Source organism: Homo sapiens, chromosome 12 (genome assembly GCF_000001405.40).
Source record: "Homo sapiens chromosome 12, GRCh38.p14 Primary Assembly".
NCBI classification, from domain to species: Eukaryota; Metazoa; Chordata; class Mammalia; order Primates; family Hominidae; genus Homo; species Homo sapiens.
Window position 1 is genome coordinate 121,374,133 of NC_000012.12, and position 229,476 is coordinate 121,603,608.

A 229,476-nucleotide genomic window follows, 5' to 3' on the forward strand; every position below is an offset into this window, starting at 1 on the left:
TTCTCCTGCCTCAGCCTCCCTCGTAGCTGGGACTACAGGCGCCCACCACCACGCCTGGCTAATTTTTAATAGAGATGGGGTTTCACCGTGTTAGCCAGGATGATCTCGATCTCCTGACCTCATGATTCGCCCGCCTCGGCCTCCGAAAGCGAGAGGTGACAGCGTGCTGGCAGCCCTCACAGCCCTCACTCGCTCTCGGCGCCTCCTCAGCCTTGGCACCCACTCTGGCCGCACTTGAGGAGCCCTTCAGCCTGCCGCTGCACTGTGGGAGCCCCTTTCTGGGCTAGCCAAGGCCGGAGCCGGCTCCCTCAGCTTGCGGGGAGGTGTGGAGGGAGAGGCGAGGGCGGGAAACGGAGCTGTGCGCCACGCTTGCGGGCCAGTGCGAGTTCCAGGTGGGCATGGGCTCGGTGCGCCCTGCACTCGGAGCGGCCAGCCGGCCCCGCCGGCCTTGGGCAGTGAGGGGCTTAGCACCTGGGCCAGCAGCTGCTGTGCTCGACTTCTCGATGGGCCTTAGCTGCCTCCCTGCAGGGCAGGGCTCGGGACCTGCAGCCTGCCATGCCTGAGCCTCCCCCCACCCCCTGCCCCCCGCCCTGAGCTCCTTGGCAGCCGGAACCTCCCGGACGAGCCGAGCTAGTCCCTCCTGCTCCACGGCACCCGGTCCCATCAACCACCCAAGGGCTGAGGAGTACGGGCACATGGCACAGGACTGGCAGGCAGGTCCACCTGCAGCTCCTGTGCGGGATCCACTGGGTGAAGCCAGCTGGGCTCCTGAGTCTGGTGGGGACTTGGAGAATCTTTATGTCTAGCTAAGGGATTGTAAACACACCAATCTGCACTCTGTATCTAGTTATTCTGGTGGCGACTTGGAGAACCTTTATGTCTAGCTAAGGGATTGAAAATACACCAGTCAGCACTCTGTATCTAGCTCAAGGTTTGTAAACACACCAATCAGCACCCTGTGTTTGCTCAGGGTTTGTGACTGCACCAATCGGCACTCTGTATCTAGCTCAAGGTTTGTAAATGCACCAATCAGCACTCTGTGTCTAGCTCAGGGTTTGTAAATACACCAATGGACACTCTGTGTCTAGCTAATCTAGCGGGGAAGTGGAGAACTGGAGAACTTTTGTGTCTAGCTCAGGGATTGTTAAATGCACCAATCAGCACCCTGTCAAAATGGACCAATCAGCTCTCTGTAAAGCAGACCAATCAGCTCTCTGTAAAATGGACCAATCAGCAGGATGTGTGTGGGGCCAGATAAGAGAATAAAAGCAGGCTGCGGAGCCAGCAGCGACAATCGGTTGGGGTGTTTTTCAGGTGTGTGGGTGGTTTAGTTTTTTCGCTGTTTGGGGCCATATTGCTTTTATGAGCTGTGACACTCACCGCGAAAGTCTGCGAAGCTTCATTCATGTAAGCCCCCGAGACCACGAACCTGCCGAGAGGAACGAACAATTGTAGACGCGCCGCCTTAAGAGCTCTAACACTCACCGCGAAGGTCCGCAACTTCACTCCTGAGCCAGCGAGACCAGGAACCCACCAGAAGGAAAAAACTCTGGAACACATCGGAATATCAGAAAGAACAAACTCCAGACACGCCGCCTTTAACAACTGTAACACTCACAGCGAGTGTCTGCACTTCATTCTTGAAGTTAGTAAGATCAAGAACCCACCACTTCCGGACACAAAAGTAAGGGGATTACAGGTGGGAGCCCCCGCGCCTAGCCCAAACTGGCGCTGATTCTTCATTTGTATATCGCAGTTAGTAAAAGGGCTCCCTGACCCCTAGCCTTGAATTTGGGGAGTAATTTGATATTCTTGATCATCACTACCTCCTTTGTAATATATTCTTTCAAAGTATGTCTGTTTCCCTTTCCCCCAGTACTTGTCAGTATTTTGTTTGTGGGGCGCGGGGGGGGTCTCATTCTATTGCCCAGGCTGGAGTGCAGTGGCGTGATCTTGGCTCACTGCAACCTCTGCTTCCTGGGTTCAAGCGATTCTTCTGTCTTCTGAGTAGCTGGGATTATAGGTGAGCGACACCACGCCTGGCTAATTTTTGTATTTTTAGTGGCGATGAGGTTTCATCATGTTGGCTAGGCTGGTTTTGAACTCCTCACCTGAAGTAATCTGTTCACCTCGGCCTCCCAAAGTGCTGGGATTAAGAGGTGTCAACCACCGTGCCTAGCTAAATGTTTGCATTTTTTATGGAGACGGGGTTTCACCATGTTGCCCAGGCTGGTCTCAAACTCCTAGGCTCAAGCAATCTGCTTGCCTTGGCCTCCTAAAGTGCTGGGACTGCAGGTACGAGCCACTGCACTCAGCCTAAGGCATTTTCTTTTCTTTAAATTTATTTTTATATCTTACTTTATTCATTTATTTTTCGAGATGGAGTCCTGCTCTGTCACCCAGGGTGGAGTGCAGTGGCGTGCTCTTGGCTCACTGCGTCCTCCGCCTCCTGGGTTCAAGCAATTCTCCTGTCTCAGCCTCCCGAGTAGCTGGGATTGCAGGCATGTACCACCACATCTGACTATTTTTTCTATTTTTAGTAGGGACAGGGTTTCACCATGTTGGCCAGGCGGGTCTCGAACTCCTGACCTCAAGTAATCCACACGCCTTGGCCTCCTAAAGTGCTGGCATTACAGGCGTGAGCCACCATGCCCAGCTGTATTTTATTTTATAGAGACAGGGTTTCACTGTGTTACCCAGGTTAGTCTTGAACTCCTGGACTCAAGTGATCCTCTTGCCTTGACCTCCCAATGTGCTGGGGTTGCAGGCGTGAGCCCGTTCCCAGATATTTTCTGAACCTTTGTTCAGAAATACCAATGGTGAATAGGCAGTGGACAACATTTGGGGAATAGGCAGGAAGTGGGGAAGGTGCGGAGGGGGTGGAGATGAACACCCAAACTCTGGGGCCTTGCCTCTCAAATTTTAGACACCTTGAAAATATACCTGATTCCAATCTCTTACACAAATGGTAAACATAAATAGGAAGATAGCGCATTTGGCAAACAGGTGCCAAGCAACAGTCTTGAACAGATGATTGAACATTTCATTTGTTTCTCTGTTAATAATTAATCCATTTGGAATGTAAATTTCCAGCTAATCTTTTAACTCTTCTTTAGCCACTCTAGAGTAATAGGAAAAGGGTAGTAAGCTTCTGGATTTGATTTTTCCTAAGTACAAATTATCCTGAGAACTCAAATTACATGATTTTTCTTTTTCTTTCAGGAAAAGCATTCAGGTATAATTAAGTCGAACAACATCGTGCCCATAATTTTCCACTTTTAAGAGATGGGGTTTCACTCTGTCACCCAGGCTAAAGTGCAGTGGTAGGATTATAGCTCATTGCAGCCTTGATCTCCTGGCCTCAAGCCATCCTCCCACCTCAGCCTCCGAAAGTGTTGGGATAATAAGTGTAAACCACTGTGCCTGGTTTACTTTCTACATGTTAACACTAGTGATTAAATGAAGATTGAAAATAGAAACATGCTAGGGGAAAAATACTTTGAATGTTATCTATGGCTCCACTATATTGGAGAAGTTGTCAAACTTTTTACAAAATCAAAATGAAAAAAAAGACCAAAAAAAATTTTTTTGAGTGTCTCACTCTGTTACCCAGGCTGGAGTGCAATGGTGCAATCACCATGGTAGCCTTCACTGTGCAGGCTCAAGCCACCCTACCACGTCAGCCTCATGAGTAGCTGGGACCACAGGCACGCACCACCTTGCGTGGCTAGTTTTTTAATTTTTTTGTAGAGGCAGGGTCTTGCTATGTTGCCCAAGCTGGTCTCAAATTCCTGGGCTCAAGAGATCCTCCTGCCTTGGCCTCTGAAAGTGCTGGGATTACAGGTATGAGCCACTGTGCCCAGTGGAAAAGCAAATTCTTTTATTTTGTTTAGCTTGTTAAAAATTGAGATGAAATTCATATGACATCAAGTTAACCATTTTAAAGTAAATAATTTGGCCAGGCATGGTGGCTCACATCTGTAATCCCAGTACTTTGGGAGGCCAAGGTGGGCAGATCACCTGAGATCAGGAGTTCAAGACCAGCCTGGCCAACATGGTGAAACCCCATCTCTACTAAAAATAAAAAAAAATTAGCCAGGTGTGGTGGTGGCCACCTGTAATCCCAGCTACTCGGGAAGCTGAGGCAGGAGAATCATTTGAACCTGGGAGGTGGAGGTTGCAGTGAGCCAAGATTGCACCACTGCACTCCACCCTGGGCAACAGAGCAAGACTACATTTCAAAAATAAATAAAGTGAATAATTCAGCCTGGGCGTGGTGCTCATATCTGTAATCCCAGCACTTTGGGAAGCCGAGGCAGGCGGGTCACCTGAGGTCAGGAGTTATAACAGACCAGCCTGGCCAACATGGCAAAAGCCTGCCTACTAAAAATAAAAAAAAAAAAAAAAACTAGCTGGGCGTGGTAGTGAGCACCTGTAATCCCAGCTACTCGGGAGGCTGAGGCAGGAGAATCACTTGAACCCAGGAGGTGGAGGTTGCAGTGAGGAGAGATTGCACCACTGCAATCCAGCCTGGGCAACAGAGTGAGACTCCATCAGAATAAATAAAAATTTTAAAAATAAAGTGAATAATTCAGTAATATTAGTACATTCACCATGATGTACAACCACCACCTCTACCTTGTTTCAAAACTTCTTCATCACCGTAAAAGGAAACCCCGTGTCCACTAAGCAATTACTCCCTATTCCTCCACTCTCCTCAGCCCCTGGAAACCACCAGTGTGCTTTGTGTCTCTATGGATTCATTTATACCGGGCGTTTCATACAAATAGACTCAGCCAGGCATGGTGAATCCTGCCTGTAAGCCTAGCACTTTGGGAAGCAGAGGCTGGAGGATCATTTGAGGGCAGAAGTTTGAGACTAGACTGGGCAACAGAGCAAGACCCTGTCCCTGCAAAAACAAGGGGGGGATGTGATACAGTATGTGACCTTTCGTTTCTGGCTTATTTGACTTAGTAAAATGTTACCCAGATTCATTCATGTTGTAACATGTATCAGTACTTCATTTCTTATGGTTGAATAATATTCTGTTGTGTATATATACCACAATGTTTTAATCCATTCATCAGTTGATGGAAATTTGGGATATATCTGTCTTTTGACTCTTGTTTATAGCACTGCTATGAACATTCATGTACAAGTATTTGTTCTAGTATATGTTTTCAGTTCTTTTGAGTATATACTTAGGAGTAGAATGCTAATTCCTTTTTTTTCTTTTTTTTTTTTTTTTTTGGGAAACAGAGTCTCGGCCGGGCATTGTGGCTCACACCTGTAATCCCAGCACTTTGGGAGGCCAAGGTGGGTGAATCATGTGAGGTCAGGAGTTCGAGACCAGCCTGGCCAACATGGTGAAACCTCGCCTCTACTAAAAATACAAAAATTAGCCAGGCGTGGTTGTGCGTGCCTATAATCTCAGCTACTGGGGAGGCTGAGGCAGGAGAATTGCTTAAAACCCGGAAGCAGAGGCTGCAGTGAACCAAGATTGTGCCACTGCATTCCAGCCTGGATGACAGAACAAGATTCCATCTCAAAAAAAAAAAAAAAAAAAAAAGAAACAGAATCTTGCTCTGTTGCCCAGGCTGGAGCACAGTGGAGTAATCTCAGCTCACTGCAACCTCTGCCTCCCAGGTTCAAGTGATTCTCCTGCCTCAGCCTCCCAAGTAGCTGGGAATACAGGCATGTGCCACTGTGCCTGGCTAATTTTTATATTTTTAGTAGAGATGGTGTTTCACCATGGTGGCCAGGCTGGTCTTGAACCCCTGACCTCAAGTGATCCATCTGCCTCAGCCTCCCAAGTTCTGGGATTACAGGCGTGAGCCACTGTGCGCGGCCAGGAACTACCTTTTTGTATTCTAAGAGTTAGCTCCAAACTAGTCAATGCTGAAGGCCTTGACATTACAATTCTCATTTGTTTCTAAAATACATAAAGACGCTAAAACAATTGGCTTGATGGAAAAAAAAAGTTCAACTCAAGATAAACACTGCATGATCTCATTATGTGTGGTATCCAAAGAAGTCTAACTCATAGAAACGAGAGTAGGTTGGTTGACAAGAGCCATAGGGAGGGAGAAACAGGAGAATTTTGGTCAAAGGAAAGTTTCAATTATAAGATAAATAAATTCTGGAGATCAAAAATATAGCATATGGTAACCGTAACTAATAATAATGTAGGCCGGGCGCGGTGGCTCACGTCTGTAATCCCAGCACTTTGGATGGCCAAGGCGGGTGGATCACGAGGTCAGGAGATCAAGACCATCCTGGCTAACATGGTGAAACCCCATTTCTACTAAAAATACAAAAAATTAACCAGGCATGGTGGCGGGCGCCTGTAGTCCCATCTACTCGGGAGGCTGAGGCGGGAGAATGGCGTGAACCAGGGAGGTGGAGCTTGCAGTGAGCCAAGATTGTGCCACTGCACTCCAGCCTGGGCGACAAAGCAAGACTCCGTCTCAAAAAAATAATAATAAATAATAATAACAATGTATTGTATACTTGACATTTTCTAACACAGTAGAACTTAGTGTTCTTGCCACCAAAAAACGGTAATTACATGAGGTGGTGGATATGTTAATTAGCCTTTCGGTGGTGATCTTTTTTTGACAACGAGTTTCGCTCTTGTTCTTGTTGCCCAGGCTGGAGTGCAGTGGTGCCATCTGGGCTCACTGCAACCTCCACCTCCCGGGTTCAAGCGATTCTCCTGCTTCAGCCTCCCAAGTAGCTGGGATTACAGGCATGGGCCACCACGCCTGGCTGAATTTGTATTTTCAGTAGAGACGGGGTTTCTCCATGTTGGTCAGGCTGGTCTCGAATTCCCAACCTCAGGTGATCCGCCCGCATCGGCCTCCCAAAGTGCTGGGATTACAGGCATAAGCCACCACGCCTGGCTGTGGTGATCATTTTACAGTGTATAAATATATCAAAACATATTGTACACCGTGAATATATACAGTTTTTATTTGTCAATTACACCTCAATAAAGATGGGAGGGAAAGAAAAAGAAAAATGTTTAACTCTACCAAAAATAAAAGAAATGCAAATCAAAATAAGAAAAATGCCATTATTTAGACTCAGAAAGCCAGGCATGGTGGTTCATACCTGTAATCCCAACACTTTGGGAGGCTGAGGCAGGAGGGTTGCTTGAGGTCAGGAGTTCAAGACCAGCCTGGGAAACATAGCAAAACTCTACCTCTACAAAAAAAAATTTTTGGCCGGGCGTGGTGGCTCATGCCTGTAATCCCAACATGCTGTGAGGCTGAGGCAGGTGGGTCACTTGACGTCAGGAGTTAGAGACCAGCCTGGCCAACATGGTGAAACCCCATTTCTACTAAAATACAAAAATTAGCCGGGCATGGTGGCAGGCACCTGTAATCTCAGCTACTGGGGAGGCTGAGGCGTGAGAATCACTTGAACCGAGGAGGTGGAGGTTGCAGTGAGCAGAGATCGCACCACTGCACTCAAGCCTGGGTGAAAGAGTGATACTCTGTCTCAAAAAAAATTTTTTTTTTTTAATTAGCCAGATGTGGTGGCACGTACCTATAGTCCCAGCTACTCAGGAGGCTGAGGTGGGAGGATTGCTTGAAACCAGGAGTTTGAGGCTGCAGTGAGCTGTAATTGTGCCACTGCACTGCAGCCTGGGTGACAGAGTAAGATTCTATTTCTTTTTTTTTGGGGGGGTGGGGACGGAGTCTCGCTTTGTCTCCCAGGCTGGAGTGCAGTGGCACTGTCTCTGCTCATTGCAACCTCCACCTCCTGGGTTCAAGCAATTCTTTTGCCTCAGCCTCCAGAATATTAGAGGGATTAGGGTTGGGATTACAGTTGCCTGCCACCATGCCCGGCTAATTTTTGTATTTTTAGTAGAGATGGGGTTTCACCATGTTGGCTATATGCTGGTCTTGAATTCCTGACCTCAGGTGATCTGCCTACCTCGGCCTTTCAAAGTGCTGGGATTATAGACATGAGCCACCATGCCCAGCTTGATCCTATTTCAAATAAATAAATAAAATAGACACAGTATTGGCCAAGATTTGAGTAAATTAATAAGCGCTGATCAGAGTGCAGAGAATTGGGCTGTTTCTATACAAAACCAATAGAAATGCAAATTGATACACCCATTCTCTGGAAAAATTTGAATGTAGCCTGGACAACATAGCAAGACCCCCATGTCTTTAAAATAATGAGAACATCTGTGTTCTAACGCATAGTGCTTAGCTTTTTTTTTTTTCTTTTTTTTGAGAAGGAGTCGAGCTCTGTTGCCCAGGCTGGAGTGCAGTGGCACAATCTCGGCTCACTGCAACCTCTGCCTCCTAGGCTCAAACAATCCTCCTGCCTCAGCCTCCCGAGTAGCTGGGACTACAGCTGTGTGCCATGCCCGGCCTCTGGCCAGCATACTTTTTAAAAATTGGAAGACTCGGATGGGCACGGTGGCTCACGCCTGTAATCCCAGCACTTTGGGAGGCCAAGGTGGGCGGATCACGAGGTCAGAAGATGGAGACCATCCTGGCTAACACGGTGAAACCCCGTCTCTACTGAAAATACAAAAAATTAGCTGGGCATGGAGGCGTGCGCCTGTAGTCCCAGCTGCTGGGGAGACTGAGGCAGGAGAATGGCGTGAACCGGGGAGGTGGAGCTTGCAGTGAACTGAGATGCCGCCACTGCACTCCAGCCTGGGCGACAGAGCAAGACTCTTTCTCAAAAAAAAAAAAAATTAGAAGACTCAGTAAATGTTAAGTCTGGCTGTTGTAATTGTCAGATGTACATCAAAATGCTGGTACTGCTTATCTTTAAGTAGTGGAATCGTAATTTTAATATTCTTTTGTACACTTTTCTATATTTCTACAATAATGCATTTTCCTTTTGTAATCAGAAAAAAAAAAGAAAATTAAGATTTCGGTCCTCATAGCCGTCTTTATAGTCAACTTTCTAAGCAAGATAACTTTGCTTAAGGTAATTCTCACTGCTGTGGGACAGTGATTCCATATTGGATAAAGGCTTCGATATTTTTGGAAAGGCATCCCAATCTTTGCTACCCTCTCTTCTAATAAGAGTCGAGGTGAACACTATCAAACAACTGAAAAATACTTCTATCAGGTCAGCGCTCCAGGATATTTCTATTCTTAGACATAATAAGATTTGGAGAGCAGTGCTTTAGAGGCTGGGCAAGAATTTTAGAAAGCTAAGGATTACAACAGATCTGGACATTTCTCCCCCATCCCCATTAACAGTCATGAACTGAAAATTTCTATTAGGGGTCATTCATTTACAGGAAAAACAACGAAAACCAAGAAACTTGGATTATGTCATTCATCTACTAACATTTTTTATGGCACCCCTGTGCCTATTCTAGTACCTACACATTACTCAGCCAGGCATCTGAGGTCATTTTAAAGATAATTTTCAGGCAGGTGTGGTAGCTTAGGCCTGTAATCTCAGCATTTTGGGAGGCTGAGGTGGGAGAATTGCTTCAGCCCAGGAGTTCCAGACCATTTTGGGCAAGAGGGCAAAACTCCATCTCGACAAAAATTACAAAAATTAGCCAGGTGTGGTGGCGCCCACTGGTGGTTCCAGCTAATCAGGAGGCTGAGGCAGGAGGATCGCTTGAGCCCAGGGGTGGAGGCTGTAGTGAGCCGTGACTGTGCCACTGCACTCCAGCCTAGGCAACAGAGCAAGACCCTGTCTCAAACAAAAAAAAAAGTGATATTCAGAGCGACTTGAAACATGGATCTGAATCTAGGTACTGGAGTTTCCACTTTCAGCTTCGGGACTATCAGTTCACACCCAGCTATAAACATATCGAGCAAATTCCTAGAACTCTTCTATGAGTGTCATATCAATATACACACCTGCATATGTGTACTGCTGAGCCACCGCGCCTGGCCAAAAGTATTTTTTTCAAGCGTCTAATGGTGTAATAATTAGCCATTCAAATTAAAGGGGCCATTCTAAAGAATTAGCTTCAGCAGGTGGTGTGGCTCAGGCCTGTAATCCCAGCACTTCGGGAGGCCAAGGCAGGTGGATCACCTGAGGTCAAGAGTTCGAGACCAGCCAGGCCAACATGGAGAAACCCCGTCTCTACTAAAAAAACCATGAAAATTAGCCGAGTGTGGTGGTGTGCACCTGTAGTCCCAGCTACTCAGGAGGCTGAGGCAGGAGAATTGCTTGAACCTGGGAGGTGGAGGTTGCAGTGAGCTGAGATCTTGTCATTGCACTCCAGCCTGGACAACAAGAGCGAAACTCTGTCTCAAAAAAAAAAAAAAAAAAAAGTTGAAGTAGGGGAGATAAGAATTAAATAGAATTGAATCAGTTGAAACAAAAAAAAATTCAATACAAGATGAAAAGAGCTGTTTTGGAAATCTTGGCAGCAGTGCTGAAAAGAAAAGGCTATTTTATTAACCTTTTAGCAAAGACATAGTCAGATGTGTGTTCAAGAATACCATTTGAAATTATAGTCTTACAAAATTACTACAGGCAGCCAGGAATGGTGGGTCATGCTTGTAATCCCACCACTTTGGGAGGGCGAGGCAGGAGGATTGCTTGAGGCCAGGAGTCTGAGACCAGTCTGGGTAACATAGTGAGATCTTGTCTCTACAAAAAAAAAAAAAAAAAAAACGGGCCAGGCATGGTGTCTGTAGTCCCAGCTATTCAGGAGGCTGAGGGGGGAAGATCACTTGAGCCAGGAAGGTCAATGCTGCAGTAAGCCATGATCTTGCCACTGCACTCTAGCTTGGGCAATGGAGCAAGAGCCTGTCTCAAAAAGAAAAAAAAAAAGTACTGCTACAAGTATTGTGACTCTAGAAGGTGTAAGGGTTTCAGAATGAGGATGGACAAAGGTTGACATTTTTGGGAACAATTATTAGGCACATGTATCTCTTTTTTTTTTTTTTTTTTGAGATGGGGTCTCACTCTGTTGCCCAGGCTGCAGTGCAAATGGTGCAATCTCGGCTCTTCGCAACCTCTGTCTCCCGGGTTCAAGCAATTCTCTTGCCTCAGCCTCCTGAGTAGCTGGGATTACAGGCGCACGCCACCATGCCTGGCTAATTTTTGTATTTTTACTAGAAATGGGGTTTCACCATGTTGGTCAGGCTGGTCTCTAACTCCTGACCTTGTGATCCACCCACCTCGGCCTCCCAAAGTGCTGGGATAACAGGCATGAGCCCCCCGTGCCCAGCCTAGGCACATGTATATTCTTACATGATTGTAAATGAAGGTGGTGATGGATAAGAGTACTAATCTTTTTATCCTGCATAGTCTGAAATTGGAATTTTCAAGGCAACTCTTCTTATCACAACCATCTGAATGTCTCCTTCCCTGAATGTCTACTTTATTCATTTATCAGTTGATAATGTTCGTATTTCATTGCGTCTGTCTAATTTGGCTATAAATGTGCAAGAGCGTCAGCCTGTCTGCCTTGGATTGTAAACTGTTAGAGGAGAGAGGCAAGGTTTAGCTAATTCTCTGTGTGAATCATTTAGCATGGCATAGCACTACACACAATCAAGGTTTTAATAAATGTGTTGATTATGATCTTTGAAAAAAGGCTTAGTCCCATTTATCGTCTTCTCGACCTTGTCAGCACTTCTCAAGAGGGTGGGGAGAGTTGACTTAATCTACATTTTTTTTTTTTTGAGACAGAATCCCACTCTGTCATCCAGGCTGGAGTGCAGTGGTGTGATCTCGGCTCACTGCAACCTCTGCCTCCCCAGGTTCAAGCAATTCTTGTGCCTCAGCCTCCCAAGTAGTTGGGATTACAGGTATGCGCCACCATGCCCGGCTAATTTTTGTATTTTTAGTAGAGACAGGGTTTCACCATGTTGAACAGGCTGGTCTCAAACTCCACACCTGAAGTGATCTGCCCGCCTTGGCCTCCCAAAATGCTGGGATTACAGGCGTGAACCACCGCACCTGGCCTACTTTTAATACCTGAAGCTTATGCTAAATACGATAACTGCAACGTATCAGTGACGTCTGTTGGTGAATGTCTGAAATGTATTTTCACATTTCTGTAGCTGTTTGAGATGATATTACTTATATGGTACTTGGACACTTGACTTGAAGTAAATATGTTTTAAAATTGAATCACTTCAGTGTGAAATTCAAATTTTGTGGAATCCAAAAATATTTATTTTGACTTTTGCCAACTGTTATTGGGGATGGAATGCCTAATCCTTGAATTGTAACTTCAACAGAAAGGTCTCATTACCAGCACAGGGGTGAACAAAGGCTCAAGGAGACAGGAGACTTCTATATTTTGCCTCTTAACTATTTTTATTACAGTCAGTGATGTTAATCTCTAAAATATCCCAATAAATTAATGTAATCACTGCAGTTTTCTTTTTTTTTTTTTCTTTTTTTGAGACAGAGTTTCACTCTTGTTGCCCAGGCTGAAGTGCAATGGCACGATCTTGGCTCATTGCAACCTCCATCACCCGGGCTCAAGCGATTCTCCTGCCTCAGCCTCCTGAGTAGCTGGGATTACAGGCATCTGCCACCACGCCCGGCTGATTTTGTATTTATAGTAGAGACGGGGTTTCTCCATGTTGGTCAGGCTGGTCTCGAACTCCCAACCTCAGGTGATCTGCCCACCTCGGCCTCCCAAAGTGCTGGGATTACAGGCGTGAGCCACCATACCCAGCAGTTTTCTATCCATTCTATCAATATTCTATGCATTCATTCATATTTATTAAGTTGTCTATTATGTGCTAGGTTTTGAAATGTATAAAGAAGATGAAGGCCAGGTGTGGTGGCTCACACCTGTAATCCCAGCACTTTGGGAGGCTGAGGTGGGAGGAACACTTGAGCCCAGGGGTTTGAGATCAACTTAGGCACCATAGGGAGACCCTGTCTCACAAAACTTTTTTCAATAATTGTCTGGGTATGGTGGCATGTGCCTATGGTCCCCGCTACTCAGGAGGCTAAGGCAGGAGGATTGCTTGAGCCTAGGAGGTTAAGGCTGTGGTGAGCCATGTTTGTGCCACTGAACTCCAGCTTGGGCAACAAAAAGAAGGTAGACATGGTAACTGCCCTCATGGAGTGTAAAGTCTATCCAGACAAGTAACCAGTTACACAGTGGGCTGCATTTGTGGATGGGAGGAGATGTTGACTAGAGAGGAACAGACACAGACACACACAAACACACACATTTCTGGGATGACAGAAATGTTCTTATTTTGTTCTGGGTGAGTACATGAATGTATTCAGTCATCAAAACTCACCAAAGTGGCCAGGTGCGGTGGCTCACGCCTGTAATCCCAACACAGGCAGGAAGATCACATGAGGTCAGGAGTTCGAAACCAGCCTGGCCAAGATGGTGAAACCCCATCTCTATTAAAAATACAAAAATTAGCCAGGCATGGTGGCACACGCTTGTAATCCCGGCTACTTGGGAGGCTGAGGCAGGAGAATCACTTGAACTTGGGAGGCGGAGGTTGCAGTGAGTCGAGATTGCGCCACTGAACTCCAGCCTGGGTGACAGAGGGAGACTCTGTCTCAAAACAAAAGCAAAACTCACTGAACTGAACACTTAAGTTTCGTGCATTTTATTATACCTTAATTGCACTTCAATTTAAAAAAAAAAGCAGAAAAGAAAAACCAAGGTAGCAAAATAGCGATTATAATACGGTATGACAGTGAGTATCGTGTATGATGTACATGTGTATCAGTGTGCCTGACAACTTTAGGAGTTAAGAGTACAGCTCCTTGAGAAAGTCTACAGAGCTGGTAGCTAAAGGTTGATTAAAGATAGCCAGTCCAGGAAGCCAATGAAGCGCTTCCTCTGAACTTGGAAGAGATGGGGAATTTACATCTCAAAAGAGCTTGCCTGTGCAAAGGCCCAGAGGTAGGAGAGTATGACCCACTGGGGCACTGCAAGCAGTTCAGTATGGTTACAGTGGAGGTTGTGAGGTGAGGGTGGTGGGAAGTAGGCCTGGAGGGGTGAGCAGGGAATGGACGATAAAGGACCCTGTAACACTATTTTAATAAATTTGGACTTTTTCATGAGGCCATTGGGAAACCCTAAAGGAATAAATGTGTGTGTGTGTGTATATATATACACACACACACACATTTATGAGTGAGATCTTGGCTCACTGCACCCTCTGCCTCCCGGGTTCAAGTGATTCTCCTGCCTCAGCCTCCCAAGTAGCTGGGATTACATGTGCGCGTCACCATGCCTGGCTAATTTTTGTATTTTAAGTAGAGACAGGGTTTCACCATGTTGGCCACGCTAGTCTTGAACTCCTGGCCTCAACTGATCTGCCCACCTCAGCCTCCCAAAGTACTGGGATTACAGGCATGAGCCGCCTTGCCCCACCATCCCAAAGGAATTTAAACAGGAAAAGACAAAGTCAGACTTTTCGTGTAAAGAGGCTTTTGTCCTCAGGATAGAGAGCAAACCAGAAGTGGGGATGACTAAGCAGGTGGTGGGGGTGGTGGGGTAGTGCAGATTGGAGCTCAAGCTCCTGCAGCTGCAATGAAGCAAGAGAAACAGTAAGAGCCATGGGCCAAGGGGATGAAGAAGTAGATGGATGTGAGTGGTGCACAGGGCTAGAGCTGCTCAAAGGCAAAGTCAAGGATGACTTGCAGTTCTCTAGCATGGTGCCATAGAGCATGGTAGGGAACCCAGGAAGAGGAGCATGGGTTGGAAGGAAGTGGGTACTGAGCTGACAAATCTGAAACGCAGGGAAGAGACGGATTGGCAGAGGCTCAGGAGACCCATATACAGACCTAGACAGGGAATTCCTGAGAATGGTTACCTATCTGGAGTACAGGGTGAGGTCATCCAGAAGAATCTGTCGAGTGAGAAGTGGAAAGGCCTGCAATACTTGTATCAACACCAAAACTTGAAGGGTGGGTAGAGGAGATGGAGAAGAAATTGCTCAGAGAGACAGAAGGAAAACCGAGAGAGTAGAGTAGGTGGCCCAGCACGGTGGCTCACGCCTGTAATCACAACACATTAGGAGGCTGAGACAGGAGGAGTGCTTGAGCCCAGAAGTTTAAGACCATCCTGGGAAACATAGGGAGACCCCGTCTCTACAAAAAATAATAATAAATTAGCTGGATGTGATGGTGCACATCTGTAATACCAGCTACTCAGGAGGCTTAGGCAGGAGGATTGCTTAAGCCCAGGAGGTCAAGGCTGCAGTGAGCCATCATGGTGCCACTGCACGCCAGCCTGGGTGACAGAGTAAGATCCTGACTCAAAAAATTTATTTATTTATTTATTTATTTATTTATTTATTGAGACGGAGTTTTGCTCTTGTTGCCCAGGCTGAAGTGCAGCGGTGTGATCACGGCTCACCACAATCTCTGCCTCCCAGGTTCAAGTGATTCTCCTGCCTCAGCCTCCTGAGTAGCTGGGATTACAGGCATGCACCACCACACCCGGCTAACTTTGTATTTTTAGTAGAGACGGGGTTTCTCCATGTTGGTCAGGCTGGTCTCGAACTCCCAACCTCAGGTGATCTGCCCACCTCAGCCTCCCGAAGTGTTGGGGTTATAGCATGAGCCGCTGAGCCTGGCCAAAAAATTTTTTAAGAAGAAAAGAAATCTGAAATCTATTTCATGTTATATCTGAAATAGACATGATATGCTTTCTCTTAGTTTTCTAAAAAATATGTTTAAACCCTTTTCTGGTTTAGAATTTACTGTAGTTTGGAGTATAAGATTTGTCCAGGTAAATTCCCAACATCCTTATCAAGGAGTCATCAGATAGTTTCCGTCTTTGAAGCCTGGGTTGTCTTTGAATTTAGAGCAAAGAATGGTTGGAGTTTTTCCAAAGTTGCCAGCAAAAAGCATGCGTTTAAGAGGTCAGACTTGGCTTCTGGTCCCATCTTTGCCTGTAGCTAGATGTGTGATCCTGAGCACACTTAACTCTTCTGGGAGGCACTTTGTCAATGTAAATTGAGAAAGTACATAAAGTGACCTTGAAGGGCCCTTCTAGCTCAAAAACTTTATAGCAAATGATGGACTCTTTTTTTTTTTTTTTTGAGACGAGGTGTCACTCTGTTGCCTAGGCTGAAGTGCAGTGGCAGGACCTCTGCTCACTGCAACCTCCACCTCCCAGGTTCAAGCAATTCTGCCTCAGCCTCCAGAGTTGCTGGTATTACAGGTGCCTGCCACCAAGCCTTGCTAATTTTTTGTATTTTTAGTAGAGACAGGGTTTCACCATGTTGGTCAGGCTGGTCTCAAACTCCTGACCTCAGGTGATCCGCCTGCCTGGGCCTCGCAAAGTGCAGGGATTACAGGCATGAGGTACTGTGCTCTGCCGGGACTCATTATTAAGTTCAGAATTTCTAGATCTTAGTGAGACTCCGTTCAAGCAAAACCATACTATGATACAACGGTTAACAAGATGAGAACCTGGCAAACTTTTAAATTTTTATTTATTTACTTATTATTTTTTAGAGCCGGTGTCTCTCTCTCTTGTCCAGGATGGCCTGCAGTTCCTGAGGTCAAGTGATCCTCTGGCCTCAGCCTCCCAAGTAGTGAGAACTATGGGTATGTGCCATCACGCTTGGCTAACCAACCCCCTGCTTAACCTGAGTTTGCAAATGTCAAAGTTGGAGATAGGTCATAAAATCGACTCACTGGTAGATTTTACAGACTGAATCTTGCTGTGTTGCCCAGGCTGGTCTATAAAACTTGGGCTCAAGTGATCCTCCCATTTGAGCCTCCCAAAGTGCTGGTATTACAGGTGTGAGCCATTTCCCCCAGCCCTGCAAATAAACCTATTTTCTTTTTAAATTACTCAGTCTCAAGTGTTCCTTTATAGCAACACCAATGGACTAAGACGTATATGAATGTAGATTTACTGTATAAGAATGAACTTGTTTTGGAAGGTCTGTCTTTTTATTGGAAGAATCGTAATTCTGGTGAGCATCATGCTGGACTGGGGATAGGAGAGTTGGCAGCTCTTCTTTCATCACTGCCTCACTGAGCCTCAGGCAAGACAGCTCACCTTCCCAAGCCATGAAAAGAAGAAAACCCTTTCTCCTTTCTGCCTGCTAAGGAGGGTTATTGGAGAAAAAGCCTGTAAAGTGCTCCAACTTCAGAGAAATATCAATTGGCCCTGTGTTATTTGTCTCACTCTCTGGAAACCACTTTATTTATTTATTTATTTATTTTATTTTGTTTTTCGAGACAGTCTTGCTCTGTGGCCCAGGCTGGAGTGCAGTGGTATGATCTCAGCTCACTACAACCTCTGCCTCCCGGGTTCAAGCAATTCTGCCTCAGCCTCCCGAGTAGCTGGGATTACATGTGCCCACCACCGCACCCAGCTAATTTTTGTATTTTTAGTAGAGATGGGGTTTCACCATCTTGGCCAGGCTGGTCTCGAACTCCTGACCTCGTGATCTGCCCGCCTTGGCCTCTCAAAGTGCTGGGATTACAGGCATGAGCCACCATGCCTGGCCTTTTTTTTTTTTAATTTATTTATTTGACACAGAGTCTCGTTCTGTCACCCAGGCTGGAGTGCAGTGGCATGATCTCGGCTCACTGCAACCTTCGCCTCCTGGATTCAAGTGATTGTCATGCCTCAACCTCCTGGGTAGCTGGGATTACAGGCACGCACCACCATGCCAGCCTAATTTTTGTATTTGTAGTAGAGACAGGGTTTCACCATGTTGGCCAGGCTGGTCTCAAACTCCTGAACTCAAGTGATCTGCCCGCCTCAGCCTCCAAAGTGTTGGGACATAGGCATGAGCTACCGTGCCTGGCCTGGGAACCACAGAAAGTTCTGTTTCTGTTTCACTTTCAGGATTCTTCAGCTATTTGGCAAAGTTGAAGACATAAGTTCCCGGTTCACAACCATTTTCTCCATTTTACAGAGGGAGAGACGTAAGGCAGAAGAAGATTACATGTACGAGTTGACAGCATAATTCACTGGCAGAATTCCAAAAAGATGCTATCAGTCCAAAAGAAAATGATTCTGGGGAGCCATCTGTTCTCCAGCTGCAGAGATGTTTCTCTAAAGTGCAATAAGTATTGTTGAAACCATCTTTACTGTAGCGGAAGTCAATCACAGTCTGGATTCAGATGGGAGCTGGTTTAAGCATTCAGATGAAGAGATACTTCGTCATTTCTACCAGTGAGTCAACTTTATGACCTATCTACAACTTTGGCATTTGCAAACTCAGGTTAAGCAGGGATGGTTAGAGAGTTTATTTGATCTTTTAAATTATAAAACTTATGCAATGAGTCCAAAAAAGATGGATTACCTTGAGTAGGTAAAATAGTTATATTTGTTAAATTGACCAAGGATAAATAAAAACATAGCAAACCAGATCCAATTCTCAAATATTTTGATCTGGCTCATATCTAGGCAACCAGAGTTGGGCACTCGTCTAATGATGATGCAGTTGAGCTTAGATGGGAGAGTGGTGGGGCATGGGTAGAGAGGTACACGTGCTGGAGATGAGACACGAATGGCAGAATGTAGAGAACTGTTAAAACTGGGTGATGGGTATGTGAGGGTTCATTGTATTATTCTATTTACTTTAAATATGTTTGACATTTTCCAGAATAAGAAATGGCTTAATACAGCAAGTTGCTAACCAACTTTTAAAAAGGCATATTATCTGCCTTCTATGACTTGTTATCATTGGGTGATTCCATTGTTAGGATAATAATAAAGCCTTCTACCCTATTGTCTTTTTTTTTTTTTTTTTTTTTTTTGAGACAGAGTCTTGCTCTGTCACCCAGGCTGGAGTGCAGTGGCACCATCTCGGCTCACTGCAAGCTCCGCCTCCCGGGTTCACGCCATTCTCCTGCCTCAGCCTCCCAAGTAGCTGGGACTACAGGCGCCCACCACCACACCCTGCTAATTTTTTTGTATTTTTAGTAGAGATGGGGTTTCACCATGTTAGCCAGGATGGTCTCGATCTCCTGACCTCATGATCCACCAGTCTCGGCCTCCCAAAGTGCTGGGATTACAGGCGTGAGCCACCGCACCCGGCCAAATACTCTTTTTTTTTTTTTTTTTTTGAGGAGTCTTGCTCTGTCGCCCAGGCTGGAGTGCAGTGGCGTGATCTCGGCTTACTGCAAGCTCCGCCTCCTGGGTTCACACCATTCTCCTGCCTCAGCCTCCTGGGTAGCTGGGACTACAGGTGCCTGCCACCACACCCAGCCAATTTCTTTTTCGATTTTTAGTGGAGACAGGGTTTCACCGTGTTAGCCAGGATGGTCTCGATCTGACCTCGTGATCCACTCGCCTTGGCCTCCCAAAGTGCTAGGATTACAGGCGTGAGCCACTGCGCCTGGCCTGTTGTCTTTTAAGTACACATCATGTTGAAAAAGATTATTCAGTAACTTACAAAAATTTAATTATTATTATTTTTTGAAACAGGGTCTCACTTTCTCACTCAAGTAGGAATGCAGTGGTGCAAACACGGTTAACTGCAGTCTCAACCTCCAGAGCTCAGGTGATCCTCCAACCTGAGTCTCTGGAGTAGCTGGGACTACAGGCTCCTGTCACCATGCCCAGTTAATTTTTTGTGTTTTTTGTAGAGCCCAGGCTGATCTCGAACTCCTCGGCTCAAGTTACCTGCCTGCCTTGGCCTCTCAAGTCATGAGTTACAGACATGAGCCACTGCACCTGGACTTATTAGTTTTTTTTGAGACAAGGTCTTGTTTTATCGTCCAGGTTGGAGTGCGGTGACACAATCACGGCTCACTGCAGTCTCACATTCCTGGGCTCAAGTAATCCTCCTGTCTCAGCCTCCTGAGTAGCTGGGACCACAGCCGTGCACCACCACACCTGGCTAATTTTTTATTTTTTGTAGAGACAGGGTTTCACTATGTTGCCCAGGCTGGTGTCCAACTCCTGGGCTCAAGCTGTTACCGAATGGAAAGTCTTGATTGTGAGTTGTCCAGGTTCTTGGCACGTTGAACAAAGAATTGAACAAAATGCACAAAGCAACAAAAGAATGAAGCAACAAAAGCACAGATTTATTGAAATGAAAGTACACTCCACAGAGTGGGAGCGGACTCAAGCAAGCAGCTCAAGAGCCCCAGCTGCAATGTTGTTTAGGGTTTTTATTAAACTAAAAGAATTTTGCAACATCCCTAGGTACCCTTTAGAGGCTTCCAATTGCTTACATCCTATGCCAATGAAGGATTTGCCCACAACCAATCAAAGGCTGAAGTGAAGGCTTGGCCCTCTACCAATTAGAGGCATTTACTGTTTGTGACCTAAGGGAGAGGGGATTTTGTAGAGGGAGGAGCCTCTGGCCCCTTATCACTTGGGCATGGAGAGGTGGGGTTTTCCTTCTGGTCCAGTTCCAAGAAGTCTGCTGCAGGTTGGCCTTAGGCTCCCTGTCTCCAGACCCTGTTCTCCTGCCTGAAAGTGGTGGTCCCACTTCGGCCTCCCAAAGTGCTGGGATTATAGGTGTGAGAGACCGTGCCCAACCTAATTGTGTATTTGAGATAGGGTCTTACTCTGTCACCTAGGCTGGAGTGCAGTGACACAATCATGGCTCACTATAGCCGTGACCTCCCAGGCCCACATGATCCTCCCACCTCAGCCTCCCAAGTAGCTGGGACCACAGGTGCGTGCCACCATACCCAGCTAATTTTTGTGTGTGTGTTTTGCAGAGATGGGGTCTCCCTATGTTGCCTAGGCTGGTCTCAGACTCCTGGGCTCGGCGAACCCCCTACTGGGCCTCTCAAGGTGCTGGGATTACAGGAGTGAGCTACCATGCCAGGCCTCAAAAATTTAGATAGTGGAACTTTTGCTTCTTCTTGACATTGAGAGAGGTTTGAAATTATTTGACTTTCAGCACATTGTGAATTCAATAAAATAATTTTTTGAGGTGCTAAAAAGAAACAACTCAGAAAATGGCCCCACTACATCCTAAGGATCCAATGCATCCTCAATTGCATTGAGTTGCAATAAATTATCCCATGTGTCTTGGCATTCCTACTTTTTGTCTCTGAAATACAAAGTATTAGGTTGTTATGATCATAACTTAACAGACAAAAATTTCCTGAACCACAATTGATACAATTAGTACACAATTGAAAGAGGAGGGTCATTGGCCGGGCATGCTGGCTCACGCCTGTAATCCCAGGACTCTGGGAGGCTGAGACTGGCGGATCACGAGGTCAGGAGATCGAGACCATCCTGGCTAACACAGTGAAACCCTGTCTCTACTAAAAATACAAAAAATTAGCCTGGCGTGGTGGTGGGCGCCTGTAGTCCCAGCTACCCAGGAGGCTGAGGCAGGAGAATGGCGTGAACCCCGGAGGTGGAGCTTGCAGTGAGCTGAGATTGCATCACTGCACTCCAGCCTGGGCGACAGAGCAAGACTCCATCTCAAAAAAAAAAAAAAAAAAAAAAAAAGAGGGTCATTATATAAAATTTGAAACAAAGAAAAAACTATGATCACAAAATGCATCTCTTTCATTGAAAAAAGAGTGATATTTAAGCACAAATCTCTCTCAACTTCAGAAGGTCCCAACTTCAGGTAGGTAGGCATTGTAAACTCATGTGTAACCTATTTACTCCCTTATGTTTTTTTTTTTTAAATCATTTTCCTTCTCCACCTTCCAGAAAAAAAAGTATTCACTCAAACTTTTATTGATGGGTGGGTGTGGTGGCTCATGCCTGTAATCCCAACACTTTGGGAGGCTGAGGCAGGGGGATCTCTTGAGGCTAGGACTTGGAGACCAGCCTGGGCAAAATGGTGAAACCCCTCTACTAAAAATACAAAAATTAGCTGGGCATGGTGGTGCACACCTGTAACCCCAGCTACTACTCGGGAGGCTGAGTCATGAGAATCACTTGAACCTGGGAGGTAGAGGTTGCAATGAGCCAAGATCGCGTCACTGCACTCTAGCCTAGGCGACAGAGCGAGACTCCGTCTCAAAAAAAAAAAAAAAAATACAATTCAGCTGGGCACGGTGGCTCACGCCTGTAATCCCAACACTTTGGGAGGCCAAAGTGGGCAGATCACTTGAGGTCAGGAGTTTGAGACCAGCCTGGCCAACATGGTGAAACCTCATCTCTCCTAAAAATAAAAAAGTTACCCGGATGTGTGGCATGCACCTGTCATCCCAGATACTCGGGAGGCTGAGGTAGAAGAATCACTTGAACCTGAGAGGCAGAGCTTGCAGTGAGCAGAGATTGTACCACCGCACTCCAGCCTGGGTGACAGAGGGAGACTCTCTCAAAAACAACAGCAACAACAAAAAACCAAACACAATTTACTGGGAGCTTGCTTATGCTAGGTACAGATCTGTGTGCTGGGGACAAAATAAGACAAGTCTTCCCAAGTATTGCACTGTTTTAAATTTTCCCCTGATACTTAAGTTTCTCCCTAGCCTTTGTTGTTTTCATTGTCCTTCTGTGGCCACTTTCCAGCTGCATTAACTCTTCTTTTTGTGTTCCTCAATATTAACAGCTTTATTGAGATATAATTCACATACCATATAATACACCCGTTTAAATTATACAATTTAGTAGTTTTTAGTATACTCACAGAGCTGTACAACCATTCACATAGCTAATTTTAGAACGTTTTCTTTTCCTTTTTTTTTTTTTTTTTTTGAGCAGGGTCTCGCTTTGTCACCCAGGCTGGAGTACAGTGGCTCACTGCAGCCTCGACCTCCTGGGCACAAGTGATCCTCCTACCTCAGCCTCCCGAGTAGCTGGGACTACAGGTGTGCACCACGATACCCAGTTAATTTTTGTTTTTATGTTTTGTAGAGATGGGATCTCCTTATGTTGCCCAGGCTGGTCTCGAACTCCCGGGTTCAGGTGATCCTCCCGTCTCAGCCTCCCAAAGTGCTCAGATTACAGCCATGAGCAATCACACCCGGCCTAGAATGTTTTGTTTTGTTTTGTTTTGTTTTTTGAGACAGAGTCTTGCTCTGTCACCCAGGCTGGAGTGCAGTGGCGTGATCTCGGCTCACTACAAACTCTGCCTCCCGGGTTCACGCCATTCTCCTGCCTCAGCCTCCCAAGTAGCTGGGACTACAGGCGCCCGCCACCGCGCCCGGCTAATTTTTTGTATTTTTTAGTAGAGATGGGGCTTCACCGTTGTCTGGATCTCCTGACCTCGTGATCCGCCCGCCTTGGCCTCCCAAAGTGCTGGGATTACAGGCGTGAGCCACCGCGCCCAGCCTCCTAGAATGTTTTCATTACCCCAAAAGAAACCTGTGTCTAGTAGCAGTCACTCCATTTCCCCCCTCCTCCTTCAGAGACCTTAATCACTACTCTACTTTCTATCTCTATGGATTGGCTTATTTTGGACATTTCCTGTAAATGGAATCATACAATATATAATCTTTTTGTATCTAGCTTTTTTCACTTAGCATTATTATTTTCTTTTTCTTTTCTTTTCTTTTCTTTTTTTTTTTTTTTTTGAGACAGGGCCTTGCTCTGTCGCTCAGGCTGGAGTGCAGTGGCGCAATTTTGGCTCACCGCAGCCTCAACCTCCTGGGTTCAAGAGATTCTCCCACCTCTGGCTCCCGAGTAGCTGGGATTACAGGCGTGCGTCGCCACATCCGGCTATTTTTTTTTTTTTTTTTTTTTGTATTTTTAGTAGAGATAGGGTTTCACCACGTTGGCCAGGCTGGTCTCGAACACCTGACCTCATGTGATCCGCCCGCCTCCGCCTCCTGAAGCCTTAGGACTACAGGAGTGAGTCACTGTACTCAGCCAGCCGCATGATGTTTTCAAGGTTCATCCATGTTGCAGTATGTATCAGTACTTCATTCCTTTTTTGGTCTAATAATATTCCACTGCATAGAGAGACCACATTTCCTTTAACCATTTCTCAGATAATGGACATTTGGGTTGTTTTTACTTTTTGACTATTATGAATAATGCTGCTAAGAACCATTAGCATGTACGTTTTTCTGTGGACCTAGGTTTTCATTTCTCTCGGGTATACACCTAGGAGTGGAATTTCTGGGTCTTATGGTAACTCTGTATGTTTTAACATTTTTGGGCCGGGCGCGGTGGCTCACGCCTGTAATCCCAGCACTTTGGGAGGCCGAGGTGGGCGGATCACGAGGTCAGGAGATCGAGACCATCCTGGCTAACACGGTGAAACCCGTCTCTACTAAAAATACAAAAAACTAGCCGGGCGCGGTGGCGGGCGCCTGTAGTCCCAGCTACTTGGGAGGCTGAGGCAGGAGAATGGCGTGAACCCAGGAGACGGAGCTTGCAGTGAGCAGAAATCGCGCCATTGCACTCCAGCCTGGGCGACAGAGCGAGACTCCGTCTCAAAAAAAAAAAAATTTTTTTTTTTAAGAATTGTCAGGCATTTTCATAGCAGCTGCATCATTTTACATTCCCACCATTCATGTATGAAGATTCCAAATTCTCCACATCCTCACCATCTATTTTCTTTCTTTTTAATGTTACCCATCCTTGCAGGCGCACAGCGGTATCCATGGATTTGATGTGCATTTCCTTGATAGTTAATGATGTTGAGCATCTTTCATGTGCTTATTAACTCTGGAGGTAGACCTGCCAGGCCTTTTCTAATGAGGGACAACCATGGCTTTGTACCCCAAGAACATTTTTATTGAGTTGCTTTGTGTCTAGATCATTAGGAGAATTAATTAATACTTTCTCTTCCAATGAAGCTCAGCTGCGTCCTACATCGTGAATGAAAGGCTTTCTGTACATTTTTCCAAAAAAAACCTAGGACTATTATGGATAAGAAGTGACATTATCTGAGCAGCACTTGAAGCAAGAGAAATACATACTCTGATGCATTATTTCAGTCTAAGGAAGTGGCCTGCCACGCACTCTCTCTCTCTCCGTGTGTTTTAATCTAATATAGCACAACTTGTCGAAGCAAATCTATAATGTATATAAATAACAGAACAGTCTTAGGTCCTCATGAAGAGCGAACTGACTTTTTTATGTTTAAAATCTTAAATACTGGTTAAGTTAGAGGTGAGATTAAAAAGTGTAGGAAAATCGGCTGGGCCCGGTGGCTAATCTCAGCACTTTGGAAGGCCGAGGTGGGCGGCTCACCTGAGGCCAGGAGTTCTAGACCAGCCTGGCCAACACAGTGAAAACCAGTCTCTACTAAAAATAGAAAAAATTAGCCGGGTGTGGGGCGGGCGCACGAAGTCCCAGCTACTAGGGAGGCTGAGGCAGGAGAATCCTTTGAACCCGGGAGACGGAGGTTGCAGTGAGCCGAGATCACACTATTGCACTCCAGCCTGGGCAAGAGCAAGACCTTGTCAAAAATAAAAAAAAGGTGTAGGAAAATAAACTGTCATCCAGTACAGCTGAAGAAATCGATACCTTAATTTACAACCTCAGTTTCTCTGTCCAAAGGCAATTCCAAGACTCGAGCAAATTCTTTTATTATGCTACGATTTTGGTTATTTTGAATACAGCTTTTCAAAGAGCCCTTGGGATTTGAGAGCCCTTGGTTTTCTAAGTGTTTTCAATAAGTCTTGTTTTTAAAGGCCGCGTCCTAGCGAGTGCAGCTGCCGCTCCTTACCGGACCCACGAGTGAGGAGCCCCGAGGTCATCACCGAGCATGAACGCGGGAACGTCTGGGAAGGAAATCTGAGGCCCTGCTCTGACGGTCATAACAAAGGCCTTCGAGCCAACCGGCGTGTTCAAATTCACCACGGCCCTTCCCGCGCTCCCCTCCCCGGAAACTTGACCACCTAGCCCAGAAAGCCGCAGCAGCTTCCTCAGGGACGCTATCTCCCATTTCAAACACCCAACCGAGAAAGCAGCGCCGCAGCGCGCCTTCCGCCACGCCCAGGTCCGCAGGTCTTCGCTCGGGGCGGAAAAGAATCCTCCCCGCGCACTCCCAGCCAGGAGGAACGCCAGAGGCCCCGCCCAATCCCTGTCGCTTCATTGGCTCTGGTGACCGGCCTCCCGAAAGTCGGCTTCCTATTGGTCGTCGTGGCCGCCGCTCTGCGCTTTTACCGGGGCACGCGGCGAGCGTGACCACGCCCCTTACGTCCGGACGCTCGGTCGCCTCCCGGGGCGCGGTAATCACCGCCCAGAGGGAAGGAGGTCGGCAGTGTGAGGAGCTGCTATGGTGCTGAGTTTCCTGGTAGAGCCGGCCGAGCTGAGGCGGTCGCGGCCATGAAGGTGAGGGGCCGGTGGAGCCGGACAGACCCTCCTCGCCAATCCTATCCTGCCAGGGCACCTGAAGCGCCTCCTTTCTTTCCGCCTTAGCGGTTACCTAGTCGTCATCTCGGAGAGCTGCGCTGAGGGGGGTCGCTTGCCCGGCTTCAGGTGCCCCAACCGAGCCAGGGCAGGCTGCCGGACCCTCTCGAGCTCCTCCAGTGCCACCCCCGTCAGCGACCCGAGCGGTGGGGAGAAGCCGGGCGTCCCTAGCGTTCGCGCCGGGTGGGCCCCTCTCTGCGCCGGGCCCTGTGCGCCTCCTCGGGGGCCTGAGGCAGAGCCGCCAGGGCTCGCCTGAGCCTCGGTCCCTTGGCGCGCGGCGTGCCCTTTCCCGCCCCGAGTCCTTGAACTAACCCAAGTGTTGGGGACATCGTGGGACCGAGGAGAACAGGAGGGGTGCAGGGGGTGGTGAGGCTAGGGCCAGGCTAACGGGTTAAAGAACTCTCAGGGTGGGGATGCCACCCGGAAGGGGTGCTTCGTAGGCTGCACGTCGGGGCCGCGAACTAGAGAAGGCTGGATGTGCCTCCATCGCCACTAGGTAAACGCAGCAAGGAATTTGGCAGCTTGAGTTCTCCAAGGTGGGAGTGAGAGCGTGGGAGCATTACTGATGAGAAGTTGAAGAAAAGGGGAAAGGGGAGCGGGGTTTCCGGCCTACTTCTGAGAGATGATTCTCAACCCGATCACTGAGAGTTCTGAAGAGCTTTGTGAACAGCAGTCAGTTCAGGGTATTGATTCATTTGCCGAACTCAAACCAAGTGGGATGAGTCATAAGGTGATGATAACTTTCAGACCTAGATGGTTTCGTTAATCTCAGTGCAGAGGTGTGCTGGGGGTGGGTAATCTAGCAGGTGAGCTGCTAGATTAACGCTGTCTCCATAAAGCGTCAAAGATTTACTATAGAAGATTGAAAAAGAGTGTCAGCTGGTCACAGAAATTCAGCACATGTTTTGTTGAACGTTTTCTGTGCGTTAGCCAAGAGGGAGACATGGTGAAGAGAAGTAATTCAAAATACAGTCTCATCCCTTAGGAAGGCAGTTTACCATTCAAAAGAAGAGTTATTTGTAAGTAACCATATTACAAGGCAGAAGGCTATAGGTATCAAAAAAAAAAAAAAAAAAAAGGCAGGGACAAAACACAGGAGCCAGAAAGGATACTTCTGGCTACAGAAAGCAAGGAATATTTTTGGAATAGGTAACTTTGGAACTGTGCCTTGAAGTATGAGGATATTGTAAAAGCTTATTTTTAACTTTCCAGTTTAGTTATAAAATATTATTACAGCTTGAAATATCTATTAAAGTATCTAGAAGTAGCTTTATTTCCTGAAAACCACCCTCTGCTGTGTTAAGATCCAAAAACAAAGCAGGGATCTTTATATATAATGCCTCGAAGAATCAGTATCTTTATTAATATTAAATTTGTGGCCCATTAAGGAACTAGCTATCGAAGGAAAGAATTAGAGACAGGTCCAGTGTTGAAATTTTTAAACAAGTTCTTTGAAAACAGACGTGTGTTTTGAATTGAAGTGGAAGGTACTACTTTCTAAGATGAAATTTTAGAAACAAAGTTTGGTGGCAATTGAAATTATAGAAAAGATACGTATTTTCAGAAGCAAAATATGGACCTGAATAGACATCAGCCTGTGCCAGATGACAGTTATAAATGATGCTTTTGTTTTTGTGAAACTGGATTTACACCATTGAGGATTTGGGCTGTTAAATGTTTATTATTTAACTTAATGTTGATTTATATTGAAATTGTTTAATTGTGGGTATGCTCATCTGTAGATTTCTGGGCAGAGACTGATTCCTGATGTCATGGAATGCTAACATGTGAATGTTCATGTAAGGAAATACTTCTTTCTGTGGAATTAAAATTACATTAAAAGCTAAGCAAGTATACCTGGCCGGGTGCAATAGCTCACGCCTATAATCCCAGCACTTTGGGAGGCCAAGGCAGATGGATCACTTGAGGTCAGGAGTTCGAGAACAGCTTGGCCAACATAGCAAAACCCTGTCTCGATTAAAAATTATTTTAAAAAGAAAAAAAGGAAAAAAAAAGTTAAGCAGTTAAAAATAAACAAGAAAAGCTAAGCAATTATATGGATAAGTACATGTTCACTCAAACCTGGAGCAGCTGGTTTTAGTATATGTACGGAATGGGTATTTACTTTCTCCCTTTGGCGTTTTGGTTTGGTTTGGTTTGGTTTGGTTTAGAAACTGATGTTTTGAAATAGGTCTTACCTCTCAGACTCAAGTAACTTTTTAACCTTGCAGTAACATCCAATCAACTTCCTATAAGGGATTAAAAAAAAAAATCCAAATTGGTGCCCTGTGTTAATTTGATTTAATCCTCTTTCCCATTTTTCCTTATTTATATTGATCTCACCATTAATTGTGCTAATCTGGGTTCTTCCAAGCTCAAAATGAGATATCAAGGAGAAAGTAATCTACTGAATGTAATTCCTTTTCCTTTTTTTTTCTCTGAAAGGTGGGGGAGTGGTACTAAGGATCAAGTATACTGTTAAAAGAAAACAAAAACCCAAGCATGAGGAAGGTAACATTTGTATCTATAGCACATGTTATTGTAATAATCGATCAGTTTGGCCAATGTCTTGTCTAAAAGTATTACATTTTAGAGTTCATCATCTGTTTTTGCAACCTGCTTAATGTCCAAATGGTATGAGAGAAATAATTTAGGATGTAGAATTCCTTCCTTTGTGGTATATGGTCGGATATTTGGTCACTAAGAAAGAGTTAGGTCCCTGCATATTGTATTTCAGTTGAAGCAGCAGTTTTGATAAGAAATCCTTTCACATTCTAAGGAGCATATGTTTCTCAAATGGCTCTAAATAGGATAAAGAGGCCGGGCGCGGTGGCTCACGCCTGTAGTCCCAGCACTTTGGGAGGCCGAGGCAGGCAGATCACAAGGTCAGGAGGTTGAGACCATCCTGGCTAACACAGTGAAACCCTGTCTCTACTAAAAATACAAAAAATTAGCTGGATGTGGTGGCGGGCGCCTGTAGTCCCAGCTACTCTGGAGGCTGAGGCAGGAGAATGGCGTGAACCCGGGAGGCAGAGTTTGCAGTGAGCCAAGATTGCGCCACTGCACTCCAGCCTGGGCAACAGAGCAAGACTCTGTCTCCAAAAAAAAAAACCAAAACAAAAAAAAAAAAGGATAAAGATTTTGCTTTTTTATCAACTGTTTTTTCTGCTTTGCTTTTAGTTATGTAGGAAAGTTTAACCTAACCAAGATTAAACTGTAAAACCGATTATTTTATATCACCGTTGCTAAGATTTAATACATCTTTTTCCTGTCGTTTAACACAGGACATTGAGTTTTAGCAAACTGAAGGTTGTCCAGAGTTTGAAACAAACCCTGGACATATAGTGGGTGAGTTCTCTGAGGAAGCTTTCATTGATGGAAGAACAGTATCGCTCCTTGGTCCTTGTAGATTCATGTAGCATCTGAGACAATTATTTTTGAATTTAAAACTTCTAGGTTCATCCTTAAAATAACTGTGTAAATAATATATTTAACTTAGAGTTATGGCAAGCAAGGTAGACGCTTATGAGAAGAGTCTATGGGTTTATTATTACATTGCTATTTACCTAGTTTAATAAAAAGTGAATGACTGTGTAGTAACATATTAGAGTTTTGGCAAGCAAGATAGACTCTTACGAGAAGAGTCTATGGCATTATTATTACCTTGCTATTTACCTAGTTTAATAAAAAGTGAATGACTTAGATCATTTAGTTTTCTGTTTCTTTTTTTTTTTTTTGAGATGGAATCTCACTCTGTCGCCAGGCTGGAGTGCAGTGGCACGATCTCAGCTCACTGCAACCTCTGCCTCTCGGGTTCAAACAGTTCTCCTGCCTCAGCTTCCCAAGTAGCTGCCATGCCCGGCTAATTTTTTTTTTTTTTCTTCGTATTTAGTAGAGACGGAGTTTCACAATGTTGCCCAGGCTGGTCCCAAACTCCTGAGCTCAGGCAGTCCACTTGCCTTGGCCTCCCAAACTGCTAGGATTACAGGCTTGAGCCATGGCACCTGGCCTAGTTGTCTGTTTTCATACTCATAAACTTTCTTTTCCCACTCTCCCCCTATACTTCTCTTGTGTCTGGCTGTCATTTAATCTTTTTTTTTTTTTTTTTTTTTTTTTGAGATGGAGTCTCTCTTTGTTGCCCAGGCTGGAGTGCGGTGGCACCATCTCAGCTTACTGCAGTCTCCGCCTCAAGTGATTCTCCTGCCTCAGCCTCCTGTGTAGCTGGGACTACAGTTGTGCACCACCACACCCAGCTAATTTTTTTTGGTATTTTTAGTAGAGACCGGGTTTCACCATCTTGGCTAGGCTGGTCTTGAACTCCTGACCTCAAGTGATTCTGGCCTCCTAAAGTGCTGGGATTAGAGGTGTGAGCTACTGCGCCCAGCCTGTCATTTAATCTTCATGGAAACTACCATAGCTTTTCTGATTCTTCGTTCTAGTCTGGCTGGTTGATAATATATTTAATGGAATCATTAAAAGTTTAGGGTTGAAAATTTGTGGTAAATTTGTGAATTCTTTAAATTGAGCATTTTGAAGTATTTTCTCCCCACAGGGATTCTGAAAACATATTAGATTATACACACACAGAAGCAAAGACAGCTGAACCTTGAGGCCATTTGAAAATCCTGGCACTGTGCCAGAAAGAGAGCTGGGCTGCTGCTCTTGCAAAGAAACAGAACACCTTTCCTCTTGCTTTTGTTGACTGTAATGATGTTTCATGGGCTTATATTGTTTGACTCTGACTGAGGAACCTGAGAGAGTCCTTATAACCTTATTGGCTGGAAACTGTCATTCCTACTCTTACGCAGATTATTTAGGTTTGTATTCTTTCCCCTCCCATTTGCTTCCTCTCCTTTGCTCCTACAGAGGGGAGGGGGCTTCTAATTCATTTTTGGGGAGGGAACAGTATGGGAGAAACACTGTCAGTCTCTGCTATGGGAGGAAAAAGAGGGACTTGAATATTGAGGAGTTTCAGTGAAGGAACTGACATGCTTGGCTCAGTACTTTCTGGGACCTTCTCACATTTGTCTTCCTGTAGTGAAGATGGAGTTCTGGTCTCCACTCAACTAGCTGGTAAGCTGCTCTTGGTCAGCTGTATATTATCCAGACTTGGCTACAGAGCTAAGGTTCTGTTCTCCAGTTGATGCTATCAGTAAAAACAAACATTTTAATTTCCATTTGTCTTCTTGCTTTTTTTTTCTTTTTGAGACAGGGTCTTGCTCTGTCACCTAGGCTGGAGTGCAGTGGTGCAATCTCTGCTTACCGCAACCTCCGTCTCCCAGGTTCAAGCAGTTCTCCTGCCTCACCCTTCTGAGTAGCTAGGATTACAGGCATCCACCACCATACCTGGCTAATTTTTGTATTTTTAGTAGAGACGGGGTTTCACCATGTTGACCAGGCTGGTCTGGAACTCCTGACCTCAGATGATCCTCCTGCCTCGGCCTCCCAAAGTGCTGGGATCACAGGCGTGAGCCACCGTGTCCGGCCTCTGTCTTATTTCTTTTTTTTTTTTCTTGAGACGGAGTCTTGCTCTGTTGCCCAGGCTGGAGTGCAGTGGTGCAATCTCGGCTCACTGCAAGCTCTGCCTCCCAGGTTCACGCCATTCTCCTGCCTCAGCCTCCTGAGTAGCTGGGACTACAAGTGCCTGCTACCACGTCCAGCTAATTTTTTGTATTTTTAGTAGAGACGGGGTTTCACCATGTTAGCCAGGATGGTCTCGATCTCCTGACCTTGTGATCTGCCTGCCTCGGCCTCCCAAAGTGCTGGGATTACATGAGCCACCGTGCCCGGCCTGTCTTATTTCTTAATTAGCTCCAAATTGGATGTGGAAAAAAGGTACTGTTACTGGCTCCCTAAAATCTTGGTGCACTGTCTTTGAAGAAAAGAGGAGAACTGGCATTGGATACCAGAATGACATGAGGATATCTAGGTGTCTGAGGCAGTCCAGGCAGGTTTTAGAATTTGATTTCTTATTATGGAATGTGTAAGTTGTTGTTGTTGTTGTTGTTTGAGACAGACTCTTGCTGTGTCGCCCAGGCTGGAGTGCAGTGGCGTGATCTCAGCTCACTGCAGCCTCCGCCTCCCATTTCAAGTGATTCTTGTGCCTCAACCTCCCCAGTGGCTGGGACTACAGGCACTTGCCACCACGCCTGACTAATTTTTTGTATTTCAGTAGAGATGGCGTTTCACCACGTTGCCCACGCTGGTCTCGAACTCCTGAGCTCAAGCAATCCGCCCACTTCAGCCTCCCAAAGTGCTAGGATTACAGGCGTGAGCCACCGCGCCGGGCTGGTGTTAAGTTTTTAAATACGATACCTGGTTTTTAACTGATATAAGCCAGGCAGACCATGGTCCTATGGTGGCTCTACTGAGAGCAGCTTTGGCTTAAGAGAGTGGGTAGGAAAGGGATTAGACTATCAAGAACAAGTCATTTATTTTTAGTAATCACTGATGACTAGAAAATAAACTCCAAACACAGGTGAATTCTCTGAGCTTGGAGTTTTGTGCTAGGCATAGGCAGACAGTTGCCTCATTCTCTTATTCTCTATGTTGTTTTAAACTACATTCATGGTCAAGAGAGGAAATTTAGCTATCTTCACGATTATCGTTCTTTTTTAAAAATATAATTTCAACTTTTAGATTTGGGGGTACACGTACAGACTTGTTACATGGGTATATTGAGTGACGCTAAAGTTTGGGGTACAGTTGGTCCCGCCAGCAGGTAGTGAACACAGTACCCAACAGTTAGTTTTTCACCCCTTGTTCCTTTCCTCCCTCCTTCCCCCTCCCCCCAGATTATTGTTCTTTCTAAACTGTTAGAAAAAGGGTTATACTTCTTACATACCACTTGGATGCATGTGGTATAACCCATGGAGTTTTGCTGCCAACTAAGGTCCCCAAGTAGGTCATGAAAGCCCAGATCATGGCTTGCATTTTGAAAGTTCCAGACTTTTCAGAGATCTGGCTTTGGGCTTTATTCACGGAGGAGTAACTGTAGGGTTTTTTTCCCCCAATGAACAAATAATGGATGGTGACCCTTCCATAAAGAAGGCACCACTTTGGAATTGAGGCCAGTGAATTGACTGCAAATTCAGAAGCCAAAAGGGTATGCCTAGTATACTGTCAGAAGCCAGAGGTGGGGGTATGCCTAGTATACAACAACTCAGTGAATTGACTGCAAATGCAGAAGCCAAAGGCATATGCCTAGTATACAACAACTCAGTGAACTGACTGCAAATTCGGAAGCCCAAGGGCTACGCCTAGTATGCTGTCTTTCCAGGAATTGAGTTTTCTCAAAATCTAGGAGGAAATGGAGTGGTTTGTAGAAGATGCTTCAATCTTACTATCAGTATGGAAGCAATGAATGAATAAAAGAAAAATAAAGGAATACAGGCTAATTTAACTGGAGGAAGATCTTAAAGTATAGGGAAGACAGAAATGGAACAGGAAAGAACATGAACTTAGGTCTCTAAAGCTTTTAAAAGGAGGGTGCAGAAGAGGGATCCTTGTTGGTTATGACCCTACCGGATATGGTAACTGGGTTCCAAGGAAATATAACAGAGGCAGAGTGTGAAGAGCTCAGAAAATAGATTGGCATATGTTCCCCCCATCCCTTGTCCCCCTCTCCACTGTAAGAGCTCAGATTCAATAAACCCTTGGGGAAATTGTCTTTTAAATAGTTCTCCAATTGCTTTTATAGGTTCTGTCAAGTCATAACAGAAAATGTGGGCCAAGCGTGGTAGCTCATGCCTGTAATCCCAGTGATTTGGGAGGCTGAAGCAGAAGGATCCCTTGAGCCCTGGAGTTTGAGATCAGCCTGGGCAGCATATCAAGACCCCGTCTCTAAAAAAATAAAAATAAATGGCCAGGTGTGGTGGCTCACGCCTGTAATCCCAACACTTTGGGAGGCTGAGGCAGGCAGATCACCTGAGGTCAGGAGTTCGAGACCAGCCTGGCCAACATGGTGAAACCCCGTCTCTACTAAAAATACAAAAAATTACCAGGGTGTGATGGCAGGCACTTGTAATCCCAGCTACTTGGGAGGCTGAGGCACAAGAATCACTTGAACTCAAGAGGCAGAGGTTGCAGTGAGCCAAGATCATACCACCGCACTCCAGCCTGGGTAACAAGAGTGAAACTCTGTCTAAAAAATAAAAATAAAAATAAAAATAAATAAAAACTAGAAAATGTGTACAGATTTAAGAGGGGAAAGATCAGTATAGGACACTTCAAGCACTGTTAGGTGAGTGTCAAGGTGACAGTTGTAGGTAGAGATGCCTTTGCCCTGAGGAGGCATGCAGAATAAATTTCTGAAATTTATGAGAAAGTACAGGAAGATGAAACATACTAAAGGAGAGCCAGGTAGATGGAGTCCAGGCTTGGAAGGATTTATCTTCTGGATGGATTCTTCATCCTGGAGGTGAAGAAGGACAAAAACACTTTGAACAATGGCTGCTTTTGATAGACCCAGAAATCACTGACTTTCTCCTCATATTGGGAGATTTCACACAAGAAAACGTGCAGAGGAGTTAAGGTGGGAAATAAAAGTTGGGGCCCAAAGGCAAAGAGCAAATAAAATCAAGGAGAGCACCAAAGTCCAGCAAAAGTTACAGGCCAATCTGTGGTAAAAAGGAAAGGGATTCATTGAAGAATCAGATTGTTAAAAACTCAGGTGACCCTTTCTTTTTTTTTTTGAGATGGAGTCTTGCTCGGTCACCCAGGCTGGAGTGCAGTGGTACAGTGGCGTGATATCTGCTCACTGCAACCTCCACCTCCCAGGTTCAAACGATTCTCCTGCCTCAGCCTCTCGAGTAGCTTGGACCACAGGCGTGCACCACCATGCCCGGCTAATTTTTGTATTTTTAGTAGAGACGGGGTTTTACCATGTTGGCCAGGCTGGTCTCAAACTCCTGTCCTCAGGTGACCTGCTGGCCTCGGCCTCCCAAACTGCTGGGATTATAGGCATGGACCACAACACTTGGCCAAAACTTAGCTGACCCTTTCTTAAAGGATTGGGTAAAACCAAAGTGGGATGCAAAATACTACATATCCCACAACAGAAAAACATGTAGACAGGTCTTGGGGAGTATGTTGCCGAGGCATTAGTTCCAGAACTCTAGGGCCACAGGCTTCCAAAGTAACCACAGCCCTTTCCACTCAGGAATTTGTGGAGGGTGATGTCCCAGCTGAAACAGTGTAGGCAGGAAGAAGACATCTTCCCTTTGACTGAGCAGGTCTTAAGCTTTTAACCTGGCCTGTATATCAGAATTACCCAGGGAGTTTTCAAAAAAATTCTGGTGCCCAGGCTGCACCACAGACCAGTGAAATCAGAACCTCTGGGCCTGGGACCCCAGGAATCAGTATTTTTAAAGACTTGCCTGGTGAGTCCAACATGCAGCCAAGGCTGAAAACCATTCTCTTAAGGGCAGTTTCACAACCCTAGGCAATTCCTTAGCAAGAAGTACTGACAGCAGCTACGAAGGTACAGGACTAAAACACCTGTTTCACTGAAGGGCAGCGGGGGTGGGTGTTACCTGGCACTTCAGTGCTAAAATGAATGTAAAGAAATTATGTTCATGGCCAGGCGTGGTGGCTCATACCTGTAATCCCAGCACTTTGGGAAGCCGAGGCGGGCGGATCATCTGAGGTCAGGAGTTCGAGACCAGCCTGACCAACATGGAGAAACCCTGCCTCTACTAAAAATACAAAATTAGCCGGGCATGGTGGCAGATGCCTGTAATCCCAGCTACTAGGAGGCTGAGGCAGCAGAATCGGTTGAACCTGGGAGGTAGAGGTTGCGGTGAGCCAAGATCGTGCCATCGCACTCCAACCTGGGCAACAAGAGCGAAACTCCGTCTCAAAAAAAAAGAAAAGGAATTATGTTCATTTCAGCACTGGGATGCCAGGAAATATGGGGCTTAAAGGGGAGATGGAAATTAAAATTTTCAAATATGCTGCATGGGGCTGGCGTGGTGGCTCATGCCTGTAATCCCAGCTCTTTGGGAGGCTGAGGCAGGCGGATTACGAGGTCAGGAGTTCGAGACCAGCCTGGACAACATGGTGAAACCCCGTCTCTACTAAAAATACAAAAATTAGCCGGGTGTGGTGGTGGGTGCCTGTAATCCCGGCTACTTGGGAGGCTGAAGCAGGAGAATTGCTTGAACCCGGGAGGCAGAGGTTGCAGTGAGCCGAGATTGCGCCACTGCATTCCATCCTGGGCAACAGAGCAAGATTCTGTCTCAAAACCACCAAAAAAAAAAAAATGCTGGATGGGAAAAAAAAAAATACTTCAAATATACTAGTGACAGGGGCTTCCCCTGCTTCAAATTTCTGAACTTTCCAGAAGGCTGGAGTGTTGCAAATGCTCCTCTCAGAGATGATAACTATAAGTGGATTTGCCCTTCAATATGATGCTAAGGTTATTCTCTCACTGGGAGATCATGTTCTCATTGGAAGATTTTGCCCAAATTTAAGTTCAGAGATTCTAATGAGGCTGCAACCTAAATTTTTCAGGATTGCTTCTTTACCTTCTATTCCTGTAGTATTTGGCTGACAGTAGTTAATATGTGTCTGAGTTGTACTGAATATTGGGTTATAGCAACATTTTTGCCTGGGACACTTTGGAGGTTGGCTTGGGCTTTTTTGTTGTTTGTTTTTGAGACAGGGTCTCACTCCGTCACCCAGGCTGGAGTGCGGTGGCGTAAGCATAGCTCACCATAGTCTCAACCTCCCAGGCTCAAGAGATCCTTTTGCCTCAGCCTCCGAGTAGCTGGGAGCACAGGCACATGCCACCACACCTGGCTAATTTTATTTTTTGTAGAGATAGAGTCTCCCTATGTTGCCCAGGCTGGTCTTGACCTGGCCTCAAACAATCCTCCCACCTTGGCCACCTAAAGTGCTGGGATTACAGGTGTGAGCCACCATTCCTGGCCTGTTTTTAATTTTTTATTTTATAATGAGGGCTAAATTAAGTGTTTTTCTTCATTTTCTTTCTGGGGAACAAAGAGGAAATTCCCTTCCTTGTATAGAAACGTGAGGAATGGGACAAAATTGTCCCCCTCCAAAATTGGTATCTACACAGAGAATCCATCTGTTTTCCCAAAATAAGTCCTTCTATTCCCTTTACCAGAGCTGTGTAGTTGAAAAAAAAATTTTCAGCCTAGAATTTTAATGCTCATACTCATTAACATGGTTTGAAAAATTGTATTCTTCCCTAATTCATTGTAAAACTATCCCTGATACAAAGGTCATAATCTCTGACAGTGCTGCTTTTAAAAAGGGGTGTCATTTGAGATTTTTGGTTTTCTTTACCAAGAAAACATATTTTGAACTTTCTAAATAGCATGTAAAATTTTATAATGTTACATTGTCTGTGAAGAGATAATAGGAATTTTTTACACAGTTACTTGTCAGTCATACCATGGTGGAAAGAGGAGCAGGAGAAAAAGAAGTTTTTGTCCATGAGGAACTTTCACTGTAGTCCAGGAGGCAACATCAGACATGAATTAGAAGGGGGATAAAAGCTAAGAGAGCTGTTGGTTTAGTAGCTACATTAGTAGGAAGCTAAACTTGTAAAACTGCACTTCTGTTAACCCTGGAATGAAGAGAAGTTTATCCTGGGAGTACTTTCTGCAGTTGAGGTATTTTTTTCCCCAAAAAATGTAACGTGCAAACTAAATTTTTTAGAACAAAGTTTTTCCAGTTTTAAGAGTGCATACTCTAAAGAACTGTGGATGAATCCTTTACTTAAAAGAACATTAACTTTATTATTATTAATTTTTTTTGAGATGGAGTCTCGCTCTGTCACCCAGGCTGGAGTGCAGTGGCGCAATCTTGGCTCACTGCAAACTCCGCCTCCTGGGTTCAAGCGATTCTCCTGCCTCAGCCTCCCGACTAGCTGGGACTACAGGCACGTGCCACCATGCCCAACTAATCTTTTTTTTTTTTTTTTTTTTTTTTTTTGAGATGGAGTCCCGCTCTGTTGCCCAGGCTGGAGTACAGTGGCGCAATCTCGGCTCACTGCAAGCTCTGCCTCCCGGGTTCACGCCATTCTCCCACCTTAGCCTCCCGAGTAGCTGGGACTACAGGTGCCCGCCACCACGCCAGGCTAATTTTGTTTTTGTTTTTTTAGTAGAGATGGGGTTTCACCGTGTCAGCCAGGATGGTCTTGATCTCCTGACCTCATGATCTGCCTGCCTTGTCCTCCCAAACTGCTAGGATTACAGGGGTGAGCCACCACGCCTGGCCTAATTTTTGTGTTTTTAGTAGAGATGGGGTTTTGCCATGTTGGTCAGTCCAGTCTCGAACTCCTGACTTCATGTGATCCACCCGCCTTGGCCTCCCAAAGTGATGAGATTACAGATGTGAGCCATTGTGCCTGGCTGAACACTAACTTTAAATTAACTCTTAGTGAATCTAGATGTTCATGCTTTTTTTTTTTTTTTTTTGAGATGGAGTCTCGCTGTGTCACCCAGGCTGGAGTGCAGTGGCGTGATCTCGGCTCACTGCAACCTCTGCCTCCTGGGTTCAAGTAATTCTCCTGCCTTAGCCTCCCAAGTAGCTGGGATTACAGGTGCCTGGGCCAGCTATTTTTGTATTTTTAGTAGAGACGGGGTTTCACCATGTTGGCCAGGCTGGTCTCGAACTCTTGACCTCATGATCTGCTCCCCCACCTCTGCCTCCCAAAGTGCTGGGATTACAGGCATGAGCCATTGTGCCCAGGCTATTTTTTTTTTCCTTCCTCTTTTCGAGGCAGAGTCTCACTCTGTCACCCAAGCTGGAGTGCAATGGTGCGATCTAGGCTCACTGCAACCTCCGCCTCCCCGGTTCAAGCGATTCTCCTGCCTCGGCCTTCCAAGTAGCTGGGATTACAGGCATCTGCCAATACGCCCAGCTAATTTTTTGTATTTTTAGTAGAGACGGCGTTTCGCCATGTTGTCCAGGCTGTTCTTGAACTCCTGACCTCAGGAGATCCACCTTCCTTGGCCTCCCAAAGTGCTGGGATTACAGGCATAAGCCACTGAGCCTGGCCAGATTTTCATGCTTTTAAGCACACCATGGCTGTAGAGTTTGAGGTATATAATCATTTAAAGGTATGGACTGTTATAATTTTACCTGTCCTTTTTTTTTTTTTTGAGACGGAGTTTTGCTCTTTTGCCCAAGCTGGAGTGCGGTGGCACAATCTTGGTTCACTGCACCCTCCGCCTCCTGGGTTCAAGCGATTCTCCTGCCTCAGCCTCCCGAGTAGCTGGGATTACAGAAGCCTGCCACCATGCCCAGCTTTTTTTTTTTTTTTTTTTTGAGATGGAGTCTCGCTTTGTTGCCCAGGCTGGAGTGCAGTGGTGCTATCTGGGCTCACTGCAAGCTCCGCCTCCCGGGTTCACGCCATTCTCCTGCCTCAGCCTCCCGAGTAGCTGGGACTACAGGCCCCACCAGCATGCCCAGCTAATTTTTTGTATTTTTAGTAGAGACAGGTTTCACCGTGTTGGCCAGGCTAGTCTTGAACTCCTGATCTCGTGATCCACCCGCCTCAGCCTCCCAAAGTGCTGGCATTACAGGTGTGAGCCACCGCGCCCGGCTTCACCTGACTTTTAAAGGCATCACTATTTCTTGAGAATTATAGGGTGTGAAGACTTATAATATTGAAATCCTTGGCTTTGATACTTCAGACTGTTTGAACCTTGTGTTGTGGTTTCTTCTTTACCTTCTCCTTTCTTTATAATACAACATTACTTCTGGGTAATAGCAGAAACAGCCATTATCCTTCTGTTGCATTCCAAAGTGCCTTTTGCATTTTAAGGTTGAGGGCTTTTTATTTGCTTTTTGTTTTAAGAGCTTGCTGGACAAACAGTCCAGCATTTTACATGCTATTATAAAATGTTTGACAGAATCAGATAATAAAATAAATGGAACTGTATTATTATATGCTGCCATTTTAACTAATACCTCAGCTATCTCGACTTCCATTACCTATCACATTATCTAGATTCTAGAATATGCTTAAGAATTAGGACAAAGGCAAAAGCCTATTCGTTCTAAACACTATAGCTTTTATTTTAAGCATGGGAAAATGCCTTTGGCCCTCGCTGAAAATTTATTCTTTTATGTATACTTGGGACAAGCATGGTTATCAGGTTTCTGAGACTGCAGTAAAAAGGAGACAGGTTACTCTGGGCAGGTATAGTGATAGCCCTGGTGGCTCAAAGAGAGGGAAGAGACAAGGAAAAAACCATAGAAAGCAATACATTAGTTCTGGGCCATTTAGTGGAGTAGCAAATAGCCCTTACGCCTTGGAAGGTCATGATGGTTATCAACTCATTAAAAATTATGTTTAGTATCTTCAGTTTGAAAAGGTAAAATAAAAAAATACTTTCCTGTTGTTGTTGTTGTTTTTTCGAGATGGACTCTCGCTCTGTCGCCCAGCCTGGAGTGCAGTGGCTTGATCTCGGATCACAACAATCTCCGCCTCCCGAATTCAAGCAATTCTCGTGCCTTTGGCCCTCGCTGAAAGCTGGGAGGCTGGGCACGGTGGCTCATGCCTGTAATCCCAGCACTTCGGGAGGCCGAGGTGGGTGGATCACCTGAGGTCAGGAGTTCGAGACCAGCCATGGTCAACATGGTGAAACCCTGTGTCTACCAAAACTACAAAAAATTAGCTGGGCATGGTGGCGGATGCCTGTAATCCCAGCTGCTGGGGAGGCTGAGGCAGGAGAATCGCTTGAGCCCGGGAGGCGGACGTTGCAGTGAGCCGAGATCACGCCATTACACTCCAGCCTGGGCAACAAGAGTGAAGTTCCATCTCAAGAAAAAAAAGAATTTGGAAAGTAGAGAAAATTTCAGAGAAAATAAATTACACATAATACATTAAAATCTATTCTGGTTTGTCTACAACTTCAGGTACAAAAAAATCTAGAGAGAGTTTCAGTTGGTGTTTTGATGTTTTCCAAGTCATTTAAAAAATTATTTACATATGCTATAGTATATTATACCCAATTACAAATGCGAAAACAGAGGTTTAAGGAAATGAAGTAATTTAAATTTATGGGCCTGGCATAGTGGCTCACACTTGTAATCTGAGCACTTCAGGAGGCCAAGGTAGGCAGATCACTTGAGGCCACGCATCTGAGACCAGCCTGGACAACATGGTGAAACCCAATCTCTACTAAAAATAAATTAGCCAAGTGTGTGGCGTGTGCCTGTAATCCTAGTTACTCGGGAGGCTGAGGCAGGAGAATCGCTTGAACCCAGGAGGTGGAGGTTGCAGTGAGCCGAGATTGCGCCACTGTACTCCAGCCTGGTTGACAATGAGACCCTGTTTTTAAATAAATAAATTTATTTTAAATAAATAAATAAATTGATGTTATTTCTGTTAAATAATAGCTGAGAAAATCTGCCTTAGACTGTAGAACTGTGGTGCAATGGCCACCAGCCTAATGTTGCCAGGTAAAATACAGGGTGCCTGAAAATTTGAATTTCAGATGAAAAACAAAGAATTTTTAGTATATGCATATCCCAAATATACCACAGGACAGACTTTTGTCCAGTCTTTTTTTTTTTTTTTTTTTTTACATGCCTGTGTACATGTATCTGTTTTGGGTGGGTAGGGAGGTTTTTTGTTCTGTAAAATTTGGATCATGTTCTCTTTTTGTTAAACAAGAGATCATGGGTATTGGCAATGCCAGATATTCTTTGGAAATAGCAGAAAATTCTTTCCAAATGGCTTGAAATTTCAGTGCCCAGAGGAATATAGTAATCTCAAAGTTATTGAGGGCAAACTTACCTCTCCAGAATAGCATTCCCTGAGGATCCCAGAGAGCCCAGATTCCACTTAGCTTTAAACTGTGGGATTTGTGTTCCTTTTTAGGCGGGTGCCACGTCTATGTGGGCTTCGTGCTGTGGGCTGCTGAATGAAGTCATGGGAACTGGAGCTGTCAGGGGCCAGCAGTCAGCATTTGCAGGAGCCACCGGTCCATTCAGATTTACACCAAACCCTGAGTTTTCCACCTACCCACCAGCAGCTACGGAAGGGCCCAACATAGTTTGTAAAGCCTGTGGGCTTTCATTTTCAGTCTTTAGAAAGAAGGTGAGTTGGATGAAATGTTACATAACAACACACATGGGTCAGCATTCTTGATTGTAGGTTATTTTGAATAGCTATTGAATTTTCATTTCTGTTTATAAAAATATCAAAAGCTTAGTTCCATTAGCCATTTTCCATCTAGAAAAATACTTAATTGGAGGGATTATATTACTGCTCAAGTTTTATAGACATTGTTTCTCATGTTCAGGCATCCTTTCTCCTGAACTTTGACCTGTTTGTATCATTTTATTTTCTATTATGTTTATTTCCAAAAGCAAGAAATTTGTTAGTCTGTAGTTTTGTTCACAAATGATTTACTGTAACTATGATTCAGATTCAAGTTTCAAAAAAGTATCCCGTACCTTAACTTTCAAATGAATAAATGAATGCAATAAATTAACTACTCTTTAGAGATTCAACATCAAATACTTAGCTAACAGTTATTTTCACTAAGATGGAAAGTCATTCAGAGACCCATCATATTGGTAGGCCTCCTTGCTCTCTTTGATCTTTAGTTTAGTCTTCTGAAATACTTAAGGAAAAAAAATGTTAGCTTGCAGGAACAATGCAGCGAGCAGAAACGACCACATCTTAGTGCCCTCTTTAAGCTTCTCTAGTGGCAAGGCTTTGATTGTGATTAGGCTGTGTAGTTTACAGATTACTGTATTAGTGGGTCCTGTATTTTCTTGGATTCACCTTGAGAGATCAGTTGCCTTTCTCTTTCCCTGTCAGTCTGTTATGCTTTTTGTCTCCTGCTCTTTAAATGGAGGAAATTGTTCATGTAGGAAAAGACCAGGAAGTGTGATTCTGCTTTCTGCTCTGTGTGGTTCAAGCTCTGTTTTGTTAATTACATGTTTATACCAAGGGGTGGAAAGGTTTTAATTCATTAACACAAGAGTGTGTTTTTCTTAAAGTCCTATATTAGAACTTCTGTGAATCCAGACTGCCTTGGCAATGAATATTTTGATTTTCATGGCTTTTGAAACATGAAAATACCTCTGGAAATAGTCTGGTGCCACTGGGGACTTCACTAAGAACTAAAATTAAATTTTAGTAGAAGGCAGAAAGAAAACTCATGCTTTCATAATGGTTTATATCTTGCTGTCATCAAATGCTTTTCTTTCTTCAGCATGTTTGCTGTGACTGCAAGAAGGATTTTTGCTCCGTTTGTTCAGTCTTACAAGAAAATCTCCGTAGATGTTCTACTTGTCACTTATTACAAGAGACAGCATTTCAGCGCCCTCAGTTAATGCGACTGAAGGTGAAGGACCTGCGGCAGTATCTCATTCTGAGAAATATACCCATAGATACTTGTCGTGAGAAAGAAGACTTGGTGGATCTAGTACTGTGCCATCATGGACTAGGCTCTGAGGACGACATGGACACAAGCAGTCTGAATTCTTCAAGGTCCCAGACTTCTAGCTTTTTTACACGTTCGTTTTTTTCAAACTATACAGCCCCCTCTGCTACTATGTCTTCGTTTCAGGGAGAGCTTATGGATGGAGACCAAACATCCAGATCTGGAGTGCCGGCACAGGTACGAGGGGGTAACTAATTACACCCAGGGCCCGGCACGCTTATTCTTGGCCGTATATGGTGGGGCCTTTAGTGCTTGATGACTTCTGATAAACTTCAAGTCATGTGCTGGAGTGAAGCTTCCACACCCAGCTGAACTCTGCACTTAAAGGCTGTCCTGATGTATAGTGTCTGCTGAGGTGCTAGGTGGCTCCAAAGTCTGCTGTCTGAAGGGTCCCAAAATAGCTCATCAGTCTCTTGGCCTTAGTTAATTTCTCTGTCTTACACAGTTAGACACTAACTGTTGAAGAAATGGCTGTGAAAAAGTAGCACATACACATTTGTAGTGTTATGTGTTAGTGCACGTGTTTCAGTGACCACAGAAAACAATCAGTAGTGTAAGTTAGCCTAATGCCCATTTGTCTTGCTACAGTGAAATTGTTCTAATTTAGTTAATGAAAGAGCCATCTGAATTAGTGAAAAAATGTAGTTATTTACTAATTGTAATTAATAATATTGTCCCAGTGAGGTCCTTGGACATCCTGATTGAATAACATGTAAAGGCTTGTAATTAATATTTACTTGTACGTGAGTGATTCTAAACTGCTGAAAGAAATGTTTTGAACAAATTTTTTCACGCTTAATTTTCTTCTCTGAAGAAGGGGGTTATTAAAAGTAGAGGAAAGCTGGATGCGGTGGTGTGAGCCTGCAGTCTGATACTTGGCAGGCTGAGGCAAGAGGATTGCTTTAGTTCAGGAGTACGAGGCTGCAGGTGTACCATGATTGCAACTGTGAATAGCCACTGTACCCCCAGCCTGGGCAACATAGCAAGACTTTTTTTTTTGTTTGGAGGCAGAGTCTCACTCTGTTGCCCAGGCTAGAGTGAAGTGGCGAGATCTTAGTTCACTGCAACCTCTGCCCCGCTGGGTTCAAGCAATTCTCCTGCCTCAGCCTTCCGAGTAGCTAGGATTACACCCCAGTTAATTTTTGTATTTTTAGTAAAGATGGGGTTTCACCATGTTGGTCAGGCTGGTCTCGAATACCTGACCTCAGGTTATCTACCTGCCTTGGCCTAAGTGCTAAGATTACAGGCATGAGCCAACCGCGCCTGGCCAAGAGTGTCTTTTAATTAGTAAATGAATAAATGCAGAGGGAAATTTGGTCTAATTGCCTTCTAGATATAGTCCTGTGTCCTCTAATAATGTTTTGGTCAGTGATAGACCACATACACGGCAGTGGTTCTGTAAGATTATAATACCATATTTTTATTGTACCTTTTTTGTGTTTAGATATGTTTAGATACACAAATACTTATTACTGTGTTATAGCTGCCTACAGTATTCAGTACACTAACGTGATGTACGGCTTCGTAGCCGGCCATGCCCTATAGCCTAGGTGTGTAGCAGGCTGTGCCATCTAGGTTTGTGGAAGTACACTGTGATGTTCGCACAATGACAAAATCGCCTAAGGACACATTACTCAGAACGTCTCCTAGTCGTCAAGCAACACATACTGTAGTCGTAAATTAGATAAGTCCAAGCCAGGAGTTTTATTATTCTCCCAAATGAGAATTGGCATATTTATGCTGCAAACATAAGGCACAGCTGACTTACATACCCCTTTTGGGTATACACCACCATTTGGGTGATGTGGATTGTTGGATGCTACAGTATGGTGCCTGGCAATCAGGGTGGAATATTTGAAATTGGGAACCGACCTAGCTTATTGGAGAGCTATTGTCAAATATAGTCAAAAGAAAATATGTGAAGGAAGGTACATAACCCAAACTGAAGAGATTTGTGTTTTCTAAAGTGTTCTGATTGAGAAATTTTAAAAACTAGAATTAGCCTCAGCCATCAGTGAAGTCTAGAAAGCCTTCGTTGGAATTAGATTGTCTAAGTACGCTGTGGTAGGACTGAGATCTTTCAAATCAGATGCCCCTGATGCTTGGGCTGACCCATCAGAGCTTTAGCTTTTTTCTGTCTGCATCTTACAGGCTCCAGTTAAACTAGCCATTTGCAGGTACTTTGATAATGACACAGTGCTGTCCCATATCCTTAATGGCTTTGGCATTCCATTATGGGACCTTCCTGAGAGAGTTAATACTCTGGTTAGATTTTATAACTTTACACACACACAGGAATTTGTGTTTTGAGCTAACTTTATGGAAGGTAGGTTCTTCATGCAATTTTGTAGGGCCCAACTTTTTGGAAGGGTCAGCAGCATTCTGAATCCAAAGATGTGCATTATGCTGGCTTTCTGGTCATCATGGGGAGCATCAATGACAAGGTTTTCTCTAGTGATAAATACAGATTGATTCCTGACCTAATCAGATACGTTGTATAAGTGTAGGTACAAAGTGAAATCACTTCAGCAAACACAGAAGATGATGATGACGACGATGATGAGGATGATGATGATGAAGAAGAAAACGCAGAGGATCGGGTGAGGCCACCTATAAAATTTGGTTTCCCTGACATGTCAGCCTGACAGGAAGGGACAGTGCCCTGTGGACATTCGCTAGATTAGTACAGGATGTTTCTTCTGGTTTGAATGTAGGACAGTATACTGAAACACTTCTAGGACTGCTGAGATGGCTGGGAGAATATTCAGGGCCAGTGATGAGTTTAGAGTGGGGAGGGTCTGGACTTATGGGACCAGGGCTAATGGATGCTCTGTGGTTTCAGAACCCCGGGCTCTCCAAGGAGAGAGTGAGAGCTTCACTGTCTGACTTGTCAAGCCTTGATGATGTGGAAGGAATGAGCGTGCGCCAGCTGAAGGAAATTCTGGCTCGGAATTTTGTCAACTATTCTGGCTGTTGTGAAAAATGGGAACTGGTAGAGAAAGTAAACCGGTTATACAAAGAGAATGAAGAAAACCAAAAGTCCTGTAGGTTTATCTTTTCATTTTTTCCCTGTAGTATTTTTCCTTAGGCTTTTAAAAACTGGGTTGTTTTTGTCACAATTAAGTCAAATTTATTTTTGAGAAAGCTGTGTACCATTTTACTGAGTATCAGTTAGTTACATGAGCCTGTTTATAGATCTGGAAAGGAGTAACTTCATTATGTGATGTTCATTATGGCTGCGAGACCACCACTGCCAAGTGAGTTAGAAAATTATTCAATTTGGTTTTTCTTACTATAATTAACTATTTGTTACAACCCTAATTAAATTCCTCGTCTCTGTAAAAATGCTTATTTTCTCACTAATGCCTTTGGCCGGCCAGTACCTTGGTTCTCTCAACTTTTAAATCTAACAGTAGGGGGAAAATTCCCTATAGCCCAGATGTTACATAGTTCTTAGCATCAACTATCTGTAGATTTCTGTGTAAGTCACAAAAAGCTGAGGTTAAGAACTTCTGAACTAGGCTGGGCTTGGTGGCTCACAACTGTAATTCTAGGACTTTGGGAGGCTGAGGCAGGAGGATCACTTGAGCCCAGGAGTTTGAGACCAGCCTGGGCAACATAGAGAGATCCCATCTCTAAAAAAAAAAAAAAAAAAAAAAAAAAACCAAAAAAACCTGGTGTGGTGGCACCAGCCTGTGGTCCCAGCTACTTGGGAGGCTGAGGGGGGAGGATTGCTTGAGCCTGCAGGGAGCCGTGGTCATGCCACTGCACTCCAGCCTAGGTGACAGAGCAAGACTGTCTCAAAACAAAACAAAACAGAACAAAAACTTCTCAACTATACATTGATGAAATTTGGCACAGAAATTCTTCCTCAGCTGGTAACACGATCAAGCCACGGAACATTTATGGACAAGAAAAAATAATTCAGTTGTATTTATTTTTTTCTTTTTAATTGTAAAAAAAATATATATGTACTTAATATTTTTAAATTGAGACAGGGTCTCACTATGTTGCCCAGACTAGTGCTGAATTAGGCGTGGGCCACCATGCCTGACCCTCAGTGGTGTTCAGACTAACAAATCTTATGTTCCTATCTAGCTTAAACAGCCCTCCCATCATTAACTTTTATCATCTTGAGTTTTGTCCTTTAAAAGCTGGTTATAATACAGCATTTGTTGATGAACAGGTTTATGCCCAGAATATGCACAAAATATTTTGGCAATCCTACTTCAAAGATGATGTCACAGTGGTAGATGCAGGAATCTTCATCCTCAGAGCTTTCAGAGGTCGTAGGCTGCTGGCTGGGAAATGGTTTTCTGGCAGTGAGGGGAGAAGTCAGTTGACTTCATAAATGTAAATAGCAACTATGTACAGTGCACAACGATAATGCCATTCCCACCCTTAAGTACTTTGCGGCGTAGGATATAACATGGTTGTTATTATGACAGCATGGTTTCCAGTGTCTTTCTCCATTAACTCACTGCATAATCTAACCCTAGTTCAATCTCTGGCTTGGGTGGAACACACATTTTGTTTTGAGCACAGCTGGCATCTTTCCTAGCTTGACTGGCTCCAAGTCACTACCAAGATTGTTCCCATATCCCTGACAAGATACTGGCTCCTCTGCTTTCCTAAGTTCTAAAGAGTGGGAAGGAACCCTCCACACAGAAGGAGAGACCAAGGCCCACTCTGATTTCATCTTGAGTTGCCTAGTGCCTTCTCCATTGGCATATCTGCCATCTCATCCCATAGATCCTTTCTCCCCAGGTCCACACCAGTAGTCGTGGGCCATGAACTAAGACCCCAGATCACAAGAATCTCTCCCCATGAATGGCAGTAAAACATTTCTCTTAAATCTAGAGACTACTGACCTTTCAAGCTTGAATTCCTGTTCTGTTCCAACTATTCATGATTCCCTTTGATCTCCTCTGACCTGTAGAAAGGGAAGCACCCAAATCCATAGCCCTATGGCCAAATCTCAGGCTGGGGTTAACTTTTTTTTAACTTATTCATCGTCTTTCTTATTCACAGACTGGATTTTCTCAGATGTAAAGGTGGGCCAAGAGCCAGGACGGCCCATCTCTTTCAAGTTAGACTTCAGCAGGGCCAGGAACACAGATGGCTTGAGATGATTCTAAGGCTAGGGAGGGAAGGATGCACAATTATTCCTAACTTTCCTAAGGGGGAACTAAGGCTCCTTTTCCTACTGAGATGAGGCTCCAGAGACTGTGGTGTTCCCAGGGCTACAAAGCTGGGGCAACTGAGTTAAATTCCAATAGCATCCTGACTCCAAAGCCCATCTACAGAAGACCAGCTGAGGGTTTCTTTTTCTAGTTACAGAAGTAATATATCCCTATCACAGATGTCTTGAATTAGACAAAGATATAAAATAGAAATACATAGCTAACATTTGTTGGGTACGTCAAGCATTTTATTCTTTACAAAACCCTGAGGTATAGCTTTTATCATTGCCATTTCTAGTGGAGAGAACCAAAGTGCAGAGAAGTTGGGATTATTTCTTGTACAACACTGGGGTGGCATTGGGCCTGCAGGGGTCATTCAGCAGGTGGCTGCTCAGCTTCGGACTGGGAGGGTGGCTGGCTGACTGGCCATGCCTGAAGCCGAGGCCTTAGCTCTCTGTTGCCTTTCAGATGGCGAGCGGCTGCAGCTGCAGGATGAGGAAGACGACAGCCTGTGTCGCATCTGCATGGATGCCGTCATCGACTGTGTCCTACTGGAGTGTGGGCACATGGTTACCTGCACCAAGTGCGGCAAGCGCATGAGTGAGTGTCCCATCTGCCGGCAGTATGTGGTGCGAGCCGTGCACGTGTTCAAGTCCTGAAACAGGCTCCCCTCACCAGGACAGTCACCCCCAAACTTGACCCCCAACATTTCAATGCACAGAAGGGACTGGAAAGTTATGTTCAAAGGCTGAAGCTATTTTAAAACATTATTTTGACTACTAAGTGGGGACAGAAAGATCCATCCTGAGTTGTGGAAACATTGGTCCATGCCGTGAGCCTGTCTGCCTGTGGACACGTGAGCTTCCCGGGCTCAGCTGGGCTTTATCACACATCCCGTGAACACTCATTGAAGTCAGCCTGTTTGCGCCATGTGGGCATCAGCCACTGCTGTCTTGGGAGGACACTTATCCTGTTCTCTTATTTCCCCTTCATCCTATTTTTAACTTAAACTGCTCAGATGTTTGAAACTTCTGTCCTCTTTGGATGAGATCAGTGTCCACAAGTGGCCGACATGGAACATGCTGAGCAGTGGCTCCTCTGAATGTTCACTTTATTAGTCATGTATATTTTAAATGCTAACATTTGATGAATGTAAGTTTCCACATTGTTGCTGTTTCTGCATTTAAACATAATTGGGAACAACTGACATTCTCTAGTCGACTGCCAGGGCCTTAGACTCCACATGTCCATTTTTGTTCAGGTATAGCTTTTTATAGCAAGGGCTGCATCTAGCTTCTTTTATTAGAAGTGTGTGTGCTAAATTCCTTATTAATGTGTAATCAGTTTACATTGTTTTGTATAGTGAAGGTGTATTTTCAGTGCTACCCGCTAGCTGATTTTAACTTTAGGAATAAAATTAGTTTTAAAAGCTTTTGTTTACATTGTCTTGGTCAGTTCCTAAATCAAGTGACCTGGCCTAGCACCCCTCTTCAGAAGAGATGGTGGGAGCACCTTCAAAGATGTCACATGGGGGCCGGGTGCGGTGGCTCACGCCTGTAATCCTAGGACCTTGTGAGGTTGAGGCTGGAGGAATGCTTGAGCTCACAAGTTCAAGACTAGCTTGGACAACATGGCGAAACCCTGTCTTTGGAAAAAATTAGCCAGGCGTGGTAGTCCCAGCTACTCAGGAGGCTGAGGTAGGAGGATGGCTTGAGCCTTGGGTGTGGAGGTTACAGTGAGCCAAGATCACACCACTGAAATCCAACTTGGGTAACAGAGCCAGACCTTGTCTCAAAAAAAAAAAAAAAGAAAAAAAAGAAAAAAACAATGCCACATGAGCAACAGTGCTTACATTTCCTGCTTGCTTATCAGTAAGGTTAACTGCTGATGTGCTGTTTCTTGTGTCCAGGTATTGCGCTAGGTGCTGTAGTTGCCTCTGCAGTCCTCAAAGCAACTTTCTGAAATAAACATTGCTTTGCTTCTCTAACCTCTGAGAAGTTAGACTTGTCTAAAACCTCATGGTTAAAAAGTGGCTATGCAGAATTTGAACCTAGCTCTGATGCCAGAGTTGCTCTTAACCCTTCCAGTACCACATAAGAAATGAGAAACTTGGGCCAGGTGTGGTGGCTCATGCCTGTAATCCTAGCACTTTGGGAGGCTGAGGCGGGTGGATCATGAGGTCAAGAGTTCGAGACCAGCCTGGTCAACATGGTGAAACTGTCTCAACTAAAAATACGAAAATTAGCTGGGCATGGTGGCGGGTCCCTGTAATCCCAACTACTCAGGAGGCTGAGGCAGGAGAATCGCCTGAAACTGGAAGGCGGAGGTTGCAGTGAGCCAAGATCGTGCCATTGCACTCCAGGCTGGGCGACGAGCGAAACTCCGTCTCAAAAAAAAAAAAAAAAAAAGAGGAACTTGAGCTATTATGCAAAAATGTTGTGAAATCTCTTTTAGGTCCAACTTGACTTGACTCAGGATGGTTGAGTTGAGACCAACTGTCATTTCAGTGCAGCTGGGAGTGGCCACTTCTCAGAGTCTGTTATCTCCTGACTGTGCAGTGAGTAACACATATGGCCTTGGGTGCTCAGAATTTATTAGTCCATCAACAGAGCTGAAAATACCTGTGAACACCAGGAGGCAGATGCCCCTGTGCTTTGGGCAGAAAGTTTGTGTGGCTAATAGTAAAGAAAAAAATTTTCTGCTTTTGAAGATCAAAGCATGTAAATCAAGGCCTCCCACTTGTTTGTCTGCAACCACAATTGGTAGTAACTGGCTTGAGCAGGTCATGGTTTCCCTTTAGAAGCAGCATAAGTTGCCAGAGTTTTGTGGGCACTTGTGCTTTTTGTCTAAACTTTTTTTTTTTTTTTGAGACAGAGTCTCGCTCTGTTGCCCAGGCCGGAGTGCAGTGGCGTGATCTCAGCTCACTGCAAATTCCACCTCCTGGGTTCATGCCATTCTCCTGCCTCAGCCTCCCAAGTAGCTGGGACTACAGGCACCCGCCACCACGCCCGGCTAATTTTTCTGTATATTTAGTAGAGACGGGGTTTCACTGTGTTAGCCAGGATAGTCTCAATCTCCTGACCTCATGATCCACCCGCCTCTTCCTCCCAAAGTAATCTTTTGATGAGACTCTGGAAATCTTAACATTTCCTCCAAATTGGTAACTTGGTGGTGGCAAGTCTTTAAATCCAGGCCATAGAAGCTAAGCAGTAGGTGCTGGTTTTGTCTAAACTTAAATTCAAAAATTCAGATTTATACAGTCTTAGTTTAAAGCAGTTTAATGTTTACTCTTAGATTTGTGTATTAAGTTTTAGTGGCTTCTTTATAGAAAGAGTACAAAATGCTTGGTGGATTTTTTAGATAGTAGTTTGAAGTAACCCTGGTTTATTAGCCAGATAATAGAAATGTCAGACAACAGAAATGTTTAGTGTAACAGGCTTGATACTTGGAAATTGGCTTGTTTGGCAGAGGGCAAGCATTTCCCCCTGGAATTTGAATTTTTAAACTGGCATGCCTTTCTACCCCCTCCCCCCCCTTTTTTTTTTAAAGACAGAGTCTTGCTGTTGCCCACCCAGGCAGAGTACAGTGGCATGATCATAGCTCACTACAGTCTTAACTTCTGGGCTCAAGCAGCCCTCCCGCCTCAGCCTCCCCAGGAGCTGGCATATAATGCATACCACCATGCCTGGATAATTTTAAACAATTTTTTTTTTTTTTTTTTTTTTTTAGACAGAGTCTTGCTCTGTTGCCCAGGCTGAAGTTCAATGGTGCAATCTTGGCTTATCGCAACCTCCGCTTCCCAGGTTCAAGTGATTCTTCTGCCTTTTCCTCCTGAGTAGCTGGGATCACAGGTGCATACTACACTCCCAGCTAATTTTGTATTTTTAATAGAGACAGGGTTTTACCATGTTGGCCAGGCTGGTCTCAAACTCCTGACCTCGGGTGATTCGCCCGCCTCGGCCTCTCAAAGTGCTGGGGTTACAGGTATGAGCCACTGCACCCAGCCCCATGCTGCTTTAAGTAAATTTTTTAAATAGGTCATGTCATATGGATAAGTCTGCAGTGGAATACAGTGAAGTCTCTTTATCCCATCTTCACAATATGAAAGGATGTCATTTGAGGTGCCATGGTGTCTTCCTTTGTAAACATCAGATTCCCTAGAGGAAGGGACAGAGCCTCTTTTCTAGGTTACTAAGCTGTGATTTGACACAGCAAACATTCCCTTGGGTTTATGGTCCTTTCATTACTTCATCAGACATGGCGTGTAGGCTCAGAGTAGTTGCTTGTAGCATTTAGCCTCGGCTGGCCTCATCTTTGGCTCATTTTAAAAATAAAAGAGGCTGGGGACGGTGGCTCATCCCTGTAATCCCAGCACTTTAGGAGGCTGAGACCAGCAGATCACCTGAGGTCAGGAGTTCGAGACCAGCCTGGCCAACATGGTGGGTGAAACCCTATCTCTACTAAAAATACAAAAGTTAACTGGGCATGGTGGCAGGCACCTGTAGTCCCAACTACTGGGGAGGCTGAGGCAGGAGAATTGCTTGAACCTGGGAGGCAGAGGTTGCAGTGAGCTGAGATCATACCACTGCACTCCAGCCTGGACAAGAGCGAGACTCTGTCTCAAAATAAATAAAATAAAATAGGTCTGTACAGAGACCATGGATTTGTACTGAAGTACAATCTTACTGGATTGTTCAGTACTCTTGGGAGAGTTTATGGCCACTGTGTTATACAATGGCCTGTCCTGAAACTACAGATCTGCTGTGTCTCTGCTGTATTGCACATCCATGTGGTGGCTTGGATCCCCAGCCCTGGCAGCCCCTCCCTAGCAGACCTGTGTGCTCCAGGAACCCTTAGAGGAGAAACACTGCCTTCTAACCCTGAGCCCTACTTCCCTTAACTAGTCCCAGTTGCAGCCACAAATCTGTCTTGGCTACTAATGAGTGACTACGGGATCCGTTCACCAGAGAACAATGATTAACCTTAAAGCAATTCTTAAGGAAGAGGATGACTTTACTGGATATCAGGGTAGCTATATTATTAATGTTTGGAGGTTTGGAGAACTCAGGCTGTCAAGAAAACAAATATTACCATTCATGAGGACACTGCATTTTAAACAATCAATCAGGCTTACAAAAGAAAGTCACATTTTTATAAACCATGGAGTGAAGTGGATTCCTGAGTTAAATTCTGGGGTACAGTGGCTTCAAGTGTCTTTAGATTGAGTCAACAAGGGTCTGTGGATTTAAATTAACAGGAGACATGTATCTAGATGAGATCTTTCTCTTTTTTTTTTGAAATGCGGTCTCGCGGTCGCCAGGCTGGAGTATAATGGCGCAATCTCAGCTCACTGCAACCTCCGTGTCCTGGGTTCAAGCGATTCTCCTGTCTCAGCCTCCTGAGTAGCTGGGACTACAGGCATGCACCACCACTCCTGGCTAATTTTTGTATTTTTAGTAGAGATGGGGTTTCACCATATTGTGGTCAGGCTGGTCTTGAACTCCTGACCTCAGGTGATCCCTCCCAAAGTGCTGGATCCACTCCACGTGGCCTTGTCTCATTTTAATTAAAACTGTTTTGCCATAGTAAAAATAAAAGGGACAAATAGAAAACTCAGCCATCAGCAAGAAAAGGCTTCTTCCACAGGGGCAACATCGTACATTGCTCTTATCAATCACTGAGGAAGGAGGTTGGTTACTTTCTCCATCTTCAGATTCACTAGAGCAGTTGTTTCTGTATGTGAATATGACATCGCCAGCAGGGTCCTGTCTTTAAAAAAAATTCCGTAATCTAAAATTACTTCTCACTGGTTTCTGCATCTGCCACTTGGGGAAGCCACCTCATGACCAAGTGTTTCCTACAGCCACCATGGCCCAAGGCTACCTGTACAGGATGCAGCCTCCTGCAGTTGCTCCCACTGTCTCCCAAATCTGGCGAACTTTTAGGCAATGGTAATGGCAAGTAGCCATGGAATTAATTCTGTGTGGTAAGAGGCACACAGACAGATGATGAGCAGCTCTTCTCCTTAAAGAAGTCTGTGTCTAATTCCTACGCGTGGCCGTTGTCAGAGTATAGCTCTTTCCCGTTACCTTTACTAGCCAGAAACAGCTTGCTTGCTTTCTGAAGAAAGAGAAATGACGCACCACAGGGTACATCAGATGAATCAGAAATTACATTGTTTGGACTTCAAAACAGTGTTTACTGACTCTGGGCTTAAACTTCTAGTCCACTCCTAGAACAGAAACCCTCAAAGTTCAAGAGTGGTTTTTTTTGTACAATTGTTTATACAAATTCAACAAAGGTAAAATCGCATCAGGGAAGGTCTAGGAAACACCACCTTACAACAATGGCACTTATAAATGCAGAACTTTACAACTAGGAAATAGCCATGTTACAAACCTAAATGAGAACTCAACTCACACTTCAGAGGAGAGAAGCAAAAGCAAAAGAAAGGCTATGTGGGAGCATTTATTCTACGTCTTGACTCACTGTATAAATTAGATCTATGTAAGTACAAGAGCTCATGCTGGAGCAGAACCTCCTGAGTGCAAAGGCTGAAGTCGAAATTTTAAAATTTGAGAAAAGTGAATTCTCTACAGAGGAAACTTGGCAGAGTATCTTACTTTGACTATAATTTACATTTATCCACAACATGCTCATGTAACTCTTGAGGTACAAAGCAGACTCTCAACTTCCAGTTAAACATGCTTTTAAGTGGAAGGTCTTAGCCTACTTTGTTAGATCTGGGCACATTTGTAGATGGGTTGTGTCGATGAAGTACACGTTAAATTCTCTCCTACCTTAAGGAAATCAGGAAAATTGGCAATCTCAAAACAATAAAAACACTGGTATGCATTCAAACCTTGCATAAATAACTTTTAAACAATTTGTACAAAAATAGTTCTGCATAATGTAAGATGTAACAAAACCAACCAAACAAAAAAAAGTGTCAAGACGGCAGCAGATGTGGTGTGTGGTCCACTTTATGTCAACACCCAAAACCTCGGTGTTGCAAGGAATGAAGTGTCCAAAACACCACTACCACTAACAGAAACTCCTAAGCTCATGCTTCAGTATGAGAATTTCTCCGAAGTCCACCCTCCTCTCCGACAGGAATGTCTTCTTGTAAAGGCCGCCTTAGAAATGGTCCAGAAAGCAGTGCAGTTACGATTCAGAAAGACCAAAGGAAAGTGTCGGCTCACTCATCCCCCAAACGGGTGGTTGAACAGCTTCTCCCTTGGAAAGACTTGCAAAATGGAATTGCGTTGTGGTCTGTTGTCCCACGTTCCAAATGGAAAATAAAAGCCCTCATTTTTGTAAAGTCTCTCCCCTCCCAGAGCCCGCCCCGTATTTACATACTTATCCTTGGACTAACTCAGTTTTTGCAGGAGTTTTTCTTCTACTTGCCCAAACTGGACACTCACAGACATCTCGGCTATGAACTGCTCACAGCCTTCCTTGGTGACTTGCTTGCAGTACCTCAGGTCAATATGACAGATGTTTCCACAGCGTTTGAAGAAGGACAGGCACTGATCAGTGACCTTATTGCAGTCTGCAGAGAAGAAATAGTAATGTGAGGTGTGAAGGCCAGGAGCCAGAAGCCCCCCCGCCGCCAGACCCAGGCACTCAGCAGTGGGGACAGGTCAGAGCTCTACATATTCCAGTCCCTGCTGTGCTGCACTAAATAAAATGTTATTTGCTTAAAATCTCTCTTCTTCAAACGGGGAAGGGTCTCACCCGCCAGGTATAAAGGTTAATATATGCCTCAAAAGCATTCAGATAACCACGTGAAAATCACTTCTGATTTACCACACAGCTGCCTCTATACGTGCGTATGCTCATGTAAGTAGTTCTATGTGCTTTTACAATGATAGGTTCACACACCATGTCAAGTAGCTTGCTTTTCTCATCTAATATGTTGTTGATGAGTACTGCTCTATGTCTATTACTGTGCATTTATTTGCCTCCTCCCTTCAGATAAATTCCCAGAGGGGCATTGCTGGGTCACAGAAAGAACATCCCTAAGGGCATCTTGGGATCATTTTTGCTTTTGCAGGCCGCAGTGCTTTGGAGCAATTCACAGCATGAGGGACAGCTGTTTGGCCCTAACTCCAGGACTGACCGTGTGCCAGCAGCCTAGACACCAGACCAACATGCCCTTCTAGCAAAAGCAGAATTCAGACTTCATCACACCCTCATCTGCAGACACACCCTTTGTGCTTTTTTTTTTTGAGACAGAGTCTCGCTTTTGTCACCCAGGCTGGAGTGCAATGGTGCACTCTTGGCTCACTGCAACCTCCGCCTCCCAGGTTTAAGTGATTCTCCTGCCTCAGCCTCCTGAGTAGCTGGAATTATAGGCGTGTGCCACCATGTGCAACTTTTTTTTTTTTTTTTTTTTTTTTTTTGTAGTAAGTAGAAACTGGGTTCCACCATGTTGTCCAGGCTGGCCTCAAACTCCTGACCTCATGTGATCCGCCCACCTCAGCCTCCCAAAGTGCTGGGATTACAGGCTTGCGCTACTGTGCCTGGCCTCAATGGTATTACATTTGTGACCTTTGCTAATCATCCTTAGTATCAACACTTTCATTTCTTTATTAAATTGAGTGGGAATAAAAATACGAAGGGCAAACCGCAATCATGCATACAACATCTGTGCTATCTACATGTTATCAAAATCCCTGCAAGCCAGGAGGTGGTGTAAAGTAGTAAAGTCAGAGCACCACATACGCCACCAAACTGACTTCCTTTATACAGCTAGTCCTTTCAGACAGTGGCCTCCACATCAGCACAGAATCTTCAAACAGATGCTCACCAATTCGTGAACCTGGAGCAGTGGTGCTGGAAAGCTGTCTACATACACATAGGCATTCACAAGTGAAGGCCCTGCTTTTGGACTGAAGATGGGAAAACGAGAGATGCTTCAACAGATAACTCAGGTTTTCATGGGTTTTTTTCTTTTTTCTTTTTTTTTTTTTTTTTGGAGATGATGGAGTTTTGCTCTTGTTGCCCAGGCTGGAATGCAGTGGCACGACCTCGGCTTACTGCAACCTCCCCTTCCCAGGTTCAAGCGATTCTGCCTCAGCCTCCCAAGTAGCTGGGATTACAGGTGCCGGCCACCACGCCTGGCTAATTTTTTTAATTTTTAGTAGAGATGGGGTTTCACCATGTTAGCCAGGCTGGTCTTGAACTCCTGAACTCAAGTGATCCATCCAGCTCAGCCTCCCAAAGTGCTGGGATTATAGGTGTGAGCCACCGTGCCCGGCAATAACTCAGTTTTTCAAAGGGTATCCCTTAATCTTCTAATTAATCCCTCAAGTAGTTCCCCCTCAAATGGCTGACCCTCTTCATAATCTTACTGCAAAATCCAATGATGAAGGAAGTTGTAGAATGTTATCATACAATTCCTTCGGGAAACTCATGATCCCCAAAACTCAATACTTGATTCATTTTAAGTATAAAGAATAGGGATTTTACTAATATGTTTATTTTCATATACTTTTCATTTTTCATTATTTACTATGACATGTTGACCAGTTAGATTTGAACTCCTGGTCTCAAGTGATCCTCCCCACCCAGCCTCCCAGACCACTGGGATATAGGTGTTGAGCCTGTCTGACCAGGATGGTTTTCTTAGAGGATGTCCCACATTCACACTTGTCATCTTAAAGGTGTCATTTAGCTTGTTCCATCTCTCCTGTTTTTCCTATAAACTGCAGATATCCCAGAGGCTTGCTTAGATTCAGGCTAGACATTTTCAGCAAGAAATCACCCTCAGAATCTTCCATCTTGACCCTGTTCCCAGCTCCCTATCTGCCTTCCAGAGCACTGTCTAGCTCATCCCCAGAATGCGTCTCATTCCTTACTCAGATGCAGCTATGCTGTCCCCACTCCATCACCAGCTCAGGGATATTTTTCCCCTGTAATGTTTGCCTAGTTCCTGGCTAGAAGGGACTGACCCAAGTCCTGCCTCTCCCTTGACACCTTCAAGCACCAGAGCAGGCAGCTCCCATGCCAGAGAACTCTGCCATCTGGCTGGCACACTGCTGTGGCCTGTAGCTGTCAGACGGCTGAGGGGGCCTCAAGTGCATCCTGGCAGTTACCTGTCGGTGGTAAGGCAGCACTTGGTGTGAAGTGAGACCTGGAGGCCCAGCTGGCTCCTTTTCTGAGTTGTCTTTGGGTACTAATTTGGGCCCTCTTTGGAGGCTCATTCATGCCCAGCCAGCATTCTTCCTGGCTTGTGGTTCACATATTCCCCAAAACTGGAGCCCAAAGACCCTTCCAACAAAGAAGCTAGAAGGAAAAGACTTTCTTTGGTCCCTCTGTGCGTTAGAGTTCACTGCAGCCTGGTTTCTCGGACCTTCCACAGGCAGGCTGACAGATGTTTCCTGCTGGCGCGTGGGGCCCGCCTGCCCGCCCGCCAGCCTGTGGAGGAACATCACTTTTGTTAGCATCCTCATCAGTTCTCCCTCCGCCTTTAAACATTTTAGATCTGGAATCTCACTACTTTGCCCAGGCTGGTCTAGGACACCTGGGCTCAAGTGATCCTCCCACCTCAGCTTCCTGAGTAGCTGGGACTATAGGTGTGTGCCACCATGCCTAGCTTCAGGAATAAATTTAACCAAGGAAGAACTTGTACTTTGAAGACTATAAAGCATTGCTGAAAAAAACTAAATTAGACATAAATAAATGGAAAGTCAAGACTTAATACAGATGTCAGCTCAGCACTACCCACAGCAATCTACAGATTCAATGAAATTGCTATAAAATCCTAGTAGTATTTTTTGCAGAAATAGAAAAATCTATCCTAAAATTCATGTGAATGCATGGGGCTCCAAGTTGTCCAAACAATCCAAAAAAAGAACAAAGTTGAAGAACTTGAGCTAATCTGAAGCTGAGGTGGAAAACCACTTGAACCCAGGAGTATGATTCCAGCCTGAGCAACACAGTGAGATCCTGTCTCCAAATAAAATAAAATACATAGGCCGGGCGCGACTGCTCATGCCTGTAAGACCAGCACTTGGGAGGCTGAGGTGGGTGGATCACTTGAGCCTAGGAGTTCAAGACCAGCCTGAGCAACATAGCAAAAGCCTGTCTCTATAAAAAAACAAAAAACACCAAAATTAGCCAAACATGGTGCCTCTAGTCCCAACTACACAGGAGGCTGAGGTGGGAGGATCATTTTTGCCTGGAAGGTGGAGCCTGCAGTGAGCCATGATTACCTCACTGCACTCCAGCCTGGATGACAGAGTAAGCCCCGTCATTCATTCATTCATAAATAAAGCACGTTACAGGCATAAGGATAGACATATAGACCAATGGAATAGAATCAAGAGCTCGGCCAGGCGTGGTGACTCACGCCTATAATCCCAGCACTTTGGGAGGCCGAGGTGGGCGGATCACCTGAGGTCAGGAGTTCGAGACCAGCCTGGCCAACATGGCATGGTGGCACACACCTGTACTCCCAGCTACACAGGAGGCTGAGGCAGGAGAATCACTTGAACCCGGGAGGTGGAGGTTGCAGTGAGCCAAGATCGTGCCACTGCACTGCACTCCAGGCTGGGCAACAGAGCGAGACTCTCTATCAAAAAAAAAAAAAAAAAAAAAGAATCAGGAGCCCAGAAACAAACCCTCAAATATATGGTGAAGTGATTTTTGAAAAGGGTGCTGCCAACAGCATTCAATGAAGTAATAAATAATCTTTTCAATAAATGTTGCTGGAAAAATTGAATTTCGACATGCAAAAGAATAAGCTGGACCCGGCCGTGCGTGATGGCTCATGCCTGTAATCCCAGCACTTTGGGAAGCCAAGGCGGGTGGATCACAAGGTCAGGAGTTCAAGACCAGCCTGGCCAATATGGTGAAACCTCATCTCTACTAAAAAATACAAAAATTAGCCAGGTGTGGTGGCACGTGCCTGTAGTCCCAGCTACTTGGGAGACTGAGGCATGAGAATCACATGAACCCAGGAGGCGGAAGCTGCAGTGAGCTGACATTGCACCACTGCACTCAAACCTGGGCGACAGAGCAAGACTTTGTGTTGAAAAAAGAAAATGGGAAATTTTTCATGACATTAGACTTTGCAAAGATTGATATGACACCAAAATCACAGCCAACAAAGGGAAAAAAAAAAAAAAGGCCAGGTGCAGTGGCTCATGCCTGTAATTCTAACATTTTGGGAGGCTGGGGCAGGAGGACTACTTGAGCCCAGGGGTTTGAGACCAGTCTGGGCAACATAGCGAGACCCTGTCTCTAAAACAGAAAAAAAGTCTGGAGATGGATGTTGGTGACAGTTGCACAACATTGTGAATGTACTTAATGCCACTGAATTCTATGCCCAAAAATGGCTAAGGTGGTCCATTTTATATTATGTATTATTTTACTACAACATAATTATTTTTCTAATTTTGGAAGCTGGAGAAGAGGTAACAATTTAGGAGACCTGAGAAAGCTTAATTAACCCTAAAGTGGCTGAGGGGAAAGCAGAAAAGAATGATTATTCTATAGAACACCTCCAAGGTGTTTAGTTGTGATTTCTCAGAAATTCCTCTTGCATTGGAAGTGACATGTACATTGGAAGTGGGGCTAAAGATGGTGTTAGTAACAGAAGCACTGGTTGAAAATCTATTCAAGGAGCAGTAAGATGTCCAGATTCCTTCCCCAGCAGAAGACTGGGGTTTTAGTCTCTGATGGGCTGGGCTCCAGTGGGCACAGAAATTAGGGGTGCCCACTCAAAAGTGGGGGCTAAGGGAAAATTTACCTGCTGACTGTTGAGAACCTCCTTCCCCCATCAAGCCCCATACTTGACCATACCAATGGCGGTCCACCCTACACCCTTAGGAGATCAAGGAGAGTCTTTCTGGCAATCCTGACCAGCTTAAGAGAAAGATGGAAAGATGTGATGTCCAGGTTTCACCAAAGAAACGACACACAGAGACCACCCTGTAAGTGTCGTCCATAGCAGACAAGCTCCAACCGCGTGCCCAGAGCTTCTGATCACCCTTGAGTGGAGGGACAAGCAAGCATCAGCATTCAAGCTGAGGAGGGCCTCTGCTGAAGGCCACTGACAGCATTTGAAGGGAACAGTCAATGCAGAGAGAAGAAAATAAAACAATCATTCATATCCTCAGGTAGGAAAGTTATCTGGCTCCAAGAAACAACTGGCCATTCCACAAAAAGTTCAGAGAATACAGCTTGAAAATTAAACATATAGGTTGAACCATATGAAAATGCCAACATTTGACTACTTTTGACTTATAAAAACAGCAGTTTCATATGGTTCAACTGCACAACAGCAGAAACTAAAAACTCAGTGTATAAGTTGTGGCCGGACGCGGTGGCTCACGCCTGTAATCCCAGCACTTTGGGAGGCCGAGGCGGGCGGATCACGAGGTCAGGAGATCGAAACCATCCTGGCTAACACGGTGAAACCCCGTCTCTACTAAAAATACAAAAAATTAGCTGGGCGTGGTGGCGGGCACCTGTAGTCCCAGCTACTCGGGAGGCTGAGGCGGGAGAATGGCGTGAACCTGGGAGGCGGAGCTTGTAGTGAGCCGAGATCGCGCAATTGCACTCCAGCCTGGGCGACAGAGTGAGACTCCATCTCAAAAAAAAAAAAAAAAGTTGTATGATAAAGTAAGGGAAAACTCCCAGAAAATACAGCAAAAAGACATTGACATGGAAATGAGGAGGGAAGACAGGAATCAGAGGACTAGTCCAGAAAGAGGAAAACAGAAGGGGAGGAAGTTAAGAAAGAAGAAGTTTTTCTACAAGTGAAGAACACAGACGTCCAGACTGAACGGCTTCTGTGAGTGTTCAGCATGGTAGGTGAAATGGACTCAAACCTGTTTGTCATCAAAAATTGCAGACAATTACAGACGACTTTCTATTAACTTACAAGGAGAGAAAATAGATTCACTGACAGATGAAGAATCAAATGGTTTTAGACCTTGCCTCTGGAAGGCAGAAGATGGTGGAGCAAAACCTCCCACTTACTGTAGCAACAGGCTCCCAGACTAGGGTTCTATACCCAGCAGAACTAGCAACTAAATGGGAAGGTATATAATAAAAACAAATTCAGACACACAGGGTCTAGAAAATGTCTCTCACCAAATGTGAGAGTAAACCAAGAAAGAAGATATGAGATCAAGGAAGGAGGGTACCTAGGCCAAGACAGAGACCAAAGGAGTCCAGGATGGCAGCAGTGGGGCGGGCAGTCCCAGAGGAGAAAACGGAAGGGGAGGAAAAGAAGTCAGGAGGCAGCTCTCGTACAAAAACTGGTCAAGAAACTGATGAGTTGGGGGTGGGGAGGGGGAGAGCATTCAATTCTGTTGTACCATTTGCATAGAAACTAAGCAAAATGAGGCAATTAATAAAAACATTGAGCAAGAAAGAAAATGTACTCATAATACACTATTTGGCTCAACAGTGACCAACACTTAACATGGTCATAATAAGTGAAAGAATAGTGACAACCAAAAATTGGAAAAGATGGAGGGAGAAAAACGGGTGGGGAGTGGGAGGGAAGGATACAACAGTAATAAATCCTCATGTTATATAATAGCAAGCTAATAAATATATAATGTCCACATGGGAAAAAAAAAGAAATTGCAGTATATGGGCTGCCAAAGCAAGCACTAGGCTTGCTATTTTGAAATAGCAGAGGTAAACACTGGAAGAAAGAATTCAAGAGTTTAAGGCATTGTCTCAGGTAGTGAGGATGGGGTAAAGGGAAAGGCAGGGGACTGCCTTGAGCACCCAGTAAATTTTCCACGATGGAATTCGGCCAGAACAATAGCTAGAATTGCAACTTCCCTTGTCACGAGACCAGATCCTCCAACCAAGTTTAAGGATCTTGAGGCATGTCAACTGTCATCTATTTTGTGGCACAGACTTATTTCCCATCTCTGGTGCTTGCATCAGGACAAGCTTATTTTTCCAGTAACTCAACTGGTTACACCGATGAGAGGGGAATTTTTTTTTTTTTTAAGAAAATCTAGAAGAGTTTAGGTATAGAGATATGCCTTAGTATACTTCACAGCTCTTAACAAGAATGCAGGCCAGGCGTGGTGGCACACGCCTGTAATCCCAGCACTTTGGGAGGCAGAGGTGGGTGGATCACCTGAGGTGAGGAATTTGAGGCCAGCCTGGCCAACATGGTGAAACCTCATCTCTACTAAAAATACAAAACTTAGCCAGGCATGGTGGCAGGCGCCTGTAATCACAGCTACTCGGGAGACTGAGGCAGAAGAATCACTTGAACCTGGGAGGCAGAGGCTGGAGTGAGCCGAGATCGCACCACTGCACTCCAGCCTGGGTGACAGAGCAAGGCTCCATCTCAAAAAAAAAAAAAAAAGAATGCAGAGAGCTGTATGCACTGAGATAAAAAGATGACCTCAATTTATCATGCTGGAAAAACAAAATGCAAAAGATGATTTGCATGCACACACACAGCATGGCCCACACCGCAGGGGAGGGAATTTATACTGAGATCTCTGCTACGCATCCATAATAACTAAACCAGGATATAATGAAGAGATGTAATAAAATGCCAGCACTTAGAGTAAGACGACTCCCAGGCCCTCTCCAAAGGGCAGCTCCATCACCCATTCAAGGCCATGACCTGGCCCTTGAGCTGGAGAAGCCTCAATTCACTCTGGTTCTTTGCGTCCACGAGGTGGAACAATCCCTGCCACCAAAACTTCATGAGGAGAAGGAATGGCTTCCTAGGTCCCGAATGATCTCATCCCATCCAAAGCTCCCATGCCCCTGCTATGAGGCATGGTTGCCAGACAGTTTATCAGGCATAAATGTGGGATGCAGAGGAGAAAACAACGTGTATGTCACCACTGCGCTGTGTGAAAAATGTAATTTGATGAGATGGGGATGTCCTTAGTACTTGGTAATTTCTAAGGGTAAAAAAAAAAAAAAACCTGTAGTTTCTTTTTCTCTTTCTTTTTTTGCTCTCACGCAAACCCAACACCCCCCAATCCAGACCATCCTAAGCTACCAGACCAAAATTGGGTTAGTTGGGCGAAGAGCAGGCAGCATTGCTCTGTGTACCTCGCTGCATACTGGAGCCCCAAGTCCTTCAGAACCAACTGCCGCCCCAACGGCAAGTGCAGCGAGCGAAGATCCTGCACCACAGCGACAGACAGAGAACAATAATGGAACTCACTGTGGGTTTTTTTCTCTCCAACAACAGGCCCCTTGATAGCAGGGTCACAAGGGGTGCATGTAAGCAACGACAGCAAAGGCAGAAACCAAGCTCCCTCCTGCCCACCAGGGCCCTTGCCTCCCGGCCCCCACTGTCTCAACACCCTGGTTGTCAGGCACCGGCTCTTCTGCACCCCCTCGGGAAGCTGTCCCTTGTCCGTATTTTGGGTCAGGAACCACTGCTATGTGCTTGTGGCTGCTGCTAACTGGCACTATTTTGGGGTAGCAATTACTACAACTCCAATGGTAACTTTTTTTTTTTTTTTTTTTGAGACAGTTTTGGTCTTGTCACATAGGCTGGAGTGCAGTGGCGCCATCTTGGCTCACGGCGACCTCCACTGCCAGTTTCAAGCGATTCTCCTGCCTCAGCCTCCCGAGTAGCTGGGATTACAGGCGCCGGCCACCAACCCCCGGCTAATTTTTGTATTTTTTTGTAGAGACGGGGTTTCACCATGTTGGCCAGGCTAGTCTCGAACTCCTGTCCTTATGATCCACCTGCCTCGGCCTCCCAACGTGCTGGGATTACGGGCGTGAGCTACCGCACCCGGCCAACAGTAACTCTTTGTTTACTGTGTTTCCCCCCTGGACTGGGCTGTCTGTCTCAGTAAACGAGACACCTAGCACTGTGACCACATAGCTGTAGACACACGAATCGTTTTCCACAAATGTGAACCTCCTGGTTCTCCCACGGAGTGTTAGGCAGACCCGATGGGGGCCCCTGACTCACCAGACAGGTTGATCTCGGTTAAGGAGTCTCGGGTGGTGGTGCCAACAGCAGTGAGCAGGTTGATAGACTGGTCGGTGACGTGGTTACAGTAACTGAGGTGGAGCTTGGAGAGCAGGGGCATGTGGCGGATGATGAGCCGCAGGGAGGCATCTGTGATGTCCAGGCCTGCCAGGCGCAGCTCCACGATGTTCCGGAGCTTGCTCCGATTGTCCATCTGACCTGGTGGGGCAGGAAGGAGGGGGCAACCCGTCAATCTGACCGAGGAGGCCTGGTCATGCTGACATGACACTCTAAAAGGCCCACCAGCCAGACAGAACACTCAGATTTCATTTAGTTATAAACTGCTTCCTCCCAAAATCATAATTCCAACAGTGAAAAATCAGACTCCACATCAAAACTTAGATTTTCAGATTCTCTTGAAAAACTAAAAGACCTAGAAACACTATGCCCACATTCCACCCAGTAGTCATCAGCCAACCAGTGCAGAGGCTGCGCAGCATCTCCGATCCCCATGGCTTGGCGAGAAGCACGGACCTAGGCAGTCCAGCCCAGTCCAGGGGGAGGTGCCATCCTGGAAGCCTTTGCACAACCACACTGATCCCGATGGCAGTGGAGGCTTGAAACCAACGAGGGGCAAGTCAACAGAAAAGAAGTGAGATGCACGCAGAGCCCCATGAGCGAGTCAATAAGAAAGCAGTGAGACACACGCAGAGCCCCATGAGCGAGTCAACAGGAAAGCAGAGAGACGCACGCGGAGCCCCAGGAGCGAGTCTCACGTGTGCACAGGAGCCCCTGCCTCCTCCCAGATCCCCTCTGTGCCTGAAGCAAACTGAGAACATGGCAGCAGAGACTCATCCCTATGTCCTTTGGGGAACAGCTGGGGTCTGAGGGTAAAAGCAGATCCAACAGTCTAGCTCGCTCACCCCACCCCCACAGAAACCCCCAGCCTGGCAACTCACCTGGCCTGTTGTCTGTGGGCGGGGACAGGAGATCCCGCATCTGGGCATCCTTTAGTCCCTCCACCCACTGGACATCCAGGGTCCGGAGCAGCGGACAACTGGAGCTGCAAAGGGCCGAGACCGCGATCCATGAGCAGCCTGACAGCACCAAGTCCCGGAGCCCTGGGGGGACATAGAAAAGGGTGAAGGTCAGGGGATGTGTCCCCAGCCCTCACTGCAGCAGACACACTCGGGGCCACTGGCCCAGGGCTCACCAGGCAGCCGGTTGATGAGCCAGCTCAGCTGCTTCTTGGAGATATTGGTCCAGCTGAGGTCGAGGGAGACGGGCTGTCGCCGGATGATGCCACTCAGCATCAGGGGTGTGATAGACTTGCAGTGGTTCAGGTCAATGCGGGTCCACAACCGCTTATCGCAGCACCTGGGGACCGGCCCCGTGGGGACACATCGTCAGAGGTGGGGCTCCTCTAGGGAGCCCACACACAGCTCTTAACTGTCCCCACCTAACAACCTCTGGGAGGCTCCTTAACTCAGCGCTCTGGACCCTTCTCTATGTAGCACCTATCCTGCCCCCACGCGGGCACCTCCCACCTGCTCTAACAGCCATGGCCTCCACTCTCCATCAAGTATGTATGTATGTATTAAGACGGAGTCTCGCTCTGTTCCCAGGCTGGTGTGTAGTGGTGCAATCTCTGCTCACCACAACCTCCGTCTCCCAGGTTCAAGCTATTCTCCTGCCTCAGCCTCCCGAGTAGCTGGGATTACAGGTGTGCGCCACCACACCCGGCTAATTTTTTTATTTTTAGTAGAAATGAGGTTTCACCTTGTTGGCCAGGCTGGTCTTGAACTCCTGACTTCAAGTGATCCGCCCGCAAAGCGCTAGGATTACAGGCATGAGCCACTGCGCCCGGCCTCCATCAAGTATTTACCATGGGCTTTACAACGCCCTCTACCGGCCGTTCCTCCAAACAACCCCCATGAAGCTGGCGTCATGCCCGTTCATCCAAGAGGGTAAGGCAGAGCTAAGGCCAGAAAGCTGGTAAATATCGGCTGGACTGAAGTTGCAACTCGCAGCCTTGCTGGAAACCTGGACTAACTCTCCGAAGCCAAGGACTCCACGTGGTCCTCACTTCACCCTCCAGGAAGCTAAATCGGAATAAACGGGGTCACCTCCTCTGACAAGACCAGAGGGGCCGCTGTAGCCAGCTGGAACGCTTTGCGGAGCACAATGAAGCCATACTGGGGTTTGGAAGGAAAGAGCATCGCCAGCGACTCCACACACCACGGGCCATCCCTGGTGCCGCCTGAGCCTTAACCTAGAGCCCTACACAGGCCGCCGCTCACCAGCGGTTCCAGGTCCTGCAGACCCGCATGCACACACACAGGTCTTGGTGGCTGAGGTAGCTGAAGACGGCCATCCACACCTCCCTGTGCATGACGTGGGCTGCCCCATCGTCCAGGGGTAGCGAGTCAGGCGGGGGGCTGATGGGGGGTGGCCGGATCACATGGCGCTCCATCTGGATACACTTGGGCGGGGACACGGAGGGTGGGGGCCGGGAGATGACACGGGGCGGGCTGCGCAGGCTGGGCCCCAGCTGGTGCCGCAGCTCCCGGGGGGTGCCGTTGAGCCCCTTGCTGAAGCGGTGGGGACGCTCGCAGATGCCCGGGGGCCGCTTGGGCTCCTCGCCCTCGCTCTCAGGCTCCGACTTGATGGGCTGCTGGTTCTCGTTGGCCAGGCTGTTCTCCGTCCTCTGGATCTCGTGGTTGAGCTCCTTGCTCAGCTCCCTGCTCAGCTCCTTGTTGGGAAGCCGCCGCTTCCGGCGCATCTTCACCTTCTTCTTCTCCTCCGGGCCCTCGGCCCCTTCGGTGCTGGGTCCCGCGGTGGGGGAGCTGGAGCGGGAGTGGTCGCTCTCCCTGGTCTTGGGGGGCGCCTCGGGCAGTTCGTCCTCGGGTTCCTGCTTGAAGCGCCGGAGGGGCTTGTTGGCCAGCGCCATGCGGTCCTCGGCGTTCTTCCAGGACCGCCGCTGAGGGCGAGAGCGGAGACGCGTCAGCCTCTGGGGCTCAGGGCTGCGCCCGCCCAAGGCCTCCCGCCCCCCTGCCACGGGACTGTGGCCCAGGGAGCTGCGGTGCAGCTCTAACCGCTCAGGCCTGGGGCACAGGAGGGAGGGGAAGATGGTACCTTTTTCCTGAAAAGCTTATCTTCTTTGCCAGGTTTGAGCTGTCACGAAAAAGAAAGGACGCAGAGCTTGCTCCCCGGGCTCGTGGGATTTGGTCTCCTCGACACCCCACCCCACCACGAGTCCACAGTCTCCAGAGGAGGGGCTGGAGGGAGGCCTTCCCCACAAATGCCATCTCCACGTCTGACCGACAGACGGGCGAGCCCTGCCTGCAGCTTTCAAGGAAGAAGCTGGAAGTAGGAGTACAGTTGAACTGTTCCCACCCAACTGACCTCCCACCCCACAGACCTGGAGATGTGCAGCCGCCCATTCAAATCATCCTCGGCTCTGGGAGCCAGTTCTGGAGCACAGCCCTGTGGGAATCCCCGGCCCAGCAGGAATGGCTAGAGCTGGGAGAGACTCCTGGCGCCACCTTGTGGCTGGTGACAGCACGGCCCGTGGGTGGAGCAGGGCCACCAGGCTCCTCAGAGGTTCCCTGGACTCACAGCTTCCATCCCAACCAACAGAGGCTCTAGGCACAGACAGCTTCCCAGGCCCCAAGCCAGAACCACGAGCCAGAGATCTGGGGCCGAGACCTGGGAAGCCTCAGGAGAGGCAGCAGTGGGGTGGAGGACCAGCGGGGTGGGGTGGGGGACAGCCCAGGACTCGCCAGTCCCCGGGGCCTCAGGAGGGCGTGCGTCGTGGGAGCACCTGCTGCTGGAAGTAAGTGAGACTGGATCTCCACCAGGGGCTGAGGCTGCTGCCTAGAGGGGGCCTCGGCGAGAGGTGAGAGGAGGAACCGGGGGACGTTTGAAGCGATGAGGCCTAAAGGGGGGTGGAGTGGGAAGAGGAGTGACTCGCTGGTTTTCCCCTCCTTTCTTTGGGGCAGGGCTCTCAGGACTTAGGTGACCTGCTCAGGGCAGCAAGAGGCCGGGATTATCCCAAGCTCTACCTGCTGCCCACCCCCTGCCCCATCCCTCCAACCCAGCACCCGGGACCAGCCAGACCAACCCCTTTGCCTCCCAGCCCCTCCTGGTCCGTACCCGCTTGCGTCCACTCAGCTCCTGGGGCTTCTCGTATTTCCGCTTCTTCCTCAGGTGCACGTCGTCAGACTTTCTGCGCAGAAGGCCGTCCGGCGGCACCTTCTTCGAGTGCTCATCCGACCTGCGCCGGGGCGCCTCCTCACACTCACTCCTCCGCTTGGCAGGTTCCTGCCCTTCCTTGTTGTCCCGGTTCATCTTCTGCTCCTTGAGCAGGGAGCCGGGCAGGTTGGAGGCGTACTTAAAGCCAGGGCCACGCTTTTGCTTGTAGGCCAAAAAGAGAGAATGAACAGACCAACTGTATACCTTTGGACTTGCCCTTCCTCCTCCCCAGGCCGACGGCAACCCACCTGCCTGAAACTCCTGGGACAGGCTGGTCCCGGCCAGGCCCAGGCCCGCCCCTCTCCCGACTGACCCTGGGACTTGGAGCCCGGCACTCACTTTCCCGGTCTTGCCGGCGTGGTTACACTTCGGACACTCCCAGCAGTTTGGAAGCTCGTCGTTGACCACACCCTCTGACTCCTTAATCTGCGGGGAACACCAGGACTCAGAAGAGGGACGGGCGGAGAAGATGGCCCACGGGCACAAGGCTCTGTGACGCCACGTCTTCCAGAAGCAGCAGCACCCCCTCCCCAACGTCACATCTATCCCGTTTCCAGGCAAAAGAAAACACAGCTGCAGAGGCTGGCAGAGACGGGCAGCTGTGGATCCAGGCCAGGGTTCAGAGGCTGAGCCCCTTTGCTTCTCTGGGACCCTGGGCAAGACACTCCGTCTCTGTGGGCTGGTGCCCTCGGCCATAAAAGTTAGTGTGCCCATCTCACTGGGGGGGTATGACCCAGGTAAAGCCATGAGCTCAGCGCCTGGCATGCAGAAAGGACTCTGCAGAGGACTCTACTGGGTGCTGGGGGAAGGAGTGTGGTGTGGGGCCTTGTTCTCCCAGAAGCCTGGAGCCACCTGGAGGCGCTTCCTCTGGCCCAGCTACAAACAAGCAGCCTGTGTTTGCCATCTGCTGAGGCTCTGGAAACCCTCTCTGGTTCTGACATCCTGGGAGGTGGGGGTGTGTTTATTCCTTTGATGACACTGGGTCTCTGAGGTACTCCAGGCCCTCCTTGCCCCGGGCTTATCCCTTGACACACAGGATCACCCAGACTCAGGGGTCCTCCAGGAATTCACTGCACGACCTGCATCCCACCATCTCACCAGCATCTCCAGCAACCCTACCTGCCCCAGAGCGTCAGCACCACCTGTCCCCACTGGGCCACTCACCTTAAGGCATCCAGGGTGGATGATTTCATTGCAGATGGAGCACTCCATGAGCATGAGGTTAAACTTGCCTTCCTCCTCTTCCACCGTGTCTTCCTTCCCCGCCTCGCCACACACAAGGCACACGGCGGTGTGGGGCAGCACTGGCTGAGGAGCCAGGGAGAACAAGACAAGTCATCAGGGGTGGGGAGCACGGACCCCCAGGGGGGCCAGTTCAAGGGCAATGAGCTGCTCCCCTTGGGCCTGCCAGGAGACCCCCGGAAAGTGGCCCAGGCACATTCGCTCACTCATTCATTGAAATACGTATCAGGCTACTACCTCCACATGCCAGATACTACTCTTAATTGCTGGGGATACAGCAAGGAACAAGACAGCTCAAAATCTCTGCCATCCAGAGCTTACATTTTAGTGGAGGGAGGCAGACAAAATGGACAGAGCATGTTAGAGACAGAGACATGGGGAAAAATTAGAGGGCTGGAGTGAGGGGCAGAAGGGGGGCTGATTTTAAATATGGAGGTCAGGGAAGGCCTCACATTCAGAAAAGCCCCAAAGGAGCAGGGGCGTGAGCGCAGCCCAGATCCATGCGGATGAGATGAAGCTGCATCTCACCAGTGGGTATTCAAGGCACAGACCATGGACTGCGGGCTCCCAAGACCTTTACAGAAAGGTTAGGAGGTCAGAACTGTCTTCAGAATAACAGACGTTATTTGCCTTTTGCACAGTATTGATATTTGTACTGGCGGGTGAAACTCCTGGCCCCTCAGCACCAGGCAAGGCAAGGCCCCCAGCTCACCAGCAGCCATGGGGTGACTCATGCCATACGCTTATTAAAAAGATCACCAGGCCGGGCGCGGTGGCTCACGCCTGTAATCCCAGCACTTTGGGAGGCCAAGGCGGGCGGATCACAAGGTCAGGAGATCGAGACCATCCCGGCTACCACGGTGAAACCCCGTCTCTACTAAAAATACAAAAAGAAATTAGCCGGGCGTGGTGGCGGGCGCCTGTAGTCCCAGCTACTCGGGAGACTGAGGCAGGAGAATGGCGTGAACCCGGAAGACAGAGGTTGCAGTGAGCCGAGACCATGCCACTGCACTCCAGCCTGGGCGACAGAGCGAGACTCCGTCAAAAAAAAGATCACCAGTTTCATCTAAGAATATCTCTGATGAAACAGTAAAAATTACTTTATGAAAACCTTACCCTAGAGTACACATCCTTTTCATGTGCTTTGTGACAATAAGAAGTATGCGTAAAGTGCCTCGGCACACAGGTGACGCGTACCAAAGGAAAAGCACTCGTGACTGAGCTGGGAGGTGAAATGGCCACTTTCTCCACAGATTATTTTTACTTGAAGGAATGACTGATAGAAACCCCCTGGACACTGGTGTATTTTTGTGAAGATCAAAGAAGTGAGCTTGTCATTTCCAGAAAAATAACTGACAGCATTTGTTGCAAATGACAAAATTCAAGTTTCTGAATGAAAATTAGACTTTTGGAAAACTTTTATGAACCACCATAACCCGCACAGCTTCCCAATACTGAGAGACTTTTCCAATGAGATCAGTAATCATATTAACAAACGTGATTTCTAAAATAATATTATGTGCCAATATTTGGAAAATCCGCCTAACTCAGGGAGCCAATATTTTCCAGATGACCAATACATGGTGTTACAACATCATGCCTGAGCAAATGAGCTACTCAAAGGTCAAGACAGGCTAATGATTTTCAATGTAACAGTGTGAACAGCTCATTGATACAGTTTCAGACTCCACATTGCAACTAAACTTTAAAAAAAACTGTTGAGTTCTAGTTGAGTATCAGAGTATCCACAGTTATCAAAAAGGCTATTAAAATACTCCTCCCTTTTCCAAGTAGTATATATCTGTGTGAGGCAAAATTTTCCTCATACTCCCTCCAAAACAACATATCACAATAGACAAAACACAGAAGCAGATATGAAAATTCCAGGTCTTCTCTTTTTTTTTTTTATTTTTTGAGATGGAGTCTTGCTCTGTCACCCAGGCTGGAGTGCAGTGGCACGGTCTCGACTCACTGCAACCTCTGCCTCCTGGGTTCAAGCGATTCTCCTGCCTCAGCCTCCCGAGTAGCACAGGTGCCCGCCACCACGCCCAGCTAATTTTTTATATTTGTAGTAGAGATGCGGGGTTTCACCATGTTGGTCAGGCTGGTCTCGGACTCCTGACCTCATGATCCACCCACATCGGCCTCCCAAAGTGCCAGGATTACAGGCGTAAACCACCGCACCCGGCAATTCCAAGTCCTTTCTAATGAATCAGACATAACAGAGATTTACAAAAATATAAAACAACGCCATTCTTCTTATTTTTCTTTTGGAAAATGTAATTATTTCTCATAAAAATATGTTATTTCTTTTTTCTTATTTATTGTTGAGACGGTGTCTTGCTCTGTTGCCCAGTCTGGAGTGCAGTGACATGATCTCGGCTCACTGCAACCTCTGTCTGCCTCCTGGGTTCAAGCGATTCTCCCACCTCAGCCTCCCGAGTAGCTGGGACTACAGGCGTGCTGGGTAATTTTTGTATTTTTAGTAGAGATGGGGTTTCACCATGTTGGCCAGGCTTGTCTCAAACTCCTGACCTCGAGTGATCCTCCCACCTTAGCCTCCCAAAGTGTTGTGATTGCAGGCATTAGCCACCGCGCCCGGCCAAAATATGTTATTTCTATTAACACGTCATGGGTTTTCTTGTTATTTTAAGATAAATTTAAAATCTAAAAAAAAATTTCTTGGCCAGGAGTGATAGCACATGCCTGCAATCCCAGCACTTTGGGAGGCCAAGGCAGGCGGATTGCCTGAGCCCAGGAGTTTGAGACTAGCCTGGGCAACGTGGCAAAACCCTGTCTTTACAAAAAAATACAAAAATTAGTTGAGTGTAGTGGTGAATGCCTGTAGTCCCAGCTGCTCGGGAGACTGAGGTGGGAGGACTGCTTGAGCCCAGGAGGTAGAGGCTGCAGTGAGCCACGAGCACACCACTGCACTCCAGCCTGAGCGACACAGCAAGACTCTGTCTCAAAAAAAAAAAAAAAAAAAAAAAAAATCAGTTTTAATTTTTTTTTTTAGCTAAAGTCCTCTCACATCAAACTCAGTTTAAATTTCTAATACGGTCAATATTAATAAATATATAGCCTACATAAAAGAAAAGCTCTTTAGGGTCCTCATAATTTTGAAGAGCATGAAGGGGTCCCTGAGACCACGAAGTGTGAGAACTTGATGCACCCGGCTGTGAGCCCCCTGAGGCCAGGGCAGGTCAGCCTCATCCCGCCCAGTGCACCTGCAGACAGAGGAAGCACGCAGCCAACCTTTATTATGCTGCTCAGAGGAGCTTCAAGCAGGCTGGGATATACACGCCATTGGTAAGTGAAAAAGACTTGATTAAATGGCGCAAATGTTTGAATTCTAATAAACAGGACACAGAAGGCAAGGCAGTCATCGTTCCTTCCACAAATACCAAACACACATCTGCCACGGCCTGAAACAAGGTCCTGGGGCCACAGGAGCGAGGGAGATGGCTGCTCCCCATGAGCTATTTGGGAAGACAAAGACATTAAGTCGCTGAAATCCAAAGAAAACATGGAAAAATCATGTTCAAGAGTTCTCAGAAGCAGCAGAGGCTGATTTCTGGAGGACTTGGAGGACAGGGTGGAGAGAAGCCAAGTGGGCAAGGCCGCGGGGCCTCAAGGTGAATGAGGACAGAGCAGGCCAGGCCAAAGGGGACGTCTGGGGACCAGACTGCAGCGGGGGGCACAGGGTGAAGCACGGCCCACACGGCAAGAAGAGGGTCTGTGGTGGGGTGGGGCAGATGGCAGAACGGGCTCTGAGCCAGGTGGCAGGATGGGAGGCGGTGCCAGAGGCAAATCTCCTGCAGGGGCTGGCAGGGGGCTTGGGGCGCATGTGGGGGGGCAGACTGCAGGACACCAGCATGACATCGGCATGACACTGGCAGGGACATGGTGGAGAGGGGAGGCTACGGAGGCAGCCCCAGCGACGGAGCAAAGGGAGGGTCCAGAAAAGGAAGATAGGTGGGGCTGCGTATGTCACAGGTGGGTAACACGTGAGAAGTGCCCTGGCAGAGCAGAAGGGCTAGGAGAAGAGTAAGAAGGACCCCAAGGGTCAGGCCAAGCCTGCATCTGCCATCAGTTCCAGAAGCCACGTCAAGCTGAAGAGAGTAGGAGACGTAGAAAAATGGGGTTTCCTTCAACCAGCATGCGCTGTGCCAGGCACCAGAGCTGCAAAGATAAGATGGCACCCGAGACAGGTTTCCTATAACTGGGCCCAGCACACGGGGGCTGGGAGATAATAATGCCAAAGAGAAAAAGACAGTCGCGGGTTCATTACTGGCACACATTGGGTTTTAGGTGACACCGTTCTAAAAACCAACAGTTGCTATAGACAAGCTCTTTTAAATTCTATAGGATCCAATGGGTCACATGGACCCAGTCTCCAAAAAATGCACATCCATGCATGCACATAGACAAAAATGCATTTAATTTCAGGATGGCTCACAAATTCCCCGAAATCCATGGAAATGTCCTGGGGTTCGGGTACCAATTAAAAGCACAAGCAGTGGAACTGAACTTCTGCAGCAAAAGAAAGAACTGACAGAGTGAAAAGGCAATCTACAGGATGGAAGAAAATCCTTGCTAACCAGAGACCTGATAAGGGTTAATATCCAAAACATATCTAGAACTCCTCTAACTCAGCAACAAAAACCCCCAAAAGAAAGCCGATCTAGGCCAGATGCACTGTAATCCCAGCACTTTGGGAGGCCAAGGCGGGAGGGTGATCACCTGAGGTCAGGGGTTTGAGACCAGCCTAGACAATAGAGTGAAACCCTGCCTCTACCAAAAATACAAAAATTAGCTGGGTGTGGAGGTATGTGCCTGTAACTCCAGCTACTTGGGAGGCTGAGGTAGGATAATTTCTTGAACCCAGGAGGCAGAAGTTGCAGTGAGCCGAGACTGCGCCACTGCACTCCAGCCTGGGCAAAAGAATGAGACTCTGTCTCAAAAAAAAAAAAGAAAGAAAAAAAAGAAAAGAAAAAAGTAAATCAGTTTAAAAACGGGCTAAGGACTCAGACATTTCTCCAAAGAAGACAGACAAACAGCCAATAAGCACTTGAGAAGATGCTCAACATCACTAAGAATTAGGGAAAAGTAAATCAAAACTACAGTGAGACGTCACCTCATACAAATTAGGATGGCCACTAAAAACAAACTGAAAGCCCATAACATAACAGATGTTGGTGGGGACACAGAGAAACAGGAACCTTCATCGGGTGCGGTGGCTCACGCCTGTAATCCCAGCACTTTGGGAGGCCGAGGCGGGTGGATCACGAGGTCAGGAGATCCAGACCATCCTAGCCAACATGGTGAAACCCCGTCTCTACTAAAAATGCAAAAAAATTAGCCAGGCGTGGTGGCGGGCACTGGTAGTCCCAGCTACTCTGGAGGCTGAGGCAGGAAAAATGGCATGAACCCAGGAGGTGGAGCTTGCAGTGAGCCGAGATCGTGCCACTGCACTCCAGCCTGGGTGACAGAGCAAGACTCCATCAAAAAAAAAAAAGAGGAAGAAACAGGAACTTTCATGCACCCGTGGTGGGAATGTAAAACGGGATGGCCGCGGTGGCCAACAGTACAGAGGTTCCTCAAAAAGTTAAAAATAGAATCGTCATATGACCCAGCAAGCCCACTTCTGGGCATGGAGTTGACCCTTACACAGCACAGGATTGAACTGTGTGGGTCCGCTTATATGCCGATTTTTTTTCAACAAAAGTTATACTGAGTGTGCCTGCGTCTCCTGCCCCCCCCTTCTACCTCCTCCATCTCTTCTGCCTCTGCCACCTCTGAGACAGCAAGACCAACCCCTCCTCCTCTGCCTACACAATGTGAAGATGATGAGCATGAAGACCTTTATGATGATCCACTTCCACTTAATGAATGATAAATATATTTTCCTTATGATCTTCTTAATATTTTCTTTTCTCTAGCTTATTTTATTGTGAGAATACAGTATATAATACATATAAGATATGTGTTAATGGACTGTTTTTGTTACTGGTAAGGCTTCTGGTCAACAATAGGGCTAACAGTAGTTAAGTTTTAGGGGAGTCAAAAGTTACATGCAGATTTTCAACTGCACAGAGGTCAGATGGTGCCCCAACCCTTGTGTTGTTCAAGGGTCAATTGTATATCCAGAAGAATTCAAAACATGATCTCAAAGAGATATCTGCACACCCATATTCACTGCAGCACTATTCACAACAGGCAAGAGGTGAAAGCAATCCATATGTCCATCAACAGATGAATGGATAAAGAAAAGTTGAGCCAGGCGTGGTGGCTCACGCCTGTAATCCCAGCACTCTTGGAGGCCGAGGTGGGTAGATCACTTGAGGTCAGGAGTTCGAGACCAGCCTGGCCAACATGATGAAGCCCCGTCTGTACTAAAAATATAAAAATTAGCCAGATGTGGTGGCAGGTGCCTGTAATCCCAGCTACTCAGGAGACTGAGGCAGGAGAATCGCTTGAACCCAGGAGGCAGGGGTTGTTGTAAGCCAAGATTCCACTGCTGCACTCCAGCCTGGGCAACAGAGCAAGACTCCATCTCAGAAAAAAAAAAGAAAATTTGGTACAAATACACTTTCAGTATTAATCGGCCATAAAAAAAAAGGAAATTGTCATATGCTTCAACATGGATGAACCCTGAGGACTTTATGCTCAGGGCTATAAACAAGCCAATCCAATCACAGAAAGCCAATTACTGCATAATTCCACTTCTATGAGGTCCCGAGAGGAGTCAAGCTCTTAGAAACTGAAAGTGGAATGGTGGTTGCCCGGGCTGAGGGAGGGGAAAGGGGAGTAGAGCTTCAGTGGGTATGGAGTTTCAGTTTTGCAAAATGAAAAAGTTCTAGGGATCAGCTTCCCAAAAACGTGCATATGGTAATACTACTGTACTGCATACTTAAAAATGATTAATGTATTTTTTTTACCACAATTTCAAAAAACAAAACACAAGAAATATGCGTGGAAGGAGATGGCTGAGGTGTCTGGGCCTGCGGGGCATCGACAGCCAAGGAGGAAGGGCTCACCCTATGCCAGGCTGGGCCTGCAGATGAGCGCACCAGGGCCGAGGAATCCCGTCCCTCCAGCCGAGCCTGCTTTTCCACGGGGACTGGGAGATGACTCCTCCACAGGGAGGACCGCCGGCCCCCGGGGAGCAGCGCCCTGAGGAAGGCAGAGCATGTGGGTGTGTACAAGGGAATTCAAGGGCAAACCCCGCGACCTCGCCCCGTTGCGAAGTCCATGTCCACTGCCCTGTCTGGGGACGAGACCAGCGGCGCGGGGCCACTGCCGGAGCTGAGGCCAGGCGGTGTGGAGGGGCGGGCCAGGCTCTCCCGGGCGCGGCTCCTCAGTACCATAAATCACTCCTTGTTGGGGGCAGCCCCCTGAGATGGGGCGCTGACCTTCCACCCAGACTTCTGACTCTGAAGGCAGGGCCGGAAGGAAGGAAGGAAGGGCCCAGAACCGTCACCCAGAACCGTAATGTTGGCAACGGGGTCACAGACAGGACAGGCTGCCTGTCATCTTTAATGGCAGCAACTTCAAAGTACCTGAGCACCCTGGGAGGGAAGGAGCAGGAGGCCTGAGCCTGCGAAGCGGCCAGCGCCTTCCCGTCCACAGGAAGAGCTCTCGGGGAGTCCACAGCCCCGGCTTCTCTGTGTGCGGAGGGGCGGCCAGAGCGAGCAGCGGTCAGACACGCGGGCCGGCACGCAGGGGCCTGAATCGAGCGCAGGGCTGGGCGGGGGCCGCACTCACCGCGATGCACTGCCGCATGATGCAGCTCTGCTTCATGCGCCCGGGGCCCCCGAACTTCTTCATGTCCTTGCAGAAGTGGCACTCTCCGCACTCGGTCCGCAGGCAGGCCTCGCACTTGCGGCATCGCGTCCGGCGCCGCCGAGCTCCTGCCGTTGTCCGGTTGGCGGCCAACTTCACCGCGGAGGCCGGGCCCAGCTTCCCCTTGGGCCGACCCACAGCCCGGTTCTGCAGGGGAACAGACACGACTGGTCAGATGGGGAGACTGCAGGCACGGCCAGACCCCCGGAAAGGGTGTTAGGGAGCAAACTGTGTACCCCCAGAAAGACACGATGGGGGCTCTAAACCCCATTCCTCAGAGTGTGATCTTTATTTGGAGATGGGGGCTTTGCAGAGACCGTCAGGTTAAACGAGGTAATTCAGGTGAACGCTAATCCAGTATGACTGGTGTCCTTACGAAAGGGGAACTTTTGGACACAGAGACAGACACGCACGTAGAGAACGTGTGTGAAGACACAGGCCTTCCACAGACTGGAGCCCTGTCTACAAGCCAAGAAGTGCCAAGGATGGCAGCACATACCAGGAGCTGGAGGCGCGGGGAAGGACCCTCCCCTAGAGCCCGCAGAGCCAGCCCGGCCCGCCAGCCCACACCTTGACTTCAGACTCCTGGCCTCCAGAACCGGGAGAGAAGAAAGGCCGGTTGTTTTAAGCCACCCGTTATGGCAGCCCTAGGAGAGGACGACAGAGGGCGCGTGCTTCTTGCCGCAGCACACAGCTCGAGACCTTCCATGGCTGCACCCACAGGCTCGGACCCTGCCCACCTTTCCCACCTCCGTCTGCTCCCCAAGAAAGACCGCAAGGGGCCACACAATCGGTCTCTGTTCCCCCAGCCCGGAAGGCCAACCCCACCCCCGCCCAAGCCACTTGGCTGATGCCCACTCATTCCGTCTGGTCAGTTTACAGGCTGCTTTCTTCTGGAAGCCCCTACTGCCCACCTGCACTGGGTTCAGGGCCCCTCTGGGAGATCCTGTTAGAGCGCTCATGATGGTAATCATCTGTTCCTTCCCTTTGAGACGGGGCACAGGAGGGCACTCACCACAGGTGTCTTGTGCACCACTGCACCTCTCTACGAGCCAGCCTGGCATGCAGAATGCACTCAACAAACCAGAGCCACCCCAGGGAGGATGGGATAGTAACCTTTAGGTCCCTGACTACTCAGATCTTCCCTAGATGGGCTCCAAATGCTCCCTTCCCTGGGACTCACAGAAGAGAGAGACAGTAGGTGGACAGAGAGCTGGGCTAGTAGCTAAGCCAGGAAAATGGGACAGCCACAGCCCCTGCCCTCTGGTTCCCAGCCCCAGAGCCTCCTGCAGACCCATGATCTACGGGGGAGCCCTAAGCTAGCTGCTGAGGACACTGTCCACAGAGGTCCCCTGTCCACCTGGGACCTGTAGTGGGAGGGACCAGGATGGGAGAGCTTTTCTTGTCTGTGGCATCTTTCTGGAGAGCCTGGGGTGGCTGAGAAATGGTGAAGTCCCTGTCAGGGAGACACGTGGTCACCCTGGAAACCAGCTGACCTAACGGCATCTAACGCCTAAAGCCCCTTTTCAGCTAACTGAACACCCTTTGGTCCAGAGTCCCACCCTCTTCATTTCAGTGACTTGTCATACTTGAATCCCCAAACAAAACCCCATACTTTTGGGAGCACACAGACCCAGAAGAGCTGTTACTATTCATACACTCCAATGGAGAAGAAGGTCCACATCACAGGGACCCCCTCTCACAACACACACAACTCCCTGCACCCTAGGGGCTTCCTAGAAACTTCCAACTGCATAGGAAGAAAAACAGCCCCCCTTTCTCCTCAAATACAGCCTCGCCACCATCAACTTTCTTCTCCAGTGCAGTGGTCCCTGTAGAAAGCCCGCAGCCTCACGTGCCACCCACTTTGCTGTCAACACCTAAGCAGACCCCTCCCTCCGATTCACCTTCCCACAGCATTCAAGGAGCTTCCAGGCCCCCATCAGCCCGAGTGGCCCCTCAGGAAGCACTGGAGCTCTGGGCCTCTACCCTGCTCAACCTGCTGTGAACCCCAAAGAGGAAAGGGAGGTGCTCCCCGGCTCTACCACCCTCATCTCCCACTGGTCTTCCCCAGCTGCTCAGGACCCTCAGTCATGCCTGCCCTCTGCTCTGGGGCAGCCCAGCAGAAGGCCTTGTCACAGGGAGGGCAAGCCCTGGACTGCAGGGCCACCCACAGGCAAGCTGGCCACCACCAGTCACCTGGGTAAAGGGACCATCCAAAGCAGCAAAGGGCGCCAGGAACGGTGGCTCACGCCTATAAGCCCAGCATGCTGGGGTCTGAGGTGGGAGGATCACTTGAGGTCAGGAGTTCAACATCAGCCTGGGCAACATAGTGAGACCTACAAAAAATTTTTAAAATTAGCCAGGTGTAGTGGTGTGCACCTGCAGACCCAGCTACTCAGGAGGCTGAGGTGGGAGGATTGCTTGAGCCCAGGAATTTGAGGTGGCAGTGAGCTGTGATCATCCACTGTACTCCAGCCTAGGAGACAGAGCAAGACCCTGTCTCAAAAAACAAAAAAGGAAGAAATCCATCCTTACAATGAGGGCCGGATGCCCCCAACATACTCGCATAGTCCCACTGCGATTAGCACCTTTCGGGGGCCAAGTCCACCACACACTACACACATCCATCCGAGTCACGTCTGGCTGCCCACGTGAGAAGTAAAACGAGATCAGTTTTCAGAGCTTCCTGGATTTGAGAATGGCACAGAGCAGACTGTGAACCTGAAGCTGAGCAGCCAACAGAGCAGCCAAGGCCAGGCAGGCAGCGCTAAGGACCGAGATGACGGCCATGCCGCGTGAGGGCAGGGATTCCCTGAGCACCCCCATCTGCGGGCACCGTGGCCATCACTTTACTGATGATATTACCTAACTTTCCCAATAACAGCACTGCAGAGGATGCCTTCCTGAAGCCAGTAATTTGCCTGTGGTCATGGAACCAGCATGATGCGTGGACTCCGGTGCTGTGCACTGAACACACTAAACCACAGCAAATGCATGTGCGAAGTGCAGCGAGGGGCCCACAGACCCACTGGGATGGCCACATGCTCCTGGAAGGGCTTCCCAGCTAGTGCCACGATGCCTCAGTGCGAAGGGTGCCAACAAGAGGTGCAGAGAAGCACGGCTACTTCCAGAGAAGCGGAAATCCAAAAACGTTTCTCCCTGTCATCACAGCCTACAATAGCACTTTCTGATTCTACCCCTCCAAACGACAGGTGCCCTGTTACCAGCTCACTCTTCAAATACCTGGAACACAGGCAATGCTATGGGCGGCGTCTAAGGCCTCCAGTCAGGTGTGAAGTGGCCAGCGTGTGGGCCACCTCCCAGGACAAAACCAGATCCCCGGAGCTGGAGAGTCTAAAGACGAGCTTCTCTGGTAAAAAACTGAAAAAATTCCAGGAGTTCAAAGGAACGCCAGGTATCAATAGCCACTGAGTGCCTCTGGCCTCCCTGCCCCGAGGACAGTGTCTGGGCAAGTAAAAACGTTGGGCCAATCCAGTCTGAGTCTCGAAGCTCCTATGTCACTGCAAAACAAGCCCATTTGCCTGCACCAACCAAAGCACCTTCTCATCCAGCCTATGGAAAACAACCTGCCTGGACCTCAACAGCAGTTGAGACATCTGGGAAAATCACAGAGCACATACCAGACAACATCCTGAAAGAAGAGGTGTGAGAAGCTGCAGTCTCTCGAGACCTTGATGAGGCCCTGTCTAGCCGCTGCCAAATCAGGCCAGGAAGGTTTCTGCTGCCGGCAGTGGCCCCCGCCTGGCTCATCAAGAGTTGGTTCAACAACAGAGCAACGCAGGATCCTAATGAAGCCCACTGAAAAACCCACAGGTAAGACAGACCTCGGAGGCCTCCATTAAAAAGTCCAACTGGGACTCTGAAGACCCAACCAGGAAACGTGATGGCAGAATACAGAAAACAGTGACACAAAAAGGGACAAATGGAATAAAAAGGAAGGTGAGTCTGCCAGAGCTCTCTCCTTTCAGCACACAGCTTTCTCTGTCCTGATATCTTTTGGGTGCTACCCAAAGTTTCAAACGCCAATTCTTTTCTTTTCTTTTCTTTTCTTTTTTTTTGAGATAGAGTCTCACTGTGTCACCCAGGCCGGAGTGCAGTGGCGTCATCTTGGCTCACTATAACCTCTGGCTCCCGGGTTCAAGCAATTCTTGTGCTTCAGCCTCCCGAATAGCTGGAATTACAGGTGTGCGCCACCAAGCCCAGCTAAGTTTTATATTTTTAGTAGAGATAGCATTTCGTCATGTTGGCCAGGCTGGTCTCAAACTCCCGGCCTCAAGTGATTTGCCCGCCTCAGCCTCCTGAAGTGCTGGGGTTACAGGCATGAGTCACTGTGCCTGGCCTCAAACACCAATTCTAACTTCCACTCTGTCCTACCCCTGTCCCAGCAAAGGAAGTGACGGCATCCCCAGACATTCATTTACGAACCAGCATCCCCAACACCAAGGCGACTTGTTGATTTTATCAGCCCAGGAACCATATCCTCAGCCCACTATGAAAGGTTAGGAAGATCGGAAACATACACACACACACACACACACACACACACACACACACAAATATCTTGGTATTCCTACACCTCTTCTCCATCAGCAACTCAAGAGCATTGTCCTTTAAGTGAATGCTATCAAGGTTTATTCATTCATCCCACCAATATTTGAGTTCCTCTGGTCTACCAGATATTATCCACCAGAAAATGCATGGACAGAACCTCCTCAATCCCTCAGCTCTAAATTATAGGGATTAAAATTACTTAGATTAACCTAAATTAAAGGAAAGACATCCGTGTTCATGAATTGGAAGATTTAATATTGTTAAGATCGGTTATACTCCCCAAAGTGATCAACAGACTCAACGCGACCCCAAGCAAAATCCCAACTGGGGCTGGGCACAGTGGCTCACCCCTATAATCTCAGCACTTTGGGAGGCCAAGATAGGCAGATCGCTTGAGCTCAGGAGTTCAAGACCAGCCTGGCCAACAAAGCAAGATTCCAAAAAAATAAAAAGACTAGCTGAGTGTGCTGTCACACACCTGTAGTCCGAGCTACTCAGGAGGCTGAAGCTGGAGAATCACTTGAGCACAGGAAGCAGAGGTTGCACTGAGCTGAGATCAAGCCACTGCATCCAACCTGGACGACAGAATAAAACCTTGTCTCAAAAACAAAACAAGAATTAAAAAAATAAAAACAAAACAAAAACTCAACTGACTTTTCTGCAGAAATGGACACACTATCCTAAAATTCATGAAAATGCAAAAGACCTGGAATGGCCAAAACAATCTTAAAAAAATAGGGGGATGGGGGGTGGGGGCGGTGACTCACGCCTATAATCCCAGCACTTTGGGAGGCTGAGGCAGGTGGATCCCTTGAGGTCACAAGTTCAAGACCAGCCTGTCCAACATGGTGAAACCCCATCCCTACTAAAAATACAAAATTAGCCAGGCATGGTGGCACGTGCCTGTAATCCCAGCTACTTGGGAGGCTGAGGCAGGAGAATCACTTGAACCCAGTGGGTGGAGGTTACAGTGAGCCAAGATCATGACATTGCACTCCAGCCTGGGCAACAAGAGTGAAACTCCATCTAAAAAGGCTGGGCAAGGTGGCTCACTCCTGTAATCCCAGCACTTTGGGAGGCCAAGGTGGGCAGATCACAAGATCAACAGATTGAGACCATCCTGCTCAACCTGGTGAAACCCTGTCTCTACTAAAAATACAAAAATTAGCTGGTCATGGTGGCACACACCTGTAGTCCCAGCTACTCAGGAGGCTGAGGCAGGAGATTCACTTGAACCCGGGAGGCAGAGGTTGTAGTGAGCCAAGATCACACCACTGCACTCCAGCCTGGCAACAGAGCGAGACTCTGCCTCAAAAAAAAAAAAAAAAAAGACACACACTTTCTGATTTCAAAACTCACTACAAAGCTACAATAAACAAGGCTGTGATGGTAGTGGCATAAAGACAGACCTATAGATCAATGAAACAGAATTGAGAGTCCAGAAATAAAGTCATATTTTGACCAAATGATTTTTAATAAGGATGCCAAGGCAATTCAGTTGGGTAAAGAATGGTCTTTTCAACGTATGGTGCTGGGACGAATAGCTATCCACAAGCAAAAGAACAAAGATAGACCCCTACCTCACACCACATATACAAATTAACTCAAAAATGGATCAAAGACCTAAACACACAGCTAAAATTATAAACCTCTTAGAAGAAAACACAAGTGTAAATCTTTATGACTTTGAATTAGGCAAGGGTTTCTCTGATATGACACCAAAAGCACAGGTGTCAAAAAAAAGATAAATTCGACTTCATCAAAATTAAAAACTTTTGCTGGGCATGGTGGCTCACGCCTGTGATCCCAGCAGTTTGGGAGGCCAAGGCGGGAGGATCACCTGAGGTTGGGAGTTGGAGACCAGCCTCACAAGCATGGAGAAACCCCATCTCTACTAAAAATACAAAATTAGCCAGGTGTGGTTGCACATGCCTGTAATCCCAGCTACTCAGGAGGCTGAGGCAAGAGAATCGCTTGAACCCAGGAGGCAGAGGTTGCAGTGAGCCAAGATCACACCATTGCACTCCAGCCTGGGCAACAAGAGTGAAACTCCATCTCAGAAAAAAAAAAAAAAACTTTGGTGCTTTAAAGGGCACTATCATGTGCAAAGGCCCACAGAATGGGAGAAAATATTTGTAAATCATGTATCTAGCAAGCAGTTAGTACTTAGAATATACAAAGAACTCCGACAACTCAATAATAAAGAGATGAATAGGTAATTTTTAAATGGGCAAAGGATTTAAATAGCTATTTCTCCAAAAAAGATCTACAAATGGCCAGTAAGCACATGAAAAGATGCTTAACATCACTAACTAATAAAGTATGTAATTTGCACTGGAGACTCATTCATTAACCCCCTAATTCACAAATCCACCAACCCAAGTGTTTCCTGGCTGTGAATTATGTATCTGATTTGATGCTAAGTGCTAGAACTACAGAAATGAGTAAAATGTGTCCCCTAGTCTGAAAGGCATTACACTCTGGAAAAAGAAAGACATGCAACCACATAAATGCAATGCAACATCATTATGATGACATTAAAAACTAACATCTAGGTTGAGGCAGGAGAATCACTTAAACCAGGAGGTGGAGGTTCCAGTAAGCCAAGATCGTGCCCCTGCACTCCAGTGGCAGAGCTGTTTTTGAGACAGGGTCTCGCTCTGTCACCCAGGCTGGAGTGCAGTGGCGTGATCTCAGCTAACCGCAGCCTCGACTTCCCAGGGCTCAGGTGATCCTCCCACGTCAGCCTCCTTAGTAGCCGAGATACAGGCATGTGCCACCACACCAGCTAATTTTTATTTTCTTTTTCTTTTTTTTGAGCGACGGAGTCCCACTATGTCACACAGGCTGGTCTCGATCTTCTGGGTTCAAGTGACCCGACCGACTTGGCCTCCCAAAGTGCTAGGATTACAGGTGTGAGCCATCGAACCTGGCCAAAAGGTAACACTTACTTAAGTGCTAGTCATTCATCAATATCTGTATCAACAATCTTTTTTGTTTTTCTGGTAGGGATGGGGTCTTGCTATGTAACCCAGGCTGGTCTTGGACTCCTAGCCTCAAGCAATCCTACCACCTCAGGCTCCCAAAGCTTTAGGATTACCGGCGTGAACCACCACACTCTGTATCAATAATCTATGAGGAAGGAATTACTATTATCTCCATCTACAAGTGAGGAAACTGAGACATGGCACAGTTAAGTCATCCGCCCGATGTCATACTATCAATGAATGAGAAAGCTGAGATACAGACCCAGGCAGTGGCTCTAAAGCCTGGACCCTGGCATGCTAACCCAGAAGAGATGCCTCATATCATGGATAAGGGAGGCTGGAAAAAGCGCCCCAGAACATAGGAGGTGGTGACTAAGGTGGGTCTTAGAGGGAGAACAGGACCCTGCGTGCCAGGGGTGGGAGTGGGGTTACGAAGTGGATATTCTAGGCAGAAGGAAGAACAAGAGAGAGATGTGAAACTGCGTGACACATTCAAGGAACTGCAAATAGCTCGACACAGCTGCTGGAAAACAGCTCTGAAGTGGCTGGAGCCTCATCCTGCAGGGCCTCATCTACCACAGTAGGGAACTGGACCCATCACAGTAAGTTAAAGGCTTCACAACATGACTGTATTCTGGCAACAGTGAGGGGAGTGGATATTTTTGGGGCAGTGGGCAAGACAAAAGACAGGGAGATCAGCTGAAGATGATGAAGGCAGGAGCAGAAGGAATGGAAGGAATGAAGAGGAGGGGATGATTCAGGAGATGCTCTAGAAGCAGACCCAGTTTTAGAAGACCCGGTGATTGGCTGAACATGGGGTATGCAAGCAGACTTCTGGAGGACTTTGAGGTTTCCGACTTGAGCAACAGAAGAACAAGGGGGCTCGGGAGAGGGGAAGAAACAAGGACTGCTGTGGGCATGCGGAATCCAAGGGGCCCATGGGACAGCCAAGGAAGGTGTTGCCCAGCAAGCAGGTGGAACCAGAGCTAAGGTACACACCTGGGAACCGACACTGCATAGGTGCTCAAACTAGTTAAGTCCGTGAGGATGTCCAGGGGGAATGGAAGAGTGAAAAGAGAACTCCAACAGTCCCTTCAAGACTGAAAACATTCAACCGGCAGGTGAGGAAAACCAACCTGCTGAGAAATGGCCAGAAAGGCCAGACAAGCAGTAGGAGGCTGTGGCATCACAAGAGCCAGGCAAGTTTCAAGAAGGGAGCAGTTACAAGTTTCAACTGTCAAGAGAAGTGAGAAAAACAGTAAAATGTAGCTATATGTTTTTACAATTAAGACAGTCCCAAGTTTTCTGCCAAAGTACTCCAAATAACATTACACGGACAGCCCCACAAGGGAAGGCCACAGGCCCCCCGATTTCTTTGTGCATGCTAATGTTGTACTGTATCGCACGACACAGCTGTATTTATCTCAGTATTATTCCTGTCCTCAAATCTGCAAGCATAATGGACAGCCCAGGAAAAGCTGGATTTTACCAGAGTGTTGCAGGCCCCTTAACACACGCCTGTAGACTCCAGGCTCTGGGTTTTTTAATATAGAGAGAGTAAGGAGCAAGAGACTAAAAACACAAGAACTACCAGAAAGCCCAGGGGATGGGAGGACCTCTGAAGAATCTGAGGAAAGCTAAAGACCTCTTCCTCCAAAAATGTATATAGGCACAAAGTAACAAAACTTTTGCATACATTTTCAAGAAGGATCAGAGGCCCCTGTCTTAAAATTTCACTTTTTTTTTTTTTTTGAGACGGAGTCTCGTACTGTTGCCTGGGCTAGAGTGCAGTGGCACAATCTCAGCTCACTGCAACCTCTGCCTCCCAGGTTCAAGCGATTCTCTTACCTCAGCCTCCCTAGTAGCTGGGATTACAGGCATCTGCCCCATGCCCAGCTAATTTTTTGTATTTTTAGTAGAGACGGGGTTTCACCATGTTGGCCAGGCTGGTCTCAAACTCCTGACCTTGTGATTCGCCCGTCTCAGCCTCCCAAAGTGTTGGGATTTCAGGCGTGAGCCACCGCGCCCGGCTGGCAAAATTTCACTGTTTAAGAAGCTATAGGCCAGGTGTGGTAGCTCACACCTGTAATGCCAGCACTTTGGGAGGCTGAGGCAGCAGATCGTTTGAGCCCAGGAGTTCGAGCCCAGCCTGGGCAACACAGCAAAATTGCATCTCTACAAAAAACACAAAAATTAGCCAGGTGTGATGGCACCTCTGCACTCCAGCCTGTGCAACAAAGTGAGACCCTGCCTCAGCAAAAAAAAAAAAAAAAGAGGCCAGGCGTGGTGGCTCACGCCTATAATCCCAGCACTTTGGGAGGCCAAGGCGGGTGGATCACAAGGTCAGGAGTTCGAGACCAGCCTGACCAACATGGTGAAACCCCGTCTCTACTAAAAATACAAAAATTAGCCAGCCATGGTGGCGCACACCTGTAGTCCTAGCCACTCAGGAGGCTGAGGCAGGAAAAATCGCTTGAACCCAGGAAGCAGAGATTGCAGTGAGCTGAGATCGCGTCACTGCACTCCAGCCTGGACAACAGAGCGAGACTCCGTCTCAAAAAAAAAAAAAGCACTAAGACAAATACCTAATGCATGTGGGGCTTAAAACCTAGATGATGGGTTGATAGGTACAGCAAACCACCATGCCACATGTATACCTATATAACAAGCCTGCACGTTCTGCACATGTATCCGAGAACTTAAAGTAAAATAAAATAGCTATAATTGGTAACAATGGTTCTATGACCACATAAATTTCTGAGAGATTTTCTTCTCCATAATTTCCTGATTTTTTCAACAAGCTGTAGCCATTTTTATTTTTATTTAAAAAAATTTTTTTGAGAAAGGGTCTTACTCTGTCACCCAAGCTGGAATGCAATGGGGCCATCACTACTCACTGCAGCTTCGAACTCCTGCGCTCAAGCAATTCTCCCACCTCAGCCTCCGAGTAGCTGGGACTACAGGTGCATGACACCATACCTGGCTAATTTTTGTACTTTTTTGTAGATGGGATTTCACCATGTTGCCCAGGCTGGTCCCAAACACCCGAGCTCAAGCCATCCACCTGCCTCAGCCTCCCATAAGTGCTGGGATAACCGGCATGAGCCACTGTACCCAGCCTGTAGTCATTTTTATAGAAAAAATAATAGAAGCTGTTTTCACATCAAGAGAAAAAAAAAAACTGGCCAGGCGCAGTGGCTCATGCCTGTAATCCCAACACTTTGGAAAGCCAAGACAGGAGGATCATTGAGGCCAGAAGTTCAAGACCAGCCTGGGCAACATATCAAGACCCCATCTCTATATAAATAAAAAATAAAAAAATTAGTAGCTGAGTGTGGTGATGCGTGCCTGTAGTCCTGGCTACTCAGGAGGCTGAGGCAGGAGGATCGCTTGAGCCCAGGAGTTCAAGACTGCAATGAGTTATAATCATATCACTGTACTCCAGCCTGCGTGACAGAGCAGGACCCTGACTCAAAACAAAAAACAAGATGGAACAAGAATTCTTCTAAAAGCCCTCCTTTAGGAGACACCTCTTCAACTTGGAAAGCAAGCTGAAGAATTTTCTGACACATTTTGTACTAGAGAAGCAAATGAAGTCTGTGGGAGAAGTTCCCGCCAAGGGTGCACACCGGCAAAGAGCACACAAGGGGTCTCCCGCCAACATGGCTCGCTCACCGCGGGCCCATCCCCTGTCTCCTGTCCCACAGGCTGTGACACTTGGGGAAACCCAGGCTGCTGAGGGAAGGCATGGGGCAGACAGGCCAGCGCAGCACGACAGGTCTCAGGTGGGGATGAGAAGTACACAGGCTCGGAAGGTGGAGCAGCCAAAACTCTGATGGGGTGGGCGTGAGGGCTACACCAACTACAGAGATGGACGGGGCAGCAGCAGCCTCCCACCAGGGCCTCCCTCCGACGGGTCCTTTCATCCAGCAGGTGGGCAAGTCTACTTGTTCATCCACACTCCAGGACTTGGCAACCTCTCCTCATGAAGGATCTTCTCCTTTGGTGCCAAACCCATTCAGCAGGGTGGGACAGAGGTACAGAGAAACTTCGAGAAGAGCTGGGTCTGGAGCCTGCAAGCTGGAGACTCCAGAGACCCTCGCTGTGCTTTGGAAGATGCAAATGCTTTCGAGGTCCTCAGAGGAAGCCACTCTTCTCAGGCTCAGGCTGAGAAAACTGTTGAGGAAAGCATGCAGGGAGGCAAGGAGAGTGTCCCCCAACTACGGGGTACCTTAGCTGACAAACACCTTCTCTGTTGGGACTACGAGACAAGCCTGCCCCCCACTGCCCTGGCTTAGATGTCGTCTCCCTCAGTGCACTGAGTGGGAAAAAAAAATCATCTTAAAGTTAACAATACAACCTCAAGTCGTTGCTAAGGACTCCACAAGTGCCACAATCGGCTTGACCAATGTGAGAAGGAGGAAGAAAAAATTTGGCTACAGTGAATACAGGTTTGTTTGTTTTTGTTTTTGTTTTTGTTTTTTTGAGACAGAGTCTCACTCTCGTCGCTCAGGCTGGAGTGCAGTGGCACGATCTCGGCTCATTGCAACCGCAACCTCCGCCTCCTGGGTTCAAGCGATTCTCCTGCCTCAGCCTCCTGATTAGCTGGGATTAAAGGCACCGGCCACCACGCCGGGCTCACTTTTGTATTTTTAGTAGAGACAGGGTTTCACCATGTTGGCCAGGCTGGTCTCGAACTCCTGAGCTCAAGTGATCCACCCGCGTTGGCCTCCCAAAGTGCTGGGATTACAGGTGTGAGCCACCGCGCACGGCCTACAGGTCCTCTCTTAACAGAAGTTTCTCTCAGGAGTGGCAGGACCCGAAAACATGTTTTTAAGCCCAGAGACACAATAAGTCTTGCAGTGTCAAAGATTGTATCTACAGGCCATAGGGTATGACCAAATTTAAAAAACAAACAAAAATCAGCTAACAGGAACCCCAATCCTGAAACACCAAAGCTCAGTGGAGACATCAAAGCCCAGCTGACACAGAATACTGACATCCTACGAATGAATGACCAAATGCCCCAGAAATGGCAAACTGTCGCAGGATTAAGTAGACTCCAAACTGAAATGAAAATGTTCAAAGCAGGAATTGAAGTGTGATCTATGGAACAAGACTTTGAGAGCCATTCACACGTAGGGCTACTGACTTAATAAAAGTTCAAGCCAAAAGCACTTGAATCGTCCCTGGGTTAATCCAATCCGAAAGAGCCGTGAGATTCCTAACACCTCAAAACGCACACGTGCCTGAAAATTCTCCAACAAAGCTGAGAAAATAAAAATCAACTGCCTGTTAGGTAAAACCACTTAATACTACGTATAATACGATTTAAGCGCAGCCTATAGAGCACTTCCTCAATTGCACCTAATGATGAAAAAAAAAAAAAGTTACCACATTTTGGCTGGGTCATTCCACAACACCTTTATCCCACCAGGATTATAAATAAGCGTTTTATGCACCCAAGTCCGTCCAATGCCACATGCTAACTCAATCCATCCCATTCTTAATTCCTCGGACAGGTCTACCTGGCCTGCGTCCTGTTCCAAGTATTATTTTGCAGATTATACTTCGTAAAACCTCAACTTTTTTCGCCTTCTTCCTAAACACGAACCTTCCCGGAGTAAATTCACGCCGTAAACACACCCAGGGCTTTGTTTTACACACAGATTTCTCCCCCTGGTCCCGAGAGAGGTTGCTTTTCCTTCTGAATCCACCGAGGCCAACTCCTGCCATCTGGGGTCGCGGCTTCCTCCGCCGCCGCCGCCGCTGCCGCCGTGCGGATTCGCCCGGGTTCCGGGTGGCCCGCGCCGGCCCGCGGCTCGCACCCCTTCCTGTCTCCGTCTGCCCACGGCGGGCGGCGGGCGCGCGGCGCCCAGACAAAAGCTCGGGCCGTCGGGCCCACGGGCCCCGGGAGCGCTCCAGCCCCGAAGCCGAGGGTCCTGGCACAACTTTGCGAACGCAGAGGCAGGAGGTGCCGGCGCCCGCGGGGTCCGGGTGCTCCCGGGGCAGCCGGCACGCGCGTGGGCCGCGGGCGAGGGCGCCGGGGGAGGGCGCGGCGCGCCCCGCGGCCGCCGGCAACTTGCCCCGGGCCGTGGCCGGCGCCCGGCAGGCCCGCCCGACGGCGAGGCCCGGCGGCCCACATTGTCCCCGCGGTGCCCGATGGCCCCCAGTGCGCTCGCTCGGCCGCACACGCCCCCTGCCCGGGCCGGCTGCGGGCCTGCCGCGCTCCTCTACGCCCCGCTCGGGCCCGGCCCCGGCCGCCCCGCCGGCAGCGGCAGCAAAACTTTCTCCTCATCGCGGCGGCGGCGGCGTCGCGGCCGCCCTCGGCGCGTCAGACAGGCGGTCGGGAGGTCGTGCGGCGGGTCCCTCCCTCAGCCCCACCCCGGGCCGCCGACCTGGTCCGGCTCCGATTCATAGTCGTCGTCCTCGGCGCTCACGGACATGGCCATGGCTCATGGTGGGCCCAGGCTCGCGCGCGCTGACATGGCTGGAGCGGCGCCGCCGCCGCCGCCCGCCCGGAGCAGGCTCGGCTCGCCCTGGCTCGGGCTCGGGCTCGGGCTCGGGCTCCCGCTGCCGCGAGGAGGGAGCCGCGCCGCGCGCCTCGCACGCCCGCGCTGGAGGGGGCGGGGAGGGGCCGGCGGGGGAGGGCCGGGGCGCCATGCATATGCATGAGGCGAGCCAGGAAGGGGCTGGCCCCCCGGGCGGGCGGGCCAATGGCGCGGCCGCGGCGCTGGGGCCGCACACAAAGGGAGCCCGGCCTGCGGTGACACGGGGGCGGGCCGCCGAGGGCGGTCCCTCGCGGCCGGAGCGCGGGGACTGGGGCTGCGTGGGGGCGTGCCCCGCGCCCCGCCCGGCCCGGCCTGGCCCGCGCGCCGCGGGATGCACATGGGTGGCTGCACGCCGCCACCGCTGCAACAGGAAATGCGCGCCCGGCCTGGGGTGGGGTCCTTTGTGTGGTCCCGTGGGGCGTCTCGCGGAAGCCCGGGGGCGCCCGGGCCGTGGGGGACGACTCTGCACCCGACGCCAGGAGCGGGTCCCCAGGTCCCTTGCAGCAGGCACACGGGCTGCCGGGTTTGCACTCGCTGCAGGACCAGGACCTGAAGCGCACGAACCCGGGAACCCCCGACCCAGAGCCTGCAGGACCGCTGGCCTGGATAAGCTCTGAGAGCCCAGTCTCCCCCGACGCGGGCGGTTGGGCTGGGCCGGCCTCCTGGCGCTGCACCTCCGGCACTCGGGTTCGCCTTTGCAGGGTCAAGTAGTGCAGGCGGGAGTTCCACTCGAGTCGCCTGACGGGGGCTGTCAGAACGCCCTGACTCTACCCTGAGGTGGGCGCCCCCTCCCTTGGACAGGTACCGCCTTCTGAGTTGACCTCCGAAAGGTGGAGGACGTCGCAGGCCAGAACCCAGCTCTCCTAGGAGACTGGCTGCCCCTTAGGCTGGCTGGGGAGGTGTGGGTTTCTGAATTCTTAAGCTGCAAAGGTTCCTAGTGCTCACTCCAGCTGCAGCCCACTCCTGAAGAAAAGTGTTGCTAGAAATCCAGATAGATCTTCATTCATTCAAAAAAAAAGTCTATCGGGCACTTAAGCCAGCAGCCTCTCTGAAAGAGCTCATGACCATGAGCTAGAACGACCAAAGCTGTTATAAGCATCAAAACCAAAGCTAAACACAAGCTAAGGAGGACTTGGCATACATATCATCCACCTGTCCAAGGTAACACTAAATATGCACACCTGTACCTGTTCAGTTTCTCCATCTATACAAGGGGAAGGATTTACCAAGGGATGGATAACCTTCTGTAAAAAGATCAGAGGCTTTCCCAAGAATAAGCCATGAAATCAGGTGATCAGCTCTGCAATGGCCATCTGTTAGTCACGTCCAGGCCACTGGCCACGAAATCCAGTGAGAACAGAAGGGATGGGCAGGCTGGTCCTGGCCTGGCCTTTCAAAGAAGGCAGGCTGTGTGCCGGAGACCTTGTAAACAAAACTCAGGAGGCTTCTAGCAGAGTCGGCAAAAGTGAATAAGCAGGGATGTCAGTTTTACTGAGTGGATTTTAAAGTCTGAAATTTACACACCCACTATAGAAAAAATCCCAGTCGACTTGCTCTTTGCCGAAACGTATCTGTTCTGAGTTTCCTTCCTTACTCTCCTTTTTTTGAGACAGACTCTCACTCTGTCGCCCAGGCTGGAGTGCAGTGGATCTCGGCTCACTGCAACCTCCACCTCCTGGGTTCAATCGATTCGTGTGCCTCAGCCTCCAGAGTAGCTGGGATTACAGGTGGGCGCTACCACGCCCAGCTAATTTTTGTATTTTTAGTAAAGAGGGGGGTCTCACCATGTTGGCCAGGCTGGTCTGGAGCTCCTAGCCTCAAGTGATCCACCCACCTCAGCCTCCCAAAGTGCTGGGATTACAGGCATGAGCCACCATGCCCGGCCATCACTCCCCTCTTATTTTTCAGAATCTTCTCAAAGTTGCAACAGAAACAACAAGCAAAAGAATACACCCTAACCCCCCCACCCCACCCCACATCACTCCATTCCCAAAGGTCTCAGCTTTTTAAAAGCTACCTTGATGGCTGGGCGCGGTGGCTCACGCCTGTAATCCCAGCACTTTTGGGAGGCTGAGGAGGGTGAATCACCTGAGGTCAAGAATTCAAGACCAGCCTGGCCAACATGGTGAAACCCAGTGTCTACTAAAAATACAAAAATTAGCTCGGTGTGGTGGTGCGCACCTGTAATCCCAGCTACGTGGGGGTGCTGAGGCAGGAGAATCACTTAAACCTGGGAGGCAGAGGTTGCAGTGGGCCAAGATTGTGCCACTGCACTCCAGCCTGGGCGACAGAGCGAGACTCCATCTCAAAAAAAAAAAAAAAGGCTACCTTGTTGTCTGAAGTTTGTATCTGACCTCTTGCTGGCCACTCTACTCAGTAGGAGCCTCTAAAGAAAGAGGAGGGGCTCATAACATGCCAATCATGCTTCCACTTCATTGTGATTGGTCAAGCCTACAGGGGTATAGAGTCACCCAAATAACATAATACATCAAGAGAAATGTCTAGGCCAGGCACGGTGGCTCACACCTGTAATCCCAGCACTTTGGGAGACTGAGGAGGGTGGATTGCTTGAGGTTAGGAGTTCAAGACTAGCCTGGCCAACAGAGTGAAGCCCCGTCTCTACTAAAAATACAAAAATTAACAGGTCATGGTAGCACACACCTGTGATCCCAGCTGCTCAGGAGGCTGAGGCACAAGAATCACTTGAACCCAGCAGGCAGAGGTTGCAGTGGGCGGAGATCGTGCCACTGCCCTCCAGCCTGGGCAACAGAGTGATATTCTGTCTCAAAAAAAAAAAAAAAGGAGAGAGAGAGAGATGTCTGTAAGCAGGAATTCTTCTCAAAGGTTTTTCCCATTACCAATCAGGAGCAAAAGAATTATCTTGAGGTTGATTTCCTTTGAGGACTCTCAAAAGCTCACTTCTGAATTTAAGGAAGTAAAAAAACACAATTCTCAACTATCATGGCTCAAAGAGCGGAAAGGAAAAGTGCGGACAAACAAAAAAGTTGCCGCTAACACAAACTCCCTTCCTCCCTTTATATCATTTCAGAGATAGAAGGGGGTCTCTCCTGACCCCTTCACTTCACAGGTGAGGAAATGAAGGCCCAAAGAAAATTAGGGAGTGGCTTTCAAGACCAGAGTCTCTTATATAATACCATCCAGAGAAAGACCTCCCTCCAAGGGCCCAGGCAATAACAGCAGCTTTAAGCATGTTCAAAGGGCCAGACCAGTGGTAAGTCTGCTGTAGACATGATCTCACTTATTCCTTTAAACAGCCCCATAAGGTGGGTACTTGACAGATGAGGAGACTGAGGCGCATTGCCGCGAGGAAGGGAAAGGACCTGGATCTGACTCTGTAGGCAACTGGAGCCTGGGCTCTCAACTGCACCGCTCCAATGCTTCATGCCAGAGACGAGGAGGATGCCAAATGAGGCTGGTGACAAACTCAGGCTGAAGCAGAAGAAAATTAAGTGTCCCTTACTACATGCTATTAATTCTGTATTCTCAGTTCAAATCCAATTCCAAGGTGGGTAGGTATGGTTTGGATAGCCAGGTTGCTGTCTGATCTGGCAAGGGCCAACTGTGGAACCGGGAGGCCATGGTTAGGACATGATAACGTAGTGGGTTCCCTCCAAACACTAGGAAGGCCACTGTCCTGACACCTCTTACAAATTCCTCTTTTGACACTTGCAAAATGCTTCTTCTCTATTTCCCTAAAGCAAATTTCCTATAGTTAACTGGTGCACACAATTATCCAATATCTGTTTTGTATTAATAGTGTGCTGGACTATATATACAATACAAATTATGCCAGCCCTTGCCCAACAGAATTGCCAACTTAAAATTTAGCATGTACACTGTGCTTTTGGGTGGCCCTCCCTCCCTCCGTCTGACCTCATCTTCTAGCGACCCTAAAAACTGAATCCTCCCCCAATTCCACTGGGCCAAGCCTTAACTTATATTCTTAGAAAGAGGTCCCCAAAGCTGATGCCACCCAGCCAGTTGGATCCAGAACTTTCACCATGTGATGTGGAAATAAACAAAAACAGATGGAAGCCGAGTCCTCCTCCATCACAATTGTCACTCATGTCTCTGCTTTCTCTCTGGGTGTCGTGTACATTTCTGATCTGCCTATCAGAGAGTGAGAACCCAGAAATGACCCCTGGCTGCTAAGAGGTTTTGCCCAGACTCAGCCGTGTCAGGCAATGTGCAAAGGTGAAGGGAGGAGGGAAAACAGGAAGACGATGACACTTGGAGTTAGTCACCAGCCTCTCCATGCCCACTTCTAGGAATGGGCATGGGGAGGGCAGACTGGGCAGCAGCTGTCCCCGTGGACTCTGGTTTACCTAAGCGGAGGGGCTCTCCAGCGTGAAACCCCTTTCCTTGTGCCCATGTCACAAAGGCCACAGCTAAAGCTTGGGAACATCATTTTCCAGAGGCTCAGGGCAGAGAAACAGAATGGATCCTTTTAATGTTGAGACCAATGACGGGCTGGTACCCTCCTGGACCAATGGGCATCATTTGTAAACATGCCCCTAAGAAGGGAACAGAAGTGACCCATGCCTGTAATCCCAGGCTTTGGGCGTGGATCACTTGAGGTCAGGAGTTCGAGACCAACCTGGCCAACATGGTGAGACTCCGTCTCTATTAAAAATACAAAAAATTAGCCGGGCATGGTGACGCGTGCCTATAATCCCAGCTACTCGGGAGGCTGGGGCAGGAGAATCGCTTGAGCCTGGGAGGCAGAGGTTTCAGTGAGCCAAGATCATGCCACTGCACTCCACCCTGGGCAACAGAGCAACACCCTGTCTCAAAAAAAAGTAACAGAGCAGGAGGCCTGCATAGGGTTGCTTCCTACACAAGTAATATGCCTAACAAGCAATTGAGAATGCGCGCTTCAGTTATTTTACTATTATTTTACCATTTGTCTCTGCTCTTCAGGAGACTTGCCCCCCTTAACGGCAAAAGCAGAAGGTCTTTTGGAGAGTTATTTTTCTAACACAGTGTAAATAAAAGGAACTTTCTAACCACTTAACATAGCATTCCAGGGCTACCTGGATAAAACTGTAATTCGAACAGTGACAGTAGGACAGACCAGGGGCTGCAGTGATTTCTCTTAAGGAAATTCCTAATGTTACTTAATTGCTTTTTATTTTTCCCCTGGAGAGTCGTTCCACAAGCATTTAAAAACCACATATATTCATCATATAAATAGACTCTAAATAGACTAAGCTTTCTGTTAAGTGAGAATTCTTCTCCTAATTATGTCTCCTTACGTTACCAAAAACCACCCAATAAATATTTACATTCACTGGAAGATGTGTGACTGTGCACAGGATTTTTAAAAATTAACTAATTTAACAGGTGACTGGCATTGATCTGAGACATGTTTTTCCACCACTCACCCCATTCCCAATGCCTTTGCTGACCTTAGAAAGTTACTTCCCTTCTCTATTCATTTCCCTATCAAAATCCACACTAAGGCTCAGCGAGGCAAATTGAATGACACAAGTGGGTTCACTTTATAAACCACCCCCACATAAAAACATGAGAAGCTAAATATATGTAAAATGCCAGCCTAATTCTGGCCTATAATCAAGATTTTGTAATTTAATGATTTTTTTTTTATAACAAGATAAAATCTCCCTGTTGGTTTGCTTCCTAAACAGAGCACCAATCCCATTGTCTAGCCCATCATCCTCCAAAAAAGGACCTTGGAGAAATAAGATCTGAAGTTCTGTGGACCATAGACTCCAAACAAAAGCCCAAATCCAAAGATTATTCAAAATGAGATGACAGGTTGGGCGCAGTGGCTCACGCCTGTAATCCCAGCTCCTTGGGAAGCCAAGACAGGAGGATCACTTGAGGTTAGGAGTTCGAGACCAGCCTGGTTGACATGGTGAAATCCCATCTCTATTAAAACTACAAAAAATTAGCCGGGTGTGATGGTGGGCATCTGTAACCCCAGTTACTTGGGAGGCTGAGGCAGTAGAATCGCTTGAACCTGGGAGACGGAGGTTGCAGTGAGCCGAGATGGCACCACTGCACTCCGCCTGGGTGACAATGAGACTCTGTCTCAAAAAAAAAAAAAAAATCAAAATGAGATGATAAAGAAGACAGTAAATGGCTGGGCTCGGGTGGCTCATGCCTGTAATCCCAGCACTTTGGGAGGTCGAGGCAGGTGGATCACCTGAGCTCAGGAGTTTGAGACCAGCCTGGCCAACATGGAGAAACCCTGTCTCTACTAAAAATACAAAAGTCAGCCAGGCATGATGGCACACGCCTGTAATCCCAGCTACTTGGAAGGCTGAGGCAGGAGTAAAGCTTGAACCAGGGAGGCAGAGGTTGCAGTGAGACAAGATTGAGCCACTGCACTCCAGCCTGGGTGACAAGAGCAAAACTCCCAACTCAAAAAAAAAAAAAAGAGAGAGAGAGAGAGTAAAGAGGCCAAAATATGAATAAAATTATCATCACTGTTCATAGCAGTTTTATTCACAATAGCCACAGGTAGAAACGATTCAAATATCCATTTGATTTGTGAATAAACAAAACACGGTCTATCCCTACGATGGAATTATGATTCAGCCATAAAAAGGAGTGAAGTACTAACACATACTCCAAGGGGAATGAGCCTGGAGAGCATGATGCTGAGTACAAGAAACCAGACACAAAAGTCCACATATTGTATGATGCCATTTATATGAAAAGTCCAGAATAGACAAATCCATAGAGACAGAAAGCAGATTAGCGGTTGCCAGGGACCAGGGGAGGGGGAGCAGGGAGTGACAGCTGATGGGTACGGGGTTTCCTGTTGAGGGTGATGAAAATATTTTGGAACTAAATAGAAGTATTGGTTGTACAACATTGTGAACGTGTTAAATGACAATGAATTGTTCACTTTAAAATTTTTAGGTTAGGTACGGCCGGGCACGGTGGCTCACACCTGTAATCCCAGCACTTTGGGAGGCCGAGGTGGGCAGATCACGAGGTCGGGAGATCAAAACCATCCTGGTGAACACTGTGAAAACCCCGTCCCTACTAAAAAATACAAAAAAATTAGCTGGGCGCGGTAGCGGGTGCCTGTAGTCCCAGCTACTCAGGAGGCTGAGGCACGAGAATGGCGTGAACCCGGGGGGCAGAGCTTACAGTGAGCAGAGATCTCGCCACTGCACTACAGCCTGGGCAACAGAGCAAGACTCCATCTCAAAAAAATAAAAATTTAGGTTAGGTAGATATTACCTCAACAAAAAGCATATACAGTCATGCTCTTGCAGAAAAACGTTTTGGTCAATGATTGTGGTCCCACAAGAATATAATACCATATTTTTACTGTACCTTTTCTATGCTTAGATACAAAAATAGCTGGGCATGGTGGCTCACGCCTGTAATGCCAGCACTTTGGAAGGCTGAGGTGGGCGAATTCCTTGAACACAGGAGTTGGAGACCAACCTGGCAACACGGCAAAACCCTATCTCTACAAAAAATACAAACATTAGCTGGGCGTGGTGGTGCACATCTGCAGTCCCAGCACCTGGGGAGGCCGAGGAAGGAGGATCTCTTGAGCCTGGGAGTTTGAGGCTGCATTGAGCCATGATCATGCCACTCACTGCTCTCCAGCCTGGGAGACAGAGCGAGACTCTGTCTCAAACAAACAGAAAACCAAAAATACCTACCATAGTGTTACAGTTGCCTACAGTATTCATACAGTAGCATGCTGTACAAGTTTGCAGCCCAGGAGCAACAGGCTTTACCATACAGCCCAGGTGTGTAGAGGGCTATATCATCTAGGTTTGTATAAGGACATTCTATGACGAAATTGCCTAATGATGCATTCTTCAGAATGTATCCCTGTCATTAAACTACACATGACTCTGTGTGTGTGTGTGTGTGTGTGTGTGTGTGTGTGTGTGTGTGTGTATTTCATCAGACATGTCTTCCCTAGGTTAGCTAATCTGGTCAAAAATGGACACACAAAAAAACTATACCAAAACTTGGAGGCCAGGTGTGGAAGCTCATACCCGTAATGCCAACACTTTGGGAGGCTGAAGCAGGAGGATCACTTGAGCCCAGAGAGCTTGAGACCAGCCTGGGCAACACACTGAGACCCTGTCTTTACAAAAAATAGAAGAAAATTTAGCCAGGCAAGGTGGCATGCACTTTTAAGTCCCAGCTACTCAAGAGGCTGAGGTGTGAGGATCATTTGAGCCCAACAGGTTGCGGCTGCAGTGAGCCAAGATTGTGACTGCACTCAGTCACCCTGGGTGACAGACAGGGACTCTGTCTCAAAAAACAAAACAAAAAAAACAGGCACAGTGGCTCATGACTGTAATCCTAGGACTTTGAGAGGCTAAGGCAGGAGGATTGCTTGAGCCCAAGAGTTTGAGACCAGCCTGGGCAACATGGCAAGACCCCATCTATAAAAAAAAATTTTTTTTAGAAAGAAAATCTTGGAGATGAGGAGAAGACTAACCCCCCTGCCCCACAACCCCCACGTCTTTGAATAGATGTTATTTTCTCTCCAAGAGTTGGGGCATCTCCCTATGGCTCTATCATCACTCAAGAGAGATTTTAGGCCAGGGGCAGTGGCTCACACCTGTTATCCCAACACTTTGGGAGGGCAAGGTAGGAGGATTACTTGAGTCCAGGAGTTTGAGACCAGCCTGAGCAATAGAGTGAGACTCTGTGTCCAAAAAAAAAAAAAATGCCCGGCACGGTGGCTCACGCTTGTAATCCCAGCACTTTGGGAGGCCAAGGCGGGCAGATCACCTGAGGTCAGGAGTTCAAGACCAGCCTGGCCAACATGGTGAAACCCTGTCTCTACTAAAAATACAAAAATTAGCTGGGTATGGTGGCAGGCACCTGTAATCCCAGCTACTCGGGAGGCTGAGGCAGGAGAGTCACTCAAACCCGGGAGGCGGAGGTTGCAGTGAGCCAAGATTGTGCCATTACACTCCAGCCTGAAGGACGAGGGCGAGACTTCGCCTCAAAAAAAAAAAAATTAGCCGAGCATGGTAGTATGCCTGTAGTCCCAGCTATTTGGGAGGCTGAAGTGGGAGTACTGTTTGAGCTCAGGAGTCCCAGGCTGCAGTGAGCTATGATCACGCCACTGCACTCCACCCTGGGTGACCGAACAAGACAAGCGGCATCCAACAGGTAGTTTTTTGTTTTTTGTTTTTAAAAAAAAAAAACCCTGTCTCTTAAAAATAAAATTAAAAAGAGTGACTTTAGGTCCTATTCCTGAAAGGTAACACGGTTAGAAACTATAGGCCCTAAACCCCGGGATGTGTTAAAACTAACTGAAACAAAGAGATAGTTCAATCACCTCTTAAATGAGCTGCTAACAGTCACTGTGGGGGTCTGATGGGCTCCGATGACACTTTAATTCCAATACATATGGCTTTTCTCTCCCTCCTTCCTTCCCTCCCTCCTCCCTTTCCCTGGCTGCTGCCATGGGCCTCTCTCTTCAGTTACCATTCTTGTTCTTCATTTCATGGATTTTCATAGATCCATCAAGACACTCAAAATAGAAAAAGCCTGACAAAATCTATTGTCACCATTTGAAATAGCCATTAACCAACTCCTTACTTTGAAAATCAGCATTTAAAGGGCAAGAAGTGAAGCCCTCACACTGCTGGCTCAGGAGGAACTGTTTTTAGGGGTAGCCCCAGTTGACAAGGAAAAGCTCTGCCAAACATCGCCAGCTAATTCACACGGAATGACATTCTTCAAAGATCATTTTTCATCTCCTGATGAAACAATTTTTTTAATTTGAATCTTGTAGAGACGGAGTCTCACTCTGTCACCCAGGCTGGAGTGCAGTGGTGCCAATGATAGCTGACTGCAGATTCTAACTCCAGGCCTCAAGCAATCCCCCCATCTCATCCAACTAGCTGGGACTACAGGCACAAAGCCACCACACCAGGCTAATTTTTTTTATTTTTTGTGGAGGCATGGTCTCACCTTGGCTTCTAAAAATGGTACCTTCTAAAAAGGTATTGTAAAAATACCTTTCATTACAGGTATGAGCTACCATACCTGGCCTGGCCCCAGTTATTTTTATATATGTATGTATATATGTATTTATTTTTTTAAGAGACAAAGTCTACTCTGTCACCTACGCTGGAGTGCAGTGGCACAATCACAGCCCACTACACCCTCCAACTCCTGAGCTCAAGGGATCCTCCCTCCTTAGCCTCCTGAGGAGCTAGGACTACAGGTGCATGCCACCATGCCCAGCTAATTTTTTTCTTCTTTTCTTTTTGTCTTTCCTTTTTTTTTTTTTTGGAGATGGAGTTTTGCTCTTGTCACTCAGGCTGGAGTGCGATAGCATGATCTCGGTTCACTGCAACTTCTGCCTCCCGGGTTCAAGCGATTCTTGTGCCTCAGCCTCCAGAGTAGCTGGGATTATAGGTGTCTGCCACCACACCCAGCTAATTTTTATATTGTTAGTAGAGACAAAGTTTCACCATGTTGGCCAGGCTGGTCTCAAACTCTTGACCTCGGGTGATCCACCTGCCTTGGCCTCCCAAAGTGCTAGGATTACAGGTGTGAGCCATCGTGCCCAGGCTTTTTTCTTATTTTAAAACTTTTTTTTATCATTAAAAAAATTTTTATGGAGACGGGGATCTCATTATGTTGCCCAGGCTGGTCTTGAACTCCTGAGCTCAAGGGATCCTCCCGTCTCAGCCTCCCAAAGTGTTGGGATTACAGGCGTGAGCCACCTCAACTGGCCTTAAATCTTTTTAAAAGTTCTGTAGAAACAGGTTCTCTCCATGTTGCCCAGGATGGTCAACAAATAACCCTCCCGCCTTGGCCTCCCCTCCCAAAGTGCTGGGATTACAGGAATGAGCCACTGCGTCCAGCTTCCAATATTTTTTTTCTTTTTATGTTCAGCAGTACATGGGCGGGTTTGTTATATAGGTAAATGGTGTGTCGAAGGGGACTGGTGTACAGATCATTTCGCCACTCCGGTAGTAAGCACAACAATACCCAATAGGTAATGTTTTTTGATCCTCGCCCTCTCCTGCCTACCTCCACCCTCAAGTAGATCCTTTTTTTTTTTTTTTTAAGACGGAGTCGTGCTCTGTCGCCCAGGCTGAAGTGCAGTGGCGTGATCTCGGCTCACTGCAACCTCCGCCTCCCAAGTTCACGCCATTCTCCTGCCTCAGCCTCCCGAGTAGCTGAGACTACAGGCTCCCGCCACTACGCCCAGATAATTTTTTGTATTTTTAGTAGAGACGGGGTTTCACCGTGTTAACCAGGATGGTCTCGATCTTCTGACCTCATGATCCACCCGCCTCGGCCTCCCAAAGTGCTGGGATTACAGGCGTGAGCCACTGCGCCCAGCTGACCCCAATTATTTATACTGGGCTCAGGCTCTGTTTTTTTCTTTTTGAACACAGGGTCTCACTCTGTTGCCCAGGCTGGAAGGCAGTGGCACGATCTCGGCTCACTGCAATCTCCGTTGCCCAGGCTCAAGCAATCCTCCCACCTCAGCCTCCCAAGCAGCTGCGACTACAGGCACGTACCACCACAACCGGCTAATTTTTGTTTGTTTGTGTGTGTGTGTGTGTGTGTGTGTGTGTTTTGTAGAGACAGAGTTTCGTCATGTTGCCTAGGCTGTTCTCAAGCTCCTGGGCTCAACTGATCTTCCCGCCTTGGCCTCCCAAAGTACTGAGATTAAGGTTTGAGCCACGGCACTGGCCTCAGGCTGTGATCTTGAAGCTCAGGGGTAAAGGGAGTTCTCAATTTCTTTAATCTTTAAAATGGAAGTAATGAACTCCTATACCACAAGGAGGCGCTATAAATAAATTGGTAAACAGTGGAATGTCGGGTCTTTTTTTAAGAGATGGGGCTTGGCCGGGCGCGGTGGCTCAGGCCTGTAATCCCAGCACTTTGGGAGGCCAAGGCGGGCGGATCATGAGGTCAGAAGATCGAGACCATCCTGGCTAACAAGGTGAAACCCGCCCCTCCCCACCCCCGCCGTCTCTACTAAAAATACAAAAAATTAGCCAGGCATGGTGGCGGGTGCCTGTAGTCCCAGCTACTCGGAAGGCTGAGGCAGGAGAATGGCGTGAACCCGGGAGGCGGAGCTTGCAATGAGCCGAGATCGTGCCACTGCACTCCAGCCTGGGCGACAGAGCGAGACCCTGTCTCAAAAAAAAAAAAACAGATGGGGATTACACTGTCTTTAAAAGAGTGGTTCACATGTGTCCCAGCTACTTGGAAAGCTACTTGGGCCCAGAAGTTCGAGGCTGCAGTCAGCATCATTGCACTGAAGCCTGGGCGACAAACTGTGACTCCATTTTTCTCTCTCTCTCCTTTTTTTTGAGACGGAGTCTTGCTCTGTTGCCCAGGCTGGAGTGCAATGGCGTGATCTTGGCTCACTGCAACCTCCGACTCCCAAGTTCAAGCAATTCTCCTGCCTCAGCCTCCCAAGTAGCTGGGATTACAGGCACGTGCCACCACACCCAGCTAATTTTTGTATTTTTAGTAGAGACAGGGTTTCACCATGTTGGCCAAGCTGGTCTTGAACTCCTGACCTCAAGTGAGGCACCAGCCTCGGCCTCCCAAAGTGCTGGGATTACAGGTGTGAGCCACCATGCCCAGCTCTCTCGCTTTTAAAGAGACAGGGTCTTGCTGTTCTCACCCTGCCTAGAGTGCAATGGTGTGATCTTAGCTTAATGCAGCCTCTAACTCCTAGGCTCAAGCAGTCCTCTTGCCTCAGCCTCCCAAGTAGCTAGCACTTCAGGTGTCGCCCACCACACCTGGCTCCTGATGACATTATTGATACAGGAAAAAATGATCAACAAGTGCTGAAACCATCCACAAATGTCCAGGGAGGCGGGCAAGGAGGGGGCCAAGGCACCACCACCCAGATTCTCTGGAGCAAGGAGAGAAGAATAACTGAATAATGGGATATCAGACTTCCATTGCCTTAACCAATGATTATATTTACTTTAACCAAGACTTTAAAACTTATATCCAATTTACAGAAGTTGCAAGAACTAAAGAACAAGCTAAATGACACCACAAGACACACTTGGACAAATGCATAGAGTGGGATATTCTATGGGACATGTGGCTCTTTGTTTTCTACAAATCATGTCCTGAGAAAAGTCTGTATTAAAAGAGAGAATTAAGAACAGGTTCAGGCCAGGAACGGTGGCTCATGTCTGTAATCCCAGCACTCTGGGAGGTTGAGGCAGGAGAATCACTTGAGCTCTGGAGTTCAAGACCAGCCTGGGCAACATAATGAGACCCTGTCGCTACCAAAAAAAAAAAAAAAAAAAAAAAAGCCCCACAAAAAACTTAGCCGGGTGTGGTGGTGCACACCTGTAGTCCCAGGTACTCAGGAGGCTGAGGTGAGAGGAGCACTTGAGCCCAGGAGACAGGGTTGCAGTGAGCCAGTATCATGCTACTATAGTCCAGCTTGGGTGACAGAGCAAAAGACTGTCTTCAAGAAAACCCAAAAAACAAAAAAACAGATACTCCTTCCCATGCTGGCCCCACACCCGGCCATCGCCTGTCATCTTGTCTCATAAACACTAGCAAAGAAAAAAGAGAATCTAAATGACAAGAAAAAAAATGCTCTTTATAAGTGAGAGGTGTTTTTTTTGTTGTTTTTTTTTTTTTGAGATGGAGTCTCGCTCTGTCGCCCAGACCAGAGTGCAGTGGTGTGATCTCAGCTCACTGTCACCTCCACCTCCCGAGTTCAAGCGATTCTCCTGCCTCAGCTTCCCAAGTAGCTGGGACTACAGATGCACCACCATGCCCAGCTAATTTTTTTTTTGTATTTTCAGTAGAGACAGGGTTTCACCATGTTGGTCAGGCTGGTCTCCAATTCCAGACCTCAAATGATCCACCCGCCTCAGCCTCCCAAATTGTTGGGTGGTGTGAGCCACCGGGCCCAGCCGATGAGAGTATTTCTGATTCTCTTCATCCTGCTTTCCTGATGAGATGTTTCTGTTCGTTGGTGGAAGAGGTCAGTGATTTAGAGCAGGTTTGCACCTACTTTCTTTTTGTGTAATTAAGACTCCCCCCTTCATCCTTCCCAACTTTGTAACATGAAGCAAAAATAAGTGATGAAAATATTTCACCTGTCTAAACCCAACCTTGTCCCTTTTTCAATAGGTCACCTAAATTTGAGGGACAGATTATCTGACAACATCGTTTGGTTGAGCATACATCCATCTTCCTAACAAAGCCAAATTCGAGAAAGAAGTCGGGGGGGTGGGGGCGGGGAATGACAACTTATTCCTAATGTCAATGATCAAATGTCCTCCTTTAATGTGGGAAATACACAAAGTCTAAAGGATAAGCCATTATTCCAGAAATAAAACCATGGTAATGCCAAGCAATCGGTTATAGTACCTGCGTGGCTTTCTAATTACTCCAAAGGCCAGAGCCCTCAAGATCTCAATTGCTTTTCAAGAACTTATCTTAGGGTTTTTTTTGTTTGTTTGTTTGTTTGTTTGTTTGTTTTGAGACAGAGTTTTGCTCTTGTTGCCCAGGCTGGAGTGCAGTGGTGCAATCTCGGCTCACTGCAACCTCTGCCACCCAGGTTCAAGCGATTTTCCTGCCTCAGCCTCCCAAGTAGCTGGGATTACGGGCACCCGGCACCACATCCAGCTAATTTTTTAGTATTTTTAGTAGAGATGGGGTTTCATCATGTTGGCCAGGCTGGTCTAGAACTCCTGACCTCAGGTGATCCACCCGCCTCGGCCTCCCAAAGTGCAGGGATTACAGGCATGAGCCACCACACCCAGCCTATCTTAGGCATTATTAACTCAGCCAGCTGAGCAGGTTATCACACCAAAAAAGAAATCCTTGGCCACTGACTTTAATTACAGGTTATGTCAGGTGAACGTAGTCTTGAAGTTCCAGTAAAATGGTTCTAAAACAGACAATGCTGAAAAATTCCAGGTGATGTAAGATCTTTCTAAGTCTAGTGGGAAAAAAGGGGATGCCTAAATTTGTTTTTGTTCTTTTTGTTTTTTTCATTGTGTTGTTTTGAGACAGTCTTGCTCTATCACCAGGCTGGATCGCCAGGAGCTATCTTGGCTCACTGCAACCTCTGCCTCCTGGGTTCAAGCAATTCTCCTGCCTCAGCCTCCTGGGTAGCTGGGATTACAGGTACCCGCCACCACGCCCAGCTAATTTTTTGTATTTTAGTAGAGACAGGTTTCACCATGTTGTCCAGGATGGTCTCAATCTCCGGACCTCGTGATCCACTCGCTTCGGCCTCTCAAAGTGCTGGGATTACAGGCGTGAGCCACCGCACCCAGCCTTCTTAGTACTCTTCTAATGAGCATTCATTTAACATCTGGCGGGGACTGGGACACAGGAGTTACATAAAGAACAAGTGAGTCACAAACAGGACTCAGAAGCATTTGGAGTACAGGTGAAAGACAACAAAGACATGAAACTAATTGAATACGGCCTCATCTTTCAGAAGCTCTGGGAAAATCTTGCTATTGACTTCATTCATTCAACAAGTATTTCCTGGGCCCTTGCAATCTGGGAGCAGTTTGCGTTGACAGGATGCAAAAATGAATAAGGAAAACGTTATTGGGCCAGGTGCAGTGGCTCACACTTGTAATCCCAGCACTTTGGGAGGCCAAGCGGGGCGGATCACCTGAGGTCAGGAGTTCAAGACCAGTCTGGCCATGGTGAAATCCTGCCTCCACTAAAAATACAAAAATTACCTGGGCGTGGTGGGGGGCGCCTGTAATCCCAGCTACTCGGGAGGCTGAGGCAGGAGAATCGCTTGAACCCAGGAGGCAGAGGCTGCAGTGAGCCAGGATTGCGCCACTGCACTCCAGCCTGGGCAACAGAGCAAGACCCCATCTCAAAAAAAAAATAGTAAAACATTATTAAGACAAGCTCCATGCAGTGAACCGAGATTGCACCACTGCACTCCAGCCTGGGCAACAGTGCAAGACTCCGTCTCAAAAAAAATTTAAAAATATAAAAAAAACACACACCAAAGACAAGCTCCAGTCTCAAGATGCTAGTGGAGGCTCCGTTCACATATGTCCAGTCAACCAAAATGCAGAGTAGACCGGTATTAGGCCCTATGGCCAGGTGCAGTGGCTCACGCCTGTAATCCTAGCACTTTGGGAGGCTGAGGCAGGCGGATCTCTTGAGCCCAGGAGATTGAGACCAGCCTTGGCAGCATGGCAAGACCCCATCTCTACTAAAAAAAATACGAAAATTTAACTGGGCATGGTAGTGTGTATCTGTAGTCCCAGGTACCTGGGAGGTTGACATGTGAGGATCCCTTGAGTCCGGGAGGTGTAGGTTGCCATGAGCCGAGATTGCACCACCGCACTCCAGCCTGGGTGACAGAGTGAGACCCTATCTCAGAAAAAAAACAAAAACAACAAAAAAAACAAACAACAACAACACACACACACACACACACAAACACAAAATGCAGAGTAGAATGCAGAAGTGCAGTGGGGAGAGAAGTGTGGAAGCGCGTCAGCCAGGATCTTGGCAGGAATCGGATGGCACCAAGGCCCCCTCACACTGAGGCATAATGGAGAGTTTAGCAGAGGTTTGATTGACAAAACGTAAACAGGGCTAAGGGAAAACAGCCAGGCCTCGATGCAGCCAAGCCCAGGGACAGTGAAGAGCTGTTTCCTCCCCTTGGCCAATGGGCAAGGGGAGGGAACAGTGACCAGAAACAGAAAAGTTGAAGAAGGCCACACAATAGAGATGTGGTCTGCCATGGATGGAAACACTCAACCTGCAATGATCCCACAGGGAGGAAGCTGGAGAAATCAATACCCCGCCTCCCTCTCCTCCCACCTTCCCCTCTCCTGCAGGTGCTTCCCACAGGCTGAGCCCAACCAGAGGCCAGAGAGGCAAAGAAGCCCCTTGCAGCAGTCCATAAGGAGGGTGAGGCGGCTGGGGAGGGGCTGAGGTGCAACTGGAACGCGTCAGCTCAGGAGGCTCCCTGGTGAGGAGGGAACTGGGTTGGGGCTGGCATGGAGAGGATTTCTACATGGGAGAAATGGGGAAAAGGGCACTCCGAGAAGGAAGGAGTGTAAGCAAAGACAGAGGTGGACTGGTCCAAGGAAATCATGGAGGAATTTGGTTCCCCAGCAATGAAAGGAAGATGAGAGGAAGTCAGGAGAGTCTACGGCACAGCGACAGATGGCGACTTGGGCACTCAAGGCCAGGCTGACAAGCCGGGAGAGGCTTTTAACGAAGATGGAGGCCGGACATGGTGGCTCACGCCTGTAGTCCTAGCACTTTGGGAGGTCAAGGTGGGAGGATCACTTGGGCCCAGGAGGTCAAGACCAATCTGAGCAACAGAGTAAGACCCCATCTCTACAAAAAAAACAAAATTTAGCTGGGCATGATGGTGCACACCTGTGGTCCCAGCTACTTGGGAGGCTGAGGTGGGAGGATCCCTTGAGCCCGGGAGGTCGAGGCTGCAGTGAGCTGTGATTGCGACACTGCACTCCAGCCTGGGCAACAGAGCAAGACCCTGTCTCAGAAAATAGAAAAAAAACTTTAAAAAATAAAAATAAATAAAGAAGATGGAGAATCACTGAACGATTGATAACAAGGGTTGGGGGCTGACTGTATCCAACCCCAAAATTCATATGTTGAAATCCGAGCCCCTAGCACCCATATGATTGTTGTCCTTATAAAATGAGGAAATCTGGGCACAGACCCTTACACAGGGAAGATGAGGTGAAGACCCAGGGAGACCACAGCTACCTACAAGCCAAGGAGAGAGGCCTGAAGCAGATCCTCCCACAGCCCCAGATGGAACCTGCCTGCTGACACCCTGACCTTGGACTTCTGGCCTCCAGAACTATGAGGCGGTACGTTTCTGTCATGAGCCTTTGTTATGAAGCCCTAGTCGACTAATACACAAGGGAGTGCTGTGATGGGGTCTAAACTTCAGGAGGTTACTTTGACAGCTGGGAGACTAGAAGGGACTAAGCCTGGTGGCAAATGGGTGACACCAGTTTGAGGATGTTGAAAATCATTCTGTGATCGGGTTTCCAGAAAGAGGACACTAACCCGAAGTCGCCCTGTAAATTCAACACCTAGGGGCCATCCCTGACACCTCCCCTCAAACCAGCAGTAGAAGCATCCGATTGTCCTATCAGTGCTGCCTCCCAAATATATCTGGGATCCAACCTCTTCGTTGCCACAGTCACTACGCTAAACTGATCCACTGTTATGAGACCTTCAGCAATAGCCTCCTTGATGGCCTCGCCCTCACCAACTGTCCCAACTTCACACTATTCTGTCTTCAAAAACTTTCCGTCGGGGGGCAGTGGGAGGGGAGAACGGGGGGTGAGTGTTAAACAGGGCCAGGGTTCCGGGGCTTCTGTTTGGGGTGATGAAAGGGTCCTGGAGATGGTGGGTGGTGATGGCTGCACAACACGTTCAATAATAATAACGCCACTCAACTACGCAGGTAAAAATAGTTGAAATGATAACTTTTTTTTTTTTTGAGATGGAGTCTTGCTTTGTCACCCAGGTTGGAGTGCAGTGGCGTGATCTCGGCTCATTGCAACCTCCACCTCCTGGGTTCATACAATTCTCCTGCCTCTGCCTCCTGAATAGCTGGGATTACAGGCATGCGCCACCACACCTGGCTAATTTTTGTATTTTTAGTACAGACAGGGTTTCACCATGTTTGCCAGGCTGATCTCGAACTCCTGATCTCAAGTGATCCACCCACCTCAGCCTCCCAAAGTGCTGGAATTACAGGCGTGAGCCACCATGCCCTGCCTGAAATGGTAACTTTTATGCAACATATATTTTACCACATTTTTTTTTTTTTGAGATGGAGTCTTGCTCCTTTGCCAGGCTGGAGTTCAGTGGCACAATCTCGGCTCACTGCAACCTCCACCTCCCGGGTTCAAGCTATTCTCCTGCCTCAGACTCCTGAGTAGCTGGGATTACAGGTGCCCACCACCATGCCCGGCTAATTTTTGTATTTTTAGTAGACAGGGTTTCACCTTGTTGATCAGGCTGGTTTCGAACTCCTTTTTTTTTTTTTTTTTTTTTTTTTTTAGGGGAAACGGGGTTTCATCATCTTGGCCAGGCTGGTCTTGAACTCTTGACCTTGTGATCCACCCACCTCAGCCTCCCAAAGTGCTGAGATTACAGGCGTGAGCCACTGCGCCCGGCATTTTACCATAATTAATAAAAATCACAGACCGGGTGCAGTGGCTCACTCTTGTAATCCCCACACTTTGAAATACCAAGGCAGGCAGAGCACATGAGGTCAGGAATTTGAGACCAGCCTGGCCAATACGGTGAAACCCTGTCTCTACTAAAAATACAAAATTAGCCAGGAGTGGTAGCAGGTGCCTATAATCCCAGCTACTCGGGAGGCTGAGGCAGGAGAATTACCTGAGCCCAGGAGGCGGAGGTTGGTACTGAGCCAAGGTTGCACCACTGCACTCCAGCCTGGGTGACACAGTGAGAATCTGTCTCCAATAATAATAATCATAATCATAATCATCATCATCACAAAGCCAAGCATGGGGGTGCACACCTGCAGTCTCAGCTACTCAGGAGGCTGAGGTGGAATGATCTCTTAAGCCCAGCAGTGTGAGGCTACAGTGAACTATGATTGAGCCACTGCACTCCAGCATGAGCAACATAGTGAGACCCCCCCGATACAAAAAATAAACAAAATCAGTTGGGTGTGGCGGCGCATGCCTGTGGTCCCAGCTACTCAGGAGGCTGAGGTGGGAGGATCGCTTGAGCCCAGGAGGTGGAGACTGCAGTGAGCTATGATCACACCACTTGTACTCCAGCCTGGGCAACAGAGCAAGACCTTGTGTCAAACAAAAGAGAAAGGAAAGAAACAAAAGAAGGAAAGAAAGAAAGAACGAAAGAACTGGGGCATCCTTTTGCCACCCATATTTTTCTCTCAACGGGATTTTTCTGCTGTTGATGTTGTCTACAACATTATTTAGAAGCAGCAGAACATTCTCTGTGGGCATTCGTTGATTGGAGGTTTTTATGGACCTCCCAAGAATCTGCCAGACTCCAGACTCCATAAATGACTCAGACGTCAGGAGGAACACGTTTGGGATTCCAGATCGGAGGCCCAGGTTTCTCTTCGCGTGGTTCCCCTCACCAACCCTCCAAGGATCAACTTGATTCTCCTGCCTTTCTTTGCTCTCCTGGGACCCTCATCCTGGCCCTGCGGCTTCCATCGCAGCCTCCTCCCAGCATGTTGAGCTGCGCTCTTCCTCTTGGGGAGCTGCTCTCCCACAAGCCTTTCACCAGACCCGTCGTGCCCTCAGCACTGGACATCTGACACCCTTGGCCTTTGACACCCTCTCCTCCTACCCTGACCCAGTAGAGAACCCCATGGTCTCAGTGGCCTCAAACCCCCAGGGGCACATTCTCAGGCAAACCATCACTCCCCTCCAAAGAGCCTAGGACTCCTCCCGTCTAGGAGGAGGAAGAGATAAAGGAGAAGCAGCTTCTTTTTTTTTTTTTTTTTTGAGACAGGGTCTTGCCCTGTGGCACGGTGTCGCGATCTCGGCTCACTGCAAGCTCCGCCTCCCAGGTTCAAGTGATTGTACTGCGTCAGCCTCCTGAGTAGCTGGTATTACAGGTATGCGCCACCATGCCCGGCTAATTTTTTGTATTTTCAGTACAGGCAGGGTTTCACCATGTTGGCCAGGCTAGTCTCGAACTCCTGACCTCAACTGACCCGCCCGCCTCAGCCTCCCAAAGTGCTGGGATTATAGGCGTGAGCCATCCTACCTAGCTAAAGCAGCTTCTTAAATCAGTCCCCACTCCCAAACCCCCAGGAAGTGCCAGCCCATTTCAGCACAGCCATAACTATTGCAAAGAAATTAAGTCATTCAGGTCCTTGCTTGAGATTAAGTTTTGCACAAGCAAATGATAATTTTGGGATGGGAAATGCCTCTAAACCATTCAGCCCCTTCCGCTGCTCCCTGCTCCTCCTCTCGTGTCCTCGATTTCTATCAAGAACATCAAAAGCCTTCTGGGTGGGCAGATTCAGGGTTACTTTTAAACCATAATTACGAAAAACTAGACTAGCAAACACTGATTGATGGCCCACTCTAAAGGCATTTTACAGACAGCATCTCACCACAGGCCCGCAAGAAAGGCGCTGTTAGCACCTTTCACAGATGAGTAAACTGAGGCTGAGACTTGCCCAAGACAACACAGCTAGTCAGTGGTGAAGGAAGGAGTCCACCCACAGGTGCATCTGACCCCAAAAATGCATCCGAGTAGTGCAGAGAATGACCTGGGAAGCTTTTATTTATTCATTTGTATTTATGTATTGGTTTTTGTTTCCCAAGATGGAGTCTTGCTCTGTTGCCCAGGCTGGAGTGCAGTGGCATGATCTCAGCTCACTGAAACCTCCGCCTCCCAGGTTCAAGCAATTCTCCTGCCTCACCCTTCCGAGTAGCTGGGATTACAGGTGCCCACCACCAGGCCTGGCTAATTTTTTTTGGTTTTTTGTTTGTTTGTTTGTTTTGAGACGGAGTTTCGCTCTTGTTGCCCAGGCTGGAGTGCAATGGCGCGATCTTGGCTCACTGCAACCTCTGCCTCCTGGGTTCAAGCAATTCTCCTTCCTGCCTGAGCCTCTCGAGTAGCTGGGATTACAGGCGTACACCACCACGCCAGATAGTTTTGTATTTTTTAGAAGAGAGAGGGTTTCTCCATGTTGGTCAGGCTGGTCTTGAACTCCCGACCTCAGGTGATCCGCCCACCTCAGCCTCCCAAAGTGCTGCAATTACAGGTATGAGCCACCATGCCTGGCCTCTTTTTTGGTATTTTTAGTAAAGATGGTGTTTCACCATGTTGGCCAGGCTGGTCTTGAACTCCTGACCTGAAGTGATGTGCCCAACTCGGCCTCCCAAAGGGCTGGGATTACAGGTGTGAGCCACTGCGCCCGGCCGGGTTTTATTTATTTTATTTATTTTATTTATTTATTTATTTTTGAGACAGAATCACACTCTGTCACCCAGGCTGGGGTGCAGTGGAGTGATCATAGGTCACTGCAGCCTGCAGCTCCTGGGCTTAAGTGATCCTCCAGCCTGGGCCTCCCAAAGTGCTGAGACTACAGGCGTGAGCCACCGCACCCGCCCCTGAGAAGCTTTTATTTTTTAATGAGACCAAGACTCACTCTGTCACCCAGGCTGGAGTACAGTGATGCAATCTCAGCTCACTGCAACCTCCGCCTCACAGGTTCAAGTGATTCTCCTGCCTCAGCCTCCCAAGTATCTGGGACTACAGGCGCCTGCCACCATATCTGGCTAATTTTTGTATTTTTAGTAGAGATGGGGTTTTACCATGTTAGTGAGGCTGGTCTCGAACTCCTGGCCTCAAGTGATCCACCTGCCTCAGCCTCCCGAAGTGCTGGCATTATAGGTGTGAGCCACCACGCCTGGCCCTGAGCAGCTTTCAGAAAGTGCAGATCCCAGGCCCACCCCAAGCCTACTCAATGTGCTACGTCAAGTGCGGGGGCCAGGAAGCTGTATTTTTTCACAAGTCCCCCAGGTGAAGCTGATGCCACCAGCCTGGGGACTGGTCCTCATTACAGCACACGGCCTTCCTGGGAAATTACAGGACCCTGAGTAGGTGGCAATACACGACAGCCATTATTGCCAGCCTCCTCCGCCTCAACTGCACAGCATCAGCTTCATGACTGCGGGCCGACAGGACTGAGAGCGGGGCAGGGACCCGCCGGAAGCACTCGGGGCCTCTCTCACTGAATCACGTGCCTCTCCTTCAGGGAAAGGCTGTGTGTCACTCCGGAGGGACCCCAGACGGAGCAGGCCTCTGGGATGGAACGGACCAACTTCGGAGGAAAGGGGAGAGAGACAAAGCAGAAGCAAAGGTCACAAGGCATCGAGGGTGTGTTGCTTCCTCCTGTGGCTCCTGTGTGGCCCCAAAATGTCCCCGTAAGGAAGCTGATCCAACAGCTACTGATGAGGACTGTCTCCATGCCCCCATCAGGGTGCTTGTCCTCCACACTCCAGCCTCTCTGCTCCCATACTCCAGAAAAATTGCCAATAATTGAAATTCAAGTGGCAGCCTGGTTTGGCCACTAGAGATAATGGATGAAGAAGCTGGCAGGGTCCACAGGCTGGCTTGCTAGCCAGAGGCAGTCATGGCTGGGTCCTCCGTCCTTCCTCAGTTTCTTCCTCTGGGAATAAACCAGCAAGCCAGCCAGTAGCCATGTCTGGCAGCTGAGCCAGGGGTCAGCTCACTAATAAGGCCGAGGTCAGAGGCTGGGCCTCAAATAAGCTCCGTTCCTTCACCCAGCCTGTAAGGTCACAGACAGGCCCCCACCATCCTGCCCGTTGGTCATAAAAGGAAGCAGCCAGAGTGTAGACAGATCAAAACAAATCCTACACCACTCGTGGAAACAGCCAGTCGGGTGGATGGTGATAGATGGTGGCTCAGTAGCATCTTGGATATGAAGGACACCGCATCAGAAATGACCTCACAGCACCTAATCAGTTCCAGAAAAGGGCTTTGTTCTCCTGGAGGCAAGGTGGGAGATCAAAGCATTTCTTGCTAATCATCACTTAGCATTAATTACTTGTTAGGTAACCCGACCCAGATCAAATACCACTCCCTACCTCGCATCCTGAGGGCCTCAGTGAGCACCCTTGATCTTTCACCCCAACCTGCATCCAATGGGAGGAAGCTGCAACCTGGGAACCCAGAGACCCCGGGCAGCCCAGGCAGTCAGTCGTTTAGTTACTTCTTCCTTTCCTGTTAACTTTTTAACCCCACCAGCCAGGAAATGCATAAACATAGCAGGGGCCTCCCTCCCCACTCTCCCCGCCACATATCACTGGTTCCTCACTGTGCAATGACAGAAACCTGCACATCTGGGGTCCAACGCCTTTCTTCTCCTAAGGAAGTGGCCCGAGAGGCACTGCTGCACCTCTCCGAGCTCTGTGCTTCCTCAACTGCACTGGGGCGATAACACCCTCCATCTCCCAGCCTCATGGGAAGGGTAAAGTCAAATAGACAAACTGCATCTGGAAGCTGCTGTGTATACTGGGGAGTGCCCAGGAGTTTCAGCTGAGCTGGTGGTCATTTATTTTCAGGGCTCGGTGGTGGACCTGGGGTATTCATTCTTCTTCTGCTTCACACCATTTTGTGGCTCTGAAGTTATTTACTTCCTTATTTTTAAAATATTTATTTATGACCGGGCATGGTGGCTCACGCCTTTAATTCCAGCACTTTGGGAGGCCGAGGTGGGCACATCACCTAAGGTCAGGAGTTCAAGATCAGCCTGGCCAACATGGTGAAACCCCGTCTCTACTAAAAATACAAAAAATTTGCCGGGCGTGGTGGTACGCGCCTGTAATCCCAGCTATTCGGGAGGCTGAGGCAAGAGCATCACTTGAACCCAGGAAGCGGAGGTGGCAGTGAGCCGAGATTGCACCACTGCACTCCAGCCTGGTGACAAGAGCAAGATTCCATCTCAAAAAAAAAAAAAAAAAAAGTACACCTGAAGAAGATAATCAAAGAATTATGCAGAAGAGCACTGCTCAATAGAAATAACAGAAGGTAAGTCAGGCACTGTGGCTCACGCCTGTAATCACAACACTTTGGGAGACCGAGGCAGGCGGCTTGCTTGAGCTCAGGAGTTCAGCCTTGGCAACATGGCAAAACCTCATCTCTACCAAAACTACAAAAAACTAGCCAGGCGTGATGGCATGTGCCTGTGGTCCCAGCTACTCGGGAGGCTAAGATGGGAGGATCGCTTGATCCAGGGAGGCAGAGGTTGCAGTGACCTATGATTGCACCACTGCACTCCAGCCTGGGCAACAGAGTTAAGACTCTGTGTAAATAAATAAATAAAAGAAATAGAAGGTGAGCCACATAGGTACTTTTGAGTTTTTTTGTTGCCACATTTGAAAAGGTAAAAAGAAACAATGAAATTCATCGGAATAATCCATTTTGTTTCAACAATATATCAAAAATATAGTCATTTCAACTACAGTTGCCAGATTTAGCAAATAAAACTATAGTGCATCCCCAGGCTGAAGTGCAGTGGCGCCATCTCAGCTCACTGCAACCTCCACCTCCCAGGTTCAAGCAATTCTCTTGCCTCAGCCTCCTGAGTAGCTGGGATTACAGGCGCGTGCCACCATGCCCAGTTAATTTTTGTATTTTTAGTAGAGACGGAGTTTCGCCATGTTGGCCAGGCTAGTCTCGAACTCCTGACCTCAAGTGATCTGCCCACCTTGGCCTCTCAAAGTACTGGGATTACAGGCGAGAGCCACTGCACCAGGCCTGTAATAAGTGTTTGAAATTGACCAGACTGCCCAACATGGCAAAACTCTGTCTCTACTAAAAATACAAAAAATTAGCTGGGCATGGTGGCGGGTGCCTGTAATCCCAGCTACTCAGGAGACTGAGGCAGGAGAATCGCTTGAACTCCGGAGGCGGAGGATGCAGTGAGCCGAGATCACGCCACTGCACTCCAGCCTGGGTGACAAGAGCAAAACTCCGTCTCAAAAAAAAAAGAAAAAAAAAGAAAAAGAAAAGTGTTTGAAATCTGTTACAGCATACTTTTTTCTTTCTTTCTCCTTTTTGTTTTGAGACAGGGTCTCAATCTGTTGCCCAGACTGAAGTGCAGTGGTGCAATCACAGCTCACTGCAGCCTCAAGCTCCTGGGCTCAAGCGATCCTCCTGCTTAAGCCTCCCAAATAGCTGGGACTACAGGCATGCACTATCATGCCTGGCTTTTTTTTTTTTTTTTTTTTTTTTTTTTGGTAGAGATGAGTTCTCATTATGTTACCCAGGTTGATCTTGAACTCCTGGGCTCAGGTGATCCTCCCCCCTCAGCTTCTGGAGTAGCTGGAACAACAGGCATAAGCCACCATGCCTGGCTTCAGTGTTTTTTACAATAGCCAAAAAAAACCCCAAAAAAATCAGAAATTAACAAAATACCTCTTGGGGCTACTGAAGTCACAAATAATATTTAGAGTGCACTAACCTCAGGTCAGCCCTTGTCTGAAGGGTTTTGCATGCCTTATCTCATTTAGTTCTGACAACCACTGAAGAAAGTCTTGGTATAACCCATCTTTATAATCAAGGAAAGTAAGGCTCAGGACACTATGTAACTTGTCCAAGGAAGTAGTGAAGCTGCGTGGAGGCAGACGGATGGTACAGAGATGACCTGATACATATGTATCCCACCTAGGACCGCCTTTGGAAGGGTGCTCACCAAAACTGTTTTCTCTGGATGGTGGACTTTGAGGTGAGCACTGGATGAAAATTTGGCCTCTGCTGCCAAACTGACCGATCTTTGTGTACTTGGCTGTCCTAACGGGTGACTTGACCTTTTCAAGCCTCAGTTTCCTCATCTGTAAAATGACAGTCACAACTGTCTACCCCACAGAGTTGCTGAAGCGTAAATAAGATAAGGGCTGTGGAGGTCCAGACAACAAACTGCTCCTACAAAGTCCTCAACAATACAGCCATTATTCCTCTTCCTCATGTCCTGGTCCTTTCCCGTTTGATTAGACATTTTTTTTTTATTTTATTTTATTTTATTTTTTGAGATAGAGTCTCACTTTGTAGCCCAGACTGGAGTGCAGTGGTGCAGTCTCTGATCACTGCAACCTCCACCTCCCAGGTTCAAGTGATTCTCCTGCCTCAGCCTCCCAAGTAGCTGGGACCACATGTGTGCACCACCATGCTCGCATTTTTTGTATTTTTAGTAGAGACGGGGTTTTGCCATGTTGGCCAGGCTGGTCTCGAACTCCTGACCTCAGGTGATCCACCCGCCTAGACTTCCCAAAATGCTGAGATTATGGCGTGAGCCACCGCGCTCGACCGATTAGACATTTTTATGTTGAGCATCAACCAGTTTTACACACTGAGAAAAAGTTCCTTTCAAAAGAGGAGAAGACAGCCCATGAAGCAATTAAAGGAAAAGGGAAAAGGAAGGGAAGAAGCAAGGGAGTGAGGGAAGGAGAGACAGAAAATCCACCTAACCACAGGGAAAGGCGAGGTGTCAGCACCCCCCAGTTTTCCAAGTGACCACCAGGCGGCACTGTTCGCAGTTCCCACAGCTAGGTAAAGCAACCCCCTTTTAAAAACAAAAACATGGAACAAATCACCAAAATCCTTCATCTTAACTGCGGTGCCTTCATCTCAGGAGGCCCCATAGCTACCCAAAAAGTCGCGGCTGTTCACCCTACAGGAGGTGGGAAGGAGGTGGGAAGCGGCCGCCCGCTGCAGGCAGGCTGCGTCTTACCTTTGGAGTCTTCTTTGGCCAAGTCACCACAGGGACCCCAGTGATGGCCAGACTAGGGTCATCATCTGCGTGCTCCTTCAGGACGTTCTGTGGCCAAACAAAGCATCCATATTAGCCCAGGGGGAAGGGGAGGTCTCTGAAGACAGCTGAACAGCAGACATAGTCCAGCAAGGATCACACTCCACAAAGTCAGCGCCTGGCCATTGACTCCACCACCACCCACACATTCAATAGAAACCAAGTCACTAGGGTCCCCTGGGGCCCACGAAACACACAACGTTCCCCTCTGCCCTCTACAAAATTTCTTTAACAAAGCAAATCACATACCTCCCTGTGACTTCCACGTATGTATCACCCATGATCACAGTTATGACATCTAGCACTTGTCCAGAGCGTCGGGGACTCACACACAAACTTTTTCTTTTTTTTTTTTTTTTGAGACAGAATCTTGCTCTGTCACCCAGGCCGGAGTGCAGTTGTATAATCATAGCTCACTACATCCTTGACCACCTGGATCAAGTGATCCTCATGCCTTAGCCTCCTAAGTAGCTGAGACCACAGGTGCATGGCACCCTCCCTGGCTAAATTTTTTTTTTTTTTTTAGACAAAGTCTTACTCTGTCACCCAGGCTGGAGTTCAGTGGCGCAATCTGGGCTCAAGCAACTTCTGCCTCTTGGGTTCAAGCGATTTCCCTGCCCCAGCCTCCCGAGTAGCTGTGAATGCAGGTGTGCACCACCACGCTGGGCTAATTTTTGTATTTTTAGTACAGACAGGATTTTGCCATGTTGGCCAGGCTAGTCTCCAACTCCTGACCTCAAGTGACCCACCTGCCTTGGCCTCCCAAAGTGCTGGGATTACAGGCGTGAGCCAACACGCCCAGCCATAATTTTTAAATTTTTTTGTGCAGACAGGGTATATGCCATGTTGCCCAAGCTTGTCTCAAACTCCTGGCCTCGAGGAATCCTCCCTCCTTAGCCTACCAAAATGCTGGGATTACAGGGGTAAGCCACTGTGCCTCATTTAATTCCTACCAAGCACTCTGGGAGGGCTGGGCGGTGGCACTACGGATCCTCTAATGTTCACAAATTTAACTACGTACTCAGCGAAGCAAACAAAACCAACCTCCAGACCTTGATGCCTTCATAGAGCCATGACTCCGTCCTTTAGTCAGCTTGCTACATGTACCCTAACCCTGCTGTGTGACGACGTGTAAATGTTTTTTGCAACATGGGCCCTAAATACAAGAAGATGCTTGATCTGGTCTGACTGAGGATGGAGTCACGTGGCCAAATTGTGGCAGAAAAATGGGCTGCGTTGGACGGACTGCCAGGCTGCTTGGCGATCTCCCACGAGGCACACTGTGTTCACTCTCGGTGAGCAGTTTGAAGGTTCTTCAAAGGGAATTCTCACTCTGCCAGACTTTGGCCTTGTGTGGCTGGACTTTAGAACATCATCCAGGTATAAAATGCTACCCAGCTGAATTATCTAACAGCTAACTTACAGGGGAGGTTACCAAGGCCCAGAAAGGCTCACAGGATTTTAGTGCTACCCCAAACTATGAAGACAGACCCCCAGAACCCCACTCTCTGGCACCAGACTTTCTGCCCCAGGACCACCCACATAGGGTTTTTTTTGGCTACATCCACACATCCACAGCACCCCACAAAAAAATGTGTTTAAGCACACACAGAACTATCACTGGCCCATTCTGATCCTGGACCACGGATTGTTGAATTGTACAAAAACATTTTTTCCGGACATTTAAGAACAGAGTAAATCATACAGAAGCACTGAGCAGGAAGAGCAGAAGCGCTCAGGAGACAAATGAAGGTGAAGATTATTTTAATTCACCTTTCCTAATTCACTTCACTAGAAATGACTCCAGCTTACTTCCAGTTTACTCTGCTCATTGTCCTTTTTTTTTTTTTTTTTTTTTGAGACAGGGTGTGACTGTCACCCAGGCTGGAGTGCAGGGGCACAATCTCAGCTCACTGTAGCCTCAAACTCCTGGGCTCAAGTGATCCTCCCACCTCAGCCTCCTCAGTAGCCGGGACTACAAGTGCGTAACACCAAGCCCAGCTAATTGTATTATTTGTACAGATGGGTTCTCACCATGTTGCACAGGCTGGTCTTGAATTTCTGGGCTCAAGCAAAACACCTGCCTCAGCCCCCCAAAGTGCTGGGAGTGCGGATGTGAGCCCCCCAAAGTGCTGGGATTGCGAGTGTGAGCCTCCCAAAGTGCTGGGATTGCAGGTGTGAGCCCCCCAAAGTGCTGGGATTATAGGTGTGAGCCCCCCAAAGTGCTGGGATTGCAGGTGTGAGCCCCCCAAAGTGCTGGGATTATAGGTGTGAGCCTCCCAAAGTTCTGGGATTGCAGGTGTGAGCCACTGCACGCCTATCATACTTTCCTGATCATAATTTGCTTGCATGATTTTTCTTTTTTTTTTTTTGAGTGATTTTTCAAGATGTGGCTGTTAACCTGAAGAACTTCCTCCTTAGCCCACAGGAAACAGCAAACAGCACAGTGGTCAAGAATGTTGGCTCTAGAACTGGCTCCAGGGGTTTAAATCCCAGCCCCGGCACATACAGCTTCCCCAAAGTCCCATAGTCAATGTCAATGATTTGTAAATGCTATTTATAAAGTGTCTTTATTCACTGCTATATCCTCAAAGCCTCACATAATGACTAACCTAGAGTAAGCTTCCAATAAACAAAGTTGGGTTTTGTTTGTTTGTTTGTTTTTTGAGATGGAGTGTTACTCTGTCACCCAGGCTGGAGTGCAGTGGCACCATCTTGGTTCACTGCAACCTCTGCCTCCCAGGTTCAAGCGAGTCTCCTGCCTCAGCCTCCTGAGTAGCTAGGATTACAGGCGTGTGCCACCACCCCTGGCTAATTTTTGTTATTTTTAGTAGAGACAGGGTTTCACCATGTTGGCCAGGCTGGTCTCAAACTCCTAGCCTCAAGTGATCCACCCGCCTCGGCCTCCCAAAGTGCTGGGATTACAGGTGTGAGCCACCGCACCTGGCCCCAGAGTTTTTATAAAATAAAGCCACAAATACTAAAAGAGGGACAGTCTACAAAATGCCTGAACAGATCTCCTCAAAACTGTCAAGGTCATCAAAACAAGGAAAGTCTAAGAAACTATGGCAGCTAAGAGAAGACTGATGAGACTAAATGTAATATTGTACCTTGGGTGGGATCCTAGAACAGAAAAAAAAGTAAAAATGGTTTAACTCTGGCCAGTTGCGGTGGCTCACGCCTGTAATCCCAGCACTTTGGGAGGCCAAGGCGGGTGGATCACTTGAGGCCAGGAGTTAGACCATCCTGATCAACATGGAGAAACCCCATCACTACTAAAACTACAAAAATTAGCCAGATGTGGTGGTGTGTGCCTGTGGTCCCAGCGACCTGGGAAGCTGAGGTAGGAGGATCACTTGAACCCAGTAGGCAGAGGTTGTAGCGGGCCGAGACCATGCCACTGCACTCCAGTCTGAGAAACAGAGTAAGACTTTGTCTCAAAATAAATAAATAAATAAATAAATAAAGTTTTTCCCTCTTTCTAAAAAATCATTAAGAACAAATGAGCTTTCCAGAAATACACTCAGGTTTAGCCAGAGACCTCCCATTCCCCCCTGCATGTGGGCCCCAAATGGCTGGGGGAGAAGACCGTCACTTCCACAGGACATTTCAGCCACTTAGTCCAATCCCAAACTCTAGGATTGGGTAACAAATTCAAGATGTAACCGGACTGGAACAATAGGGAACGGTGAGGCCTGTGACAAACTGGAAAACACATGGCCCATTTAAAAAGGGGCAAGGCTACCCAACTCCAGCTTACCTCCTATGGGGATGAAAAGCCCACCAGATCTTTAATTTTTCAGAAGAAATCAAAGATGCAGAGTTTTATTTGAAATCTCTGCATTTTTAAATGTTAACAACTAACTAAAACTTTAAAAAACCCACTGTGAGTGAAACATCTGTGTGCTGGTTTGGCCCATGGGCCACCAATTTGCAAAGATGGCTCTGCATATGACTGAAAGTAATGCCCACCCCCCTTTGTTTTCTTTGAGTTTCCTTCTTAAATGTCTTACGATTTCTTGTCATTTCAATATCAGATTGGAGTCTAACTCACAAGCATTGAGGTAGAGGCCTCTTTAGAGGGATATTTAGTTACAAAAAGTTATTACTGCAGTTCTAAGTACTAGACATAATTAACAAATTAATAATAATAAATAATACATTTTTAAAGACTCTTTTAAAAAAACAGAGAGTTGCCCAGGCTTGAGTGCTGCGGTGTGATCACAGCTCACCACAGCCTCGAACTCCTGGGCTCAAGCAATTCTCCCACCTCAGCCTCCCAAGTAACTGGGAAAAGAATGCACCACCACGACCGACTAATTTTTTAATTTTTTAGTAGAGACAGGTTCTTGCTATGTTGCCCAGGTTGGTCTCAAATTCCTACGGTCAACTGATCCTCTGGCCTACTAAAGTGCTGGGATTACAGGTGTGAGCCACCACATCCAGTCAATAAATTTTTTTTTTTTTTTTTTGAGATGGAATCTTGCTCTGTCGCCCAGGCTAGAGTGCAGTGGCACAATCTTAGCTCACTGCAGCCTCTACCTCCCCAGTTCCACCGACTCCCTGCCTCAGCCTCCTGGGGAGCTGGGATTACAGGCACACACCACCATGCCCAGCTAATTTTTGTATCTTTTTTTTTTTTTTTAGTAGAGACAGGTTTCACCATGTTGGCCAGGCTGGTCTTGAACTGCTGACCTCAGGCGATCCACCCACCTCGGCCTCCCAAAGTGCTAGGATTATAGGCGTGAGCCACCACACCCGGCCAATAATTTTTTTAATTACAATTGTTCTTGGTAAGCCTGGGAAACACAGCGAGATCCCATCTCTACAAAAAAAATTTAAAAATTAGCTGGGCATGGTGGTGTGCACCTGTAGTCCTAGCTTCTTGGGGAGATTGAGGTGGGAGGATTGCTTGAGCCCAGGAGTTCGAGGCTGCAGTGAGCTATGATCACACAACTACACTCCAACCTGGGCAAAAGTAGGAGACTCTGTCTCTAAATAATAATAATGGCCAGGTGTGGTGGCTCACGCCTGTAATTCCAGCACTTTGAGAGGCCAAGGTGGACAAATCACCTGAGGTCAGGAGTTCAAGACAAGCCTGTCCAACATAGTGAAACCCCATCTCTATTAAAACTACAAAAAAATTAGCCAGGCATGGTGGCACGCGTCTGTGGTCTTAGCTGCTCGGGAGACTGAGGCAGGAGAATCACTTGAACCCGGAGGCAGAGGTTACAGTGAGCCAAGATCGCACCACTGCACTCTAGCCTGGGTGACAGAATGGGACTCTAACTCAAAAAAAAATAATTATTTAATAATAATTAAAAATAAAAAGAATTTTCCCCAAGTGCCCTGAGCCCAGGATCTCACACTCATACCTCCCGTTTCCCTCTGTGTGTGGCCCCCCTGCGGCCACCAGGGGGCGCCCTGGGCTCTGTCCCTCAGGGAAGAATTTTCATTTGTGTATGACAGGCTCCGGGAAAAGAAGATTATTCTAATTGGAGATTTCATCTCTGAGAAATAGGTTGTGCTGGAGGGAATCATGTCACTGGCTTCCCTAGGCCCTGCTTGAATTTATACACTCCCTGGGGCTCTCGGCAGCACAGATATAAGGAAGGCTGGGTGCCCTCACCAGCTCAGCCCCCTAAGGGTTACACCTTACACGCCCGTCCCCTCCGAAAGTCCAGGGCAGGTTTTCGAAGAGAAAGATCCAACCGTGGGACCCTTTCTGCGGGAAACTGCCCCGTACTGGACCTGACGAGATAACCACAGACAAGGGATGGCTGGGCCTGGGCGGCCCTTTATGCCAACTTCTCTCAAAGAGATAATTAGTTAACAATGGATTCGGGTCCCACTGCTTCCTAGGCTGGGGCTTTAATAATCAGAAACTCCCTCCATGCCATGACTAAAAATATCCCACTGTGAAAACAAGGCAGGCATCAGGGAAGAATCGCCATCCACAGGCCGGCAAAGGGAGGCGCAGCTTGGGGAACTCCTGCTCTGGGGAACCAGCACCCTCCGGGGTGCCCCCTTCTATGGGGAAAGAGACCCACCAGGCATCAACGCACCTGGGGTCTCTCAAGTACCCTCCCTCCATCCCAGCCCCACCGTCTGTGAAAACCCATCTGAAGTAGCTTGAATTGTGTCCCAAAAAATATGTGTTCAGGCCAGGCACAGTGGCTCCCGCCTGTAATCCCAGCACTTTGGGAGGCCGAGGCGGGCGGATCACTTGAGGCAAAGAGTTCGAGACCAGCCTGGTCAACATGGTGAGACCCTGTCTCTACTGAAAACACAAAAATTAGCCAGGCATGGCGGCACATGCCCATAGTCCCAGCTACTCAGGAGGATGAGGCAGGAGAATTGCTGGAACCCAGGAGGCGGGGGTTGTGGTGAGGCGAGATCACACCATTGAACTCCAGCCTGGGCAACAGAGCAAGATTCCATCTCAAAAAAAAATTTATTTTCAAGGTGAAATAATCCTGAATTTAGGGTAGACCCTAAACCCAATGTCAAGTGTCTTTATAATAAGAGAGATTTGGACAGAGACACAAAGAAGAAATCTACAAGAAAATGAAGGCAGATGGGTGTGGTGGCACCTGCCTGCAATCCCAGCTACTTGGGAGGCTGAGGCACGAGAATTGCTTGAACCCGGGAGGCGGATGTTGCAGCAAGCCAAGATCACGTCACTGCACTCCATCCAGCCTGTGCCACAGAGCAAGACTCTGTCTTCAAAAAAATAAATAAAATAAATACAAAGACCAAAAATAAGAAAAGAAAATGAAGGCAGAGACTGGAGTGATGCAGCCACATCCAAGGAATACCAAGAGCTGCCAGAAACCAGAGGAGGCCCGGAAGGATTCTCTTCTAGAGACTTTGGAGCGAGCAGAGCCCCGCTGACTCTTTTATTTCTGACTTCTGGCCCCCCAGGACTATTAAATAACATACTTGGTATTTTTTGTTGTTGTTTTTTGTTTGTTTGTTTTTTGAGACAGAGTCTTGCTCTGTCGCCCAGGCTGGAGTGCAGTGGCACAACCTCAGCTCACTGCAACCTCCGCCTCCTGGGTTCAAGCGATTCTCCTGCCTCAGCCTCCAGAGTAGCTGTGATTACAGGCACGCACCACCATGCCCTGCTAATTTTTTTGTATTTTTAGTAGAGATGGGGTTTCACTATGTTGGCCAGGCTGGTCTCGAACTCCTGACCTCATGATCCGCCCGCCTCGGCCTCCCAAAGTGCTGAGATGATAGGCGTGAGCCACCGTGCCTAGCCGAGAGTGTGATGATTTTAAAAAGCCAACTGCGCTGGTGATCTGGGCTTTACACCTCACTGTTCTACATGTCAGTAAGACCCAGAAGAGGCCGCATCAATGAACAGGTGTGTTCCAGGGTCGGGAACTGACGACCTCAAGAGAAAAAAGCTGTGAACACCTTCCACAGTCATGGGTTTCACAGGCTCGCACATTTGACCCTGCACCGGCCTGTTTTCATTCTATGGTGTCTGAAATTTTTGGCTCTAGTTTGCTGAGCTATTAAAGGCCCTGTGCTAAAGTGTCACCTCACGGAGTCCTCATGACCATGATGCTGTATTCCAAGTACTCCATTTTACTGCATTCCTCAAGAGCATTCGGCTGGTTTACAGATGGCACAGGGATTCGGTCTAATGCAGAACTTTTGGTCTTCAAAGAACACCTGGCCACACAGTGGCTCACACCTGTAATCCCAGCACCTGGGGAGGCCGAGATAGGCAGATTGCTTGAGGCCAGGAGTTCGAGACCAGCCTGGCCAACATGGCGAAACCCCACCTCTATTAAAATACAAGAATTAGCTGGGCGTGGTGGCGCATGCCTGTAATCCCAGCTACTTGGGAAGCTGAGGCAGGAGAATCACTTGAACCGAGGAGGCGGAGGTTGCAATGAGCCAAGATCACACCACTGCAGTCCAGCCTGGGCAACAGAGAGAGACTCGGACTCAAAAAAAAAGGTATCACCTGGCTGGATGAGGTGGTTCACACCTGTAATCCCAGCAGTTTGAGAGGCTGAGGTAGATGGATTGCTTGAGCCAAGGAGTTCGAGACCAGCCTGGGCAGCAGAGCGAGACCCCCATCTCTACCAAAAAAAAAAAAAAAAAAAAAAAAAAACTTAAATGAACTGAGCATGGTATCGCATGCCTGTAGTCCCAGCTACCTCGATCACCTGAGCTAGGAGGTCGAGGCTATGGAGAGCTGTTACTGTGCCACTGCTCTCCAGCCTCGGTGACAGAGCAAAAGACTCCATCTTGGTAAAAAAAATAAAATTTTTTTTTTAAAAAAGGAAATCAGGTTTTTTTGTGGGTTTTTTTTTTTTTTTGAGCAGAGTTTTGCTCTTGTCACCCAGGCTAGGGTGCAATGGCGCAATCTCAGCTCACTGCAACCTCCACCTCCCAGGTTCAAGTGATTCTCCTGCCTCAGTCTCTCTAGTAGCTGGGCCTACAGGCGTGCGCCATCACGCCCAACTAATCTTTGTATTTTTAGTAGAGATGGGGTTTTGCCATGTTTGCCAAGCTAGTCTCGAACTTCTGACCTCAGGTGATCCACCTGCCTTGGCCTCCCAAAGTGCTAGGATTACAGGCGTGAGTCACTGCGCCCGGGCTGTGGTGTTTTGTTTTTTTTTTTTCTTTTTTGAGACAGGGTCTGGCTCTGTCACCAAGGCTGGAGTACAGTGGTGCCATCACAGCTCACTGCAGCCTCAAACTCCTAGGCTCAGTAAATCCTCCTGCATCAGCCTTTCAAGTAGCTGGGACTACAGGCGCATGCCACTACTCCTGGCTAATTTTTTGTTCCTTTTGTTTTGTTTTGTTTTGTTTTTGTAGACTGGGGTCTCACTATGTTGCCCAGGGTGGCCTCAAACTCCTGAGCTCCAGCCACCCTCCCACTTTGGCCTCCCAAAGGGCTGGGATTACAGGTGTGAGTCACTGTGCACAGCCTAAACAGCAATCTTTAACTTGGAGGGGGGATGAGGGGGCTGCTGAGAGGTGAGAAGGGGGAAGGAAAGAGAAAGGGCAGGGGAAGTGTGGGTAGCTGGCCAAAGCCAGCCTGGCTCACCTTTAGCTGCAACCTATGTTCATGGCTTCCTTGTTCCTTAAAGTAATTCAGTGACACAGGTCCCTGCTGTTATGCCCATATCATAGTGAGGACACTGCAGTTTCACCCAAGGGTAAGTGCTTCAGAATGGCCATAAGAGTCCCAGAATCTGGTCCCCAGAAGGACAAAGCACATCCTCATTTTCCATACAGGTGAACAGAAAGGCGGACTGGCTTGCCCAAGGCCACACAGCGAGTAGCTAAGAGCAGAAACCAAACTTGAACTCCAGGGTCTCCTCTGTCCTGAGTTCTTGTCTTTCCCATCTCATACAGGCCAATATCTTGGCACTTCCATCACAGTAAGTGTCTATATTTATCATTTATGTTGAGACAGGGTCTCTGTCTGATGCAATCACAATTCACTGTAGCCTCCACCTCCTGGGCTCAAATGATCCTCCTGCCTCAGCCCTCTAACGCTGTACAGTCTCCCAGGTAGAGGTGCACACCACTATACATGGCTAATTTTTTATTTTTTATAGACATAGGATCTTGCTATGTTGCCAAAGTCAGTCTCAGACTCCTGGGCTCAACCAGTCCTCCTGCCTCGGTCTCCCAAACTGCTGGCATTACAGGCATAAGCAACATAGCAAGACGTAGTCTCTACAAATAATGAAAAAATTAACTGGGAGTAGTGGCATATGCCTGTAGTCCCAGCTACTTGGGAAGCTGAGATGGGAGGATTGCTTGAGCCTGGGGGGTTGAGGCTGCAGTGAGCTATGATTGTGCCACTGTACTCCAGGCTGGGTGACAGAGTGAGACCCCCATCTCAAAAAAAAACCAAAACCTACGTTACAATGAAATATCTAGAATAAGTAAATCCACGGGACAGAAAGCAGATTCGCAGTGAAGAGGGTATGGGACGTGGCAGCTCTTAGGTATGGGACTGTCCACAGTGATAAAAAGGTTCTGGAATAAGATAGTGGTGGTGGTTGCACACGATTGTGAATTGTTGGCCGGGGCGGTGGCTCATGCCTGTAATCCCAGCATTTCAGGAGGCCAAGCCAAGATTACCTGAGGCCTGGCCAATGTGATGAAACCCCATCTCTACTTAAAATATAAAAATTAGCCACCGAGCGCGGTGGCTCACGCCTGTAATCCCAGCACTATGGGAGGCCAAGGCGGGTGGATCACGAGGTCAGGAGATCGAGACCATCCTAGCTAACATGGTGAAACCCCGTCTCTACTAAAAATACAAAAAAATTAGCTGGGCGTTGTGGCAGGCGCCTGTAGTCCCAGCTACTCAGGAGGCTGAGGCAGGAGAATGGCGTGAACCCGGGAGGCAGAGCTTGCAGTGAGCCGAGATCACGCCACTGCACTCCAGCCTGGGCAACAGAGCAAGACTCTGTCTCAAAAAAAAAAAAAAAAAAAATCAGCCAGGTGTGGTAGCACATGCCTGTAATTCCAGCTACTCGGGAGGCTGAGGCACGAGAATCGCTTGAACCCAGGAGGCAGAGGTTGCAGTAAGCTGAGATCACATCACTGCACTCCAGCCTGGGCAACAGAGTGAGATTGCATCTCAAAAAAAAAAAAAAAAAATTGTGACTGTACCTAATGCCACTGACTTGGACACCTTAACATGGTTAAAATGGTAAATTGTGTTACGTGTGTCTTACCATAATTTAAAAAATACATCACACGAGGCTGTCCAACCACCTGAGCCCAGGGGCTCAAGATGAGCCTGGGCAACACAGCGAGACCTCTGTCTCTACAAAAAAGCTGTGATCATGCCACTGCACTCTAGCCTTGGTGACAGAGTAAGACTCTGTCTCAAAATTTAAAAACAACAACAAAATCACACAAATGAAAGAACAAATGGGTTTTTAGTATAAGCCAAAACCTAGCCATCTAGGGACTGAGTTGAATTGGGGGCTGTCTCCAATCACCAGGGCACTAGTTACCCTGAGCCACCACAAGCAGCAGCCTCTGAGGTCCCGGGAGAGAGCCCATCTTTCTGGAACACAAGCCAAAGATCCTAGCAGGTCAGTCATCAACAGGAAACCACCACAGCCCAGAAACACGAATCCCTCAATGGCAGTGGGGGAACTGGGCATCGGCTATGAATTGTCTCAGACCCATATTCCTGAGCTGTTTTTTATTTCTTGGCCAAAGCAAAAGAATCCTCAACAACAGAAAAGAGAGAACAAGGCGACAGAGCGTACATCTGGGGAGAACAGGCTGCCCACCCTCTGTGGCAGCACTCCCACCCTGAAAGTCAGTCCTGGGTTCAAAATCGTTTTTTTGTTTGCTTTTTTATTTATTTGAGACAGGGTCTTGTTCTGTCTCCCAGGCTGGAGTGCAGTGGCGCACTCATAGTTCACTGTAGCCTAGAACTCCTGGGCTCAAGTGATCCTCCTGCCTCAGCCCCTTGAGCAGCTGGGGCTACAGGCGCACACCACCACACCTGGCTAATTTTTGTTTTTGTACAGATAGGGTCTTACTATGTTGCCCAGGCTGGTCTCAAACTCCTGGGCTCGTGTGATCGGCCTTCCAAAATGTTAGGATTACAGGTGTGAGCCACTGCAGCAGGCCTCAAAATCTTTTCTGGGTCTCCAGGGAGAGTGAGGGGCTAATGCCTGTCAGACTAATCAGAAACTCTCCTGTTCTGGAAGAGGTGATGGCACCCACGTCCCCCAGGCAAGCATCTGGCCACACAACATTTAGAGACACTAGCAGCGGTCCCAATTTTCATGGAACCCTCAGGAGGCCTGTCCACCTAATTTACAAGCTCTTCAGCCTGAAAAGAGCCTCATTAGACAAGGCTAAACTAAATATCTCTAAAGACAGGTAAGTTCTGGGGAGGCCGAGGCAGGCGGATCACAAAGTCAGGGGATCAAGACCATCCTGGCCAACACGGTGAAACCCCCATCTCTACTAAAAAAGATACAAAAGACCAGGCGCGGTGGCTCACACCTGTAATCCCAGCACTTTGGGAGGCCGAGGCGGGCGAATCACCTGAGGTAGGGAGTTCAAGACCAGCCTGACCAACATGAAGAAAACCCATCTCTACTAAAAATACAAAATAGCCGGGTGTGGTGGCGCATGCCTGTAATCCCAGCTACTAGGGAGGCTGAGGCAGGAGAATCACTTGAACCCCAGAGGTGGAGGTTGTAGTGAGCCGAGATTGTGCCATTGCACTCCAGCCTGGGCATCAAGAGTGAAACTCCATCTCAAAAAAAAAAATTAGCCCGGCGAGGTGGCGGGCACCTGTAGTCCCAGCTACTCGGGAGGCTGAGGCAGGAGAATGGTGTGAACCCGGGAGGTGGAGCTTGCAGTAAGCCGAGATCACGCCACTGCACTCCAGCCTGGGCGACAGAGCGAGACTCTGTCTCAAGAAAAAAAAAAAAAAAAAAGACAGCTAAGTTCAATAAATGAGCTAAGTGACTAGGTTATACAAAAAAGACAGCGTGGGCAACATGGGAGACCCCATCTCTACAAAAATTACAAAAAAATTAGCCAGGGGTTGTGGCATGCCTATGGTCCCAGCTACTCGGGAGGCAGGGGTAGGACAATCACTTGAACCCGGGAGGCAGAGGTTGCAGTGAACCAAGATCATGTCACTGCACTTCAGCCTGGGCGACAGAGCAAGACTTCATCTCAAAAAAATAAAAGTACTCCAAAGGGTTGTTGGAAGGTTTCAATGTGTTTGTACAAGGAAAACACACCCAACAGCACCAAGTCATTGAGATGCCTCATTTCATATTATCACGAGCTGCCCGTGATTCCCCTGTGGGGAAGGAGGAAGTCTGCGCTGCTTGCGCTTTTTCTAACCCCTACCCCAGGCCTCCTCTACATCATCAAAGGGTCTAAGGTAAGTCCAGCCTCAGGCCAATCAGGTAGGTAGAGGCGAGGGATAGGAGGAGCCAAGTTTCATCCCTAGGAGGACATCTGTTCCCAGAACCAGCGACACCACACAGAAATAGATCACAGACACAAAGATGCTTTTAAAGGCAAAAATAGGCTAGGCCAGGCACAGTGGCTCATGCCTGTAATCCCAGCACCTTGGGAAGCTGAGGTGGGAGGATCGCTTGAGCTCAGTAGTTTGAGACCAGCCTGGGCAATGTGGTGAGACCCCATCTCTACAAAAAAATTAAAAATTAGCCGAGCATGGTGGCATGCACCTGTAGTCCCAGCTACTTGGGAGGCTGAGGCAGAAGGATCACTTGAGCCTGGGAGGTCGAGGCTGCAGGGAGCCAAGCTCGCACCACTGCATTCCAGCCTGTGCAACAGAGTAACACCCTGTCTGTCTCAACGGTAAAAAAATAAAGTAAAAAAGACTTTCCAAAAGCATGGAAAGACATTTCTTCTTCAGATTAGTATGGTTGTTTTGGGTTTTTTTTCAGGCAGGGTCTTGCTCTGTTGCCCAGGCTAGAGTGCAGTGGCGAGACCATGGCTCCCTATAGCAGTGACCTTCTGGGGTCAAGCAATCCTCTCTCCTCAGCCTCCAGAGTAGCTGGGACTACAGGCACAGGCCACTATGCCTGGCTAAATTTTTTATTTTTTGTAGAGATGGGGTCTCCCTATGTTGGCCAGGCTGGGCTCAAACTCCTGGCCTCAAATGATCCATCTGCCTCAGCTTCCCAAAGTGCTGGGATTAAGGCCTGAGCCACCGTGCCTGGCCCGCACCCAGTGAATCTTAATATATCTTTATCCCAGGCCCAACACAAGGTTTCCTAAGTAAATACAATGAACAAATGAACTACCAATCCTGAGTACTTTACAGCCACCGAAGAAGAAACTTAAATTCAGTTTCCAACCCCAGGAGGCAGCTAGCTGGCTTCCCTTGGGCATCAGACATTGGAGAAGGACACCCAGACGCCTCGGAGGCCTCAACCAAAAAGCCTTACTAATGCTGAGACAAGAGGCAGTTCCACACAGCGGTAGACACACAGAAGCTCTGCAGTCACCCCCGGGTCCTCATCCCAGCTCCACCATCCACTTACTGTGTGACCTCAGGCATGCCCCGTACCCTCTCTGAGCCTACTTCCTCATCCATTAAATGCAGGTCATAATGAAGACTTCCAAACTGCACGCAGCTACATAGTGCCCGCATCAGCTGGCCGTGTCAAGGACTGTGGGGATGTACAACCTGCTCATGTGAAACTGATTCGTGCTCCAACATGCTGGCCCAGGACAGCGAGGCTTCCTGACAAGGCTGGAGGGGTTCGTCTCTCGAGGCCAGTGACAGCAACTGCTGCACATGTCACACCTGCTGGTGGGGACTCAGGTTTCCAATAAGTGCTGAGAAGAAAACTCGTCAGCCACAGAGTGAGGTTCCAAAAGGGGGTCCTCTACAGCTCTTTTGTTTTTTTGAGACAGAGTCTTGCTCTGTTGCCCAGGCTGGAGTGCAGTGGTGCGATCTCAGCTCACTGCAACCTCCACCTCCCAGGTTCGAGCAATTCTTCTGCCTCAGCCTCCCAAGTAGCTGGGACTACAGGCATACGCCACCAGGCATGGCTAATTTTCCTTTTTTTTTTTTAGTAGAGACGGGGTTTCACCATGTTAGCCAGGCTGGTCTTGAACTCATGACTTCAAGTGATCTGCCCACCTCAGCCTCCCAGTGTTAGGATTACAGGTGTGAGCCACCCCACCCACCCTCTGCAGCTCTTAATGATGGCCTCTGCTTGGACACCCTACATAGGCTTTTGTGGACTGAGACCCCAGAAGCCCCCTCGCAGCGCCCACCCGAATGCTCAGAGCAATCTGCACAGAGCCATCGTGAGCTGAGCTGCACGTGTCACACTGAACGGGACCTGCCCGGCCCTCCTCGGCCGCCCAGCCCCAGACGCCACTCCTGCCCACCTTCACACCCTCCAGGAGTGCCTGGGGGTCCTCGATGCCCTCGGGGACACACTTCTTGTTCTCCGGGAGGGATTCCAGTTTCTCCACCAGAGCTTTCAGGCCCTTCAGTTCAAACTCAGTGAGATGGGTCCATTTGGCAGAGACCTCCGTGGCGGGAGAGCCGGTGGGGGTCTTGGGGTAGTCTACGGCCAATGTGGTGGACTTCACACTTTCCTCCGACTCATTAGACAAAGTCCTTTTGAGGAATCGCAGGGCAGGTGCTTTGGGCTTCTTCCCGAGGGCCTCCTGGTCCTCAGAGGGCGTGCTGGTGGGTGAAGTGGAGCCATCGGTGGGCGGTTTGGGTGCCCTGTCCCTGCCCTCGCCCTCCTCGTCCTTCTCCTCCTCCTCCTGAGGCTGCTGATCACAGGCCTCCTCCTCCATCTCCAGCCAGGAATCCGAAGAGAAGCCGTCTATGCTGGGCTTCCTCGGGGCATCTGTGGGGGCAGGGTCACAAGAAAGACCGAGATGACACCTAACTCCCTGCCAAGGTCTTTGGAACCTCCACTCACCAAAAGTCCCCTTTACTCCAGAGATCCAGCTTCTCTAACAATCCTAATGGTCAGTGCCTCCAGCCTCTGGAAAGGCCGTGGGGGACGCAGGTTCAGATCCCCACCCTGCTGCTTCCCGGCTGTGTGCACCCACATGGGTTGCCCCGCCTCTCTGAACACTGGCACTTTATTTATTTATATAAAGACAGTCTTGCTCAGTTGCCGAGGCTGGACTGTAGTGGCACAATCTCAGCTCGCTGCAACCTCCGCCTCCCGGGTTCAAGTGATCCTCCTGCTGGTGCGCCCACCACACTCAGCTAGTTTTTTTTTTAAGCTTTTTTTGTAGAGATGAGGTCTCGTTATATTGCCCAGGCTGGTATCTGGCACTTTACTTTTTAATGTCTAAAAATAAGTCGAGGCTGGGTGCAGTGGCTCACGCCTATAATCCCTACACTTTGAGGGGCCTAGGCGAGTGGATTGCTTGAGCCCAGGAGTTTGAGACCAGACTGAGAAACACAGTGAAACCCCATCTCTACAAAAAATACACAAATTAGCTGGGTGTGATGATGTGCACCTGTAGTCCCAGCTACTTGGGAGGCTGAGATGGGAGGATCACTTGAGCCTGGGAGGTGGAGGCTGCAGTAAGCCATGAATGCACCACTGCACTCCAACCTGGGCAACAGAGCAAGGCCCTGTCTCAAAAAATAATAATAATAATAATAATAATAATACTAAAATAAAATAAAAATAAGTCTAAGAGAGCATCTATTATATGATTCAACTCAGTGAAATGTCCCAGGCAGGGGACATCTATAGGGACAGAAAGTAGATGAGTAGTTGCCTAGGGCTGGGGAAAGGGCAGGGTAGGGAGATGAGACAACAGCTGAAGGGTATGAGTTTCTTTCTTTTCTTTTGTCTTTTCTCTTTTTTTTTTTGAGACAGAGTCTCGCTCTGTCACCCAGGCTGGAGTGCATTGGAGTGATCTCAGCTCACTGCAACCTCCATCTCCTGGGTTCAAGGGATTCTCCTGCCTCAGCCTCCCGAGTAGCTGAGATTACAGGTGAACCACCACACCCAGCTAATTTTTGTGTTTTTTAGTAGAGACAGGGTTTTACCTTGTTGGTCAGGTTGGTCTCGAACTCCTAACGTCAGGGATCCACCCGCCTCGGCCTCCCAAAATGCTAGGAATTTTTTTTTTTTTTTTTTTTTTTGAGACAGAGTCTCACTTTGTTGGCCAGACTGGAGTGCAATGGCGCGATCTCGGCACACCGCAACCTCCGCCTCCCAGGTTCAAGCGAGTCTCCTGCCTCAGCCTCCCGAGTACCTGGGATTACAGGCATGTGCCACCACACTGAACTAATTTCATATTTTTAGTAGAGACGAGGTGTCACCATGTTGGCCAGGCTGATCTCGAACTCCTGACCTCAAGTGATCCACACGCCTCAGCCTCCCAAAGTGCTGGGATTACAGGCGTGAGCCATCGCGCCCGGTGGTGCTAGGATTACAGGCATGAGCCACTGTGCCCGGCCCCGGGTTTCTTTTTGCGGTGATGAAAATGTGAAATTGACTGCAGCAGTGGCTGCATGTATCTGTGAATAGACTAAAAACCACTGGATTCTACACCCTAAATGGTGAATTGTGTGATATGGGAACTATATCCTAATAGGGCTGCTTAAAAAATATAAGGCAAAGGAAACACCCTCAGAAAGCCGTGGTGCGGAGTACACAGGTATCCCTGGGCACAGGCACTGGCACACAGCAGCTCTGGATGGAGGGGGTGTCTCCCTCACGTTGCCCCTTCTCATTGGCAGATGGACTGGGAGAGCCAGAGGGAAAACAGTGGCAGGAAAACGTAAGGAAGATGTGGGTACTGATTACCCAAGCACCACCTCGAGATTTCCTCCTGTGCCTGCGAATGGAATATTATTCTTCTGCCCTAAATGTCCAAGTGAAAGAACCAACCCTCGGCCTTCTGGCCTGGGGACTGCAGACACTCAGAAAGCCTCTCACTCTCCCCAGCCTCTGTCTCCGGGGGATCGTGGAGTTACTGTGATCATAGCGGCTCTCACGCTATTTCAGGATCATTTCCCTTCTCTCCTACCAGGCTGGGAGCTCCAGAAGGGCAGGTTGTAGGGTTTCGGGACTTTCCAACCCCCTGAATATCACATCATCAGGCGGGAATGAGGCTCGCGACAGACCTCACAGGCAAAGACTTCCCAGTGAAGGCCCCAGCAGAAACACTGGTTCCCCATCATACGCCCAGCCTGGAAACCCTGAACGTCATTAAGGATGGGGCATAAGGGAAGGGATGGAAGAGGCTTACTGTAAAGGGGAAATAAAAAAAGAATCTAAAAATCCTAGAGGCTGCAGGAAAAATTGTGCAGACCCTCAAGGAGACAGACCAGTCTCATCTTTCTATCCCCTGGTTAAAAAAAAAAAGATGCAGTGTCTGAGATGCTGCAGACTCTACATCATCCAGGAAAACCCCTGCACCACAACAGCTCAGACGCAGCCGAGAGGAATCACGTTCTTCCTCTAGATTGCTGGTCGGGGCTTGCAGTCACAGCCAGATCCAACTTCAGGGCGGGCGTCTGTGAGTCAAGATTCAAGGGCAGAGCCGTGTTCGGGGGGGATGATGTCCCTTTAAGTACTGGCAGCAGGGCTGGGCGCTGCAGCGGCTCCAAACACTCTCTCCTGCTCCTCCAGGCCCGCACCACCTGCCCTGGTCACCCCTCCTGCTGCCTCAAAGACAGCCTTGAGTTTTCAGAGACTGGCTGCATCTCACAGGACTGCTCTTACATAGATAAAAACCCAACCTCCAGTGCAGGAGGAAAAATCAGCTGGTGTCCACGGAAGAGCCAAAAGAACGAGGATTCTCTGCTCTGTGGGGTGATCCCGTTTTAGCAGCCAAGCCCGGGGCGGCCCCAACCTGCATCTACACAGCCATGGGCTGGAGGCCACACACGTGACTCTTTTGGGGATCCGAATTCATTTTCTTGGACTCTGTATTCCAGGTGGGAAACTGGCAAGAATGGCTTCCCCTGAGGGGTTCCTAGGATTCTGCCCAATACACTGATTCAACGAATCCCCAAAACTCAGGGAGTGTCTCCAGGCCCCACTGAGAAAATGATTTCTGCCCCAGCTGTGCAGCCGAGGCCGTGGGCTCCCTCCGGTTCACTCACCAATAAGCATCGACTCCCTCTGGTATTCCTGAGTGAGGTGGGAGCGCTGGGTCACACAGTACACGTATCTCTCCAGGACATACCAGCACATCTCATAGTAGAAGGGGTAACGGAATTTGGGCTGCACCTGAAAGCAAAGACGCAGGCAGGCAGAGGTCAGTTTCCAGAGGGCGAAGGGGGAAGGAGGGAGAGAAGTGCGGGGCAGGCTCCCTGCAGGTGAGGGTCACTGTCATCATCTTAGCGAGAGCATGGATGGTCGGGGGAGAAATGGTGGGGTGCTGGAAGGGAGATGCCGGCAGCATGCACAAATGAGGCGGAGGACGAGGCCCGCATGAGCGCCTCATCTCAAAGGTCCCTGAGCTGCACGCCCCAGAGGTTGGATGGGGGCCACTTGATGCTCCCGTGAGATGCAGAAAAACAGAATTCTCCCCTGACCTGCCTGCAGAGAGTGTGGGCACCTGCAGGTGGGAGCCGCTGCCTGATTCTAGCTACAACAGACATAGGTTCCTCCTTGTTTCTGAAAATTCCTGCACAGATTCTGCTGTTCCTCCCTCCTGCTTGAAAACCAGAAATCAACTTCCAAGCCTTATCTATTTGCAGACAGGTTATGGAGCCTCCTCCTGTTTGTTGGGAGGGAGGCCAGGCCAGCGGACCAATAAGAGTGAGGGGGTGTGGCCTCGCCTACCTCCAGGGGTGGGGCCTTGAAGGGGTCCATCTCCTGCTCCTCCCCACACCCGTCTGGCACTGCCCAGCCTGCAAGGCCACAAGGGCTCCCTCTGACAGAGGTCCCAGGTATGACCTGAGACCAGCGTGATGCTGAGCTGAGGGAGACACATCTCGGGTCTGGAGCAGGAGATCCCTTTTGTCCCACCTCTGTCACCCAGGCTGGAGTGCAGTGGCACGATCATAGCTCACTCAGCCTCGACCTCCTGGGCTCAAGCGACCCTCCTGCCTCAGCCCTGTGAGTAGCTGGGACTACTGGCGCGCGCACCACCACGCCTGGCTGGGTTTTTTTGTATTTTTTGTAGAGATGGGGTTTGCCATGTTGCTGGTTGGCTGTTTATCATAGAAGAGGAAGTAAAGGTGGAGACAGCTTTGTGTACTAGAACTGTCAAAAGGCCTGAGCCCCGGGAGATTCCACGGGGGGCAGTTCAGGGTCTGTACAGATGAGATGTCACCGAAAGATGGGAAGGAAACAACGCCACTGATGGACCCAACACAAGGATGGAAAGAGGTCCCTGACACCCACACGGGGCCTCTCCTGCAGAGGCCACACGATGGTCTCACATGCCCACACTCACACCTTGCTCCCTGGCTCTCTTGCCAAGAGGGTGTCTGCGGGGACGAGAAAGCCCTCCTCCCCTCCCTGATCCTATGCGAACTCAGGGAGTTGGATGGTGAACAATTACATTCTCCCACCTTCTAATCACACTCCCCTGCCCCTAATATCTTCACTCCCCTAATCGCACTCACCCATCCCCCCATTCACACTCCCCATCCCCCCATCACACTCCCCACCCTCCTATTCACACTCTCCACCCTCCTATTCACACCCCCCCACCCCCTAATCACACTCCCCACCCCCTAATCACACTCCCTATCCCCCTCTAATTACACTCCCCATCCCCCTCTAATCACACTCCCCACCCCCTCTAATCACACTCCCTATCCCCCTCTAATTACACTCCCCATCCCCCTCTAATCACACTCCCCACCCCCAATCACACTCCCCACCCCCAATCACACTCCCCACCCCCTCTAATCACACTCCCCACCCCCAATCACACTCCCCACCCCCTCTAATCACACTCCCCGTCCCCCAATCACACTTCCCATCCCCCAATCACACTCCCCATCCCCTGATCACACTCCCCATCCCCCTAATCACACTCCCCACCCCCTAATCACACTCCCCACTCCCCTAATCACACTCCCCATCCCCTAATCACACTCCCCATCCCCCAATCACACTCCCCATCCCCCAATCACACTCCCCGCCCCCAATCATACTCCCCGCCCCCAATCATACTCCCCATCCCCCAATCACACTCCCCATCCCCTGATCACACTCCCCATCCCCCTAATCACACTCCCCACCCCCTCTAATTACACTCCTCATCCCCCTAATCACACTCCCCACCCCCCTGATCACACTCCCCACCTCCAAATCGCACTCGCCACCCCCTCTAATCACACTCGCCACCCCCAACCACACTCTGCCACCCCCTAATCACACTCTCCCACCCTCCCCGAATCACACTTGCCCACCTCCACTGCCCTGCTCTCTGCTGACAATAAACAGGTGACATTCCCCATCTGGGACAAAGACAACTAGAAGCAGACCTCCGTTCTCCTTTTGCCCTAAAATGCTATTTTGCTGCATTTCTCAAAGTGCCCGTCTGGAAAAGGCCCAAACCCAGCGTCTCTGAGAGTCCTGGCTCTCACTCAGCTCCTGGCCTCAAGGCCTCCTCCCACTGCTGGGCCTCCTCTCTCCGCCTGCACACTGGGTGCTGGGCTCTGCCTGCCTCTGATGGATGGAATGCTTTGGAATGGGATCATGGCCACCACATGCTCTTCAGCCCCCTGGGGGATGCACGGAGTGGGGACCATCATCTAGCGGTTTCCTTGGCTCCAGCTCCTTTCCTGAGAACCCCAGTTTCAGTGCTGGGAGAAGAGTCATCTTTTCTCATAGTTACTAGATCGGTGCCCTCTGGAGTTTAAAAAAGAGGGGCTCCTAGGCATGAAGCAAACCTTGATTTCCTATGAAGAAGGGTTTAGGGGACCTCAGCCCCACCTCTATTCAAGAGAAACGGACAAAAGATTTTGGAACGAATTACCAGTACTTAAAAAGCAAGCTGAGGACGGACAGACCTCATCCACATTTCCTGACATGAGACTTGATTGGTAAAACTCTGAAGTCGGTTTTGACTTTTCAAATCTTTTTGACACCTTCCGAGCCATTCTGCTCGGACACCATGACCACCTGGGAATCTTTCTAAATTAGGGGAAAAAAATTGAGGGGGCTGCACTTCAGGAGGGAAAGATAAGTCTCCCTTCTTTGTTGCTGAACCCAATGGAAACCAGCTGGGTGAAAACAAATGCTGATGAAGGAATTCAAATTTTTATTTATTTATTTATTTTTTTTTCCAAGAGAGGACTGCGGGAAACAAAAATTTGCAAAGAATTGACTTACAAACAGGTTGTCGCCTTCCACCCTTCGCCTTCAAAAGGTTTCAGCCACATGCCTGGGGACATTAAACATACGGTTGCTCAACATTATTTGTTGACAGACTCGGAGCCTCACCAAATTGAGTTAACCAACGTCAGTCCAAAACAAAAGGCAAGGCAGTCACAAGGCATGCAATGCTCCCAGCCTGCAGGTCATCCGTCTACCAGAGGACCTCAGGGCCCACTCAGCGGCACCTGGCCTCAGCCCTTCCTCGGAGGTCCAAGTCATCTTCAAGCTGAGTGACCTCAGGAGATGACAACAAAAGGTTTCTCGAGTGTATCTAGAACTCCCAGGTCTCAAGGACTTGAAAAAGTCAAAATGTGAGAGTGGGTGGAAGTGTCCTACAATTTGTTTTTCTCCTGGAAAAAAAAAAAAAAAAATCAATGGAAAAAAAAAAAAGTCCAATGGTAGGGGGAAGGGGAGAGGGAAGGTAAATTATTTGCAATTTCCAAATAGATTCAGTGGCTGTAAGGGAATGGGGCATGTCGGCATTACCTTTTCTGGGAAGGCTGCTTTCACTAGAGCCACTGGGAGGGGGGGAAAGATAAATAAAAGATAAATATAAGAGAGATGGCAATTTAATGATCATTTGGACCATACCTATTCCCTATCAACCTAACTGAAGTTAAAAGAATGTAGTGATGATCGAGATGTTGTCTTAAGTATCAAATGCACAACATATCCACTCGTTGCTGTCACTCTTCCATCACTCTTCATAGCTTCAGGATGAGGGGAAGGGGAGATTTCATCTACAAGGGTTGGGGAATGGAAATCCACCATTCCCCAAACACCTGTATATGTTCGTGCCACCTCATGGGCAGTGACATTGCAGGATGGGGTCACCTATCATCTCGCCAGAAAAATTTAAATGGTGAAGGTAAGACACAGCTTCCTAGGGAACCCTGGGGTTCCCTAGTTTAGATAGGGGTCCCCACCTTGGGCCACAAAGGCAAATTCTTTTTCTTTTCTTTTTTTTTTTTTTGAGATGGAGTCTCGCTCTGTCGCCCAGGCTGGAGTGCAGTGGCTCAATCTAAGCACACTGTAACCTCTGCCTACTGGGTTCAAGCAATCCTCCTGCCTCAACCTCCCGATTAGCTGGGACTACAGGCATGAACCACCATGCCTGGCTAATTTTTGTATTTTTTTAGTAGAGATGGGGTTTCACCATGTTGGCCAGGCTGGTCTCGAACTCCTGACCTCAGATCATCCGCCTGCCTTGGCCTCCCAAAGTGCTGGGATTATAGGCGTCAGCCACCGGCGCCTGGCCAGGCAAATTCTTTTTCTAAGACAAAGCCACACCATGGAGCTTGGAGACTGACCGATGGTTCCCTCTGTCCCACCTCCTGCATTTGGTTTCCAGGCAAAGCCATGTTTTAGGACTCTTAAAACACTTTTTTTGAGGGGGGGGATGGAGTTTCGCTCTTGTTGCCCAGGCTGGAGTGCAGTGGTGCGATCTCAGCTCACTGCAACCTTTGCCTCCCGGGTTCAAGCAATTCTCCTGCCTCAGCCTCCTGAGTAGCTGGGATTACAGGCACACACCACCATGCTCGGCTAATTTTTGTATTTTTAGTAGAGACAGGGTTTCACCATGTTGGTCAGGCTGGTCTCGAACCCCTGACCTCAGATCATCCGCCCGCCTTGGCCTCCCAAAGTGCTGGGATTACAGGCGTGAGTCACCATGCCCAGCCTATAAAACAGTATTTTTAAATGGCCATAACCTTCTTAAGAAAGCTCTCAGGGCTGTAAAGAATGAAGCTGTAGTGAGCTAACAAAGAGCCCTGGCATCTTATCTGGTTCCAGAATTCTCTCCCCAGTGCCTTTTGTCTGCCTTGGCTCCTAAGGCATAAACAATTGGGCCTCGTAGCCAAGTCCCTCTCTCAAGACCAGAAATCAAGGCAGATTAAACAACCTGCCGCTGCTCCCAGCCCAGTCTGCCCCCAAGCCCCCGCTGCCAGCCTGCTTCGGTGAAACCAGATGGGGTGCCCACTCAGGGGAAGGGACAGTAGGCCCCGGTGGGGGAGGGGACCTGCCATTCTCAACGAGGACGTGATATTCCACGTAAGCTCAGTGTGATGCTCAGGGGTCCGGCCAGCACCCTGCCAGTCGTCATGGGTGGGGGAAGGGACCTGGGCTCCTAAGGGAACCATGGGGCCCAAATCCGCTGAGTTTACAATTGAATTCCCAGGGGGACGGGGTGGTTGTCCAGCAAGTAGCCACAGCCTTTAGAAATCCCAGCCTGACTCCGGCTTTCAGGAATTGCCTGGAAAGTCGTGGGCCTGACTTCCACTAGATTTCTCCATCTCTATTCCACACGTCTGCTCGTGCACAAACTGGCCTGTACTCCAGGACAGGCCAAAGAACAGTTGGCCGGAGCCCCAGACAGCATTGACCCAGACTGTGAGGTGACCGCTTGTATCCAAACAGTGCCTTTCTCCTGAATGGCATGGGGCGGCTCCTCCAGACCAGGGTGGGGGCTGGCCTTCCCCAGGTGGGATGGGGATGGTGGGCCACAGAGAGGTGAGGGGAAAAAGTCCACAAAACGATGGTCTCCCATGGAGCCCCAGCCCAGACCCAGGTCTCTCCAGATCTAGGCGTCACGTGTCAATCTGCAGAGGTACACATGCCTCACAACATCTGACCACTGAACTCAACTCCAGGTGGTCTCCAGGAAACCCCCAGACATGGGCCCACAATGCCGGGACTGTTCAATGTTCAGATACAAAGGCAGCAGCTAATACTTTGCTCATGTATGTGATTTTGTGCAAACCAAGGCCTGAAAACAAGACCAGGAGAGACAGGGGCTTGGTACAGAGCAGGTGCCCTTGTGAGACCTCTCCTTAGATCTATGCAGAGCAACACCTCACTGGGGCAAAAAGCCATCTCAGAAGCAAATCCCAAGAAGAAATGGTGTGGTCTGGCTACAGAATGGAATATTATTCAGCCATGAAAAGGAATGAAGCTCTGGCACATGCTACAATGTGGATGAACCTGGAAATCATTATGCTACATGAAAGAAACCAGACACAAAAGGCCACATGTTGAATGACTCCATTTACATCAAATGTCCAGAATAGGCAAATCCACAGAGATAGAAAATAGATTAGGGCTAGCCAGGGGAAAGGTGGGGAGACACAGGAAGTGACTGCTTGTGGGTACAAGGTTTCTTTTTGGGGTGATGAAAATGTTCTGGAATTAGTGGTGATCATGACACAATCTTATAAAGATACTAAAACCACTGAATTGTATACTTTGAATGGTAAATTTTAGGGTATATGAATTATATCTCAATTTAAAAGAAAATGAATATTTGAATAGCTGTGTTGAAAAAACAGGAACAAGTAGAACAAGAAATGGGACTTTTTTACCCCAAGTCTCTGGGTTTTGTTTGTTTCTTTGTTTTTTAGTATGAGACAGGTCCGGCTCTGTCGCCCAGGATGGAGTGCAGTGGCGTGATCTCGGTTCACTGCAACCTCCGCCTCCCGGGCTCAAACGACCCTCCCACCACAGCCTCTCAAGTAGCTGGGACTACAGGCGTACACCACCACGCCCAGCTTTTTTGTATTTTTGGTAAAGACAGGGTTTCATCATGTTGGCCTGGCTGGTCTCGAACTCCTGACCTCAAGTGATCCACCCACCTCGGCCTCCCAAAGTGCTGGGATTACAGGCAAGAGCCACCGCGCCCGGCCCCAAGTCTTCAGTTTTGACCCAGTTTGGGACCTGTCTTATGTGCCTAGGGACACGTGATCAAGTCCTAGCACGAGAAAGGCCATGGCAAGTTCAGGCCACTTGTCCTTTTCAGGGGACACTTGTGGAGCGAAGGACACACATCAGTTACCTAAGCCTCCGCCCATGTTCGTAGGACATGGGGTGAGTGAGGGAAACTTGACGTCTGGGAAACTAGCACCGTCCCTGTCAAGGGCAGAGAAAAGCCTCGGCCCCAGGAAACTAGAGACGTCCTCAGCAGACATGGAGACTACCTCAGAGACAGTACCCAGGGGGACTCAGGCACTGGCTTCCTCAGGCTTCCTCCCCAGTCAGATCTGGGGTCCCTGGGAGAACATATAGCCAAGACCTGACCTCAGACCAGGACAGGCCCTTCCAAGGTCCACACCCATCCTCCAAACAACAGCGACCAAATCCCCCTAATCCCTCACACCACTTTCTCCACGTGAGGAGGAAGAGGCAGGTCCCTGAAATCTCACGGTGCTTTCTCAGAGACACTTCCTCTTCCACAAGGGGGTTTTGGCTGCCCCCAACCTGGAGGTGAACAGAAACTCCAGGGCCTCCGGGTGTGGCTCCTACAGGCATTCCCCTGCCCCCCCTCCCCCGCCACAGAACCAGGACTGAAGCCAGCTTGAGAGAGGAATCGGGAGGGAGAGGGGAACTGTGGAGGACTTCAGTATGACCTGTCCCACACACCGAGCACCGGCAGAGCTCAGGGGCCAGGCGCGCACGCGAGGACAGAAGGGAACCTCCTTACCCGCGTCCTGTCCTCGATCTCGTAGATCCGCAGCTGCATGGGCACGTTAAAGCTGTGCAGGATGTTTCCGCCGAACACCAAAGAGTCTACAGGGGTGTAGACGGCATGGATCCAACCTGGGGTGGGAAGGGCAAGGAGAGGATGAGCCGCTGGCCCCTGTGGGCTCCCACACCTCACAAGGCTGCAGGGAGGGAGAGCGAGCGTGCAGGAGGGTGCAGGGAGTGGAGAAGAGCAGCCAGGGCCTGGGGCAGCGGCGCCCAGCAATGCCTGCTGCACAACGCCCAGGCCTGAGCCGCCGAGAGGACTCAGACTTGCAGCCTCGAGCAGCCACTGTCTGGCTCAAGTCAGGAGCTGGGAAGCTGCAGATCAGCCCCCACTTCTTGAGGACCGTGATGACAAAAGCTTCCTCTGGGGACCTGGCTGCAATGGCCAGCAGAGAGGCAGGCCCTTTCTCCACCTCCATGCAGGCCACGGAGCCTCACCTCCCCTCCCAGGTGGCACATGTGTCCAGAGTCTTTCCTCACCATCCCAGAGGGGTCACAAAGGATGGCTGGGAACCATGACGCAGGAGTGACGTCTTGCCAGAGCTGCAGGACCCAAGCACTTTCCTCCGCCCAAGTCCATCTTCTTGTCATCAAACTCCACCCAGGCCCCTTTCCATGTGGTCTCCTTGGTCACACAACGCCTGCATGCCCCCCTCAGCTCTGCCCTCCACTCTGCCCCACAGGCTGCTGGTAAGTCTCTCCTGCAGCTTCTCACAGCTGGGAGCCGCAGTTTTTCATCTCTCCAAACTCCTAGCCTGGAGCCAGACACAGTCACCATCACAAGGGAAACGGAGGCAGGGCCAGGTGTAGTGGTGCACCTCTGTGATCCCAGCACTTTGGGAGGCTGAGGCGGGAAGATCGCTTGAGCTCAGCAGTTTGAGATCAGCCTGGACAATATAGTAATACCTCATCTCTAAAAAAAATTAAATAAATAGCAGGGCATGGTGGTGCACACCTGCGGTCCCAGCTACTCAGGAGGCTGAGGTGGGAGGATCACTTGAGCTCCAGAGGTTGAAGCTTCAGTGAACTGTGATCACACCCCTGCACTCCAGCCTGGGTAACAGAGATAACCATCTCAAAAAGAAAAAAAAAGAAGAAACGATAATAGAGGGCCCACCTTGTGCCAGGCACAGTGGTCTAAGGGCTTTTCAGGCCTTAACTCATTAATTCTCATGAAATCCCGAAAAAGTATATACTATATTCATGGCCGGGCATGGTGGCTCACGCCTGTAATCCCAGCACTTTGGGAGGCCGAGGTGGGCGGATCACCTGAGGTCGGGAGTTCGAGACCAGCCTGACCAACATGGAGAAACCCTGTCTCTATTAAAAATACAAAATTAGCCAGGCGTGTTGGTGCATGCCTGTAATCCCAGCTACTCAGGAGGCTGAGGCAGGGGAATCGCTTGAACCCGGAAGGTGAGGTTGCAGTGAGCCGAGATCGCACCATTGCACTCCAGCCTGGGCAACAAGAGTGAAACTCCGTCTCAAAAAAAAAAAAAAAAGTATATACTATATTCAACCTCAATTTACAGATGAGGGCCAGGCACGGTGGCTCATGCCTATAATCCCAGCACTTTGGAAGACCGAGGCGGGAGGATCACCTGAAGTCAGGAGTTTGAGACCAGCCTGGTCAATATGGCGAAACCCCGTCTCCACTAAAAATACAAAAATTAGCCAGGCTTGGTGGCACATGCCTGTAGTCCCAGCTACTTGGGAGGCGGAGGCATGAGAATTGCTTGAACCCCGGAGGTGGAGGTTGCAGTGAGCCAAGATCGCACCACTGCACTCCAGCCTGGGAGACAGAGCCAAAAACAACAACAAAAATTATGGATGAGGAAAGTGAGGCACAGAAAAATGAAGTCACCTATCAGGATTTTGAGCCCGGGAAGTCGGGCTCTGCATGGTCCATGAAGGCTGGGAGAAAGCCCCTCATTCACTGGGACACACAGCTACTGCACTGCAATTCACAGTGGCCATACTGCAAGTGCTCAGGTGACATGTGTGTGGCTCCTGGCTGCCGGGTCACACAGCGTGGGGCTAGGAGATGGGCAGGAGGAGAATCAACCCCAATTCACAGATGCTGAAACTGAGGGCACAAAGGGGGAAGCCACTTGCTGAATGAGTCACAGCTGGCAAGCGACAGCGGCTCCGTTTTTAGCCAGCACGCTGCACAGCTGCCGCTGCATCAAAGGTTCTGCACAGGACTGCAAGTCCCGGGGGAAAGGCTGGGAAATACAGAGGGGAGGCAAAAGGAGAAACGCAGAGAGAAATAAGGACAAGGGCGGACAGAGGCGGAGCAACTCACAGTGAAGGACAGAGGAGGGTTGGCTGGGGGAATGGTGCAGCAGAGGGAAGGGTGGCGGTGCCCCAAGACCCTGCACCTTGAAGGGCCTGGCCCTGGAGGCCGCTGTCCCCTCCTCTCCCAGCCATGCACTTTATTCTTTTGCTCTGAGGAAAATTACAGCGACTGCCTCTGCCCCCCAAGCCCGAGCGGTTCCAGTCTGTCCCCCAATGAAACACGCCAGCCCTGAGTCATGGGTGGTCACCACTGCTGGGAGCAACGCTCCTGCCTGGAAGACAGCACAGACTGCGGGGCCACTGCTGGCATCCGCAGTGGACACTCAGCCGCTGTCCCTTCCCACCAGGGCAACGCATGGAACAGAGCTGGCCATCCTCAGGGGAGAGCAAGGGAAAGCTCATCACCAGAAGCCCAGTGCTGCCGGGTACAGGCACGAGGGCTTTGCTTTAGGCAACCTCGTTCTGTGCCTGGCTCCCCGGGTCTCTGGCGTGAGCCATGAAAGACAGCTGCTCTGTGCGGTTGCAAGCGGCCGTCGAGCTCCCCAGCTTCCCATCCCACGACCTTCACCCTCCTCTGCACAGAAGCATGGCTGCCGCCCTGAAAGAGCCTCTGTCTCCACATCCGCTTCAGTCTCCTGCCTCTGCTGCCTGCAGGCTGACCTCAACATTTCCATGTTTCCACCAAGTGGAACCATGCTATTGAATGCTGTTATTGTCGCCATCCCCGTTATCCTAGCAACATTTCCTAAGATTGGGACCCGGGACCACCGGGTCATGTGATGCACAGGCAGGTGCATCTTATATGGCCCCACAAGCCTACCTCCCTCCCTGCAGAAAGCCCAAGTCCAGGGGCTAGGGTTCCATCCTGTCCCCTCCACTCCCCTCCCTTCTGGGGAACTTGGTGAGCAAGTCCTGAATCCATATAAGCAATTGGCATTGGTATCTGTGGTTGTCTCTGTCGATCACAAGGGCTCTGGTAGAGGATGGTGCCCACATGCATCCATCTTTCCCAGCCCTGGACTCTCCCTGTTCTCCTGGCAGGTGCAGAGGCCAACGCACCTGACTTACATCTGTTGCCCTGACACGTGAGGAAAGAGGAACACAGAGGAGAGCTGCTGCTGCGAGGAGGGGGCAGGGGATCTGCACGCCCAGACACTCGAGGGATTCTAGAAGCTTTTACCCACTCCCCTTCGCAGCCAGGGCCTCAAGGGTGGGTCAGGCAGCCACCCCTGGATTAGCCGCCACTGCGTCCCTCCCCCAGCTCTGCTCACATCTGCTTCATTACCCACATGCCTCCCTCAGTAAGAAGGAGGTGTGGAAATAACAGCGTTTGTGGGCCCCATCCATACCCCTCCTCCGATGGCCTCTCGACAGCCCAGGAAGCATGAGAGCCGGTGCTCCCAGGCTGCTGCCTGGGCTGGGAACGCTGGCATCTGCCTCCTGCTTCCAGCCAGAGTCATCGACAATATGAAGGCAATAAACAGAGGCTATTCAGGCCAAGCGACCAGGGACAGATGCAGTCATAGATGGGAAGCCAGTGATACACAAAGCAGCACATTCTCTGGGACCTCAGGGGGCCCAAGAAGGGCAGCAGGGGCAGGTGGGGCTCACCCACAACCTGAGCGTCTGCTCAGGACTCGGAATCCAAAGGCCCCACCCACATCTGCCTCCACCTCTGTGGCTTTAGCAGGAATAAACCTAGAGGTCTCAGAACTGGGCAAGGGACACCTCACAGACGCCCACAACCCAACCGGACCCTGGCTTCTTTCACCGACATCAGTGAACTCCCTGCGCCGGGCCAGGATCAGGAACGAACCTGTGGCTGCTGACATGAAGTAAGGATACTCTCCCTTCAAGGACCTCATAGTTGGGACCAGGGGCCAATTACTTCACGCCACCCCATGTTTAAAAATGGGGATATTTCTTTTGTTGTTGTTTTGTTGGGTTTTTGTTTTTTTGAGACAGAGCCTTACTGTGTCACCCAGGCTGGAGTGCAGTGGTGCCATCTCGGCTCACTGCAACCTCCACCTCCCAGGTTCAAGCCATTCTCCTGCCTCAGCCTCCTGAGTAGCTGGAATCACAGGCACACAAATTTTTACTAGAGATGAGGTTTTACCATGTTGGCCAAGCCGGTCTCTAACTCCCAGCCTCAGGTGATCCGCCCACCTCAGCCTCCCAAAGTGCTAAGTGCTGGGATTACAGGCGTGAGCCACCGTGCCACGCCAGTACATTCCATGTGACAATCTGAAATGCTGCCTTCCACCTAGAAAAATAGGAAGGTCTGGATTCCCACCTGGCCCTAGCTGGACTGGCTGAGCAGGTACTGCCCAGTTTCCCACGGCCCCAACCCATCCAGTCCCCTTCCCTGCTTTAGACCCATTTGATAGATGGATCGTCTGAGGCCCAACCACGTGACACCATTAAGGAATTTCTTCTCAGACTTGCTGGAGTGTAAGAAATACCTGGGGCTACCATGATATTTGGGTCTTCAGTGGTTCTTTCTAGAATGCAAGGATGGGAAATAACTTTAGGCCAGCCCAAGTCACAGATCCCTGGGTCTTCCCCAGGCACTGCCATCCCCACTTATATGACAAATAAGGTCCCCATACTGGCCTCTGCCACCCTGGATGCCACCTGGCTGGATAAGCTGCTCTCAGGAGGGAGGGGATCTGTCTTATGTCCCCTCCAAGGCCCCCCACATCATCTGGCACCAAGTGGGCCCTTAAGAAAGTTTGTTAAATGAAGCCGAGACTGGTAGCTCACACCTGTAATCCCAGCACTTTGGGAGGCCAAGGCAGGCGGATCACTTGAAGTCAGGAGTTTGAAACCAGCCTGGCCAACATGATGAAACCCCGTCTCTACTAAAAATAGAAAAAATTAGCTGGGTGTGGTGGCACACGCCTGTAATCCCAGCTACTCAGGAGGCTGAGGCAGGAGAATCACTTGAACCCAGGAGGTAAAAGTTGCAGTGAGCCAATATTGTGCCATTGCCCTCCAGCCTGGGTGACAGAGCAAGACTCTGCCTCAGGGGAAAAAAAAAAGAAAGTTTGTTAAATGAGCAAATAGTTCTCACATAGTCAAGAGTCAAGAAGGAGGACCAGATCCCAAGTCTCCTGACTCCCAAGCTACTGGAGTTCAAAGTAGGTATATTTAGGAATATGTGTTTTCAAAGTAGGCACACCTGGGTTCTTGCTCTGACCTGGTCACTGTGAGATCTTGGGCCTTAGGTATTTTCTTTATTTGTTTAAAAAAAAATGGTGTCACATGCCTGTAGTCCCAGCTACCCTAGAGGCTGTGATAGGACGATTGTTTAAGCCCAGGAGGTCAAGGCAACACTGCAATGAGCTGTGATCACAACATTGCACTCCAGTCTGGGCACAAGAGCAAGACCATGTCTCTAAAACAAAATTTAAAAATTTTTTTAGCCGGGCACAGTGGCTCACACCTGTAATCCCAGCACTTGGGGAGGCCGAGGCGGGCCGATCACCTGAGGTCAGGAGTTCAAGACCAGCCTGGGCAACATGGTAAAACCACGTCTCTACTAAAACTACAAAAATTAGCTGGGCGTGGTGGTGCACACTTGTAATCCCAGCTACTCAGGAGGCTGAGGCAGGAGAATCACTTGAACCCAGGAGGCGGAGGTTGCAGTGAGCCGAGATCATGCCATTGCACTCCAGCCTTGGCAACAAGAGCAACGCTCTGTCTGAAAAATTAAATAAATTTCTTTTTTATATTTTTTGAGACGGAGTCTCGCTCTGTCGCCCAGGCTGGAGTGCAGTGACGTGATCTCTGCTCACTGCAAGCTCTGCCTCCCGGGTTCACACCATTCTCTGGCCTCAGCCTCCCGAGCAGCTGGTACTACATAGGCACCCGCCGCCACGCCCAGATAATTTTTTTTTTTTTGTATTTTTAGTAGAGACGGGGTTTCACCGTGTTAGCCAGGATGGTCTCAATCTCCTGATCTGCCCGCCTTGGCCTCCCAAAGTGCTGGGATTACAGGCGTGAGCCACTGTGCCCAGCCTAAAAAAAAATTGTTTAAAAAAAGGTGGGGAGGCCGGGCACGGTGGCTCACACCTGTAATCCCAGCACTTTGGGAGGCCAAGGCGGGCAGATCAGGAGATTGAGACCATCCTGGCTAACACGGTGAAACCCCGTCTCTACTAAAAATACAAAAAAAGTTAGCCGGGCATGGTGGCAGGCGCCTGTAGTCCCAGCTACTCAGGAGGCTGAAACAGGAGAATGGCGTGAACCCAGGAAGCAGAGCTTGCAGTGAGCTGAGATCGCGCCACTGCACTCCAGACTGGGTGACAGAGGGAGACTCCGTCTCAAAAAAAAAAAAAAAAAAAAAAAAGTGGGGAATATTACATTTTTCCATAAATGCTTGCAGAGAAGATACATAATGTACATAAAATGTTCACTGGATCAAGCCATGCTACTCCAGCCTGGGCAACAAAGTAAGACCCTGACTCAATAAAATAAAATAAAATTTGTAAATGTTCATTGCTTATAACTGTTAACTATAGCTCACCTAGGCTGGCACAGCCAGAGTGGGGAGGCCGAGCCTGCAAATGTGGCCAGTATGCTCCCATAGGCCAGGTTGAGTTGGAGGAAAAAGACATCACCTGGTTCACCCCAGGTACTTAAAGTTTCCAACCTCCTATTCCCCGGGGGTGACTTCCACCTCCAGCTTTCCTTACTGATAATTATAAGGCTAACACCTGGTGACCCCTAGGCACTGTTTACTGTGGCCTTGATGTCCTGACCCTGACGCTGTATTCTCACCTCCTGCCTCATCAAGGTATAGCCAGCTAGGCAGGGCAAGCTCAAACCCCTTTCTCCAGGTCATTCTACTCCTCAGTCACCTTCAACGGTCTTCCTCTTCCAGGCAGCTCTCCTAGGTTACCTAGGAATAAAGCCTGAAGAATAGCACCATTTAAAATCTTCCTTGGCAGCCGGGCGCTATGGCTTATGCCTGTAATCCCAGCACTTTGGGAGGCTGAGGCAGCAGGATCACTTGAGGCCAGGAATTTGAGACCAGGTTGATCAACATGGAAAAACCCCGTCTCCACTAAAAACACAAAAGTTAGCCGGGCCCGGTAGCGTACGCTTGTAATCCCAGCTACTCAGGAGGCTGAGGCATGAGAATTGCTTAAACTTGGGAGGTGGAGGTTGCAGTGAGTCGAGATGGTGCCCAGTGCACTCCAGCCTAGGCAACAGGGTGAGACTCTGTCTCAAAAAAATGAAAAAATAATAAATAAATAAATAAATAAATAAATAAGGTCTTCCTTGGATGCATAGCTGAATTCTATCAGACATTCAAAGATGACTTGGCAAGCCAAGCAGATCACCTGAGGTCAGGAGTTTGAGACCAGCCTGGGCAACATGGTGAAACCCCATCTCTACTAAAAATACAAAAATTAGCCAGGCGTGGCGGCACATGCCTGTAATCCCAGCTACTTGGGAGGCTGAGGCTGGAGAATCGCTTGAACTTGGGAGGCGGAGGTTACAGTGAGCTGAGATCGTGCCACTGCACTCCAGCTTGGGTAACAAGAGTGAAACTCTGTCTCAAAAAAACAAAACAAAACAAAGATGACTTGGTACCAATCCTGTTGACACTATTCCAAAAGAGAGGGAAAGAGAGAATCCTCTCTGAATCATTCTATGAAGCCAGTATCACCCTAATACCCAAACCAGGAAAGGACATAACAAAAAGGAAACTAAAGACCAATATCCCTGATTAACATAGATGCAAAAAACCTCAACAAAATACTAGTAACTAAATCCAACAGCATATCAACAAGATAATCCCTCCATGATCAAGTGGGTTTCATGCCAGGGATGGTTTAACATACACATGTCGATAAATGTGATACACCACGTAAACAGAATTAAAAATTAAAAAATCACACGATCATCTGAATAGACACAGAAAAAGCATTTGACAAAATCCAGCATCCCTTTATGATGAAAGTCTTCCTAAACCATCAGCATCCTATGAGCTTTCAGAGAACTGAAGACTCCATGAACCACGGACTGGGAGGCGTGAGGTCAGTGTGGCAGGAGGAGAGGTGCCTAAGGTCACACTGTGGCAATGAAAACTCAGGTCAGAGGTGGGAAATGCCAGAATTCAATTCTCTGCTTCAATACAGAAAAACTCCCATCCAGGGAGCTGCAAACCCTTTCTGGGTTTCCCAAGACTCTCTCCTCAAAGCCACAAATCAAGTACCACGAATCTCAGATGTGTGTCTGTACGTGGCTCAGAGGGTGTGAATGCTGGAGAGAATCCCCAGGCCTGGGGAGGACCTAAAATACTCATCTAGGGGCTGGGCGCGGTGGCTCATGTCTGTAATCCCAGCATTTTGGGAGGCCGAGGCGGGTGGATCACTTGACCCTAGGAGTTCGAGACCTGCCTGGACAACATGGCAAAACCCCGTTGCTACTAAAAATACAAAAATTAGCCGGGCATGGTGGCGTGTACCTGTAATCTCAGCTACTAGGGAGGCTGAGGCAGGAGAATCGCTTGAACCCGGGAGGCGGAGGTTGCAGTGAGCCAAGATTGCACCACCATGCTCCAGCCTGGCGACAGAGCAAGACTCTGTCTCAAAAAAAAAAAAAAAGAAGAGCAGGCGCAGTGGCTCACGCCTGTAATCCCAGCACTTTGGGAGGCCAAGGTGGGCAGATCATGAGGTCAGGAGATCAAGACCATCCTGGCTAACACAGTGAAAACGTGTCTCTACTAAAAACACAAAAAATTAGCCAGGCATGGTGGCGGGTGCCTGTGGTCCCAGCTATTCGGGAAGCTGAGGCAGGAGAATGGTGTGAACCCGGGAGGCGGAGCTTGCAGTGAGCCGAGATTGCGCCACTGCACTCCAGCCTGGGCAACAGAGCAAGACTCCCTCTCAAAAAAAAAAAAAAAAAAAAAATACTAATCTAGGTCAGTGGACCCCAGTCTCTGGTCCTTTAGTTTTCACTGGTTGGAAACAGAATGAGAAAAACTATCAAAGTTAAAGTACTATCCTTTATTCTGACATTTTATACTTGTAACTTTTTTAGTGTCAGAATAGACCATGGGGTTTGTTGATCTTAACACCCATCTTTAGCAAAATTATAAGTTGGCAACTCTGTATCTGTTCCTAAGTTTTTTTTCACTGGTCCATGAAATCAATGGCTGGGAACCGCTGAACTATGCTGCACCCTCCCTCCCACCCTACCCCACCCCTGTATCTCAGAGGGTGGCAAATTCCAACTGTCCCTTTTCTACTTCCCAAAACTCCAGGGGAAAAAATCCTGGTATCTCAATGCATGACCCTTCAGGCCAGAAGTCTTTGCCAGGACCTAACTGGACTCCTGCTTGCAGCAACTCAAATGCACATTTCCTCTTCCTGCCTTCAATAGACAGCCACGCCCACACCCCTGCTGCCAGGGCTTCTCAAGACCTCCCCCAGCTTGCTTAAGTCACCAACATCAACACCCACACCATCCCACACAGGGGAAAAGTGATGAGCCACCTCCCAGCTCTGCATAAGGCCTGGACAGAGAGACTTAAGGCCTGTTAGGCTCAGAGGATGGGGTTGGGAGGGAACTTGAGGGTCCCAGAGTTCAGCTCCACCCCACCACCATTGTAGAGAGAGCTGAGGTGCAGAGAGAGGAAGAGACCAGCTAACGTCACAGAGTCAGCAGCAAGGCCAAGAGCCTTCCAGTCATCCTTTGAATCCAGGGCCAATCCAGCAACACCTGCAGAGTGGATTGAGCACAGCTTAGAAGGAGGATGCCACCTCCTTCCCGAGTCTCCACTACTCCACATCTGCCAGGGTGTCCCCTATAAACGCTGACCACCAAGTGCAGTTCCCTTCCATCCCAAGCAGGGGTCGGTCCCTTCCCTGAGCCAAGCAGGTCTGAGGACAGACCTGGGGCCATGGTAACAAAGTCATCCCCGCACTAAACCCTGCTACTTCCAAATGCCAAATCTCCCTAATAGGGAAGTCTCCAGTTTCTGCCCAACTTTCTAGAAGCACCCAGGTGTTGGAGGCCCCATCCCCATAGCAGGAACTGCTACTACAACCACCACTAGTGCTTGATGTCCAGACCTAAGACCAGTTTCTAGCCCAACTCTCAGAAACATCTTGGTGGCCTCAAAGGATACTCCTATCCTCTGGTCCAAGCTTCCACCCAGTTGTAGATTGTCTGCAAGCACCTTGAGTCATCCATATCTACTTTCTACTTGTATGCCTCCAGTGACAGGGAGCTCACTACCTAACAGAGCAAGTTATTTCAACACCACTCGGCTATACTCCTTTCAGGAGACAATCCTTCACCTGGCTGACTGCAGTTACCATATGCCTTCACTTCCTCATGTAAAGCAACCCAATTCCTCCTTCAAACACATCTCACCTGATGTGGTTTCCAGACACACCCACACCCCACTTCAGGTTGATTTAACCTCCAAAGTACAATGACCAAGAGGAACAAAACCTCCTTCCTACAGGCTAGGTGCGGTGGCTCACATGTGTAATCCTAGCACTTTGGGAGGCCAAGGAGGGAGAATCCCTTGAGGCCAGGAGTTGGAGACCAGCCGGGACAACATGGCAAAACCCCACCTCTACTAAAAATACAAAAATTAGCTGGGCATGTTGGCGCACGTCTGTAATCCCAGCTACTTGGGAGGCTGAGACTTGGGAGGCTGAGACTTGGGAGGCTGACATGAGAACTGCTTGAACCTGGGAGGTGAAGGTTGCAGTGAGCCAAGATCACGCCACTGCACCCTAGCCTGGGTGACAGAGCAAGACTGTCTCAAAAAAAAAAGAAAAAAAGCACAACTCCTATGTGTGGCCTGACCCCCTCCCTCTACACAGCAGGACTATCACCTCTCTCATCCTAGGTAGAATGCTTCCATTAATGCAACCTAAGAGATAATTCCCTGACCCCTAGGTCATCAGCCACATCTACTAGTGACTGAGCCAGGAACCAGCCAAAAGCCCTTAGTCCATCTCCAGTGAACTGGAGGCAAGGAGATCTGAACTCACTCAGCCCTCATGACCACCCTGGGGAAATCTTAATCCTATTTTACAGATGGGAATAGAGGCACGAAGAAGTGAAGTCACAGCCTCTAAGTGGTCGATCCAGAATTCCACCTGAGGCCATGCACAGCCCTTCCCCAGACCCTGCCTCAGGGCAAACCCACCCCCATTACCCAACACACAATCTCCACAGGAAGTCCTGCACAGGGATTCGAGTCTCCCCTGAGAGGGCCCAAGGCCTTCTCCAAGGGAGAGAGAATTCCAGCCCGTAGGTGGTAGATACAGGTGGGATGTGAGGGGAAAACTGCACGGCTTTTCCCTCCAGCCCACGGCTGGCTCCCCTCGGGGACTGCCAATGGCCTGTCAAACCCACCAGGCCCAGAGCAACCCTCAGGGGGCCTAAAACCCTGGCTCAGGCCGCAGGAGACTCGAGGAGCCCAGAGAGTGCCCCTGGAAACCTACCGGAAGGGATGAAAAATGTGTAGCCCTGCTTCAGCTCAATTCTTTGGCATCGTTCCACACGGTCTCCCAGAAAGATGTCACTCTGTTTGCCTGACAGCACCCACTCCTCGTACAGCGCCAAATTGTGCAGCGTTGGAGGAATCAGCCAAAAAATCTTGGGAGAAAACACAGGCAGTCAGCTGGAGACCCAGGCCCAGACAAGACCCAGAGAGAGGGCCCCACCTGCCTGGCGGAAGGGGAGGGGGCGAGACAAGCTGTGTGTGGGGTGGGGGGTGTGGAGAGATGGCAGATCCATCCCTCTGGACTCTCTGCAAGGCCAGGTCCCTAGAGCCTCTGGGGAGGCAGGAAGGGCTGTGCCCACCTTCAGGGAACCTCCATTCCTGCTGAAATCCCAGGATGGGAGTACTTCCTGGACTGGGTGGGACATGCTTTCTCCCGAACCACAGGCTTGTCTAGGAGGTGGGGGAAGGAGAGGAAGGGAATTTCCTAAGTTGTAAGATAAAATAGCCCAGTAAATAAACCCAGCTTGTGCATACTTTGGAGGAGGAGGAAAAACATCTGGAATCAAGTGGGTTGACTTCCTCCCAGAATTTCTTCCAACACGTTCAGTTAAAACAAACGCACATGCAGACCCAGCCAAGCAGGGTGGCACAGGCTTATTTTCAAGAAGCACCCACCTCCATCAGGGACACCCACATCCCCACGTGGACACGCAACAAAAGCAGACACAGGGAGCACCCTTAGCATTCTGTCCCCAGTGCAAAATGTTCCTAGAGGCAGGTGGTGCTGGCAACTAGACTTTAAAGTAAAAAGGTCCCAGGGCAGGAGCTGAGATGACAGCCAGAGAAGATGAATGCTGGACGTTCTCGAGCCAAACCCAAGCTTCAAATCTGGCCCAAGGAGCTTTGAACACCAGACTGGGTGAGTGGAGCAGGCCTGCATGGGTGACTAGATGCGATGTAAAAGGGCTGAACTTGACCTTGCCCTCCAGAAGGAGGAGGTGGTTCTAGGGAAAGAAGCGACCCTGGGCCAGGAGCCATGGCCCACGCCTACAATCCCAGCACTTTGGAAGACCAAGACGAGAGGATCACGTGAGCCCAGGACTTTGAGAACAAGTCCCAGCTACTCGAGAGCTGAGGTGGGAAGATCGCTTGAGCCCAGGAGGTGGAGGCTACAGCGAGCTGTGATTTCGCCACTGCACTCCACCCTGGGTGACAGAGCAAGACCCTATCTCTTAAAAAATAATAATTTTTTAAAAAAAAAGCCGGGCACAGTGGCTCACGCCTCTAATCCCAGCACTTTGGGAGGCCAAGGCGGGCGGATCACGAGGTCAGGAGATCGAGACCATCCTGGCTAACACGGTGAAACCCCGTCTCTACTAAAAATACAAAAAATTAGCAGGGCGTGGTAGCAGGCACTTGTAGTCCCAGCTACTCAGGAGGCTGAGGCAGGAGAATGGCATGAACCCAGGAGGCAGAGCTTGCAGTGAGCCGAGATTGCACCACTGCACTCCAGCCTGGGCGACAGAGCGAGACTCCATCTCAAAAAAAAAAAAAAAGAGTAATCCTTAAAGTACTCCTGGGGCAGGGCTGGTTGGAGGAGGGAGGTGGGAGGAGAGGGAAAGGTAAGTGAGCCCCTCCCCACACAAACAGCTAGAGATGCATAGAAAGTTAAAGGCAACTGAAACTCACCTTCCCACCCCGGAAAACATGGTACCAAACGGAAGTGCCTCCAAAGTCGATGTGGAAGTCGGTGAAACAACCTTTCACGCTCATCAGACAGTACCTGCAACACAGAGGCAGGGAGACAGAACACAAGTCAAGATCTAAATCACAAGACGTAAGCAAAGGACTTCAGAGGTCCTGAACTGGTGCCCTTTTATAAACGCTGACGCTGGGGAATTTTCTTTTTTTCTTCTTTAAAAATCCAAATGTAATCGGAGTTCCCCACGGGGGAAGCCCCTGTGATCAGGTGACAAATCTCAAGCACTGGTCGCCTACCTACCCCAGAGGCTGGGAGTGATACACTTGTTTTCAGGTTCTTGCGAGAAGTGGCAACCCACAGACCACTTTACAGGTTCCTAACGGGGTGGGTTTCTACCTTTGCCCCACCTCTGCCCTCCCCCAGTTAGAGGCTTCCTCTCTGCTCCTTCACAGCTTGGATACCTGCAGTTCTCCCAAGCTGCCAGCCCCCTTTGTAGCAGCTGGGCCCCCTGGAATTCAGTTGTAAACCACCTGCACAGCTTGCCAATTACCAGTCCCCATTCATCTCCTCATTCATTCAACCAGAGGTCCAGCCCCGAGCCAGCTTTGGCCTTGAGAGAAATGCATAAGAATGCAGAAGACCCCTGCCCCTAACTGTGCGACACTCCTAAAGAAGCAATGCACAGGAAAAGTTAAATGACCAAAAAAAAAAAAACCCACACACACAAAAAACAAAAAAACAAAACTGCAATTGATTGCCAAGTAAGCAATGCAGCTAGAAAAGTAAGGGGGGGTTCCAGCCCCAAAAGACCAAGCGGTGTCTGGTCCCACGTATACAAAATGTGCAGAGTAGACAAATCTATAGAGACAGAAAGCAGATTAGTGGGTGTCAGGGGCTGGGGGGCAGGACAATGGGGAATGACTGCTAATGGGTACAGGGTTTCATTCTGGGGTGATGAAAATGTTCTAAAATTAACTGTGGTTGCAAAACTCTGTGAACATACTAAAACCCGTTGAATTGTACACTTTTACATGGGTGAACGGTCTGTGAATTATGTCTCAGTAAGGCTGTTATAAACAAGTAAAGAATTTAAGAGAAATTAAATTGGGGGTGGTGGCCATGCACAGAGGAAGAGAAGGAGGAGGAAGAACTTGGACCTTGGAGGCTGGGGCCGGGGAGTGAATCCAGGGGAAGCAGGAACTGGCCAGCAGCCATCCCCTTCTCAGTGCTATGGAGGGCTGGAGAGCCCACCCTTCCTTGCAGAAACACCCAGGGCTCCCCTCCTCCCTCAACTGCTGCCCTCTTAGGAGTGGGGCAGAGCTGAAGGAGGAGGGGGCACAGAGAAGGCTTCCAAGTCCAGGCCTGGCACATGACGGTGCCAGGGACCCCTCCCTGCCACTTGCCCCTTCCCACTAGAGCCCCAGGTGGCACGGATGGGCAGCCTCCCCACCGCTCACGCCCATGCACCTTGGCACCTCCGGAGCCCGCAACACATGCTTACCCCACTGACCTCTTTTCCCCGCTGCACTTTGCCTTTCCATGGTTTGGGGAAGAGGGAAGGAATGGGGCGGGGACGGACAGGGAGGAGCCAGCAGCGCGCCGGCACGAGTGGAGATAATGCGGGGAGTGGGGCTGAGCTGGTTAGAAGGCGGAGGGCTCCTGGTGCCCCCTCCCTCTGGCTGCCTTTTGCACCTCGCTTTCAGGTGGACCGGGGGCTCAGCAGTATGCAGGCGGCGTGCCCGCGTCCCTCCTCCCCATAGGCTGGAAGGAGCCTTAACCATGTGTCTGCAGGAGGCTGACAAATCAGAAGGCCTTCCAGTACATCAGAGCCCCGCTGCCTAGCAACCCCATCGGAGGGGTGTAGTTGACAGCACAGGACGCAGGCTGTCACGAAGACAGGCGCGGGCTGCGGAGCTGGCAATGGGGTGGTCAAAGTCCCGACTCTGGGCTCCACACCGTCCTCACCTGTAGGCCGGCTGGGCCCAGCGGGGTCCCCGCCTGAAGGCCTGGGTGATCCTCTTCTCTCTAAGGAAAGGGGGGGTCCTGAAGCCCTCACCCACCCCACCCCCACGGACCACACTGGCCTCTTCTCTCTAAGCACCACTTCAAAATATTAGTCTTCATTTCCCTAAAACCATCTCTTCGTCTTGGTTTTTTTTTTTTTTTCTTTTTTTAATCTAACCTTGGTTTCCACCCCCTCCAGGCCTCAGCTGAACACAGTCTAGGGAAAACAATCTAAGTATGTGCGGGGCGGAGCCCAGAGAACGTGCTTCTCTTGTCGACAGCTGGAAGCCCGCGGGTACCCACAGCAGAGAGGAGAGGACAGGAGCTCGCCTCTTGGGCTGCGGGCCCCAGGGCTGCCTGGCTAACCAGGTCACCCCCATCCTGCCATCCTCCAGCTCCCCGCAACCCCGACCTCCCCAGCACGTGCAGAAAAGAATCGCTGCAAGCTGGCTGCAGTGTGCAGGGAAAGTTCTCCAAGTTGAGTCTGTGTCTGATCTGCCCTCTGGGTCACCCTCCAGCATCCAGAGGCCCCTCGGGGGGCTGGGGCCGCCTCTTCCAGACCTGCCTCTCCCGGAGAGGCCCCTCCTCCCGGTGTCCCTCATTTCCTGGCCGCCAAGCCTGGCCGCCCCTCCCACCCCGCGATCGCAGGCATTAGGGGAGCCAGGGTGGCTGGGACAGCGCGGCTTTGTCCGGCCCCTGCAGCGACAGGCCACCCCCGCTCCCGCCCCGCGCTGGCTCCGGGGCTCCCCCCTGGCTGGTTTGCTCGCTCGCTCTGGCGTGACGCCTTTGCACTGACCTCTGCAGCTTCCTCTTCCCAAGCACACCGCAGTCACATGGGCACCCCGGCTCGGTGCCACGGCCGCTAAGCTCTCCCCACGGCCAGCCGGCTAGCCCGGCTTCCGCCTGGGCCTCGGCCGCCCCCGGCCGCCCCCAGCTCAGGTGGCTTCTGTGCAGCAAGGCACCCTCCAAGTTGGCGGCAGATCATCGGGAGCCCCCGAACCGAGCCCTTGGGGGTTCCCGCCTGCCACGGCCGGGCCAGCCGGGGAGGAGGGCGGCAGGAGGGTTGCTGCACCTGCAGCACCAACTTTGGGGCGCTGCCTGGGGGCTGCGGAGGCGGGGCGGCCCCGCCCCACCTTTTTCCCTCCAACTTGGCGTAACTCCCCCGGTGGCTCGGGAGGCGTCCCCGTGGGGAAAGGGCCGGGAGGGGCGCCGGAACGCTGACACCCGAGGGGCGCGGGAGGTGCCAAGAGCGCGCCGCACACTCGCACCCGACCCCGGGAGACACAAAGAGCGGCTCCGCGACGCCGGCCCTGTAGCCCGCGGGCGGGAGGCCACCCACACCCGCCCCGCGCAGCGCCACAAAGGAGGGGGCGCCCGGGCAGCGCGGCCCGCGGTTACCCTCGGCGGCGGCGGCGGCGGCTCCCGTGCGTCCCCTTCGGCTCCCGGGCGTCCCCTTCGGCTGCGGAGGCTCGACGCGCGCCCGGCCCCACTCCCGGCGGCAACGCGAGCCGAGCCCCCTCCACGGCGCTGCCAGGCCCCGGCCGAGGACGCGGGGCCCCCGCTCGCTGCCTTCCTTCCGCGGGGAGCCGGGCGCTGCCTGCGCTCATGCCCGCGCTGAAACTGAACACCCGCGGCGCGGGGCCGCCAGGGAGGCGGAGGGAGGCCGCGGGGCGACCGGGAAGCAACGCGGGCCGGCGCCAGGAGACGCCCCTCGCCCGGCCGGTGGGGGTGCAGGGCTGGCTCTCCCCACCCCCCTGAGCCCCGTGTTCCATAGCAGGTGACGGCCAGCAAAGCCACCTTCCTAAGATGTGCCCCTCCAGATACAGCCATAGAAAGGACCCGAGCTAGGGGCCGCGGGGAGAGTGGGATCCGGAGTATGGTAGCGCTGAGAAGGGGGAAGCCGCTCTGACCCCAAGGCCCACGCGCTGTGTGACCTTAAACAACTCACTTCCCCTCTCTGAACAGCATCCTCACTGCTCGGCACTGAAGTTCAATTCTGCATTCTAAGATGTTCTTTTACCACCCCTTCCCCTGCCTGGTGGCTTAGTGACTGTGTACCCTACATCATAGCATGGTTGAGAGACTCCTTTGAGATAAATACATATTCACCGCATCATCCAAACTGTGGTACCTGGATTACTTAATCCAAACTTCACAACAACCCTAAAAAGTCATTCCCAGGATTCTTCCTGTTTTCAGATAAGCACAGGGAGGCTTGTGACTCAAGCCTCGAGTTCGGGTCCAGCCTCCAGTTCGGGTCACCAGCCTATCAGAGGCAGTGCTCACCCAGGCAGCCTGTCTCCCAGTCCCTCAGCTTTGCCCCCATTGGTCTACCTGACACACCTCAACTCCAGGAGGAGTCCAGAGGTTACAGCCAAACCTCACCACTAACCTCCAGCTGCAGGTGGTGATCCCGCTCAAATCAGAAGTCCCACACTCAAGGTCACCAGAGTCCCCGCCCTCCTCCCACCCTGTCCCACACCCTTCTCCCAAACCACAAGGGGGCTGGAAATGGTCCCATAGCCACTGCAGGGGCAGATTCCAGCCTCTCCATTCTTTCTCCAAACCCCAGCCACCAGGACTACTGAGCAATATTAATTAACAGGTTCTAATTACCAGTGCTAATAATAATAATAGCTGTTTACATGCGTGATCTCGTTTCACCCCTAAGACAACCAACATAATGGTGCGCGCCTGTAGTCCCAGCTACCAGGGAGGCTGGGGTGGGAGGACTGCTTCACCTCACGAGGTCAAGGGTGAATCACGACTGCGCCACTGCACTCCAGCCCGGGTGACATAGGAGACCCTCTCCCAAAAAAAAAAAAAAAAAAAAAAAAAAAAAGAAAGAAAAGGATGTGGCATTAAATGAGCTAGGAGAGGAGACAGTCCTGATGGCCGGACCAGGCTATCCACATAAGAGAATTGTATTTTTAGTCACAAATGCCTCAGCTCCTTGAAGGCAGGGACTATATCCGATTCATCTGTGTAACCGTAGCACCCTGCAGCAACCCTATAATTACTTCACTGGGCTCTGTGACATTGGACTGATCTTCCCCCTTTCTGGAACTCAGAGTCCCACTAATCAGGGGCCTCTAACTGGTGTCTTCGTGGGTCACACCAGGCCCCAGAAGCACTTGGTTTGGCCAGCAGTTTTTTTTTTTAACTTTTAAAGGAATTTCTGAGTTATCCACAAGCCTCATCAGCCCCTAATGTGTTTGTTTGTTTGTTTGTCTGTTTGTTTTTTAAGACAGAGTCTTGCTCTTTTGCCCAAGCTGGAGTGGAGTGGCATGATCTCAGCGCACTGCAACCTCCAACTCCCGAGTTTAAGAGATTCTCATGCCTCAGCTTCCCAAGTAGCTGGGACTCCAGGGGCACACCACTACACCCGGCTGATTTTTGTATTTTTAGTACAGATGGGGTTTTGCTGTATTGGCTAGGCTGCTCTCGAACTCCTGGCCTCAAGCAATCCACCCACCTGGACCTCCTAAAGTGCTGAGATCACAGACATGAGCCACCGCAGCTCGCCTAACCCTACTACCTTGTACTCACTTGTTACCTGCATTGAACCACTATGAACCTCAGTTTCCTTGTCTATAAAATGGGGATAGTAACCCATGCCTCCCTTATTGAGATATGCATGCCAAGTGTCTATGGTGGTGCGTTGGTCCATACACACAGGAATGCTGGCTTTCTTTGTTCCTCTTTTAAAGGTAGAGCAGTTGAGAGAAAAAGCCAGGAATCTAAAGGCCTGGGGTCTAGTGCATGGCCCACAGCATCCTCCCTGTGCGGGGCCGGTTTCCCTATCTGACATATTACACAGGGATGATCATTTATAATGCCAGCAAACACAGCTGATGAGAGAGTAGGTCTTGAGGTTAAGGGTGAATGTGCAATGTAGACATAAAAGCCCCATACGGATGTGAAGGAGGGTTGACTGAAAAGTAGAGGATGAGGGCCAGGTGCAGTGGCTCACACCTATAATCCCAGCATTTTGGGAGGCTGAGGCAGGCGGATCACCTGAGGTCAGGAGTTCAAGACCAGCCTGGCCAACATGGTGAAACTCTGTCTCTACTGAAAAAATGCAAAAAAATTAGCCGGGTGTGGTGTTGCATGCCTGTAGTTCCAGCTAAATCGGGAGGCTGAGGCAGGAGAATCACTGGAACCCGGGAGGCAGAGGTTGCAGTGAGCCGAGATTGCATCACCGGCACTCCAGCCTGGGCAGCAGAGCGAGACTCTGTCTCAAAAAAAAAAAAAAAAAAAAAAAGTAGAGGATGCCAGAATTCCAATGCAGCCACATGGACAAATATCTTGCCCACCTGTGAACACTCTTCCACATCCACTGTGGGCTCTGTCTCCCCCATAGCATGGGAAGAAGGCAGGGCAGAGATGGCAGGACCCCTACATTGTAGAAGAAGAAACAGTCCCTTCAAGAGGATGGGCCAGGTGCAGTGGCTTGAGTTTGTAATCCCAACACTTTGGGAGGCCGAGGCGGGTGGATCACCTGAGGTTGGGAGTTCGAGACCAGCCTGACCAACATGGAGAAACCCTGTCTCTACTAAAAATACAAAATTAGCCAGCCGTGGTGGCACATGCCTGTAATCCCAGCTACTCAGGAGGCTGAGGCAGGAGAATCGCTTGAACCCAGGAGGCGGAGGTTGGGGTGAGCAGAGCTCGCACCATTGCACTCCAGCCTGGGCAACAAGAGTGAAACTCCACTCAAAATAAATAAATAAATAAGCCAGGGGATAGTGGCATACACCTGTAGTGCCAGCTACTCCAGAAGGAGGGAGGAGGATGCCTTGGGCCCAGGACTCTGAGGCTGCAATGAACTGTGATTGTGCCACTGCACTGAAGCCTTGGCAACAGAGACAGCCCCTGTCTCAAAAAAAAAAAAAAAAAAAAAAGGAAGGACGGAGGGAAGGAGGGAGGGAGGGAGGGAGAGAGGGAGGGAAATTTTATTTATCAAGCAGAATCCTATAGATAAAAGAGAAAAAAAAAGAAAGCCTTGCTGGAGTGAGAGAGTAGCAGAAGCCCCAAAATGTACACAAAATGTGCCCCAAAATGTGCCCAGCCCAGTGCCTCTGTTTCCTCTTCTCTGTGTGTCAGGTTCTCACTCCCCCAACAATTTCCCCAGTTCCTCCTGCCACCCCCAGAAAGTACACAGGGAAGAGAACCCACTCAACTATCAATTATCTGAGGGCCAAACCTATGCTTTATGTGGGGTCCCCATTTTGCTGGGCTTTTGAGCTCCTTTACTGCTTGTCAGATCACAGCATATCTTCATTCCACCAAGAAACTTGATCTCTACAAACCTGTATTCTACAGGAGCAAAGGAGGGGAGGAGACTCACTAATCCACTTCTGGAATCTATCACAGAACCCAGCGGTGCTAAGTGAAAAAGGTGAGCCCATGTCATAGAACTAGGCAACTGTGGAGGCTTTGAAACATGTCTACAAATGCTTTGATACACCTCCCTTCGAGAGGCAGAGCTAAATTCTCCTCCCCTTGAGTATGAGCTGGACTTAGTGATTTACTTTTAATTAACAGAATATGGCAGGAGCAAACAATATGTGACTTTCAAAATTAGGTCATAAATGGCACTGTGGCTTCCTCCTTGGTGTTTCTTGAACCATTCACTATGGGGAACCCACTGCCATATCATGAGGACACTCAAGCAGACCTATGGAGAGCTATATGTGGCAAGGAACTGAGGCCTCCTGCCAACAGCCACGGGGATGCACCATCTTGGAAGCGGATCTTCCAGCCCATAGAGGCTTCAGCTGACTGCAGCCCAGGCCTACATCATTCCCCCCACTGCAACATTTCTCACTATGTTGGCCAGGCTGCTCTTGAACTCCTGGGCTCAAGCACTCCACCCCCCTTGGCCTCCCAAAGTGCTGTGATTACAGGCGTAAGCCACCACACATGGCCAAGGCCTAACACAAGCTTATAAGAGACCCTGAGCCAGAACCACCCAGCTCAGTTGTTCCCAGATTCCTGAATCACAGAAACTGTGAGATAATGTTTGATGTTTTAAGCTGCTAAAATTTTTCTTAAGCTCTGAAGTTTTAGAATAATTATACAGCAATAAGCAACTAATGCAGGAATACTCCCAAATAACAGTCACTATCTATTTGGTTATAAGGAATTTTCTAAGACAAATGGTTCTATACATCCAATGCATTCCTGCAGGGTACAGATGAAGAAAAAGGCCATTGGCAGAGATGCACCTTGTCTTCAGTATTCATTCAGCCCAATCCTTTTTCCTGCTTTATGTTTCTCCATGACCATTAAACCTCCTAAATTATTCCCTCATTGGCTTTCCTGTCTCTTTTTTCCCACCACAATGTATGCTCCACGAGAATGGGGACTTGGCTTTATGCACTGAAGTCCACCCACTACTACATAGAATCATGTCTTGCACATAAGATAACTAATAAATTAACATACTCCTTGCAAATCTTTTGTCTCTGTGAAGGTGCAACTACCCCCACTCCACTCCTATTACTCCTACCTGTTTTTAAGTATCTCAACTAAAATAAAAATCACTGAGGCCCGGCGCAGTGGGTCATGGGTCATGCCTGTAATCCCAGCACGTTGGGAGGCTGAGGCGGGTAGATCACTTGAGGTCAGGAGTTCAAGACCAACTTGGCCAACATGGCGAAACCCCTGTCTCTACTAAAAATACAAAAATTAGCTGGGTGTAATGGCGGGAGCCTGTAATCCCAGCTACTTGGGAGGCTGATGCAGGAGAATCGCTTGAACCCCAGAGGTGGAGGTTACAGTAAGCTGAGATCTCACCACTGCGCTCCAGCCTGGGCGACAGAGTGAAACTCTTTCTCAAAAAAGAAAAAAGAAAAGAAAAACACTGAGTCCTAAGCCAGCTGGGCATGGTGGCTCACACCCATATTTGTAACTATCTGGATCACTTGAGGCCAGGAGTTCAAGACCAGCCTGGGTAACACAGAGACATCCCCCTGCTGCCATCTCTACAAATTTAAAAAAAAATTTTTTAATTTTTAAAAAGATCAGCCGGGCCTGGTGGCTCATGCCTGTAATCCCAGCACTTTGGGAGGTCGAGGTGGGCAGATCACGAGGTCAGGAGATCGAAACCATCCTGGCCAACATGGTGAAACCCCATCTCTACTAAAAATACAAAAATTAGCTGGGCATGGTGGCGTGTGCCTGTAATCCCAGCTACTCAGGAGGCTGAGGGAATCACTTAACCAGGGAGTCAGAGGTTGCAGTGAGTCGAGATCATGCCACTGCATTCCAGCCTGGCGACAGAGTGAGACTCCGTCTAAAAAACAAAAAACAAAATTAGGCCAGGAGTAGTGGCACACCCCACCTGTAATCCCAGCACTTTGGGAGGCCAAGGTCGGTGGACCACTTGAGTCCAGGAGGTCAAGACCAGCCTGGGCCAACATGGCGAAACCCCATATCTAACAAAATTAGCCAGGCGTGGTGGTGTGTGCCTATGGTCCCAGCTGCTCGGGAGGCTGAGAAAGGGAGGATTGCTTGAGCCTGGGAGGAGGAAGTTGCAACGACCCACAATTGCGCCACTGCACTCCAGCCTGGGCAACAGAGAGAGACCCTGCCTCAAAAAAAAAAAAAAAAAAAAAAAGCCAGGTACACACCTATAGTCCTAGCTACTCAGGAGGCTGATGTAGGAGGATCACTCAGGAAGCTGAGGTAGGAGGAGTCCTGGGAGTTTAAGGCTGCAGTAAGCTAGGACTGTGCACTACACTGCAGCCTGGGCAACAAAGCAAGACTCTGTCTCCAAAAAATAAAAAACAAATAAACAAAAAGATTCCTGGCTGGGCATGGTGGCTCACACCTGTAATCCCTGCACTTTGGGAAGCCAAGGCAGGTGATCACCTGAGGTCAGGAGCTCAAGACCAGCTTGGCCAACATGGTGAAACCCCGTCTCTACTAAAAATATAAACATTAGCCGGGTGTGTTGGTGCACACCTGTAGTCCCAGCTGCTCGGGAGGCTGAGGCAGGAGAATCGCTTGATCCCGGGAGGCGGAGGTTGCAGTGAGCTGAGATCATACCACCGCACTCCAGCCTGGACAACACAGTGAGTCTCCGTCCCCCCCCAAAAAAAGAAAAAATCAGCCAGGTGTGGTGGCTCACGCCTGTAATCCCAGTACTTTGGGAGGCCAAGGCGGGCAGATCACCTGAGGTCAGGAGTTCGAGACCGGCCTGGCCAACATGGTGAAACCCTGTCTCTACTAAAAATACAAAAATTAGCTGGGTGTGGTGGTGGGTGCCTGTAATCCCAGCTACTTGGGAGGCTGAGGCAGGAGAATCGTTTGAACCTGGGAGGCGGAGGTTGCAGTGAGCCGAGATCGTGCCATTGCACTCCAGCCTGGGCAACAGAGTGAGACCCTCTCTAAAAAAATAAAAATTAAAAAATTTTTAAAAATTCCTAAGCCCATCACCAAAAGTCCTGGAGCCGGGTGGGGGAAGCAGTCGTGTGTCTGTGTCACTTCTCTCTTCCCTACTGCAGTCCTTCCCTCAGGTGTGCTGACAGCCATCTCTACCCTCCAGGGCCTCCAGCATGAAAGCTCCATGATTTCTAGAAACAATGTCATCTTAATTAAATTCTACAGAACTGTTCTACGATCCCGGAGGACTTCATCAGGGTGGGATTTTTTTTACCTTGCTTATTAACTGAAATCGGTATTCTTTTCAGCAAAACAAATGGACTATTTCCAAGATGACAATTTCCTTCCTAACGAGGTTCGAATCCTCTAACCAGTTCCCATGACCACTGACGGGGTCCGTAGCTCTATTCGCCACACAATTCGACCCCAAGACAAATGGTCCTAGAAAACTGGCAGTGTGTGCACAGTGACAGACAACGGTTTTAAAAAAAGAAAAAAAAATGAGTGTGTGAGCCTCACTTTTTTTTTTGGTAATTAGATAGGATCCTCAATATATTAATAGAGCTTACTATTTAAAGGAATCTTTCAATAAAGTGCAGAATATGCTGAGTATCTCAGGAAGGCAAGGTAGGCATTAATTATGAAACTGAAATCTGTGTCACCCAGCGCAGTCTCTTTTGCATTCCTAAATCTATGTCCAGCTGGACCCTCAGCCCCTCCGCTCTCCCTGCCCGTCACTCCCAATTCCACACCATGCCGTGGCCTCCTCATGTTCACGTGCCCCCACGCCATCCAATCCCCATAGCAACAAGAGGACCTGCAGAATGCAAACCTGAACACATTTCTCTCTGCTCAAAATCTTGGAGAGGATTCCAGCTGTTCTTACAGGAAATGCAGACCCTCTGTTCTGCCTGGCCCACCCCACACCCACCCTGCATTCACTGCCTCTGTTCCAGCCCCACTGGCCTTCCTTCCACAGGTCCCCTGCCCCTCCCCACCATCCCAAGTCGACTACACACAGCCAGGAAAGCCCTCCCAGTCTTCTTCACCTAAGTAACCCTGCTCAGCCTTCAGACTCCAGCTCAGAACACCTTCCCCGACCACCTTGACTGGGCGAATCTCCTCCCCTAGTACCAGCTCTGGGGCACTGTGGGCCTCATCGCAGCTGCAAGTTCCCATCTATTTCTGTGATTACTGGATTTACATCTGTCTCCCCCATACACTGTGTATGCTCCAGGAGAGCAGGAACCTCTTCTGGTTTCCTCCCCACTGTAAACCCCAGTACTCAGCACCAATCAAGGGCTCAAGACATAGGCGCTGAATGAATGAATGAATCAATCAACCAATCAATGAACCATCATCTCAATCAATCAATGAGCCATCATCTGCCTCTAACTAATAATCTCTGAGTCCCACAGCCTTTTTTCGGGGCCCTTTTCACTTCTCTCCCATCTCCTCTGTCTTTTTTTTTTGCCTTTTTTTTTTTTTTTTTTTTTGAGACGGAGTCTCGCTCTGTCACCCAGGCTGGAGTGCAGTGGCGCGATCTCGGCTCACTGCAAGCTCCACCTCCTGGGTTCACATCATTCTCCTGCCTCAGCCTCCCGAGTAGCTGGGACTACAGGCGCCCGCCACCATGCCCGGCTAATTTTTTTTTGGTTTTTTTTTTTTGTTTGTTTGTTTAGTAGAGACGGGGTTTCACCATGTTAGCCAGGATGGTCTCGATCTCCTGACCTCGTGATCTGCCCACCTCGGCCTCCCAAAGTGCTGGGATTACAGGTGTGAGCCTCCGCGCCCAGCCTCTTTGTCTTTTTTTTTTTTTGAGACATGCTCTCATTCTGTCACCCAGGCTAGAGTGCAGTGATGCCATCTCGGCTCACTGTAAGCTCCATCTCCCAGGTTCAAGCAAATCTTCTGCTTCCTGCAGCTGGGACTACAGGCACCCACCACCACACCTGGCTAATTTATTTTTTTAGTAGAGATGGGGTTTTACCATGTTGGCCAAGCTGGTGTCAAACTCCTGACCCCAGGTGATCTGCCCCCTCTTGGCCTCGCAAAGTGCTGGGATTACAGGTGTGACCCACCGCACCTGGCCTCCTCTGTCATTTGAAGCTCAGGAAGAATGTCCTCTCCAAGAAGGGGATGTCCCCTGATGACACCAGCCAAATGGGATTCCTCTAGTCCCTGCTCCCCTCCCAGGACTGGAGCCACACCTCAGGCCCCTACGCGAGGCACAGCACTTTCTCCAGAGGGTAGGGGCTTGTAGTCTTGTTCCTGTTTTTACTTCCCCATCCCAGGAGCTCTGTCAATTTTGCTGCGACTGAATCCAAACAGAATGGAATTGAAAACAAGCCCTGCTCCCTCCCCACCTCGAGCCCAGTCTCTGCCTTTGATGCAGCCCAGATCCAAGGCATGGATGGAGCTTCAGCTTGAAGGGGAGGAAAACCGCCTACAAAGTAATTAAAGAAAGAGAGAGAGAGAGAGCTTGAAAGCAAAACCTTGAGAAGCCCAAGGGCCAGCCTGCTGGCCTCCCTTACAAAGCCTGGCATGCAGTCCGCACTCACTATGCACTGAATTAAGGGCTGAGTGAATGAAAAGTTCACAGCCTTGAAGCTCCTGGGGGCATTCCTGGCAGCAGGGCTGAGCAGACAGATGCTAATGGATTCAGGCCGCCAGCGCCAACTCTTCTAGGAAGCCCAGAGCAATGGCCCTGCCTGGGACAGCCTGTGTCTCCTTCCCCTTCCTTTTTTTTTTTTTTTTTTTTTTGAGACAGAGTCTCGCTCTGTCGCCCAGGCTGGAGTGCAGTGGCTCAATCACTGCAACCTTCGCCTCCCAGGTTCAAGCAATTATCCTGCCTCAGCCTCCTGAGTAGCTGGAATTACAGGCGTGCACCACCACACCGGGTCAATTTTTGTATTTTTCGTAGAGACAGAGTTTTGCCATGTTGGTCTGGCTGGTCTCGAACTCCTGACCTCGTGATCTGCCCGCCTCAGCCTCCCAAAGTGCTGGGATTACAGGTGTGAGCCACCCCGCCCGGCCTCTTTCCCCTTTCAGAGTTGGAAACAGAGCTGGAAGCCTCAAAGGTGACTTCCTCCTCCCAAAAGTTCTGTTACTCAAGTCCTTGAACATGGAGGGGCTCAAAGGTGCTACAGCCCATGTTAAATAATCAGTCTCAGGACTTGCTGGTAATGCCACATGTTGTGATGTCTTTGCTATTAAACCATGGTTGGCCAGGCGCCGTGACTCACGCCTGTACTTGGGAGGCTGAGGCAAGAGAATTGCTTGAACCCAGGAGGCGGAGGTTGCAGTCAGCAGAGATCGTGCCACTGCACTCCAGCCTGGGAGACAGAGCAAGACTCTGTCTCAGAAAAAAATAAAAATAAAAAAATAAACCATGGTTAACTTCTGTACCTAGTGTCAGCCTCCTGCTCAGAGGGCACTGTCTAAGGTACATCAGGTGAGCAGGTGGCCCCTGGACTATGTTTGGGAAAGGTTATTTTGGGTATGAGCTTCAAGGTCTCAACACCAAGGAACAAAAGAATGCCAGGTAGGTATTTCCCCATTGCTCACCAAAACCAAAGCATCCAATGTGGGCAGGTCCCCCGAAAATGCCCACTCCCAGGACACAATGTCTCATGGAGGGAGTGCACAAAAGTATGCACAGTTGTGCCCTTGCGTACAGACACACACACCGATGCAGAGGCGTCTGCCATCACTCCTCCTCAGATCACAGATCCCCAGGGGAGCTGGTCCCAGAGCAGACATCAGAGCCCCTGCAGCCAACCTGCACACGCGAAGGACCCCGTCCCTCCTGTCCCAGCTGTGCCCCCACAGGCACAGTCCTTCAGTTCTGAACGGGAGCGGTTGTGACGCTCAAGCCTTCACTGATGGCCAGGAGCCTCCTTCCCACCTCCCCACCTCCCCAAGCCTGGGGGTCAACCCTGCCAGCTCTGGCCACCAGCCAGGCAGTCTTACTTTTTCACTTTCGGGTACTTCATCTCTGCAATGGCGTTCGTGGCTTCTGTCTGCTTCTCCTTCAGATGCTGGGGCCACATGTTGTCCACCCAGTCCACCAGGTCTACCTGAAAGCCAGACCAGTGTGAGCACTGCATTTCTCCACTGCCGAGCCAGACACAAATACCCCTTTCCCCGGAGAGTCCTTGGGCCCCCCCGCTCCCCCAATCTACTGTGGGCTCAATAGTCCCAACATGGGAGGAAGGAAGGGCAGGGATGACAGGACCCACACTTTGTAGAAGGGAAGGAGATGAAACAGTCGCTGGGGGTCGGGCACGGTAGCTTATACCTCTAATCTAAGTGCTTTGGGAGGCTAAGGTGAGAGGGTCACTTGAACCCAGGAGTTCAAGGCCAGCCTGGGCAACATAGCAAGATCCCTGTCTCTACAAACCACGTTACCAACCTTAGTCACCCCTATGCCTGCCAAGCCCAGCCAGCCACACCCACATGAGCCTTTTTGCAAGGCACAACCCAGGTGGCAGGGGGACAGGGAAGGAGATGAGGTGGAAGGTATCTGGGGAGGGTACCTGGGCCCCGGACCTACCACAGTCGGACGCTTGACCAAGTGCTCCAGCTTGGTGTGGCTGAACTCTAGGCTGATGACGTTGTACAGCTTGTCCCGCTGGGCCTCGGGCGTCTCGTAGTAACGCACAAACTGGGACATGCTCATCTCCGTGCCCTTCTGGGTGTTCACATCCATCACGTCCACAAGCCGCCGGCTCCCTGGAGGCAGAAGCCACACACTGGTTGTTCCTGCCGGCTTAAGGCTCCAGATCCTACATGGGAGCCCCTCACTAAACAAAAGCTGCTCCTCCACGTTTCCCCACAGTCCTCACCCCTCTTCCTCATCTGTTCAATTACCTCACCCCATCGGCTTTCCTTCTGGGATCTGTCTCCCACCCACCTTGCTTCCCTGCACCACCATGGCCTCCACGCCAGTCTGCGATGACCTCAAAAGCTACCTAAAGGGGCCCAAGCAGCTGGGCATGGTGGCTTAAGGCTGTAATCCCAGCACTTTGGGAGGCCGAGGTGGAGGGATCACCTGAGGTCAGGAGTTTGAGACCAGCCTGGCCAACATGGTGAAACCCTGTATCTACTAAAAATACAAAGATGGCCAGGCATGATGGCTCATGCCTGTAATCCCAGCACTTTGGGAGGCCGAGGAGGGCGGATTACCTGAGGTCAGGAGTTCGAGACCAGCCTGGCCAACATAGTGAAACCCCGTTTCTACTAAAAATACAAAAAATAGCCGGGCGTGGTGGCTCACGCCTATAGTGCCAGCTACTCAGGAAACTGAGGCAAGAGGATAGCTTGAACCCGGAAGGCAGAGGTTGCAGTGAGCTGAGATGGCGCCACCTCACTCCAGCCTGGGCAACAGAGCAAGACTTTGTCTCAAAAAAAAAAAAAAGAAAGAAAGAAAAGGAAATAAACATATAAACAAGAAAATCCCAAGAAGCCAGTGACCACCTTTCTTCACAGCCACCTCAACAGGTTACAGGTTAAACCAGCCAAAGGCCACCATATGATGACAGCCCAAGGGCCAAATCCAGCCTACGGCCTATCATTGTGTGACCCAGAAGTTAAGAATTTTTTAACTTTCCTTTTTACTCTGTTGCCCAGACTGAGATCATGCAGTGGCACAATCTCGGCTCACTGCAACCTCCACTTCCTGGGTTCAAGCAATTCTCATGCCTCAGCCTCCTGAATAGCTGGGATTACAGGCATGTGCTACCACACCTTGCTAAGTTTTATATTTTTAGTAGAGATGGGGTTTCGCCATGTTGGTCAGGCTGGTCTTGAACTCCTGACCTCAAGGGATCCACCCACCTCAGCCTCCCAAAGTACTGGGATTACAGGCATGAGCCACCGCAACTGGCCTAGATTTTTTTTTCCCTACAATAGCCATACGTTTTGAGGGGTTTTCCATTTTTGTTAACGGAGGGGGAAAAATCAAAAGAAGAATACTATTTTGTGATATGAAAACTATATGAAACCCAAATTCTCAGGTCCATTTACAAAGCTTTCCTGGGGCACAGCCACGGTCATCGGTTCACATATTGTATAGGGCTGGCTCCGTGCGACAATGGCAGAGCTAAGTAGTTGCAACAGACCAAATGGCCTGAAAACCCGTAAGTATTTACTCTCTGGCACTTAACAGAGAAAGTTTGCTGGCCCTTGAACTAGACAGAACTCTCATGGAACTTAGATGTTGATATGGGTAATAGTCTCATCCCGTTCACTGAACCTGCCCTCTAACAGGCCCGTGGTCAATATTTGTTGAATAAATAAACATAGCCTTTCATGTGGTCGGAACTGAAAAATAAAAGTAACTCTGTGTAATCCCAGCACTTAGAAAAGCAGAGGTGGGAGGATGGTGCTTGAGCCTGGGAGTTTGAGACCAGCCTGGGGAACACAGCAAGATTCCATTCTTTTTTTTTTTTTTTTTTTGAGACAGGGTCTCGCTCTGTCACCCAGGCTGGAGAGCAATGGCACGATCGTGGCTCACTGCAGCCTCAACCTCCCTGGCTCGAGGGATCCTCCAGCCTCAGCCTCCTGAATAGCTGGGACTACAGGGCGGCACCACCACATCCAACCAGGTTTTTATTTTTTGTAGAGACAGGGTTTTGGTTTTCTTTGTTTGGTTGGTTGGTTTTTGAGACAAAGTCTCGCTCTGTCGCCCAGGTTGGAGTATAGTGGCACAATCTCAGCTTACTGCAACCTCCACCTGCGGGGTTCAAGTGATTCTCCTGCCTCAGCCTCCCGAGCAGCTGGAATTAAGGGCGTGCACCACCGCACCCGGCTCTTTTTCGTATTTTTAGTAGAGATGGAGTTTCGCCATATTGGCCAGGCTGGTCTTGAACTCCTGACCTCAAGTGATCCGCCCGCCTCAGCCTCCCAAAGTGCTGGGATTACAGGTGTGAGCCACCGCGCCCAGCATGACAGGGTTTCATTAAGTTGCCCAGGCTGGGAGACCACATTCTCCACAAAAAGGAAACAAAAAAAGAAAGTAACACCTTAAGTATGTAAGAGAACTTGGGTATTTCTATCTTTTGGGTTCAAGATCTAAATTTCACAGCAACCTGGAAAAGCAAGGTGAGACAGTCTGTTTTACAAATGGGGAGACCAAGGCCCAGAGACACAGCAACTGGCTCAAGCTCCCCAGAGTAGACTCTTACTACCAATTACAACCATTACCATTTACTATGTGTGTCAGCACAGGCGGGTTCTCTACATATATTATCTTGTGTTAGGTTCATCGTGGTCACAGCTCTGTGAAGCAGAACTTCAATTACACCCATTTAATGGAGGAGAAGCTGAGACTTGGACAACTAACTCGCCCAGGAATGCCCAATTCGTGAGTGGCAGAGTGGTATTTGAATCCAATTCATTCTAATGCCTAAGCCCAGGTTCCTCTCCCATCCCCCGAATACTGAATCTTGATCGTATGCTAAGGTTGAAACATGACCCCAGACCTGGCCAAGTGCAGTGGCTCATGCCTGTAATCCCAGCACTTTTGGAGGCCGAGATGGGTGGATCACCTGAGGTCAGGAGTTCAAGACCAGCCTGGCCAACATGGCAAAACCCTATCTCTACTAAAAATACAAAAATTAGCCAAGTATGGTGGCACACGTCTGTAATCCCAGCTACTTGGGAGGCTGAGGTAGGAGAATTGCTTGAACCCAGGAGGTGGAGGTTGCAGTGAGCTGAGGTCGTGCCATTGCACTCTAGCCTGGGTGACATGGTGAGACTCTGTCTTAATTAAAAAAAAAAAAAAAAAAGATTCCAGACCACAGCAGTGGCCAGGTCCCTCCCCATGGACCCTAGGAAGCAGTGGATCCAGGGGAAAGCAGCTTTTGTTTTGGCGTCTGGAGTGCAGATCCACCAGGGGGCATCCCCGTTCTTCGCTGGATATTCTGGCCTTGATCTTGGCAAGGCTAGCTCCTTCCTTACCCAGGTGCCTGGAATACGTGGGCGCCACTCAGATTTTCCAGGAGGCCCACCTGGCAGAAACCCTGCTGTCAGAACCCCAGTACCAGCCGGGCACGGTGGCTCACGCCTGTAATCCCAGCACTTTGGGAGGCTGAGGCGGGCAGATCATGAGGTCAGGAGATTGAGACCATCTTGGCTAACACGGTGAAACCCCGAGAATACTAAAAATACAAAAAATCCGCCGGGTGTGGTGGCGGGCGCCTGTAGTCCCAGCTACTTGGGAGGCTGAGTCAGGAGAATGGCGTGAACCCGGGAGGCGGGGTTGCAGCGAGCCGAGATCGCGCCACTGCACTACAGCCTGGGCGACAGAGCAAGACTCTGTCTCAAAAAAAAAAAAGAAAGAAAGAACCCCGGTACCCTCCCCACTCTCGCTCTCTGGCCAGCCTCCCACCTCCACCCACTTCTCCTCCCTAATCTTGCTCAAGGTCATGTCTGCAAAGCTCCCTGTGCAAAGGAGTCTGCTGGGCAGGTAGCAAATAGGATAAAGAGCACTAAAATCACGAACCCAGAGTCCTGCAAGTCAGCACTGAAGGCCAAGCTCAGCTACCCCTACCCACACACTGTTAAAATTTAGAGGGTTCGGTTCCCAGCGGAGCCTCCAGCCTGTGCCTCGGGCTCTTGGCTTCTCTGGGAATCAGTTTCTTCTTCATCTATAACATGGGGAACAAATAGCCAGCCCAGGAGCTGTCCTGAGACATAACTGAGTTCATGCACTTCACACTCACTTGGAGCACCTACAGGTAGGTAGCGTTACCGAGTCGGTCAGTTTCATCTGTAACTAGAGGTGGAGAAGGTGAGGAGCTGGGAAGTTTAGGGACTTGCCCAGCATCACAGCCAGTTAAATCGTTGCTGGCCAGTCCCAGTGAACAGACTGCTTAGGACCCTACAACATATTCAAGATGCAAATGGGTGTGGGGTTCTTCTGGGGAATGATGAAAAAGTTCTAAAATGGACTTTCATAATGGTTGCACAGCTCTGTGAATATACTGAAAACAAGTGAATTGTGGCCGGCCTTGGTGGCTGGTGGCTCACACCTGTAATCCCAACAGTTTGGGAGACAGAGCTGGAAGGAGCGCTGGGCCCTAGAAGTTTGAGATCAGCCTGGGTAATATAGTGACACCCCAGCTCCACACACACACACACACACACACACACACACACACACACACACACACACACAAATTGGCCAAGCATGGTGACCCACACCGGTGGTCCCAGCTACTCTGAAGGCTGAAGTGGGAGGACTGCTTGAGCGTCAGGAGGTTGAGGCTCCAGTGAGCCATGATCGTGCCACTGCACTCCAGCTTGGGCAACAGAGCCAGATCCTGTCTCAAAAAAAAAAAAAGTGGGGTGAAATGAATTGTATGGTCTGTGACTTATATTTCAATGAAACTTTTTACTTTTTTAAAATGGAGAGTCTCAGAGATGGCAAGTAATCTGGGAGTGTTTCCAAATAAATGTATACCTTGTATATATCATGATACTTGCCCTTTGTAACATACTTTTTTTTTTTTTTGAGACAAAGTCTCTCTTTTGTCCCCCAGGCTGGAGTGCGATGGCGATGGCGCGATCTCGGCTCACTGCAACCTCTGCCTCCCAGGTTCAAGCGATTCTCCTGCCTCAGCCCCCCGAGTAGCTGGGATTACAGGCGCCTGCCACCACGCCCAGCTAATTTTTGTATTTTCAGTAGAGACGGGGTTTTACCATGTTGTCCAGGCTGGTCTAGAACTCCTGACCTCAGGTGATCCACCTGCCTCAGCCTCCCAAAGTGCTGGGATTACAGGCGTGAGCCACCGCACCCGGCCTGTAACATACTTTAAATTAACACTTTTATACTCTCATTTAATCCCAGGTATATATACCTCTCTCACATGCACACAGGTATTAATCCACAAGTTATGATTTTCAGTCTTAGTCCAAATGTGGACCAGAAAAAACAAAAGAACATCTGCATCTGGGATTCATGCAGCACTCAAATATTTGATGAATGCAAGAGTAGGCTGAGTGTGGTGACTCACACCTGTAACCCCAACACTTTGGGAAGCTGAAGCAGGAGGATCACTTAAGCCCAGGAGTTCAAGACCAGCCTGGATAACATGTCAAGACCCCATCTCTACAAAAAATTTAAAAATTATCTGTGCATGTTGGCAGACACCAGTATTCCCAGCTACTTGGGAGGATCACTTGAGCCTGGAAGGCAGAGGCTACAGTGAGCAATGGCTGTGCCACTGCACTCCAGCCTAGGTGACAGAGTGAGACTCTATCTTAAAAAATAAAAAATTTTAAAAAACAGTAGATAGCAATCCTATTTTATAAAAAATGGATACCAATTTAAAATAATGTTTAATCATATCATTTAGTTATGAGGATATAGTAATTTACAAAATTATACCTTAAGACCCTGAAAATGTTATTTATTTTGCAAGTGTCAAAGTATCAAAAAAGAAAGAATAACTAGTCTGGGGTAATTTTATTTTTTTCTTTTGAGACAGAGTCTCGCTCTGTCTCCCAGGCTAGAGTGCAGTGGCACGATCTCAGCACACTGCAACCTCCACCTCCCTGGTTCAAGTAATTCTTGTGCCTAAACCACCAAAGTAGCTGGGATTACAGGCGTGGGCCACCATACCCGGCTAATATTTGTATTTTTTGTAGGGACGGGGTTTCGCCATATTGCCCAGGCTGGTGTCAAACTCCTGGGCTCAAGTCATCTGCCCACCTAGGCCTCCCAAAATGTCTGAGATTATAGGCGTGAGCCACCACACCTGGCCAAAATTTTTTATAAGAATATAAATAAGTAAGTGATATAGTTTGGATATTTTTCCCCCCCAAATCTCAAATCTCATGTTGAAACATGAATATCTCTCAAATATCTCCAATGTTAGAGGTAGGAATTGGTGTGTGGTGTTTGGGACGTGAGGGTGGATCCTTCACGAATGCCTTGGTACCCTCCTTGCATAAAGAGTGAATTCCCACTCTATTAGTTCCCATGAGACTGAATTGGGTTTTTGTTTTGTTTTTTTTGTTTTTTGTTTTTTTTTTGAGACGGAGTCTCACTCTCTCACCTACACTGGAGTACAGTGGCACGATCTCGGCTCACTGCAACCTCTGCCTCCCAAGTTCAAGAGATCCTCCTGCCTCAGCCTCCCGAGTAGCTGGGACTACAAGAACGCACCACCACGCCTGGCTAATTTTTTGTATTTTAGTAGAGATGGGGTTTCACCATGTTGGCCAGGCTGGTCTTGAACTCCTGACATTGTGATCTGCCCTCCTCAGCCTCCCAAAATGCTGGGATTACAGGGGTGAGCCACTGCACTCGGCCTGTTTTTTGTTTTTTGAGACAAAGCCTCACTCTGCTCATTAGGCTGGAGTGCAGTGGCTTGAACATGGCTCACTGTAGCCTCAAACTCCTGGGCTCAAGCGATCCTCCTACCTCAGCCTCCCAAATAGCTGGGGCTACAGGCTGGATTATTTAGAAGCATTTGGCACCTCCCTCCTCTCTCTCTTGCTCCCTCTGTGGCTATGTGACACACCAGCTCACCCTCCCCTTCCATCATGACTGGAAGCTTCCTGAAGTCCTCACCAGAAGCAGATGCTGGCTCCATGCTTCCTGTACAGCCTGCAGAGCTGAATCAAATAAACCTTTCTTTATAAATAATCCAACCCAGCTGGGCACCATGGCTCAAGCCTGTAATCCCAGCACTTTGGGAGGCCGAGGCAAGTGGATCACTTGAGGTCAAGAGTTTGAGACTAACCTGGACAACATGGTGAAACCCTGTCTCTACTAAAAATACAAAAATTGAGCCAGGCCTGGTTATGCGCACCTGTAACCCCAGCTACTCAGGAGGCTGAGGCAGGAGAATCACTTGAATCCAGGAAGCGGAGGTTGCAGTGAGCTGAGATGGTGCCACTGCACTCCAACCTGGGCGACAGAGTGAGACTCTGTCCTTAAAAAAAAAAAAAAAATCCAACCTCAGGCATTCCTTTATAGCAACACAAAGTGAACTAAGCCAGTAAATCAATAAAAATGTAATTTTAAAAAGAAAAAAAGGTTGTAGGATTAGCTAAGATTATGACCCAGATCGAACAGTAGACGCAGGGAAGGCACTAACCAGAAATCAGCACCCTCCCCTCCTCAGCCTACCCAGTTCCCTGTAATTTGCTAACGGTTTTGGCTACCCACGTACCTCAAGGGGTACTGTGAGTTGAACTGCACTCCCCCAAAATATATGTTCAGTCCCTAATATCTGTGATACAGGGTCTTTGCTGACGTGATCAAGCTAGAATGAGATCATATGGGATTAGGGTAGGCCTAATAAGACAAGAGAATTTTTTTTTTTTTTTTTTTTTTTTGAGACAGAGTCTCACTCTGTTCCCCAGGATGGAGTTCAGTGGTACAATCTCAGCTCATTGCAACCTCTGCCTCCTGGGTTCAAGCGATTCTCCTGCCTCAACCTCCCGATTAGCTGGGATTACAGGCGCCTACCACCACTTCCGGCTAATTTTTTTGTATTTTTAGTAGAGACGGGGTTTCACCATTTTGCCCAGGCTGGTCTTGAACTCCTGACCTCAGGTGATCCACCCACCTCAGCCTCCCAAAGTGCTGGGATTACAGGCGTGAGCCACCGTGCCCAGCCATGACAAAGGAAATGTGGACACAGACACACAGAAGGAAGACAGCCACGTGAAGACGGAGGCAGAGATCAGAGTGACGCAGCTACAAGCCAAGGCGCACTAAGCACTGCCAGCCACCACCAGAAGCCAGAGAAGGCAAGGAAGGACCTGCCCCTAGAGACTTCAGGGGGAAATGTAGCCCTACAGACACCCTTAATTTTGGACTTCTAGCCTGCAGAAGTGTGAGAGAATAAACTTCTGTGGTTTTAAGCCACTCACTTTGTGGTACTTTGTTATGACAGCCTAGGAAACTAATCGAAGGGTTAGTGAGAGAATGACTGGGTATACCTACATGGCTCCATAAATGTGACATATTTACACAGGGGAGGGCTGGTCCCTCCCCTTGCCTCCCTCCCAGAGCCTGGTATAAGCGGATCACGGGGCCAACACCTTCTATAACGAAATCGCAGTTTACCTAGTAGCTTCACAAACAGAAAGGTGTCACCCACTGATGACCTCATACCACTTCATCCTAAATACCGTATTTCTTGGTTACTTGTTTCTTGTCTTTCCACCCTGCTGCTCTGTGAGTGCCGTGAGGGCAGGAGGCTTGCCTGTCTTGATCGCTACTCTAGTCCAGATTTCTAGAACAGAGACTGGTGCAGGCTAGGAGCTCACTCTTTGTCGCATGAGGAATGAGTGCTGTTATTTACTTTTATGTTCTGTGTGGCATCTGACACACGACTTCACAGACAAATGGCAGGTGAACTAAAGACCTGACCTGGGGGTGGTTCTGGGTGGGCACGTGTAACAAAAAAGATGAAGCCATGAAGCCCCACCTGGAATCACCTGGTAGGTCCTGAGCAGCCCTGGGACAGCACGGCTCAACACAGAAGGACAGACATGTGTGGAGAAGGCCTGTGTTTCCTTTTCTTTTTCTTTTTTTTTTTTTTTTGAGACGGAGTCTCACTCTGTTGCCCAGGCTAGAGTACAGTGGTGCGATCTCGGCTCACTGCAGCCTCCGCCTCTTGGGTTCAAGCGATTTTCCTGCCTCAGCCTCCCAAGTAGCTGGGACTACAGGCGCATGCCACCATGCCCCAGCTAATTTTTGTATTTTTTGTAGAGACGGGGTTTCCTCATGTTGGCCAAGATGGTCTCAAACTCCTGACGTCAAGTGATTTGCCCGCCTCGGCCTCCCAAAGTGCTGGGATTACAGGCGTGAGACACTGCGCCCAGCCTAATTTTTGTATTTTTAGTAGAGATGGGGTTTAGCCATGTTGGCCAGGATGGTCTCGAATTCCTGACCTCAAGTGATTTGCCCACCTCAGCCTCTGAAAGTGCTGGGATTACAGGCATGAACCATGGCACCCAGCCTCCTTTTCTGAGGAATAACCATGCCTCCCACTGCCATCGCCGCCCTCCCCAGCACCTCCTAGGCACCCTCTTGGCCTCCGCTACTTTGCAGCTTTTCACATCACAGATGCCACTTGGGACCAGTGTTCAAGACTCCCAGTCAGGCCAGGGCCAAGCCAGGGTCCCCGCTGACTACACCTCAGCCTGCTCCGCCCTCTGATGCAAGGGAGTCAGGACTTAAGGGACTGGCTTAACTCAGCTGTATGCCTGCCTCAGACCAGGGAAGGGCTGTGGGGAGCAGCTGGGGCTGAAGTCATAGGGGGAAGCGTATAGGCAAGAGGCCTGGGCAGGCCAAGTGACCGTCTTAGGAGCAGAAGGTCGGGAGGCTTGGTTCTAAGAAGAGTTTCCTTAGTGTGCCGGGAGCTCTGAGCAGCTCCCCAGGTGTCCTGGAAGCTGGACTTCCAGGTCTATGGGAGGGGTGGGAGGGGAAGTGGTGGGAGGAGGAAGGAAAGTCAGTTCTGTTGGGCACCTGGGCTTCACGGACCTCCCCTCCCCCAGGGAAACAGAAATGGACAGGTCACCTGTTCATGCCACACAGCTGGGGTCCAGCCCCCACGGGGCAGCAGGAAACACAGACGTGACAGAACACTACCCAGAGTGGCACGGTGATAGCAACAGAGGGGACCAGGGAGGCAGGAGATGTAGGGAGAATCCAGAGAGTGAAAGAGACTTAAAATGCAGCTCAACCAGGCCAGGTGCAGTGGCTCATGCCTGTAATCCCAGCACTTTGGGAGGCCGAGGCAGGAGGATCACCTGAGGTCGGGAGTTCGAGACCAGCCTGACCAACATGGAGAAACTCCGTCTCTACTAAAAAAAACACAAAATTAGTCAGGCATGGTGGCGCATGCCTGTAATCCCAGCTACTCGGAAGGCTGAGGCAGGAGAACTGCTTAAACCCGGGAGGCAGAGGTTGAGATGAGCTGAGATTGTGCCACTGCACTCTAGCCTGAGCAACAAGAGCAAAACTCCATCTCAAAAAAAAAAAAAAAGGAGTAACATCTATGATATATATATGAAACAAGTAGAAATTTGATCATTGAAAATGGGTATTTAATAATTTTAAGGAGTCACTGTGTTTTTATATGTTTTTATTTAGGAGACGTCTCGCTCTATCACCCAGGCTGGAGTGCAATGGTGCCATCATGGTTCCCTGCAGCCTCGACCTGTTGGGCTCAAGCGATCCTCCGACCTCAGCCTCCCAAGGAGGTTGGGACTATGGGCATGAGTCACCATGCCTGGCTTTATTTTCTTTTGTAGAGACAGGGTTTCACTCTGTTTGAGACCAGGCTGGTCTCAAACTCCTGGCCTCAAGTGATCCTACTGCCTCAGCCTCCCAAAGCACTGGGATGACAGGCATGAGCCACCTCACCCAGCCTGGACTGACCCATTTCCAGAACTCAGTTGCCTTGTGTGTAAAGGCAGGAAGAAACTGACTTTATACTTTTTCTTTCCTTCACCACAGAACCCCTTCTTCAAACAGAAGCTTTGATGACAGCCAAATACACATAAATAAAAACAAAACAAGCAGCTCAGGCTGATGCAGGAGGTGGGTGGGGGGTGCTCAGAATTCAGACCTAGATCCCTGGGGTTTCCCTTTGAAATTCACTGGGTTGGGGCATTTTTGGGTCCTTTCCCAGGGGCGAGGCACTGAGTTTCAGTTCCTGAATACTCGGATCACTTCCCTTAAATGTATAAAGTGGGCAGGGGCAGGGGCAGTGGGGGCAGAGGAAGAGACGGGGGCCGCCAGTCCCTTTTGGCCTGAGCTGAGAGATGAAGAATGAGCCCTCCAGCCTCCCGGTCTGATCTGCCACAGGAGCAAAGGGAACCAGGCACACAGGCTGAGTCTCTAAGCAAGAGGTTTGGCACCGGGGAGGAGGCAGGTAGCCTAAAGGGATGGAGGGGACAGATCAGTGCCAAGAATGGAATGCAGCCCTCCCAGCCTTTAGGAGCAGCCATCCCTAGAGCAGCTGACAGGGACAAGCGTCCCTTCAGACCTGCAAGGGATCCACACTGCTGGGGCTCTCGGGTTCCTGAAGTCAGTGGGTTACAGGAGAAATTTTCCACATGGGGCAGTGCCTGGAGTTCCTAGGCAGGCCAGCAGCCTCCCTCCCTCCGCCGCCCACCCACCCCAGGATCATCGGTGTTCTGGCTCCCGGGCTGCACACACATCCAACAGGTTCCAGCTGCGGAAATTAGTCCATGGCCCTGTGGCCCCTGCTTTGAAGGTTCCATCCGTCAGCTCCGAAAGCCTCGGGCTCGGGGCCAGGACGAGGCTGCTGAAAGTCATCTTGAAGGCTAATGTGAAACATACACGGGCGCGACCCCAAACTCCCCAGAGCCCGGCTCTTCCGAGAGCTCACAGAACTCTTCCACATCACAGTTCTGGAACCTTCTCCAGCATCCTCACATTTCTGGACTGGTTTTGTATTTTGTTCCTCATCCGTGTCACACAGGTAGCACTGATTAGCAAGAGCACTGGTCACAGGTTCAAATCCGACTCTGCTCTACTGTTTTGAAATAGCAGTGAGGCCTGAGTTCGAGTGATACGCCCGCCTCAGCCTCCCAAAGTGCTGGGGTTACAGGGGTGCACCATGGCGCCTGGCCCCTCTCCCTGCATTTCTATCTGTCCTGGCAATTGGATGCCTCCCCTACCTGCCGCTCTGGCCTTGACCTCTCTCATGAGATCCAACTCAATGTGCCCGGAACCACACCCATCTATGTCCAGCCCCAAGTTGCTTTTCTTCTGGGGGTCTATTGGAAGCATTGTGTTCTCCCAATCACTGAAAGTCAAACCTACATGTGACTCTGATGTGCCAAGCACTATCTGAGCAACTCAAAAATAATTTGTCTACAGGCCTCAGTTTTTCCCATTTGTGAAATGGGGAAGCAGGACTGGAAGAACTCTAAGACTCCTTCCCGAGCTTAAAATGGAAAAAGTCTATGATTTTAAACCAACTTTAGGCCGGGAGCGGTGGCTCATGCCTGTAATCCCAACACTTTGGGAGGCTGAGGTAGGCGGATCACCTGAGGTCAGGAGTTCGAGACCAGCCTGGCCAACATGGCGAAACCCTGTCTCTACTAAAAATACAAAAATTAGCCGGGCGTGGTGGTGCGAGCCTATAATCCCAGCTACTCAGGAGGCTGAGGCAGGAGAAGCTTGAACCTGGGCGGCAGAGGTTGCAGCGAGCCGAGATCAAGCCACTGCACTCCAACATGGGTGACTTTTTTTCCATGACTCTGTCTTGGGGAAAAAAAAAACTTTAAAAAGGCCTGGCCAGCACAGTAGTTCACGCCTGTAATCCCAGCTCTTTGGGAGGCCAAGGCGAACAGATCACCTGAGGCCAGGAGTTTGAGACCAGCCTGGCCAACGTGGCAAAACCCCATCTCTACTAAAAATACAAAAAATTAGCCGGGCGTGGTGGTATGAGCCTGTAATCCCAGCTACTCAGGAGGCTGAGCCAGGAGAATCATTTGAACCTGGGAGGCGGAAGTTGCAGTGAGCTGAGATGGGGTCACTGTACTCCAGCCTGAGCAACAGAGTGAGACTCTGTCTCAAAAAAAAAGTCTGGGGACAAGTCAGCCAGCTTTGATTTCCAAGGGGTGAGAACTTAGTTTTTCTCCAAAACACAGTCCATCAAGGGCAAGATCCACAGCTCCTGACTAGCACCAGGCTAGACACCATACAGACACCCAGTAAATCTGTAAGGGAAGAAAGCATGGAGGAGGAGGAGGAGGAAGGGGGGAGGAAGAGAAAGAGGAGGAGGAAGAGAGGGGGGAGGAGGAGGGGAAAGAGATAACATGGGCTTTGAAGACACCCAGGGCCAGGTGCAGTCCTGGCTCCACTGCCTACCAGCTGTGAGGTTCGATCCCTCCAAGCCTCAGATGCCCCACCTGGAAAAGTGAATGCCTAATTCATATGACTACTGAGGAGAACAAAGTGAATCCCTATGGCACATATGCGATAAAAGATAGGTGATTATTAGTATAATTGCATGAATACCGAATGAAGTCATTTGTCATGAAGGTTCAAGAAAAGGGCCAAAGAAAGCATCAGTTGGTTTGGATTCTCTCATTAGAGAGAAATCCGATAAAGACATAATATGTGGGCCCTGGTGCAATGGCTCTCGCCTGTAATCCCAGCTACTTGGAAGGCTAAGGTGGGTGGATCGCTTAGGCCCGTGAGTTTGCGAGCAGCCTGGGCAACATAGCGAGACTCATCTCTACAAAAAATAAAAAATAACAACAATTAGCCGTGCATGCCCATAGTCCCAGCTACTAGGGAGGCTGAGGCAGCAAGATCACTTGAACCCAGGAGGTCAAGTCTGCAGTGAGGTGTGATTGTGCCACTGCCTGGGCGACAGAGTGAGATGCTGTCTCAAAAAAACAAAAAAAGAAGGCCGGGCTCGATGGCTCACGCCTGTAATCCCAGCACTTTGGGAGGCCGAAATGGGTGGATCACTTGAGCCCAGGAGTTCGAGACCAGCCTGGCCAATATGGTGAAACCCCATCTCCACTAAAAATACAAAAATTAGCCGGGCGTGGCGGCGGCTGCCCGTAATCCTGGCTACTCGGGAGGCTGAGGCACGAGAACTGCTTGAACTCAGGAGGTGGAGGTTACAGTGACCCAAGATCGCACCACTGCACTTCAGCCTGGGTGATAGAGTGAGACTCTGCCAAAAAAAAAAGTCAAAACAAAACAAAACAAAAGGCCAGGCACAGTGGCTCACGCCTGTAATCCCAGCACTTTAGGAGGCTGAGGCAGGCAGATCACCTGAGGTCAGGAGTTTGAGACCAGCCTGGCCAACGTGGTGAAACTCCGTCTCTACTAAAAATACAAAAAGTAGCAAATCTCAGCTACTTGGGAGGCTGAGGCAGGAGAATCACTTGAACCTGGGAGGCAGAGGTTGCAGTGAGCCCAGATCACACCACTGCACTCCATATTGGGCAACAGAGTGAGACTCTGTCTCAAAAAAAAAATTAAAAAAAAAGACAAACCTAGGCAACATAAGGAAATCCTGCCTCTACAAACATTTAAAAATGATCTGGGCATGGTGGCGCACCTGTAGTCCCAGCTACTTGGGAGGTTGAGGTGGGAGAATCACTTGAGACCAGGAGGTTGAGGCGGCAGTGAGCTGTAATCACACAACTGGACTCCAGCCTCAGCAACAGAGCAGAACCCCCCACAACAAAGAGTATACTGTCTAGGTCCCAATCAGTGCAACAAAACAAGGAAATATATTAAAAGAGGTCAGGTACTGTGGCTCACGCCTGTAATCTCAGCACTTTGGGAAGCTGAAGCGGGTGGATCACGAGGTCAGGAGATCGAGACCATCCCAGCTAAGATGGTGAAACCCCGTCTCTACTAAAAATACAAAAAAATTAGCCGGGCGTGGTGGCGGGCACCTGAAGTCCCAGCTACTTGGGAGGCTGAGGCAGGAAAATGGCGTGAACCCGGGAGGCGGAGCTTGCAGTGAGCCGAGATGGCGCCACTGCACTTCAGCCTGGGCAACAGAGCGAGAATCCGTCTCAACAAAAATAAATAAATAAAATAAAATAAATAAAAGGCATAAAGATTGGAAAGAAGAAACAAAACTGCTATTGTTAATAGATGGTATAATTGCTTAACTTAAAATAACAAACCCCAAAAATCAAATACCTAGGAATAAACCTAAGAAGATATGCAAGTCTTCTACAAAAACCCTACAAATCAACGGAACAATATGCGATGTTCACTGAATAGAAAACTCCGTATAATAAAAACTTCCTGTTGATCCACAAAATCAACAAGATTCCAATCAAAATTACAGCCACCTTTAAAGAAATATGGACAAGGTGATTTTAAGATTCATATGGAAACACAAAGGGTCACAAGACAAGGCAATCTTTTTTTTTTCTCTTTTCTTTTTCTTATTTTTTTGAGACAGGATCCCTCTCTGTCACCCAGGCTTGAGTACAGTGGCATGATCTTGGCTCACTGCAGCCTCCGCCTCTGGGGTTCAAGCAATTCTCCTGCCTCAGCTGGATAGGAGAGTAGCTGGGATTGCAGGCGTGCACCACCACACCCAGCTGATTTTTGTATTTTTTTCTAAAGAGGGGTTTCATCATGTTGCCTAGGCTGGTCTCAAACTCCTAGACTCAAGCGATCCTCCCTCCTAGGTCTCCGAAAGTGCTGGTATTACAGGCTTAAGCCACCACGCCCGGCCTGAAAAGGAAATCTTGGAAAAGAACAAAGCTGAAGAACTTATCACAGAGTGAGTCCTATCATAAAGCTAGTTAAGACAGTGTGGCACTGGCTTCATAATAGACACACCAGCCAGGAACTGACCCACACTAATGGAGTCACCTCATTTATGACAAAACAAGATTTCATTGCCAATGGGGAAAGGACTTTTTTTTTTTTTTTTAAGACAGAGTTTCATTCTTGTTGCCCAGGCTGGAATGCAATGGCACGATCTCAGCAGACCGCAACTTCCACCTCCTGGGTTCAAGCAATTCTCCTGCCTCAGCCTTCCCGAGTAGCTAGGATTACAGGCATGTGCCACCACGCCCAGCTAATTTTCTATTTTTAGTAAAGACGGAGTTTCTCCATGTTACTCAGGCTGGTCTCGAACTCCCAACCTCAGGTGATCTGCCCACCTTGGCCTCCCAAAGTGCTAGAATTAAAACGCGCGGGCCACCGCGCCTGGCCAAGAGGATTTTTTTTTCTTTTTTCTGAGATGGAGTCTCGTTCTGTTGCCCAGGCTGGAGTGCAGTGGCGCAATCTTGGCTCACTGCAACCTCCGCCCCACCGGGTTCAAGCAATTCTCCTGCCCCAGCCTCCTGAGTAGCTGGGATTACAGGCACCTGCCACCACACCCGGCTTATTTTTTGTATTTTTAGTAGAGACGGGGTTTCACCATGTTGGCCAGGCTGGTCTCGAACTCCTGACCTGAGGTGATCCACCCATCTTGGCCTCCCAAAGTGCTGGGATTACAGATGTGAGCCACCGTGCCCGGCCCAGGAATTTTTTTTTTTTTTTAATAATAATAACAGTGCTGGGTCAACTGGACATCCATATGGGAAAAAAGGGGAGACCTTGACCTCATCTTCCACCAAACAGAAAAATCTATTCCAGATGAACTATAGATCAAAATATAATCGTTCAAACAATAAGGCTTTTTGAGAAAAACGTGAAAATCTTCATGACCTTAGAGCAGGCAAAATTTTCTTAAGCCAGATACAAAAAGAATTAATGCAACAAGCAGAGCTAAATAGTCTGTGTTAAAATTAAGAACTTCTAGGCCAGGCGTGGTGGCTCACACCTGTAATCCCAACACTGGGAGGCTGAGGCGGGAGGATTACAAGGTCAGGAGTTCAAGACCAGCCTGGCCAACATGGTGAAACTCCGTCTCTACTCAAAATACAAAAATTGGCTGGGTGCAGTGGCTCACGCCTGTAATCCCAGCACTCTGGGAAGCTGAGGCAGGCAGGTCACCTGAGGCCAGGAGTTCGAGACCATCCTGGCCAATATGGTAAAACCCTGTCTCTACTAAAAATATAAAAATGAGCTGGGCATGGTGGCGGGTGCCTGTAATTCCAGCTACTCGGGAGGCTGAGGCAGGAGAATCGCTTGAACGGGGAGGCGGAGGTTGCAGTGAGCCGAGATCGCGCCAATGCACTCCAGCCCGGGCGACAAGCGAAATTCTGTCTCAAAAATAAATAAATAAATAAATAAAAATTAGCCGGGCATGGTGGCCGGCACCTGTAATCCCAGCTATTCAGGAGGATGAGGCAGGAGAATCGCTTGAATCCAGGAGGCAGAGGTTGCAGTGAGCCAAGATCATGCCACTGCACTCCAACCTGGGCTACAGAGCAAGACTCTGTCCTGAAACAAACAAACGAACAAAACAAACCTTCTGCTCATTCAAAGACACCTTTTTAGGAATGTGAAAAGACAAGCCACAAAGTGGGAGTTTTTTTTTCTTTTTTTTGAGATGGAGTCTTGTTCTGTCACCCAGGCTGGAGGGCAGTGGCGCAATCTCAGCTCACTGCAACCTCCGCCTCCCAGGTTCAGGTGATTCTCCTGCCTCAGCCTCCTGAGTAGCTGGGATTACAGGTGTGAGCCACCACACCCTGCCTCTCATTTTTGTATTTTTAGTAGAGACGAGGTTTTACCATGTTGGCCAGGCCGGTCTCAAACTCCTGACCTCTGTGGTAATCCACCCACCTCAGCCTCCCAAAGTGCTGGGATTACTGGCATGAGCCACCGCCCCCCACCTGGGAATATATATATATCTGACAAAAGACTCACATCCAGAATATATAAAAAAGTCTTATAGTCTGAATTGTGTCTACCTATAAGGTGTATATATTAATATGCTGAAGTCCTCACCCCCAGCACCTCAGAATGTAGCCATATTTGGAGATAGGGTCTTTAAAAATGTAATTAAGTGAAAATGACATCTTTAGGGTGAGCCCTCATCTAATATGACTGGTGTCCTTATAAGAAGAGTTTAGGGGCTGGGCACTGTGGCTCACGCATGCAATTGCAGCACTTCGCGATGGCGAGGCGGGAGGATCACTTGAGCCCAGGAGTCTGAGAACAGCCTGGGCAACAAAGCAAGACCCGTCTCTACAAAAAAGAATAGTTTAGGACAGACATGCAAAGGGAAAACCACATGAGGGCAGGGAGAAGACAGCCAACTACAAGCCAAGAAGAGAGACCTTCAAATAAACCACAGCTGCTGCCACTTTGATCTCGGATTCCTTGCCTCCAGAATTGTCAGAAAATACATTTCTTTTTTTTTTTTTTTTTTTTTTGAGACGGAGTCTCACTCTCTCACCCAGGCTGGAGTATAGTGGTGCAATCTCGGCTCACTGTAACCTCCACCTCCCGGGTTCAAGCCATTCTCCGGGTTCAAGCAATTCTCCTGCCTCAGCCTCAGGAGTAGCTGGGATTACAGCTGTGCACCACCAAGCCCGGCTAATTTTTGTATTTTTAGTAGACACTGAGTTTCACCATGTTGGCCAGGCTGATCTAGAACTTCTGACCTTAGGTGATCCGCCCACCTCAGCCTCCCAAAGTGCTGGGATTACAGGCGTGAGCCACTGCGCCCAGCCTAAGAAAATAAATTGTTGTTGAAGCCCCCATCTGTGGTACTTTCTTACGGCAGCCCAAGCAAACGAATACACCTGACAATTAATAAGAGCCAACCCTTTGAAATAATGGAGAAAAGACCTGATGAGACATTTCAGAAAATATCCAACCACGAAACAAAGGCCAGGTGCAGTGGCTCGCACCTGTAACCCCAGCACTTTGGGAGGTCGAAGCAGGAGAATTGCTTGGGCTCAGAAATTTGAGACTAGCCTGGGCAACATGGTGAAATCTCATCTCTACGAAAAATATAAAAGCGTGGTGGCGGGCGCCTCTAATCCCAGCTACTCAGGAGGCTGAGGCAGGAGAAACGCTTGAACCCAGGAGGCAGAGGTTGCAGTGAGCCAAGATGGTGCCACTGCACTTCAGCCTGGGCAACAAGAGCGAAACTCCATCTCAAAAAAACAAACAAACAAAATCACACACACATACACACAAAAAAAGAAAAGAAATCTACAACTACACACAACAAACAATATGGACGAATTGTATATACACAAAGCTGAGCAAAAGAAGCCAAAAACTAAAGAAGACATCCTCCACGATTTCACTGGCATAAAATGTGAAAACAGGCGAAACTCATCCAAGGGGCTAGAAGTCAGGTTCACTAGCAGTGGAGGGCGGAGACTACATGGGCAGACGCAGGGGATTCTGGGTACTGGTTACCCTGATGTGTTCAGTTTGTTAAAATTAATCGAGCTACGTGGTTACCATATGTGCACTTTTCTGCATGTATATTATACTTCAATGAATGGGGTTTTTTTAAGGGTACAGTGTTACAGAAATGGAAACTGCTTTTTTGTTAAAAAAAAAAAAAAAAAAAGGCTTGGAGCTGGGAACAGACTGCTGATGGAGAAAAGCCCAATTTTAGGACATTAGAGAAGAGTCTGCAGCCCCGAGTTGTGTCCTGAACACCTGGTAGTGCACAAATCCCTTTCTCAAACGGCCACGTCCCGTGGTGCAGTGCCCAGGGCAAGGTAAGACACTGGAAGACAGAGGCTGCAAGACACAGGCTGCGACCCCGCAATGACTGGGAGGGCTGGCCCAACCTTCCCCACACACTGCCCTCCAAAGCAGACTCTCACGTCTGTTAGGGCTGTGTTTATGTCACCCAGCAACCCTGGAGAATCACTGCTTCCCCACTTTCAGTCCACGTGGTTCTGCTGGGCTGACCCCAGCCAGCAACTCCAGTCTGGCTGAAGGCTGTGCTAAGACTGTCAGAGCCAATCCAGAGGCATCTAAGGGAATGACTGAGGTTTTGGGAAGGACCCTGAGCTGGCAGGATAGACGCCTGAAGCTGCTGTGGGCCCCTTCTTCACCCACCCTCCCTACCCTCCCATGGGGAGAAGCCTGCCAAGAATGAAGCAGAAAGAGGGAGTCGAAGTGGGAAGCAGAAAGGAGAAACAGACTCAATTTCTCAAGATCATTTTGGAGCATCCAGACATAGATGTCCCCGGAGGTTACATGCTGAACTTACGACCTAAGTCTATGAATTTCCTTTTGCTTAGGACAGCTAGAGTTACATTTGTCACTTAGGTCACTTATAACAAATGTGCCCTATCACCACTCTCTGGAAGCCTGTGTGCAGCTCAGAGACCGAAATGGGCATAATAATTCCCCAGGCCAACTGCAGTCAGCGGCCTCCCTCAGAGTTCAGAGCAGCTGTCCCTCTGCAAAGCACTTGAACATTCATCGCTCCATTTGATCATCACAGAAATACCAAGGGAGAGGGGGCTGGATGACTGTTCCTGCTTTCTTTTTTCTTTTCTTTCTTTCTTTCTTTCTTTTTTTTTTTGAGACAGGATCTCGCTCTGTTGCCCTGACAGAGTGGAGTGGAGTGCAGTGGCGTGATCTTGGCTCACTACAGCCTCAAACTCCTAGGCTCAAGTGATGTGTCCCACCTCAGCCTCCTGAGGAGCTGGGACTACCGAGGCATGCCACCAAGCCCAGCTAATTTTTGTGTTTTGGGTTTTTTGGGTTTTTTTGGTTTTGTTTTGTTTTGTTTGAGACAGAGTATTGCTCTTGTTGCCCAGGCTGGAGTGCAATGGCCAATCTCTGCTCACTGCAACCTCTGCCTCCAGGGTTCAGGCAATTCTCCTGCCTCAGCCCCCCAAGTAGCTGGGATTACAGGTGCCCGCCACCATGACCGGCTGATTTTTTTGTATTTTTAGTAGGGACAGGGTTTCACCATGTTGACCAGGCTGGTCTCAAACTCCTGACCTCAGGTGATCCACCTGCCTCAGCCTCCGAAAGTGCTGGGATTCCAAGCGTGAGCCACTGCGCCTGGCCATTTTTGTGTTTTTTGTAGAGACGAGGTTTTGCCATGCTCCCCAGGCTGGTCTTGAACTCCTGGCCTCAATCGATCCTCCTACCTTGGCCTCCCAAAGTGCTGGAACTAGCAGGTGTGAGCCACCGCACCCAGCCTGCATATCTTTAACATGCTTTTGGGTCAATTATTCTGGCTGGATCATCTGACACATCTGACACACTGGCCGGCTGCTTTCATCCTCCACACAGACACACCAGAGTTGGCTTCTATAAAACTTCAATCAAATGACCTCACTGCATAGCCACTAGCATGGCTATCGTCAAAGAGACAGACAATAACAAGTGTTAACAAGGATGTAGGGAAACCAGAACCCCTACACACTGCTTATGGGAGTGTAAAATGACACAGCTGCTTTGGTAAACAGTCTGGCAGTTCCTCAGTAAGTTAAACACAGTTACCACATGATCCAGCAATTCCACTCCTAAAGATATACCCAAGATAAGTGAAGATGCATGTTCAACAAAAACCTGTATGTGAATATTTTTAGCAACATTATTCATAACAGCCAAAAAGTAGAAACAACCAAAATGTCCATCAACAAATGTGGTCCAAAAACAAATGTTTTTGGATAAACAAAATGTAGTCTATCCATACAATGGAATATTATTCAGCCAAGAAAGAGAGTGAAGTACTGCCTCATGCTGCAACATGGATTGCCTTGAGAACATGACACCAAGTGAAAGGAGCCAGACACAAAGGATCGTGTGTTCTATGATTCCACTTGAATGAAATGTCCAGAATCAGCAACTTCATAGAGACACAAGGCAGATTAGCAGTCATGCTAATCTAACAGCGATGGGGGAATTGATACAGTGTTTCTTTTGGGGGTGATAGAAATATTCTGGAATTTAGTGGGGATGGTTATACAGCATTGTGAATATATTAAAACCAATGACTTGTGCCTTTTCTTTTTTTGGGAAAGAGTCTCAGTCTGTCACCCAGGCTGGAGTGCAGTGGTGCAATCTCGGCTCACTGCAACCTCTGCCTCCCAGGTTCAAGTGATTCTCCTGCCTCAGCCTCCCGAGTAGCTGGGATTACAGGAATGTGCCACCACACGTGGTGAATTTTTGTATTTTTAGCAGAGACGGGGTTTCATCATGTTGGCCAGGCTGGTCTTGACTTGAGGTCAGGACCTCAAGTGATCTGCCCGCCTCAACTTCCCAAAGCGCTGGGATTACAGGCGTGAGCCACCGCGCCCAACCAACTTCTACATTTTAAAATGGTTAAGTGGCAACTTTTATAGTATGTGAATATGATCTCAATTTTTTTTTTTTTTTGAGACAGTGTCTCACTGTGTCGCCTGGGCTGGAGTGCAGTGGCGCAATCTTGGCTCACTACAACCTCTGCCTCCCGGGTTCAAGAGATTCTCCTGCCTCAGCCTCCCGAGTAGCTGGGATTACAGCCGCCCGCCACTACACCCAGCTAATTTTTTGTATTTTTTAGTGGAGACGGAGTTTCACCATGTTGGCCAGGCTGGTCTCAAACTCCTGACCTTGTGATTCGCCCGCGTCGGCCTCCCAAAGTGCTGGGATTACAGGCATGAGCCACGGCGCCCAGCCACTCTTCTCAATTTTTTAAATGTGGCCAGGTGCATGGTTCAAGACCAGCCTGGGCAATGTAGTAGCAAGACCCCATCTCTACAAAAATAAGTAAATAACTAACTGGGTGTGGTGGTACACGGCTGTGGTCCCAGCTATTCTCGAGGCTAAGGTGGGCGGATCGCTTAGGCCCAGGAGTTGCAGGCTGTAGTGAGTCATAATCACGCCGCTGCACTCTAGCTTGGACAAAAGCACGAGACTGGTCTCTAAAACATATAAATAAAATTAAATAAAAATGTTTCAAACCCAACCCAAGAAAATAATCAGATCACAGAGATACTCCCTTCACCCCACTTTAAAGCTCCCCAGTGGCTTCCCAACACACTAGAAGTCAAACCCAAATTCCCTACAGGAACCTGGGAGGCCCTCACATCCCAGCTCCGTGGCCTCTGCCACCTCTTCTGCCACTTTCTCACTCACTCACTCACTCAGTTCCGCACTCCAAGTTTATCCCCCGACTTCCCTTGTGCCCTTGCTCTTCCCTCAACCTAGAATGTCTTTTCCCACAGCTGATTCTCATCAGTCAGGTCTCTGTTCAAATGCCCCCCTTCATCCCAGAGAGGGCCTCCCTGACCACCCTGTCTAAAATGAAGCCCCACCACGTGCCATGCCATTATTCTGTTTATTTTTACATAGCCCTGTCACCATCAGAAAAGACATTTCATTTTATGATTATTATTTATTTTAGAGATAGGTCTCGCTCTGTTGCCCAGGCTGGAGTGAAGTGATGCAATCATGGCCTGCGGGCGTGAACTCCTGGGCTCAAGTGAGCCTCCCGTCACAGCCTCCCAAGTAGCTACAACTACAGACACACACCACCACACCTGGATAAATTTTTTTTTTTTTTTTTTTTTGAGTTGGAGTCTTGCTCCGTCACCCAGGCTGGAGTGCAGTGGCACGATCTCGGCTCACCACAACCTCTACCTCCTAGGTTCAAGCTATTCTCCTGCCTCAGCCTCCCAAGTAGCTGGGACTACAGGCGCCTGCCACTACGCCCGGCTAATTTTTGTATTTTCAGTAGAGACGGGGTTTCACCATGTTGGCCAGGCTGGTCTCGAAATCTTGACCTCGTGATCCTCCCGCCTCAGCCTCCCAAAGTGCTGAGATTACAGGTGTGAGCCACTGTGCCCGGCCTAATTTTTTTTTTTTTTTAGAGATGGGGTCTCACTATGTTGCCCAGGCTGGTCTCAAACTCCTGGCCTCAAGCAATCCTCCCGCCTCAGCCTCCCAAAGTGCTAGGATTACAGGCATGAGCCACCGTGCTCAGCCAGATATATCATTGTAAACACTGTTTACTTTTTTTTTTTTTTTGAGACAGAGTCTTACTCTGTTACCTAGGCTGGAGTGCAGTGGCATGATCTCAGCTCGCTGCAGCCTCTGCCTCCTGGACTGAAGTGATCCTCTCACCTCGGCCTCCAGAGTAGCTGGGACTACAGGTATGCACCACCACGCCCAGCTAATTTTTTGTAGAGAGAGGGTTTCACCATGTTGCCCAGTCTGATCTCAAATTCTTGGGCTCAAGCGATCTGCCTGTCTCAGCCTTCCAAAGTGCTGGGATTACAGGCGTGAGCCACCACCCTCGGCCTACTGTTTACTTCTTTTTTTTTTTTTTTGAGACGGAGTCTCGCTCTGTCGCCCAGGCTGGAGCGCAGTGGCGCCATCTCTGCTCACAGCAAGCTCCGCCGCCTCCCAGGTTCACACCATTCTCCTGCCTCAGCCTCCCGAGCAGCTGGGACCACAGGCGCCCGCCACCACGCCTGGCTAATTTTTTGTATTTTTAGTAGAGACGGGGTTTCACTGTGTTAGCCAGGATGGTCTCGATCTCCTGACCTCATGATCCACCCGCCTCGGCCTCCCAAAGTGCTGGGATTACAGGTGTGAGCCACTGCACCCGGCCACTGTTTACTTCTTGACTGCCTCTTGTACCCACCAAGAGGGCAGGGAACTTATCCATCTGTTTGCAACTCTGACCTTGCCCACCAAGTAGCTAAAAAGTGTTTTTCTGGAAAGAATAGATTGATTGAACAACTGCCTGTAAGATCTGAAATGCCACCTACTACTGGCCGAGCGTCCAGAGTACTAAGTCATCAGCCACCTGCAGGTGCTCAGGGAGCTCATGTGCATTTGCTGAGCTCGCAGTTCCAAGCCCTGCCCCAGGCTTGTCTAGAACCCCAAGGAAGCAGGAGGAACAGCCCCTCGCCTCGAAAGCCTTAAAGTCTATGAGGGATCATAAAGCACCCAGTGTTTACCCGGCAACCCACAAACAAATGCAGAAGAGAGATCTCAGATTGCGTTGCTGACACCCAGGCTGGAGGCAGCGTCCAAATGGGCCTCATAAAACTGTGTACCGGCAAACGCCCTCTGATACAGCTTCTTAAGACTGCAACCCTACCTGTTCTCCAGAATGAAACGGTTGCAGCTCACACCTGCTCCTGCCTTCTCCCGTGGGGACTTTGTTTTGAGAGGCAGTTAAAAGTCTAAATGGGCAGGTGGTGACCGCCTCTTTCCCCTTCCCTACTTCAGCATGTCTGAGCCACACACACGGCAAGCGACTTACCCACTAGGAGTTTGACGTCTCGGACTGTGAAATCAGGGTCAGGCATCCTGGGGAAAGAGGAGCACAGACCTTTGGTGAGAGGCCAGAAACAACAGAGCTAGACTACCCTGGGCCCGGGGGGAAGCCATTTTTCCAAGAGAGATCCTTTCCCCTCAGTTTGGGAACTCAAAATGAGAACATCCAGAGGGAGAGAAGTAGACCAGTTGATGCCTCCAGGGAGGGTCACCCCAGAACCACTGAGGCCCTTCCCTACCCCAAGAGGCAACTCAAACCTGAACCTCAGCAGAGGGTAGGACATCCACTGTCCACCCCATTTTTCCAGGGAAGCTGGAAGTGTGGGGTCAAAGGTAAGGGCCAGAGCTAGACATTCAAATGCCTGCTTTCTTTTAGGGTGGGTAGCCCTCTCTATGTCTCTTTCTCCCTCTAGAAAATACTCTCCATGAGGAGTTTTATGCAAAGTGGGACGGACCCCTTTAAGTTCAGAGGGAAAAAAAGACACGCATTGTACTAGTTCCAGGGATGTGGTAATATGGGCTACAATTCACTATTAATTAACAATGATGCCCAAGGTTTAAATCCTACTCACAGGGATGGACTCTTGAGCAAGTCTGGGAGCAGATGCTGGAGAGAGGCTGCCTGGGACGACACCCCAAGCCTCCTCCCCTGCCCCTGCCCAAGGGGCACAAACCTGTTCTTCCAGCCTGCCTCCCAGACCTCTCCCCCAACCTGGAGCTCTGACAGATCTCAGTGAATGAAAACAGACATAGTGGAGGGGCAAGCTGCAGGGCAGGCAAAGAAAGGGGAGACATTGGCACCCCAGGAATCTGCATAAGAAACATGTATCTAGGTGCCCTGGGTCTGGGCTTAGAGGCTGGCTAGTCTCTTTGCAGCTCAGGCTCTGCCTCAGTCTCCTGATCTGGAGCAAGGGGAAGGAGGAGAGGTACAATTCTCTGTAGGAGGTCACTGAGTGTAACTGGGGTGGGTCAGGGAAAAAAGTCAACACTGCTTAATTACCCTATGTCCTCTCTCTGCCCAAAGTCCCTGCAAAAGACCAGTCTTTGGAGAGTGTTTCCCCTTTGTCAGGCCTTGAACAAGGAGATGCTGTTCCCAGATCGTGAAAAAAGATCCTTCTCAGTGATGAGAGGTGGGAAGAGGGTGGAAGAAATCCATCCCAAGCTATAAAGTATGTTAGGGAGGAAGACGGGGGAAGGAGTGATTAGTTTCAGCAACTTACTTAATTCCCAGTCCATCCTTTTCTCGAAATATCAGGGGAACCCTGAGAGCTTCTCTCTGTACGTACTCATAGTTGAAATCTGTTTGGATATTTGAATTAAAACAAGTTGGTTAAGTCACGAAGGAGCAAATGAACCGGGATCTGTTGGTTAGGGGAAGAAAACTGATGGACGAAGGGGCAGGGGGTCCAGGAGATGCAGGCACCAGCTGTACAGCAAAAGCTCCTTGGAAAATGATCGGGAAATGGATTAGGCAAAGCCCAAGAGAAGCCATGCCAACGATCAGCTCCTCTGCCTACTCAGTCAGTCATTCTCGGCATGCCCCACCGGTCCAAACTTGTCAATGAACAGCCCAAGGCCAGCGAGGGTTGGGGAGGAAGACTCAAAAGAGCACCGCACAAAAAGAGTCCCAGCCATTGCTGAGAAAGAGGGATAGACAGAGACACGCATCCCAAGCCGCGCTCGGAAAGTAAAGGGACTGCAAAATTGAAGAATGCCACCTGGGAGGATCTGAAGGCCCAGAGAGGAGGCTGGGAGGAGGGCCCTCATTGTAGCTGAGCATCAGTGAAAATCTTATTGTAATATCCTGCATAGTGAAGGGGAGGGGGGAAAAGCCGGTTTCCCTGGAAACTGTGTATTTGGTGCCAAAATAACTAGGGAACTGGGCACAGCTTTGTTGTCTTAAGAGTGAAATTCTGCTGTAGCCATCACAGTCCTTGCTTCAGCTGGATAACCGGGAGGGAGGCTCCCCAGGGGAAGGCTGTGTAAAGGGGGCATAGCAAGACCCAAGGAAAATTCACAGGCTCGCTCTCTGTCTGGGGTTTTTCTAGTACAGTCCCCAAATCCTTACCCAAAGTCCTGGAGGATGAAGGAGGCCTCTAATTTCTTTCCTTCCCCAATTCTGAAACCAGTGAATCTGACCCAACCATACACCCCTGAATATGAAGGTGATGGGTCTTGAGATAAATTCTCACGTCCCCCAAATCCTCAGGTAACTAAAGTAATCCGCAAGGTAAGAAGGCCTCTCCGACCGTCAGAAGGGAGAAGAAGAGGCCTCAGGCCACTGAAGCTGCTAGCCCAGGGAAACAGTTCACAGGGCAGCCTTGGGGGAGGAGGAGGCCAAGACAACTCCCCTCCGAAGAGAGACAGAGAACAAAACCCAAAGCCGGGGAAAGCCCTGACCTCAGCAGCTCAGATCCCCAGGGGCTCACAGTGAATGGGGATTCCTAAGGATTTAAAGGAAGAGAAGTTTAAGAAGCTTCTATTTTGAATCCAGGCTAAGGGCTCCTGTTTCTAAGCTCCTCCCTCAAGTTTTGGGGCCAGATCTGAATTAAAGAGCAAAGCCCTGGGCCCTCCCCTTTGAAAGAAGCCGGGAGAGCAGATCTAAGGATACACTTTAGCTCTCCCTGGCTGGAATACCGGCCCTCTAGACCCACCCACCCTAGGCACCCCATCCCCCAGGGTCAGCTTCAACTTCCTCAAATCAGCCTGAGAAAAAGCTCTGAAATCCTGGGCTGAGAATTCCTCCCAAATGACTAGGAAGAGTTTGCATATTGTTTGCACATAGGATCCACCAAATGACTCAACTCAGTAAAAATGGGGGAAGAAAGGAGAGGAATTAAAATTCCACTTATGTAGAGAAAATTTAAATCAGCTGGGACTAGCACCCTGCTCTAGGACCAGGCAGGCTGGGAGAAATTTATTCTTCCCTCCCCCAACAAACACCCCTCACCACCGGAGCCCAGCGCTCCAGGAGGCAATGGGCACAAAAGAGAAATCGCAAAACTGCAAAGCTGGGAGTCTCTTCTCAGAGCTAACCCCACAGCCACAGCCACTCAACCAGAACCTGGAGGAGGGAAGGAGGCACTCCAGGTTATCAGCTCACTGAGGGATGGAAGGGTTTTCCAAGGGGCGTGGGGGGAACAAAATAGAAACTTTGTAACTTAAAGGAAATTGAAATATCTGAAAGGGAAAAGGAGTGAAGGGCCTGGGAAGGCTAGGTAGGGCATGTTCAAAACCCCAATCCCGCAGGCAATACTAGGTTCCTCAACCAGGAGCCACACTGGCTGCAGGCTGGGAAGGCCAGGGCTCTGGAGGCCTCAGAGGCAACCCAGGGCGTCACCTTAACATCTGGAGGGTGACCCCCACCACCCTCCTAGTAGGAGAGCCAGGGAGAAACTCAGGCCGTGAAGGTCTCCAAAACCCTGGAGGCGTCCCCAGATTCCGCTCTCAATTGGGTGGGCCCACAAGGAACAGAGCTCTCCAAGTCTCAGGCCTGGGAGGAGACCCATTTCCTCACTTCAAACTGCCAGGGGACAGGGATCTCCCCCAGAAGCCTGAAGGGAAGTCACCCCCTGACCCCAATTCTTGGCTTCAACCTATCAAGGCTGTAGCGCTAGACAGCTCCGGCCCAGGTAGGGGTTCAGGTCAACAGCTTCAGGGCTCATGGGGTCCCTGATCCAATCTGGCAGAGCCCATGGGGGAATGCGGCTCTGCGGACCCCAGGCCTAAGGGGGCATCGTCCCAAACACCCGACGCGCCCCCATCACCAGTTCCTCACTGGCAGGCCCCAAGCGGGAACGGGATTGGGAAGGCTTCGGGCCTGGGGGGCCTTACCCCGATGCCCCAGGGGCGCCCTGAACCCAGTTCCAGCCAGGCGGCGGCACCTCAGGCAGCGCAGGGAGCGCGACCGGCTCGGGGAGGGGGAGGACGCGGCGCTCCCGCCCTCCCTCGGTCCGCCTGTCCATCTCCAGGTCCCTCTGTCCGCCGGCCCCCTGGCTCTGCCCACCCTGGGGCTGGTGGTGGGCGCGGGCCGGGCCTAGGCCCATGCCCGGCCCCCCTTACTGCCTGCCCTCCTCCCTCACCACCCCACCCCACCCCCCCAGTGCTCGGCCTCGTTTCGTCACCGGATCCCCTGGAATGGGGGACGCGGGCGCGAAATACGAACCCAGCCACCGGCAGCTCCCTCCCCACGTGCGCTCGGCCCGCAGCGCAGAGGGCGGCCCGGGGTGGGGGCGCCTCACCTTTGCCCTCCATGGCGTGCACGAAGTCCCCCTGGTACAGCTGGCTGCGAAGCTTCTCCTCCAGGCTGAAGCCGCGGACGCTGACGATCTCCTCCACGTCCGACAAGTCCTCGTTCTCGTCGTATCGCTGGCGGTCAATCGGGCGCTGCGAGGACCCAAACCAGAGAGCCCGGGACATTATTGTGGGGGCTGGAGGTCGCCTCTCAACCTGGGCCCAGCACTAACAGGTGCAGCAGCCGAGCGCCCCCTGCACCCCACCATTGCAACCCAAGCAACTTTGCGCAATTGCCAAAGATGCTGAAAAGCAGGACAAGGAGAGGGGCCCGCACCCCGAGGGTCCAGCTGCGCTCTACGCGGGGTACTCCCCTCCGGTGTCTTCGGAAGCACTGAAGGGACATCTGGGGACCCTCCCCTGCCCCCCGCCCCCGAAATGTGCTGGGCTTCGCCCACTCGGCCGGGAGCCTGGTTATGTAACCCGCGAAGGGGGCTCCGGACACGGGCTGGCGGGGCAAATGTAGGCCCCAGGAGGAGCCGCTGCGGCGCCCGGCTCGGCGGTAACAGCAGCCCCAGCGGCCGCGGCGGCAGAGCCGGGAAGCCGGAACCGGGGGCCGGCGGCATTTCTAAAGCTGGAGCCGCCCCCGAGCTACCGGGGAAGCTGGAAAGCTGAAATGGAAGGGCTGAGACCCCAGCCGCCCCCGCCGCCCGCCCGCCAGTGCAAGAAGAGGAGGTGGGGGGAGGAGAATCGGGGCTTGGAAGGGGGAGAGGCAGACGGCCCGCCACAAAGCTCGGATCGGAGACCCCAAAACGCACCAGCAGCTGCCTCATCTCCCCACAAGCGCGCGCGCACACTCACTTCCTAAGGAGACTCCCCCACCACTCCCCGCATCCCCCTGCCTCCTCCCTCCACCGCCCAGCGCCCGGCCCCTCAGCCCCCCAGATTCCGGGCGAACCCCGAGCCCGCTCAGCCCCCCTCCACGCCTTTCCCCGATACCACCTCCCCACTTAAGTGTCTGAGACTCTAAGCCTCACAAGGGGCTGGAGGAGTAAGCAGCTTGCTTCCTTTTGCATGCAATTTATTATATTTTTTTCCCGGTCCTCTTGCAAAATACAGAAAAGGAAAGAAAAGGCAGCGAGAAACAACCAAAAAAAAAAAAAAAAAGATCTATCATATGCCAGATACAGATTTGGAAAAAAAAAAAAAAAAAAAAAGCTACACACCAATCTTCTTCCAGAGTCTTTCTCTGCCTCCATTTTTTTAGGAGAGTTCACCAATTAATTGTCAACACTCCTGCCCCCTGCATTTTGGCCGAGGGGGGAAGGAGGGAAGACCAAAGAAAACAAACCAAAAAATAAATAAATAAAGCAAGCCAGAGCCGAGATCTACAAAGTTTTGCACCAACACTTAGGCAGATCCGTTTGCAAAGTCCTAGGAAACCATTTTCAGCAGTTGTGGGGGGGGGGAGGCGTCGACGTCATAATCCCCGGAACGTAAACATTGTTGCCGATCGCGCTCGGAGCCCGCGGCCGGGCTATTTGGGGGGGCTCTCGGCCCGGGCTTGGGGGGGTGGGGGCGGCGGCCCGAGGAGGTATGGGGCGGGGAGGGAGCCCGGGAGGCACCGGGCGCCGTTAGCGCCGTGGCATCGCTGTTTTGTTGTTGGGTCACGAGTGCGCCTCTGCACGCAGGCGCCGCCGCCGCCCGGGAGTTGTGTGCAGAGCTGACTTTTGGAGGGCCGAGTTGCAGGCGGCGGGCGCATCCCGGAGATGGCGGGGCAGGGAGGGAGGGAAGGAGGAGGGGGCGGGGAGGGAGGTGCAGATTTGCACGGCTGGCCTCAGCGGGAGGCGCGGAAATGCAAGCCGAGCATGCTGGCGTGAAAGCCCCCGGGGCCTGGCACCCCCAAAAACGACCCCCCACCTCCGTTCCTGCCCTCATTGCCCAGGGCTACCCCTCTTCCTCTTCTTTCATCCACCCCTCCCCCAACATTACCTGTGTGGCCGACTCAAATTCAAAGCATTTTGTATATATAACTGTTTTCTTTTTTTGCTTTTCTGCTGCATGTCTTTTTCGTGGGGGGTGATCCTCTGCAGATCCCCCCATTTGCGGACCCGCCATGTGGAGGAGGCATTTGGGGGGCTCAGAAGGAAATTAGCTCGGCTTCCATACCTATAAGGACTGCCTAACTTTTAAACTCCCGGCACTCAAAGATGTGGACACACACACGTACAGGAAATACAGCCAGACCAGAGCCTTTGCAGTCCGCAGCTGACCGGAAGACGTTGCCTTTCATTCATTCATTCTGCCCGCCTCTGTGGACTCCTTTACTAGGCGACCAGCCCTGAAACAGAAGTTGGACATTTTTTAAAGGTTCTTGCGCTCGGCAAGGGGAGCAGATAGATGCTCAGGAGCGAAAGACGCAGAGAATTGGATCTGGCGCCTCCTAACGCAGCCCGCACAGGAGCGAAGGGTAAGCCCTTGTTGGTAGTTTATAGAAGACAAGTCGGTGGAAAGGTGCATGGTGCTCTGGGATAGGTGGGGGGAACTCTAGTGCCCTTGATGAAGCCCCTACAGGGCTTCTTAGCGGAGGTATCGGCACCCTCCGTACATACATGGGTGTCATTAGGTCCCTGTCCACTTACTAGTGTTTTTGACTACCCCAGCACTGGTCCTGGGTTGTCTTGTCCTCCCATCATGAGCAACAGTCAGGTCGACTTGGCTTGAGAAAAGCTAGCCCTAAACATTCCTCCAGCCCCAGCTGTGGCGCCCTGCTAGGCCTGATCTTGCGGGTAAAGATGCTGATAAAATGACATGGCAAGAGGGAGACGATAAAGGGACATTGTAGATAGCAGGCTTTGAGCCTGACATTTTATTTCTGCCATAACCCTGTGGGATACTTGGAGCAGGTCATTTTGCAGATAGGGAAACTGAAGCTCAGAGAAATTATGAATCTGAATGATTGCTGTGCTCCCATATGGTCCCCAGGCTATCAGACAGACCTGTGGGGAGGACGTGGCTTCCCCACCAGGAGATACGATGTCACTATCAGCATCGTATTGGCCGTCCTAAGAGACAGCTTCCCCCTCACTCACCTTAGAAGTTTCCTGTCCTATCTGACTGTAGTCTTTCCCACCCATCCTCAAAGGCTACTCTTTGAAGTTTGTTTTCATTCATGTTCACTAGCTGTAAAAATCTTTTAAGCAGGGATGAGGCTGGGAAACATCAAAATTTGTTTCCAAACTGAAATCGCCCACGTTGGCTGCTGCGTGCAATCAGTAGCCCTTCGTGTGAGTGCTGCCGGTTCTGCCTTCAGTCCGTCCAGAACCATGGACCATTTTATTTGTTCCTGTCTTTCTCACAAGAACCCTTTAAGGGAAATCGTCTTGTTCGTTCCCATTTTGCAAAGGAGGAAATTAGGACTAAGAAAAGCAAAGCCACTCACCCAGGATCACATAGCGCGTATGTGCCGCTGCCAGGGCTCACACTGGAGCCTGGCTTGGCCATCACGTGCTTTTTTTTTTTTTTTTTTTTTTTTTAGTAACTTACCAGCCTCACTACTGCCCCATAATGAAATAAACATGTTCAAAGGAGGCTGCATGGGCTGGAGAGTGACGCAAAGTGAATTAAGTGAAATAAAGCAAAAAATATATAATAGAATGCTTCATCTAATTAATTCTTTTTTCTCCCTGAGGCCCTTCTTTCTCTCCAAGTGGCCTCATAGTGGCCCCAAAAGCTGGCATCAGAAAAAGGTCCAATGGCAGCCACCTTAGTATAAAAACAGTTAAGTCCATCTATCACCTCCACGAGGAGTTCCTGGCCTGTCAGAGTGGGAAGGGGCTGGGTAGTCACCTCATTTAATCCCCCCCCTTTACAAACCTCGAGGAAACCGCAAACACGAGAAAAGAATGGGCCAGCCGGGGGTTTGTTCCCCTTGGCCTCCCCCAGAATGCCTGCCCTGCTGCCGGGTCCTAAGTGGCCACTCAATAAATGTTGGGCCCTTGATGAATCACCTTCCCCCTCGATATTTGCATTTTCTCTTTATCAGTAATTGGCAGATGAAAGGCTTTGTCCTCCAGTTGAAAGAATTCCAAGCATTTGCTCAAAGTGGGGGAGGAGGTTATTTTGGACCAAAGGGGGAAGGGCCAAGACCCTGGAGCTCCCAGTGTTGACTAATTGTCCCAGAGAAGTGGAGAGTAGGTAAGGGAAGAGAGAAGGTGAAGGTGCTTACCCCAGAGATGTACTTTTTCTTGCAGGAAAACACCGGGCCGGTTGTATTGGAAACATAATAATAATTATTTCCTGGACCCTCCTGCTCGATCTTACAAAGGGCCCAGTCAAATCCTGCCTGAGTTACCCCCATTCATTCTTCATTCATCAAAGGTTGATTGAGCAACTCTGTGCCCAAAGACAGAGAGGCTAGAGAAAAGAAGATGCAGCGTGGGGCATGCAGATTGGGGCATACTCGAGGCTGGGTAGGACGATGGACCTGCAGCTTCCCAAGGAAAGGGTGGACACTGGATGTAGCTCTCAGAAACCAGAATCTTGATAAGAAATTGAAGTTGTTCTCATATTCATATATGATTATCATAACTCCTGATTTTTCTTTTCTTTTTTTTGAGAGAGGGTCTTGCTCTGTTGCCCAGGCTGGAGTGCAGTGACACAATCTCAGCTCACTGCAACCTCCACCTCCTGGACTCAGCAATGCTCCACCTTAGCCTTCCAAGTAGCTGAGACTACAGGAGTGCACCACCATGCCCAGCTAATTTTTGTATTTTTGGTAGAGACAGGGTTTTGCCGTGTTGCCCAGGCTGGTCTCCAACTCCTAGGCTCAAGTGTTCCTCCCACCTCGGCCTCCCAAAGTGCTGAGATTACAGCCGTAAGCCACCACACCTGGCCCTGTTTTGTTTTAATTTAAGGATATCTAATCATTCCACATCAGCATATGTGGAATGCTATAGCACATCAGCTATAGTTTCCTTATTCTTTCTAATGATTTCATAGCATTTCATTGGGCAGATAAATGGTGCAAGAATGATTTAATTAGTTCCCTAACTTTTAGATGGTTTTCAATCTTTTTCTATTGCAAACAGAGCTATAAGGGATTGCAGCTTTGTGCTTGAGTCTGTCAGTAGAATATATATCTGAAAGTGATCATCCACGTCTCAGGATTCCTACCCTATCACCAACTATTTGTCCTTGAGAAGTTTATTTGTAAGATCTGAGCAGGTGGGACAACCTCATATCCAACTGGTATCCCCAGGAGTCTACGCAGTGCCATGCCCTTGGCAGGCACTCAGAGAGAGTGGTTTAAGGGCTAACACTGCAAGCATTCACACTGTAATCAGATGGCCTCTTCTAGGAAACCTTTGCTGATATCCTTGGCCCCCTTTCCCCATGGACCCTTCATTCATTCCACAAATGTTTGTGGAAGGTTGATTAGGGGGACCCTGTATCAAATCAGCCTCTTAGGTATATATAGCCTGGTAGGTGAGTTAAAACAAATTCTGGAAAGCACTCTAAGGCTGTGCTGTTTGATGGGATACATTAGCTACATACAGCTACTTAAATTTAATTAAAATAAAATGTAAAATTCAGCTCCTTAACCCAGTACCTACATTTGAAGGGGCTAGAAGTGACAGCACTGAATGGTGCAGATACAGAATATCCCTATCATTGGCTGGGCGCTGTGGGTCACACCTGTAATCCCAGCATTTTGGGATGCTGAGGCAGGTGGATCACCTGAGGTCAGGAGTTCAAGACCAGCCTGGCCAACAGGATGAAACCCCCGTCTCTATTAAAAATACAAAAATTGGACAAGCGTGGTGGTGCACACCTGTAATCCCAGCAACTCGGGAGGCTGAGGCAGGAGAATTGCTTGAACCCAGGAGGCAGAGTTTGCAATGAGCTGATTGCACCACTGCACTCAAGCCTGGGTGACAGAGGGGGATTCTGTCTCAAAAAAAAAAAAAGAATATCTTGAATAACTCTATCATCTTCTGTGGGACAGCCCTGAAGGGAGGCTTAGCATAGTGGGCAACCCTGTGGGCTCTGGATTCCTGTAAGCTCTGAGTTCGAATCCTATCATTATTTCCTAGCTATAAAATTTGGCCAAGCAAGTTAACCTGTCTTTGAGCCTCAGCCATAAAGGTGGGGAATTACAGCCCCTTATGGAGATTTGGCAAGGATTCAAAGGTACTGCAAATGTGAGGGGCTTTGCACAAAGTCATAGTAATATTATAAAAAATCTGGAGTGAAGCCAGGCGCAGTGGCTCATGCCTATAATCCCAGCAATTTGGGAGGCCAAGGCGGACAGATCACCTGTGCTCAGGAGTTCGAGACCAGCTTGGGCAACATGATAAAACCCTATCTCTACTAAAAATACAAAAATTAGCTGGGTGTGGTGGCGTGCGCCTGTAGTCCCAGCTACTCAGGAGGCTGAGGCACAAGAACCGCTTGAACCCAGGAGGCAGAGGTTGCAGTGAGCCAAGATCATTCACTGCACTCCAGCCTGGGTGACATCCCGAGACTCCGTCTCCAAACCAAAACGAAACTAAACAACATGCAGAATACTAATAATACTAAGTTGTGCGGACCATGTAAGGAAACCAAAAGGGTTATGTCTGTATCTACATGCTTTTTTTTTTTTTTTTTTTTTTGTGAGACAGAGTCTTGCTATAACACCCAGGCTGGAGTACAATGGCACAATCTCGGCTCACTGAAACCTCCGCCTCCCGGGTTCAAGCAATTCTCCTGCCTCAGCCTCCCAAGTAGCTGGGACTACAGGCGCATACCACCATGCCCGGCTGATTTTTGTGTTTTTAGTAGAGACAGGGTTTCACCATACTGGCCAGGCAGGTCTCAAACTTCTGACCTCAGGTGATCCGCCCATCTCGGCCTCCCAGACTGCTGGGACTACAGGCATGAGCCACCGTGCCCGACCCATACATTCTTTAGTATGTGCAGAATTTCCTTTGGAAAGATCAAAAAGTGAGAAAAAGAACTGGGAAAAGAGAAGAAAGCCTATTTTTTGGTAAAGTGATATTTTTACCACATATGTACATGAACGGTGCCTGATTTTAAACCTTATTGACTTAATCTCATTTTAGATGCTGTAGTACCTCTTGAATTTTGTACCGCACAGATGTATTACCTACTCAAAAATAATTCCATTTTATTCCTTTTTTAAGTCTATAAGATTCAAAATCAGGCAAACCTAAACCAAAACTAAATTTTTTTTTTTTTTTTGAGACAGGGTCTTGCTCTGTCACCCAGGCTCTGGTGTGCAGTGGTGTGATCACAGCTCACTGTAGCCTCCACCTCCCGCGCTCAGGCAATGCTCCCACCTCAGACTCCCGAGTAGCTGGGACTTGTAGGCATGCAAGACCAGGCCCAGCTAATTTTGGTACTTTTTGTAGGGACTCTGTTTTGCCATGTTACTCAGGCTGTTCTCAAACTCCTGAGCTCAAGTGATCCACCCCTCAGCCTCCCAAAGTGGGGGATTACAGGCTAAATATTCTTTAGATATAGATACATAAGTCACAAAACAGGAATAAAAGCAAGGAATGATTAACACAAAATGCTGCAAAAGACCATTCAGGAAAGGAATGTGAACAGAGATACTAGTGACTTTCTGTTTCTTAATCCACCTGCTGGGCATCTAAGACTGTTCCTTAAAGTATAGTTAAATATTTTTCAGATTCTATTGTATTTATGAGATATTCCACAATTTTTTCTTTTTCTTTTTTTTCTTTTTTTTTTTGAGACGGAGTCTCGCTCTGTCGCCCAGGCTGGAGTGCAGTGGCATGATCTCGGGTCACTGCAACCTCTGCCTCCCTGGTTCAAGCGATTCTCCTGCCTCAGCCTCCTGAGTAGCTGGGACTACAGGCAAATGCCGCCACACCCAGCTAATTTTTGTATTTTTTGTAGAGACGGGGTTTTGCCATGTTGGCCAGGCTGGTCTCGAACTTCTGAGCTCAGGTGATCTGCCCGCCTCAGCCTCCCAAAGTGCTGGGATTACAGGCCTGAGGCACTGCGCCCAGCCTTATTTTCTTGTATTATTGTATCACAGAAATATACACACCAGCCAGGTGCTGTGGCTCATGCCTGTAATCCCACCACTTTGGAAGGCCAAGGTGGGCAGATCATTTGAGGTAAGGAGTTGGAGACCAGCCTGGTCAACATGATGAGACCCTGTCTCTACTAAAAATACAAAAATTAGCCAGGCATGGCGACACGCGCCTGTAATCCCACCTACTCAGGAGGCTGAGGCAGGAAAATTGCTTAAACCCGGGAGGCAGAGATTGCAGTGAGCCAAAATCATGCCACTGCACTCCAGCATGGGTGACTAAGCAAGTCTCCATCTCAAAAAAAAAAAAGAAAGAAAGAAAGAAATATACACACCATCTCTCATCTTGCCTTTCACTGACTATAATCTTGGACCCCTTTCCACGTGCTATCTGTAGAACTGCCATTCTAAAGTATTATTTAGGCTGGGCGCGGTGGCTCACGCCTGTAATCCCAACACTGGGAGGCTGAGGCAGGCGGATCACCTGAGGTCAAGAGTTGGAGACCAGCCTGGCCAACATGGTGAAACCCCGTCTCTACTAAAAATACCAAAAATTTGTTGGGCGTGGCGGCATGTGCCTGTAATCCCAGCTACTCGGGAGGTTAAGACAGGAGAATCGCTGGAACCCGGGAGTCAGAGGTTGCAGTGATCCGAGATCGCACCATTGCACCCCAGGGGCCTAGACAACAAGAGCGAAACTTCGTCTCAAAAAAAAAAAAAAAGAAAAGAAAAAGAAAAAAAGTATTATTTAAGTGTTACATAAATCTGAGTGTTGTGATAGAAAATTCGATTGGTTTTAAAAAGTCACAGAGTAAAGTGTATATTATGACCCATTTATGTCAAAACAAGCTATTTATAGTAATATTTGTATATATATATGTGTGCCCCCCCACCAAAAAAAAAAAAAGATAAGAAAGGCTTGGAGACTGGGCACGGTGGCTCACTCCTGTAATCCTAGCACTTTGGGAGGCTGAGGCAGATGGATCACCTGAGGTCAGGAGTTCGAGACCAGTCTGGCCAACATGGCGAAACCCTGTCTCTACTAAAGATACAAAAATTAGCTGGGCGTGGTGGCGCTCGCCTGTAATCCCAGCTACTTGAGAGGCTGAGGAAGGAGAATCGCTTGAACCTGGGAGGTAGAAGTTGCAATGAGCCGAGATCATGCCACTGCACTTCAGCCTGCCCAACGGGAGCAAGACTCCATCTCAAAAAAAAAAAAAAGAAAGGCTTGGAATTGCGCGGCAAACCACTACCTTTGATTCCCTCACAGGAGGGGAGAAAATTTTAACGGGGTTATATTTATATATTATTTGCGTCTTTAACAACAATTTTGACCTTTTACATTTGTCAAATATTTCAAACATAATGAAAGTTATAAAATAAATAAAGAGGGCCTAGTGCAGTGGCTCACGCGTATAATCCTAACATTTTGGGAGGCTCAGGCAGGCAGATCACCTGAGGTCAGGGGTTCGAGACCAGCCTGGGCACCATGGCAAAGCCCCGTCTCTACTAAAAATACACAAATTGGCCAGGTGTGGTTACATCTGTAATCTCAGCTACTCAGGAGGCTGAGGCAGGAGAATCGCTTGACTCAGGAGGCAGAGGTTGCAGTGACCCGAGATGGTGCCACTGCACTTCAGCCTGGGCAACAGAGTGAGACTCCCTCTCAAAAAAAATTAATAAAATAAATAAAGACTCGTGTATCCAGCATCCAGTGTTGGCAAATGTTAGAGATTTGCCATATTTGTATGAGTTTTGCAATTTAAAACAAATATTCTTTTTTTTTTTTTTTTTATGACGGAGACTCACTGTCGCCCAGGTTGGACTACAGTGACATGATCCCGGCTCACTGCAACCTCCACCTCCCGGGTTCAAGCGATTCTCTTGCCTCAGCCTCCTCCTGCCTCAGCCTCCGGAGTAGCTGGGATTACAGGCGTGTGCCACCATGCCCAGCTAATTTTGTATTTTTAGTAGAGACAGGGTTTCACCACATTAGCCAGGCTGATCTCGAACTCCTGACCTCAGGTAATCCGCCTGCCTCTGTCTCCCAAAGTGCTGGGATTACAGGCGTGAGCCAATGCGCCAGGCTCCTGAAACAAATATTCTTACTTGGGAAATAGTCTTAATCTGGGAGGATAACAGACCATACTATTTCTGTTAAAGTGATTGGGGTCTCCAGGCCGGGCGCGGTGGCTCACGCCTATAATCCTAGCACTTTGGGAGGCCGAGGCGGGTGGATCACCTGAGGTCAGGAGTTCAAGACCAGCCTGGCCAACATGGTGAAACCCTGTCTCTACTAAAAAAAAAATACAAAAAAATTAGCTCGGCATGGTGGCGGGCACCTGTAATCCCAGCTACTTCAGGAGGCTGAGACAGGAGAACCCCGTGAACCTGGGAGGCGGAGGTTGCAGTGAGCCGAGATTCTACCACTGTACTCCAGCCTGGGCGACAAGAGTGAAATTTTATCTCAAAAAAAAAAAAAAAAAGAAAAAAAAAAAAAGAACGTGATTGGGGTCTCCAAAGACCTTTTCTTTTTATTCCTCAGTCTTTTGTAGATTGAGTAAAAAGACTAAGGAAGACCAAAATGCATGCATATAGACTGTCAAGCCTTGGCCATTTGGGGAAGACTTCAGTTTCTCTCTAGAATTCTTCATTTTATTTATTTATTTAGAGACGGAGTCTTGCTCTGTCGCCCAGGCTGGAGTGCAATGCCACGATCTCGGCTCACTGCAACCTCCACCTGCCGGGTACAAGCTATTCTCCTGTCTCAGCCTCCTGAGTAGCTGGGATTACAGGTGCCCACCACCATGCCTGGCTCATTTTTGTGTTTTTAGTAGAGGCAGGGTTTCACCATGTTGGCCAGGCTGCTCTCGAACTCCAGACCTCAGGTGGATGCACCCGCCTCGGCCTCCCAAAGTGCTGGGACTACAGGCGTGTGCCACCGCGCCCAGCGAATTCTTCATTTTATAATCTGTCTCTTCCACTGTGAGGGTTGAAAGGAACACTGAATATAACAGGTGAGTTAATTAAGGGGTTAATGCCAGGAAGAGTCACGAAAGTTCAAAGATTCTTTAAAAAACTTGTCTTTTTAGGGCGGGCGCGGTGGCTCACGCCTGTAATCCCATCACTTTGGGAGGCCGAGGCGTGTGGATCACCTGAGGTCAGAAGTTTGAGACCAGCCTGGCCAACATGGTGAAACCCCCCCTCTACTAAAAATACAAAAATTAACCGGGCGTGGTGGCGCGTGCCTGTAATCACAGCTACTAGCGGGGCTGAGGCAGGAAGATCGCTTGTACCCGAGAGGCGGAGGTTGTGGTGAGCCGAGATCGCGCCACTGCACTCCAGCCTGGGCAACAGAGCGAGACTCTGTCTCAAAAAAACAAAAAAGAAAAAAAAGAAAAAAAAAAAAAAAAATTGCCTCTTTGGATTGATGGACAAGTACTTTAACCAATGGAAATAAAAATCTAAGCATTACTTCATCATACTCAATTGTGATTGGTTGACGATCCCCGAGGGAGGGCTCAGAGGGCTGGCAATTAACCCTTTCAGGGAAAATCAGGCCTTTTGCATTTATTTTATTTTAAAGTTGAAGTAGTAACAGATGAAAAGCCTACAAAAGTCCCCGGACTTTCAAATACCACATTTCAGTCTTAGCCCAGAAAGCAGGATTTCGCCCCACAAAGGAATAGTCAAGGACAAATTTCCTGGAGAAAAGTTTTGAACTTTTAGAACGGGGAATCCGCTGACCTCGCTGAGTAAGTGAGAAGGTTGATTCACTTTTTGTGCTGTTGGAACAGGGACCAGTGTTGGAGATGATTCCATTAATCTTGCGAAGTGATCAGTCACTGGGAGGATTGAATTGCATTTCCTGCCTAAAGATAGAGACAGATGACCTTTGCTGCAGCCCTCAGACCCCCAGTTCACAGCTGGGGAGAGGATGTGTCAGCGTTTACTTTCAGGTCTCACCCTGCCCTTTGTTCAAAATTCAGACTCTTTTGTGTTTAGGCTGCTGCTGGGGTTTTTGTAGTTGTTGATGCTGCTTTTTTTTTTTTTTTTTTTTTTTTTTTTATATAACCGCCCACATCCTGCAACTTCTGAGAAACAAACTCTCTATTTGGTAGAAGATAAAATCTGGAGGTGCCTCGGAGAGGGAACCAGAATAGACAGGGAATTCCGACAGGCCATTGGGCCTTTAGGCTTTAATTACTGCCCTCACCCCTTCCTGGACTCCCTAAATGCTGCAGGCTGAACTGGATGGAGCCAAAAGTCCAGCAAAATGAATAACAATGCTTCGTGTTTATATGGCTCTACTACAAGAAAGCTTTTACACACATTACCTCATGGAAGAGGCACTGCTAAAGCAGAAGTATTTACATAAATGAACATTCGCAGTTCCTAAATGTAGTCAGCTGCATGACCTAGGACAAAGTGTCCAAACTTAAGTCTCAGTTTTCTCATCTGTAAAATGGGGTCACATGAAAGTTACCAGAGGAGGCCGGGCGCAGTGGCTCACGCCTGTAATCCCAGCACTTTGGGAGGCTGAGGTGGGCGGATCACAAGGTCAGGAGATGGAGACCATCCTGGCGAACACGGTGAAACCCCATCTCTACAAAAAATTAGCAGGGCGTGGTGGCTGGCACCTGTAGTCCCAGCTACTCAGGAGGCTGAGGCAGGAGAATGGCGTGAACCCAGGAGGCGGAGCTTGCAGTGAGCCGAGATCTCGCCACTGCACTCCAGCCTGGGTGACAGAGCGAGACTCCATCTCAAAAAAAAAAAAGTTACCAGAGGGTCAAGGCGCGATGGCTCACACCTGTAATCCCAGCACTTTGGGAGGCCGAGGCAGGCAGATCCCCTGAAGTCAGGAGTTTGAGACCAACTTGGCCAACATGGGGAAGCCCCATCTCTACTAAAAACATAAAACTTAGCTGGGCATGGTGGCTCATGCCTGCAATCTCAGCTACTTGGGAGGCTGAGGCAAGAGAAATGCTTGAACCTGGGAGGCGGAGGTTGCAGAGCCTAGATCGTGCTACTGCACTCCAGCCTGGGTGACAGCAAGACTACGTCTCAAAAAAAGAAAGAAAGAAAGAAAGAAAGAAAAAGAAAAATAGGCCGGGCGAGGTGTCTCATGTCTGTAATTCCAGCACTTTGGGAGGCCAAGGCAGGCAGATCACCTGAGGTCGGGAGTTCGAGACAAGCCTGACTAACATGGAGAAACCCCGTCTCTACTGAAAATACAAAATTAGCCAGGCATGGTGGCGCATGCCTGCAATCCCAGCTACTTGGGAGGCTGAGGCAGGAGAATCGCTTGAACCCGAGAGGTGAAGGTTGCGGTGAGCCAAAATCACACCATTACACTCCAGCCTGAGCAACAAGAGCAAAACTCCATCTCAAAAAATAATAATAATAAAATAGTTACCCGACAATTGAATGAGCCAATGTTCTATAACAGGACTCAATAAATGGTGTGTCTTAATTAAAATGAGGTTGACCTCCTGGGCTCCAGAACGATGACAGCTAGCTGTGGATTGGGCAAATTTAGCTTTTCCCCAAGGGGAACGCCTTGGGGAAGCCTGCCTGGAATGTATGGATTGAGTCCCCTTGCTTGTACATCCTGTCCCTCACCAGACTCCAAAGTCTGACCGTGCTGAACTATTTTGAGTTCTTTGACTAAACCTGCTCTTTCCTCCTCTAGACCTTTGCATATGCCAGTCTATTCCCGCAGCCCTTCTTCCCTCCTGTTTCTCCTGGAATCTGCTTTGCTCTCTCTCTTTCCTGCCCCCTCCCAGTAATTACCACATCATCTTACTGTTGCCTGTGCCTTCACCAGACTGTAAGCCCTGGAGGGCAGTACCTGGTCTGTCTCATTCATGGATATAGCTCTAGCAAAGTGCCTGCATGTTCTCTAAAAATACTTGTGGTTTTTTTTTTATTATTTTATTTTTTTGAGACGGAGTCTCACTCTGTCGCCCAGGATGGAGTGCAGTGGTGCGACCTTGGCTCACTGCAACCTCTGCCTTGCCTCCGGAGTTCAAGCGATCCTCCTGCCTCGGCCTCCCAAGTAGCTGGGATTACAGGCACCCACCGCCACACCCAGGTAATATTTGTATTTTTAGTAGAGACGAGGTTTTGCCGTGTTGGCCAGGCTGGAAAACATACTTGTTGAATGGAAACCCAGCACCCCAATTCCTTCTCCCCAAATCCCAAAACTACTCACCCTTCTGGAAATCTCAAATAACTGCTGAAATTTTCTGTTTTCCTGGATAACCAAATTATAATACCCTTTACAGATGGTGTCCATGGCTTTTAACCCTCCTTGAAATGACATTCATTAATCCCACAACTATTTATTGAATGCCTCCTTGATTCACACAGAAAGCAACCTTAGGCAGGCACTGTGGCTCATACCTGTAATCCCAACAATTTGGGAGGTCAAAGCGGGTGGATCCCTTGAGCCCAGGAGTTAGAGACCAGCCTGGGCAACATGGTGAAACCCCATATCTACAAAACAAAAACAAAACACAGCAGCCTTGATAGGAAACTCTCCTCTTCATCCCGCGTCACCTATTCATGGCAGAGAGTGTGACGATCCCCCTGATGCGGCTGAGATGTTCTGAAATGAAGACGTTGGCTCTCATCCCCAGCCTGAAGAGAGAAAATTCTGAGATGGCTCCCTTACAGATTGAGAGCAGGTGAGTTTACCTCTACTCTCACGCAAAACTCTCATTCAGAACACCTGTCACAACTAATAGACTACTCACGTGTCCACAGTCTAACACCACTCAATAAAAGGAAAATTCCCCGTCTAATCCCAGCACTACAGGAGGCCAAGGCAGGAGGCTCACTTGAGAGCCCAGAAGTTTGAGAACAGCCTAGGCAACATAATTAGGCCCTGTCTCTGTTAAAAAAAAAAAAAAAAAAAAAGGAAAAGTCTCTGAGGAGTCTGAGGAGACCAACCTTGTTCGTCCTCTTCACTATTTTATTTATTTATTTATTTATTTATTTATTTATTTTGAGACAGAGTCTCGCTCTGTCGCCCAGGCTGGAGTGCAGTGGCACCAATCTCGGCTCACTGCAAGCTCCACCTCCCGGGTTCACGCCATTCTCCTGCCTCAGCCTCCCCAGTAGCTAGGACCACAGGCGCCCACCATCACACCCGGCTAATTTTTTGTATTTTTAGTACAGACGGGGTTTCACCGTGTTAGCCAAGTTGGTCTCGATCTCCTGACCTCGTGATCCACCCGCCTCAGCCTCCCAAAGTGCTGGGATTACAGGTGTGAGCCACTGCACCCGGCCTCTTCACTGTTTATTTTCAGGTCCTAGGACCCAGCTCATAAAACATACTCAACGAATGTTTGTTGAATGAATGAATTCCTCAACCTCCAAAACTATGTATATTTTCAGCTTGATCAACTATCCTTAAAGTGTACCTCTTTGAACAAGATACCGGCTGGGTGCGGTGGCTCATGCCTGTAATCCCAGCACTTTGGGAGGCCAAGGCAGGCAGATCACCTGAAGTCAGGAGTTTGAGACCAGCCTTGCCAACATGGTGAAACCCTATCTCTACTAAAAATACAAAAATTAGCCGGGCATTGTGGTGGGCACCTGTAGTCCCAGCTACTCAGGAGGCCGAGGCAGGAGAATCGCTTGAACCCGGAAGGTTAAGGTTGCAGTGAGCCGAGATGGCGCAGCTGCACTCCAGCCTGGGTGACAGAGTGAAACTGTGTCTCAAAAAAAAAAAAGTCCTGACACACTGGCTCACGCCTGTAATCCTAGCACTTTGGGAGGCCAAGACGAGCAGATTGCCTGAACTCAGGAGTTTGAGACCAGCCTGGGTAACATGGTGAAACCCCGTGTCTACTAAAACACAAAAAATTAGCCAGGGGTCGCAGTGTGCGCTTGTAGTTCCAGCTACTCGGAAGGTTGAAGCAGAATTGCTTGAACCCAACAGGCGGAGGTGCAGTGAGCTGAGATCATGCCACTGCACTCCAGCCTGGGTGACAGAGGCAAGACTCCGTCTCCAAAAAAAAAAGATACCAAGTTTCTTAGAGGTATAAAAAATACGTTGGTGTGCCTTGGCGAGGCGGGAACACCTTTCTAGCTCCAAAGTCCAGACCCTTACCCACTCTATTCCACACTGCCACCCTTATTCATGACACCTGTTGCACACAAACTGAGTCATGGGGACCAGCCATCATTGCTCGCAGCTGAGGCCTAAAAACGCGTACCCTGCGTCCCCTCCACCGCCACCAGCCAGCAGTCTGGGAGGCACCCCTAGCTCATGATGCCGGGTAGAGGAGGGGCCGCTGTTTGCATGTGACTCTAGCTTCCTCACTGCTAGGCTGTGCCTAATTATTTTATTTTTATTTATTTATCTATCTATTTATTTATTTATTTATTGAGACGGAGTCTTGCTCTGTCGCCCAGGCTCGAGTGCAGTAGCGCCATCTTGGCTCACTGCAAGCTCCGCCTCCCGGGTTCACGCCATTCTCCTGCCTCAGCCTCCCAAGGAGCTGGGACTACAGGCGCCCGCCACCACGCCCGGCTAATTTTTTGTATTTTTAATAGATACGGGGTTTCACCGTGCTAGCCAGGATGATCTCGATCTACTGACCTCGTGATCCGCCCGCCTCGGCCTCCCAAAGTGCTGGGATTATAGGCGTGAGCCACCGCGCCCGGCGGCTGTGGCTAATTATTAGGTAACTAGCGTCGTTGGGTCTCCCTACCTGAAGGCCTAAAGGCTGGAGATAAGAGGGCTGAAGGGGAGTAGAGCCAGGACTGGTGGGCCTGGGAGCCACCAATAGTCCCAGAAGATCCTACGGGGACTTTGCCTTCTGCTCCTGATCTCTGGAATCGATTCATCAGCCTGAGCTTCGACTCCAGCCTCTGCATCCGCTTCTCCCAAGGTGATTCCTCAATGTCTGCTCTGGGCACCTCATGGATGCATCGCAAGGGCTTTAGGGAGTCCTCTGCTCACAGGGATTGACCTACCCGCTTGCCAGGTCTCAAGCTCTTGAGAGAAAGCCTGATGCTCTTTTTGTCTTCACCTCCATCCTAGGCACTGGGTAGGAACACAGCCAAGAACGATTGCAGGATGGGTCCTTCCAGGACACTGACGTCTCAGCTTGCGCACTGTGAGTCCCTGGACGAGTTACTCCACCTCTCTGAACCTCCTCCTCACTTGCATAATGGGAAAAATAATGGACATAGGAAGATGAAACAAGACCTTGGAGACCACATTTACCATCTTATTTTCCTTGTTCCTTTTTCTTTTCTTTTTTTGTTTTTGTTTGTTTGTTTTTTGGAGACAGGGTCTCACTCTGTCACCCAGGCTGGCGTGCAATGGCGCGATCTCAGCTCACTGCAGCCTCTGCCTCCTGTGTTCAAGGGATCCTCCCACCTCAGCCTCCCGGGTAGCTGGCACCACAGACGCACACCACCATGCCTGGCTAAATTTTTTTGTATTTTTAGTAGAAGTGGGGTTTTACCATGTTGGCCAGGCTGTTCTCGAACTCCTGGCCTCAAGTGATCCGTCCACCTCGGCCTCCCAAAGTGCTGGGATTACAGGCGTGAACCACTGAGCCCGGCCCCTTGTTCCCTGTTCTGTTTCTTTTTCACTGTTATCACTGATCACCATCGATCATATTATCTACATATCTATTAGATTGGCGCAAAAGTAATTGCTGTTTTTGCCATTACCTCCAATGGCATTACTTTCAGTGGCAAAAACTGCAATTACTTTTGCGCCAACCTAATATATTGAGACAGGGTCTCTCTCTGTCACCCAGGCTGCTGGAGGGCAGTGACACAATCACAGCTCACTGCCATGTCCAACTCCTGGATTCAAGTGATCCTCCCGCCTCAGTCTCCTGATTACCTGGGACTACAGGCATGTATCACCACACCCAGCCGGTTTTTTTGTTTGTTTGTTTTTGAAACAGTTTTGCTTTTGCCCCCCAGGCTGGAGTGCAATGGCATGATCTTGGTTCACTGCAACCTCTGCCTCCGGGGTTCAAGCGATTCTCCTGTCTCAGCCTCCCAAGTAGCTGGGATTACAGGTGCCTACCACCACACCTGGCTAATTTTTGGTTTTGTGGGTGTGTGTGTGTGTGTGTGTGTGTGTGTGTGTGTGTGTTGGAGTCTGGCTCTGTCACCCAGGCTGCTGGAGTGCAATGGCGCAATCTTCAGCTCACTGCAACCTCTGCCTCCTGGGTTTAAGCAATTCTCCTGCCTCAGACTCCTGAGTAGCTGAGATTACAGGTGTCCACCACCACGCCCGGCTAATTTTTGTATTTTTAGTAGAGACAGGGTTTCACCGTGTTGGCCAGGCTGGTCTCCATCTCCTGACCTCAGGTGATCCACCTGCCTCAGCCTCCCAAAGTGCTGGGACTACAGGCGTGAGCCACCACGCCCGGCTCAAGTTTCTCTTTTTCTTTTTTTTTTTTTACATTTTGTAGAGACAGGGTCTCACTATGTTGCCCAGGCTGGTCTTGAACTCCTGATCTCAAGCAATCCTCCCTCTCTGGCTCCCGAAGTGCGGGGATAATAGGCATGAACCACTGTGCACAGCCCATATTTTATATTCTACTTAACTGAGTTTCTTTAGTTTTTATTCCTCCCACTAGGATGTCTGTTTTGTTTACCTCCATATCTCCAGCCCCTAGAACAGAACTTGGTTCATGGTGGGTTCAGTAACTATTTGAATTAAATGAATAGATGGACGTAAAATGGTTAGTACTGCGGTGCCCAGTAATGGTAGGTATCAAACTTAGTCTCTGTGCTCCAACAGAAAGCAGTGTAATTTAAGATGGGCACAGTGGGCTGGGCGCGGTGGCTCACACCTGTAATCCCAGCACTTTGGGAGGCCGAGGCAGGTGGATCACCTGGGGTCAGGAGTTCGAGACTGGCCTGGCCAACATGGTAAAACCTTGTCTCTACTAAAAATACACAAAATTAGCTGGGTGTGGTGGTGGTCACCTGTAATCCCAGCTACTTGGGAGGCTGAGGCAGGAGAATTGCTTCAACCTGGGAGGTGGAGGTTGCAGTGAGCCAAGATCACGCCACTGCACTCCAGCCTGGGCGACAGAGCGAGACTCCGTCTCAAAAAAAAAAAAAGATGGGCACAGTGGCTCCCGCCTGTAATCCCAGCACTTTGGGAGGCCGAGGTGGGCAGATCACCCGAGGTCAGGAGTTCGAGACCAGCCTGGCCAACATGGTGAAAAACCCTGTCTCTACTAAAAATACAAAAATTAGCCGGGTATGGTGGCACACGCCTATAGTCCCAGCTACTTGGGAGGCTGAAGCAGGAGAATCACTTGAACCTGGGAGGCAGAGATTGCAGTAAGCCAAAATCTGGCCACTGCACTCCAGCCAGGGTGACAGAGCCAGACTCCATCTCAAAAAAAAAAGAACGAAAGAAAGAGAGCAGTGTAATTGGAGCAGGGAAAATGCAGCATCGTAATAGGAGGTACAGGTTAGGAGCTCTGGCTGAGAAATCCCGTCTGTACCATGTACCAGCTGTGTGACCTGGAACAGAAGAATGAATTCACCTTCCTGAGGCTCAGTCTCCTCATCTGTCAAATGCAGGTGATGTAGGACCTCCTGGGAAGGATGTGAGCATGCAGGAGATGGTAAATGAAAAGCACTTAGCAGAGTGTCTGGTGCATAATAAGTGCTCAGAAAACACTGGCCTACGCTGTTCATTATAGTAATACTCAGATGAGGGGGACCTCTGAGTCAATTAAACAGTTGCTAAGCACTTAAAATATGTCACGGGCCAGCGAGTCCAGTAAACATTTATTGACTTAAATCTGTGAACTCCTTAAGGGAAGGGACTGTGTCTACATTGTCATGATCCCGGCCCCAGAAGATGCTAATTAATGTGAAAACATGCTGGAAAAGTTACATACTGAACTCAAATATGAGTTAGAATACAGAATAGCTATTAGAGTAATAACACCCATTGCCTAACATGTGCCAGGCTTGCTGTTGGGTGTTGGAGAAAGGGCAGGGAGCTTAAACAAACATGGGAACTTACAGCTTAGCAGGGGAGACAGACTTTGTTCTGAGAATTGCACAGATAGAGAGGAAACTCTGAAGTTGATAAATATCACAAAGAAGACATATGTGGTGCTGTGAGTTCCATAATATGGAGGGAGGGAGGGTTGACCTGGTCTCGGACTGGGGAGGGAGTGATGCCTAGAGCTGAGCTCTGAAGAAAAGTTCTTTGCTAGGCTGAGTGTTGGGGAAGTGCTCTCAGCAGATGAAATGGCAGATAGAATAGGCCTTCTGACTGAGGCACACATGTGCTAAAGGGCGCAAAAGAAGGCCCATATGACACAAGCATAGTGAGCTGAGGGTGCGATTGGGGGTGAAATAAACTGCAAAAATTAGTAGACACTTTGGGAACTAGCTGGGCAATGTCTGATAAAGCTGAAGGTGTGTGTAACCTATGATGCAGCCGCTCCACAGCTGAGGACATTGTTGACAGAAATGCAGGAGTGCACTGGGAAGCATGAACAAGAATGATGGCCCTAGCAGCATTGTATATCATCACAAAAAACTGGAAATAGGCTGGGCGCGGTGACTCATGCCTGTAATCCCAGCACTTTGGGAGGCCAAGGCAGGCAGATCACCTGAGGTCAGGAGTTCGAGACCAGCCTGGCCAACACGGTGAGACCCCATCTCTACTAAAAATACAAAAATTAGCCGGGTGTGGTGGCACATGCCTATAATCCCAGCTACTCGGGAGGCTGATCAGGAGAACTGCTTGAACCCGGGAGGCGGAGGTTGCAATGAGCCAGGATCGTACCACTGCACTCCAGCCTGGGGCAACAGAGCAAGACTTTGTCTCAAAAAAAAAAAAAAAAAAAAAAAAAAGACAGGTTCAGGCCTGGTGTGGTAGCTCACATTTGTAATGCCAGCACTTTAGGAGGCCAAGACAGGAGAATCGCTTTAGTCCAGGAGTTTGAGACCAGCCTGGGCAACTTAGTGAGACTCTGTCTCTGCAAAAAAAAATGTAAAAGTATGGGCGCGGTGGCTCATGCCTGTAATCCCAGCATTTTGGGAGGCCGAGGCAGGTGGATCACCTGAGGTCAGGAGTTCGAGACCAGCCTGGCCAACATGGCAAAACCCCATCTCTACTAAAAATACAAAAATTTGCTGGGCATGGTGGTGTGTGCCTGTAATCCCAGCTACTCAGGAGGCTAAGGCAGGAGAATCACTTGAACCTGGGAGGCGGAGGTTGCAGTGAGCCAAGATTGCACCATTGCACTCCAGCCTGGGCAACAAGAGCAAAACTCCATCTCAAAAAGAAAAATGAAAAAAATTAGCTGGGTGTGGTGGTGCACTCCTGTGGTACCAGTTTCTCTGGAAGCTAAGGTGGGAGGATCACTTGAGCCCACAAAATCAAGGCTGCAGTGAGCCATGATCGCAACACTGCACTCCAGCCTGGGCAACAGAGTGAGACCCTGTCTCCAAAAAAAAAAAAAAAAAAAAATTCTGGGCACGGTGGTTCACGCCTGTATTCCCAGCACTTTGGGAGGCCCAGGCAGGTGGATCACTTGAGGTCAGGAGTTCAAGACCAGCCTGGACAACAGGCTGTATTTTGTATTTTGTCTATTAAAAATAGAAAAATTAGCTCGGCATGGTGGCGTGTGCCTGTAATTCCAGCTACTTGGGAGGCTAAGGCAGAGTTACTTAAATCTGGGAGGTGGAAGTTGCAGTGAGCTGAGATCGCGCCACTGCACTCCAGCCTGGGCGACAGGGAGACTCCATCTCAAAAAAATAAAAAAATAAAAAATACAGGCAGGTTCTTGCAACATGTATTTCCTGTGTACCAGACCTTGTGTTAGTCCTTCCTTCATGCATTCAACATGTATTAAACACCTACTGTGTGCCAGGCCTGATGCCTGTAATTTATTCATACATTATTTATTCAATCCAAGCAGGATTTATGGAGTGCTTAGGTAATGCTAAGCTCTGAGCTTGTCATTCAATGCAATGTATGTTTATCAAGCAGCTACTGTATACAGCTGTCCCAATCAGTGCCTGGGTACACAGTAGTTCAATAAATGCCTGAATGAATGAACGCCCTCAAGGAGCCCCCAGTCTTCCTGCTAACATGGCCTGTAAATAAATAACTCTAACACACAAAGATAAGGCTAGAAGGTGGGTGTGTTTAGAGTGCAGAGGGCCCCTTATCACCTGTACTGCCAGGTACCTTTCTCAGGGCCATATCTTCTCACCTGGGAACCAGCTCTTTGAAGGTGAGGCCAGGCTGGCCCCTAGCTCACCTGCCTGTCCATCCCCGGGCACCCATGGAGGACTTTGCCTGCAGCTCCCACTCAATCATTGCCTGCTGTCTAATTACGGCCGCTTCCGTGACCGCAGTTGTTCCTTCCTTCATACACCAGGCAAGAGGGCAGCAGCTGAGTTCTAACCCTGGAGCTCTGGCAAAGGGCCTGCACTTCTGACAGGTGCCCTCCCTCAGATTTGGCCTGATTTTCCATCTATGAAATGAAAGATTTGATTCTCCTCCTCCTTGACTTCTTAACACCTTGCCTGGACTCCTATAATGGCAAGTTAATTTTGAAAAATTATAGAGGTAATCCATGATCTAATTTTGCAAAAACCCAGACAATGCATAGAAATCATTGAAGATGGGCCAGGCGTGGTGTCTCACGCCTGTAATCCCAGCACTTTGGGAGGCCAAGGCGGGCGGATCACCTGAGGTCAGGAGTTCGAGACCAGCCTGGCCAACATGGCGAAACCCTGTCTCCACTAAAAATACAAAAATTAGCCAGGCATGGTGGTGCATGCTAGTAATCCCAGCTACTCAGGAGGCTGAGGCAGGGGAGTCGCTTGAACCCAGGAAGCGGAGGTTGCAGTGAGCCGAGATCATGCCGTTGCACTCCAGCCTGGGCAACAGAGTGAGACTTCATCTCTAAAAAAATAAATAAATAAATAAATAAAAGAAATCATTGAAGACTCAAATCTTCACTAGAGTCACAAAGCTTTGCACAATCCAAAACTTTCCTTCCTTCCTTCTTTTTTTTATTTATTTATTTATTTTATTTTATTTTTTTGAGATGGAGTTTCGCTCTTGTTGCCCAGGCTGGAGTACAATGGTGTGATCTCGGCTCACTGCAACCTCCACCTCCCAGGTTCAAGCGATTCTCCTGCCTCAGCCTCCCGAGTAGCTGGGATTACAGGCATATGCCACCACACCCAGCCAATTTTTTGCATTTTTAGTAGAGATGGGGTTTCTCCATATTGGTCAGGCTGGTCTTGAACTCCCAACCTCAGGTGATCCGCCCACCTCGGCCTCCGAAAGTGCTGGGATTACAGACATGAGCTATCGCGCTCAGCCTCCTCCTCTTTAACTGTGGTAAAATATATTCTGCAGGTTTTTTTTGTGATGGTTGTTTGTTTGTTTGTTTGTTTGTTTGTTTGTTTGTTTTTGAGATGGAGTCTCGCTCTGTCGCCCAGGCTGGAGTGCAGTGACACCATCTCGGTTCACTGCAACCTCACCTTCCTGGTTCAAGCCATTCTCCTGGCTCAGCCTCAGAGTGGCTGGGACTATAGGCATGCGCCGCCACACCCCACTAATTGTTTTGTGTTTTTTGTAGAGACAAGGTGTCTCCATGTTGTCCAGGCTGGTCTCTAACTCCTAGGCTCAAGAGATCTGCCCACCTCAGCCTCCCAAGGTGCTGGGATTATAGGCTTGAGCAACCATGCCTGGCCTCCTTTTTTTGTGGGGGAGACAGGATCTTGCTGTGTTGCTTAAGCTGGAGTGCAGTAGTGCAATCATAGCTCACTGCAGCCTCAACCTCCTGGGCTTAAGCAAGCCTCTTGTCTCAGCCTCTCGAGTAGCTGGGGCTATAGGTGGACACCACCACACCCAGCTAATTTTTAATTTTTTTATAGAGATGGGGGTCTCACCATGTTGCCCAGGCTGGTCTCAAACTCCTGTCTCAAGTGCTCCACCTACCTCCCCAAAGTGCTGGGATTACAGGGCGGGAGCCACTGCGTCTGACTGTATATTACCTTTTATTGTGGTCTTATCATCAGTTAGTTTAGAACATTTACAGGATGAACTTTAATAATGTATTGATTATTTTGGCAAGAAAATGGCTAATAATATTTGCCGTAGTAAAACTGAGTCATTAGATTACTTTCTGGAGTTACTTACTGCCAAGCAAAGTAATAAAGACTGTTCCACTGTGGGAAGGTGTGAAAATAAATAACATTACGCGATTCTGAGCTTAAAAATAGGAAATAAACTTATATGTACGGTTTTAAAAATAATAATATAGGGGCCGGGAGCGGTGGCTCATGCCTGTAATCCCAGCACTTTGGGAGGCCGAGGCAGGTTGATCCAAGGTCAGGAGATCGAGACCATCCTGGCCAGCATGGTGAAACCTTGTCTCTACCAAAAATACAAAACTTAGCCAGGCATGGTGGCACACACCTGTAGTCCCAGCTACTTGGGAGGCTGAGACAGGAGAATCGCTTGAACCCAGGAGGCTTGCAGTGAGCCAAGATTGCACCACTGCACTCCAGCCTGGGCGATAGAGGGAGACTCCATCCCAAAAAAAAAAAAAATAATATATATATATATATATATATATATACACACACACACACACACACACAATTATTACTATCGACTTAAGAGAGAAAACATTAACAGTTTCATAGCAGTGCTATTGACAACAACCACAAAGGTGAAAATGACCCAAATGTCCATCAG

At 49.1% G+C, this 229,476-nt stretch overlaps 2 protein-coding genes, 2 long non-coding RNA genes and 1 other non-coding gene across 61 annotated transcripts, besides 50 other annotated features; 3 read left to right on the forward strand and 2 right to left on the reverse strand.

The window, feature by feature from the left end:
• The first annotated feature begins 1,292 nt into the window (after nucleotides 1–1,292).
• LOC124903037 (uncharacterized) lies at nucleotides 1,293–18,294 on the forward strand. Its single transcript, XR_007063498.1, has 2 exons — nucleotides 1,293–1,684; nucleotides 17,838–18,294. It is a non-coding gene; the product is annotated as an uncharacterized LOC124903037 (long non-coding RNA).
• Nucleotides 17,651–18,060: an enhancer, noted in NCBI's record as "active region_7163". NCBI's record gives its function as "activates an Ori minimal core promoter by ATAC-STARR-seq in GM12878 lymphoblastoid cells {active_cell/tissue: GM12878}" and the evidence as "EXISTENCE:reporter gene assay evidence [ECO:0000049][PMID:35858748]".
• Nucleotides 25,529–25,608: an enhancer, noted in NCBI's record as "active region_7164". NCBI's record gives its function as "activates an Ori minimal core promoter by ATAC-STARR-seq in GM12878 lymphoblastoid cells {active_cell/tissue: GM12878}" and the evidence as "EXISTENCE:reporter gene assay evidence [ECO:0000049][PMID:35858748]".
• Nucleotides 25,986–50,216, forward strand: RNF34 (ring finger protein 34). Of its 7 annotated transcripts, XM_047429564.1 has the most exons (9): nucleotides 25,986–26,086; nucleotides 27,907–27,963; nucleotides 28,610–28,675; nucleotides 30,717–30,981; nucleotides 42,027–42,245; nucleotides 43,372–43,779; nucleotides 46,110–46,202; nucleotides 46,445–46,646; nucleotides 49,254–50,216. In XM_047429564.1, exons 5-9 carry the CDS (start codon nucleotides 42,042–42,044, stop codon nucleotides 49,442–49,444), a joined length of 1,098 nt encoding a protein of 365 aa, XP_047285520.1. In that variant the 5' UTR covers nucleotides 25,986–26,086; nucleotides 27,907–27,963; nucleotides 28,610–28,675; nucleotides 30,717–30,981; nucleotides 42,027–42,041; the 3' UTR covers nucleotides 49,445–50,216. The 7 variants fall into 7 exon arrangements, 6 of the variants coding, with proteins under 6 accessions (XP_047285520.1, NP_001381137.1, XP_024304959.1 ...); NM_001394208.1 differs by lacking the exon at nucleotides 30,717–30,981; XM_024449191.2 differs by lacking the exon at nucleotides 27,907–27,963.
• Nucleotides 26,094–26,625: an enhancer, noted in NCBI's record as "OCT4-NANOG-H3K27ac hESC enhancer chr12:121838029-121838560 (GRCh37/hg19 assembly coordinates)". NCBI's record gives its function as "activates a minimal SCP1, AML or CMV promoter by ChIP-STARR-seq in primed H9 embryonic stem cells {active_cell/tissue: H9 hESC(primed)}" and the evidence as "EXISTENCE:reporter gene assay evidence [ECO:0000049][PMID:30033119]".
• Nucleotides 26,626–27,157: an enhancer, noted in NCBI's record as "H3K27ac hESC enhancer chr12:121838561-121839092 (GRCh37/hg19 assembly coordinates)". NCBI's record gives its function as "activates a minimal SCP1, AML or CMV promoter by ChIP-STARR-seq in primed H9 embryonic stem cells {active_cell/tissue: H9 hESC(primed)}" and the evidence as "EXISTENCE:reporter gene assay evidence [ECO:0000049][PMID:30033119]".
• Nucleotides 34,329–208,147, reverse strand: KDM2B (lysine demethylase 2B). 51 transcript variants are annotated; one of them, NM_001439023.1, is made up of 25 exons: nucleotides 208,104–208,147; nucleotides 206,892–207,002; nucleotides 204,670–204,814; nucleotides 201,649–201,727; nucleotides 200,415–200,461; nucleotides 175,328–175,506; nucleotides 174,745–174,851; nucleotides 160,365–160,458; nucleotides 158,674–158,827; nucleotides 146,853–146,968; nucleotides 139,144–139,270; nucleotides 135,435–135,907; nucleotides 120,447–120,533; nucleotides 78,988–79,212; nucleotides 71,143–71,286; nucleotides 70,318–70,404; nucleotides 69,880–70,140; nucleotides 69,548–69,661; nucleotides 68,860–68,898; nucleotides 68,025–68,704; nucleotides 66,938–67,101; nucleotides 66,684–66,845; nucleotides 65,725–65,943; nucleotides 56,210–56,337; nucleotides 54,964–56,031 (listed from the first exon to the last, which is right to left on the reverse strand). In NM_001439023.1, exons 2-25 carry the CDS (start codon nucleotides 206,952–206,954, stop codon nucleotides 55,984–55,986), a joined length of 3,942 nt encoding a protein of 1,313 aa, NP_001425952.1. In that variant the 5' UTR covers nucleotides 206,955–207,002; nucleotides 208,104–208,147; the 3' UTR covers nucleotides 54,964–55,983. The 51 variants fall into 51 exon arrangements, 50 of the variants coding, with proteins under 50 accessions (XP_047285638.1, XP_047285637.1, XP_011537169.2 ...); XM_047429691.1 differs by adding an exon at nucleotides 156,851–156,928 and having other exon boundaries at nucleotides 54,964–56,337; XM_047429689.1 differs by lacking the exons at nucleotides 206,892–207,002; nucleotides 208,104–208,147 and adding exons at nucleotides 156,851–156,928; nucleotides 206,654–206,891.
• Nucleotides 43,821–44,021: a silencer, noted in NCBI's record as "peak2014 fragment used in MPRA reporter construct". NCBI's record gives its function as "represses an SCP1 promoter by STARR-seq MPRAs in K562 erythroleukemia cells {active_cell/tissue: K562}" and the evidence as "EXISTENCE:reporter gene assay evidence [ECO:0000049][PMID:32103011]".
• Nucleotides 51,378–51,457: an enhancer, noted in NCBI's record as "active region_7165". NCBI's record gives its function as "activates an Ori minimal core promoter by ATAC-STARR-seq in GM12878 lymphoblastoid cells {active_cell/tissue: GM12878}" and the evidence as "EXISTENCE:reporter gene assay evidence [ECO:0000049][PMID:35858748]".
• Nucleotides 70,141–70,220, reverse strand: MIR7107 (microRNA 7107). The gene has a single exon (NR_106957.1). It is a non-coding gene; the product is annotated as a microRNA 7107 (primary transcript).
• Nucleotides 74,445–74,945: an enhancer, noted in NCBI's record as "H3K4me1 hESC enhancer chr12:121886380-121886880 (GRCh37/hg19 assembly coordinates)". NCBI's record gives its function as "activates a minimal SCP1, AML or CMV promoter by ChIP-STARR-seq in naive and primed H9 embryonic stem cells {active_cell/tissue: H9 hESC(naive and primed)}" and the evidence as "EXISTENCE:reporter gene assay evidence [ECO:0000049][PMID:30033119]".
• Nucleotides 74,946–75,446: an enhancer, noted in NCBI's record as "H3K4me1 hESC enhancer chr12:121886881-121887381 (GRCh37/hg19 assembly coordinates)". NCBI's record gives its function as "activates a minimal SCP1, AML or CMV promoter by ChIP-STARR-seq in primed H9 embryonic stem cells {active_cell/tissue: H9 hESC(primed)}" and the evidence as "EXISTENCE:reporter gene assay evidence [ECO:0000049][PMID:30033119]".
• Nucleotides 77,978–78,792: an enhancer, noted in NCBI's record as "H3K27ac-H3K4me1 hESC enhancer chr12:121889913-121890727 (GRCh37/hg19 assembly coordinates)". NCBI's record gives its function as "activates a minimal SCP1, AML or CMV promoter by ChIP-STARR-seq in primed H9 embryonic stem cells {active_cell/tissue: H9 hESC(primed)}" and the evidence as "EXISTENCE:reporter gene assay evidence [ECO:0000049][PMID:30033119]".
• Nucleotides 78,793–79,606: an enhancer, noted in NCBI's record as "H3K27ac-H3K4me1 hESC enhancer chr12:121890728-121891541 (GRCh37/hg19 assembly coordinates)". NCBI's record gives its function as "activates a minimal SCP1, AML or CMV promoter by ChIP-STARR-seq in primed H9 embryonic stem cells {active_cell/tissue: H9 hESC(primed)}" and the evidence as "EXISTENCE:reporter gene assay evidence [ECO:0000049][PMID:30033119]".
• Nucleotides 92,535–92,584: a silencer, noted in NCBI's record as "silent region_4973". NCBI's record gives its function as "represses an Ori minimal core promoter by ATAC-STARR-seq in GM12878 lymphoblastoid cells {active_cell/tissue: GM12878}" and the evidence as "EXISTENCE:reporter gene assay evidence [ECO:0000049][PMID:35858748]".
• Nucleotides 92,865–93,674: a silencer, noted in NCBI's record as "silent region_4974". NCBI's record gives its function as "represses an Ori minimal core promoter by ATAC-STARR-seq in GM12878 lymphoblastoid cells {active_cell/tissue: GM12878}" and the evidence as "EXISTENCE:reporter gene assay evidence [ECO:0000049][PMID:35858748]".
• Nucleotides 102,064–102,891: an enhancer, noted in NCBI's record as "OCT4-NANOG hESC enhancer chr12:121913999-121914826 (GRCh37/hg19 assembly coordinates)". NCBI's record gives its function as "activates a minimal SCP1, AML or CMV promoter by ChIP-STARR-seq in primed H9 embryonic stem cells {active_cell/tissue: H9 hESC(primed)}" and the evidence as "EXISTENCE:reporter gene assay evidence [ECO:0000049][PMID:30033119]".
• Nucleotides 113,388–113,899: an enhancer, noted in NCBI's record as "H3K4me1 hESC enhancer chr12:121925323-121925834 (GRCh37/hg19 assembly coordinates)". NCBI's record gives its function as "activates a minimal SCP1, AML or CMV promoter by ChIP-STARR-seq in primed H9 embryonic stem cells {active_cell/tissue: H9 hESC(primed)}" and the evidence as "EXISTENCE:reporter gene assay evidence [ECO:0000049][PMID:30033119]".
• Nucleotides 116,270–116,983: an enhancer, noted in NCBI's record as "NANOG-H3K4me1 hESC enhancer chr12:121928205-121928918 (GRCh37/hg19 assembly coordinates)". NCBI's record gives its function as "activates a minimal SCP1, AML or CMV promoter by ChIP-STARR-seq in naive H9 embryonic stem cells {active_cell/tissue: H9 hESC(naive)}" and the evidence as "EXISTENCE:reporter gene assay evidence [ECO:0000049][PMID:30033119]".
• Nucleotides 125,813–126,512: an enhancer, noted in NCBI's record as "H3K27ac-H3K4me1 hESC enhancer chr12:121937748-121938447 (GRCh37/hg19 assembly coordinates)". NCBI's record gives its function as "activates a minimal SCP1, AML or CMV promoter by ChIP-STARR-seq in naive and primed H9 embryonic stem cells {active_cell/tissue: H9 hESC(naive and primed)}" and the evidence as "EXISTENCE:reporter gene assay evidence [ECO:0000049][PMID:30033119]".
• Nucleotides 125,864–125,963: an enhancer, noted in NCBI's record as "active region_7166". NCBI's record gives its function as "activates an Ori minimal core promoter by ATAC-STARR-seq in GM12878 lymphoblastoid cells {active_cell/tissue: GM12878}" and the evidence as "EXISTENCE:reporter gene assay evidence [ECO:0000049][PMID:35858748]".
• Nucleotides 125,974–126,033: an enhancer, noted in NCBI's record as "active region_7167". NCBI's record gives its function as "activates an Ori minimal core promoter by ATAC-STARR-seq in GM12878 lymphoblastoid cells {active_cell/tissue: GM12878}" and the evidence as "EXISTENCE:reporter gene assay evidence [ECO:0000049][PMID:35858748]".
• Nucleotides 126,064–126,123: an enhancer, noted in NCBI's record as "active region_7168". NCBI's record gives its function as "activates an Ori minimal core promoter by ATAC-STARR-seq in GM12878 lymphoblastoid cells {active_cell/tissue: GM12878}" and the evidence as "EXISTENCE:reporter gene assay evidence [ECO:0000049][PMID:35858748]".
• Nucleotides 126,513–127,211: an enhancer, noted in NCBI's record as "H3K27ac-H3K4me1 hESC enhancer chr12:121938448-121939146 (GRCh37/hg19 assembly coordinates)". NCBI's record gives its function as "activates a minimal SCP1, AML or CMV promoter by ChIP-STARR-seq in naive H9 embryonic stem cells {active_cell/tissue: H9 hESC(naive)}" and the evidence as "EXISTENCE:reporter gene assay evidence [ECO:0000049][PMID:30033119]".
• Nucleotides 128,462–128,961: an enhancer, noted in NCBI's record as "H3K4me1 hESC enhancer chr12:121940397-121940896 (GRCh37/hg19 assembly coordinates)". NCBI's record gives its function as "activates a minimal SCP1, AML or CMV promoter by ChIP-STARR-seq in naive H9 embryonic stem cells {active_cell/tissue: H9 hESC(naive)}" and the evidence as "EXISTENCE:reporter gene assay evidence [ECO:0000049][PMID:30033119]".
• Nucleotides 139,652–139,945: a silencer, noted in NCBI's record as "fragment chr12:121951587-121951880 (GRCh37/hg19 assembly coordinates)". NCBI's record gives its function as "represses an EF-1alpha promoter that drives an FKBP-Casp9 reporter gene in an ReSE screen in K562 erythroleukemia cells {active_cell/tissue: K562}" and the evidence as "EXISTENCE:reporter gene assay evidence [ECO:0000049][PMID:32094911]".
• Nucleotides 140,163–140,232: an enhancer, noted in NCBI's record as "active region_7169". NCBI's record gives its function as "activates an Ori minimal core promoter by ATAC-STARR-seq in GM12878 lymphoblastoid cells {active_cell/tissue: GM12878}" and the evidence as "EXISTENCE:reporter gene assay evidence [ECO:0000049][PMID:35858748]".
• Nucleotides 140,543–140,652: an enhancer, noted in NCBI's record as "active region_7170". NCBI's record gives its function as "activates an Ori minimal core promoter by ATAC-STARR-seq in GM12878 lymphoblastoid cells {active_cell/tissue: GM12878}" and the evidence as "EXISTENCE:reporter gene assay evidence [ECO:0000049][PMID:35858748]".
• Nucleotides 141,145–141,653: an enhancer, noted in NCBI's record as "H3K4me1 hESC enhancer chr12:121953080-121953588 (GRCh37/hg19 assembly coordinates)". NCBI's record gives its function as "activates a minimal SCP1, AML or CMV promoter by ChIP-STARR-seq in naive H9 embryonic stem cells {active_cell/tissue: H9 hESC(naive)}" and the evidence as "EXISTENCE:reporter gene assay evidence [ECO:0000049][PMID:30033119]".
• Nucleotides 141,654–142,160: an enhancer, noted in NCBI's record as "H3K4me1 hESC enhancer chr12:121953589-121954095 (GRCh37/hg19 assembly coordinates)". NCBI's record gives its function as "activates a minimal SCP1, AML or CMV promoter by ChIP-STARR-seq in naive H9 embryonic stem cells {active_cell/tissue: H9 hESC(naive)}" and the evidence as "EXISTENCE:reporter gene assay evidence [ECO:0000049][PMID:30033119]".
• Nucleotides 144,438–145,011: an enhancer, noted in NCBI's record as "H3K4me1 hESC enhancer chr12:121956373-121956946 (GRCh37/hg19 assembly coordinates)". NCBI's record gives its function as "activates a minimal SCP1, AML or CMV promoter by ChIP-STARR-seq in naive H9 embryonic stem cells {active_cell/tissue: H9 hESC(naive)}" and the evidence as "EXISTENCE:reporter gene assay evidence [ECO:0000049][PMID:30033119]".
• Nucleotides 149,080–149,269: an enhancer, noted in NCBI's record as "active region_7171". NCBI's record gives its function as "activates an Ori minimal core promoter by ATAC-STARR-seq in GM12878 lymphoblastoid cells {active_cell/tissue: GM12878}" and the evidence as "EXISTENCE:reporter gene assay evidence [ECO:0000049][PMID:35858748]".
• Nucleotides 155,366–155,867: an enhancer, noted in NCBI's record as "H3K4me1 hESC enhancer chr12:121967403-121967904 (GRCh37/hg19 assembly coordinates)". NCBI's record gives its function as "activates a minimal SCP1, AML or CMV promoter by ChIP-STARR-seq in naive H9 embryonic stem cells {active_cell/tissue: H9 hESC(naive)}" and the evidence as "EXISTENCE:reporter gene assay evidence [ECO:0000049][PMID:30033119]".
• Nucleotides 159,338–160,008: an enhancer, noted in NCBI's record as "H3K4me1 hESC enhancer chr12:121971375-121972045 (GRCh37/hg19 assembly coordinates)". NCBI's record gives its function as "activates a minimal SCP1, AML or CMV promoter by ChIP-STARR-seq in primed H9 embryonic stem cells {active_cell/tissue: H9 hESC(primed)}" and the evidence as "EXISTENCE:reporter gene assay evidence [ECO:0000049][PMID:30033119]".
• Nucleotides 160,461–160,700: an enhancer, noted in NCBI's record as "active region_7172". NCBI's record gives its function as "activates an Ori minimal core promoter by ATAC-STARR-seq in GM12878 lymphoblastoid cells {active_cell/tissue: GM12878}" and the evidence as "EXISTENCE:reporter gene assay evidence [ECO:0000049][PMID:35858748]".
• Nucleotides 160,891–160,960: an enhancer, noted in NCBI's record as "active region_7173". NCBI's record gives its function as "activates an Ori minimal core promoter by ATAC-STARR-seq in GM12878 lymphoblastoid cells {active_cell/tissue: GM12878}" and the evidence as "EXISTENCE:reporter gene assay evidence [ECO:0000049][PMID:35858748]".
• Nucleotides 161,321–162,113: an enhancer, noted in NCBI's record as "H3K4me1 hESC enhancer chr12:121973358-121974150 (GRCh37/hg19 assembly coordinates)". NCBI's record gives its function as "activates a minimal SCP1, AML or CMV promoter by ChIP-STARR-seq in naive H9 embryonic stem cells {active_cell/tissue: H9 hESC(naive)}" and the evidence as "EXISTENCE:reporter gene assay evidence [ECO:0000049][PMID:30033119]".
• Nucleotides 161,977–162,056: an enhancer, noted in NCBI's record as "active region_7174". NCBI's record gives its function as "activates an Ori minimal core promoter by ATAC-STARR-seq in GM12878 lymphoblastoid cells {active_cell/tissue: GM12878}" and the evidence as "EXISTENCE:reporter gene assay evidence [ECO:0000049][PMID:35858748]".
• Nucleotides 162,497–162,606: an enhancer, noted in NCBI's record as "active region_7175". NCBI's record gives its function as "activates an Ori minimal core promoter by ATAC-STARR-seq in GM12878 lymphoblastoid cells {active_cell/tissue: GM12878}" and the evidence as "EXISTENCE:reporter gene assay evidence [ECO:0000049][PMID:35858748]".
• Nucleotides 162,887–163,936: a silencer, noted in NCBI's record as "silent region_4975". NCBI's record gives its function as "represses an Ori minimal core promoter by ATAC-STARR-seq in GM12878 lymphoblastoid cells {active_cell/tissue: GM12878}" and the evidence as "EXISTENCE:reporter gene assay evidence [ECO:0000049][PMID:35858748]".
• Nucleotides 164,047–164,196: a silencer, noted in NCBI's record as "silent region_4976". NCBI's record gives its function as "represses an Ori minimal core promoter by ATAC-STARR-seq in GM12878 lymphoblastoid cells {active_cell/tissue: GM12878}" and the evidence as "EXISTENCE:reporter gene assay evidence [ECO:0000049][PMID:35858748]".
• Nucleotides 172,840–173,545: an enhancer, noted in NCBI's record as "H3K27ac-H3K4me1 hESC enhancer chr12:121984877-121985582 (GRCh37/hg19 assembly coordinates)". NCBI's record gives its function as "activates a minimal SCP1, AML or CMV promoter by ChIP-STARR-seq in primed H9 embryonic stem cells {active_cell/tissue: H9 hESC(primed)}" and the evidence as "EXISTENCE:reporter gene assay evidence [ECO:0000049][PMID:30033119]".
• Nucleotides 174,976–175,477: an enhancer, noted in NCBI's record as "H3K4me1 hESC enhancer chr12:121987013-121987514 (GRCh37/hg19 assembly coordinates)". NCBI's record gives its function as "activates a minimal SCP1, AML or CMV promoter by ChIP-STARR-seq in naive H9 embryonic stem cells {active_cell/tissue: H9 hESC(naive)}" and the evidence as "EXISTENCE:reporter gene assay evidence [ECO:0000049][PMID:30033119]".
• Nucleotides 202,103–202,680: an enhancer, noted in NCBI's record as "NANOG-H3K27ac-H3K4me1 hESC enhancer chr12:122014140-122014717 (GRCh37/hg19 assembly coordinates)". NCBI's record gives its function as "activates a minimal SCP1, AML or CMV promoter by ChIP-STARR-seq in naive and primed H9 embryonic stem cells {active_cell/tissue: H9 hESC(naive and primed)}" and the evidence as "EXISTENCE:reporter gene assay evidence [ECO:0000049][PMID:30033119]".
• Nucleotides 202,681–203,259: an enhancer, noted in NCBI's record as "NANOG-H3K27ac hESC enhancer chr12:122014718-122015296 (GRCh37/hg19 assembly coordinates)". NCBI's record gives its function as "activates a minimal SCP1, AML or CMV promoter by ChIP-STARR-seq in naive H9 embryonic stem cells {active_cell/tissue: H9 hESC(naive)}" and the evidence as "EXISTENCE:reporter gene assay evidence [ECO:0000049][PMID:30033119]".
• Nucleotides 204,933–205,012: a silencer, noted in NCBI's record as "silent region_4977". NCBI's record gives its function as "represses an Ori minimal core promoter by ATAC-STARR-seq in GM12878 lymphoblastoid cells {active_cell/tissue: GM12878}" and the evidence as "EXISTENCE:reporter gene assay evidence [ECO:0000049][PMID:35858748]".
• Nucleotides 206,172–206,481: a silencer, noted in NCBI's record as "silent region_4978". NCBI's record gives its function as "represses an Ori minimal core promoter by ATAC-STARR-seq in GM12878 lymphoblastoid cells {active_cell/tissue: GM12878}" and the evidence as "EXISTENCE:reporter gene assay evidence [ECO:0000049][PMID:35858748]".
• Nucleotides 206,172–207,116: a biological region, named in NCBI's record as "H3K27ac hESC enhancer GRCh37_chr12:122018218-122019153".
• Nucleotides 206,181–207,116: an enhancer, noted in NCBI's record as "H3K27ac hESC enhancer chr12:122018218-122019153 (GRCh37/hg19 assembly coordinates)". NCBI's record gives its function as "activates a minimal SCP1, AML or CMV promoter by ChIP-STARR-seq in naive H9 embryonic stem cells {active_cell/tissue: H9 hESC(naive)}" and the evidence as "EXISTENCE:reporter gene assay evidence [ECO:0000049][PMID:30033119]".
• KDM2B-DT (KDM2B divergent transcript) lies at nucleotides 206,379–221,962 on the forward strand. Its single transcript, NR_183427.1, has 4 exons — nucleotides 206,379–207,131; nucleotides 219,301–219,415; nucleotides 221,292–221,422; nucleotides 221,782–221,962. It is a non-coding gene; the product is annotated as a KDM2B divergent transcript (long non-coding RNA).
• Nucleotides 206,562–206,611: a silencer, noted in NCBI's record as "silent region_4979". NCBI's record gives its function as "represses an Ori minimal core promoter by ATAC-STARR-seq in GM12878 lymphoblastoid cells {active_cell/tissue: GM12878}" and the evidence as "EXISTENCE:reporter gene assay evidence [ECO:0000049][PMID:35858748]".
• Nucleotides 208,052–208,987: an enhancer, noted in NCBI's record as "OCT4-NANOG-H3K27ac hESC enhancer chr12:122020089-122021024 (GRCh37/hg19 assembly coordinates)". NCBI's record gives its function as "activates a minimal SCP1, AML or CMV promoter by ChIP-STARR-seq in naive H9 embryonic stem cells {active_cell/tissue: H9 hESC(naive)}" and the evidence as "EXISTENCE:reporter gene assay evidence [ECO:0000049][PMID:30033119]".
• Nucleotides 208,988–209,921: an enhancer, noted in NCBI's record as "H3K27ac hESC enhancer chr12:122021025-122021958 (GRCh37/hg19 assembly coordinates)". NCBI's record gives its function as "activates a minimal SCP1, AML or CMV promoter by ChIP-STARR-seq in primed H9 embryonic stem cells {active_cell/tissue: H9 hESC(primed)}" and the evidence as "EXISTENCE:reporter gene assay evidence [ECO:0000049][PMID:30033119]".
• Nucleotides 216,826–217,641: an enhancer, noted in NCBI's record as "H3K27ac-H3K4me1 hESC enhancer chr12:122028863-122029678 (GRCh37/hg19 assembly coordinates)". NCBI's record gives its function as "activates a minimal SCP1, AML or CMV promoter by ChIP-STARR-seq in naive and primed H9 embryonic stem cells {active_cell/tissue: H9 hESC(naive and primed)}" and the evidence as "EXISTENCE:reporter gene assay evidence [ECO:0000049][PMID:30033119]".
• Nucleotides 217,642–218,457: an enhancer, noted in NCBI's record as "H3K27ac-H3K4me1 hESC enhancer chr12:122029679-122030494 (GRCh37/hg19 assembly coordinates)". NCBI's record gives its function as "activates a minimal SCP1, AML or CMV promoter by ChIP-STARR-seq in naive H9 embryonic stem cells {active_cell/tissue: H9 hESC(naive)}" and the evidence as "EXISTENCE:reporter gene assay evidence [ECO:0000049][PMID:30033119]".
• Nucleotides 221,963–229,476: the final 7,514 nt, after the last annotated feature.

Excerpts from the sequence above, each read along its gene's own strand:
- RNF34 (NM_001394208.1), top strand. Across the intron at positions 43,780-46,109 it reads GATCTGGAGTGCCGGCACAG|GTACAAAGTGAAATCACTTC; the intron begins GTACGAGGGGGT and ends GTATAAGTGTAG. Across the intron at positions 46,203-46,444 it reads AAGAAAACGCAGAGGATCGG|AACCCCGGGCTCTCCAAGGA; the intron begins GTGAGGCCACCT and ends CTGTGGTTTCAG.
- KDM2B (XM_011538867.4), bottom strand. The coding sequence starts at position 206,779 with ATGGCGGGTCCGCAAATGGGGGGATCTGCAGAGGATCACCCCCCACGA. Across the intron at positions 120,534-135,434 it reads CACTCCTGGAGGGTGTGAAG|AACGTCCTGAAGGAGCACGC; the intron begins GTGGGCAGGAGT and ends GTTTGGCCACAG. Across the intron at positions 68,899-69,547 it reads TCACTTACTTCCAGCAGCAG|CTCAAACCTGGCAAAGAAGA; the intron begins GTGCTCCCACGA and ends TTTTCGTGACAG.